This window comes from Drosophila erecta, unplaced genomic scaffold (genome assembly GCF_003286155.1).
Source record: "Drosophila erecta strain 14021-0224.00,06,07 unplaced genomic scaffold, DereRS2 tig00000126-arrow-pilon, whole genome shotgun sequence".
Classification (NCBI taxonomy): Eukaryota; Metazoa; Arthropoda; class Insecta; order Diptera; family Drosophilidae; genus Drosophila; species Drosophila erecta.
In genome coordinates, this window is record NW_020825209.1 from 14,396,459 (window position 1) to 14,677,891 (window position 281,433).

A 281,433-nucleotide genomic window follows, 5' to 3' on the forward strand; every position below is an offset into this window, starting at 1 on the left:
CAGTTGTATGCGCTGGCCCCGTGACCTCCCCCAACCCGTGACCCATCCACTTTGGGTCACCAGCAGGAATTCGCAATAAACGTGGCCACAGAATGGAATATGCCAACGCTCGTTTGGCTGCCACTGAGAGGAAGATCCAGCGAGACGAGTAGAGTACTGTTATAGGGTATATTAACGCCTAACAAATGGAAATGAAGAAAATTCAGCATTACTGTGCATTGAGTTCAGCATTGAGTTGTATACCACTTAAAAATTCAAATATGCGCTGACTGTAACTTGAGGATCGTATATTTGGTGGAACAGAGGAATAATATCCTTTGAAATGTGGAGATGACGCATTTGTTGACGTCCACGTTTCATTAAAATGTTGAACAAAGTTAATACATATCTACATTGGTCTCTTTTCCAAGAACCTCTGGATACAGAAATTCTAGTGTCGGTGGCGTGACTTCGGTTTTCGTGGTGGGATTCACATTTTCAAAGGGACCGGGGAAATTATCCAGCTTGTGGGCCACATCCTCCACCCGGCAGCACTGCACCATTCCGTAGGCGGGGAACTCGTGGAGGCTGGCGAAGAGGCTGTTCCGCAGCCAGGACACCTGGTTGCACATCGAGGGGCACAAGCTGCTTGAGTTACTGCGGTACTGCAAGATCGAAAGGATTGAGTATTGCTGAGCATTACGCATTCAATGACATCCACGCACAAAGGGCGAGTTGTGTCCAATGATGACGAACTCATCTTGTCCGGTGCCGGTCTTCTCCACAGCGTTCAAATGGGCCCAAATGTGGGTGGGAATGTGCACGGCTCTGCCATCCGCCAGTTCAATGCGGAAAGATATAGTTGAGTTGCACGATTGTCCGGGGACCATCGGCGGCTCCAGAGCTCCGGAGACACCCAAGCGAACGTCGAAGTGGACACCGACGGCAGCATGCATTGCTGTCGTCCAGTGCTTCCAGTTGCCCAAACGCAGCGCCCTCAACCAGATGGTGGTCATCAGGCCCTCGTAGCCGACCAAATTCCTGCCAGCAATCTCATCCTGGACCAGACTGCCTACCTGGAAAGTATCCTCCGTGAACAACTTCTCCCCTGCCAAGTACTCACTAAGTTCCATCTGGCTGCTCGAAAAGGTATTGTAAGAGTACAATGTTAACGATGATTTTGATCAAAGACAAATCCGTAAAGCCAGGGATGGCAGCCCCTACTTGACTCACCTGATGGTCTTGAATAGAGTCTTTTGGTAGTTGACAAGAATATTTAATCCGATATCGTTAAGTTGGCCCAAATGGGTCTACACATGTGCATGGAAGTGGAAGAATATATGGAAATATTAGATATTGTGCTCGAAAAGTTACTGCAATCCACCCACCGGTCCGACGATCTGGGTTTCTGGGAATGTCGTGTAACCCAAATATTTCAATTGAGCGGCGCCGAGATCATAGCACAATGCCGCATTTTTCATTAAACCCATGCTACCGAAACTTCTACCAACAACGAGGGTCATGTCCGTGCAATTTGGCAAACTTGTGTTGCTCTCAAACAACTGTGTTACTTCCGTCCGACAACGAACCATCAAATTTGGAGCTGCTTCATTTTTATAGGTAAAATAGTTATTATGGCCACACTTCATTGTAAGTGAAGTCTTGGTCAATGCATCCGATACCAGAGAGTTGTAATAAGAACTGAAAACACAAAAATGTTTATTTGCAGATGCTAGCGAAGGCATTAGCGAACGTGTTTATCAAATATGGGAATTACTCTTTTGGAAAAACAAATTTGTGAAAAAACGTCGGTTTTTTGTTGGCAAAGCTAACAGAGAATCGAACCGTACTTGGATTGGGTTATAGAAAATCCAGTGGCGCAGAAAAGCTCAATAGTCTCGCCATCTTCCCGTTTATATGTTTCCGGGGAAGTGGATAATATGTGCTTGGAGCCAAAATTGATCAAAACGTGCGGACACGGAGAAGCGGTTTTAAGTTCACACGTTCCACTTGCATCCTGTGGCAGTATGGAAAGAAATGAAAGGCCCAGGATCACGGCGTAAATCGGAAACATCGCGACGAATTCAAAAGTCAACTGATCTCCGCATTTCGCTGGGGAGCCATTTTATAGGACCCAAGGTGCTGATGCTGCAAAAATCCTTATCGCATTTGGACTTGTGAGCTTGTTAAGTGTAGGTAGATTGAGCTCATTAATCGCGGAAACCCCCTTTTTCATATTGTTTCAGCTGGAAATCGAGATAAGAAAGCGAATAGAAGCAATGAATGCTCAATATATTGACTACTTTGCATATACCGTTATACGGTTATTGATTAATCGTCTAAATAGAATACGTATTATTAAATTGTAATGTATTATTCTATATTCTACGCTATTATTAATTTCGATTATAAGATTATCAAACGATTAGCGTTATCAAAAGGTGTCTAAACATGTGTTTAGACATGATAAGTAGACAATCTATAAACATGTTCTATTTAAGGGCTGCAATAAACATGTCACGGGACAGCATAAGTGGCAACTACAGATAAGTACGGTTGCAGTGGTCTATTGCCGAAGTGTCAAGAGATATGATCACGCGGGAGGTGACTAGCGCGGTCATAGGCTTCAAACATAGATTTGAGATAAACCTCAGCTGCATTGACCAACGCAGACTGCAGCGTCTTACAAGCGCTGCATTATATAATTAGATGATAAGAACCTATGTAAGAATGAATAAAAGGCGATGCCCTCGCAGTAGCGAGTCAGTTAGATTCAAACACCCGAATTGAACTCATTAAGTGTACGCATTAGTTTATAGTGTGAACAAAAGGTTAAATTACTTACAGTTTCTCGTCTAGCGTACAACTGCTGAATGAAAACACACGATAGTTTATTTTTTTTATGAACTTTTGTTTATTTTTTTGCAAATTTTCTTTGTTTTCTTTAGTTTTTTGCTTTTTATTTATTTTTTGTTTCATTTCTTTTAGTTTTTTGCTTTTGTCGGCCATTTCATTAATACTAAGTGTACGCATTAAAGGTAAAATATGTTTTATGTTTTACTTGTTAATTGGTTTCCTTCGATTTTTCTGTTTACGTTCTCCTCCATTAATTATAGGCTTACTAAGAATTGTTGTATATATCTAGAGAATGCTAAAGGGGCCAAAATGATGTCATGTAAATGTAATGGTTCCTATATCCACCCTTTCTGCCAGCGAAAACACTTCCCCTTGATTTTCTGCTTCATAATCGTAATAGTTATTATTATTAATAATAGTATTATTAGTTCCTGCATTACGTGCCGCACGTAACGTTGCTTTAAAGTTTTTCTGTTTAGCGGTAGGCGCTTAAGGCTAAGATCGTTTGCTTTTACGTTTCAGAAAAGTGATTCTTTAGTGAGTTTTTCGCTATATGGTACATACTCATCGACTCGACCCAGCTATCCAGCTATCCAGCTATCCCGCTATCATGATATCATGCTATCCTGCTATCCTACTCCTCATCATCATCATTGTCATCGTGGTCTAGTTAATGCCCTCGTTAGGTAACAACAAAAGGTCAACAATTATATGCTAATATGCCAAATGCATCTGCTAGAACTAGGGCAATTTGATCAGATTAGACAAAATCAAATGCGTCTCGTTCTTCCGTCGGGTGATGTTAAAATATATATATATATATATATATTGGTGTTATATTCATATATGCAAATATGTTGTCCACATCAGGGATGTCAATATATATAGAGGTTTTACTATATATATTCATGTTTATATATATCTATGTATATATTGACTGAATTAAAAACTTCTTTTGTTTGAATCGTTTGGTTTTTCCCAACTTTTATTTTCATACATTTCACGTATATCTCCTCGTGCGATTTATTTTCAATTAAATGCTAAAATTAAGTATAGAAAAAAAATGTTTCTCATTTTTGTATATGTATTACTAGATACATTATTTTTCGTATTTAAATATATAAATATATATATATATATTTATATAAATGTATATATATATATTCTTTAATATAGAATAAGTGTTGATTTGTGATCATTTTTCTGTTCTTTACTCGCTTTCGAAAAAAAATAACTCATTTACACAAACAAAACGAAATTTCCTGCGAGTGTAATTGGGGGAAAGACACGCACCTATTGACCGCCTCTATATACAAAGACAACCCACGCATCCCTAATCTCAACCACAACCACAACCAACCACACACACACACACACACACACCCCCACACACAGGCTTACGCACAGAATAAACAGAAATCAGAACCCCAAACTTATGTCAGATATACATAAAATAAGTGCATTGTACAATTACGATTTGATGATTCGACACAGATAGTTGCTATCATAAATCCTACGGCTATTTCAGGATCAGAGTCCCCGATGGAAAGATGATCTGGAAGGACCCATGGATCTATATACAAGGACACATTGACGAGGAGAATCGGATGCATGCAGATGGTGAAAATGTAGACGAAGAATACACATGGAAGACGGCAGAGACTCCAAACATGTATCATTAATTTACTGAATTGTCACTGCAATTGAGGGATAGCATCCTGGCACCTACTTGCGAAGGCTTGTGGTCATTAGAAAAAAATGTCATATTACTTTCAGTTTTTTTTTTCAATGTTTTTGTTTGGGCGCGTCATATACAAAAATGTTGTGACTTAATAACTAAGTTTGTATCCATATTATTGGTTTGTGGTTCTGGTTCTGCGGATCGTGCTGGATTTCTTCCCAGTGTCTGCAAGTGTGATAATGTGTGTGTGTGTGTGTTTCCTTGGCGTGTGTATAAATTACAGGTGTATGGGTGATGTGCCGAATTAAAATCGAAAAACAATAAGATTCCATTGAATTTGCTCATAGCGGTCCGTAGGATGACATGGGAATGGGGATCGGACTACATTTTTAATAACATTTTCTTTCGGTAAATTAAATTAATAAGAATTCGTGTATCGACAAGTTCGACTGAACCGTTCCCTTGCGGTTGGATTTTTAAAATTGAGTTTGTTTCGATTTTCTTTAGTTTGTTCTTTTTTTGTTGTTTGTTTTTTTTTTTTTTTTTAAATTAGTTAACAACTTTAAGCATAGGTGTGTGTATACAATTATGAAAAAAAAATAAGCATTATCAATTATGTTTGTAACTAAGAACTAAACTTGCCTATGCAATCAATAATATTAAAAATAATAAGCTTTGGAAACATGTGCGGACACCTTTGTCGCCACGATCCATCATCATAATCGTAATTGTAATACAGAATAATAAGCGAAGATGATAAGTGATTTTTAAAAAAAGTTGTGAAGAATAATTTGCTAACCGAAGGAAATTTGCCATTTTCTTTTCATTATTATTACTGCTGCTGGATTGCTGCGGATGGGTTTCGCTGACGGCTTTCACATTATTTTTCATTTGCTCGCTCCATCCGTATATGCATTATATATACTCACTAAATGTACGTATGTTATTTACGCCTTAGAACATTGCTTTCTTGGTTTTAACCTTAGCTGTTTGCTTCCTTAATTTGCTGGTTGGTTGGCTTGTGTGTTTTCTATGTTTTCTATGTTTTGTATGTTTGCTCTGACGGTTCCGTGTCGAACCGTCGTCGTTGTTGCTGTCCTAGCCGTGTTGCTTTTGCTCTTGCAAGCCGTTGTCCAACGTGGTGCGATGCTGGCGCCTTGTCCGCCGCTTCGATTGGCCGCCGGAGGTGGAGGATGATGAGGTGGTTGTAGTGGTTGTGGTGATGCCGTTGACGCTAATGCCCCGGTTGGTCGACTTTCTCCGGGCCTTGGCCTACAGCGTCTCCTCAAAGGCAGCCATGAGATCGCTCTGCATGTTCATATCGATTTGGCCAGCCAACTGCAAAGCAGGGACATTTGGCTTAGGCTTAAATTCAAGTGGGATATCCGTTGGTTTACTTACCGCTTCGCGCCTGCGCCGCTCCTGTTCGGCCCGCCGCTGTTCGGCTCGCTTGGCTGCCGCCCGATCCTGCGGCGATTGTTGTGCCGGCGAACTCTGACCCTGGCCGCCCGGCGACGCCTTGATGTCTTCCACGCGCGATATTTGCGGCTGGGCATCGTGAACGCTTTTCCTGCAATTATTATGAAAAATTTACGTTCAGATTGAGCTGCTTAGCTGATTAGGTCTTGTGGGACTGCGATTACCTTCCGCTCTCCATGGCGCCCAAGGGCGAGGCGGCCAGAATGGCCTGAGCGGCCACAGCGGCCGCCACATGCTGCGCCTGGGCGTGGGCCGCCACCTGTGTTAGCACCGCCACCTGTTGACCGTAGTCGAGGGCGCCGCTGCCCATGCCACCACTGGCTGGCCCTCCACCGCCGCCTCCGCTGCTGCCCTGACTATTGGAGCCAGGTCCGCCGCTGCCCACAATGCCGCCGACGCTGCTGTTGCTGTTGCTGCTGGCGGCGCCGCCGCTGCCAACACCACTATTGCTATTGCTGCCGGCATTAAGCAGCGCTGGTCCGCCGCCGCCACTGTTGCTGTTGGCAGTGCCACCGCCACTGTTCGGTCCACCGGCGCTGGCTGACCCACTGCCGCCGCCGCCGCCACTGCCACCGCTGCCCGCACTGCCAGGTCCATTGCTGTTGGCCGAATTGCTGCTGTTGTTTCCATTGCCGGACTGACCGCCACCGCTGCCGGAACGCTCACGTTCCCGCTCGCGATCCCTGTCACGGTCGCGATCGCCAGTGATTGCCTGTTGGCTGGCCGAACCGGCACCGCTACTACTGCCGCCGCCAGAAGGATTTGAGGCACTGGAGGCCACCGCCGCTGCCGCTGCAGCTCCCAATGCCACTGCCGCCGCCGCTGTTGCGGCTGCAACGGCTGCTGCCTGGGCCGCAGCCGCCGAAGCCGACGAGGATGACGAGGATGACTTATGGTGCTTTCGCTGCTGCTCCTTCTCGGCGGCCTCCTTTTGGTTCTTCTTCTCCTTCTCGGCTGCCTCCAGCAGCTTGAGACGGTCGCGTTCTTTGGCTTTGTTGCGGAACTGCTGGAACGAGTCCATGGCCGGTTTTGCCTTGTTGCTGCTCGAGCTGCTCGACGTGTGCGACTGTGGGGAGTTCGCCGATGCCAGGGAGGACCAGGAGCTGGCATTCTTTAGGTTCTGTTCGTTGGCCTTGAAGGCCTGCGCCAGTTTGCCCTGCGCTGACGCAGCCGCCGCCGCCGCGCTCGAATGAAGCTTCATGTCCGAGGGCGACTGCTGCGGCGGCAACACCTTTTGATGATGCTGCAATTGCTGCTTGTCCGGCGGACTGGGCATCATCGATTCGATGGGCTTGGGTATAATCAGCAATTTGTTAGCAACCTGCTGTTGCTGCTGATGCAGCTGTTGTTGGTGTTGCTGCTGCTGGAGATGTTGTTGCTGCTGCTGCTGCAGCTGCTGGGTTAGCTGCAGCTGCTGCTGGGATAGCTGCTGCTGCTGTTGTTGGTGGTGTTGCTGCTGGTGCTGCTGCTGTTGCTGGTGCGTCTGCTGTTGCTGCTGCAATTGCATCTGCTGCATCTGCTGCTGCTGAAGCGAATGCTCCAGATCGAGGAATGAGGCTGCTGTCATATTTAAACCATCGAATCCGGCCATACCGAAATCGGCAACATTGAAGCCATTGTTGTGAGCCTGCTGCTGCTGTTGCTGCTGAGGATGCTTCTGCTGGTAGGCCGCCGCCATGTCCAGGTTGAAGTTCAGCAGATGATTGCCATTCATGCCGCCAACATTCTCCGCTCCTTTGCTTAGCAGCTCAGTGACATAGTCCATATGTTGCTGCTGTTGCTGCTGCTGTTGTTGTTGATGGCCAAAAGGTTGCTGCTGCTGCTGCTGCTGCTGGGTTCCGGCGGGCTGCATTAGGTGTTGCTGCATCAAGAAGTTGTCCGTCAGCCCCGATTTGCCCGTAGAGCCTGCGCTGAACTCCAACGAGGCCAGCGATTGCTCTACGGGATCATCAAATTGTGGTATCTGTTTGAGGCCCGAGGCCAGTGAGGCATTGGCCATCGCATCCCCATGCGATCCGCCCAGTGGATTAGCATTATTGTTGCTGCCGCCGTTATTGTTACTGCTCCCGGTATTATTGCCGCCGCCAGCAGTGCCGGTGCTGTTTACGCCAGACGTCAGGGCAGCAGCAAGTGCCGCATGATGCTCGCCTAGATCACCGCCACCCAGACCGGACGGCTTGTGGAGATTGCTGGCTATGCGAATGCCGCCGCTCGATTGACTGGTGGCCACCGTTGCTGCCCCTCCGGCGAAACTGTGCGGCGGCAGGGCGGCGGTGATGGGGCCACCCGGCGGGACTTTACTCAAGTCATTTGGTCCATTCTTGTTGTGCTGCTGCCCCGTCGCCGCCGAAACTGCAGCACCCGAAATTGGAACGCCGCCGCTGGCATGCATCATGTTCCCGGGAGCGGGCGCACCACCAAAGTTGCTACCCGGAAGCGATGTCTTATTGTTGTTGTTTAGCATGGCAGCTGCCGTCAGCGGATTGGCATTGCCCATCATGTTGGCTACACGAGGATCACGGGAGATAGGGAGTCACACAAGAAACGCTAGTTAGTTACACACTTCACACGAATCGGGCGCATGGTTCACAGAAACCTCTGGACTATAATAACAAATCTCTGTGACCATATACACCGACTATGTTGTACTTACACATTTGTGATGTGGGCGTGTTAGAGTTCACCACATGGTCCAAACCCATCAGCATGGTCGTCGGCGAGAGGGCGCCACTCGGCAGGTTGCCGCCCATTACCACATTTATACTTGGATTATTTACCTGCGAGAACAGATTTCAAGGGGAGACGAGGCGTGGGGAGAGGGTATGGGAAAAGGTAGATGGACATGTGTTACATTAACTCTGGTTATCACGGCAGTCAACAAGTACGCTGCACATCTAACACTTGATTATTTCGGAAATTATCACCTTGTTTCATCAATTATGCAAATACATACATACATATGTATCTTCTTTTGATCAGATAATAAATAATCGAAATAATTATAGGTATGTAGTGTGGTATTTTGTTCCGGATTCCCTCCCTGACATGGAGTCATTGGAGTTAGGTACTTACATTGCTTCCATTCGAGTCTCGGGATTTTTTCTTGCGCGGCGGTCGATCATCACCATCACCTGTTGAAGCGGGAATAACCAAAACTTTGAATGAGAGAGGTTGGCTAGGAACGGCGACCAAGATCGCAGGAAAGGATCAGAGCTAATGGGGTTCAATATAATTAGCAGCAACAAAAGCTGGGAAAAATACCGGGGTGGAACTCTATGTCGAATTGGTTAATAAAATGAAGAATAATTGAAAACGCAGGTCAAATTAGGCGATTTGAAACTTAAATTGTTTTTCAAGTACATTTAAAACCAAGCAGTAAGTGCTTTACACTCATGAATATAGTTGGTTCATAAATGGAATCGAGAATTTGGATCAATTTGGAGCACATAGAAAACCACCCCAAAACAGGCACAAGCGATAGTGAATTTTGGGACTTAGATCGTATTCATACATGTCGTACAAAAAATACATGAGCGGTGGTTTACGAATTTTCAATAAATATAGATATAGTATAGGTGTATTAAAAATACCTCTTACAATGCCGATCGATGAAACAATTGTGTCGTGGTGGGTGGGTTATCGTGGTGGTGGTTTTTGGAGTTTGGTGGATGAGCGGCCGCTTTTCGGCACTCTTTCTTCTCTTCTCTGCACTTCTCTGTCTATCTGTCTTTCTTCGCCCACTTTCACTTTTCAATATCTAAACTGTAAATGAACTGAAAAAGAACGGCCAGAGACCCCCTCGTCCACCCCTCCTTTTTTTATATTGTTCCAGCCAAATGGATAAAGGACATTGGGTAATCGCAACCAAACCAACCATCGGGGTTTCCAATCGATAATTTTTATCGGTTTTGTTAAATAATCGCTACTTTCGCATGTTTATCGTTAAGTTATCTCTCCACTGTGAATAGAAATGAATTTTTGGCGGTAATGAGAAAACACACAGATAGTTTTTTTTCTTCTTTTTTTAATAAACATTTTCTTTTCTCATTTTTCGTTTTTGTTTGTTGTATTCATTGCTTTTTTTAGTTTAGTTTAGTTTAGTTGTTTGTTTCGCTGCTGCTGTTGCGCTGCCATTTTTTAATAATAAATATTATTATTGTTTTTACTATAAATATTTAATTGTATGCGTGTGTTTTCATAATGCTAAATGTGTGTGTGTTGGTTTGTTTGTATTTGTATTTGTTTTCGTGTGTCGGGTTACGTTACGTAGTTCGCGTCGTCTGCTCTTTTTTCTTTCTTTTTATTCCCTCTACCACCTTTCTTTCCCTAAGATTTTAACTATTTATCCTTTCATTTATTTTATTTTATACCTTATTTTATTTCCTCATTTTCTTCTTGTGCAAATTGCCTGTGCAAATTGAAACCAAAAATGCACTATGCACTACCTCATACCTCATTTTGATTTTAAATTTTTCGCTCGAAAAGTTATGTTTTCGGCTCCTAACGAAACGATTTTAATCGTGTTTACATGTGTGTAATGTTGGTGTGGCTGCATTAACCTGCAGTTTAATTTTTTTTCTTGAATAACGTGTTACAATAATGGGGCTTTCAAATAAAACCATTTTCAATATTGGGAGGGCTAAATAATTGAAAAAAGCGATTGCGGGGTGTGGTGACCTCGACAAAGAAAGTACAAGAACTATATCACGTAAGTATAAAATGTGCGGATCCTGAAGCACAGGCAATCGGATTTGAAAACAAAAACCTAAATCTATTAATAATCTGGGGCATAATAATCGAAATATTTTCTTGGCTGTTTTGTTGGCTCAACTGATTGGCTCTCTTTAAAAACTGCTTGCTTTCGACCGCTGAGTTTTTCAAATTCAAATTAAATATTGTTACAAGTTGTGTAGAGTGCATTTGTTTGTTGTTATTATTCATTGTTATTGTTGATTGTAATTTATTTCATTTTCCTCCTGGCGATTTAAATTTGATTTAATTAAATAGTAAAAATTTATATTTAAATTGATTTTATGCAATTTGTGTTGTTAATTTTTCTTTATTTCCATTGCATTATCATCTCGTCATATCATCAATCCTTCTCTTCTCTTTTATGCATTTTTTTGTTGTATATTTTCGTAATATAATATATATATATTTATTTTTGTTATTTTTTTTTTTTTTTTGAAAAAAACGTGCAAACAATGTGTAAAGGGGAAAGCCGACAGCCGAAAAATAAATAATAAAATGTTTTCAAAATACATTTAATTATTTGTTTTCTTTTTGTATTTGTTTTTGTTTTATACCTCTTTTGATCATATGTATAGCATACGTCTATCTATGTAAGTATAGCTATGTATATATAACTAGTTTGAGTTTAGTAAGCTTAGAGCAAAAGACTCTATTTACGTTACGCTTGGTTCCATTCCGATTCGTTCCACTTTTCTCATACCGTTAGTTATACCGTTACTTCTACAGACAGAGACAGCCACATTGGCAAGGACACAGAAAGAGAGATAGAGAGAGAGAGACAGAGAAAGAGAGATAGATAGATGAAAGGACACGATTTCGTTACCCCACTTTAAGTATTCGATTTTTTTTACTACCGATGATTGCTTTTGGATATTTTCAATACATTTCGATTTTTATGTGTTAACTTTTATTTATTATTTACTGTCTTTTTAGGGTTTTCACTCATGGAGTCCTTTTGGAAGTGATCTCTGGAAGCGATTCTTTTATCGGATGACGGTTCTCCCACATTTATACACATTAGGTTAATGACATCAACAAACAATTAACCACGAACTAATGATATACAAATACAGAGTGATATTAGGCAATTCTCGTTTCTAAGTTTCTAAGTGCGAGCTATTGCTTGCGAATTGTGCTAATTGCTGTGTTTTAGTTCCATTCGCTCCGCCTGGAAACACTTGTTTTTTCCCTTTCTTTTTGAGGTTAAAAGCGTTAAACTAATTAATAACATCAAATTTAACATTCACAATAGTCAGCCGACTTAATTAAAAGTAAAGTGAAGTATTCATCAATGTTTCTTTACCCTTTAATTTAAATTTTGGGTAATCCCCCCCATTTTGCTCTCTTTCTCTCGGTGTTATTATTCTCAGTGTCACTTTTCTCTTACGTATTCTCTCCTTAGGTTGTATTTCGAATTACGTATTTGAAATTTTTGCGGATAGGTGTTTCTTTCCATTTCTTTTCGAAGCTTTTCATACTTTCTTTGTCTTTACACATTGTCTGCAAGTGTATCGAGAATTGCATACGTTTTTTGCATATGTTAGTTTTTTCATCTATTTGGTTCATTCAGTTTTGTTAAGAATTTCATATTATGTTTATTGTTCATTTGCATAATTATTATTATATATTACACACAGTGCTGTTACGTTGTGTAGGTGGTTTGAATGTGCGTGTTTTGATCAGCTTACCGAAAAAAAAAGACCTATCGGCTGGATTACAATTACAAACAGCATGATTTAGGATCGCCGTAATGGAGTTTCGTTAACATATTGGAAATATCAAGAAAAAAGACTAGAAAACATGTGAAATTGGCACAGAAGTATTCGAACTTGTATTCGAAGTATGGGACTTGCACCCGAGAAGAAGTCGGCGGAGAAGATTGTTCTTATGTCGCCGATAATATGCGATACATATTATATGGTCTAAAGGCCACCTAGCCTAGTAGGTAGAGTGCAAAACCCTGGATAATTTCAACATTTGATTTTAGTTGGGAATAGATACAATGGTGATCGATGAAGATTGCTAGTAAGCTGCCTCTGAGATATATTCTCATGATGGATGGTACTTCTGAGGGGTTAACATGTGTGTGGATTGTAAATGATTAGTTTTTATTTATATTTATTCGTTGATCTTTTATAAATCATGAATTGTTTCTCTGCTGTTTTGTAGATTTGATGGAGAGCTTTAAATTTTTGTTGATTGGTTCGATTGGTTGGTTTGAGTTTGGTTGGTTGGTTGGTTGGTTGATTGGTTGATTGATTGGTTGGAGTTGGAATTCATTACTTTCATTTTCAGATTGGCTGCCCCCAATACACAATTGCTTCACGATTTTTTCAGCATATTCTCATAATAATCATAATCATAATAATAATAATAATAATCATAATATTGGTAATAATAAGGTTTTTCTTGTTCTTTTTTTAGAATGGTTTTTGTTTTTTTCAAAAGACTTAAAGTAGTAAAGAGTGTGTGTTTTTCGCATAATGTTCTCATTTTAGATAGTTTTGTATGTGTGTTGTGTAAGATTTTTCTCATTTACAAATACAATTCGTTTAATACCTACAAATGCTTAAATATGATATATATGTGTGTGGGTGTGTATATATAATTAAGTATGTACTAGACCTAGATTTATATATATATAGATATATATATATATATACATATATATCAGTTATATAAAATGTTGCCGTTCTGTTCGTGTTGTTCTCGTTTGTATTTAGTGTAAGTGATTCATAAAAAATGGGGAAGTGTAAATGTTTTATTGGGTCTTTCCAAACGTCTGATATAACGATGACCAATCACCCAACTCTGACGTGGTTCAAGTGCGAATCGAAACAAAAACCTCAGTTTAAACGTTCCTTCAGCAAATTTGTTTAACAACTCTGCCATGTAACTAATAATCTTCAACATGTTTTGTTTCCCATATGGGCTTGGCTATGTCCGTTCTCGAAATATTTGAATAAAATACATTTAAATATTGATTCAACTGACACATATTACTCGTTTTTCAATTCACGTCGCTAAACTCCATATATTCGGGTGCATTTGTTTTCTTAGAGTAAATGCATATTGCACTTTGTCATGAACTTGGTTCTTGGGCATTTCTAAAACAACACATTCCAGTAAAAATAAACAGATTGCAAAAAAAAAAAAACAAAAAAAAAAGAAGTTTATCAGAGTTGGATGTCCTTTTCGTGGGCCTCGCATATCAGACGATTGGCAAATGGAAATTTTTCAATTTTTTTTTTGTACAGTCTGGGGTCGTCCTGTTATTCTCTTTTCTTGTTTAGCACACGAAAACATAAACAAAATGCGCTAAATTCAATAATTTAAGATAATACCCTATTAGAGCGAGACAAGGAAGTGGGTTTTCGTGTTTTTCAGTCGGTCTTCAAATACAAATGATACCCTTATCATTTTCCCCTCTCGCTCGCTCCCCTGTGGACTCAGTGTCTGCGTCTGTCTCCCTCTAATTCGTAGTTCAATGTGGGTGTGCGTGTCTGTGTGAATTTTTGAAAGCTAACTTAAAAGTGATAGAAATAAATGTTAGGCAGAAAAACACAATCATCTGCATTGGCATACGTTTTTGCGCTCGCTAATGGTGTAGCTATTGCATTACAACTAGATAAACCTATTTATATCCAACTCATTTAATTAAGTCATTCGCTCTGTTCAAGTCTCCTGATTCTGTGCGACTTCATACATATTTTTACATTTTCAACGGGTTTTATGGTTTTTGCTAGTTCCTAGACTGTTCGATCGAATCTTCTGTTCTCTGACTCAAGCCACGACCGCCCCGCCCCGCCCCGCTCCTCCACTTCGCCTTATGTATTTAGTTACCTAATGTTAAACGATAATATAATAAAATTTATGCCGACTCGCTTACTGTTTGTGGGTCTGTCTCTACAATCGCAATCTGTATCTGAATCTGTATCGGTTTTTGTGTGTTTAGTGAGTTTGTTGTTTGCTTCTCAAACAACGCATCTATCTATATATATATATATATATATATACATATATACATATACATATATATTTATATTTGCATATTTCTATGTATACTAATCAAAAAAAATATTGTATAAAATAAACAAACAAACAAAACGCGTCCTAACCTGCTTCACTGTCGCTCGAGTCACTCGAACTGCTATCACTCGAACTCGACGACGATGAATCGCTGGAACTGGAACTCGACGACACGGGATTCGCCGGCTGCACTGCCTCGACCTTGTTCGAAGCGGACTCATCTGCGGGAAATGGTAAATGATGCGGGATTAGTATTAGCATCGCTGAATGCAGTCAGAAGTGGTCAGCAAAAGAGCAACTACCAACTGGATTTGGTAATGAATAAGTGGTAAATTCCAGTTATATTTAGGGAATTGCACGTTGATGACCTCAACGGTTACTACCTACCTTTCTTGGCGGTTTTCTTGCTTGCCCCCAGTTGGCCAGTGACGTCCTGCAGGCGCTTCTCCAGCTCCTGCTTTTTCTCGGCCATCTGCTCATCCTTCGACTTGCCAGAAGGCTTTTTATCTGCGAAACGGAGAAACGACAATTGTTTATACTCAGATTGATTTTCAACGAGTAGCGAGATGACGGGAGAGGGCGGGGAAAGATTGATCGGGGGATATAGGATCATGCTCGAAACAAAATGTATTCAAATGTTTGGACGGGAAAAAAGGTAAAGCGGCAATGTCATTAGCGATGTTATAAAAATCTCTTGAGAATCAAAACCCAATATCAAAAATGTGTTGTTATCACATAAGGAATTTGTAATTTAGAGATTTCTGTAACACATCGGCACTTCCACAGCATTCACAAGCTACTTGAGGAAATGGGAAGGGTTCTTTTTTTATTTACTTTGTCCTTAATTTTTTTTTTTTTTGCATGCACTTGCTAGCTACAGATAAACTGGATAGAAACTCGAGTGTTGAAAATCTTAATCATAAGGATTTGCAGTTTGATACATTTGGTTATATTTTTTTCGAGTTTAACTAACTAAACATGACCACTACGGTTTTCGGTTCGAAATTAAAATCAAATTTGGAAGCGCAGTCAGCAAAGCCAAAATGGAAATGGGTTCTTCTGTTCTTATTTTTGATCTCAATATGATTGCAATGAATATGGATTTGGATATAGATTGCTCAGTTGTCTGATGTCTCTTAGTTGTGCCTCTAACTTGACTCTTGTACTTGGTCTTGGTACTTAAATTTTTATTAGCTTTTGCTGTTCTTGCTGCTTTGCTGTTGCTTTTGCTTTTGCATTTGCTTTGGCTTTTGTTGTGGTCTCGGTTTAGTTACAAACTTACAATATGGCTTACGTGTTTTTTTGCGCAAACACGACGCCACATAGCTTTCTAGCTCGCGCAGCGTCGACGGCTTCAGCGTCTCAAAGTCGATTTCTATTTCATCGGGGTTGGAGTCACGCAGCGATGGCTCCCGATTCTGGATAATGTGAACCACACGGCCCAGCTTGTCACCTGCGAACAGAATGGAAGTTAGTTTCGAGGGCATTTTCAGGAACTGAAGGATCAATAAAATGCACTAAACTTTGTTTGGAAATTCGTTTGGGCGAGTATTTATTGAAAAAGATAAATGGATGCTGCTAAGCAGTATGTTTGCCATATCCATCGATCTTAATTCGTGTTTAAGTGAAAAGAGACAAGATGAGCACTATAATCTTACCTGGCAACTTGTTGATGTCGAGCGACAACTGGCGCTTCTCGTCGTACGACATTGGCTTGGCCGTGTCCTCCTCCTCGGAGTCAAAGTTCATCACCTGGCTAGGTTTCTTCTTGCTGCTGCCGCGCGCACCGGCACCACCGGTGCTGGCATTCGCGCCACCAACACCACCGCCAGCGCCCGCCGAACTGCTGCCCTTGGCCCGCTTGGAGGCATTGCCGCCGCCCGCTGCTCCTGCACCGCTAACACCTCCAACAGATCCAGCGCCCGCTGCACCTCCCGCTGCGCCACCAGCCGCATTGCCCGCAGCGGCATTATTGCTAGCTCCAACGCCGCCGGCTCCGCCGCCCTTTGCGCCACGTCCACCCTTGCTTTTAGCACCTTTACCGCTGCCAGCCGTCGTACCGCCGGCTCCTGCCGCTGCGCCCGCTGCCAGAGCGCCGGCCAGGGTGCCCGCCTTGCCGCCCGACGATGCTCCTGCTGCTGTCACACCGGCACCGAAGCCAGCACCGGCCGCGGCACCGCCGCCCGCCAGCTGGCTAAAGGCCATGGCGACTTCGTGAACCTGGCTGTGCAACGCAGCCACATTGGGAACACCACCTGCGACGGCCGCTCCGCCATGGCCAACCAACGAACCACCGAGCAGCGCGTTGAGATTAGCGCCGCCCGCTCCACCGGCACCCAAGGCACCGACACCGCCTGGCACGGAAACGTTCCCATGGCCGCCTGATCCGGGACCGCCTGCTCCGCCAGAATTTGCACCGCCGCCCGAGGCGTGACCATGGTGCGAGGCCGAACCAGGGCCTGATCCGCCGCCCATTGACTTCTTCTTTTCCTTGAGTTTTTTCTTCGCCTTCTTTTTGGCGGAGGCCTCCTCTGACAGCTTGCGGATCTCTTCCTGCAGACCGAGCAGCTTGGACTCGAGCATCTTCAACTTAGCGCTGCGCTCCTCATCCGAGTTTGATTCGTTCTCGGTGTCGCTGGAGTCCTCGCTGGACGAATCGCTGGCATCGTGCTTGAGTGAGGAGGAGCCGCCGTATCCATGACCATGTCCATGTCCGTGACCATGGCCGTGACTGTGGCCGTGGCCGTGACCATGCCCGTGGCCATGTCCATGATGGTGTGCCGCATTGGCCACCGGCTCATCGGGGATGTTGGCATAGCGCATCTCAAATACGTCCTGCAGCTTGCGACCCATGGCCACAACATCGTGATCTGGCGGATTGTACTTGTAGCAGTTGGTGAATATTAATCGCACGTCGGCGGCAAATTCCGGCGCGCTCTTGTACTCGCGATTGTCCATTTTCCGCTTGACTGTGCCCAGATCCATTGGTTTCTTAATAATGTCGTGGTAGTCATGCAGGCCAAGCATTTCCGCGTCCACTGGCTTGTAGAACGGCCAAGCATAACCCGAGTGCTTCTTCGAGAAGAGCTCCTTGAGGATTTCGTTGCACGACTTGAGCGCATCCGACAGCTTCTCCTTGTTCTTGGCCACCGCAACACCAGCCACGCCGCCGGCAACTAGACCGCCAAGTCCGGGCACTCCGGAGACGCCTAGCGGCGACATATTGTATCCCGAGCCCTGGAATGTAAGATCCTGTGGTTCAGAATGTCCCATCGTTTCGGTTTTTGATGATTTGGTTGATTTGTGGTTTGTTGTTGGTGTTGTTGATTGATTGGTGTGGTTGTTGGTGTTGATTTGATCGATCGATTGATTTATTGGTTGGTTGAGTGCAAACAAAATCAACGCAAAAGAAAAGAAAAATAAACGAGCAAAAAGCAGCATGGGGTTAGCTTCGAAATAAATCATATGGTTCTAAAATAAATGATTACAGATCATGCGAATGGGACTTCGTTCTTTATATTCATGTGAAGTTAAATCCCCTTCGCATGTCTGTGACAAAATGATTACCGATCATGAGGATAAAATTTAACTGTATTTAAGTATTTGTTCCAGGTCAAATCGAATCCCCAATCACGTATTTCGGTTTATTTACAAATCTATGAAATGGTTTTTGAGTAAAAGGCAGGACGGCGTATAGTGTATGATTTAATCGATTTTTGTTGTGCATTAGGATTGGATATTATTGTATCATTCTGACTGAAGTATGAGCTTGACATATCAAAAAGACAAAAAAACAAAAAAGTAATGGAACTTTAATTGATTGATAACTTTAATTAAACTAAGAAGACTCGGTGTGACAATTAAGACTTTAAATACAAATTATACAAATTTATGATTTCGGACAGATCTAGCTGACCTAATAGATTGGCACACATTGAATTAATTACAAAAAATGAACTCCAACGATGTTGGCTCATGAATATAAACATATATGCGCAAGCTCTTGAGGGACTATGATCATACTCATACGACTGGCGATGCCCGTTACTCTTACCTTCTTGCCAATTACCTGACGATTTGACTCCCGCCGCGTCGCAATCTTGGCCGATTTGGAGTCCAGTTGCGCGTACGGGGACTCAAAGGCATTGGCCGTCGGCGTGGTTGTGTCCGCCTTTCGTTTGACGCCCTTCTTTATTTTGGCGGGCTGCTGAGGCGGTATCACGGCGTCCACTCCGACGCTCACGCCCGCATTCACATAGGCCTGAACGGAGTTGGCGGCATTGACGGCAACTGTTGGTATTGTCCCTCCTCCAGCGGCTCCCACTGCACCTCCCGCCGCCGCCGCCGCCGCAGCTGCTGCTGCCGCCGCTACTGCGGCTGTACTGCCATCTAGAAGCGAGGAGCTATTGACCGCCGTCTGGCCTGGGGCACCGGGATAGGCGCCCGTTTGGCCCGCACTTAGAAGACTAGCCATGAGGGCGGCAGCATTGGGATTGGCTGCAGCTGCACCTGGCCCACCAGCGCCGCCAGCCAATGCTGTCGTCGTCGTATTGGTGCTGCCGGGTACCGTGTGCGGTGGCATTGTGCTTATCGGTGGTATGGACGGTGCGCCGCCGGCCGTCGATGAAACCGTGCCGCCCATGGCGGATACGGGTCGGGCGGCGGTCGCTCCTCCCGCACCGGAACCCGTCTGAGTTCCCGGTGTGCTTGAAGATCCACCGCCTGCACCCGTCGCTCCTTGCAGGCCGGACTGTTGCGCGGATGAAGCAGCGGTTGACACTTTGGTGGAGCCACTACCTGGGCCGCTGGTAACTGCTGCCGAGGATGTACCAGAACCGGTGGATGCTCCAGCGCCACTAGACGATGACTTGGGCGTAGCCGGCGCCCGTTGCTTCTTTTTCCCTCCCTTGGCCGTAACCGGCTCCAGTTCGAGCTCCTCCTTAGGCATCGATTCGATTTTCTGCAGGAAGACCTTCTCGAGGGTCTGGGCCATAACAACTACATCCTCGCCGGGCTTGTTGTAGACATAGCAATTGTTGAACATCGTATTGAAGTCGTGTATGGTCTCCTTGGCGGACCAATAGTAGTTGTTCTCCAGCCGCTTCTTGATCGTGCCCATGTCCATGGGCTGTTTGATGATCTTGTGGTAGTCGGGCAGGTTGAGCTTCTTGGCATCGACGGGCTGTTGAAAGGGCCACGAGAAGTGGTGCTTCCATATCACCTTCATCACCGTCTTGATCAGATATTGCAATTGGTTCGTATTGCGGCCGGGCCGCTCCGCTGGCGGAATCACCGGTGGCTGTACAATGCCATTGACTGGCTCCACGGGTGGCTCGTAACGAGGCGGTGGCTCACTGGACGACATGGTGGTGGTGGTGGTGGTGGTTCTTGTGGTGGTTCAGTTTGCGATTTATGTCTTGGGATTAAGGATCCGGGTTGATGGTTATCCGACTGAGACGGCCAACACACACACTCCACCTACACACACACACACACACACACACGGGCCGCCTCCGTCTCCTCCTTGTCCTCTGATTTGATCCTCCGATCCAGCGATTCCTTCGTATAAGGGTATGTAGGGGGGTTAAAGTGGGTTTAGGGGGGGAACTGGTCTTATGTGGCCGGTGACCACCTCCTCCTCCTGCGACTGACAACGCCTTCTCCTGTTGTTCCTGCGACTCCTACTCCTGGTAATCCTCCGCCGCCTATCGTTTTTTCAACTCCTGATCCTGGTGCTCCTGTTCTGGTGTTGGTTAAAAATCTCTTCTTGTTCAAGGGATAATATTGTGTAGTGGTCCGTAGTGATTGCTTCATGCTCAGCAATGTCTGTGCACTGTGGTTTATTGAGAAAATACACGATTTAGTTGGATTGTCAGTGCACTTCGAATTTAAAGGATGCTACTCACCTCGCCTGCTCCAGATTCTCAGGGCCCAGGCTCCTCTCATTGGAATCGGCTGGCTTCACCTGATTCGAGGGCCAAGGACTTTACAAGTACAACTGCTACTGGAGTCATTGTGGCTTTGTATCCTTCTTTATTATTGGAAAAAATCCTAGCACAGCACAGACGGCTATAAATCTGTAAAAGAGAGTAAAACACAAAAAGCCAAGTTAGCCGGCACATTCGGATATTTTGCAACTCTGGGATTTGCATTTCACAACACTCCTCCACGGAGGGTTACATAAACAAAAAATAAATAATGGGGCCCACAAACAAACAGACAAAAACGAAACTAACAATCTCACTAAAAGTGCGGCGGTTGCCATAAACAATATGCGACACCAACGAATGTAGAATGTAGAATATGCGGAGGCGGCAGGAAAACGGAAAACACAAAACAGAACACACGGAAGAAGCTGAAAACACGGAGAACGACAAAACTTATACACTCGCACACGCAAGCCAAGTGCAAAACAATCAATTGCGAGCACTTTTTAACAACAATCAAATCACTTGCTTCGCAATATTCCTAGTATTTATTACTTTATGCGTTTGACTGTAGATTTCAACGTTATTTTTAGTCGTTTTTCTTTACTTTTTTGTTTGCGGTGTCTGCCGTTTCATTTAGTTTTTCCCTTCCACCGTTTTGGTCGTGAGTAGTTACTTTGCCGCCGTTTTGGCACTCACAGCAACAGCGAAAATAGAGAGGAGGCGAACAGGCCACAAGGAGCAAAAAAAGAAAAAGAACAAAAAAAATGAGCCAGAGCGAAGCGGCGCTCTCATTTTCTAGTTCGAAATTCGAGAGAGCGCCCGGCTCACACATACACGCATACGCAGACCGCACAATAGAGCTGTCTCGCTTGCACTTGAGGAAAAAGAGCAAGCAAAGCAGGCAAATGGCGCACGCTAAACGCTGCAAAATACGTTTTTTAAACTTAAAAAGCCTTCAATAAACACAATAAATATACATTAATGCAAATGCACAAGCCAATGATTAATTTAATTTCACACAAGCAATACAAATGTCCAAACACACAGAAAGAATATGGCGTGTGTTGTGTTTGCATTAAGAGAAATTCACCACGCCGCCTTTTTAAAGTTGAATTCTTGTCATTCGGCATGATTCATTCGCTTTGTTTGTTGTTGTTACAGCGCTAATGCAAACGTCAAGCCAAAAAGGCAATAAAATGCACGTAATTCCAACTTTTCTACGTTTCTCACATTTTATTTAACACCCTCAACTAAGTGTGAAAGGGAGCGGAGAGAGATGTCAGCGAGAAAGAGGAAGAACGAACACACACATACGCATACAGTGGAATAATTTGCCTTTTGCCGATATTACTAAATGACAGTGGACAAATTGCATTCAAGTTGCATTTTAAAATCCATTGTACAGTTAATTGGAAAATCCCTGGTTCTCATTATGGTTTTTTTAATGTTTATAATAAGTTTGGTAATAAGTAGGTCAGCACGAGCACTTGTCTTTGCTTTTTAGCATCGATTTGTTTATTAGCCAGCTAGAGTTTTTGTTGATGTTGCGAATTTATTTACACTCACACACACACACACACACACAAACGGTTTTGTGTCGCCGGCCGGCAAGTGATGTTTTTTCTTCTCTTTTCATCTTTCTTTTTGTTTTTGATCGCTTTCACTTTGGGCTTTACAGTTATCAGCTGTATATTCAAAGCTGTATTTAATAGTCCGATTTGGCCCACTGTGTTTTTGTTAGTTGCCAAGTGTGCGTATGCAAGTGTGTGTAAGTGCGTTTGTGACGCAAAATTAAACGGAAGAATAACGAAACGAACACAAACGAAGGTAGACACCAGCAAGGCCAGCCAATGAATATGACGTATTTGGCTCATTCTAAACTCGCCTCGCCACACTTATAATTGGAATATTAGGAATAACAAATATTTAATACACATTAGCGGGCGACTCTCTCTAGCTCTCACAACAAAACAAAACATTTACTGGCCTCGTCTCAAACACACACACACTCTAAACACAGGAGAGAGATAGAGAGGAGCAAGAGAGCAAAAGCAAAAGAGCAGAGAGAGAGAGCGGGCGAACGTGCGGTTGTAATTATGTAGTACAGTAGACTTTGAGTTTTCAACAGAAATTCACGTAGAACGATACGATGACGTAGAGGAAGAAGCAGCAGTTGCGGAAGAAGAAGAAGCAGAGACAGCAATGGCATGCATTGGAAATGAAATTAGGAATGGGTGTTTCTATTAAAAACTATCCAGGATTGAAACTTATTTCATTATATTAATATTTTGTATTTTACTTGAAACTCTTCTTTAAAACTAAATACGGAATCCCACTTCATTTCAAACAAATAAACAAAGGTCAACAGTTTGTAGCAGGAAAAATAAACATTATTTTTATTTACCTCGCCAGCAGAAAGCTCTTTCACCAAGCACTCAACTCATTAATTAAATATTGTTATTTCTGTCCTGTTTAGAATCCATGCACTTGAACTACGGGCAAATATATCAATTTTATTTAAATAAATAAAATTCTCGAGTGAAGCACACAGACATACTAACGCACGCTCTCGGCTGAAAGTTAGTTGCAGCTGCTCAAGCGTGTGACAGAGCGAGACAACAGTAGGGGGCTACGTAATACGTAGCCAAATGCAAATATGGCGGCATGTCGCTTTCCATGTGTGTGTGTGTGTGAAGTGGCATTCGGACGAGGAGAGCATTTATTGTTGTAGGTTTTAGTGCCATCGTTGTGTATCTGCACAAAGAGCGAGCGAGCGAGTCTGATAAAGAGGCAACGGATGGAAGGGGGTGGAAAAGGGGAGCTGCCTCTAGGTTAATAAATCGTGCTAATAGTGGCACGAATTTAAAGCCGGTTTACATGGCAACATGCAGCAAATGCAGAAGCCGAAGAAGAAGCAGAGGCATCAGAAGAAGTAGCAAAAAAATGAACAGCAGGGCACCAAAAAAGCATCAATGAATTCACAGCTCGGGAGAGAGTTAGAGAGAGAGAGAGCGCGAGCCGCCGCACCGCAATCGCAATTTTGCGCTTATTTACGATAAACATATCTTCAATTTAGCGCCCGACAAGTAAACAAACAAATTGCGTTTGACTATTTACGCGCCAACCAGCAAAGTGCAGCAGCAACAACAGTTGCACTCAAACGAGAGCGAATAAACGAAAATCCTAAATGCCGGTAAACAAAATTGTACATGTCTTTTATAGGAAGAGAGAAATGGAAATTGGGAGAGGGCGCGAAGATATTTGCCATGTAATAATGCCAGATACTATTTTCACAAAATAAAAGAATATCTCTCAATATGTGAAAGTGAAACGAATAAAGTACTAATTTCAAATCTTTCCAACAAGTCACATCTTTGGACCATAAACTAATGTTTAATACAAAATTCAACTCAACTGCAAATATTTTACTGATTTTAACTGTTAGGTTTGCTACCTAATCATGTTAATTAAAATGTTATTAAAAATCATTAATTATGCTATTAAAAAAATATTGATTCTAGTCATTCGAATATATTATGCTAAAACAAAAATCATTTAAAATGCTTTACTTTCAAATACGATATGTTGTTGCATTCGTGTTGAAAAGAAACTATGATCAGTACAAGTTGAAGATTAATTCGAAATCATACTATAAACATTTGGTAACTCTGTTAGTTTACAAGAATATTGTCAATAAACATGGAATGCACTTTTCCAAGGGCATGGGGAAAAAGGGGTTGTTGCTGCAGTTGAGAAAATCCGGGGAAAAGCAGCTGTCCTGTCAAAATTTCCCTCCATTTTGCAGGGTTGCTGACCCCTAAGCAAATACTCGAAAACTAGCAGAAACTGCAAATAGTCCTTGGGGCAAACCAAAGAGGCACGCTTACATCTTTTTCCACTGTGTGATGGTGGGCGGCTAAAGGTGGGAAGGCATGGTTAAAGCCACGTGCGCTGCACTTTTTAAACTTACTTTTACTTTGGATTTCTTCGTTCTTCTTGTGTTCTTTTTTCTTGATTAGATCCACACGTTCTGTTACTGTTTATCCACTTTTATGGGCGAATATATATCCGAATGACTTGATTTTGGCTTTGTTATGGCTGCTGGATGTTGATGTTGTTTTTGTTGCTGTTGGTTTAGCCAAGTTTAGCTGGTCGGTTTTGTTTGTTTGTTTGTTGTTGTTGCTTAATATCGCATTATTTTGTTGCTATTGTTGTTGTATTTAAATTGAACATATACAACATACAGATTGTACACGATTGTTAAAAGTTGCAACTGTAAAAATAAAAACAAAAAATATTGGTCACTTCTGGCACTATTTTTTTTCTCCCGATTTTTGGATTTGCGCGCGCGAGAGAATGAGTGCGGTGCGAAGAGAGAGAGAGAGAAATCCCTAGCGACAAATGTAACGTAACCCACAACGTAAGCGACTTCTGTACGTCACCGCGCTACGTAGGAAACGTAACGGTATGCTAACGTTACCGACGGCGCCGCAAAACCGCTAAATCAAAAAATACAATAACAAAATCGACAAAATTATAGATTTTCAACGTGCACGTCGGTTTCTTTTCGCTTGCGAAAAACAACAAGCGCTAGTATACTTTGCTTTTGTTTTTTCTCATTTCGAGTGAAACTTTTCGCGCGCTTCTGCGTGTGTATTCATCTTTTTCGTTTTTTTTTATTTGTTAATATTATTCACTTGGTGACTACACACGTTCATGCTCATGCCCTCACTCGACACACACTAACACGCACACACACTAACGAACGTTTCTGCTTCTTCCTCTTCTTTCGTTCGCTTTTGTTCCACCACCGAAAAAAATGAAAAAAAAAAAAATGTCATGTCCATTGAAGTCTCACATTTTTCAAATGCATTTTTTGGCGCTAAAATCGTGTAAATTCCAATATTTTTCCATTCGCATCGGATGCCCCGCAATTAGAACTCCACTCCAAACACAAATATATATAATTTTTGCCATTTTTTACCACAATTTTTAGTAATTTCTACACACCGATATATACGTACGCGCTACGATTTTTCGACAAACGCGCGAGTTTCTTCTGAGTCGCCATCAAATATACAAAATTTTTTTTTCGAAATTACTGAAAATGCGAATACACACGCACACATGGACAGCCGACTGGCACGAGGCGCACGCGCTTGCTACATGCGGCTATGCCGCTCTAGCGCACTGCTTTTATTGATAAATCGAGAGTGGGACAGCTAGCGCTACCGGCCGAGAGAGAGAGAGTGAGAAGCGCCTTCTGTGTGAGTGTGTGTGGGAGAGAGCCAGAGAGCAAAGTAGTCACACATACTCGCACACAAGCTCTTAGTGGCATTCGTTCTCTCCTTTTCTCAACCATTTGCACGTACTTTTAGGTTTTTCATATGGATCTTTGGGGAATTCACAAGTAATTTACACTTATGCTGTTGCTAGTATCTATCGATTTATACTGGTAGAACCGAAATTCGTCGGCTACTTTACATTAATTTCGTAACGTAAACGCAACAAAAACAAGACTGTCATCGATATAAGCAGGCGTTTTTGTCTGAAACTATCGGGCAATGAGGTACTTCGATGACCAGAGTTATTTTACGTACTTTTCGATAACTTATCGGATTGTGTTAGCGAGTACAACCGCCCATGTTAGCAGAGACACAGCCCACCTTAACTTTCCAACACTTTTGCTAGGCTCGGTGTGACCAGAACTATTAAACAACACTAGCACATCGATGGTAAGTATCGATCAAACATCGACCGATGTTCCACCCCCTGCTGACACCATCTGGTAACACTGAACAACAGACCAGATCCGCGGACAAAGCAAAGCAGTAAATATTAATTTAATCCAAATCCGATTCCCGACTCCAATTGGCGGTCTACTGCTGCTGCTTCAGCAGTCCATTGTTTCTTTTTTTTTTTGGTTTGCCGTGTCAAATAGAGTTGAATTCGCTGATTTAGCGAATAACGGTGGCAAGTAACTGTAATAACTGCGTGTGTGCACAGTGCTAGTGTTTCAGTGTGTGCGTGTGAGTGTGAGTGGGAACTCCACAAGTGTGCGAGAAGGCAAATCAAAATAAGAAAAGTGCCGCCCTGATGGAAATTAATATCGCGAATAACCAGCGAAAACGCAGCGAAAGTTGAACTAAAGTGTTGCGATTAATCAGATAGCGGGTGAAATAGTGTGGATTACGTAAGAAATCAATGGATTCCGGGCTGCATTTGGCCCAAAAAGAGGAAGCAACATCGAAGCGCTACCTTAATTCTTCTTTTTTCGATGATTTCATTCGCAGTGACGACACACAGGCACGCACACACAGAACGCTGTATCTGTGTGTGGGTTGTTTGTAGAGCTAAAAAATAATGAATCCTCACGATACATTCATTCGTTTCTTTTTTTGTATTATTCATTATTTATTTATTTGACTACATATCGGCGACTTCGCGACGCCAGTTGTTGATTACGCCCGCTCCCATTTCATTGCAACTTCCCCCACCCCACCGATCATGCACTCGAACTCAAAATCGAGTAGAGTACGTAGGCAGGAGCAAAAAGAGCGTGCAGAAGTGAAGAACTCAGGGGCGCCCGCAGGGATTTCTCAGGGGGGTGTGGTGGATGCGGCACAGACCTCACAATTAGTTGTCAACTTTTAAAACAGCTAGGCAAATATGAACCAACTGTAACCTAAAGTACAAAAGCAATTTTACCAAAACAATGTTTAGCTATCGAAAAAATATGAAATCCTCTGCACGCCGCTGGTTTAACCAGTACGCCCACATGTGGGAGGCCCAGATGTGGCTCGTTTTTGGCCCAGTGGGTGTGGGCGTCCATCCGTGGTTGAAACTATGCGCTGCAGATGCTGTTTATTCAGGTTATTTGTTAGCTAGTGCACAACTCATAACTTTTATATACCCCAAGTGACTGAGTGTATAAATGATAATGATATGAAATTATTAGAAATTATACATATGTATAATTATACATATTATACATATATGCAATGCCAGGGTATAAAAACATTGGCTTGACCGTCTTTAGTTTGTTTTTCTGCTGCAAATCGAACTCTGTTGTCCGTTGTGTGTTGTGTGTGCGTTTAAAAATAGCTGACCAACACAACACCCATACGTATACGTAATCTGCAGCCCTTTTTTTGCTGTTCCGTGAATCTGGAATATGGAATTTTGATAAGTGTCTTGAGTGGATTGGAGTGAGTGATTCATGATATTTTACGTGGAAAGGAACTCAGCGAAGCTGACTCAATGACCACTCATTGTTCGTTCGGCCTTTGTTTACATTTTGCCAGGAGCAAAGAGAGCAAGAAAGCGAGAGGGGGGAAATAGAGAGCGTGCTAACGGAACGTGCTCGACTGAGTAATTCGCATTGCATTTGACGTTGACCGAAAGCTCTCTTCCTTCCGCTTTTTTCCTTTTCTTTTTTTTCGGAGGCCAACAGAAAACAAGAAAAGCACGCACGCACACCCACACACGAATTCGTACATCAGTCGCTTGTGTGTGTGTGTGCTTGTGAGATGAGTCATCTGGCCAAGTTGATGAGAAAATAAAATTGAACATTAAGGTAGAGCAAAAGAAACAACAAAAAAGGGGGCAGATGTGCGGCCATTTGCTGTTGTTTGTTGTTGCAATAAAAACAAAAAGCAGGGCAGGCGGTGAAAGCAGTGCTCAACAAGCAGTGCAGCCAGCAGATGGATTTTTACGTACACCGGCGTTCGCAAAAATTGCATCGAAACCGAAAAAGACTAATTGTGACCTTAAAATACATGAAAAATTAAGGCATTTACAAAAAATAAAATTAATTAGGTAGCCGTCGAAATTGAAGTGAAGCACGGGCTCTATTATTATTATTATTATTATTATTTCTTCCCCAACTATGGCTTTAGTGGAAAATGTAATCATTTCAATTCACTTACCATTGCAGCCGGCGCACAGAAGTGACAGAGACAGAGCACACATAGCACCTGGCACATCCAAGGATATCCGATCCTCCTGCGTCCCAAGCCACCATCAACCACAACCTGCACCAACCGCTAACCGCTAAAGCCATGATCCTCGAGAGAAACCGGAGGAGCCAGCTGGCCCTCCTCCTGATCGCCCTGCTGGCCGCCATCGCTGGGCAAACGGAGGCCCAAAAAGCGGCTAAACAGACGGCAGTGAGCACCTGTGCATCGAAGGAAAAGTGTCACACCTGCATCCAGACTGAGGGTTGCGCCTGGTGCATGCAGCCGGATTTTAAGGGCCAGTCGCGGTGCTACCAAAACACCAGTTTATTGTGTCCGGAGGAGTTCGCCTACAGTCCAATAACGCTTGAGGAAATTCTAGTGAACAACAAACTAACGAATGAAAACAAAGTGGCTGGTGGCGGCGGCTACTCCATGTCCGGCGAAAGCTCAAACACCTGGTCGAGCTCCTACTCGGAGAGCTCCAGCTCCAGCTCCAGCTCCAGCTCAAGCTTATCAGGATCCAATTACGAATTCAGATCTGCCGGTGAAATTGTCCAAATCCAACCGCAGTCCATTCGACTCGCATTGCGCGTCAGTGAGTAGCAAACGATTGCATTATCCATGCCCTATACATACTAATCGCTTACATTCTCATCAATTCCTTAGATGAGAAGCACAACATCAAAATTAGATATTCTCAGGCGGAGGGATATCCGGTGGATCTCTACTACTTGATGGACCTCTCCAAATCCATGCAGGACGACAAGGACAAGTTGTCTACGCTGGGCGACAAGTTGTCCGAGACCATGAAACGCATCACCAACAATTTCCATCTCGGTTTCGGTTCGTTCGTGGACAAGGTGCTCATGCCCTATGTCTCGACCATTCCAAAAAAGTGAGTATGACCTAAAAAAACGGAAAAGCATGAATTTGAAATAGGTCAGATATATCATTTTGCCGATTGAAGACCAGATGTCGTCAGTTTATGATGCATTCTTCAAGGCCCTTTAAATTTTTTGTAATTTTATAATTATACAGCGGTTTTTTGAATTTTTTAAAATTTTCGTTTGTATTATGTGTAAGTCCCTCTAGTCATGACGATAGACTTATCATAGCAACTCAATTTAAGTTTAATTTTAAGTCATAGTCATATCCTATTTGTCAGCGCTTCTGTAGCAATTACGCTTGACTTAAAAGAAATAATAATAAATTGATAATGACAGCATCACCATGACAGCATTATCAAAACAGAATTCCAAAAAGATTTCTTATCGCTTACTTTAGAGCGAAATACATAAATTTCTAACTCATTGGCTATATTTAATAAAAGTTGAGCTCAACAGTCTGTGTATTCCTTCGCTGTATGTCTACTTTTGAGCTAATTTTATTTAATTTAACATACCACAACAGCCGCTAACTTTGTTACTTATTTATATACTTAAAACCAAACCATGAACGAACACCAACAAACAACATCAACGATCGACGGAATCGAATTGACTCGAATCCATAGACTCGAGCATCCCTGCGAAGACTGCAAGGCTCCCTATGGTTACCACAATCACATGCCACTCAACAATAACACCGAAAGCTTCTCTGTAAGAGACGATTAATGTATACTGCACACGTATAATCCCACCCAATTGTGCTTGCTCCCCTCCCCCCATATCAATATCAAATACCAATTTATGAAGATTTGAATTATTTATGTGCATGTTTTCCCATTATTCTATGTGGTGACCCTATCCCATCTATGGCTTCCATTGCACCTTCTAGTTTAAGTGCTATTCTTAAGTGTTTGTGCACATTTTGACATTTTTATCCACTCTCTGTATACCTTATATGCTGCACATAGCATAAGCATATAGCATTTAGCATATAGCATAGCATATAGCATTTAGCATATAGCATAGCACATGCTTATAGCATATAGCATACGAGCCCCTACCAATATTATTTCGAACTGCATGTGTTCATTTTTTTTCTTATCTCTGAAGACAACCTTTTGCATAAATTACTCATATTTTTGATGTTGAAAATAGAACAACATGATTTTATCATCGTAAAGACAATAAAATTCTCTTTCAGAGAAAATACATTGGCATACGTTATCTGCAATAGTATTGAAAATATCGTTTGTTTAAGATTGCGCACTGCAAAAAACACATGCTGTTCGAATTAATAGTGGTTGAGGCTCGTATCGTATCGTATCGTATCTATATCGTAAAGTATCTGCACTACTGGATGTTGTCATTTATTTATATTCTCTCTTGTATTCTCTCTATTTCTTTATTTCATTGTGTACGCATCACTTTCTCCATATATAAATCTGGCCTATATAAATTGTACATGTGCATTTGAATATGACCCGTTGTTCGGCTCAAAATTTGAACAAATTGTAACGATACTATGGAATCTAAACCAAAATTAGCCTGAAGGAGCCGTGCCCTAATTGCACTGCAACCTATGGCTTTCACCACCAAATGGTCTTAAATAAGAATGTAACCCAATTTACTGTAAGTGGTCCAGATCAGCAGCAAAGCATCGGATTCGGAATTATCGCACCTGCATTCAAAGCATTTTGCCCAAAATTCATCCTAACATTGTTCTCATTTCGAGTTTTGCACGTCATTTGCATCGGTTATTGCACGAAAAATGATTATTTTGTTTGAACGCCTGTTCCTTAGCACTAATGTATCGAAGCAGATATAGTCATCTAATATAGCATAAATGTTGGTTATGGCTAATTGTTTATCTTTTCCGCATGCATGTTTCTTTTCTGCTTAGCTGGTTGTACATGTGTGTAGAGGACTCTTATCTGCTGGCACACTCTGAAAAATGTATTCAACTGAAGAATTGAGAATCCATGGCAGGCAACTGCATATGCATGTCAAGCCGAGGACAGTCGCTAAATCGGGAAATATTAAATACAGTTAATATTAAATTAATTAGTATTACCTATTAACAGTCTATTTTTGCCATAGTAGCAATTGTCATTTATTAATTTTCACCTTATGAACTGCTCTAGTTTCTAGTTGATCTTGACCCAATCATATATCTGAAATATAAAAGAATCGTTTTTCATTTGAGTATTCCGAATGCGGAATTCAATTCCCTTAGCTACCTGAGCCATTTTCTATTAATCATAACTGACTGTATATATACGACTGTATTTATATGACTCGTATATATGTACATATGTATATATCTTATCGTAGCATGGAAACAATTGCTATCTTCAACTCACATTGATAGACTCCTCAAGGTTTGAAAAGTTTACTTGTGGAATTCCTGCTTCAAATAATCGGGCATTTCCGACAGAGTGTGCCAGCTTGCATTGTAATACGAATCCATCGCACTAACCAAAATCCCACAGAAAATACCCAAAGCTAATCGTTTACATCTATCGTATGTACGACAGAACGAGGTGAAGAATGCCACAGTGTCGGGCAACTTGGATGCTCCCGAAGGAGGATTCGATGCCATCATGCAGGCCATTGCCTGCCGATCGCAGATCGGTTGGCGGCAGCAGGCTCGTCGCTTGCTGGTCTTCTCCACGGACGCAGGTTTCCATTATGCTGGCGATGGCAAATTGGGCGGCGTGATTGCTCCCAACGACGGCGAGTGCCACTTGAATGAGGAGGGCGGGTATACGCACTCAACTTTGCAGGATTATCCCAGTATCTCGCAGATCAACCAAAAGGTCAAGGACAATGCTATCAACATTATCTTTGCCGTGACTTCCAACCAGTTGTCCGTATACGAAAAGTTGGTGGAGCACATCCAGGGAGCCTCGGCGGCCAAGCTCGATAACGATTCATCGAACGTGGTTGAATTGGTCAAGGAAGAATACCGCGTAAGTGGTTCTCGAAGATTTTAGCACCGAACTCCATTAAATCAGTACTTTACCCTTGCAGAAAATCTCCTCTTCGGTCGAGATGAAGGACAATGCCACTGGAGATGTGAAAATCACCTACTACTCGTCCTGCCTGAGCAACGGACCCGAACTGCAGACCTCCAAGTGCGACAACCTGAAGGAGGGCCAGCAAGTGAGCTTCACAGCCCAGATTCAGTTGCTCAAGTGTCCCGAGGATCCGCGCGACTGGACACAGACGATCTACATCTCGCCCGTCGGCATCAACGAGGTCATGCAAATCCAGCTGAATATGCTGTGCTCGTGTCCCTGTGAACAGCAAGGTTCGACTGGATATCAGGAGCAGGCGAGCAGCTGCAGCAGCCACGGCACCTCCATGTGCGGCATCTGCAATTGCGATGATAGCTATTTCGGCAACAAATGCGAGTGCTCAGCAACGGACCTAACTTCGAAATTCGCCAACGACACGAGCTGCAGGGCGGATAGCACCTCCACAACGGACTGCTCTGGTCGGGGTAATTGCGTTTGCGGTGCCTGCGAATGCCACAAGCGATTGAATCACGCGGAGATCATATCCGGCAAGCACTGCGAGTGCGACAACTTCAGCTGCGAACGGAACAGGAACCAGTTGTGCTCGGGTCCGGATCACGGCACCTGCGAGTGCGGACGGTGCAAGTGCAAGCCGGGCTGGACGGGCGCCAATTGCGGCTGCCAGGAGTCCAACGATACATGCATGCCACCTGAAGGCGGCGAGGTCTGTTCCGGTCATGGTACCTGCAAGTGTGGTGTCTGCAAGTGTACGGTTACCGATCAGGGACGCTTCTCGGGCCGCCATTGCGAGAAGTGCCCAACTTGCTCGGGCAGGTGCCAGGAGCTGAAGGACTGTGTCCAGTGCCAGATGTACAAGACGGGCGAGCTAAAGAATGGTGATGATTGCGCCAGGAACTGCACTCAATTTGTGCCCGTGGGCGTGGAAAAGGTGGAGATCGATGAGACCAAGGACGAGCAGATGTGCACATTCTTCGACGAGGACGACTGCAAGTTCATGTTCAAGTACAGCGAGCAGGGTGAGCTGCATGTGTTTGCCCAGGAGAACAAGGAGTGCCCGCCCAAGGTTTTCATGTTGGGCATCGTCCTGGGTGTTATCGCAGCCATTGTCCTGGTGGGTCTGGCCGTTCTGCTGCTGTGGAAGCTGCTCACTACGATCCACGATCGCCGGGAGTTCGCTCGCTTCGAAAAGGAGCGCAGGAACGCCAAATGGGATACGGTAAGTTTTGCTTACCCGCACATACCTCTTGAATTCTTTCCAAACTATTCTTCTCTTTTTTTCTGACTCGCAGGGTGAGAATCCCATCTACAAGCAGGCCACCTCCACCTTCAAGAACCCCATGTATGCGGGCAAATAAATCCGCTAACCTACTAAGCATTAGGGAAATATAACTAGTGTCGTTCAACGAAACGATCACTGTCGTGCTTGAACCGGAAATCAGAAAGAAAACCCACCCAGCCAATAAACCAAACCTAACCAAACACCACCAACAAATCCGCACACAACCAACCACAACCAATCTTCAGAACCGACTCCGAACCCGAACACATCGACGAAGCTGCTTTGCCCGGGTGCAAAACCACTGAAGTCAACTGCCATTGAAACGCGTTCTAAACTAAGTCAGCCTTATATATATATTTATATATATCAATGTTTATATATACATTTACACAAGAACCCCGCCGTGGGGCAGCCTTTATACATTGCGTATACTTAACGAGCAAACGATTTGTGCCTTGCAACATATTTAGACTAAATCTATACGTATATGTGTATACAAGCAACAAGCAAGAAAACAGACAACGCACAGCAACAGCGCGGAGCCAAGAATCGGAAAAGAAAAAAAAAAACAAAGCAAAAATAAGTAAACAGCCAACAAATGAACTACGAACGATAGTTAGATTAATGATTTTTGTATTCTTTTTTGTACCAATAGTATCCAAGCCAGCACATGAATTTGTATTTTATTTTACTCCTAATTTGTAATTCTTGTTTTGCGTTTCGACTTTCTAATTTCGTTTTTCGAAATTAACGTTTCTAATTACTTTCATCGACCACGCCCCCTATATTATTACGAAAAGCGAGAAGCCACTGCAGTATAGCGATGTATTTAGCTGCAGAGATCCCGGCAAAAGTCAGAACTGGGATACTTAACTAAACTGCTACCCTCCCAAAACGGTCGTCGTTCGCCATGCCAAACCCACGTCTTAATGTTTTTCTATTGTTTTTTAAAGCTAACTTTATAATTAATATTTAAGCTATTAACATTTAAGCTTGTAATTGTTAATTTCGAAATGCAAGAGTGCCCCGGGACGTTTTGTTTTTCTATGATATCTTTTCATTTGCATTTTTATTTTTGTATGTTTTATTTATGGAAGCAGAAAGCGAGGCAACAATGTAAATTGCGCGAAATAGAATGGAATATATTGTCCCTTGTGTGTTTTATTTTATTGAATTTCGATCATTAATAGTAAATTAATAATACTATATAACTATATATATTTTTTGCCATTTGTACTGATTACTGATTAACATTTAAAGTAATGCAAAACCAAAACGAAACTTTTGTATAAAAAACATTTTGAATAATTTTATTGAATGATAAACCAATACAAAAAGTAAGGTGGAAACACTGGCAATATAAAACGATGTGGAAATTAAATTGTTTGACGCTAATTCTAGTAAAATAAATAAAAAGAAGAAATACATATTTAGTATGTCTTATTTATTCATCGGATGGAAATAAGGGGAAATTTTAGTACACAATTTTTGGATCAATTAATTATAAGTTCATTTATTGTACAAAATGAGATAAAGTACCTACCGTCAATGCAAAGAGGGCATAGATAACTATTCAGTTAAAACTCCAATAATCAAGCGAGTTAAGTTCAAGACTTGCTGCACTGCATCCCCACAAGAATCTAAGGGCGCTTTCCATTTGCTCATCCAACCAGTTTCGCCCAATGGAGAGAAACTTACGTTCAGACTGTATTCTGCATTTGATTCAAAAATGTCAACGGAACAGCTAACATCGCATGGCAATATCGGATGTGTATATAACATTCTATAACAATTTGTGTATATCGTTGTATACATGCTTTGTTATTCAATTGGGGTCTGTTTTCGAAACAAGTCTAGGCGTTTTTACGTACTAAGTAATGTTAAAATATACGAATGCGGATCGGGACGTTGCAGTTCTATATACACGATAATATCGAGGACGAGGTCCCGGACCCATTTGGATTGGCTTCAGCTGCCACGACTGCGATTGAGTGGCTTGACATATTGACATAGACCTGTTGTTTTGAATTGGTTGGCTTAAGTACGGCTTGAGGTTGGTGTGGCTCTTATGTTTCGGATCGGAAATCGTCCAGAGCTTGTGGCATTTCGTTGGCGGAGAGTGAACGGCTCTTGGAGCGCTGCTCTCCGCACCGTATTCTTTCGGTTCCGTGGTATCGCAATCGCAGTCGGTAGGCCGTAGTGCAGCAGTAGCAGCAGCAGCAGCAGCAGCAGCAGCAGCAGCAGCAGTAGAGTGGTATCAATACGCCGGCCAGGAGGCTGGGAAACGCACAAATGCTACTACCCAAAACACCCGGGAGCTCCCGCACTCACCGGCACCGGGTTTTTTCGGTTCCGTTAGCGGGGGCAACGTTTCAGTGAAAGATGAGGTCCGCATCGGGCGCACCCTTTTGGTGCTTGAACTTGTGCTTATTGGGCTTCTGGTAGTAGCTCTGGGTAAAGTTTCGTTGCTGCGGCGGCAGCAGCGACTCCTGGTAGTCCTCCTCCTCGATTCGTTCGGTTATGTTAAGCGTGAGGCGCTTGACCTTCTCCTTCTCCTCGCGTATCTTCTGCTCCTGCCGTTTCAGGTTGATGGCCAGGTGCGAGTCTGATGGCGCCACGAACGACTTAAATTGCTGCTTACCACCCTTGTTGCCGCGCACCATCAGCACAAAGGGCACAGCTGCAGTGCCGGCAGCAGCAACGCTACCTCCTGCACCGCCGCCGGACTTGACATTGCCATCTGGCAGATCTGGACCTGGAGAGCCGGGCGTCGCGTCCTGATTGGCGACCGCCTTTGAGATCTGTGACGTATTGTTGTTCCCAGTGCCGGATGCCTGAGCCCCCGTTATCTGCTCGTAAGACTTTTTTTGCAGGCGCGCCATCATCGGCACAGGTATGTCCTTGGCCGTAGCTTTGATCGGCTCCTTAAGCCGTTCTTGGTACGAGTCTGTGGTCATTTTATCGTACAAGTGTTCGAACTCCAGGTCCTCCTTAGACTTTTCTGGCGGCGGGGGTTGCGGCAGCGGTGGCTCCGTCTCGTTCTCCGTCCAGTCGTTGCTCTGCTCCTGCTCTTGACCAGCCACCTGTCGCTCCCGCTGATCATTCGACGACCCCGAGTCCTCATCAGTGACCTGGCAATGTAAAAATCAAGCATGAAATGAAATCAGTTGAAGGGTATTTCTTCGTGGAAGTACGTACGCCCTCATCTAGCTCGCTAAGTTCACTGATTGTGGCCAGCGACGGATCCTGAGCATTATTGGCGGCCTTTAGTTGGGGATAGAGCTTCTCCTGCAGCTGATCAATCGCCGCCTTGGCCTGATCTAGACTCTTATACAGCTTCAGCTTGGGCCGCACACTGGCTAGGCAGTCCCTATAGGTGTGATCCACCAGTATGGGGAACAAATCGGAGGTGTTCTCTGCCTTGCTGAACACGGGATGGGATTTCTTGAACCAATAGTAGTGTTGGAAGAAGACCAGGAAGTAGTCCAGTCTGAAAAAAAGGACGGAGTTAGAACTCAACTTCAACTTCTTTGGATATGAAAACAAAGATCCCACTCACTTTTTTCGCGTGGCCTGGCTGGTGAAGTAGGGCCCACACGTGTCCAGTAGCATACAGGCAAGCTTCAGTCGGAACAGGCTATCGGGCGGATCCAGCGGCGAGATGACATTTTGATCCATGGATACGCCCAGCGAGATGATAGAGTACAGCGTATTAAGAATATGAGTGGACTCCACAAGCTTGTAGTTGTACATTTCGCCCAGGTACTTGGCCATCGCTATGCGCCGCTGGGCCATGCGTGGCGAATGGATCTCAAGGCCGGCGCGTATATCCTCAAACACATTATCGATCACGATGGTAACCGCTCGCGGCTGATAGGAGCTCAGTCCGGAAACGAGATCGGCTAGGCAGCGGACGAGCGGAAAGCGCAGCAGGTACGCCTTGCTGAGGCACTTAATGGCATAACAATTTGTCTCCGGATCCTGCCAGTCGATGCGGCGCAGCATCTTGATACAGCGCTCAACGTTCTGTTTGCAAAGCTCCTCGAAGATCAGGTGACGGATGTACTCATGCATGGGTGGTCGAACCGCGGGCTCGCGCTTCGACGACTCCGGCGGCTTCACCAGATAGTAGACGCTCTCAATCTGGGACGCATGTCGCGAGTCCATTGCCGTTGCTGTCTTCAGGCGCAGCATTTGGTCCAGAAACACATTCATTAGCAGACGGGCATCCCGGCAATTGTACAGATACACGCCGCTGACTTCCACAAAGGCACAGGCCATCTCGATTTGGTGATGCTGAAAGTCCCTCAGTAACATTTTCAGACATCCTAAGGCATCGAACTTCTTAAACAACCCAAACTTAACCAGTTCGCCTATGAATCGCACGATCTTAAGCTTCGACTCAATATTCAGTTGGTTCTTCTTGTGAATGTGCCACTTGAACTCCTTGCGTAGCAGTTCTGCCAAATCGGCAGCCACGTCAGTATTACACATATGCACAATTGCCACAAAGCGGGAGAGATAGGGCAGGATATCCAGACGCGTTCGCTGCACCGAAAATATCGTTCGGGTCAGTTTCTTGCGTTGATGCTTAGTGTTGAAGTTTAGCAAAAACTCGATGGCCGCCGAATCGATCAGCTCCTTGTTCACACAGTTGAATAGGTTGACCAGGAAGACGTCGAACTGTTGACGCATCTGGTTTTGGGTTTGGGTCGGATTCTGATTGAGCTGACTTTGCTGCTGGCGTCCCAGTTCCATTAGAGCGTTACCCATCTTCTGCGGCTTTACATCCTCCGCAGGGGTAACTGATGTGGTTAGCTGCTCTTCACTGGGATTTTCCAGAGCAGAATCCGAGGTGGTGGACGGTGGATCGTCTAGATCCATTTCGGCATCCAGATTGGCTTCGATCGCTTCTTCAGTAAGTTCACTGGGCTCCTCTAACGTTTCCAAATCGACTTTGGGTGCCGAAAAGTTGGGCAGAAACTGCCTCAAATCGGGCAGATCTGTGTAGAAGGAGCGGGTCTCCTCGTCGCCCCACGGATCGAGCACTCCGAAGGAGGCACTGTCCAGCATATTGTCGATGACTGTGCCCGGATTACAGCACTCAGACTCCTTGGCCAACTCGGGCAGTGGTTCACCCAGCAGTTCCGACAGCGATTGGGCGGAGGCCAGCAGCTTATCGAAACCGGCTTGCATCAGTTCACACTTCTCCCGCTTTTCCGTGGATATCTCACCCTTGCACTCCATTGTGCGCCGTATGTTCTTGGTCATGTTCATAAGCTCGCCCTGCTCGGCCAGAACATGCTTGCACAGGGCCTTGAAGTAATCCTTGAGCATGGTGCGCAGATTAAGCTGCTTGTCGGCTGTCAGGAAGTCGGATTTCGGCACCTCCACTCCGTATTTGGTGGCCAACTGTTGCATCTTTTGCGGCACTAGACCGGCGTACTCCTCGCCACAGTGCCGGCAGAAAGAGAGGATGATTGAGAAGTTACTGTGGTCATCCTTGTCCTGGGCAATCAGGTGTACCAGGACAACACCGAGTTGGGCCAATCCGGGCTTCATTTGGATCACACCAGAGCTGACTAGTTCGGCAAACAAGCGAAGGTCCACACGTAATTTGCTCGGATTGCCAATCTTCTCGGTTGCCTTGATGTTCAGGGCCTTTTGCCAGGCCTCCAGAAACTGGACATCGAAGTCGGCATATGTGCAGTGCAGCCGGGATGCCAGAGTCACCACCGCCGGCACATCCGTCATCTTCAACTTGGCCTCGGCCAGGGCCGCGCATATTTCAGAGATGTATTTGCTCAGATTTAGAGCGGATAGCTCACGCATCAGTACGTCCAGTTGTGTGGCCGTGAAAAGCTTAAGTTTCTTGACGAAAGCCGTGTTCTTTTTGAGATTGGAGTCCAGTTTGGCGAAGTACTCCTCACCGGGCAGCTTGAATGTGGAGTTCTGGAGCCGCAGCTGTCGCTTGCTCTCGATCTTGTCGCGCAGCTCGTTTATGAACTGCAACAGCTCCTCGCGCTCCTCGGCCTCCAGAGCACTGGCTGCAGCCGCATCCACATCCGCATTTCCGTCCGTGTCGTCGACGTCGTTGGCGTTGTCGTTGACGTTGTCGTTGACGTTGTCGTTGTCACCCTCGTCAACATCCTCCGTCGAATCTTTTCTCGACACCGGCGGTGTGGACACATCGTTTGTTATGCTGCTCGCCTCGGCCGCTTCCAGAGGATCTGTCGCCGCGGAATCGTTGGCTAGCATTGCGATGGTGGCAGCTCCGTGACGGGATTCACGTTGGCGGGACTCGCTCGATGCGCAGTGGCTCTGTTTTTAAATTGGACCTGCTGGCAAGCTATTTAACTAATGCGAACTATTTTGTTTTTGTAAATTTGAGCTGGGCGTGATTGGGCATAGTTTCTATGCGAAATAGTCACCTTAAGTTGGCCAGTCGTGGGTGCTCTTCTGACGGATTATTTAGATCGTATTATGTTCTTTAAATAACTGGCATTGCTTTGTTTTTCCCACGTTTTTCCGCCACGATTTTCATGCGGGGGGTGATGGGGCGGGCGATGTTTTTAATATTTTTATATGATATTTTATCGATACCAGCAGACGTTTATGTCTGGGCCTATCGTTCTTCGATAGCAGAAGTTGTATTTCTAAGCCACCTGCTTTGGTCACTTTACATACTTTGTTGTCGTCGGAATCGAAGTTGTTAACGACTGGTCACACTACAAGTTAACCGTTAAGCTAAAAGTAAATCTTTTTTAGGTAATACAAATTTCAATACTTTAGATCCAGGTATTGGTCCCAATATATTTTCGTCGTTAATTATATTTCTGTTTCACATTAGTTTGTATTCAATGTAAGCGTGTCTAACCATTATATTCCTGGTTTTTGGCCACTTTACCATTATCACCTTCGTTAGTTGTTCATTAAACAAAAAGTATACCATGTGTCCCTGAACATGTTTAGTTGGGTTTTCTTTTTTAGTCAAATGTAAACAATAAACAAAAATAACACACAAAAGACAAACACGTATTTGCCAAAAAAAAAAAAAAACTAAAAAACATAAAAGGGTAAAGACAGGAGGAGGAACACGAGTACACTTGATTCTGCAGCAGAACTCTCTGGGAAGGGCAGTTAGATCTCTTAAGCAGTTTTAGCTTTATATCCCATGAAGAATTCGCTTGATGCCTTGAATTAGTAGTGCTGCATAGGCCGACATGTACCAGAATCAGTTCATCTACTCCCGCGAAAGGCGTCGCTTTGGGCGACAGTGTCGGTTTCAGGATCGCAATGAACTGATGGTCAGTGTGCATCCCAGTGGCCGCCAGCGTCTGAAGTATATCATGCGCAACCCCTCCAATCAGGCCACCCAATTGAGCCGCCAGATGGCGCTGACCATCATGGAGACGGAGAACGTGACTCTCGAACAGCATGGAATGTACCACTACGAGGGCGGTTGGCCAAAGGAGGTTAACTCCAATGATGAGGAACAGACGCTACGGCATCGAAAGAAGGTGGAGCGCGACGATAGTTGGGGTGAGCAGGTGCTGGAGATGATACGCACCACGATGGCAGTGGCGGAGCAGAACAATACCCTTAATATCTACCAGAACTTCTTCGCGGATCTGCCGGCGGAGCTGGGACACGACATCCGGATGAGGTTTCGCGCTCGGGTGTCCAATGTGTTCCATGATCTCTGGCTGCCAGCTCGCCAATTGAGGTCCATTGAGTGGATGCCCAACAATAATCGCCAGTTTATGACCCATTATATCAATCAATTTTCAAAGGGAGAGCGACTCCGTCCCCTCACGGATGAACCGCTGGGCGAGGCAAATGGCTTCTATGTGTGGGATGTGAAGAATCCACTCAAGCCGAGGATCTCCTACGACAGCAAGCAGCCGGTGTCGTTGGCCAAGATCTGTCCCAAGGATGAGAACAACATGGTGGGTGGCTCGGCGCTGGGGCAGGTCTGTCTGTGGAGCACTTTCAAGGGCGGTCTTCCCGTGAGGAATTGCCCCTTGGAGGTGTCCCACAGAGAGACCACCTCGGCCCTTTGCTGGGTCCATTCCAAGTCCAACACGGAATTCTATTCAGGCTCCCTGGATGGCTCCATCAAGTACTGGGACACCAGGGATCTCAAGATGCCCATGCAGGAGCTGCTCCTCGAACCGGAACCGGAACTGCCCCAGTCGCGGATGGATTCTCATGGTGTGACGGTTCTGGAGTTCGAGTACACCATCCCGGTGCGTTTCATCATCGGCAGCGATATGGGTCACATTTTCGTGGGCAATCGCAAGGGTATGACCCCGATGGAAACCCTTCTGGCTCACTATCAACTTTTCGTCGGACCCGTGCGCAGCATCAATCGAAATCCCTTCTTCGTCAAGAACTTCCTGATCACGGGCGATTGGCGGGCGAGGATTTGGTCGGAAGAGGTCAAGGACAGTCCGTCCACCATGTATTTCCGGAAGGATGCACAGATTGTTTGCGGCGCTTGGAGCACGGCCCGGTGCTCCCTGTTCGCCACTGGCGATATAAACGGCGTGGTGGACTTCTGGGATCTGCTGCTTCACCACCGGAAGCCCATTCTTTCCGTGGACTTCAAGGTACCGATTGCGGATGTGGTCTTTCGGCCGGAGGGCGATCTGCTGGCCATTGCCCTGAAAAACGGCGACACTCACATCCTGACACTGGATGAGTCCATGCGACAGGCCACTGGAAAGGAGAAGGCACTCATAGCCGCTGTAAGAATCGAATTTGTAGCTCTGTTTCCGTCTCTTAAAGAGGGCAAGGGTTATAGAAACCATTCTGTTGTAACCCCTACCCAATTAACTTCATATCTTCCTGTAGATGTTCGAGCGGGAGATCGTGCGGTGTAAGCTCCTGGAGGCACGTTATGATGAAGTCCGGCTCAAGCGGAAAACCGTTCAAATGGCCGAGGAGGATCGTGCCCGGAAGCAGCAGAAACTGGCGCCCGCTCTCGAGCTCGATCCCGACAATCCCGATCAGTTTGTGATGATGATCGAGGGCGATGAAGAATTTCGCACGGCCATCACCGAGTTCCAGGACATCATATTCAGTGTGGAGAGAAAGCGCTCCAGGCGGCAGGTGATCATGGAGCGCACGATCTTCGAGGAATCGAATCCGGCTGATGAGAAGCTCCAGGGTCAGCCCATTGTGTACACCAAACCCGATCGAAAGGTTCAGACTTCTGTCAACTACGACAAGAGGAGTTCGGGAGAACCAAGAATTTCGCAAGGCTCTATGAAGCCCCAGTGAGAATATAAATTGTATTGTGTAGTTTGATGAAAAGTTTAAAGTTTCATTTAAATACAAACTAGTTGGTTTCTCTGCCAGTGGAGAACAGAAAAATCCCACCTAATGAACACATCAAAGGTGGTCACTGCGGGTCAAGCTAGCGGAACAACATTTCATCACTTTATGGAGTACTCTTTGGAGACCTTTATTACGACCAACACAATAAGCCCGACAACGTTCGCCTTTAATTAAGTAACAACCTTTCTAACAGCTAAATTGAGCTCGCTAAATCCACTTTTCATAGAGCAATTAGTTGCACTTCTCTACACGGCAATTAAAAGGAGATAGGGTACAACAAGAAAAAAAAAAAAAAATAAAAAAAAATATAATAAAATAAAAACAAATGGGAAAACCATTAAAGCTTTATCATCTACTGTGGGATAGTAGGGCGTTAAATTAAGGCACTTGGAGCTCTAGTGCTTATCGGTATCCACACCCGTATCGAGAAAATCGTTGACCAATCGCATTGCCTTGCGGGGAATCAGGCGACTGATCTTCTCCACGGCCACGAAATGGCGTGGAATCGCCGCCTCCTCCAATCCCTGGCGCTGGGCCTCGATGATCGAGCCGGCGGCCACGTCGGCGGGGATTAGCTTGAACAGCTTGGGGAACCGGTAGCGCGGATTCTTGCACAGACCCGTATCGATCATATACGGATAGATGGTAGTCAGCTTGACCTGCAAGGGGAAATCAATCAAGGGGATATCAATAAAACTGGCCCAAATGGTTATTACACTTCGCGTCATTGCGTCCATAGAGTTATTATGGGAAAGGCCCCATAACATTCAAAAGATATAAAAAAACTAGTCTGCAACTAAGACGCTCGCCTAACGAAGGGAATTAAACAGGGTGCTTGGCAAGAGCTGTAATATTTTTAATTAGCTTCTCTTTACTACCTAATAACCTTTTAATTGGACTCCAACCTGCTTATAATGGACCAATAAATGCTACTAAAAGGCATTGAGGCGGTACTTACATTGTTCTGGGGGTTCTTCTGACGCAGCTCCTCGGTGAGGGCGGACATGTAGCCACGGACGGCGAACTTGGTGCCGCAATAGGGCACCAGGTTGACCAGACCAAAGAGTCCGGCGCAGGAGGATAGGGCCACAATGCTGCCCTCGTTTCGCTCAATCATCTCGGGCAGGAAGCACTGGATGATCTGTGAAGGGAGGAGGAGATCAAAATCTTAGTTATCTTAGTAATCTGCATTAAGTATCAATAAAGTAACACTCAAAGTTGCTTACCCAGAAGTGGGAGAGCACATTGATGTCGTACATCAAACGGATCTCGTTCTCGGTGTGCTCCAGCAGCGGATGGCAGGGCATGATGCCGGCATTGTTGACCACCACGTGGATGAATCCGTGCTCCTTGCGCACCTTTTGGGCCAGTTCGATCAGCTCCTCGCGCTTGGTCACATTGCAGACGTAGCCGAAGGCCTTGCCTCCGCTATTCTTGATCTCCTTGACGGTCTGGTTGTTGGTCTGCTCGTTAACATCCCAGCAGAGGATGGTGGCGCCCAGCTTGGAGTACTGCAGGGCCATCTGCTTGCCCATGCCGTGCCCAGTGCCGGTGATCAGGACCACCTTGCCCCTGACATCATCGAGCGGCGCGGGACGGAAGAGTCCCACGACGGCTTCCACGATGGTGATCCAGAACTTGACGATCAGCATCAAGATGTCCACCACCAGCAGGACGATGTTGTAGATGTCATTGCTGTTGGCGTTGTTGCCGTCGCCAGCACTGCAAGAAATACGTATTACTATTTAACATGGGGTTTTCTTTTCCACATAGACGCGATTAACCCTAATGTGCGCTATGTGATGTAAATGTGGGCGAGCTTGTTTAGTTGAGCTCTACCTCGTGGATTACATGGTTTTGTGGAAAGTGCGTGCTTTTGCTACATTGACTTTTGATCTGGGCAGCTAGGCATCTGGGCATCTGGGCATCTGGGCATCTGGGCATCTGGGCATCATAATTATCAAGTGGAGTGAAGAGGAGTCAAAATGGGATTAATCCGGAGCCAACTCTTGCATGACCCACAGTCATTTGCGATGGCGAGTGTGCGTGTGTGCCTTATCTTACAGCCAGCGACAATCGGATGACCTTTGCCATCCTCAATTTTTGTCGCTACACTGGGAGAAACTAGCCGCTCATAGAAACAGTGGTTTGCATATTTTCGGAAACTTCTGAGCTCTTTCCCCAACTACAAAATACACTTTAAAGCACCAATCGGTTTTATGAATAGTATTATTTGAGCACTTTCACAACACATTTCAGTTATTTATCCATGATGTCATGTAATGTGGTGCGGTGTTTGTTGTCGGAAGTACTGAAATAGCGCCGGCAAAAGAGGGCGGGAATGGGTAGTTCCATCTTGGGTCAGCGTTTTTTCTCCCAACTCATGTTCTGTAATTATATTGCTGACTGCAGCTGCGTGAGATTTTGATAATGCCGAAACTGTTTCCAGCTTTTTGGTATTGTTTCAATGTGTTACGTATCGCGATCAGCCCAGTATAGCATACTGTAGTACAGTATATAGTAGACTACCAGATCGTGCCATCGACTAGGCCAGCCCTGACCATGGCCCCGGCTTCTCTCGCTCTCGCCCCCTGCACTTTCTATCTTTCTATCGCCCCGTTCCGCTCTTATCGCCGCACTTCTGGAATGCTATTTATAGTCCGACAATCGGAATCGGACCAAAATCGTGCCGAACAGCCCACCTAGATGGTTCCAAACAAATGCACAACCACTATTGGTGATGATGATATGGGTTTTTTTGGACTCGAACCAGGTCATTCATCACAAGTTGCTCAGCCATTTACCATTTAGAAATATTTCCGATTTGCGATTTTCCGATTTTTTGAACTTGAAACTTTGTCACTCACAGCTTCCAGGTCCATATAAACCATTTTTCCCATAATCCCCCCGTAAATTCCAAATGATCCTTGCACAGTCATGGTTGATGGTCAATGGCTGAACACAATCTTTGGTCAGGGTTTGCGGGGCAATTTGATATAGTTAAACTAAGTCGGACGAAGGTGAATAGCGCTTAAGTGAGCTGATCCAGATTGCACAATGGTCAAAGGTTGCCGCGATCATCATCCATATGGATGGTTTTTGGCATTGGCCAATTGATCTATAATGGGATAATAATGGGCCGCCAATTATCCCATCGAGCTGAGTAACGTACATAACATACATTTGGTACTCATTGAACCCTGCTCCCAGTCTTTGATTGTAGACCTTTACCGATAAGGTCTGATCTTATCGCCGGCGACTAAAATATTGCACTACACGCTGTTCCATAGTTCCATTGATAAGATATGTTAGATGATTCGTTTTCACACTCTCTTAAGTTTTTTTGATTTGATACCAACTGGTAGCTCTCTGTTTCGGTGATTACTCACCTTTGCGTCACTTTCGACATGTTTCCTGTAGGGGATTATATTCTGCGAGGATCGTGTGTATATATGTAAATATATATACGTATATAGGAAGGGATCGGAGCAGCCGGAGCAAACCGTTAGCGGCTGTTAACGAATACGGACTGAATATTCAGCAAAGTAAACACTACGCACCGTACCGCCACGCCGGTCTTATAAGTTATTATTTCAAATCTACTCACACACACCAGGGCAGGGGTTTTCAGATACTATATGGTACTTGTACAACACACTACTCGTAGATACACGCTGCTTGCAGCGACGTCGACCGAGACAGCGGCGCAGGCAGAGCGTTCTATAAACACGACTACGACATATGTTCAATGGCACTGCCATTCCGATTTATTCCATTACAATCCGATCCGATCTATATGGAACGACATCCGTGGAGTGCAACGGTTCACCCGGTTTCCATATGAGTGGTATGGTATGCATACGTTCATGTTTTTTTGTTAGATAGCAGCCGCCTGTTTGTTAATCGGGGTCCGATAATAATACCCTAGTCACATATGTGTCATGTATAAATACACACAGCCAGAGGGAGTCTGGCTCCATATCGCTCAGATACTTAGGCAGATGAGATACAGAGATGCGGTGCCAAAGCCAAAGGTGGAAAAGGTGCCAAAGTGTCAGATGCACGTCGCCGATATAACACAAAAGCTTCGCCTGAACAATATACGCTTTTAGTTAGATGCCCAGAGCACCTAATTCTCTTCATCGCTTTTTTTGACCAAATCGTATGCGGAGATAAGCACTGCGGGATGATCTTTGGTCGCACCGAAGTTCAGGAAACCGAAACCTATGTACACCACTTGCCAACACACTTGAATATAAGGTATTATGTTATACAAAGATTGTATTACAGAAATCCTAACACCTTTGCTAGCATTATTTTAAATTCAATGGGTATGCGTTTTCCTAACTGTGCACTACGTGACCCCTGAGACATTCGAATTAGATTGCGATTAGATAGTGGTCCTTACTATTTGCACAGCAAGTTGTCGGCTCAGCATGATGAATCACTTTTCAGTTGGAGGATTGGGTCGAAGTATGGCGCTGAACCCATACCATATCGTCCCAGTAGAACCCAAACTTAAGAAGATAGGAGTGGGATTCCCAAGGCTGTTGGTAATACATGTATAAAGGTGCCAATTGTATATAAGCTCATTTCATCAGTGGTATTAGTAGCTGACCGATCATCCGTAATCGCCAGCTAGCGTTTCTATATATTGATTTATTTGCCCAGGTTAAACGAGGCTTCATGTTTTCTCTAAAGGTTTGCAACCTTAATCATTCATAAACAACGGGCATTGCATATATATTTTACAGCTCACTACACAAATGAATAAATAGACTTAAGCTATTAAATCGAATAGAGATTTTAAAAAGCTGTCAGATTGATAGACTGATCGTTACATTATCTGTAATTTATAAATGGTAAAGGGCATTAGTGTTACTTTGCTTAGATTTCAAAAGTAAGGTACATACATTTATTTCTTATGGGTGACACTCGAGCATAATTTGAATAATGGGAACCAAACGCTTATTAACTTTATCTCCATCAAGGGCGCATTTTCCTTTCCGGCTACTCGAACTTGGTCACCTTTTAGTCACTCCGGTTCGTCGTCTATCCGATCCGGTCCACCTTCCACTCGCCAGATCGGTATGGACGCCATCTAGATATCGGGTGCCCGGGGAGCGGGAGACGGAGACGGAGGCGTAGCGTAACCCAATGAAACAAAACAATTCCGAATAGAACAGGCTTTGGGCGTTGCGTTGCATGAATGCATTCAATAGATAAACAAGATTCGTGACAATTCGCTAGTCGGCTTATGTATCTGTATCTATGCGGTTATAGTTGTTCTGCTGTAGATGCGGCTGGCTAATCGAATAAATTAGCTCACATTACCAGACCGGTTGACTGACTGACTGACTGACTGGCTGACTGACTGACTGGCTGACTGCCTGGCTGGCTTATTGTTTCACCCGAGGCTTGCATAAATATGACGCCTTGACGGCTTATCCGCGGCATCCATCTCAACCCGCGCCTCCATCTCGGGAATGATCCAAATGTGGATACGTGGCAATTACAGGTTTGCGACTGCAAATTGCACCCCAGTCGTGGGTCGGGGTCACTACCGAGTCAACTGGCCACCGCAATTAGTCTTAACAGCATCCGCGAATCGAACCCGCTTTAAGTCTAGCTATTTAATGCGCTCACCAGTTCAGGTGTCATGCATTATCGTTTATCGTGTAAGTGATTGGCTTAAAAACCTTTTAATAAATTCGCAATGACAATTTATTTATTTCGCAATGACAATCAATTTTGGGTCACCAATTTACTTAAGACTTCTGAGATAGTTTCTGAGCTGCAGATTAGTTCCTAAAACTGATGTAATATTTCATTCAGCACCATCCAACAAATTCGAACCATTAATAAATATTCACTAATATTATGTTACATTTTATTGGTAGATTAGTTTAACAAGTTGTAAGGTATTAAGATGCTGATCACACCTGCAGCGTTGAGAAGAAGGAAACCACTGCGCTATCTGTGGGAAGACACTGGCCAAAGGCCTCGATTAGCAATGGTTCAGCTGTGACCGTGCCCATAAAGTCTTCCAGGGATACCTGAAAACCAGATCATTAAACCTCGATGGGCTCTTACAGCAGGATCCACCCACCTTGCCATCCTTATCCAGGTCGAACTTCTTCAGCACAATCTCGACTAGATCCTTGACGCCCTCGTCGGGATCTTCGTCCTGCGGCTGCTTTATCAGACAGTTTCTCAGCAGCGTGAACATTTCATCCTTGGTAATGAATCCATCCGTATTCAGGTCGTAAACCCGGAAGCAAAATGCGGCCCGTTCCGCCGCAGTGCCGCGCAGGAATGTTGAAAGTCCAATGAGCCAGCCCTCGAGACGAAGGGGCAAGCCCTCGTGGGCCTTGTCCCAGCTGCAGAAGATGCGCTCCATGAGGATCTCCTCGGTGACGATGTCGAAAGTGCTGTGCAACAGTTCGCGGAACACAATGCGATCGATGCCCTATGGAGAATGGCGTAAAACGCATTGCGTGGTTGTGCATCTGTGCATACTCACCTCCACGGCGGCATGTGGCTTGGCAATAGCTGCACTCGAGGAGCTGGAGGCCAGCGTCTTGGCCGCATACTGACAGTTGGACACCAGCTTGCGGTAGATGCGGCACAGGGCGTCCAGCTCGTCCCTGTTCGGGCGCCAAGTGGCAAGTAGAGTTCATGATGCACTGATGCACTGTATATGTATGCAGCGTATGTATATTTCACTCACTTGGTAAAGCGCGTCTTCTTTCGCAGGCTGTCCAACAGCTTGGGATTCACTTTGCCGCTCAGCTCATCCATCCTCCGTTGCCGCTGTTGCCGTTTGTTCTGCAAAGCAGCCGCGGCGGCTTTCGACTGCTGGTTGCTCGAGTTGCGCTTGCCGCTGGCAAGGAACACGGATACCGTTTTCAGTATCGTTTTGTTGGCATGTAGTGTGGATCTACCGACGCCAGTGGTGCCTCCAGTTGCTGTGGGTGCCGATGCACCACCACCACCACCAGCACCAGCACCAGCACCACTCCCACCGCCACCAGCCGTTGCCCCGCCATCCCGATTGGGTGTCGGTGTTGGCGAACGACCCTTGCCAGCGCCCGCCTTTCCTGCAGTCAAAAAAAAAATGCTCAGCTTTACATGGGTGCGTGTCTCCGTCTCCGACTCCGTCTCTGCCTTTGTATGGGGCTGCTACTTTATGTGTCAAAGTCGACACGCTCACCCCCGACTCTGCCGCCGAAATAAACTCCGCCTTCTTGCCAAGCTTAGCCAGAAAAGCCCTTCAAGCAGGCGGATGTGGAACAGAGCAAACAAAAGGCATTTGCCTGAAATGCAAATGCGCCTCGCCTGCACCGTCCATAGCCCATTCATGGCCCACCAAATGGGTAATAGCGTTCACATTCGGCCCATAAATTGTTTCGGCCGGCTATTTCGATTCAAATGCACTGAGAGAAACCAAAAGCAGGGCACTCAACTTCACCCATTGGTGCAGAAGTAAGCAGTGATCATATAGTTGTTATAAATAGCTCACATAATCGCATACCGAAGCTCACAACGATTGGACTTTTATTATAGTTATTATTAATCCAGTTTCGGCGCAGTAGATGTGTGTAAGATATTTTTATTTGAAGTGTACTCATTTACCTTTGTGCTCACTTTGATTTCAATCTACTCTACCACCAAACTCCTCCCTGCCTCGTTTTGTTGTGTCGTGCCTCCTTTGAGAAAAAATGTTATTATCTTGTGATTACCCATATAAGTGAAGGAGCATATGGGGGCCCGTCTGTCTATGTCTATCCATCTGCCTGTTTATGACCGCCTGCGCCCCAGACACTATAATTTTATTAGCATTTTCATTTGCTCCATTGGGGGACTGGGTCTTGGAAATGGAAACAGGGAAGCGTGCTGGTATCGGGCCCTCGAGAACAGTCTGTCTAGACCCATGTTCCCATGTACGGCATACGGTTTCGTGTAATTTGTTGATATCGGTTGCCCGGTTGCCACACAAACCAGTATATGGGCGCACCCAAACTTGAGCGACCACCTCTGATGGGGCAAATAAATCAAACATCTTTGGACCTGGCAGTCCATCAACGGATTGCAACCGGCGCCTCCGCTCAAATAAATGCAACACATACCCCCAATTACATATGACTGAGGACATGGACGGGCTTAGTCTTTGGCTGTTCTTTTGGCCAATCCCTCAAATTGCTAGCCGTGTGCTTCAGTCGCGATTGGCAAGCCAAGCGAAGGGATCTACTCCGGGAGTTTTACAACTTTCTAATTTGAAACTCATTTTTAAATCGTAAAATTCAAAATGTAGGGTTGGTTATGGTTTGTATATGGGTTATATTTCTTCATTGGGAACCAATATCCAATGGCAGGTGCATATCAAAAACTGACACCGTTACTAGTGCATTAAGTAAATAACCATTTTCTATTGATTTTTACTAATACATTGCCAAGATTCTCTATACATTGCAGGCAAGTTGGAAGGTGAAGGTATTGGCTTTTCCATGTGGACGCAATATACCTACATTACATCACAGATGGACGTGCCACCCACTTTATAGCCTTCTCCGTGAATTTCAATGGACTTGAGTTTTTGAAGCGACTCTGTCCTCTTTGTTTTGTAAACCTCAAATGGAATTTAGCCTGCAGTGCCGACAAACAACTTGCGTTCAGCTATTTCGCAAAATGGGGGCACTTTGTGGGTGCGCTGCAAAGTATGCTACAGCAATTGTCGAAACGCCAGGAGTAATTACTGCACACACAGGCAAAAAAGCAACGAGTGCACACACACACACACACACACACAACGAGAGACACGGAATGTTGTTGGTTTTTGTTTATAGATCTTTAAAGTAGATACCCATGTTCTGCTGGCTCCTGGGCGCTTTAGCTGCTGTTGTTGTTGTTTTGATTGCCCGATTAACTCCACGCAGGAGCGTTAAACCGTGTCCCTCGGCCCTTGGGCCACAACAAAAGGGAAAAAGGCGCTGAAGGAATCAACAAACGTGGCACTTTCCACCAGTTTCCAAGGCGTTGACAATCCGCAGGCATTGTCAGTTGGACTAGGTAGGGAGCAGAGAAGCCAAGGCGCAAACTGGCCCAATGGATGTATGGGGCGGTACCAGGCGAATAACCAACTATTGACAAAACAAGGCCAAGAAACGGGCGTAACTTTCTTTTCTTTCGTTTCCTTTTTTATTTGTTAGATTTCACTTGTTTGTAACATGTTTTTTTTTTATTTTTTTTTTATTTCTTTACTCATTTTTTGTCCCCTCTCGTCCATGGGGTTTCATTTCCATCTGAATTCGATTGCTTGAATTACGTTTTAATTATTGTGTATCCTGATAGATATCGGTTGAGTGTGTGTGTCTGTGTGTGTCACTTATATACAACTATCGGATTACTCATTAATTCTGCTGTTAGACTTAGGCATTAGTATTGTTGTAGTGTTAGTACATAGTACAGTAGATCGGTAATGTCTAAATATCTGCACTTTCATTTGATTTCACTTAAGAACACGCCTTCTAAAAATCCCACCCTCTTTCAAATTTCATTCCACCGGGTTTTCTCCAATTTTCCAATTTGATTAACAATTTTAAAAGCGAGAACGAGGGAGAGAGATGACATAGAGAGAGCGAGAGAGAACGATAAATGAAGCAAATGTGGTGTAAAGGCAAAATGTATTATAATAAAAAAATATATGATTTTGGCTTAAACACGGGTGACATAAGTTAGACATAAGAAATATTGCATTTAATTACACGATCAATTAGAATCCTATTTTAAAATATTACATAATAACCGTATAATAAGATTAATTAACAAGAAAAAGAACTGCAACGATTATTTTGTCTGTTCCACGCAATCGTCTCCAAGCGTTTCCTTTAGGATTTATCTTGGCTTTCTATTTCGTTTTATATAGTATCGATCGTATTTATCTTTTGATATTTTTTTAGGCAGGGAAAGTACTGCTAAGTCAGATGATTTTCTGCGGTGTACAAATTTCTTCACACATATATGCAGACAATTAAAATTCACGGCTACAATTAAACAGAACAAAACAAGGCAAACATATAAAGTACATATGAGAACAAATAATCCGCAATTTGTTGATCGATTTAAGCGGAAAATGAAGAGATTTCCGTTCCTCTAGTTTGTAAATTGGATATTGGGTTATCGTCGTGTGGTATTTATGTGGTAAGGGCTTCCCAAAAACTTATGTTTGATGGTGGTACTTGTGTTTACGATACGTTTTCTATCAACTTGTTACTCCATTGCTAAACTCTAAAGAACGAGCATCGAAGTCTGTTTAATGCCAGATCAAGGCCAAAGCAATTTCACATCATATTTCGCATTGCATGTGCACTTACTATAACCATTTAAATTGCGCTTGCATCTATGCTTTCATCTTTGTTATCTGTATTTTATCGGTTTTGTTTGTTTGTGTTTCTATTCTGTTTGTTTCCTTTTTGCTCTTATCCGTTCCATTTTTTTTTTTGTGGTCTCTATATCTGCTATGATCTGTTACGATCGTTGCTCCAATCCGTTTTGTTATCAGCTACTGATGGCTAAACTAAGAGTTTTTAAATCTTGTTTTTCTTGCTGCTTACATTAGTGTATATATATATTTTATGTATATATTTATATGTATGTGCGTGTGTGCGCAGATCATCACACGCCATCATCGAATCACTTTCTATCTTAAAATCCAATTATCATTTATCAATTATTTATCAATGTATATATATATATATATGTGTGTGTATATATATATTGTTGCTTGTTGTTCCATCGCCAACTGAAGGGGTATAGTGAAAGTGTATGTGAGTGTGTTTGGTTGGGGAGATTGGGTGGCAGGAAAATGGATTCTCGAAGCATTTGTATTAGGCTGTTGTCAGTGTTAGTGTTAGCGGTAGTTCCGTAGGCTGGCGGTCCAACCGATATTATAACTCCATGTCCCTGGCCTCATCCTCACTGTAGTCGGACATGCTCGACTCGCTGTCGCTGCTCTCCCGCTCCTGCTGCGCCGCCCGCAACGCGTCCTCGGTGGCATACCGCTGCACATAGTCGGCCACCTTGCGATGATACTCCTCCGGCTCGTGCAGGTACAATGCGGCCGCATCCCGATTGAGCGGATCGACCGGATTGGGATATGTGAGGAGCTGCGGCAAGAACGACTCGAAGATGTTCGATAGATCGTACAACGCCGTCCAAGCCTGATTGATCACATCCAGGCACACCGTCCCAGAGGACTCGTCAATGTTCGGATGGTAGATCTTGTTCACAAAACCGATGCTCGGTGACTTGAAGGGATAGTTGTCGGGCAGGTAGACGCGCACCTTCCACACGCCGCCCTCGTAAGGCGTCTCCGTTGGACCGAAGAACTTGACGTGGAACTCGTTGAGGCCTCCCAAGATCGTCACCTCGTGCTTCGATTCGATCAGCTTGATCACATCGTTGTCCATGCGTCGCTTTCCGGCACTGGGCGAGGACATTTTGTTGCTTTATTTGGGATTGTAGTTGCCTGGCTTTTGATTTGATTGGTTTGGTTTGATTTGATTTGGTTTTGGAGTGGTCGTCTCCTCGTTGTTTGTCACTAAGGCTAAGGCGGTGTTATCTTTGTTATCTATATGTTGTATGTTTAATGTTGTTCCGTTTAAATATTGCTATTGAGTTACATCCGCTATACGCTTCCGGTTGCCCAGCTGCTGCTCCGCCAGCCACGAACTGCTCCGCATTCGTCAACTCTCACTGGCACCGTCCAGAGCAAAACGGGAGCTATCTGCAATAACAATTAATGGACACAAGGATAAGCAAGGTTATTCAAATTACAGATAAGTCAGGTTAGGTCACCTAAAGCAAAGAGACATCGGAAGTGTTGGAATTTGATTCGAATTTTTAATTACAATTTAGTTTTCTTAGTTTATAATTTTTCTGAATTAATGCATTTAAAGATATGAAATAAAATATTTTTTTAAAGGAATAAATACATTAAATTAAAAAGTGTCTCTGACATTTTTAATGTGATCCCTTTTAAAAATATGTTCTCTAGGATATTTACATTTAATTACTGGTAAATTTATCCCGCAAAAGTGCAACTTAGTCAATTGGCACTGTGGCGCCAAGGCAGGGGATATGATCTGGCGGAGGTCGAGTTACCTTCTGAGTTATCTATATGCCGTATATATATTTATATTCATGGTTATGTAGGTCACCAGCGAATCTCTTGCTTTTGCACACGTACACATACATACACACAGAGAACATGCACATGCATACTTGGCCTAAATGAGGAAACTATGTCAGCAATCTGTGACGTCGTCGCCCAAATCCACCCACTCCCAATCCTGCTTTCTCTCTCTCCAGCTCTCTCGCTCTCTAATACGTCATTGCCATTTGCAAAAATCGACTTCCTTCGAAACGGATTTGCTCAGCGGACTTATGCTACATACTTTCAGGAATACCGTTATGCTCTATCCCCCCACATCCCATCTCTTTCTTCCATTCTCACCCCATTCACTTGCTCTTGGCGATTTCGTTTCAATTTCAATTCCGTTTCCCATTTCGTTGGGCGGGGGTTTGGGTGCTAGTTGGTTGGTTGGGGGTGGCTGTTGTTTTCAAACAAGCTCAGCTGTTTAATGTTGTTGCTCAAAAGTCACGGAGCAGAGAGAGAGAGAGAGCCAGAGAGAGAATACAAGAGAGGCATCTTGAAATCAACAAATGTACAGTGGGTTGTGAGAAACTTAAGTAGATCAGCTACGTAAATCAAAGTGATTTAGGCTTCACAGAGTTATGAAAATGTTTACAGGAAAAATAAGCGTTTTTAAATTTATAATTTTATAATGTTTATAAATGTTTGGGGTTATTTCGATTGACCCCACTGTGCCCCATTCTATGGCTCTCCCTCTCTCTTGACTACTCTTCCACTTTTTGGGATGAGCTAATTCTGCTGTTACTGCTGTTACTCTCTTGTACTTTGTCAAGTTGTTATAAGTGTGTGTGTGTGTGTGTGTGTGTGTGCACGGCTCCCCTATCGCCCCCTATCTCTTTTTCTCCTTATGGCCACACCATATCAAGTCTTTCCGTTTCTGTCTTTCTGTGACGCTTTGGCTTCGTTAGTTTAACAAATTGTGAAATTCTCCTTCGATTTCTGTGTGAAGGAGCATTACTGTGCCTGTTGATGTTGCTTTTTATTGGCCTTACTGTACGCAATAAGCGGGGTAATACTGTTTCTCGTCGCTGTTGTTGTTGTTACTTGCATTGCTTTTGTGCAAGCCTCTTGAGTGGAAGTGTGCGTGTGTACTTTATGCCTCCACATGGAAGATCAGCAAGCAACAAAGTCAGCAGCAGCAACAGCAATAACAAACAGAATAATAAAAGTCAGCTGCAATTTGACGCTTTTGTTGTTGTGCCTTGCAGAAGGGTTTCTTCGCACTATTTAAAAAAATATGAATGTCTTCATTTTTAATATCACCATTGGCATCACCATTAAATAAACACACCACACTACTTATCAAATATTTAAATTTAAACTTTTCGCCAATATATACATATAGATATATATGTCGTATTTTTTGAACATTTTTATTTACTTGCAACTATTGTTGTGGTTTTCGACGACGATGTTTGTTGTTTCTGGCCCTCCGTCTCCCCTATGCACATAAATCTGCCCACATATGTGTGTGTTTTCGTTTTCGCTCGTTTTGTTGTCTACTTCAACTAGTTACTGAAAATTAACTGGCAACAGAGTTTCGAGCCCCCAAAGCAGAAAGCAGAAAAGCAGCGCACGTTGGAGCACGCGAGCATCTGACGGCAGCAGCGACGCCAGCATAAAGTAGAGAGCGACAATCGGGAGAGCAAGCGCAAAAGAGAGAAGGTTGGTGGGGGGTGGAGGAGGAGGAAGAGAGGCGGAGAGAGATTGCTGAGTGCAGTACACGGGAAAAACTAAACTGCGCTTCAATTTCAAATTTCAAAATATATTTGCGGATGCCAGCTCTCGAAACTTAATAAATGCTTAAAAGTATGTAATTAAATTGTAAGACAAGTATTAAAATAGTTTCCGAATGCAAAAACATATTAAGAACTTTGGAATAGAAACAAAATGTAGTCTGCCGAATACATTGCATACTGTAAGGCGAAGAGGAAAACGTTTTGAAATTGCCAAATATATGTAAGTAATATCTAAAATGTTTACTATTTTATTTGTTTGCTATTTAAGCTTGAGATTTTAACTTTTATATTGCTCTTTTCTCTTAGTGTAATGGGGTTCAAAGGAAAATCATAATAACAAAGCGACGAGCAACAACAAATTGGACGAAAAGAGAGCCCCTAAAGTAAAGCAAAGCACAGCAAGGCAAAGAAAAGCTATAATCAAGGACAGCGACAGCTGTCAAATGCAGCAAAGGCATAGCAAAGCCAGAAAAACAAGAAGCTAGAGAACGAAATGAAACGGGAAATGGTAATAGGGGGAGGGGATGGAAGGGGAAGAGAGAAAGGGGGGTGGCTAAAAAGCCGAAGTGGCGATGCCCTTCAAAATTGCACACATGCCGTTGACTAAGTGTGTGTGCGTGTGGAGCCTAGCAACAAAATATACAAATACACATGCCCAAAGCAATTGAAGGAGGAGATTTAACGAGGTCAAATGCAACGGTTAAACGAAGGGTTTGAAAGCAAACTCAAAATCAAAGTCAAAAATTAGGAAGACATCTTTGTGGATTTGGTTTTTGTGTTTTTGCAACTTCCCCCCACACATGCATACTGGGTCATTGACTGCACATGTGTGTGCGTGTGTGTGAGCTGGTATGGGAGAGGGGCAGAAAATGGTTGCAAATTGTTTTTGTATTTTAAAGCATTTAATTTATTACTGTGCTTTCACGCACACATTTAATTGTCCGTGCTGATAAGAATTGAAACGCAAAACGGGGGGAGAAGCGAAAACACAACGCAATAAGCAGGCCAAAAGTAAAGTGCGTAGTTTTCGGGTAGGCGGGGTAGGGTGATGTGCAAAAGGGATGACAATAGCACAACAAAGAAAAGATTGCAACTAAACTAACGGGGGAAGTTATAGAGATCCACACATATGCACTTTCGTAGCTTAGGGCTCCCGACCAACGGTGAATTGCTGGAAACAGAGGTCAATATGTACATATGTAGCGATTGGAAGTTTGATTTTGAATTCAAGGCAGCCGAATGCGAAATTAGAGAGAGAGCGCAATGGGGGCTGTGGGAGCCAAAGAGAGATGGTAAGCATTCACAGCTGTGCGGGGGTCAAGCTGCCATTGTTGTTGTTGTTCGTCTATAGCTGATGATGTTGTTGTCGCACTCTACACACACGCTCACCCACACAATCATGCATTACACATTACACACTCGCAAATCTCCGGGACATATCAAAACGCAGTAATTCTATTTTTCATCAAATAATTATACATACACACACATATTCCGTACCTTTTTGCTTTTTTATTTTGATTTCTCTCGGTGTGTGTATATTTGCAGTAGTCTTCCGTTTTAGCTGTATTGTTGTTATTGTTGCTCGTGGGTGGTGTTATTGTGGGCTGACGGTCGCCGTCGATTCTTACGCTTCGATACTTCTCCACATTCCCGTTTAATCACCGTGATTCCCTGTGCATTTTCCTGGACTGTTCTCCTCTAATTACTTAATTAATTTTGTTTTGTTTTCCGGAATATGAAAGACTTGGAAAATTTGTGGTGTGACCAGTCTCACAGAGTGTGACCATCAATAACCGTTAAAATATACCGAAAAATTCTTAAAACATACCACTGAACACTATAGTGGTGCTAAGCATCGATGACCACAAAGTCGGGTTTCAAACCAGAATTATTCCGCAATCAATTTGCACATATGCACATTAACTTTTAAATAAGTATAATAAAGTATTACGCTAAATGAAAATGTTGTGAAAAAAATTAATGTTAAGCCCGTAGACAGTATACTTGAATTTTTGTATTTATTATTTTTGTTTCTTACAATTGTAATTTCGTTCCGTTACATTTTGAATGCGTTTATTAAAACTTGTAATTTGTTTGGTTTTCTGTATTTAGGATCTCTATTTCGTGATAAAAAAAATGAGAGGATAACAATCTTTTAAATTATCTCTATTTTCTTGACGTAAAACTTGTTTGTTTTTGTTAACGTAGTACTTTTAAACATTAATTGTTTTTATTGCAGCTTCGTGTACTCTTTGCCTTATTGTTTTTGTTTTTTTCTTCTTGCAAATACTGAGAGTGTTGTTTTAAATTCAAAATCGAAAGGTACAATTCGTGGCTAATATTGGATTTTAGTTTCTGATTTATTTTAGTTTTTAACGGTTTGTAAATACTCCTATTCGTTTTGAAACATTGCAAATTAAATTCGTTCATGCATCAGCGCAGCTTTTCTGAATTTCAATTTCAATTTAAAAATTAGATCCATAGAGGCATTTTTGAATAGATCTTTTAATATCATGCTCATACGATTTGATTAAAATTGGTTTCTTAAACAATATAACAATGAGAATCTCTAAAACTTAAAATCAAATTAGATCGCAACAGTTTATGGGGGAAACCACACAAGAATTGTAGGAAACCACAAAATGCAGAATTTTATAATTGCCCTAACAACTGTTTAAATTCAGGCTGAAGCGAAGTTGAATTTTCTTCCTAAGCTATAGGCAGTGTTTTCTAAACCACTTTTTGTTAACTAGAGGGCGTGAAAACCTAAAAAATGTATTGCTTTTGTTAAAGTGCCTTTAATTAAAGTGGAATGATATCTGGATTTCCATAATTTTCAATGAAGAATTAAGATCAAATGTGGTTTCCGCCCCTACTTTCAGTATTTCATTACTTATCTGGTTTAAAACGTTCATTTTAATTTGAGTTTCGTTGTTTTACTTTTTAAGTTTAATAACTGTTATATAACAATAACAAAGAAAGGCCAAAAAATCTGTCCAAAACTCTTTATGTTGTTATGGCTGTATGTGTTTATATAGATATAGATATAACTATTCCCAGTGGATCGTACATTCAGAAATATATTATTCCTGCATCAAAACTAAAATGAGAGGTCCTAGGCCTCTTCCAATCTAACAACTAAATAACATACAAATACAAAATGGCTGCCTTAAAATAATGTTAAAATTATGGATTTTCTAAAAGGATCCGCTGAGAATTTTCTGTTGTTATTTTTCTTGAGAAATAGTGAGAGATATATAGAGAAATTGTGGCGTCTGTTGGAGGTTAAAAACTAACTTATAAGTTCAGAAAAAAAATGAATTAAAAAAAAATGTAAAAAATAATTGAATCTGTTTACTGCGCATTAAATTGTATAAATGTCATACGGAATTCTTTATACCTCCAAAATGCAAATGCCACGGTGTGTTTGTGTCTTTTAGTGAGGGAGAAATGCAAATGGGTGTCTTAATTTCAATGCTCCTGCATGGCTTTTTTTCAATTACCAGCCTCCTTAGCCTCCAATTAATAAGTATTTGAGCTTTAACAATTGTCAATGATTTCCTGTTCGGTTTAGTTCTCCTCCTCATAGATTATATAAACAAATTTAACATTATATGCTCGTTACATTCGAATCGATTTGGATTTTGCTAGCTGCAAATACTGCGCTCATACATCGTTAATATATCAATTGTTTACTTGTAGATTGCAATTAACGTTTCATTCGCATATGCCATCAGGCCATGAGTGTATATTTGCATTATAGGTGTATAATTAGGCTATAAATATTATATTCTTCGAAAGAATTCGTTCTTTGATTCTTCCTTCTTGTTCTGTTTTGTTTTGTCAAAATTTTGAATTCCAAACAAGTCGACAATTATAACTATAAAAATTTAAAAGTGACGCTAATCTCTGACTCGGCTTCTGGCTAAAATTGTCCCTGGCTAAATTCTAAATTAGTGAAATCATCCTAAACTGGGGATAATTTAGTGTTAGACTATAGGCTATAGGCTATAGCTTCCTTTCTTTACGGATACGCAGTAATTGCTATTGGGTATCATCTCTATAAGGTTGCATCTACTCCACATGCAACTAGTACATTTGTCCTGCTTACAGACTATGTTCATAAGATATATGTAGAGTCGCGTATGTGCTTCGTTTCGATCCGGTTTGAATCGAAATGCATTCTTTTTGACTTTTGAATTTTTTACTTTCGAGGGCTATCCTAGACCAAGACGCTAAGCAAACGCATAACAAATGCGCTGATCAAACTTGAAACAAGAGAGAACGCTATAGTCGAGTTCTCCGACTATCACATACCCGTTACTCAACATTTTTCTGGCATATCGATAAAATGGGGAAAACAATAACAAAATGAAAACAAATTTTCAAAAGTGTGGGCGTGACAGTCTTGGGTGGTTTCTGGGCATTAAAGTGTGCGTGAAAATATTTAGAAACAATCTTGCGCTGCGTCTATGTCTCTGATATCTTCACGCTTAATCTCAACTTTTATAGTTTTTGCGATACTACGGACAGACAGACATAGCCAAATCGACTTGGCTATTGATCGTGATGAAGAATATATATACTTTATATGGTCGGAAACGCTTCCTCCTACCTTTTACATACTTTTCGTCGAATCTAGTATACCCTTTTACTCTACGAGTAACGGATATTATTATTTATGATTTTACGGTTTGGCTCGCTTTAAACGGCTTGCCTCACTAGCAACGCTTTACAATTTTGGTTTCCCTCCGTGAATTCGTTTTGGTTTGGGCTTTTGTGGTTTTGCTTTACGGATCGTATGAGCCTTAGGCCTTGAACAGCTGCGGAAACTCGTTCGCTATTTCCCGCACCAGCTGCTGATCGGAGGCACTGCACTCGGTCTCCTCGCAGAAGATGCGCGTGAAGATCTTCATGAGATCATGCTTGCGGTGCTGGTGCTCCTGATAGTTCGTATTGCGCAGGATGCGTCGGCACAGCTCCAAATAGCAGGGTCGCGTCTGGAACCAATAGAAGTCTATTTAGTAGGGAGCACTATAGTTGCGTGGGCTTCTGGCAGACTCACCGTACTGCCGGCATCCAAATCGGACAGCTGACGAACGACTATATCGATAAGCACCTTGATGTCGTTCGTGTAGAACATGCCCGCCGTATCTGGATGGCTGAATATGTCAATAAACATTCGCAGCACAGTGTTCATATGCTCGTTGGGGTGCTTGAGCAAGCGTGTGGGATCATCTGGTTACAATTTAAAAACAGATCGATCAAGCGTTAATGGATATGGATGGCTAACAACTTGGCTTGTTAACGTATGTATATACATATGGTATATGTATTTAATGGAATTTTACATGTACAATGCTGAAAACTCACCCTCCCGATTGAGCAAAAGTAGCAGCTTCTCTGTAAACACCTTGGCGGATGGCAGATTCTGCATACCCTCGATGATGACATTATAGGTGTGTTCGCTAAATTGCTGGTTGAATGCCAATATCAAGGCAATGACCATGTCCACCAAGACCTCCGGATTATTGCCCTCGACAATTTCCAGCAGGAAGCTGGCAAAGTGGACGCCCAAATAATCTATAATAATCACCAAAGCATAAGAAAGCAACTATTGGGTAAAAAGTTTATAGAAATTACCCTGATGATTAACCGGCATGGGCTGACCAAGTGAGAAGATAATAGTGAGCATCTTGACTAGCTGCTTGAAGCGATCCAGATTAGAGAAGTGCGTCTTCATGTCCTCGACCTGAATGGGGATGTAATGTTATACTTAGAGGTCCTTTAGGTGGCACAATCTGTGCTTCTGCTTACAATCTCCAGTGGCAGCACCGAGGTAAGCAATATATCTACTATGATATAGTCCAGATGGCAAGCAGCCGTAAAGGTCTTGAGCAGCAGTCGCTTGATAGACCAGCGCGTCTCCATCTGGTAGTACTGCACCAGATTGATGAACATCTGGTACTGATCGCAGGACATCTCGTAGCAACTTATGCTCTCATCAGCGTTGATCTGTAAGAAGTAATATATATTTAGGATTCAAATGTATTAATACTAATTTTTGAAGTACAAAGTTACAGCAATAGCTAGTCCTCACCAAAATCTCGACGAGCTCCTCAAGGAACTGAATGATGTCCTCCTCGTCCTCGTAGAGCATCCAAGTGCGTTGCTCGGTGTCGTTCTTGCAGTCTGCCAGCTGGGCAAAGAGATACTGCAACCGCTTGGCGTCGTGCGTAATGCCTAGCAGCTCCTTGGGCGTGGCCACCTTTCCAGTGACATGGACGGCCACCGCCTCCAGGTACGGATTGATGGCCCCATTGTACAGCTGCTCCAGGCTGGTTAGCACCACGCGCAACGCCTCGCAGGAGAGATCGAAGCTGAGGTTGGTGTTCCGCCGCAGGGCGTCCACAATCTGATAGACATCCGAGGACTCCACCTTAAGCTGGCCGCCTCCTGTGGCTCCCTCCTCGATTCGGGCGAGACTCAGGCCGCGTTGTCTATGCGACGGACTATCGATGCTGTCCAGCGCCTGGCTATTATCCGCACTGTCTCCGTTGGCCTGGCAAACGTCGTCACTTTGCACGACGCTGGCATCATCCGACTTGTCCGGCGCACTGTCCGCTTCCTCCTGCTGTAGCTCCTGGTGCAGGGCAGCCGTACTCCCGTTGGCCTTGCCGTTCCCGCCGTTGCTGCGCACAGCTGAGGCCGAGGCAGATGCGGAAATGGACGCCGAGGCAGTGCTACCATTTTGCGGCTTGTGCTGCTGGCTGGTGCTCATTTGGCTGGTCTCCTTGTAAGTGGTGACCACATCTTCGCTGGTCGTCGTAGTGGTCGTTGTCGTCTCCGATGGTTCTGACGTAATGCTATTGTCCTGGGCCACGTCCCCGCCGGTGGCCGCTTTGCTTGTTGAAGCCGCAGTGGGTGTGGCTGGTGCTGCTGATGGTGATGGAGCTGGTGCTGGCGGTGCTGGGAGCGGCTGTTGCTGCTGCGGCGTCTGGATGGTGCAGCTGCTGCCCTGGAACTGCATTGCGCCCATGCTGGGCGACTCGATCATGCCCTGATTCTGGGGCAGGCCGCACGATGAGCCCACCGCTGGACTGGACATGCTCTTCTTGCTCATGTCCAAACGCTGAGAGCCACCGCTGCCACCTGGCGGCGGACTGTGCTGCCTGTGCTGGGAATGAAGCTGCGTCTGGGATTGGGTGGGATGGGGATGCGAGTGCCGGTGGCTACCCTTGTCACTGTAACTGTGTGAATAGGACAGCGAGGAGTCGCCGTCGCGCTCGGAACTCTCCTGCAATATGGAAAAGAATCTTGAGTAACATTCATTATGTTAAATTTAGAATCTACCCACCGCATACAGTCGCTCCATGGTGTGCTTCTTTTCGCGCAGCCTGTCCAGTAGTTCGTCCTTGGACATGATGCCATTGATCTCATGATCCGTACACTTCTCCAGAGATTCTATTGAGGAGTTCAGAAAGCTGATGAGAAAGTCGTGCTCCACCTGTCAATATGTACATATGGTTAGTAACCTATTTTAGCCACTAGTCAAGGCCGTATTTACCTTAATCTTCATTACGTAATTGGAGGGCACAAAGCCAATGTTGCCTTTCATGCTGACCACCTGCCACCAATTGCGCTGGCGGGCGGACGTCTGGTACAGGATGAAGTACTCGCCCTCATCGAAGCTGATGGTCTTGGGATAGACCGCCTGGAAGTCGTACAGAGCCTTGAGCATTTCGATGCCGATGCCTAAACCGATGTCGTTGCCACCTCCACCACTGGCGCCACTTGCTCCTCCACCAGCGCCTTCTCCTTTCTCTGCCTCTGCTGAAATCGAATCGAAACGGATTGATTTAAAATGATTTTCCAAGCTGAAAAATCTCAAAACCCATAAGGGCGTCGACACTCACACAAGCACACGGGGAAAAACTGCAGCAGGCGCTAAAACAAAAAAAGTTAAGTTCACTGCCGAGGGCCAAACTGCGGACTGGCGACGGCGTACACTCTTATTGATGCTCCAATACTTTTTTCGTGGCACTGAACTGGACTGCACCCAACTGCTGAATTCCGCAGGACGCACACAGAGCCGTTAAAGAGGATACTCCTCGTGCTGACGGAATTTTCAATGGAGCACCCCCACACAGGAAGAGGAAAATGCAATTTTCATATTTCACTAGCGCTCGTTCGCTCTTCCTGCCTTTCCCGTTTTCGCTTTGTGCACTGCTATTAGGTCCTGCAACAACGCCTTGCGCTTTTGATCCTTTTCAGCTTACATTGTTTTCGCCACAAACACAAACACGCCCGAGAGAGCCACGTGGCTTCTGCGCTCTCCGCGCTCCTTGTTACACCGAAAAAAGCACACGTGCATTACATTTTATGCACTATTTTGATGACATTTACAGTTTGTAGCAGCTTAGCGAAAGGTCCGAGTTCAAACCCCACTTCTACCCCAAGACTCTTTTATCCTATTTTTAAATACAAGTGGAAAATTTCTTTGGGTGCCTATGTTGTTGCTGTAGTGTGAAAATCTCAACACGAACAAATTCGTTTCAAAACACAACGCCCCCTCCACTGCCCCGCCCACTCGGGCTTTCTCTCACCACGCGCGCGCATTGCGCTCTCTTTCTCTCTCTCTCTCACTGATTTTTTCTCGCATATCCTTGCCAGGGTGAACCGGTTCAGAAATTAGCCAGTGAATAGCGGCACTAATAACAGTAATATTTGTGGTCCACAAATGCTGCTTTAAATTAATGCAACCATCAGAAATATCTCCATAGATATTCATTTTCAATAAAGCGGCAATTTACTAATGGACGTCGCAGCTCAAGCAAAAGCCGCTTCCCTTCTGTTTGATCCTGACGATCCCACCGCAGCCAATGCAGTTGTTGATCAGCTTGTGTTGGGCCCTTGAGCAGTATGGTGTCACCCTGGACACGACCATCGGTGGCATACAGATTCGCGTACTTTCCCGACTTACCCTTGGCCCCTTGACTGATATTTTGCTTGGGATCCTTGGGCGGTGATGTGGGTGTCAGTTGTTTGTGGGGCGAGCGATTTTTGCCGCTGTTCCGCGGCTGTTTGCCACTCAGTAGCATCCGGCGGCAGTTTAGCAGGAACATGCGGTGCTCCTCGTTGTCCTCGCTCAGTAAATTGCCAAAGTAGCTGTCGAATTCATAGTCGTCTTTGATGTTTAGTATGGCGCTGGAAGAGATTGACCCATTGAGAAACGCATTTATTTGGATGCACAATGCACCTACGACATCATCTGATCCGTGACCACACAGTTCAGACATTTGGACAATGTGTCCTGCACGAATTTCTCCATTTTGCAGTCAAAAGGCTGGCAAATTGATAACAATTGCGAAATAACAATGTAAAAACTTTAAAAAATCAAGGGAGGCTGTTATCGGCCAACAATATCGATGTCAATCGATATCGCTGTCAGCTGTAAGTGTTAGATACCGTCTGAATGTAAACACAAATTTAAGCTTCTTTAGATAATGTTTAATGTTTCATTGACCAATTAGCAAACAGCAACTATTTTCCATTTTTCAAAGTTAAGCCTTAAACTTTTTCAAATATTTTACGATTTATAAAATGAACTAGATCATTTTAAAATGTTTATTTAATTTCAAAATCAATTACTATTCAAAATCTACTAATATCACGCGTTGTATACTTACAGATTTCAAGGATATACTATTTCATTTTCATTTTATAGAACTGAGCTAGAGGATATCCTTTCACCCAATAGGACTCTCCAAAAGGAAATCTTATTGGACATCCAATAGGACATAAGGTCGCCTGTTGCCTGATGACCTGTTAAATGCTCTCCAATTGAAAATGTAGAATTTATAAGTCTATTATTTTTCTTGTTGCTTTGATGCATCATTTTTTTTCACGAAAAATAATAATTTATACTAATTTTTTTAAACTATTTTTATTAATTTATAGAGTATTCTATTTTAAAAGTCATAAAAAGAAAAAATAATTTACTCTTAATTATGAAGCTTATAAGTTCTCAAAGAAGCATGTATTTAAGTATTTTTATTAAATTCATTTCTTTTGCTATTTAACTATAATTTTATAGTTTTAAATGATACGTTTACTCCATTTTTATGAAATGCACAATTTGTTTAGTGGACATGTTTTATAATAAATCTTCGCCATGATGTGTTTCAGTAGCTAATAATAACTATATTCTGCTTTGGCATACTATTCAGCTCCCAATCGCACATTTGGCTTTTAGACTTGATCGGATTCGAACTAAGGATTCCAAAGAAGTTAAAGATAGGCCAAAGTGGCAGAAACAAAACAGACGAGCGTTTTGCAATATGTTTTACATATTCCATTCCACTTTAATTACTGAGAAACTCCAGGAGCTTCAAATTTTGAAAATTAAACTAATAAGAATGTGTTTGAAACTGAGCCCCCAACTTAACCCTTGTTGGCCCTGGCCCTAAGTAGCGTTTTGCAGGCGGCTGTGTGAGTTTTCAGCGGGAGGTCGTCTGTAAATTATAATATTTAAGACACGAATTTAAAGAAATGGCTTAACAACTCACATATCTTGTGATCGCCGTGAACGGGCAGTAGAATATTCAGCTGCTCTGGCTTGGTGCAGACAAAGACATAAGGACTCTCCGACTCTCCATTGGGATATACCTCTCGGTACTCCTCTTGCGGCAGGCAACTGTCCACGTGGACGCAACCTAGCAGACTGCTAGTGGGATAATGACTTGGAAACTTGATATCGGGATCTGCGATTACATATAAACATATTGTATTCCTGAGAGTTAGTATTGAAAGTTCAAGCTTACCGCCGTAGAGAACCTTGTAAAAGCCCTCCATTTGGGCAATGTCTTCGGCGTTCGGCTCCTTGGAGGTGGAGGCTATCCACAGCCTACCACGGTGTTCGCTATACCACACTCGTCCCTCGTGTCTGTTGAAAAAAATAAGGTTAGATATAGAAAATCTGGAAATGGGCCTTCAACGGTACCCACTTTTTAATGCCCGCCACAAGGAGCGACGCCCAGGGCTGATGCATCGAGAGGCACTGGCGCATGTCCTGCATTTCCAGCAGCTCCTTGTCCTGCACCCGATTGTAGATCCTCTCCAGACCATCGCTGGCTGCTGCGGGAGCTGGCCAACTCTTAGATTCCTTGCTGGGTTTGTAGACCGGCGGCTTGGCCATGTCCAAATTGGGTGCGAGCGTCAAAGCGGAGTGTCCGGTGACGGAGGATGCACTCCAGTTGGATCCAATACCGGAAGCCTTGGAAACGGCCGCCAGTTCGCTGATCACCTGCTGCTCGTACTCCTTGGAGATAGTAGGTTCCTCCGGCAACTCCCGGCCAGCAAAGTCAACCCGGATTTTGCGCTTCATGCGACTACCGTGCTTTATCTCCTCCATCTCTCGGTGCAGTTTCTGGAACTTCTCCCGCTCAGCGTCGCTCAGCCACACGGAGTTCTCCTACAAATATTATTCAATATAATTCAAAGCATTTTACCAAACAATAAGTAATTTAAAGAAATAGTAGGTAATTAGTCTAGAAATGACTCGAAAAGTATTTGAATATCGGTTCTTCTCTATCGTATTGCGTGAATTCAGATTTATAGGAATAAACCCACCTGGAAGTAGTCCAGCTCATCGTCGATAACTGTGGTCCTTTTCTCGCTGTTCTTGTCGTACTCGAGCAGACGGTCCCTTTGGGCCAGGGCCTTGTCTAGCGCCTCCTTGGAGGATTCCTTGGCATTCTCCTTACCGGACTTTTTGCCTTGCTTGGGGGCGCTTCTGGAGCCGCCCTTCTCCCTCGCCGCCTTGGCCAGTTGCTGCTCCTCCTCGGGCGTGTAGACGGGAGCGCCGCAGCACATGCAAGGCCCGCTTCCCTCTTGACCGCAGACGATCCGGCCGCAGCCAAGGCAATTGTTGATCAGCTTGTGCTGGGCCGCCTGGCAGTCGCAGTGTCGCCGGCCCTTAAGCAGTATGGTGTCGCCCTGGACACGTCCATCGGTGGCATACAGATTCACATACTTTCCCGACTTACCCTTGGCCCCTTGGCTGATATTTTGCTTGGGATCCTTGGGCGGTGATGTGGGTGTAAGTTGTTTGTGGGGCGAGCGATTTTTGCCGCTGTTCCGCGGCTGTTTGCCACTCAGTAGCATCCGGCGGCAGTTTAGCAGGAACATGCGGTGCTCCTCGTTGTCCTCGCTCAGTAAATTGCCAAAGTAGCTGTCGAATTCATAGTCGTCTTTGATGTTTAGTATGGCGCTGGAAGAGATTGGCCCATTGAGAAACGCATTTATCTGGATGCACAATGTACCTACGACATCATCTGATCCGTGACCACACAGTCCAGACATTTGGACAACGTGTCCCGCACGAATTTCTCCATTTTGCAGTTAAACGGCTGGCAAATTGATTACAATTGTGAAATAACAAGGTAGAAACTTAAAAAAACTAAGGCAGGCTGTTATCGGCCTCCGCTATCGATGTCAATCGAAGAATCAGCTGTAAGTGTTGGATACCGTCTGAATGTACAAACAAATTAGACTTTTAAACTAATTTAGATAATGTTTTTAATAATAAGCTTGTTTCTGAAAATTATTATTATTAAATTGACCAATTAGCTAACAGCAACAAATTTCCTAACATCAATTGTTGGCCAACACTATTCAGAACACATGCCTAAGCAGTCGATCAAATTGCATAGTGACTAGTTAATACCCTTCAGTTCGCACGGGTTGAGTATTCATATTAGGGCTTATTGCCAAATCCTATGCATTTCAGGGAAAACAAAGGAAGGACATTAAGTAAAATGCAACATGTAGCTGCGGTATTTGAATAAATTGAGCTTCATAAAATATGAAGGAGTAAATTACAAAAGAAGCATAACAAATGCTCAACGGAACGTGAAAGCTAATGTAGACGGTCGGCGGCTTTTGCCAGGAAAGGGTATGGCGATACAAATGCAGGCCGGTGTCGCAAATAAATAAAGCCCGATTTGCAGCCAACACGAATAGTTAGTTCCCAACATGACACCATATCGCCCAGAGTTCTCCGCAGCGGAGCAGTCGCGAATCGACGCGGAATTCTCTAGATTGGCAAGTAAGTGGAGAACCATGGTGAAATACTCGCCGCAAACAGATAACGAATCTAACTATCTGTTCATTGAACAGGGAACAAGACTGTTTACCTGGATCATGCAGGCACCACTCTCTATGCCGAAAACCAGGTGACGGCCGCCGCGGAGCAACTGCAGCGGAATGTCATCTGCAATCCGCACACCTGTCGCCTTACCGGCGATTTTGTCGACCAGGTGCGATTCAAGTGAGTTCATCCGTGTCCACGAGCCATACTCCGCAATACTCCCACTGTCATTGGGTTGCCCTTGTGGGCCCTCATATACATATGTACATAGGTGCATATAGCAATCTCGTATAATATCCTTATGACCGAGAAGGGATCAATTCCCACGTATATCCCTATGAACGCTACACATATGCGGCAAACCTTCTGTAAACTACTTTTTCCAACTAACCCACTTTAAAACTCTAACCTAACTCGAACTCTAAAGCTAAAGCATGAGATTGGCCATCCATGGTCCGAATATATTTTTTCACTGCTATACATAGCGCATATGTATGTATGAATCAATTGAAAGTGAAAAAAATATCGTTTATAAGAAAACACACAACAGAAATGTGGACAAAAACAAGTTTTATATTCTATTTTTTAATAATCAAGCTCATTCAAGATAACCGAATATGTCTAACGATTCACTAAATAATTTGCAATTGGGAGAAACTTAAAATAACTTTAAAAATACTAACAAAGTAGTCTAAACGTTTGATTTTCTTGTTAGCTAAGTATTTAAAGCAACATAAAACCGATCAGAAGCTAATCCTATTACAATCCTAATCCTAATCCTTAAAATAATTGATGTTATAAAAATCCTCGTTATTGTTTATTTGTAATTATGTGTGATTAGGAAGTTTGTAGAAAAACCTCTGTTCATTTAAACTCTTTTTAGAATATTGGAATTCTTTAACACCACCGCCGAAGATTACCATGTGATATTCACGGCGAATGCCACCGCTGCCTTGTCCCTGGTGGCGGAAAACTTTGACTTTGGATCCTCTGGTGATTTCCACTTCTGCCAGGAGAACCACACCTCCGTGCTGGGAATGCGGGAAAGGGTGCGGGCCAATGGTATATATATGCTGAGGGAAAAGGAAATCTCTGGCGGAGGGGCCAAGGAAAACGGTACAGTTCACCAGGTGTCCGGGAAAACAGGAAACTCCTTGGTGACCTTTTCAGCCCAATGCAACTTTAGTGGATATAAAATTCCTCTTGATAGCATTGAAAAAATCCAAAACTACGGCTTATCCAAGCCGGGAAAACAGCTTTGGAGCGCTTTGGGAGATAAGAAGGAGCATACGCACAACGATTACTATATCTGCCTGGATGCGGCGTCTTTTGTAGCCACCAGTCCCTTGGATTTGCGGAAATACCGACCAGATTACGTGTGCCTTAGTTTCTACAAGATATTCGGTTATCCCACGGGCGTGGGAGCCCTGCTGGTGAGTCGACGTGGAGCCGAGGTCTTTCAGAAGCGTCGCTTTTTTGGCGGTGGTACCATCAACTACGCATTTCCCCATGCCATGGATTATCAACTGAGGGAGACCTTCCACCAGCGCTACGAGGACGGCACCCTGCCATTCCTATCCATTGTTGGATTGCTTGAGGGCTTTCGCACGCTGGAGAGATTGGTGCCCAAAACGGACGAGTTCAGCACCATGGAGAGGATTTCTAGGTAGGTAGATAATGATATGCCAAATGACCGTCAGACTTATCCCTCAAAAAATTGTATTTTTAGACACGTCTTTGGGCTGGCCAAGTATGTGGAAGATCAGTTACGCCAGCTACAGCATCCCAATGGTGAGCCCCTTGTCGAGCTGTACAATAAAGTGGGCTACCAAGATAAAGCCCGCCAGGGCGGCATCGTGGCCTTTAATGTGCGCACTGAATCGGGATCCTTTGTGGGATTCGGCGAGATCGCCTGTGTGGCTGCTCTGCACGGCATACTCCTGCGGACTGGATGCTTCTGCAACATCGGAGCCTGTCAATATTACCTAGGCCTTGATGAAGATGCTTTGGATTCGATATACAAGCGCGCAGGTCGCATATGCGGCGACTACTTTGATCTGGTCGATGGACAGCCGACGGGAGCGGTGCGGGTATCTTTTGGTTATATGACAACCATCCAGGACGTAGAGCAGCTGCTACAGATGCTGCGCTCCAGCTATTTGGCAACCAAGCCGCTGCAGCGAATTCAGTTCATCGAGGAACAGGCGGAGCAATTGCCGCCGTTGCTGAAGGAGCGAGTCCAGCTTTTGCGACCGAAACTGCTGCAGATGGCCATATATCCGGTGAAGTCCTGTGCCGCTTTCAAGATCGAATCACCGGGCTCCTGGCCACTAACCGATCAAGGTTTAAAATATGACCGTGAGTGGATGATCGTAGACATGAATGGCATGGCGTTGACTCAGAAACGCTGCACGGAGTTGTGCCTGATTAGGCCAGTGATTAAGGTCGACCAATTGGAGCTGCAGTTCGGAGACAATTCCCATTTCTCGGTGCCCCTTTCACTGGAGGACCAGGCAGCTGATTCAGCGAAATGCGTAAGCAAGGTGTGTCGTCAGCCCGTGGAAGGTTTGGATTGCGGCGATGCAGTTGCCCAGTGGTTAAGCGAAAATCTGGGCTTAGAGGGCCTCCGTTTGCTCCGGCAATCGGGCCAGAGAAACTCTTCCAAGGATCAACAGAAGCTGAGTCTTGTTAATCAGGCCCAGTTCTTGCTGCTAAACAGGTCTTCCGTGCGATCGCTCCAATTTGAAGAGCCTCTCGATGAGACTGTGGATCGTTTTCGGGCCAATATCATCATCGATACGGGTAGTGCCTTTGAGGAGCTTACCTACAAGGCCCTGTCCATTGGGGGAATTCAATTCCAGGTGGAGGGTCCCTGCCAGCGCTGCGACATGATCTGCATAAACCAAAGGACAGGCGAACGGTCTCCGGAAACCTTGACCACCATATCCCGCTTGCAAAAGGGTCGCATGCGATTCGGCATCTATATCACGAGGATCCCCCCGGACACAAAAGATCTGGAGCCCAAGGAGCAGCACATGACCTGCGGCGATGTTGTCATTGTGGAATAAGCTCTACTCAATCTTTTCACACACAAAATTTGGGTCGTTGCCGATAGAGGTTGTTTACAGTATATAGTTTTAGCATAGGATTGCATAACGCTCTTTATTTGGTAATTCTCTAATACCATACATCACATTTCGCATTTAGTTCGTTTTGAAGTACTTCTGTAATAGGAATACGCAAACATTCTTAAAGAAACATTCACGATAGCTTAAGTTAAAAGTAACCGGATACCTCTTGCCAGTGTCTTAAGCCTTTAAAAGGCCCTAATTGCAAAATAAACACATTCAAATCGATTTGTATATGCCAACGTTCTTGGAAAGGGCAATCGACCCTCAACACCGGGGTAAATAAATGCCACAATCGGGCGCTCATAATTTGATGAAGTGACGAGTAGGCCCAACGAAACATGATTATTAACATTGATTATATTAATTATATATTACATTTTTTAAGAAAAATATTCAACTTGGCATCGTATAGACTTGGCATATAAATTAAAAAATATATTTTCTTGATACGATCAGAAACTATCCATTAAATTACGATAGCTTGAAAGTGGTAAGGGGTAATACATTAATACACCAGAAGTTCAATGGGTTCATTTATATTCATTAACTTAACGTATTCTTCTTGATACTCAAAAGGTTATTCTAAAGCCGTACGGATTTATTTGTTTGGTTTATTTATTTATTTATATAAAGCAAACTTACGATTGGAATCCGAAGCAAACTAACTGGTAAACTAACACTAGCATCCATGGACTACAGCTAAATTTGTCCAATATATGTACAATTTTAAATTTCCGTGGGCTGACAGCCCTGTTTTGATAGCCCATCAATCGATAGGCAGATAGTCGCGCTGTTGCGTCGATAGACGGGCAAATCAGCGCAGCGACGTCAACCGAGACAGCGACGCCGGCAGAGCAGAGACCTATCGCACTGGTGAGCAGAGCGGAAAAGCTGCTGTATGGCGGAAAAACAACAACTGGCACAATAAGTAATAAAATCAAAAATAAACAAATGGCAAAAGGAGCAATAAATATACAAAATAATACTGATTAAACGCTGCGGTACCACACACATACACACAAAAAGCGAAACGCAAAAGAGGGAGGAGCAGTCGAAAAGTATGCAGCAAAAATGTGAATAACTACACACAACAAATCAGCAGCATCATCACACACACTTTGTTGTTGTTATATAAGTGTGTGCGTGAGCGGGAGTGTGTGCGTGCTTAGTAGTAAAAATGTAGCAAAACTACAATTGCAACTCAACAAGCCTAACCAAGCTAAAAAATGAGACAACGAATCTAAGAAAATTTTTGATACAACAATTTTTGTTAGTAAGCGTAAAAGAAGAAAACACAAAGGAAAGCAAAAGGAAACAAGCAGCTGGCAGAGAGAGAGAAACAATTTGACCCAAGCATTAAAGCCCAGCGAGCAAAAGAGAGCGATTGAGAGCGCCACCATCAACCACCAATACAGATGAACATGCTACACAGTTTCAGCGGCGGCGGCGCCGGCAGCGCTGCCAACGCCTCTGGCGACGTCAGCAACGGTGAGTGAGAAACAGTTACTGTTCTTGTACATCTCCTTTCCCTTTTCCCCCGTACACTGAGCGAAAAATGCACATGAGGTGACAATCAGATAGTTAGTCTGGAGTACGGCATTGAATCTCTTGATCTCTTAAATTTTTATAAAGATGCAGACAATTCATAAAGATTCAAAAACTCGTTTTAAGAAATCAAGCTTATATTTAGTTACTTTAATTTAAGGACCTTAAAATTGACTTCTGCTTTGCATTATTTACGTACCACAATGTTTTGGAAAGTGAACGCTACTTGTTTTCAGTGTTAATATTTTGGCAACAACAAACGTGGCAAATACCAATTACATATAATGCATACACACACATATTTACCAATGCCAAAATGCCAGGACTTTTGTCAGCGTGTGTGTGCTTTTTATTTGTTGTTTTTGGCGTTGATGCGTAGGAGGTGCGAAAGTGAAATGATTTGGCGTCGTTTCTGCAAGAAAAGCTGGAAAAGGACTCAAATATATGAGTACAGTGGGACCGCACTACATGTGCTTAATACATTTTCAAGAATGAATAAAAGTAAAACGTATTTAGGAGCAACTTTAATTGCCCGAGCAATTTTAAGACACATCATTTATGAAGTCATTGGCTTAAATAGTTCCCCAAGTTCCCATAATTTGACTTCATTTTAGTGAAATAATTCTTGCAGAGATCGTTGCGTGTTGAAAGCTAAGGCGAACGAAAACTTTAGTAATTGCTTCAATAAAATCGAGAGGTTGGTGTTGTGCGGAGAAAAAGCGGAATAGACGCGTACACATACATGTGTATTAATTCCATCGCCTTGGACTCCAACTTTCTGAACAATACTTTGCGATTGAGTTAACTTGAGTGTGGCGATACATCATAGAAGTTAGCCGTGAGTTGAAATGGAAATGATTTGCTTTATTTATTAAGAGCGCTTTTGTCGGATCGAACTTTGAGTGAGAGATACAAATAATGGTAATTGATATTGTTTTTAACGAGCTAGGGGACGTATAATACAGTACAGCTGTTTTTAATTAACTGAAGTCCAATTAATGTCCTCTTTTGCCGCCATTGCCATCAGAAGAGTCTGCGTTTGGCATTTCCGCGGTAATCACTTTCTGGACTTTTATGCCATTATATGTATATGCCGGAAATTGTGGTAATCTCTGGCCACAACTGCGCGTGGCGGCTTAATATTTAAAAAGTGAAACGCAAAATGGTGCAGCAGACAGCAATCTGGTGGATCGCAGTTGATGCCGCTCTAATTGCCTCTAATCCACTGACCATGCGAAATGCAAAGTTCACGGCCAATAGGTCAATTTGCCGATAATCTGCTGCTTGTCTTCGCCGTTCATCCGGCCCTTACCTTTCTGCGCCCGGCTAATTGGCCATATATAGCGTGTCCGTATCGCACATTCGTACAAACATATATATCGCATATAGCGACCCTTAGTGGCGGACGGTACCAGTAATTGCATTACGTAGTTCGATGCGATTACGGTCGCTTAGTTCCACGGACGACGCCCCTCCCACAGGCTGCCCTTTTATTTGAAAGCCATCAAATTGCCCGGCAATTAATGTAATCAGGGGAACGCGCTGAATGTCCGGGTTTCTTTTCTCACATTTACCATTCAGACACTGTTCGCTCAATCGTCTAAGTCTATTGAATACCTATAACAGAACTTCCTTTCGTTTGTCCATTGCCTATGAACATCTTTGGATTTATTTAATATATTTCAAAGAATATATATTTTTCCCTCAGTGCTTTTTGTGGCTACCAATTATGAAGACGTTCTAATATTTATGGCATTATTAGAAAGGCATTGAGGAATACAAAAATCGTAGCATACTTGGCCGGGCGGTATATGAGCAATAATTTATAACGTATACGCACTGTTGCATTTACTTAAATTAAGTTACAAATTCATTTGCTATTAATTGTGCTTAAATGAGTAGTAGCTATTTAGCTGAACTGCAATTTTATGTATTTTTAATAAACGTATATTAAAATGTAGGAAAATTAAAAAATTTTAAACATTTAAATCGAAATGTTATTTGTTGTAATATAACAAGCTAGACAATTTAGGGACTTCTACCTAAGAAATCGTCCTTGCAATCCCATTATTAAATTCCCGTTTTATTTGTTTGTGCGCGGTGAAAAGTGCACACACACACACACACACAAAGATGTTGGCGAACGTGTGTGTAGCGTCTTTTGTTGGGTAACGGTAACAAACATATGTTTGAGCAATATGGCTGCCCTGGCTGGGATTTAATCGTGTGTGTGTGTATGTGTGAGGGACCCTCCCATGTCGTCTTTTTTGTTATTGTGTTACTGGCAAATTAAAGAGCGACTACAAACACACACAGACACACACACGTTCTCCATCCCTCTCTGCAAAAAGAGAGCGTAGGGAGAGTGAGAGTGTGAGAGAGCGAGGCTTCGCTGAAAGCAGCGTCTCATTTGCTGTCTCTTTTTGCCCTTCGTCCTGTCATCAGCTGTTTTATGTTGTTCAGGGTCAAGTGTATGCGTGTGCGTGCGCCTGTTTTGTGTATTGGTAGCGTCGCAGGTGTTGCCCTCTCCCTCTCTCTCGCCCTTTCGTCCGTCTCGCTCTGTTGTTGTAGGTTAGAATTCAAGGAAGTTTTTTAGCATCGAGTCAAGGTTACTACACACACACACACGCAAACAGCCGCACTCTCCACACACACACACAACCACATACACACCGCAGTCTTGTTTATCGCAATGTTTCACTGAAATTGCTGAGGGAATTGAAAATAAACAACTTAGTGCATGTGTCGATGTGCCCGAATGCACTTCGCATTTTCCTGCCGCCTCCTCGCGCATTTCCAATGTGGTTTCTACAGGCAAAGCCCGGTATGTTGTGTAGTTAGAATGATAAGAAAATGTGGTATATGTACGTCTCCGAAACCGAAATGAAGTGACTTGTATTGATGAAAATGTGGTATCAGCTTGGAGCATTTATTTAAAACGATTTGTTATCGGTATGCGTTAAAAAATTCCAAAATCTTCTTCTCTTTTTATTGCAAAGGAATTTTCACTTGCAATAGAAACAGCATTTTTAAAATCGCAATTAAAATTAAATATGTTGAATGCCTAAATGCGTAATAATCTTGGCAGTCCAATGAAAATTGTCACCAATAACTTAATTTTTTCCAAATTTATTTAGATTTCTTTTATTTTTGATTTTGGAATTTAAGACTTTTAGTTTCTGTGCTTGACTGTGCAACGTTGGTGTTTTAAACTGCTCACAGAACTGTTGCAATCTCTTCTAAAGTTTCTCTTATCGATTTTGGCGCTGCTCGACTTCGGGTCCTTCCTAGTCCTGGCTCTCGAGTCCTGGTTTCTGTGCTGTGGATCCGCGACATTGGAGGTCCATGTCACGTAGCAGCGTAAATCCTTTATTTCCATTCTAATTAGAAGCCCACCCTGCCTCCGGCCTGCTTCCTGCCTCTTATACATTCTTGGCCTGCCCCACTTCGTGGTGGATTCATCCTATTAGCATATTTGTATATAGAGCGGGACGATGCCGGGACGTTTACAGTGAGTGTAGAAATTAAAGGGCTCTAAAGAAGCTTTCTTCATGGATTTTGTTCAATGCGTTTTATTTTTATTTCAGGGCGCAACAGGTTATCACTTTAGCGTGATTTCCTGAAAGTAACGCAACAAAATTAAATACTAGATGGTTTTTTTTCTTTGTACTTTATCAGCAAGTTGTGTGCAAGCTTATGACTTTTTAGGAAAAACCATTTTTCTACTGAACTCTTAACGTTCTTGATTTAAAAGTTACGCTTACACTGTGTTCAGTAATATGTACATATATGCACTAAGAAGTATTCATTTTAGTCGTTAAATATTACAGCTCATTAACAGGCTTTGTACTACTTCATAATATTTGAAATCAATAATTTCTTTTATACTTTTAAATTGATTGAAAAGATCATACATTTCGCATAGGTTCGGCCATACATACAGTTACTAACAACGATCATGTTCAGTTCATAAATATTTCAACTCTTACAGATTTTACGACAATTTGTAGTATTTAAAATAAAAGTTGGTTTCCTTCTGTTGAATTGATCGAAAAGTTGATAAATTACGCATACGCACTGTGTGCGGCCATACATTTATGTACTAATAAATGCTGGTACATGGGGGCAGTGAGGCATAGGGACGATTTTGTGCACAGAAGCAAACGAAACAAAAATTGACAGCGATGACAAAATGATTCTCGTCGCTCGGTAGACTCCAGAAGCAAACGCAATCCCAGACGAGTTGGGGGCAGGACATTGGACATTGGGCATTGGGCATTGGGCACTGAACACTGGGATGTGGGATGTGGAAACTGGGTAGGTTAATGCCAAGAATGGGGAGGGTTCCATGCAGGGGAGGGCGGCACTGCGGCATGTACAATCAATCAAAGCACATTTATCGGGCCTCCGTTACGAGTGCTCTGTGGGGAAAGAGAAGTGGGAGTGGGAGTGCCATGTCGGTCGTTAGGAGAGGTCCTGGGATTATCAATAACCGCACGAAGGCAAATATGTAATTTCCCATTTGGTGGACAATATGCCCCTCTTGCGTCCCGATTTCGGTCGTTTAGCCGTTGTCTATGTTAAGTGTGCTCAGTTGAAAACCACGAATTCCATTTACAAGTGGGAGCAATTGCAACCCACAGACACTTGGTCGCTTGGAAAAAGGAATAGTTATAAAGGATACAATTGTTCGAATTTACTATATTACTTAATATATCAAAATTTAAGTACGACTTTCCTTGCTATCCATTATTCAGCGGAAACCGAACTGAAGGAGCGGCTGATAGCCAGCGTGAAGAAGGAGGTGAAGCAGCTGATGGAGGAGGCGGTGACCAAGAAGTACGTGCACGAGGAGAGCAGCTCGGTGACCTCGTTGTGCGGCGCTGTGGAGGCCTGTTTGAGCCACGGCTTGCGCAGGAGGGCTCTGGGGCTGTTCAAGACCTCCTCGACAACGGCGCTGATCCAGAAGATAGCCAAGATCTGCCCGGAGGCGGACTACGTGAGTCGTCGGCTCCTCGAGCTGGAACTCGCACAGGAGTCGCACGCGGTGAGCGGCAAGCGATCCTCCTCCAGCAGCGACAGCATCATCAAGCCCAAGCTCCTGAGCAAGGGCAGCGGGAGCAGCAACTCAGTGACCACCATCAACACGGTCTCCAATGGAGCGGGACCTGGAGGCGGAGTCGGGGCCAGTGCCCCGTTGGGCAAGTACCTGTGGATTCGACTGGCTCTGCACGAGAAACGACTGGCCAAGATCATCGAACACCTGGTCAGCAACGCCAACAGCTACTACGATCGCGAGGCGCTGGTCGCCGATCCCGACTACGGCTCCATCCTGAGCTCCCTGCTGGTGGGTCCTTGTGCCCTCGAGTTCACCCGGGCCAAGACTGCCGACCACTACTGGTCCGATCCCTGTGCCGATGAGCTGGTGAGTGATAATAATCAGACTTAAAGGGAATACGAGATTGTCATGTCCGTTTGTCCGTTTACCTGTCCGTCCGTATAAACGTAAACACCTCGCAAATCGGACTATTATTAATTATTAAATATTGCATTCTATTAAATTATTGTATATAAATGCATCAAGGGTTGACTGAAATCCATTGAAAATATATTGCATATGTTGGACAAATGTCATATAGAAGATAGCATTCATGGAAGGGATTGGTTTTTGATGAATTGTTGCATTTCTAAAGTTATTTTTTGTGACCTCCGCCGAATCGCAGGTGCAGCGCCACAGGATCAGCTCGGGCAACCGGACGCCACCCACCACCCACCGGCCGATCATCAACTTCAAGCGCAGCCTGCACACCAGTTCCGAGGACACGAGCAGTGGCTCCTTCAAGGCCTGCTCGCCGGCGAGCGTGGCCAAGGACTATGTGGAGTCGCTGCACCAGAACTCGAGGACCACGCTGCTCTACGGCAAGAACAACGTACTGGTGCTGCCCAAGGACGTGTCCGAGCCCATGCCGGGATACCTCAGCCTGCACCAGAGCATCCAGTCGCTGACGATCAAGTGGACGCCCAACCAGCTGATGAATGGCTACAACGACGGCGACGGCGGCGACAAGAGCTTCTACTGGAGCTACGCCCTGAACATTAACGTGGACGAGATTGTCTATGTGCACTGTCACCAGAACCGCGGCGGCGACACCGGCGGCACTATCATCCTGGTGGGTCAGGACGGCGTCCAGCGGCCGCCCATTCACTTCCCTGAAGGCGGGCACCTTCAGGCGTTCCTCAGCTGTCTGGAAACGGGTCTCCTGCCACATGGCCAGCTGGATCCGCCGCTCTGGTCACAGCGCGGCATTGGCAAGCTGTTCCCTTGGCCCAAGAGCGTGAGGCGACACATCCTGCCCTCCGTGATGGAGGCTGGCGGTTCCGCGGCCGACGAGACGCCCATCGACTATGTGTTCCGTGTGGTCAGCAAGTGCCAGCACGAGGAGTTCTGTAAGAGTAGTCTAACCCATTTCGAATGCACTTGGTCCGCTAATGTAATCTTGTGCTGTACTTACCAGTGGCCAGCCATCCCATCCTGGAGCTGGGGCGATCGAGTCCGCGGCGAAAGCACCTCGGCAGCTGCTCCACCACCGGCAGCAGCGACTGCTCCAGCAAAAGCCTCTCCATCGACCAGAGCAGCTGCGAAACGCCGCTGATCCAGGCCAGCCAGAGCACCAGCATCGAGCTGGTCTGCTCCACCATGCGTCGGCAGATCATCTCCAGGGCCTTCTACGGCTGGCTGGCCTACTGTCGCCACCTCTCCACAGTCCGCACCCACTTGTCCGGGCTGGTCAACGGCCGCATCATGCCTGATCGTGAGTTGTGGTTTCTTTCTCTTCTAGATGCTTGAAATCGTCTGGAAAATTCCAACAATTGTAATCTAGTTTCTTCTGGAAAGTAGCATACAAAACAGCTTACCTTCTGTTTGGGTATTTCAAACTAATATGTTGTTTCATCCGTCTCCAGTGGCCGCGGACGAGGAGGGTCTGACCCGTGAAAAGTGGCTGGCAATGCACGAGGATGGGGTGATCACCGGCGATTTGGAGCTGTATCGCCTCGTTTACTTTGGCGGCGTGGAGCCGGAGTTGCGCAAGGAGGTGTGGCCCTACCTTTTGGGGCACTACGCCTTTGGCTCCACAACGGAGGAGCGGAGAAAGCAGGACCAGACCTGCAAGCACTACTACGAGACGACGATGAGCGAGTGGCTGGCTGTGGAGGCCATAGTGCGTCAGCGGGAAAAGGAGAAGACGGCCCTCGCCGTGGCCAAATTGAGTGCTGAGCAGGCGCGTCTAGCGGCCAATGCCGCTAGCTCCTCGAATCCCCACCAGAAACTCACTAACGGCAGCCAACCGTTGAAGCTTGAGCATGGGAACGGCGAGGATGATCAGGAGCAGCTAGTCCTGGACGAAGGCGAAAATGATGTGTTTGATGATAATGACTTTTCGGATATTTCCGATCCAGGTGATTTGTTTGATGAGCCGGAATTGGGCCAGGAGGCCGAGGAGCAGGAGCACATTCACCCCGAGGAGGAGGTCTTTGAAAAGGAAGACCAGGAGGATCAGGAGGATCAGGATGATCAAGAGGAACAGGAGGATCTGGAGGATCAGGAGGATCAGGAGGACCAGGAGGACGATGATCAACGCGAGATGCCACGACTCAGCGAGCAACTTGTTCTGGAGTTCCAAAACATAGACAATATGGAACCACTGCGTCTGCAGGAGAACTGCTTCGCCGATTCCGAGACCGAAAACGATCTGGGATTGGGTCTGGACAGCAGCGGCAATATCCTGATGCTGAGTATCAAGAGCTCCCCGTCGACGAGCAGCTATGAGACGGTGGGCAACGAGTTCGTCGACATGGCAGAGGCCAAGCTGGAGGAGGAGGAGCACCCCGGGCAACTAAGCAAGTTCCACAGCGCCGACGACGTGAGGCTGGACAACCAGGATGAGGAGGAATCATCGCAGCCGGCCACTGCGGTCATTATAACGGAGGCTGCTTCGCTGGACGCCTTGGACGACGATCCCACCGAGGAGTTTACCTCGAGGAAGACCAGCCTGATGTCGCCCCTAAACGAGGACATCACGGTGGTGGCCTCGTTGGATGCTCTGCAGGAGCCCAAGTCCGCCTGCGTCTCGCCAGCCAGCTCGAACGGAGGTGTCTACAGCGTGGAGCTGCTGGAGCAGTTCGGGCTGAATCTGCACCGGATCGAGAAGGACGTGCAGCGGTGCGACAGGAACTACTGGTACTTCGCCAACGAGAACCTGGACAAGCTGCGCAACGTGATCTCCACGTACGTGTGGGAGCACCTGGACGTGGGCTACATGCAGGGCATGTGCGACCTGGTGGCTCCCCTTCTGGTCATCTTCGACGACGAGTCGCTCAGCTACAGCTGCTTCTGCAAGCTGATGGAGCGCATGATCGAGAACTTTCCCAGCGGCGGGGCGATGGACATGCACTTTGCCAACATGAGGTGAGTTGAGTGCTTCTGGATTCTGGAGTGCTTCTAATGGACTAATCCCCCACTTCGCGTAGGTCCCTCATCCAGATCCTCGACTCGGAGATGTACGACCTGATGGACTCGAACGGCGACTACACGCACTTCTACTTCTGCTACAGGTGGTTCCTGCTGGACTTCAAGAGGGAGCTCGTCTACGACGACGTCTTCGCCACCTGGGAGGTGATCTGGGCGGCCAAGCACATCGCCTCCGGCCACTTCGTCCTCTTCCTGGCCCTGGCCCTGTTGGAGACCTATCGCGACATCATCCTCTCGAACAGCATGGACTTCACCGACGTCATCAAATTCTTTAATGGTGGGATGCATGCCCCATACACCTCATAAGTAAAATTCTACCAATTCTATGTGGTTATTTTGGTTTCAGAAATGGCGGAGCGGCACAACGCCCAGTCGATCCTGCAGCTGTCCAGGAGCCTGGTCCTCCAGCTTCAGACCATCATCGAGAACAAGTAGACGTGGACGGACACATCGTCAGCCATCAGTAAACCATCGCCAGTTCCTGGAGACCTCAGTTGCCGATCAGTATTGAGCATGCGACGTACTAAGTTGTTAGCACCTAGAACCTAGAATCGTAGAATCGCAGTTAGAAAGCGCTTGGGGGTGTATAACCAGCCACAAAGCATAACATACCACTTACCCACTAACGTATGCCCTACAACATATATACATAACATATAACATATAACCCATAACATATAACATATGACATACCTGCACCCTAGAAATTGCAATTAGCTGGGATTTTGGCAGGCCTCCTGTAATCCGCAATGGTTTTTTTTTTGGAAACGGCTGGGAATCGCTTAAAGAAATTTAACACAATTAAGGAAATTGTAGTGACCTGAAAAATACAAGAGAGAAAATCAAGTGGAAATCGAACAACGTAATGATAAACTATTTATACTTATACAATATACATGGATATACCGATTATATTATACACAGGCAGTGGCATATTTATACGTTTTGTATATTCGAGAGAACCAGGAGTGGATCACGTACATATATGGATATTGTAATAGATATCGTCTATACATGGCAATGCTGTGCGGCTGCGACTGCGGCCAATTGTTGTTAATGTTATGTTATCGCTTTGGCTAATAATTACTATAGATATATTATTATATACGAGTATACACCTGTATTCAACGACATTCGGGGCAGCGCATTGAGAGCTGTGGAAAGTCCCTGAAATCAGGATTCAATTTTATGAGATACCCGTGCGGTCTCAGCAATAAGTAGAGTTTCAGGAAGTGAAGCCAAGTCTAAGGGCATTGTTTCAGGTGATTTGAATTTGGCAGCCCCGAATCGAACTGAAATTGTTCGCTTATTGTTCATTGTTATGTTTTCTCCTGTTTTTTGTTTTATTTATTTGTAGCTGCAAGCGTTGAGAAAACATTTTGTACTCGAGTTGCCCGACAGGTGGATCCTGGGGCTATAACTCTATAGGTAAATCGAACACGAAACCCATGCAAAACTGTTAAGAAATTGTTGTTGATGGCTGCGAAGCGCTGAGTTTGTTTGTATTAGCGAAACTGATGTGCGACCCAATGTGTGTAAAGATATATATTTAACTAATATTTATACAAGCATTAACCCGAAGCATAGTTATAGAGAGCGGAGTGTGTTAGCCGTGTATTGTTATAATCGAATCCGATTCGCTGCTGTTCTCAGGCGAACTACCTAGTTTCTATCCGGTTTTCAATTTCGGTTTCGTCAATTAGGTTTTCGTTGTTTTTTGGTAAGTGCAGGCGCACCAAAAATCCCTCCACTGGGCTTATATACAACTATATATTATATAGAACTATTTAGAGAGCAAACACTTTGTGTGGAATCTGAGTTTAATGCGAGTAGCACGCTTTTTGTGTATGGAAAAAAAGTCGAAAACGAAAAACCAAAAAAATACTTCATGTGATTTCTTGTTGCTTCTTTGAATATCGATATTTTTGTAAGCGCTTCAACGTATATATAAATATATATACCTTAGCAAAGAGAACGAGATAGCAGGCAACAGAGACAGAGAGAGAGAGAGAGAGAGAGGGAGAGAGACGGGAAGCTGAAGCAAGAAAGAGAGATAAGATATATTTTACACTTGGCTGGGAAACAGGGAGGTAGGGTATGGAAAGTCAGTAAAGTCCAACCAAAACTTCGGCCACTCTTTTGATACACATATTCGACAGAAGATCTGCAAATCCACCACGACGAAGTAGGAAGAACTAAAAATCGAAGAGCAAGGCAGGAACTCTCGCTATATTGTATCGTATTCAAGCTAAGCTACACGTATATATACAAATAAATATACATATATATTTATACCCGTCTGTGTAGAGACGCCACCTATAGAAACCGAGCATATAGAGTACTACGTTACCCACGATTGTAACCACATATATAGCATACGCATGAATATTACGAATATTTTATGTTCCAAGTGAAGCCACATAAAAGCCCAATAAAATACATATAACTGATTAATGTATAATTTACCGAAACCATGTCGATGAAAACCAAATAAAAGGAATTATGTAAAATGTTTACAATAAATCTACCGGCCCACTTTCTGACAGATGGATAATGAGACGGACGGACGGACGGACAGACGAACGGACAAACGGACAGACGGACGGACAGCCGGACGGACAAACGGAGAGGCAGACGGATGGACGGACAGACGAACGGACAGCTGAACGGAAATAGCCAGATCGACTTAAGAAGTTATCCTGATTAAGAATAAATATTCTTCATGTTTAAAACATTTAAAATTTGTAAGATAAGATTTAATTGCAATAATTATTTATGATCTGAAATTTTCGTTTTTGTCGCACTTCGGCTAAGGCTCACTGATACATGACTTCTAATTTTTGAGTCAAACGGGTTTTGCTTAAAATAAATAGCTTTGCCCCGTTATAGCTGTACTAAATTTGTGTTAGGACTATCACAAGGGGTACTTTAAAAGTTTATAAAAGCAAAGTCCTCTACATATTTGCCAAGCCCCCCTGGAGAGCTAAGCGGCACTTTCTCCGTGTCGTCCTGTTCAGTAATGGAAGCATAACTATTTCTGCTGCACAGCTGGATGCCGAGACAATGCTGGCCAGGAGTCCCCCTTGGACAGCACTGAAATTCGCTTTCGCCTGCACCTGAGACCGAGGCTGAAGAATTTTTCGGTACACAAGAATCCACAGTGAGTAGGTTATGTTAAGCACTGAAGTGGTGCTGTTGCACGCTGGTTTAGGGTGGTTTAGGGTGGCAGAGGGAGGCAAAGGGTGCAGGACGGAGGGTTGCGGGTTGCGGGTTACTGGCCAGGGCGCAAACTCAATGCGAAGCAACAGCGGGCCACGAGTTACACCGAAATGATTTCATCCAAATTTGGGGCATACTTGTGTGCTTGGATGGGGCTTTCTTTTTACGAGTAGGCAGGGAGGGGGCGCAGAGTTTCCAGAATTTTGGGGCAGCGTGTGAGGGGGGGGGGCGTTGGTATTGGTGTTGTGGCGCTCAGCAGGGAATTCTGGCATGCTGTCCTGTTGCTTGTGGCTGGATTTTGCGCCACACAGGCAGCGACTTCGACGTCAGCAAACTGGCAGCTCACATACACACACAGGCACACAGTAGCGGTCGTGAAAATAGCGCCTTCTCAAAATGATTCTCATCTAATTGTAAAGCCGGCTAAGGCCTGCAACTTAATGTTTAAAAGCGTGCAACCTCACACTTTCAGTTGGCATGCATTTCTATATCTATTTAGAGTTAGGAAAGTTTCCTTTTCTGAGAGGTTTTTTGTAGTTTTATTTAGTCAGAAGTTCTTAGTGTCAGAACATCACTCTGCATTTAAAATATATATTTACATTTTGAAAGCAAGATGACTCTCACAAACTGGCTCACATATCTGATTACAACATTTTGCTCTTCCACTACCAGGCAAAAACCATAAAGGGAAACTCGAAAAACATTTAACTTTAACTGTAATTTTGACCTCCATCGTGCGCGTGTGTGTAGGTGCGTAGCGAAAAGCTTCGTAAAGGAAAGTAACGGGAAAGTTTTGTGGAAGATAGGAAGAGTTGTAAGCGGGGTGCGGGGACATAAGCTTCGTTGTGTTACTGTTTATGTGGCTATGAAACATGTTGCCGGCGTGCGTGTTGCAGCTGTAAGTGTTGCTGGCGCTGTTGTTGGTCTTGGTGTTGCTGTTGGGAGCCCGTTAAATCAATGTTGCCAAGCTTTTAGCGGAAAACGGCTAAAATATCTGATAGAAATCGCAATATATTCTCGAAAAATCCCTGTGGCACGGAAAGATGATAATGCCTTTAAAAATATAAATAATAATGCCAGTAATTTCTTCAAACCGTTGAGCAGTTTCTTAAGGAAGTTCACTCCTGAATAAATTATAAATAGCCTGCAAAAGCCAAAACGGGAAAATAGTTTGATTTGCTAATTAAAATTAAACAACGATGAAAGGTATTTTCAGTTCCCAAAACCAAAGTGCATTCAAGAAATTAAAATAAGAACAATTTCTTTTTAAGAAAAGGTTTCAAGGTAATCAAATCTTAAATCGGCATTATTTAAAAAATGATTGGGTATCTGATATTCGACTCACTCGTCTTTAAATTACTTCCTGCGCATGGATTTTTGGACGTGTACTTCTACATCTATGTAGTTTTCTTCTAGGATAAAGGTTGAAAATAAACTGTTATTACCAAAAGTTTTCATTGATTTAAGGTACGCAAAACGGGATCTTGATTCTATTTTGCACTGCAAGCTAATCCAAAACTAGATTTTTTCGAAGGATCCTGCTGTAATTGTTGCCGAAGTGGCTTGCACTGATGTTGCGTGGGCTCAGCCTCATGCTGCTGCCGCCGATGTTGCCGCATTCCTTTTCGGCTTTCATTTCGATTTCAGTTTTAGTTCCCGCTTCAGTTTCGCTGCGGAGTTGGTCGCGTGCATACGACGCGCTTTTCCTGGGAAAACACACGACTTGCTGCCGAGAGTCTGGCCCTAATTTCATAATTTTTTTTTGGTTTTCTGGCTAACCAGTGGGTTCAGTTGGTCAGTGAGTCAGTGCGTCCAGGAGTCGTCCGATGGGCGAGCGGATGGCGAAACACCTTGCCCCACCTCCTGCGGCGGCAGCCAAATTATTTATAAAGGACAACAGCAACTAGTTGGGCAAGCCAAAAGGGACGCAAGCGTGGAAAATCCAGGAGGAAAAGCGAGGAAAAGCGGAGAAGGCAAACGCACGCTGCCATAGGCGGCACTTTGCGCTCTGCTGGCATCGGTCGGCATACGCAAAATACGCAAAACATATACAAATACAAAACACAAATACAAATACTAAGACAAAAACAAATACGAGCACAACATACAAATACAATATTTCGAAATACATTTCACGCGCACGTGAAGAGGAACGGAATTACGGCGAAAAGCTTCGGGCAATCTCCGCAAGCCACAAACACACGCCCACGCGCAGCCAGAAACGCCAAGATACAGTACGCAACGATACTATAAGATACGCTGCGAAATGGTGCAGGGCAATGCAGGTAAGTGATCAGTCCCCCGAGAAAAAGCAAGAAAAGTATTCCCCAAAACCCAGAAGAACCCGGCTGTCCCATAGAACACCTTTTCTCGCATTTTCCAGAGACTCGTTTTCACGTAAAGGTGGCAAAAGTCGCATCTTAAAGCGCTAAGAAGTGTTACTCTCGCATGTCCTTTGAATGCTTTGCACGACACAAGTTTAGGGGTAGGTGCATATTATCAAGTGGCAGAACATAAGTCGAAAAAGGTGTCAAATGCGCCTGCTAGTTAGATTGTAAACAGCGGCAACGTGGCGTATGACGGATATTTGGCGACCATTGCTTCTGCTCAAGCACTGTTTTCGCTGTTTTCCCCCTAAATACATAATAAATCGAATGATTCGCATACAGTTCGAAACAAACAGCAATTAATCATAGAGTTCAAATGAAAACTTTGTGCAGAAAGTAATCATGGCAATGAAACCGCGCTTTCTTTGTAACATGTGCACCTCGAATATCCTGGAGTCCTATAGTAACTCCAGCACCAGCCTCCTGTCATTGATTATCCTTTCCGTCCTGCAATTGGTAATCACGCTCAAATTGAGCGATACATCCTGGCAGTGCCTGTGCATACGAGTATTTCATGGATTCGAGAAATGCGGGAATTTCGTGACTCCGCCTGCTCGCAGCGGCTAAAGCGGCGCAAGACTCATGCAAATTGAAAAATGTATTGATACCGAGGTATTATTCATTCAGGTGTGCACGACTTGTGCAGCTGGTGGTTGCGCGAGTGCTGCATTTCCCGGTAATCCTAATCCCTGGCAATCAATGCAACTGCCTGCGCCTGGGGAAGCGTACAGTCAGGGGCACAAAAGTGTGGCCGCAAGGCAATTTCACTCGAGCCCCTTTTGCTTGCGCCACCTGTCTGTGTGCCATTGGGGATGAGGCCCCTTTTGGTGAATGGAATGCTGGCGGAGAGCTCTTGATTTGATTAGGGCAACAGGTGCATATACTTGCCTAATTGCTTCTGCAATTTTATTTTATAGTTTAATGAGTTTTATTCAACTGCCATTTGGCCCTGACTTTTGGCCTTTGCTCGAGCTGGCCGACTGTAATGAATCCAGCAGTTTAATTGGCAGTTATTCAGTAGTTCTGAAGTAATTGAGTTACGGTTTGCTGCTATTTGCTGATGGCTGTTAGTTCACTTAACAAATGCAAAGAAATGGTTTTCATAAAATCGGATTTAAGAGAGACTGCTTAGCAAAGCAGCTGCAACACACAAATTTTTGTGTGTTACACTCTAAACAATAAACGTTGTAAAAGAGTTACTTAACTCATTCCCCGATGGCTCGTGTAATTATAATGCGCACTGTGGTGCACCATCATATCGGCTCAATGGCTCCTTCTGCACTCCGGTCAATGTCCAATGCTCGTAGTCCAATGTCCGTATTCCAGTGTCCGTAGTCCAGTGTCCGTAGTCCCATGTCCGTAGTCCAATGTCCGTAGTCCAGTGTCAGTAGTCCAATGTCCGGAGTCCAGTGTACGTAGTCCCATGTCCGTAGTCCAATGTCCGGAGTCCATGTCCGTAGTCCAATGCCCGTAGTCCCATGTCCGTAGTCCAATGTCCGGAGTGCGTAGTCGGGTGCTTTGCGAATGAAGTGCAGTGGGGGCTCCGCACACTGAGGCGCTGACTGATGAGCAGGGGCGTAAAAGTTTTATGAATGAACGTCGATTGGCCACATCGATGTGGCGTGGCAGCAAAATGCGGCAATTCAGAGTGCCGTAGTCAAGGCGGGGGCGTTTGTTTATGTTTTAGCAGTTCGGCCTTGCCCCTCAAACGCCCACACAGCCCACACCGCCCACTCCGTACCCACTCACTTCCCAGCCATATACCCGATGACGTGGCCATCGCCTGGCACTGCTGATGATGATGTGGCCGTCATCAATTGCTCAATTATGGCATTAGCTAAAAGCCAAGTGCCGTGAGCCGTGAGCCGTGGACTCAAGTCGTCCTCGAAGAGTTTGACTCCCATAGCCGCTCATCAGAGTGAGCCGAGTTGAGTTAGTTTAACGGGAAAAATCGCAAACGGGTCCAGGAACTGAATGCAAAATTTGATTTTAATAATAGCAAGTCAAACTTTGTGCCAGCAAGACATGTTTAAAGTGCACAACTTCGCTGAAAACAGAGTATTTATGTAGAGCAGCTCGTAAAAATGATTTCACAAAGTTACAAAGTCACTTTCTCTAAAGGGTAAACACCTAGGAAAGAATTTATAAACGTGGCTTAAGGTCGGTGCCATGGGAAATAGTTTAATTCGGGAAGTATTTCTTATACCGTTTGCAGTAGTGTACTTGGTTATATCGGGAAGTCGGGAGGAAGTGATGGAACGTGGATTTCTCTGGCTCTTTTATGTTGCAGTACCCAAATATCACGTTGTCATGTGTAGTGAAAAATTAGGTATTCTTAGCAATGTAAGAAGCTTCTCAGTCGTCTCTACACAATTTCAAATTGATAATTGTGGCGTACGGGTCTCGAAAAGACTGCTTATTGGGCAGGTCCACCCCAAAGTGCAAACATACGGCCGTGCACTTAACGCCCCGTTGACAGTAAAAGTAACAGAGGTCAAATGGAAGGCCCTGTGTGTGTGTGTGTGAGTGTGAGTGTGTGTGTGAGGGCGTGAGTTGAGTGTGAGTGCTCATGCGTCTGTGAGGCACACGTGTGTGCGAAAGTACTAGCCGCAAAATATTGCACGCCCCTCAGCGGTAGCAGGGGTATGCTGGCACTACAGGACATGCTGTCTATTGGTAAAAGAAACACTACAATTTCGGGAAGTAAATTAGAAGTAAATTGCTCAAACAGGTCACTTTATTTGGCTTATCATGGGCTTCGATACGTTTCGGTACTACTTACCCTCACTGGAGCAGATATGGAGCGATGTTGGAACTTCGCCCATAGTGGGTATGCTAGGTGCCATAGCATCCACAGGGTCGCCGCCGTCACGTCCTCGCTCTTTCACGACAAAGCCATCAAAGTGTGAGCTTACTGTCAACGGCTGAGTCGTTATCCTGACATGCGTGTGTCTGCATGCCCTGTGTCCTGTCGGGTGCCATTAGTATTGAAGCCGGAGCCGGGCACCTTCAAAATTAAAAATCCACTGTCTGGTCATCATTAATTTCATGTCAGCCCGTCTGTTCCACTCGTCCTTCGATAGCCGATGGCCTCTTTTCGAGGCCGACCCAAAAGTTGGTCCACTTCCAAGGACAATCGGAGCAGGGGGCGAAACGAATAGCCCGAGTTCTTCAAAGAGCCGCATTCCCAAATGTCAATCAAGCGCCTGGGAACGAAATCGCATTGTTTGTCAATTCTTTTCGACCTGATAGTTGGATGGACAGATGAGAGGAAGCGGATTGAAATTCGCTTAAAAATGCCATGGGCATGGTTTGCACACAGAACAGGAATCTTAAGAAGGACTTACAGTTAGCAAAGTAAATAGCAAATAAAATCATATTTTTCTAGCTCAGAAGCGGCAGGCAGTGAAAGGGTAAAATTTAAACTGGCTTTTATACCCTTGCAGAGGGTATGTAAGCTTCGACTTGAGGAAGCTAGCTTCCTGGCTTTCAGAATATCACTGAGCTACAAAATGAGACCTTTATTGAATTACATTGATGGGACCCAAAGAAGGTCAGTAAAGTCACGAATCTGGCCAGGAAAATTCTCTGAAGAAAGGATGCCGAGAAATACGAACTCAAAGGTGAAGGAATGTGGTTAATTAATCAAACTTAGTCTGTACTCTTTGTATATTACGTGCTACACATACGCTAGGTTTAAAGATGTACTGACCAGATATACGTTTCCCTCCTATTCCCGTTCGAAAATGGCAAATGTCAATATAATTCTCAATTCAATCATCCTTAAGGTCGTGCTACTGTTTGTTGGCTTCCATTAATTTAATGGTTGCATGCTACACAGTGAATTCCACAAACGAAATCAAATTGAATGCCACAAAACTGTTGCCTACTTATGCGGGCATCGTTTAGGACCAATCAAGCCACAAAATTCGAGGTTGTGGGATGGCCAAAGGTCAGCGCATTCGTCATATGTCAACCAGCATTCACCACTGCCCTCTGACCTTCTGACCTTTGTGGCCGTGCACTTGATGCATTCGAAATGGGAAAAGGAAATGGAAGCATGAAATGTTCAGTGCCGAATGGAGCTGCTTTTTCTCAGCCTAATTACGCATTCCGACCAGTGTTTGTTAGCCAGAATGCGACTGCCAGCCCTCCGAGAATCCGGCTCTTTCGTGCGGCGTAAGCTGCTTTGAAACTCCGTGCCGTGTTTGCTTTGCATGGACTTGGCTGCAACGCCCACGGCGAGGGAAACTGCAAGATTTCCCGCTCGCCCGCTCGCCCATTTTCCCAACGCTGCGAACAGATGGGGAATTAGCGCAAAGTTCAGAGGTCGACCGCGCGATGGGCAGTAGGAGGGGAGCGGGGGGGCTAGACCTAGTAATTTTAATTGCAAACACCAACAAATTGCATTTGCCAGCGGCGTGGCCCAGTAACTGCAGTATCTCCAGCTGCAGATCCTCGGAAAAACCACGCGGCTTAGCTGCGCGCATTTCCATGGCTGCGATTTTCCTGAGGGAAAGTACTGCACGGATTCCCAGTTTGCGGTATTTCCTCGCTTCTTTCGCTCTTCGTGCAATTTTCTCCACTCTTTTGATATGAAAAAGTGTGGGTTTTCATAAGTTCCTAACGCAAAGAGTTTGAAATATTCAATTTTCACAGACTTGCGAGTTCTTTTGAGGTCTTAGCCTTCTTTATCAGTTCATTAAACATGTAAAAGTTTCGTTGCCTAATGTCAACTAATTGAATTGAATTTTATCTCATCTTGCTTGGGACCATCTATATATACATATTCTAAGCCTGTGCATTATTTAAAAACTGTTTACCAACGAAGTAGGTCAAAGACTTTCGTTTTTCATCTTTTCTTTCCTACATTAAAAGTTGATTGCGATTTGTAAGCTTTTGTTGAGTAGTTAACTGCAATTTGTAAGCTTTTGTGAGTTGTTGTGTTAGAAATATTTATGCCATTGTAAAAGTTTTAATAGAATATGCCCTCTTCCAATCATTACATGTTTACCATCATTACACACCATTACAGCAATTAAAAGTTCGAAGTTGAAACTTTCCGTTTAAATTTGAGCAACTTTTAAATTCCAGAGAATTATGCAAAATGCATGCACATGCACAACTTTGTTTTAATTCAATGCCATTTAATTGAATTGTGCAAATGGCATTTTCAGTGCGTAACTGCGGATTTGCTGAACAAAAACTTTATGCTCGCAATAATGTTATATAGCATCATCCGTGTAGATTATCTCGAAAAAATATGTATTTATTAAGTGCATTTCCGAACGTGTGCGTTAAAGTTATCAACTTTTTATGAACATGCAAAATAAACACCCGTGCGCATAACGCCATAATGATAGAAGATGATGATGACTTCAACCTTTCTGCTCTTAAACTTGTATGGCCACTTCACATGACCAACTTTGTTTGTACAACCGCCTAATTGAATAGCTGCTTGAGATCCTAATCGAAGGGCTAATCATTTTCCTGCGTTTTTGGGACCGACTTACACATGGTAATTCTAGGCAACTCGGGCATTAATTGATGCCGTTCCTTGGTGCCGTTCAATTGGGGCTAAAACTGGGAGAAAGGGGCGAAAGTTTTTCCCCCACTCAAATGCGAACAGCAACACTTAATGCAGTTTGCGTGTTGTGGCCAACATACACAATATGTACGATATGTACAATATGTACGATACATTAGTCTGTAATTAATGTCGTAGTTTCTGCGCCCGTCCGCAGGTCCGCAGATACGTGTACTCATTTATTTAGTTATCTGCTCATGCGGGTCTATCCACACTTTCTGCAGTATGCCAGTATCCAAAAAACAGCCAAACAGCCAAACAGCCAAATGAATCGAAGGCAAAAATGTCACGCAGCACAAAGAGAAACAATCGATGTGTATCTGAAAGAATGTCGAATAATGAGCTGTACACTGGGAGAAGCAAACGGAACCTGAATGACTCATCATCCTAGCAAGGAAAAATATTTTCCAAGGCAATATTTTAGCAAGCTGTTTTAAGAGACAGCAAAATGGCAGTTACACACAATTGGGAAAGCAATTAATAAGCACCAGTTTCCTGCAGTGTGCTGATGTACATGTGTGTGTGCTGGGATTCCATTTAATTATATATTCAAAGCGCTCTCTTCGTGTCATTGTCATTGCCCAATTGTCATTGTAACCCAGTCTTTATCTTAATTCTGTGGAAATAGTTGTCAGCTTGATAAGCTCCCAGCCATCATATGTGAATATTTCTGCACCCACGCGCCAGGATTTTGATTTCAGATAAAGCATCTGAAAAATGCGTGTGGAATCAATCGGAAATTAATAGTTGTGGGCGTTGAGCAGGGGCAACAAAGTAAGACATTTATGCCACTTTGTGTTGAAAGCAATTTAAATGGAATTCAGGCCTGTGTTTTATTTGCGAGTGGCTTAAACTGCAACAAAAGTATACATTTTTCGCAGAAGAAGTATTCCTCTTTTCTTGTAGCCACCAATTGAGCATTTCGGCCCCTTTAAAACCATTTAAGTATCCATAGGTCCTTGTAAGTGCGCAAAATGGTCCAGGGCCCTATATATTTATTGTTCTGTACATGTATATACTCGTATGTATATATAGCCGTGTGCACATCAAAACAAATATTGAGGAGCCCAGCGGACAAAATGCGGACCAGCGAACAGCGAACCATTTCGGGCGATGAAAATAGAATCATTTTATTTAAAACGCTGCTGGCTAGGAATAGCCAACCACACGGGCGCCCATTATCCCCGATTTTCCGCCGATTTTCCGCCGATTTGCCCCCCCATTTTCCGCTCCCCTTAATTAAGGTTCGACCTTGGGTGTATGTGTGCGTCTGTGTGTGGCCAAAAACGGTTATTGAGCCTGTTTAAGCCATCAATTGCCATTTGGTGGGCCAAATGAATTTACGACTGCAGGCAGAGGACACCATCGTGGCACGAAGGACCCTCCGGAATGCCCTGAGCCTGGTTTTTCCCATCTTTCCTGAACTTGGCAGAAGCTGAAATTGATTTTCCGTGCGGCTCTTTGCGCTTTGAGCTTCTGGATTCGGTTGCTCGGCAGTTTCCAAAACAATTTTCAAGATCAATTCTAAAGCAATTCCTCGTCTTCCTCGTCGGTTTCGATTTTCATGACTCAATTGATAGCGATTTTAGTTAATTCTTTTATTACAAGTCATCTGTCTAAACTTCCGCGTCATCACTTATTTCTAATAATTTTCAAGTTTCTATTACTTTTCAACTTTTGTCAGTTTCACAAGCCGCTCATTAACGACTTGGAAGTTTTCGAAAGATCTTCACAAGGAGCTAGTAAATGATAAATGCAAATGATTAATTAATGAAATGAAAATGATTAAGAAACCTATTGACCACTAAATGTTATTGACCGATTGAAATAATATTTGAGTATACTAAGACTACATTTTTGGCCCTTTCTTTGCTTGAAAAATGTAATATATTTTCGATATGTTTTGCTTAAATTGGACTTTAATCACATGCTTTAAGGCAGATTTCAGTGCACGCGGTTTGGTTTAATGAAGGCGGTTAAAGTTTTACTATCGCCGGGAGCTTTAAAGATTGCCTTTATGGCTGCGCTTGCACCTATTACTGTGTGCGTGTCGACCTACAGCTTCTCCCGGCGGGATTATCGCTGGTCAAGACCAAGACCAAGACCAAGAGCAAGAGCATCAAGCTCGTCAAGGTCGCAGTGCCCCTTTCCATCCAGTTGCTCTGGCTGAAGCTGCTCCAGCTGGCAAATCTCAAAGGGTTTCGGGGCAGTGCCAATGTCGATGGAGATGGACACCACTACACTGGCAGAAAATGCGCAAAACCAATTTATTCAACATTACACACGTTCCGAGGATGGCCAAGATTTCAAAAGTAGTAGTTGTTTAATCGGAGGATAGAATACATTTACGGCAAGTTAGGGAATAACAGATGTGAATAAATTTGTGGAAATTTACATGGGCCATTGGGACTTAATGTACGTGCGTTGCACATACTATGTACATTAAGGTACAATTATCTGAGTATCTTTTATTATTTACTTTCCTTTGGCCGCGTCCACGGAGGCCAGGCAAACAAACAAATAGGGAAATCAGCAGAAGGCAGAAGGCAAAAGGCGAACGCAAATAGCAAATGGCAAATAGCAAATGGCAAATGGCAAATGACGGGATGAAAACTTTCTCCGCTTTCTCGCCAGCATATTTGCATTTGCCGGCTGATGGAAAGTGCAGTTATTAAAACTTGTTGCCAAGGCCCGTGCTGCGCACATTTAAATGCTAATTACATGCAATGGCTGCTCGAAGGGAGCTGGAGAACTAACAACAAGTGTCAAATGCAAAATGAAAATGGTGCAACAAAGGAGTAGCAATTAAAAAGGGGCACCATTACGGCCCACCACCCACCTCCAGCCATCAAGGACGTGGCATGGCGACGACGCGGTCGGCGTTCCAGACGGCGAGCACTTTGTTGTCGCCACAGACCCACAGAGAGACCACGTCCACGTCCACATCCACAGCCACGTCGTCATCCGCACCCAGCATAATGAGGCAAGCTCTGTGGGCGGCGGCCATCAGCCTGCCAGTGGGCAGTGCATTCGGGAAACCCCAAAACCAATATCCAATCCGAAGTCAATTTGATGGAACATTGATGGGGCGTTTTTACGACGCCCAGTTGGCATCTTGGAAATACTCATATATTGCTTACACTTGCCTTAGATATTACATATTACATAGCATTGCAATCCGTACTCCATCGATCGTTATTGAGCTATCAATTAGTGGATATTTTCGGAACTCCCTGCGAAAAATTGCTGGTTGTGCCATTTCTTAAATAAGCAACCATCTGAATCTTAAATCCAATGATATAATAGGTAGTATTGTGCATGTGCTGAGCAAGTTTGACACTCCAATTAGAGGGATTCCATTGCGGGCTCATAGTTTCTAAGATTTGATGGCCTTGATTGGCTTGTTTTATGGCCTGTCCATCCCACTTGCCCCCGATCTGCCCGGCGAATCCTTTGGCCATTATTCATCATCCATCACCCCAATGGATCCGTCAGTGTATCTGCATTCGCACCACAACCCGTGGATATCGCCCCACTAGCTGTCGCTCCGAGTGGAGAACAATTAATGGAAATGAAATTATACGTGGCCGCAGGGCATCGTGAGTTTTGAGTGCAAATGCCATTAGCATTTTGGTTGGGAAAGTGTTTGCGGCGCGGCAGTCAACACATGTGGGGCATATTGAGTTTCAGGACTGCAGGACGAGCAGGACGAGCAGGACGAGCAGGACGAAAAGGACGCGCTGGACATGAGGATATGTATGTGTACAGGATGTGGCGCTTGGTGTAAATGTTTACTGGGCGTTGGCGATGTGATTTGGTTTTTAAGAGCCGGCGGGGTGAGGTTTTCCTCGGACTCCCTCGGCGAAATGTAATAGCAGTGCTTTGTCAAACACCACTATTATTTATATTCATGAAAATTACTAATATTGCACAGCGATCGAATTTCCGCGACACACCGAACATAGTTCATTTGATGCACGGAAAGTATTTATTGAATAAATAGCAATAAATGTTTCCTGCAAAATGTGCACACACGCTAATTAGACCAAAATTACACAACATTACAATCCGCAGTCGGTTTAATGACTTCACTCTGATTGACTATCAGTCAATTGACCTTGAATACAGATAAGACTGATAAGACTAAGCCTATCTACGTTTTTATGGTGGAAATTCTACCATTTTTGCGACACATATTTATTGCTAAACATTTGATTTTGCAAATGCCGAAGGACAAAAATAGGTTTCTGTCGTATTCAGAAGAAATTTGAAAATATAATGGAAATATAAATATAAATATAATGAAAATATATATGTAATGATAATATATTGGAATGTATGTAGACGATTGTACCTTGCATCCACTTGCAGATGGCTCCGACTACAAGGAGCGGCTGATAGCCAGCGTGAAGAAGGAGGTGAAGCAGCTGATGGAGGAGGCGGTGACCAAGAAGTACGTGCACGAGGAGAGCAGCTCGGTGACCTCGCTGTGCGGCGCAGTGGAGGCCTGCCTGAGCCAGGGGCTCCGGCGCAGGGCGCTGGGTTTGTTCAAGACCTCCTCGACGACGGCGCTGCTGCACAAGATCGCCAAGAGTTGCCCGGAGGCGGAGCACATCAGCAAGCTGGTGCAGGAGATCGAGGCCAGCGATCCCAGCAAGCGGTCCTCCAGCAGCAGCGACAGCTTCCAGCGGCCGCCGATGCTCAAGAAAAGCAGCAGCAACTCGATGTCCACCGGCGCCAATGCGGCGGCCACCTCGTCCTCCGCCTCCGGCTCCGCCTCAGCTTCCATTAGCGTCAGCGCCAGCACCTCCAACATGTCCCTGGCCAGCATGAAGTGAGCTCCCTTAAACTGTACACAAGATGTTAATTGACCCAATTCATATTGATTCCTACTTGCATTAAGCCTCTGCTGAAAATCAGTTTGACCAGCTTGTTTCCTTATGTGCTCACTAGGTATCTGTGGATTCGGTTGGCGCTCTACGAGAAGCGGCTGACCAAGATCATTGAGTACCTGGTGGGCAACGCCAGCAGCTTCTACGACCGGGACTCCCTGGTGGCCGATCCGGACTACGGCTCCATCCTGAGCTCCTTGCTGGTGGGTCCTTGCGCCCTGGACTTCACGCGGGCCAAAACAGCCGACCACTACTGGACCGATCCGCACGCAGATGAGCTGGTGGGTATAGCTAATATAAAATTCATTTAGTTGGTATTACTAACAGTATTTGATGCAACAAAAACAGGTGCAACGTCACCGGATCAGCTCGTGTCGCCGCTCCTCGTCGACGTGCTCGCGTCCGGCGATCATCAACTTCAAGCGGAGCCTGAACACGAGCTCCGACGAGGCGGGCACTGGATCCTTCAAGTCGATCGCCTCGGCCAGTGTGGCCAAGGACTACGTGGAGTCGCTGCATCAGAACGCGAAGGCCACGCTGCTCTACGGCAAGAACAATGTGCAGGTGCTGCCCAAGGACGTGGCCGAGCCCATGCCGGGATACCTGAGCCTGCACCAGCACATCCAGACGCTGACCATCAAGTGGACGCCCAATCAGCTGATGAACGGCTACACCGAGGCGGAGGAGGCGGATGACATCGACAAGGACACATTCTGGGCCTACGCCCTCAACATAAACGTGGACGAGATCGTCTACGTCCACTGTCACCAGAGTCGCGGCGAGGACAGCGGCGGCACCGTGATCCTTGTGGGCCAGGATGGCGTCCAGCGGCCGCCCATCCACTTCCCCGAGGGCGGGCACATGCAGCAGTTCCTCAGCTGCCTGGAGACAGGTCTCCTGCCACATGGCCAGCTGGATCCGCCACTGTGGTCGCAGCGGGGCATCGGCAAGATGTTCCTGTGGCCCAGGAGCATGCGACGCCGCATCCTGCCCTCGGTCATGGAGTCCGTGGACGAGACGCCCATCGACTACGTCTTCCGCATCGTCAGCAAGAGTCGCCACGAGGAGTTCGGTGAGTGTTACAGCCAAGTTGTTCCTCACTACTGAAGCCCTTTTGCATTGACGATTCTGCTGATTCCCCAGCTGCCACCCACTCCATCCTGGACTTTGTGCGTAGCACTCCGCGGCGGGCGCAGCTGAGCAGCTGCTCCACCACCGGCAGCAGCGACTGCTCCAACAAGAGCCTCTCCATCGACCAGTTCCCGCTGGAGTCGCCGCTGCTCCTACAGCAGCAGCAGCAGCAACAGCTGCTCCAGGCGCAGAGCACCAGCATCGAGATGGTCTGCTCCACCATGCGTCGGCAGATCATCTCCAGGGCCTTCTACGGCTGGCTGGCCTACTGTCGCCACCTCTCCACGGTGCGCACCCACTTGTCCGGGCTGGTGCACGGCAGGATTACGCCGGAGAGTATGTTGGCGAGACTCGGTGACTTGTCATATATTGTAACCTACACGTCTTTCAGTGAAAGCCGATGAGGAGGGCCTGACGAAGGAGCGCTGGCAGCTGCTCAATGTGGACGGCGTCCTGGAGAACGCGACCGAGTTCTACCGCCTGGTCTACTTCGGTGGCGTCCAGCCGGAGCTGCGGCAGGAGGTGTGGCCCTACCTGTTGGGCCACTACGCCTTCGGCTCCACAGCGGAGGATCGCAGGAAGCAGGACGAGACCTGCAAGCACTACTACGAGACCACGATGAGCGAGTGGCTGGCGGTGGACGCCATTGTGCAGCAGAGAGAGAAGGAGAAGACGGCGCGGGCGGTGGCCAAGCTGAGTTCCGGCAGCAACTCCGGAAACGAGCGAACCGTGCGGGCAGCCGACCTCGAAGCCGGTGGCGAACTGGAGAACGAGGTGTTCGAGGACATATCGGACATTTCAGATCCCGGGGATCTGGAGTTCGATGAGCAGCAGCAGCAACAGCAACAGCAGCAGCAGCAGGCGGAGTGCGTGGTGAGTGGCAATCACCTGAGTGTGAAGCCCATTCCGAGGGCCATGAAGACCAGTACGGATTCGGGGCACGTGGACGAGGGCGAGGGCTTCAATGAAATGGATGAACCGGACGAGGAGGAGCACAATGCAAAGCAGCAGCAGGATCAAATGCATCCGGAGTCCGAGGATCAGGTGGAGTACCGCAAGCTGGAGGATCCGCTCAATCCGGAGCCCAGCTGCTCCGCCTCCACAGCCTCCTCCTACGAGACAGTTGGACCCGGCGATGTGCATCAACGCCCGACTAGCGACACACGTAGTGTCCTCAGCCCGGAGTACTTGAGTGCCGACGATCTGCAGCTGCCGGACGATGAAGACGCAGTGAAGCCACCACCACCGGCCGCCGCCGCTGTCATCATCACCAAGGCCTCCGTGGACATTAGCAACTGGGAGCGCAGCCCCAAGGCGGCAGAGGGCGACCAGATGTCACCTCTCGAGGAGCAGGCCGGCGAATCCGGCGGCGCAGGCGTCAATATGGATGCCCTACAGCAGCCCAAGTCCGCGTGCGCCTCCCCAGCCAGCTCCAATGGAGGTGTCTACACTGTGAGTAGCCCAAGCCAGTTCACTTGTTATTATGACGCACTTCCTGACTTGGCTTGTACACCTTTGCAGAGCGAGCTCCTGGAGCAGTTCGGGCTGAATCTGCACCGGATCGAGAAGGACGTGCAGCGGTGCGACAGGAACTACTGGTACTTCGCCAACGAGAACCTGGACAAGCTGCGCAACGTGATCTCCACGTACGTGTGGGAGCACCTGGACGTGGGCTACATGCAGGGCATGTGCGACCTGGTGGCTCCCCTCCTGGTCATCTTCGACGACGAGTCGCTCAGCTACAGCTGCTTCTGCAAGCTGATGGAGCGCATGATCGAGAACTTTCCCAGCGGCGGGGCGATGGACATGCACTTTGCCAACATGAGGTGAGTTGAGTGCTTCTGGCCAAGATGGTCGTACCAATGGACTAATCCCCCCTTTGCGTAGGTCCCTCATCCAGATCCTCGACTCGGAGATGTACGACCTGATGGACTCGAACGGCGACTACACGCACTTCTACTTCTGCTACAGGTGGTTCCTGCTGGACTTCAAGAGGGAGCTCGTCTACGACGACGTCTTCGCCACCTGGGAGGTGATCTGGGCGGCCAAGCACATCGCCTCCGGCCACTTCGTCCTCTTCCTGGCCCTGGCCCTGCTGGAGACCTATCGCGACATCATCCTCTCGAACAGCATGGACTTCACCGACGTCATCAAGTTCTTTAATGGTGGGATGCACGCCCCATACACCTCATAAGTAAAATTCTACCAACATCTATGTGCTTATTTTGGTTTCAGAAATGGCGGAGCGGCACAACGCCCAGTCGGTGCTCCAATTGGCCCGGAGTTTGGTGCTCCAGCTGCAGATGATCATCGAGAACAAGTAGAGGAGTGGATGGGCAGAAACCAGCTATAAAGTTATGTAGAGCGTTATTCTAGAATGTAGATCGTAGTTCAGTCAAATTTCGTTTGCCAAAGTACACCGAAACCCACTAAGCTAACAATGCGAAACGCGGATTAACAAACAAACAATAAGTACATATGTATGTATGTGTCGATCGATGTCTTCGCTATTAAGTATTCAAACTAGATTTGTATGCGACCAGAAACCACTGAACCTGTAACTCTAATCCTAATCCTAATCCTAATGGGAACTGAACCTTATGTCTAGTAGGCTCTTCCCAAACTCTTACGCATATCCCCAAAATAAAGGTAACCAGAAAACAGGGGCAGCAAATGCATAAGACTCTGATCAAAAGAATGACAACTTATATGAAATCAAAGACCGTATACAACTGTTTAGACATCTGTTACTCACACTTTGCACTCGAACAATTTGTTTTCAGTGCAGTGGTAGGCATACACGGAAAACATACATACGAGCATATGTATTATTATGTAGAGAAAATCAAAAGGGTGCAAGGTAATTATCACGTTATATCAAAGGGCGAATTAGATTATCAATATACACACAAAAAGTGCGTTTAGCTGTTATTTCAGATAAGCGAGTAAAACTGAATTGAATTGAAAATACACATTTAACTTAAGGGCTTGAATATTTTAAAACGTTCACTATCAAGTATTAGCAAATGTTGGGCTGAGTTGGCTCTATTGTTTGTACATTATCAAAAACTTCGAGCATTTCAAGTATTCAAATACTTTTAAAACCAAAAAAAGCCCAACAATATTTGAAAGTATTAGCAATCGCACATCAAACAAAAAGCACATGCAGCTAATATTAAATTACGTTTCGTTCCCAAGTAAACCAGACCTTCTACTGGATAAAGCAAAGAAATCCAAGCTCGGTACCAGCGAAAAATATCCAATTGTGTGTAACAATCAAGTCAACAATAAGTCAAGTACTCCTAAACTACCATATATGTACAAGTATATGGGCGTCATATCGTCGGATGTTGTGTGTCTATTATATCTATACGCTGCCAAGCCAAACCAAGTTCCAGTTTCATTTAATTGTATCTTATTTTTATATAAATATATTTACAAGGCGCAGTCAACGCGTACGCATACCTATTTCCCCCACTGTGTGATCTCTCTCTACACCGAGTATAAATGTTGTGGATTATCTTTATACCCTAATTATACTCTTTGTAAATGTACCTTTCCCGGCCAAAAAAGGGAGGTGGACGACACCTCGGCTCCACTTTATCTCAATTACGAATACCACATATACATACGTCTGTGTATGTCTGTGAATATATATACGCCCACGCAAATTGAATATGAATATATATAAATATATATATATATGCATATATATATGTATATATGCACATATATAGTTAAATGTATACAAGTACAAAGCAAATGACGTCGGTATGTTTGAATCGGAATTAATAAATACACATACGATATATACCTTATCAAAACCGAAGTTTGTGTGGCAGATGCCGAGGCATAGATATAAATGAATCAGCTGATCGCCCCATTCACCTGTTGCCACAGAACTTGAGCTAAGCAATCCTTATCGAGCGATAAGTCGGACCTTCCCTGGAGTTTCTATTCCTGGCCTCCGGTGTTGCCAATGGCTCAGAACTGGCTTGATTATTTGTTGCTGTGCAGATTGAAGGGGATGAATGAAACGCAGTTGCACTGGAAAAACAATCGCAGCTCAGTGGCACCTCATTTGGTATGGATTTATCAATTTTTCATATATATTTCATATACTTTTATGAACGATTCGCAACATTTTCCTACTTAGTATTATACCTATTTGTGTGTCATTTGCAAATATTAATTTTAATTTGCAGTGTAGCCGGTGTAGCCTTATCTTGAGGGTTAAAATTACCTTGCGCCTATTTTCTTTCACTTCTGTTTATTTGACTCGCAGTCGCATTCGCATTCGCATTTTCGCTCAGATTGCAGATCATACACAACAGAGGTATATAAGTTGGAGCAACTGCATCCAGTTCATTCACTTGCTCGATTCGTTGGAGTTCGGATCTCGCTATGTCGGTGTCGTCTTTGGCCAGTTTACTGGGACTCAGCAATGAGGAGGATCAGCTGCAGTTGGCCTTTGATGAGGTTCTAAATCCCAGAGGTTAGTTTAAAAACAATGCTTAAAAGTGAAAAGTAAGGCCGAAGTACCAGCAGCAGTTGATTCCAATTTTAAATTTAATTTATTTGTATTAAATATATTGGTTTCTTATATGAATTGAAATCAATAGACGAAGTTGTAAATTTAATATTTTAATCATTTAATGTGCCATTTGTGGAGAAGTTTAGTTTCTGTGTAGAGGAATTTAATTTTTAGAAGTCTTTTGTTGAGCATACGTATATAAAAAAGGCACTTACATGAAAATAAAATGTTTTAGCCCATATAAACACACCAGGAGGTTCAATTTGCGACATCCAATATCTCCTGGAAACTTTGATTTATTTATTTAACATTATTTGATTATTTATTTGTGACTTTGTTAACTCACAAGGAACTCTCATGTTTTATGCTTAATACCTAATATCCAATCCAACATCTTTGGCCAGGAAGTGATCTAAACTTTTATTTGAGCGCATTTTAGTGGATTGCATTATCTATCGATTCGGAAATAGTTTTTTCGTTTTAATTGTAACGTTACGTTCGTTACGTGATTTTTCCATAAGCGCTCATCACTACAGAGCTTTTCGTTGATAAAATCCAGTACGTAAAGCTCGCTCTCGCCACACTTAATCACTTCCCTGCGCACAACTTGCTGCCCAGCCAGCTGATTCCGATCCGATCCAAGTCGCAGCTCAGTGGCACAGCTCCCAGTTGCTCCAGTTGCCCACCGTCCGCTTTTGTGGTGAGTTCAGGGGTGTGGAGAGCTGTTCCGCGGCTACCAGCGGAGATTCTTTGGTGATCTTTGGACCGGCTAGCATTTGTTTATGCAGCGCCTAACCGATGTAACCCAACTACTCTTTGCAGTTCCCTACAGACAGCCAACGAACCTGAGGATGTCCACTCCCATTCGCTACTACTATGACCTGATGTCGCAGCCCTCGAGGGCGTTGTTCATTATCTTCCGGCTGAGCAATATGCCCTTCGAAGACTGCGTGGTGGCCCTGCGCAATGGTAAGGGTATTCGGTGTGCGGGTCAAAGTGTGTCCATATGGTGGGCAAGTGTGCCAATACTTCACGCATCTCAAACAAAATGCAAAAACGTATCTTCTTGGTGTTATCGTTAATATCGATCTGTTATCGATCAAAGCATTATCGTTTTGGGCGCTTTTAAAAATTGTATCTTGTGAAAGAATTTACAAATTCCATATTATACTCGTAGATTAAGTTTAGTTCCATAGTTTTGGCACCATCTGTGTTTTGTGCGTATCCACTTGGCCCCGCCATTTGTGGTCACAATCTAATCTTGACCACGGTCTTTGTCCCCTCAGGCGAGCACTTGACCGAAGACTTCAAGAAGGAGATTAACCGCTTCCAGCGCGTGCCCTGCATCCACGACAATGGCTACAAGCTGGCGGAGAGCGTGGCCATTCTGCGCTATTTGAGCGCCAAGGGCAAGATACCGGAGCACCTGTACCCCAAGTACTTTGTGGACCAGAGCCGCGTGGACGAGTTCCTCGAGTGGCAGCACATGTCCCTGCGGCTCACCTGCGCCATGTACTTCCGCACCGTGTGGCTGGAGCCGCTTCTCACCGGACGCACTCCCTCCGAAGCCAAAATCGAGACGTTCCGCATGCACATGGAGCGCAACCTCGATGTGGTCGAGGAGGTCTGGCTGGAGGGCAAGGACTTCCTCACCGGATCCGCCCTCACCGTGGCGGACATCTTTGCAGCCTGCGAAATCGAACAGACACGTGAGTTTGGTTTCAGTTCTTCGATAATTCAAGTACAATCACATTTCACTCATTCAATCCAGGAATGGCCGACTACGATGTCAGGATCAAGTACCCCAAAATCAGGGCGTGGCTGAAGAGAGTGCGCCAGAGCTGCAATCCGTACTACGATGTGGCCCACGAGTTTGTCTACAAGATCTCTGGAACGGGTCCACAGGCCAAGCTATAAGCTCCAACGTTCACAAAGCCATTCTGTACATAGATCATTATCATTGCTGGGGACTTAGATGTAGTTGATAATCATGTTGTCATCGCTGGGAACAAAACGATAATAAAAAGTGCTTGTTTCTGGTTTATACTTGTACAATTTATTCTTAATATTGGTTGTTTCTTTTTTTTATTGTGTTGTCAGTATTATAGAAAATCCACATTTACTTGTTGAAAAAAATCATAATACAAATAAAATATATATAGATGTACATATACATGTGTAATAGAAAATACAATTTTTAAAAAATAACTACCTAAAGTCTAACAAAAAATTGTTTTTAGTTAATCATAATATTTATATAGCAACGTTACGCGCTTGGGTACTTTCTATATACTTTTCGCCTGCCTTCTCGTTTTTTTCTTGTTTTTTATTTTCTGCCATCGGGTAACAAAACAAAATGCGTACAGAATATATAATCTTTATATATCCTTTTTGGGGGTGGTGTAAATCATAATTGTGAATGAAATCAAAAAAATTAACTCGTATATACAGCAAAAAAAATGGGAGGAATACTATACAACTATCTAATTGCTTAATCATATGCATTTGCATGTACTTTTATGCGTTCTTGTATTTGCCAAACTTAAATCATATACAAACTACACAAAAATATATAATATTATATATGTAAATGTAAATTTATGCCGTTTTTCGTGCGTCATATGGTAAACATATAGTCGCTTTATCAATCAAACCTAATTTCGAACACGCCATCCCTCTTCTGGTCGCCTGTCGGAAAAATCTATCCCCCACTTCATAGCTTTGTAGCCGCACCTGCACCTATATCATGCATTTCCTTCAGCACCATCCAAATAAATACAAAAAAAAAAAAAATTGGTTTGTAAAAAACAAACACATTTTGTGGGTGGAAAAAAGGTTAACAGAATTTAAAGCCAATAATTTAAGGCACCAAAAATGGGATCATCAACCCTACGATTTTTGTACAACAGGTACAGAGGTACACGGAAAAAAAAAAACAAATGCACATCCAAATTAAGAACAGAACTTATCCCCATGCAGGACCTAGCACAACTTAGTTGTCAGAGGGACTCATCCAAGTGCACGGACGCGGACAGGCGACTCCTTCCATTGTTCCTTTACGTAGGTGGTTGGTTGCTTATGCGAATTCTCTGTATTGTGTTGTATAAGTTTTACAAAATAGTTCTCTCTCTCTCTCTCTCTCGTTCTATCTCCCTCTCCTTGTCACTCTCTGTCTCCCGCAATATATGTGCCATCTTAGCTTGGTTCCCATTTAATTTGTGTGTTTTGTGTGTTTCGTGTGTGCGAATAAATTACTTCCTGCCCTCGTACAGATTGTTTTTTCCTGCGTTGCATTGTTACGATTTGTTTGCCCCCGAAGTTGTGCCTTTTCATTACAGTGCATTAAGCAATTCGATCTGGGATCCTTGCCAACTAGCTAGGTTAAGTTACCTTGGTTGGGTTTCAATGGGTTATATTTGTAATATGTGGTATTGTATTCGACACAACTTCGCGGGGTCTGCACATGAATATATAAATATATTGTGATAGAATATGTAATAATATGTATTTCAACTGCTCTGCTGATTTGTTTCGCAATCAACACTTTTCTACACTCCTTTTGGTTAACTTTTAAGACCAAATTCGGACACAACGCCGCAACTGCACATTGATATAGGTTATAGTAAAATAGACTATGGTGACTACTTTTTACAGAATCTAAGTAGCATGCGGTATTTTCGCTCCACTTAAGCGCCTCTGCCACGCCCAATTTGAATTTAAAACTCGTTTTGGCCGTTTAACTTGCCAAACTTAGTCTTAAACGCGAGGGCCTGTGAAGCAAGACTACTTAAAAGGTGTTCGAATAGCCTTTGCTACAACGATTTGCCTTTATCAACTTTTGGGTTAACATTCAATTTAACTTTTGTTTTGTTTTGTTTAAATGTGTGTTTAGCATTTGTGTGTTCAACAGACTATTGTTAAATATCTTCTCGTTATGCCTTTGTCTATATATTAAACATTTCGTTAATACTCATGTAAACTGTGGGATTCAACGTGTCAATTAATCAGGTTAACCACATTTAAGCAACTGCTATTTTGGGGTGGTCTTGTCGCAGCAATCTGCATTAAGAGTTATAAACTAAGGTCAGGTTCTTTGAAACGCGATTTAAGCGGACTGTCTTTTCCATAATTACAGTCCATATTACAGTTTTAGTTTTGTTTAGACTGTTTGCTATGAATGGGAGTTCGCCTGACTGTGTCAACCATATTAAACTGTTCGCTTCTGGTTTCTTAGTTTGGGAGTCCCGGTTTTTAGAAGCGACCCCGGTTAATGTTCTTGATGCGTATGCCCACTTCTAGGACCTGATCTCCATTCCCAGCGGGAGTTGTGCTGGTGCTGCTGCTGTTGCTGCCACTTGCGCTGCTGTTGTTGCCACCGCCACCTACACCAGTTGGCGGTGCACCCGAGACCACTCCCGCTACTCCACCGCCGTTGCCATTACTGCCATCGCTTTGGGGTGAGTTATTGTTGTTGCTGCCGGATCCGGAACTAGATCCGGGCAAGGCTACACTGGCTTCGGCGCCAGCTTGACCCGTACCGAGGCGCCGCAGCACCGTGGTAGTGGTCGTTGTGGTGGTCGTCGTCTCGGCTGCAGCTGCGCCACTGCCTCCGCCGCCAGATGTAGCGCTGCCCAGCTTCAACAACTGCTGCTGGTGATGGCGGTTGTGGTGATTGTAGTTTATGGCTGCCAGGTCGTGACCGTGTGAGTGATTCGAGCAGCCACCATTGCTGGCGGAGTAGTCGTGAGGTCCGCCTACCGTGTGCCGCCGCTTAATGGATCGATTCTGCTTATTCTGGATCTGGCGCTTCTTGGTTAGGTTCATGTCAGTCTTCTCGTCCTTGGTCAAGCCAGTGGTGCTCAATGCCTGGCAGCAAGCCACTCCCACCGCCACCGCTCCAGCTACTCCGCCCGATACGCCCGCCGCTACTCCTCCGGATGGCTGCGTCGTCATGTGCCGGGTGGAGTAGTTCCGGCAATTGAAGCTGGCGCTGCGAAATAACCGATGATCGCGTCTCTTTTTGTTGTAGCGCTCGATAAAAAACGAGGGCGACGGTCGTTCACCGAGCAGCAGCTTCTCCTTGGGATCACTGGTGGTCGAGCCCTCGGAATCGTCCTCGGAAGCAGCTCCTCCGGAGGATCCCACCACCCTTTCAGCGCCTCCAGCGGCTGCGGTGCCCCTTTCATAGCTTAGATAGTTACTGAACCTGGGATGTATGCTTTTGGCTAGCATAGTGACACTGCTGGACGAGCAGCGCGAGGGAATAGCGCCGGCCCCACTGCTCCCGGTCGGCGTGCCTACGGGCGTGGCTGCTCCGCTAGTTGGTGCAGTGGAGCTGCCCTGATGAATGGGCACCGTGGCTGAGTGCTGTAACTTGTGTGCCGCCTTAAGCAAACTTGGGGGCAGTGGCGCAACTCCAGCCGACTGCTTTGAAGGCTTTTCATCGCCGCAAATTGTATTGGTGGCCGTGCAGGAGCGGCTCAGGTGCAGGGATAAGGGGGCTGTCTCCAGGGGATTGCAAAACTGATGGAACAGCCGCTCAGGCGACTCGTCCGCATATGGAATGTTCTCGGAGTGCATGTGCAGCGGTTGGCCCAAGGTGTGCCGCCGGTTCTTGGGAAACTCGGGCGATCCATTCTCGTCGTTCGATTCGGAGCCGCTGCGCAGGTTGCGCAGCTTGCTGTCCAGTGTGTCCGTAATGGTCGTCAGCGACATGGAACCTGGTTAACAGTAAGGAGTCACTTAATTATCAGCTCCCTCATCTCACCGCATTAGATCCTTACCCGTATCGCTCAGCCTGCTGCTGGAGTCGTCGTCCGTTAGCAGAATGGATATGTCCACGCTGCTGCGCTGTTGTTCCTTGGCCAGATTGATACCTACTCCCAAACTGTGGCCTAGGCTGCCAGACGACTGTCCTGAGTCCTTTTCGTCTAAGCTGGCCTTGCGCGTCTGGTGCGAGGATCTTGAGCCCAGGAAACCTCCCGTGCTTCGCTTCTTGAAATTGGCACTCAACAACTTGGAGGAAGTCGCCGAGATGGAGGATGAAATGGCCACCGCCGTTGTTGAGCATGCCGACGATGACGATGAGCTGAACTTGGTGGTGGAACTGGAAGAGGATGAGGCGGATGCCTTGCCGCCGCTGTGAAGCGTCGAACTGCTGGAGGTACTGGCGGTGCTGCTGGCGGATGCCGAGGCGGACGCCTTGGCGTAGTCCAACGACTGAAAGGGAAGAGAGACGGAAGAAACGGGTGTGGGCAGGAGCAGGATTAGAGCCTGGTCGCAAATGCTCTGCACAGCCTTGCGCTGCGCCCGTCGCTGCTGGATGGTGGTGGTGCTGATGGTTGTGGTGATGGAGTTGCTACTACTTGTGCTACTTGTGGTGTGGGTGGTGGTGGTGGTGGTGGTGGTGGTGGTGGTGTTGGTGTTGGAGGAGCTCCCGCTTACCAGAACGCTCTCGCCGGAGTACGTGTCCGAGTTTACGGCGCTCCGCTTGCCATGGGTCTTTCGTCTGAGCTGCGGCATAAAGCGCGACGTGCGCGTGGTTTCGCGCTCTGTGATCCGCTCGATCTTCGACAGGTTGTGCAACAGCATGTTCGTCTGATCCTCCTGTGTCTGCTGCTGCGGCTGAGCGGCGCTTATGGCGGCGGTACCGCCGCTTACTTCGGCTAAATCCGGCAGACTGCCGCCCTCAAAGAAGTAGTTGTACTGCAATTCAAATGGAAATACATGGATTGTTATCGTATACAAACGTATAATAAACTATGAACTTAGGATCCTTACCTGTGTGACGAGCAGCTCAACGATGCGGCACTGATGCTTCATGTCCTTGACTGCCGTTTCCAGGGTATCGTTCGGCGTCCTGATTATCGATGGCCCGAATATGATGGCCAGGTTCTTGGGCTCCATGCGGTTCACATCGCAATTGCCGCTCACTCGGCACAGATGGCGAATCAAGTGCTTCATTGTCTCGTAGGGATGACGTGGTAACGACTCCACAATCTCGCGTAGAAGGACAATTCTCTCCAGCCCAAACTTCTTGTCCGCTTCAATGAAGTTGATGTAGTAACTGGCCGGCATCAAGGCATCGGGGAGACTGCGGATGAACAACTTGAGCAGACTGCTCACCACATTCACATCCTCCCAGCGGTCATCGCTAGCACAACTCTCGAACTGAAAGTCTTTGGTGTTGACCAGTTCGGACAGCTCCGATATGGCCGCCTTGTTTCCGGGTATGCGATAGATGCCTACCACGCCCAGACCCTTGGTCTCGACAATGTTCGTGCACACCTCTACCAGATGCGGCACATAGGCATTGACCTTTGACATCGGACAGCTGCGCAGGGGAACGCCAATGGAGCCAATTTGCTTGGCTGCACAAGCGGATGGCGAGGCCAAGTCGTGGTGCGCCACCCCTCCGCTGCCACTGCCGCCACGGCGGAAGAGCAAATCCTTCCAGTTTTTCGATTTGGGCGATCCCAAATCCTTATCTGGTATATGCTTGTGCGAAGAGGATTTCCTTGCCTTCATCACCGGCGAAATAGAGTCGCTAGTGGCAGCGACAATAGCCGCAGCTGCAGGCAGCGCAGAAACATGGTGGCTGCCACTAGCGTCTGCAATGCCACCCGAATGAGAGCTCAAGGGTGAGCTGTCGGCTGCAATTGCTCCGCCTTGGACATCGTCCAGATAGCTGGCGCTGGCCACTGTTTTCTGCGGTTCTGCCAACTGCTTGCCCTGTGGCTGGTGCTCCTGTTGAAATGGATGCATGTAAATGGATTTTTTTCGGCTTATGTGCAACTTGAACACTTACGTTATCGTCGTAGTTGAGGCTGTCCTTCCACTGCAGCAGCCCAAACAGACGTTTCATCTCATTGCTGCTTTTCGTCTTGAACAGAATCTCCGTGTAAGGACCGCTGCTACAGGTGGACGAAGAGGTGGATGCGGTCAGGGCCGATGCTGAGTTGGCAGTGGGTTCATTCGCACTGCTGCTGCCCGACGAGGTTAGCAGCTTGTCGTGTCCTTCGTCCAGGTTTAACTCGTTGCCCAAGGAGGCCAAGTGGGCTCCACTGGGCGATGGCTTCGACTGCATACGGATCAAGTATTTCTTCTTATCCAGCGACTCGTCGAAGAACTTAAAGTTTCTAATATCAAGTTCTATCACCTAAGGTAACAAGACAGTCATTAGTTAACGCGCCCGGGGTTATCCATCTACAATGCACTTACATTGTGCTCCGATTTGGCATGGCGGCCTGAGTAGATACGCAGCAGATCTCCCTTGATCTCCAGCTTCACCTGACGCCATGATCGGTATTCGGACATGCGCTGCAAATGGAATGAATGTTATTCGTGCGCTTGTTGTGGCTGCTTTGTAAGGGGGACCACTCACTTTTCCGTTGATGCAAGAGGACTTGATCTCGATTTCCGTCTCAAAGGCCTCCAGTTCGTTTGGCACATACTTGCCATTCAATTCGGCATCAATGTGGATGCTATTAAATGCAGGAAAGAGGTGTTATTTATTTATGGGCAATGTGATACACTGACAAACCTGCTTCGCATGTCGCTGCTCATGGAGGCCCTGCGACTCCCGTGGGCCGACAGACGCACATCCTCTAGGCCGTTCGGCGTCTCAATGAACTCGTGGCCACCACCTGTGCCTGCAATCACATCGTAGGTGGGGTCCGGATGCTCCTCCACCAGGGACTTCGTCTTTTGCGGCTCCACGACAGCAGCCACCGGAATGGGGATCGAAATGGGCAGGGGTGCAGGTGCAGGTGCTGGAGCTGGAGCTGGAGCGGATGAGGGCGTGGGTCCAGGTGCAGATGTAGCTGCTGTTGCGGCTGCTGAGCCGGACGCCCCTGTTCCTGCCGCATCTCCGCCAGCAGCAGCCTCCGCATTGAAGTCGGTCTCATTGTTGGTTGCCCGCAGGTAGGAGATCCTACGCATAGGTTTGCCTTCATCGAAGGAGCTGGAGGATAATGGTTTGTAGCGCCGGACCACGTTGCCGCTTCCCGCCGCACTGTCCACAATGGCTGCCGCTGTAAAATAAATGGCTCATATCATCCTTTAGTTTAAAGAAGCATTTAAGACTACCAAAAGCGATAAACAAGGACTAATTGACTCAAATTCTCAATCATAGCTGTCACACTTTACAGGACAATTACTTCAAATTACGTTTTGGATACTCCGTGCGATTCCTTTTTGTTTTTACTAATTATAAAAGATAATTATTTAGTTCTGAACATTATTCTGCAATTCAACATTTCTGCACTTCCTGCCCGAAGTACATGGGCATCGGATATAGCAAAGGAACAATGAGCAAACTAAACAGGGCAACCAAGAACCTACCACTGCTCTCGGCAATGTCCGCCAAGGAGGCAACGGAGGAACCCGCGGACGGCTTATCCGGCAGCGCCACAAACTCTGCACCAAATATGAAAACACGATTGTGGTTAAGTAACTTAGTAGATGGAAAGGCATGTGGAATAGATGCGCGGCTAGACTCACTGCTGGATCCCACTGGCACCGGATCGATGGTGGCATTCGCCAGGGTCGCCTTGTGCAGCTCCATCCGGCTGCTCGTCTGCCCATCCACCGTCGTCGTCGTCGTCGTTGTCGTTTGTTGCTGCGTCTGATGGTATTTGGCCAGCGGATGCTGCTGCAGTGACTCATACAGCACACTTTGCTTCTTCACCGTCGTGGTGGCCGAAGTGCTCGACGCGCTGGCAGAGGACTCCATGGCGCTAGTGTTGATAGACAGCGGCTTGAACGGATCGAATCCCTTGGACATGTGTGACACCAGCTTGCGCTCAAAGCTGTGAATGAACAGGAAGACAAAATGAATGACATATTTACGCTTTCATATGGCTTGGTACTTACACCTTATTGGTGACTCCTGTCTCCTGCAATGTCTCAAAATAGTCCAGATCCTTGGCGTACTTGGCATTGTTGTTGATCAGCACCTGGCGATGTTGCGTCTGCTGGAGCTGCTGATGTTGCTGCTGGTGGTAGTGCTGGTGCTGCTGCTGCTGATATTGCTGCTGCTGCTGGTGGTGGCACACGCTGCCGGGAGCCGTAGAAGACCGCTGCACCAGCTTACCCCCGGTGTGGTACATGTCGTAGTTAAGGACATGATGTTGCTGTTGTTGCTGCTGTTGCTGCTGCTTGAGCATCACTTGATGGCGACTGCGCGGCGGCGGCACCACCACTTGGACACCACCTGGCGGCGTGTGCGAGGGAAAGAAGTGCTGCTGGTGCTGCTGCAGGTGTTGCTGCTGTGCCGGCGACGAGGATTGCGCCTGGTTGCCATTGATCGAGGAGGCGGCGGAGGTCATGGAGGCGGGCACCGGCGACTTAAGGAACTCCTCCTTCTGCTTAATGGACTCGCGCAGTCGGATCATCAGGTCGCTGTTCTCACTGCCCCCCGAAAGGGATCCCGACCCAGCTGATCCGGCTGCTGAGCTCGGACCCGCGGCGACTGCATACAACGCCTGGTTGTGGCTCGACGCGGACTTGGGCTGGCGGGCGGTGGGTGTGGGTGTGTTCGTTGCCGAGCTGGCCGATAATACTGTTAGATTTGGCGGCTGATTAGCACTGCAACAATATAGAAACATAATTGATCACATTAAATTGCGTCCAACCATCGGGAATATGACACACGTATCTCTAATATGCATAAAGAAATGATATATGGTTTCGCTCGAGCATATTCACTTATATATTCTCGCAAACCCACCTTATTTGTGTCATTAGTAATTTAGTAATAAATAGACACTGCACTGTACTGTGTTTCAACAATTTACTCCGCCAAACGACACTTAAAACATCGAAATCAACAGTGTGCTTTTCTATTTGCCTTTCAGTAAGCGATAACCGAGCCAAAGTGCTTCTGTTGACGGATCTAGACACTTTTTGCAGCCCCTTAATTTTTTCGCACCACAACAAAAATATTTGTCAATTGAATCAGCGGCTGATGGGCAGACGCAGTAGCTCCAAATTGGCAATCGGCCAAAAGCAGTGCGCTCCAAGTGTGCTGCCCACTTTTTGATGGCACGTGCCACCATCAGTTTGTCAGTCGCTCGATGAGTTTCAGTTTGGCTGCGATTCGCTGTCGTCACACGGTGCGCATGCGCAATATTCCCACTACCGTACGCCGATCACGATCGACGACATATAGCCGAATTCCATTCCCTATTTTGCGGAAAACAAATCCAAAGCTCAATGTTCTTATTTTTAACCAATCAATCGATTTATTGCGCTTCAATTAAACTTAAGTTTGCTTCCGTTTCAGTCTTAAACAATTTTTTTAAAACAAATTATAAATGTACTACTTAAAACTACTACTAAGAAGTGGAGCCCTCATTTACATCATGGTAATTTGGAGAAATTGTACACATTATTCACCTCTTTGTTTCAAACATTCACCTTCTTAAATAGTTTGCATATTTCAGTTTAATGCACTTCCTTTGCTGGCGATACAATTCATAACTGTCATTGCTAAACGCAAAGTTTTGTGTGAAAATCATGAATCTCTGTTTTATTATCAGCCAACCATGACATAAAGGTTGACCGAGGGGGAAATTCGGAAGTCAAACAATGCGTTTTACACATTCATACTCCCCCAGTGGGGAAACATTTTTCGTATCCGACTTGCGCAACCGCTAATGACCACACAGTATACAAAAAAATCACTACTTTAATGGCACGGTTTAAATATTTAAGCCATCATTGATGGTCCTTTGGGTTTTTAATGCGCAAACAGAACATTTTCCCCGAAGGTCAACTTGATAATTTTCATTTTTTTTTTCCAGCAAAAACATTCTAGGAATTAACATGGTAATGAAAACTGTAGCCAACTTCAACATGCAATCAAACCCACGCGTTTGTCAAATTTTCTGCATTTTCCGCTGACATTCCTAATTGACATGAATGTCAAGTAGATACACATAAGTTCACGGCTAAAAGCCTTTTGTGATATGTGAAAATGTCAAATTGTGGACCGGTTTTTGGGCATTTTTCTTTGTCCGCTGTATGTTTTGGTTTTCATGTTGCTTTTCCGCCACCAGCGCCGCTACAGTGGGCACTCAGTAAATCAACGGCCAACGGCCAACGGCCACAGGCGGCAAACAAAACAAATTAGATTTGGGCCGTAGTTTAAGTGGCTGAGAGCAGTACGAATAATTAAGTTTCATGTGGCGCACAAAGATGGAGCATTTGCGTATCGAGTTTTAGCTTCTCGCTTGTGGTGGCACTACAACAAATGGCAAATTAGTTTAACTATGCCTCCACTTCCTGACCCTCGTATCCCGCATACCGCATCCCGCATCCTGCATCCCGTGTGCGCAACCTCCGCCTCTTCAGATTTTCAAATGAAAGTTCAAAGCTAAAAATAGTATGGTAAATGACAGTGTGTGTGCGCCAGGATGGTTAATTCAATTCGCTTTTAAAAGCCTTTCCCACACTCGAGGCTCAAAAGCCCGGCAGACTGTCAAGGTCAAAAGGTAATGAATAGATGGCCCCAAACCCACACCTTCTATATCCCTGGATCATATTTCACAGGTCGCAGAATAAGGGAAATACACACACATTCACACCACGTTTCTATTGCCTAGCTATCAGCGCACAGTGGGCTAAATTGTATCGATTCTTGTCTTCAACCGAACCAAACTATCTAAGCGATAAGTCACTTGTTCCTTTTTATACAACTAAACGCAATATTTTGAGTCTCACTTTTGAACGAGTTCAGTGTGAGTCGAGCCCACTGTGCAGCGGCACAGCAGGTAGCAATGGAAAAAAAAACAAAAAAAAAAATATGGATCAGAAGCTCGTGTGCTCAGCAAATATATGTGTGATTATTGGTGTACGACCGCGCATTTGTCGGGATTATTATCTATGCATAAGCTCAATATATAAAATTCGATGAGTTGCACACTGGACAAAAATTCCGATAGAACAGGTCCCAAAATATATACATATCCTTTAAAGACGATATTACTAAATGGGAGAGATACTTTAATGCAAATGGTATGTTAGCTCTTAATTCAAGCAAGAGAACGCTGGAGTCGAGTAGCACGACTATTGGATACCCGTTACTCAGTACATGATTAAGGTAGAACAATGACATTTACAAATCTAATAATGCTTTAGGCATGTGGGTGAAATCGGCAGGCTTTCTGCAGGGTTATCTAGCTCTTATAATTCCCAAGATCTTGCCGCTCATACGGACGGACAGCAGGACTAGGCAAGTGATCCTGATCAAGAAACGCTTTCCTTTAGCTGTTACATACTCTTCAAAGAACCTAGCACACCCCTTTCCTACGGGAATAACGGGTGCGTAATGCAGAAAAGCTGTTACACAAGTGAGGCTCGCATTCAATACAGTTCGATTTAATTCGATTCGATACAAGGCCCCCTCACACCCACACCCACTAAAGCCCTTATCACGCCACATACACACACATAATATACCCCATAATGGTGCATATCGATAAGGGCGGCCAGCGAATTAGCAGTATCTGTATCTATAGGGGGCATAAACACACACATATATACATACATATATACAAGTATATAAAAGTCGTATAACTATAAGCTCTCTCCCCTTCGGCGTGTGGAATTTCGCGCTTTTATTGTCTGCACTGTGGGCATATTTCGTATTATTTTCAGTTGCCTGATTTGCGTTTTGCCAACTCTTGCGACTCTTTGCAATTAACAAGTCGTAAATAAAAAGTTGTTGACATATTTGATAAGCGGCAGAAGCCACAGGGAGCCAGCGCACATGCAAAGAAAACACACCCACTAACAAACTCGGCTTTTCTCGCGGTGTTTAATTTCCGCAAGTTCCACAATTTTCCCCTCTTTCCAGCAAACAAAAATTGTTTAGAAATTCAAATCGTTGAATATAGCAAATTTCTTTGTCGAGTAGTTTATTTCCAAGGGTTTTTTTTTTGCACAATTGAAGAGGTTTGTGTGATTTTAAGACCCTCGTGGAAAAAGTTTAACTGCGGAGCTATTCTCATTACAAAGCTGCTATGAATGTAAATAACTTATTTACTTGTTAGAAGTTCAGTCATAGTCTGTTGTACATTTCCACCAAGCGATTTCTAAGCCGATTTTCGAACAGAGCGACTGGCTTGTGGAACAACCGATCTGAACCACTTCCTTGGTGATAACTGGGTTTCATTTAACCCTTTCCAAAGGTGAGGTTTGCAACTGAAGACGAGGCACGTTCATTATGGTCTTTGTTTGTAATTGTTTTCAGCAGGGGAGTCGTGTTCGGACCTTTGATTGAAAGCACTTGAACTCTTGATCTAATGTGCATGCTTTTTTTCGGACAAGGTCTCGTCAAATTGTGCTTTCTTGTTTGGTTTCTCAATTGTTTTGGTTTTATTTCATTATCACATTATCAGTATCACATCACAGGCAAAAAAAAATTGAAATTGATAATGTCAAATTAACCTGTTTTCGGTATTGGGAGCGATCTCGAATCGTATCATTTTCATGTGTATGAGCATCGGCTTCTTATCGCCTTGATAAGGTAGCGCATACATTTTTCTGGCAGTGTACGGCAGTCGGAGCTCTTGAAATATGCTAGTAAGTGAATTAAAATTACAAAACTTCGTTTGCCGCGTATCACAATATCTGAAATCTGCGCGAACCGCTCGCCATCGTCAACTAAACTAAAGTACTACGCAAAGTCCCTGCGACTAAGCTAAAATAAATAAATAAAAAAAGAAGGCACAACAAAACCCAGCAAAAATTGGCTTTGTATGCATGTATGAAATTTGTGTTAAAGAGCGGCGGAGGCTCAGCAATTGAAAGAGACCCATTGAGTGGGCAGTGACCGAATGGCGAACGACCCACCGACCGATGCTCTCCTCTCACATGATTTCCTTTTTATTATTTCAGTACAGGGATCCCTCTGTGAGAGAACTGTCGATCTATAGATCGCCTAGTCGTCAGAAAGTCGTCAAAGTGTAACAATGACTACAAATTTATTTTTAATTCGATATTTATTTTGTAAATTTATTAAATATATATAAAATTATTCAACTCCTACACTTAAAGATTTGATCAAGTCATTGAAAAACGTAAAATCTACTTATACCGCATAATTCACAATGATTTGATTTGGGTACTTTTTTCACAACTCCATACCCCATTAGAGTACAATGCCAGTGCCCACTGTACTTTGTAACCAATAAATAGATAAACAAATAAAAAAGAAGCGAGGGGCGGCAAGTGGGCGCCGGGAGCTGCCCACAGTTTGCACAGGATCGGCGAAAGGGAGAGAGTGGGAATCACTATATCGCTATCAGTCACCGACTGACCAAATATATACCCCATAATCCACCGCCCAACCGCCCTCCCCCCACCCCTCTCCATCTCCCTCTTCGTTCCCAGCGGGCAACCTTGTCTTGCTTATTTATTTACCGAGTGGGCGGATGAGCAGGGGGAGCGAGCGGAAGGGGGAAGTCCACCCGAACGCAGGGCGTATACGTAATTGTCAAAGCAAAGTAGTTAAATTTGTACAGCGCACAGTGGGACCAAGTATAGATTTTCGGCGACTTCAAATCAAAATAATAATAATTTGGCATTAGGTGCAAGTGATAATAAAGCAACAACATGGAGTTGACCGACAAAATACCACCCACTGTGCACGCAATGAGTTTTTCATTTCCGATGACATATTTTCGCCAGCCATCAATCAAACAGCCGATCAATCAATCAATCAATTGAGGGGAAATTCATATGCAAACAAAAGAAAGCACATACACATGTATGCATGCATGTATGTATATCGCGTACACAAAGACACAATATTTTCTTGTAGTGCAAATTAGTTCAGTGGCATGTTCGGAATGCCTGGAGTAGTCAATAATTTACATGAAGCCACCTCCTGCCGGGCAGCCAGATCAACTCAAACCCAATCCGAGTGGTCTCAGTTTCCATCTCGATCTCGAAAAGATAAATAATCCCTCATCCGCTCGGGAGAAACAGAAGGGACAGGGGACGACTTAAAGTTTGCGGGAATTGAAGGCATTATTTGCTACCCATTCTTTGCTGCCATACAAAATTCAATTAAATTTATCGTAATCATTTAACAATGGGGCAAATATTCGCTGCTTTGCAGCTCAACAAATTTATTGTTATTGTTGCGAGGTGTCCGCTTACACTCGTTGTGTGTGCATAAAGTTATGCGGTTACTTATTTATTTTTCCCTCCGTTTTTCCCCGCGATTAGTCAATGGGTAGTGGTTACTGTGCAGTAATAATAATTGATTTAATTTTATTCATATTCATGTGCAGCAACGCTGCGTATACGCAATGCGACTGCAGGGGGTGTTGAAAAATGTCTGATATTGCGTTTTGAATATTAAAACAATTTTGAATTATTTATGCGGTGGCATAAATTGGCGCGTTAAACTTTTTAGCAAGGCCTAAGCTTCAATAAAACCGGCCAGCAAGTATGGAAAAGTTACATCAATATCCAAGCACTAAGCACCATCTATGTTTCAACCAAAGAATCGGTTTGAGCTGGAAAAACAACTTTGAATCGAGAGAATCGAAAGAAATAGGTATAATTAATTGAAACATTCAGGTGTACAATTTGGAGTGATAATCCAAGTTCATGTTCATGTATAGTTTCATGTTCGTTGCGCATGAAACGCAATCAATAATCAATCAATTCCCAAGGTTATCTCACAATTAAAAGACTCGTCTGTGGGAATATTTTCAGTTGGTCAGTAGACGTGTGTATCTATTCTAACTGACAGTTCTCTAAATGTTCGTCTAAGTTTGCCCCAACCAACTCACGTAATTTGAAAATTGCACATGCAGCAAGCCAGGGAAAGACGTGACAAACTTTCCAAAAAGCATACGAGAAATTGCAAACAAAGAAAGATAGCGAAGGGTACACAGTAAGTCATTGGATCTCTTCGTACCACCAAATCTAATTTAACTAATGTGTTTTCCTTCTGGTCTAAACTTCCTTATCAGCACAGCACTTTAAAGATAACTATCTCAAAAATATGGCACGAAAATCAATAAATAATTACCACAAGCATTAACTGAAACAGGAAAAAAGAATATAGCCGTTTGCGTATGTTGTAAAATCGACCCTTTGAAAAGGTCGACCCTTACCTACATACATATAAGTACATATGCACGTTGTATACCCGCTGACGTCACATGAACTTTTTATAGAATACGAAATAATAAATAATTTTTGCACATCCCCAAACGGACGGACGGACGGACGGACGAACGGACAGGCAGGCAGCGGGAAATATATGGAAAATAAATTTCATTCAGAACAGACAGACGCAAAACAATGACAAATATGCATGGAAAGCCAGCGCGAGTCGGGCGATGAATGAAATGAGACTGAAGTGAGGAATGTACGAAATGGGAACGCCAGATGAAGGAGCACTGGAATGGTTTCGGGGTTCCGTCCAAAGGGGAAGCTAGGATGAAATCACCGAGCGGCCCCGCCGTAGCCACAATGGCGACCAATATTCGGCTGCCGACTTCGGTCTATATGTCCATATGCCTACACGTTCCAAAGATGGCAAATGTGACGAGTCATCTGTGTGCGTCCTAAATATAACAACTATCTAAAAATCTATAACTAGGAACATTAGCAAAGCATTGAATTTGCAATTAATCGTTAGGAATGAAAAAAAATGGCTCAAAAATCGAGCACAGTGTCAGAGATCAGATGCAAATTCCAACGGGCAATAGACACACATAACTCTAGGGAGTAGCCCACAGCCTCGAGGGTAAAAACCTTTCGCACAGAGTTCGTTTACAATTGTTTTTAATTATGCACATTGTGCGCCGCCAGTTGCTGTTCATTATGCGGTTAGTTATTGTCATTTAGTTCATCGCAATTCAGCGCAATTTTCATCTCTCATCTGCCTGTTTTATTGGCAGCCTTTCCGCCCCCTGATCGCCAGGCATTTCTCGTTTTCAATTTCAAATATTAAGTTTTCACTTATTTTTTCGTTGGTTTTTTGTTGGCAATGAAAGTGAAATAATGTGCAATATGCATGCATGTATATGCATCTATGTGCTTTTAAGCAGAGACGACTGACCGCCTCTCAACTTTTGCCACCATAAATCACACAACGGATCGCCACTGCACAGTGGAGCAAACTGCATTTGTACGTGCATTGCATTCGGCGACTTAAAAAAATATATGTACATATCACACTTGTAACCCAAAAAAACAATCAAGTAAGCGAGAATTTCATGTCGGACTGCTGTCAGCCATTTGAGCACCCAGTTGACCTGGTGCTTTCAGTGTTTCCGTATTGGGCCAATCGACCAGTTCTGTTTCAGTTTTTTGGAGAGCACACACATCTGAATTTTTGTTTTACAAAAGTCTATACAATTTTCGATCACGTTGAATCGAACAATCAGGTAAGCTGTAAGGCAGTTGGCCAGCACTATCGAAATCTCCTTTAATTCACAATTTATGTACAGTTTTCTGGCGCTATGGTGAAGAAAACAAAAACACTTCAGCTGCTGCGAATGGCTCGCTCTGTCTTCACGATCATTTATAACGACCACTTCTGCTGGACCTTCATAAAGAGCTATACACTCTTCTCCCTGGCGATCCCGCTGGCCAAGTACTTTGATGGTTTCCAAGTATTGCCCAACGGTGGAGTCGTGTAGTTTTTCTTTTTGCTATCGGATTTGTGTCAAATGTACCTAAATTAAAGGTTTATGGATCAAGGCAAACGTTGATATGTGACATATCAATAAAAAAATATTAGCAAACTAACTGGACGTTATTTAAAAAAACGTTAGAAAAGAACGTTCGCTTATCTTATAATCATGTAGTTCAGTCTGTTAAATCGCAAGGTTAAACCCCTTTAAACAGCAAATTGGCATAAAGGTGCTAGTTTTTGTTTATAGAACTGAAAGCGTTGTAAATACGTATGCTTTTTTCTGCTGTCCATAAGCCCAAAATCCGAAAATCCGCTGTAATTGCCATCATGTGTGACGTCAATTGCCGCTTGCCGTTCGCCAAGGTGAGCTCATTTATTTTGTTGACTTACCGCATAAACTGGTGATGCTGTTGCTGCTGCTGGTACAGATGTTGCTGCTGCTGCTGCTGATGCTGCCGCAGTCCATGTGCCATGTCCCCAAAATCGATGCTGCTGCTGCCGCCAGTCAGAGCTGGGTGACGATGCTGTTGCTGCTGCTGCTGTTGCTGCTGCTGCTGCTGTGGGTAGAACGGCTGACTCAGGATGGTGATGCCTCCGCTGGCCGTGCTGGTGATGCTGCCCGATCGACTGCCTCCGTGTAGGGATGGTGCATGATGGGGGTTGGGGTGCGAGTGCGATTGCGATAGCGATAGCGATTGCGGCGATCCTGCCGGCGATGATGTGGTCACGGCTGCAACAGCGGGATATGAGATCAACTGTTGCTGCTGCTGATGCGGTGGTGCTGCAACTGCTGCTGCTGCTGGAAATGTGGTCTTGTGGGAGCCGTTGGCCAGCAGCGAGGGCGAGTGCGTCGACATGGTCGGGCGATTCGATTCCGGCGTGTGGGCAATGCTCGTATAGTGCTGTAAAAAGACGGGGAAAACAAGTTAGAGATGATAATACAACACGACGAATTAGTCAGTGGGTGTATGCCAATAGTAGTCACATTCTTAATTAGTAGTTTCGTACATATGTATATACGTATGTATCTCAAGGAAGCTATAATTCATCCAATTAATAATTCAAGTGCGGACTTTAGTCACTGGTATAAGTTCTTGTCATTTCTAAACGCATTTTTTTGCTGCAAAATAGAGCACCATTCACTGTTTGAACTCGCTGGTTAATGGAAAATGTGTTGATTTCACAAGAATCCATCATTTATTTATCGTTTTTGCCAAAGTTGTTTGAAAACTGAACTGCCCAATAAAGCGGTTTGCCCGTTGAGTGATATTCAATAAATAAGGACACATAATCACAAATATTTATAATTATCATGAAATTTTCAATATGTGAGTCACGATTCCTCTTAAGCTATCTAGTTAAGATCTAACCAGTTGAGATATACACTTTTTATTAGATCTTTTTTTATTAGTTCGGGATATTTAAAAGAGCTCTTATATTTTGGACTCGACACTTTTGTATTAAGCTTGCCCTTGCGGCTCATGCAATTCACCGGATTTGTTGGCCATTTTTTGGAAAATACCGCTTTCTGTCCGACTTAAGGTCAGACCTTATAAAGATGACCACATTTTTTTATCATCACACACTTTGGGCAACAAAACTTTGGTATTCCGGTGGCTGTGGGGGGAAGTTGGGAAGTGGGCAAGTTGGAGAACCTATTTTTTTGGGTGAGCTTACCATCTGCAGGACATCGCACTCCTTGGGCACCACGTGCAGCGTGAGGACCGCCGGCGTCTGCTTGATCATCGATACGATGGTGCTGTAGGCGATGCCAGCGATCGGCTGGTTGTTGACCATCAGCACGCGGTCGCCCGTCTGCAGGTTGGCGTAGTGGGCCGGTCCGTTCGCCTGCACCTCTTTGATGAAAATGGTCTCCATCGCTTTCACTTGGTACGGCGGCAGCGACGTCGGCGACGTTGGCTCCAAACCGGTGATCCCGGCGACGCCGACACTGCTGCTGCTGCCGCTGCTGCTGCCCGCTGCACTGGAGGCTTCCTACACACCAAACGAAACCGAAACAAAAAAGAGTTAGTCAGCTGTACGCCTGAGGTGCGAGAGCTAAGTACCAGCCGCTGCAAAGGTAGGCCCTAAGTTTTAAAATAAAAGTTCATACTCTGATCCTAATGTCAGATCTTTTTGTAATACTTATAGCAACGAAAAAAAAAATGTTGAATCTTTAAGATGTATGTTTTGGCGGAAATCTGCACACCAGTTGGAATCGAAACAGAAAAGTTATTCATATATATTTGATAAAAAGCTGGTAAACTTAAAAAAAACTGCATGTCTACTAACAATGTGGCTTTAAAGACGAAATGAAATAACTAGGAATAAAAGCAATCAGCAGCTGAACACAAAACAAGCCCCTATTTATACGAACGTGACTGTGGGTCGTGAGACAACATTTTGCGAGGAGAGTGTAGATTGGATTGAGTCGCCTTGCGAGCGTCAAGAAGAAGACGAAAAGAGAGTGTGCGAGTGAGTAAGAGCGGCAAGCGGAGGATGTAATATCAACAAAATGAAAATAAAACGGGCACAAAAAAGTGAAGTGAGCAAAACGCAAATTAGTGCAAAAATAAAAATAAAAGAGAAAGAGAAGGGAGCCCTAACGACATTTGAATACCCTAATCAACATATTTAAAAATTATAGTATCACATGGTTTGTTGTTATTTTCTTTGGTCAAGTAAAATTATCAGTAAATTTATAATTTTTTAATGGTATGGTGTTTTTTATGATTGACTAGCAGTTTAAAATGAAAGATATTGAAAATATTATGAAGAATTTCAAAATTTGGAACAACATATTTTGCAAGCGCATCTAAAACTTTTCTATTATGATATACGCATAACTTCCAGGACGACCACATTTAAATATTAAATTTGTACTTTCAGCGTATTTCTTTAATAAAGTCAATATACCCCCCATGAACTTTCGAGCTGGGTATTACCGTCGCTTAAATGAAAAACAAAAAGAAAGCAGAAAAAGCAAAAGCGGCAATTTGAATAAGTCGCGCGTGCGCAGCGCTCACGTAACGCTGACGCCGACGTCGGCGTCAACTGAGGCAGCGACGCAGCGGAGTGCGAGAGACAGAAAGAGAGAAAAAGAGAGTCGTTCACTCTCGCTTCCTCACTTGCACTTCCCTTAGTGGCAATTGAGTTTTACAAGTTTTAAAAAAATAAGTTACAAAGCTTGTAAAAATATATAGCGGACTAAAAAAGGAAGAACTTTGTGATCAAAAATGCTAATGTACAAAAAAAAAAATAGCATGGTCCTTTCGCTACAACTCCCAATAGTTTTTAAACTTGATGCTTTTAAGGACATTTCTATGATGAAGAAATTAAGTTTTGCTTTTACAAAACTCTACACAAGAATGCAGATTATGTTGTATCCTATATTAAATCCCCCAAGTTTTACCACCTGTTTTATGAACTTCGTAAGATCAACTTATTTACTATATTTCTATCAAATAAAAAAAATTTCATTAAACCTGAAGTTGTTCTTAAATTGACTAAATTGTGCACTTTTCACAGGGCGTTTTCCTAATTTATTCATTTAAAGCTTGAGAGTTTGCAATAATTGGCACATTCTTTGACTTTTTATGGTAAATGTCTGCATTTCACGGTAATTATTTTTCAAAGTGTATTCGCTTTTTTTTTACTTCGGCACCTATATATGTATATTCCTCCTCAACCTATATCCTGTACCCTCTATTGTATTCTCTAACTCTCCAGGTGCGCTTCGTCACTACGTAGACAGGCGTGCACAGTGATATACTTTATATTATCTACATATATTCCCCATATCCTCTCTATTCTCTATATTAGATATATAATTTGTGTTCTCTTCATCCCCTGCATTCTGTATATTCTCAATATTTTCTATATGCTCAATATTTTGTATATTCTCAATATTTTCCATATTTGTACTATTTTTTTATATTCTCAATATTTTCTATATTCTCAATATTTCTATATCCTCAATATCTATATTCTCAATATTTTCTATACTCTCAATATTTTCTATATTATCTCCATTCTCTATTATATAATACCCACTATAACCATCATCCCTACTCACCTGTGGCCAGTTGGCCGATACCGATGCCGCCGTTGCTGCTGTTGCCGATCCCGATGCCTGGTCATCTTCCGGCGGATAGGCGATGAAGTGGCGCAGCGTGAACCCGAAGCCCTGGTTGGGTCGCCGGCGGATGACGATGAGCTTGGGCTGGATGGAGGAGGCGGCCAGGGCGGCGTTGTTGGCCGCTGCGGCCGCCGCTGCCGCTGCAGCTGCCGCTGCTGCGGATGCCGCCGATGCTGCTGCTGCCGCCGCTGCCGGAGTCGCCACCGCTGAGGCCGCCTGCGTTGCCGAATGCGCTGCGGCAGCGGCGTTCGAGTTTTGTAACATTTTGTAGCGGGATACTGTGGTTTTAAAGGGGGTGTGTGTGGACTTTTAGGTGTTTTCTGTGTTTTTTTTCTTTTTGAATTTTGTGTGTTCGTGTGTTGTGTTTCGCCTTTTTTTTGTTTACACACTCTCCTCTCGCTCTGTTTTAGCACTCTATCTCTTTCGGTGGCTGGCTTTGTGGCTTGGTGGTTTCGGTTGTTGTTGCCTTTTCTATTTGTCGTGCGGTTGGCTATTTTTATTACTACGTTGTTTTGTTTATTTTGTGTTTTTTGGTGGTCAACCTGTTGGTGGCACCCTCATTTGTGTGACGGTGGGTGGGGGTGGCGCTTCACCCCTGGTTCTCCTCTTCTATTTGCTAAACTATTTATCCTCTATTTGCAATTTCGCCTTGCGGTTTTTTTTTTTTGGGGGGGGATTTTCCTTTACATCCTACGATAAGTTGCAATTTTTCGATGTGGCTGCGGCACGAGGCCCATCGTACCGATCGATATTACCATAGTAGTGCTACTAACTCCTCTTGCTGATCCATCGACGGGTTAACGGAAATCATCTGGAAAAAAGAAATAATAGTTAGTTGGTTATTTAGTTAGTGAAATAGAGTGCGAAAAGGGTTTTGGCAAACGAATTCCACATCTTGCTTTAAAAACCCTTCATGTTGTACTTGTTTATTGAAAAGGTGGTCTTAATCTTTAGAATCCATCAAACATGGTCCAAGCTATCAAATGCTTCTGGCATTCTCCGACTCTTGACCCAATGGGTTCAGCTTTCTGTGATACAGAAGGGGCTAAAATGCGACGAGCCGTGCTACACTTTTTTTGACTTCTCATTTGACGGTCAATGTCCAACATACAAAACCCCATAGTTGAAGCTGTTTTCGGGTTTTTACTGTATTTTTTATGCATTGTAATTAAAGCCGAAAGAGGTTTTTCGTTTTGTTTTTCCTCGCTTTTGTGTCTCGAAGGCTTTGTTTCTTTTTGTTTTTTTTGCCTTTCTGTCCAACTGGCAGTTAAAAGCACTTAACTAACTGTATTTGGGCATATGCGACGACTTTGGGTCGATCGTTATAATCAACACAACTACGATGATATAATGCCGTTTAGTATCTCTTTCTTGAAAAAATAAAACTAAAATTAAGAAGGGTAATACAGCTGGTACCCCCTTTCGAAGGGGCTTAGGTTAACGCCCCCTTTTTGGTCTGCATTTCTAGTTTGACATTTTTGTTTGCTCAAAAAGTTATCGTTTGAAGGCGGGGACGACAGTCCACAAAAAGTTGTATTTCGTTTTAAATGCTAACTAACGATTAAATGTGTAGACTAATTGAAGACGTAAAAATAAGTAATGTCTGAATAAAACTTCGTCCCAAATTACTAGTGAATTTTAATATTCATTCTCTGTTCATGTGTTTCCTTGTGCAAAAAGCATTTTACATTTGCTCATAGTGCAGCGGAGGTTTTTATCACACCATTATGGAAAAACTTTAACTCAAGTGCTAGCTATATTTTTAAATTATTTGGGAATACATTAAGGTGGAAGTGCATGCCCCCTGCGTATTGGATATTGTTTTACGAACAACACAGTTAATACAAATTAATTAGAAAAGCGATATGGTTAAAGATAAAAAAGCCATAGGGAAATGTTGCCAAATATAAAAGGATTTAATAGACTTTATGATTTGCAGCATATATTTTATTGTGATTACTGTTTTGTTTGCCAGCTTTATCTCATTGAACGCAATTAAACAACATAAAGAAGGCAAAAGCGACAGCCGCTATAATAATTTGAGCCAAATCACGTATAATTACCCCCAAACAGATAGACAGACAAAAACAGATTGTTCAGATAGTAGTCTCTATAATTGCCCCATTGTAATTGCATTGTCAAAGTAGTTTCTTTTTGCCAAAGGGGGGGAGCTCGAGTGTGTCAAGTCACTCAAGGCGATAGACACACAGATAGACCGATTCGGCCGCAGATTACTGAAAATGTGTTAAGTTTTGATGGCGAATCGTAAGAAATAGCAAGCCCAAATGAGTGATTGTAAAACACTCTACTTGGCTACAGTTAGACCTTGGCCGCCTGTTACTAGTATGGAAAAAAATCATATAACGACCTACATATATTAACTTATCAATAGCGGTGCCGATAATCCATTTCAAGGTTGTTCGGCGATAGCAGAAAAGTAGACATTTTCCATGAAACGGATAATTTGCCTGACCAGCAGACCTCCAGAAGTCATCCTACATTTCAATATACATATGTATATTTCTTGTTTCACCAATAACCTATATTTATATAGGTATATGTTTTTGTTTCACCAATAACACTACATTTCTTTAGCTATAGTTATATAGGTATATGTTCTCGATTCATTATTTACCTATATTTTTTTAGTTTACACTTATCTTCGCTCGATTTTCGGATTCTTGTTTTATTTCCGTTAAGCTCCAGCAATCGAAACCGCCCCCAAAAAAAAACTCAACTTTGATTGATGTAATTCTGTGCCTTGTTCTTTTTTTCTTGCCGTTGTTGAACAGCGTTTTGATACTTTTACCGCTGCCTGGCTCATTACACGCATGTTCTGTCTTTAATCTTGATTTTGTATTATTTTACTTGCCACGATGTGATTCTGGGTTTGTATCTTTCCTCTTCGCTGTACGTCACCCCGTTTTTTCTGTTAAATTCGATTTCAACTCTCGGTCGCTGGTAGTGCAAAACAATCAAGTTAATTGTTATCACACGAATTGTTCAGTATAGTCAATAAAAAGCTGGCAATTGAACCGCCTTTTGTCGCAATATCTTGTTTTCTTCTGCTCATTATTATATTCCTTTATAATCGAGGGGCGCAATTTGAGAGTCTTCTCTTTATTTACTGCTTTAAAGAATTTTATATGGTACTATGCCTCTGCTTCTTACCTATCCATTACAAAAAACCGTGTTTTAACCCTGTCTTTAAAATAACTGAGGCAGAAATTATGATGCACTATCTTGACTAGGTTCATTTACCAAAATAAACTGTAATCATTTCTCAGAAAACCTTGTGGGGTTTATTTTAATTTATAATTGACTTTATACCGTTTACGTTTTTACATATGCATGTGTGTATATACTTACACATGTATATATGCAGCAATGACATCATTGCACTAATTAAGTACGCAGATATGAATTTAGAAGGACTCTATATATGTATAAGCGCATATTTAACATAAAAATGATTCGCTGTGTAAAAGGTATTCAATAGTCGAGGCACTAAACAGTCGAGCTTGTAAGCTATTTTACGTACGCACATGCGGCATTAGATTTAAAGTTCAAATTAGGAACTAGTAAACACACCTCCTGATTAACTAGTAATAAATTATAAATCGATAACTGCTTATTTACTTTCAGATCTTCGTTCCCTCTTGTTTTATGAAGTTTTTTTTTTTCATTTTTGTTTGCACCGTTCACCTGTCATTACAATTTTTTTGGGTTATAGCCATTCCCACTCCATATCTGTTGACAGATAAAAACAGAAAAATATGTATAGAGAGACATATGATATAGGTGTACATGATAGCCGATAAACGGCTTGGTCGTATGCCCAACTTGGAATCGATAAACAAAAAACGAAGCACAAACCGAGAAATACACACGCGGGGGCATCCAATTACGTGCAATTACATTTATAAAATTTCTTCGGTTTCTTTCTCTCCTCTCCATTAAACAAAAAAAAAAAAACAAAAAGAAATTATAGATAAACACAACTATACGTATACGTATGGACTCCATTTTTATTTCTTTGTCTATCAATTTCGCGGAATGGAAGTCGATAAAAAAGCGATATACATATGCGTCTGTATATAAAGCTGACACGAGAGCGAAACAAAAGTACAATGCAAAAAAACAGCGATATCAGCGATAAATCATTCATATGCTGCAGCTATATAAAAGGCACCTGCGCACATACATATAGATGCAAATATATATATTGCAGGGAATCGTCCGATCAGATCGTCGATCGAGGCAGGTGTTAAACACCAATATCTTCTAATTACAAACGCATCTAGTAATTGAAATTCCCATTGTGCGTGTCCTAAGCCTAAAACGTTGATACCCTAAACATTAAAGTTATTTTGCTTTGAAATGGTCTATTTACACATTATATGTACATATATATAAATCCTAGTTATGGGTGATATAACATTCCACAACAAGGATTGGATTGCAAGGAAATACGAGTTTAAAGGACTTTGTCTTATAGAATAAACAGGAAACCCGGGATTTAGGGCTTTAGTGTTTTGATCGTGAGAATAAAGTTCAGTTTCAAAATCATGCACTGATATTGCACGATCTGTAACCCATTGGAACGCCGACCTAACCCAATTGAATCACACACCTTGTAGCTAACCATATCATATAAAAGGTTATCTCTGCGGCGTGTTCACACCTCTCGCCCCACAAATCCGATCGGAATCCATCAAAAAAAAAAAAACAAGCCGGGGTAACATGAGAAAGTCGAGCCGGAGAATATGAAAAATATTGTGGCAGACGCACATCAAAGACCGATTGCCGATGCGATCGGATTCGACAAACATCACGCCCGTGTACCGTGTATTATGCACACCGAACCCATATATAGCTATATACCTGTCCATGAATACATATGTACATACATAGCATACGTATGTATGCACACATATGTGTACGCGTACGCGTAGATGTGTATATTGATCTGTCCCCTCGTTATCAGGGGGTTAGAGCCCCTTTGGGGTGCTGGGCGAGAGCCATTCAACTTGTTGCCAAGTGTCGCCGCCACCGATTCGGAATGGGAATAGCCGTACACTTATATGAAGACCAGAAAGAAGGCGAAACAGCACACACCAATACACACCGAAAAGGCAATGTACCCAGGCATTCATGTGTCTTGGCCTGGCGTCACTCACAATTTCAATTTCCATTTTATTTACCCTGGGAAATTTCAAGATCCTGGCTATATTGGTTCCGTCCTGGTTCCGACATTTACACAATTTGATAGAAGAACCACACGTTCTGTTTGGATATCATTCAGTAATTTAATGAAACTTATAGTTAAATATATTTCAAATATTGTAATTTCACAGTAATGTAAACACTTTTCCTTGGGATAAACATTTAGGGCCTTGTCTTACAGGGTGATAAGTTCGTCCAAATCTCGACTGTTTCCGATACTTAATTTTGTTGTATTTTGTTGTTACGTTTATTTTCGAATTGTTTATTTAATGTTCTTGCAGCGTCGTTTGTTTGTTTGTGCTATGTGTTTTATGTCTTTCTTTTTCCCTGCTTTTCCTACCGCCAGCGGGGGGCGTTAGGTATGGCCGATGGGTTGATGGGGGGTGGGGGTGGGCGATGGGCGGCGAAAGGCAGTGGGAGTGGCGGGAAAACTGTTGGTCCAGCTGAGCGGAGCAAACGCCTTAATAATCTAATTTCTGACAACTGACGGGCAAATCAATAAATGAAGTGGAAAATGGAAACATTTTCTTCGTCTTCTTTCGCTTCTTTCCTCTTCCTCCTCCAAAAGATATGGAAAATCGATCGAGAAAGAGAAGGATATACAAGTCAGAGAGAGAAAGAGAGAGAGAGAGAGATAGAGAGAGCGAGTGAGAAAGAGGGAGGGAGCCAGTGCTACCTTGACCTCATTCAACGACCTTTTTATTTGGTGTGAGATGAGAAACGGTGGAGCGAAAGCGAGGGGAGGGTCGAGTTTGGAAAATGGGGAGAACTCTCTGCTTGCGTGCTAAGCTTCTTCTTCCTCGCCATTTCCCAGCGCGCTAGTGTGTGCGTATTTCGTTTGCTTTAGTTGGCTTGTATTATATCATCATTGAATGGTTTACCGCGAAAATCGAGGAAACCGAGGAACACAAGCTGGAAACAACACAATCCTGACCGAGTGAGAAAACTAAAAGAAAAAAAAAGCAGAGAAGTTCAACAACACTTCCACTTGTCAATTGGTAAAAGACAAATAGACGTGCCTAAAGAAATGCCCACAAAATAACAAAAATGAAGTGAAAAACAAAAAAATTGGTTCAAGGCAAAACAAAAAAACAAAAAAACTATAGGTTTTGCACAAACGAATATCATTCTAACGCTTTCATTTTGAGAACACTAAGAGTAATTGGTGTTTTAAGAACAATAATCAGATGCTATATATACTATGCCATCATCAATTGAACTCGTATAGCAAATAAATGATTCAATCAGATCCATTATACAATCATGCTAGAAGCCTTTTTTTATTAAACTAAGTGATTTATCATTGACCCAAGAACAACATCCATTTCTCCACAGTGTACCGAATAGCAAGAATTTGCATTACCAAATTCGCCAAGCAATTTGGCCACCAACACAAGTAACCAAATATTGCGGAATATTAGGAAACCAGAACAATTTATGAACAACCTTGAACTGAGTTTCAGAAAATGTGGGTTTAGATAAAGGCATTAGAGGGTTAAAGCTGCAACGTTGCTTGATGTTAATGTTAAACCTACCAAACAAACTTGGTTACTAAAATCTTTTCGCAACTACCAAAGCAGTTGCATTAATTAAAATGAACCAAAAATATAAGGTAATACATCTTTCAATGATTAATTAAGCGACAGAACCCACATATATGTATTGTTTATTTAAGCCACACGTCTGTATTATTCTGTATTCGGTTTTTTCAATCATTATCTGAATTCTTCGAGTATGATGAATGATCGTTCGTGTAGATCTTTCTTTTCTGGCTCTTTGACAAATGTAATTTAAGCGAATAAATTCGTGTAAACATTGTCGTCTTCCCCTGAGTATTCAGTATTCAATGACGTAAGTATTTGAATAAGCCCACAGATTTTGCCACAAGATTGTGTCATTGAAAAATCATATGAGGCGCCCGAGGGAAGTTTTAGCTGATCATCAGATCGTCTGACTATTAAAAAAGTACTAAATTAAACGCTCCATTAGCATTACACCCCCAAAACAGCTTTCTCCGATTCCCATTCGATTTCGATTGGAAGCTACATATATAGAAAACCAGACGAAGAGTGAACGAATACATACAAAAAAAAAAGGCAGAAAGGCATACACACACAGGCGGCCCCAGAATGAATAAACAAACCAAACACTTTTGGAGTAAACAAAAGAACATAGAACAGAAAAACAGAATATGATATTGTACGCGCGCTTAGCTGATATAAGAACTAAACTTGGGATCCCATATTGTGGCAGTGGAGCCGATGGTTCGGTTCGACCAAAAAATAACGGAGCAATTGTTAATTAAAGGGGGCGCAAGGGGCTGAGGAAAACACTATGCAAAAACGACCTGCCCCACAATTGCGATTGCCCCTTCCATTTGCAAATTATTCAGGCCTCTGACCGTTTAAATAGTGAACTTGCCGAAAAGAAAAAAAACAAAATGCCAATGCAACTTAAAGCACGTTTTTCGATATATTGAGGGATTCACAATAGAAGTTGATTTTAAAACCAGACAAAAACTAGTCATTACTATTCTTCACTGCTAATAAACCAATTAGAACTGTTGGTTTATTAGGAATAATATATTATAAGATACAAGAAAATACAATATATGTCTACACCAAAAACACCACTTTCTTTTAGAGTATACAAAAAATGTAAAAAAAAACGGGCAAAACGTGAGAGAAGAAATACTTCACATCGTTCATATAGCTCATTGACATGGATTCCCTGGAGTTCAATTGGAAGTGAACTTATATGTCGAATTATCGCAGACACAAGATCTTTGCACTGACTTCGTTTAATGGAGAATATTCTCCAGCTGGTTGTGTTTTATTATCGTGGCAGTTTCTTCTTTTTTTGCTGTCTCCCAAAGTTCATTGGATTTGGTTTCTAATTGAATTTTTTCGTTACGTGACCATTTGCATGTTGCAACAGCAATTGCCCCACTATGTTCGGCCTCCACTTCTCAGTTTCTCTGCTGTTAGGTTTCAAATTCAAATTACGGAAAAGCCATACAAAACTAAATTACCAAAAGTTAGTTATTAAATTGCAAAGTCATTTTTCGGTGCATCACAAAACTCAATTAAAGGGGAGGAGCTTCATTATTTTTCCTTTGTATCTATTTTCAATTTTATTTGTGAGTAGTCGTCTTAGGCCCTGAACTGAGACTTTGGTGCGGGCTCAAAGCTTGGAGGAGTTGCTGGCTAAACTCGAGGTTTAAAGATTTCCACTTAGTGGTTTGCAGCATGACTGGAAGTTTTGTCGGTCTTGAAAACAGATGAATACAATTGTTAGCAGTCGGCAAAATACTAATACTAAATACTACAATATAAAACACATTTAAGCGATGGAAACATCTCCGATAGCAACACTCCAAGTTAGAGTATTTCTTTGGGGTGGCATATAATTTTCTGCACTGTAATTCACTGTACAGTCACCCTTAACTATATGGAAATCTACAGTTCAGCTGGTGCATTATAGGTATTATTTATTATCAGATCACTTGCGAACTCAGAGCAAAAACCCCTAGCTTATCCGACACACTTATCATATCAGTTACGAGTCCCGAAAGTAAGTAATCCCCTAACTGGCTTCCATTCCATTTCATTCTGGCTTTTTCTGGCTGGTTTGACAACTTGATGGATGGTTTTCAGTGAACTCTCCAAGGATTATTTCTGACCGATGTAGCAATCCGAAAAGTGTTCGATTCCAATGGGATCTTTGCGGGGTGTTTTAGGGTTGACTTTGCTAATCAGCCTGATTGGATCTGGTTCTAATTCCATTATCTTGAAAGCAGCGCTTTCGTTGGGTACGCCTCAAATCGAAATTGGTACAATTTTAGAGGAAATAGTAATAACTTATATTTCGGGTTGGCAAAACCAAGCAATTTCAAGTACCAATTCATCATTTAACATGTTTAGATTAGTCTTCCTGTAAACGATTGCTTCACCTATCGTGTTTCGCTACCAGCCGTTTCGCTAGACGGCTGTCTCGAGTGTTTACTGTACGGGAAAACAATGAAAATCTTAGGGAAAACGCACACGTATTTTCTGGCTTGAAAACATATACATACATATGTTTTGTGTGCGGGGGTGGTGTATATATTTAATTTCATAATGAAGGCTCCAAGTGCATACTCATGTTAATAATAGCAACGGTCCCCGAACTCGCGCCACCAAAACCCCCATAACCACCACCACCCCCAGGAACCACCCACTTTCGGGCCCAGATTGCATCCACTTTAAAATCCATTTATGAGTGAAAAGCAACAAAGGGTGGCGCAAAAGTTCGGATTGGACTTTCAGCTTTGGCTTCTGGGGGTTTTCCAGCTTTTTTTTTTTGAATAGAGGGTTGGTTTTACCCCCCGAGGGGGACCTGGGTGGTTCAGGGATTTCCCAGCCCTGCTCATTTCACGCATGCAAAGGGAATAAGAATGGGAGTGGAAATGGGAGTCCCCCGGTGTTGAAACCCTTCGTAATGAGTATTCAAAATGCAATTCACAGACTGAGGGGAGTGTGGATATTGGGATTGGGGGTAAACAGGAAGAGGGTTGCATATGTGTCGCTCGAGGGTTGCAACTTGCAACCATATGCATAATCCGAAGGATTTATGCAGAGCTACAAAACAGGACATAAACCGCATATCACACAAATGCTGCCTGCCTCTTAATAAAAGCACTTTAAAGGAATCACGATCGAATAATATGAGAATAAAGTGCCCTTACTTGTTGCCACAATTCATATTCTTCATACACTTTGTGTTTGATTCGCGTAAGAGCACGTTTGTATATTTTTTACTCTATTAATCCAACACTGTTATCATTATTTTTCTCAGTGCAAACAGAGATTAGAAGGGCACCAATCTTTGCCCGCTAACAGAAGTTTATTTATTTTTTAATGTTTAATTTGGTACAGTTTCGGATGTAAACGAAAAGGCTTCGGGGCATTTCATAAATTGGATGCAACTTGGTCTTCCTCCCCCAATCGCACTACCTCTTTTCCTTCTGAGCCGCTGTCTCTTTTTCTTGCAATCGCTTGACTGCAGTTCAATGCAATTGGCAAATGCAGGAGGAGTGCAGTAGGATGGAGATATCCCAGCGAATTCTACAATGATGTACCCTTTTAGTACAGCTACACGCTTGATACAAGAATGTACTTGCGAGTGACCACTGCAATTGCGATATTACTAAATAAACACAGGTGTGTTCGATGCATTCGTTTGAAGAGCACTGCATTAAAACTGTAGAAACTTTTGTACGTGGTGGACTTCTTCTGAATAATTGTTTATAATGTTTTGAAGTGAAAGCCCACTGTATTCTTGGCTTTTAAGCCCTGGCTTCCTTGCATTTCTTTTTTTGTATTTCTTACATTTTTGTTAAATACACAAGGGGAGGACCCAGAAAAGGAAAGAGATGGAAGCGAAGGAGAAGCGGGAAGAAGCGGGGAGAAACCGAGGAACAGAGACAGAGAGAGAGAGGGAGACAGTTCAAGGACCAGGCCACAAAACAGGCCGCAAAAAGCATCGCAAACCGGCTTCAGTTTCAGCTTTGAAATCAAGTCACTGCCAAGTCACAGCTACACAGAAAACAACTACTCTATTCTGCATGTATTGGAAAAGGATGAAATACAACTTCAAAAAAGTATTTGTAGGCAAAAAATAATATTTCAATTGTTTACAAAGTTGGAAATATAAAAATTTGTACAGTGTATACATAAAGATACACAAAGACAACGAAGAAGCAAGAGCTGCAACTTCAAGGCTCCTTGACTTGCCATTGTTGTTGTTGTTATTGTTGTTATTATTGTTATCTGTCGCATCCTCCGCAAAAGTCGTTACATTGCGAAAATAGAGAAGTCTGAGGGATTCGGCGAGAAAGGAAGAACTAGCGAGAGGGGATGAGTGAGGGAGAAGAGCAGAAAGCCCTGCAGAAGAAACGGAAATTGCACACATAAAGAGATGTTCTCTTTCTTTCTTTCACACCCTTCGCTATCTCTCTCCCACCAAGCCAAGTTCAAGTATACACTCGAAAAAGAGTCCATGTCACAAGGAACTGCCTTTTGAGATGCAAAAAAGGCTTGGCTTGAAAGTCAATACAAGCAATTAAACGCGAATTCTTCAGGAAGAGCAGGATATATTTTGACTATAATAGATGATTGAAGACTTAAGTTCAATCGCTTTCAAGCAAGTCAAGAATGATAAGATTCTACAATATGATTTAGCACCTTGTTCCCTTAGAGCTCCACTGCTATTTGATAAGATTCAACTTTGATTAGATTGCAACAATGGGTGCTGTGTGCGTAACCTAATTATTTTCCGCTGTGCAGCGAGGGATTTTCCCTACTTCACTGCAATAGATGCGAAGAATGCAATTGGCAAAAGCTTTTATCTATTGATTCATTTAAACGCAATTTCCTGTGCGCTCCAAGGGGCATCTGTGCAGAGAGACGAGGAAGGAAATCAAGTTATCTGCAAGATGCAATCCTCGCCGAGTGAATGCAATCTACTTTGTTGGAATCGAATTGAGATTATTGAATGAGGTGGGAAAGCGGAATGGGCTAAATGACTCAATCGAAATTCTCGAGCATAAACTTTCCATTTACAACTCAGGTTTCCTGCGAAAATGATGTTTCTTTCTTTAAATCCAACTATGGATTTCTAGCCACTGGCTATGATGCTCCAGGTGTAGCAAGTATCTGTTACATTAGGTAGCAATGCACACAGTACTATTTAGTTGTGATGTACAACAAAACTCATTCATAATTCCTTTCGCTTTTGCACTTTCATTCACTCGCTGAAATTGCGCGGCTAGCTTCCTTGGGCGTGGAGCTTTTCTCCTTTTCCGCCCCCTACATTCAATGTCAACCGCACCAAGTAGCACCCCCTTTTCACCGAATTTTCCCAGACCGCTGCTCCTCACAATGCCGATCGATATTTGACTGCCCTGCAGCTGTGCTTACCGCCTTTTGTTGTTGCTGCCGTCGCTCGTTGTCACCGGTGAGCATTAACAGTTAACAGAGCCGGCTACTGTCGCCGTTAAGCATACACTGAGCGAAAATGTGCGGGAAAAAGCTCCTTAGCTGCAGTGCAACTTCAGTACTTTCCGCCTCGAAAGCATCTCATTAGACAACACTGATTCAAATTTAATTGGTAGTAATGGAACTTTTCATGGGGTTCAAGAAGTGAAGAACTGCATAGAGTGGCCCAAAATCACTCGAAAGTGTCTAAAAGCAGGCTACAAATTACAATAAAACTTGTACACTCAAAGAAACTACTGGCATACGTTTCATAGCCTTAAGATTATGTTGCCCTTTGCAACTGATCAATTATAGATCATATCTAAAGATCTATAAAATAAAACAAAATTTCTAATAGTATGCTAAAGGTAAAACGCACAACAAATTCACTTGCATACTTTCCGGAACCTTATTTATTAAATTATGATCTGTGAACATACATATGTTTTTAACGATTTCTTACACTGCACACCTGGGCTGTTTTGTGACTTTGGTCGTTGTAGTCAAGTGCTGTCCTCCAACGCATTTGCGTTCTGTTGTTCTCTACTATCGTCCAATGCTACTTCACACTCCGTTTCCCCTCTTTGCTGCCCTGCTTCGCCCCCGTTTCCACGATACTCTGTTTGTTCAGTTTGTCTGAGTGTTGTACTTTTTTGTTTTTTGTGTACCCTGAAGTCATTGGAGTGTGTGTTCTTTGAGATCGGGTTGCTTGCCACTTCCTCTAAAATTCGTTTTCAATGTTTAAAGTTTCTAGAAACATACGAATTATTTATTAAACATCACTTGTTTATAGAGTTATTTAATTTAGTTTAACACATGAGAGGCACTCATACAATGCGAAAGTCCTGCAAATCACATTTATTTGTATCGACCACAAGAATCTGCTGAACACACACTTTTTAAGAGTAAAAGGTAGTGTATTCGAGTATTTACCTTACACGTTAGTCCAGGCGCGGCTGTTGTTTTTCCCTGTGCTGCCGCCTTGCTTTATGATAAGAGGAAACGGCTGGCAGGCAGAAAGATAGCACATAGCCGCCCACTCAGCGCCCGTCGCACGTGTCGAAAGCACCCACCACCCACTCCACAGAAGCCAGGCAACCACCCATCCACCCAACGACCCGGCAACCCGAACCACCTAAAACAGAGGCCAGAGATAAAATAACAGCAGCAGCAGGGCCACAATCATCAGGATAATCACAACGCTCGAGTTGATAATGGCGACGTTGATGAGTCTGAAGCTGAGCTGAATCTGGATTCGGGCTACACGTTAATAAATAACCAGATGCAGCTACTTATAAAAATACTTTCTGGTGGATGATTAATACAGGAATTTTGTATACTCATTCAAGATTTCATTTTCGTGTTCATTCGTATATTCATTTACGGCTTCATTTCAGAATTTATTATGTTTATTTCAGTATTCATTCGTATATTCATTTAACACTTCATTTGTAGAATTTATTTGTATATTTCTTTATTTCATAATTGCCTGTTTATCTATTTAAACACAATTTGTTGAGTTTGACTATCAAGCTGGCTACTAGCTGTGTTTTTTGTCCTGTGCAGCAGTGGCAGTCTGGTTGACGGACTGCTTCCTGCTGCATTTCCTTTTCGACTCTTCCGCCCTTTGGCTTTTCGATTGGTGCGTGAAATGTAATCACAAGGTGGACAAAGCCCAATCACCAGGCACCCTTTTTACCTGGAGAGGCCCCTGAGAAATGCGAGGACACACGGAAGGTGTCCAATTCACTCGACACTGATAAGTGGTAAACAAGCCAATCCCCAAATCCCAATCAGAGTGGTGCCCCTGCCCCTTCCATTTCCCCTTCCACTGCCATTTCCATAGTCATTCATATGAATACGAATGCGAATTCTCGATTTCCCTGCAATTTGCTTGCTCAATTCATTTTTCAAGTGCCGCCCGTCTGTTGCTGCAATTGGCTTTAGTTTGCTTTCCGCCAGGCAGCGTTGATAAGGCAATGCAAAGACAATTGCGCCAATGATGACGATTTCAGTGTGTTTGCACTTCCCATTTGTCCGTCAATATCAATATCAATATTAATATATATACTAATTCAGATATATGCACGCACCAGCTCTTTCTGACGCATTTTCCCAACTCTACTGAACACTCTTACTTCGCGTTTGATGAAGCCCGAGTGTTTTGGTTAGATGTACTACATATACAAATAAGTTGTCATACAAAAATATCTTAGCACACTTACCAATCGACTGCAATGACTTGCTAATATCAATAATTTGGTCAGCTAATATATTGAGTAAAGCTGTGGCCGCCAACAAATGTTGTTATAGAATGCCAAGTGGCTCGGCGACCGATAAAATATGTTAAATATTTTGTGTAACGCTCGGCGAGTTGTTCTTGTTGGCCCCCATTTCCGGTTTCGCAGAAGAAAAAAAGGGGTGGCACTGGGCGGTAACTCGTTTACTCTACTAAATTCGATTGCTTTCCGTCGCACTTGTTATTTCTATGCCGCAATTTCATTTCCACGTTCAGCAGTTTTGTCATTTCATTAGAAACCTATCTACATACATACATACTTGCTCTTCTGTTATCGCGAATCGAGAAGAACAAGAGCTCGTCGCCCAAAGAGAGTGAATAATAAAGAGCGACGGCCTTGGCATTCTTTTTTCCAGTAACAACAAATCTGGAGTATTTGCCCTACAAAGCGAAAAATAAAATAAGTGCAGTGATAGCGTAGTATTCGCTTAATCGGTCAGGCGAATAAGAACCCTGATTTTAGCTTTCTGGATGTGGGTGTAAACTATCGCAATAATTTAGGGAGTGCCCCGAGTAACTTATAAAGCTCATTGCTTATAAAGCAACTTAAATACAATATAAATAATATTGAAATTGAAAACATTACTCTGATCTCATCTGTGCGATATTAGTTATGTCATCTCGGTATTTTCGCCGCCGCTTTCTCGTCATGCGTCAACAAGCACGGCAACAATAACAAGTTGTTAATTCTAGTACTTAAATTGTATAACGTTGTAATTTTCACGCGACTTGCAACAAAGCCAAACAAAGCAACAAAAAGAACAATGGCCAGCCGTTGACAAATGTTTGAGCTTAATTAACCGACGACCAGCAACAGCAAGTGAGTAATAGATTGCAAAAAAAAAAATAAAATAAAAAAAATAAAGAGGGGTGAATAAGTACGTAAAATCAAAGTGCATGGCTCAAAGCTCGATTTGCATTGCATAAACGTGAAAAAGAAAAGAAATACAAATGATTGGTTTTTATGCAGATTTAACATATGTTACTTTGCTTTTCTGATCTGATTTTTCGAGGGTCCACTGTACTGGTAAAGTGAAGCCCTGTCTGCGGCAACCACCCCTCGACAACGCTCTTCCCTTGAACTCTAATCCCCTCGCGTTGGCCTCCGAGATCCTATCTGCCCCCGACTTCCATTCTCTTTGTACACACAAACATACATGCATATTGCGCGGCTTTTTTGGGTGCAGTAATTGCAGTGCATTTAATTTCCCATCCCGAACGTGGCCGCCTTGAAACCACGACCAAAACAAAACAAAACACAACAAAATAAAAGCAATAGCAACAGCAACAGCAATGAGCACACGAAAAGAGTCAACAAAAATATTGTAATAAAAAAGAAGGTTAATCAAGCGGCTTGGCTCGGACCCGAGTTCGTTTCCCCCACTTTGGGTTAAGGCGGCTCGTGCTCAGGCCGCGGCCACTAGGCTTAAAGTTGAGGCAGAAGGTGAAGACAGCGGTTCCCAGGCCCCTAGTCCCGTCCCTACACTGAGAGAAATGGCTGGGTCACTTTATTTCACATTAGCCATAACATTATGTAGCTGAGAATGGCGAGAATACGAGACCCGAGAATCTCAATATAGTTATTTAAATTAATATTATATATTTTTTAACATTATATAGCGATTTCCGTTACAACTCCAATTGACAAAAACCTAAGTCAAACTGCAATTTATGTGACTTTGTCATTCGCTATTTAAACATATCGTAGCATACTTGCGTACGTCAGAGTTCGCTACCCATACAGTTTCGGGCACGAGATTTCAAAAAACCCTATTGATACAACTTTTTTGACACATTGGATTCCCTGGGGACCTCTTTTTTAATTTTTTAGCAACATTAATTAAGCAAAGTTGGTAAGCATTTGTTTCTTCGCGTGTAACTTCAAGGTTTTATGTAATTTTAGTTTGTTGCTGTTTTTTTTCGTCGCCCCTCTGGTTTTCTTGTGTTACTTTTGCTTCTTGCGTGTTGACCAAGACACAAAAAAAAATTGGAAAACAAAATACAAAATAACATTAGCCCATGGAGAGGCAATAACAGTAACAGTAACCAAAGTCCGGCGCATAAAGTTGATTTTTCTTACAATTCGTGATTCGGTCCGAGTTCGAGCTCGAGCTGAAAATGCCCGTTATTATTGGCCGGCATTTGGAGGGGGCAGAGAGACACGTAATGGATTTAACTATTGTTGCAATAATTGCCAATTGGGCAACGTAATTCTTTGCTCATTATACATAATTATCTATTGACTTTTACCATTTGCAGCAGAGGTGCGTGTGCCCCGATTGTTTACGTGTTTATTTGCCCATTGTCCTCAAGCTCGGGGCAATGTCAACGAAATTAAATGCCAAAATGAAGAAATTGTAGAGGATATGGGTAAAAAGTTTGGCGAAAGTGCCCGATAATTCCACAGCGAAATGGGAACAATTTAATCCGCTGAGTATTGATCGCAAATTATAGGGGTATCACGAAAATTATCCTGCAACTTTTAAGTGGTCTCTATTTGGCAATATCTTTGTACAAATCAAAATTATGCGGCAATTTGGAATAATTTCATCAATTCAGTAATTTATTCCTATTTGTTGTCATCAATAAGTTTCAATATTTTAAGCGAGTATATATCATTATCAAAACTTTATCAGTAAGTTGAAAACGTAACAGTGTTTTTAAAGTTCGAAAAGCTGAAGTCCCTTAAAACGCACCCGTTTGCCTGTTAAGAGCTACAATTGCTGTAAATCTAAAACTATTACAATTAGTTATGAAAGAAAAGAAGATTTAAGGATGATCTTCTTTTTCTTGTAAGCAGGATGCACTATGCCTGCTCTTCTCTCCTGCGCTCTCTCTCTGCGAATTCTTCCAGAAGAATTCGCCGCAGAGAAGAAAAGAGAGGCCCAATAAAAGAGAGAAGGGAGCCTGGAACGTAAACAAAAAAACCTAAAAAGCAGGAAGACAACTTTCGCTGCTGGCGTACAACGGGAAATGGAAGACGTGGAAGTTGGGAACAAGAGCAAGAGAGCAATAAAGAGAGTGCACAAAACGGGGGCGATAAGTGCCGAATCTTCAATTGCTATACTGTTTAGATTTACACATTTATATGAAATAAACAAAAAGCATATGGTACTTACCAAAAAACCAGGAAGATTGTGCTTCTCCCTTTTTGACTTTTCTCTTTTACACTTTATTGTTGCTTGTAGGCTTCTTGTATTTCTTTATATTTATGCTTTTGTTTTAATTTTGCAAACTAGAAATGAACACAACCGAAATGGTGGAGCTGATAAAGCGATTTATTGTTTGTTTAGTTAAGGACATTCCACAATCCCTCCCTTTTCTTTCCTCTCGTTTCTTTTCCCTCGCATTTCTTCTTCTTATCAATGAAACGTGAGTCAGTGGCAGCCAAAAAAACTCAACAGTGGCGGCCAAAATAATAGCACTTCAAAGGGCATACTACATTTTCTGATAACTCGGTATTTACAAGTTATTGCAAGAAAAGTGGTACAGATTGCACTCTTTTGCTTTCGTTAGATAAACTTATCACTTTAAGGCTACTAAAATATATATAAATATTTTTAACGACTCTAAAATACAATTTCAATTATGTTTGGAAACGCAATGATATTGAAACTATTACCGTAACCTTAACTGTTTTAATGTTTTCCTTGTGAACTTTTTTGTTTTGCTTTATATTTTGGGTTCTACACGTTGTCGACGTCGCAGTCGGCGTCGCTGCTGGTAGTTTCCTCATGTGGCGCGCAGCACACACACACACACACACGCACACACATACCGCACACACACACACCTACACGGCTTCTTTTCTTTTTCATTTCTTTTCTTTCCTTTCGTAATTGCTCTGCTTTTTTGCTTCTCCTTTAAGGTTGCAGCGTGCGGGAAAGAGAAAGGGAGAAAAAGAAACAACAGCGCGACAATTTTATTTGTGCCTGTGCAAAAAAAAAAAACAGTGAATATCTTAATTTCATGCACGTTGCATTTTGCATTCAAATTTGTTGTTGTTGCCGCTTCTGCTTGTGCTTCTTCTTCGCCATTTGACTGTTGCTTTCTTTCGTTGTTGTTGTTGTTTTTGGCGTCGTCGGCGGCGGCAAGCAAATAAACTAATTACTTTAACTAACGAATAACCAAAATGTTTGCCGAATTCGATGTGTATTTTCCTTCGCCTTGCATCGCTTTTTGTATATTTTTGGTACGCCTTGTACACATTTATCGCTTGCTTTTTACTTTTTTATTGCACTTTTCGCCTTTTTCTTTTCACAAAAAAAAATTCACGCCACACGTTTGTTGTTGTGGTTTCGCCTGCACTTACGCTGCGTTAATTCACAATACAATTAGACGATCGCGCGCGCGCCGTCTGCTCTTTCGGTCAAATTACAATTAATTAATTGTGTGTTTTACTCTACTTCTTGTTTTACTTGCTCCGCTTTCCACTCGATTCGTCCGATGTGATTTTCGAGTGACCAGACCAGTCGAGTGGAGATGGTATGCGGCCGATGCTCATGCTGATATCGATGTTTTCGTGCCTCGACACTTATCGATACTGTGCAGCAGACTATCGGCTTTTGTTGCGATATCACCACTGCGCACCACTTTGGGCATTTGTCAACACTAGTTACTATCGATATTGCGAGTAAAATAAATCAGATCATTTTATTTACTCGCTAAACCAGCACTTTCTTCAAAATTTATTGCAATAATTGAAATCACTCGCGAAATAAATTTAGTTCGAAGAAGAAAAACATTAAAAAAAAACTGTCTCCCCAACTGACTAACACAGTGATTGTACATATATATTTATATAGATTACTCAATTAAAAAGTTTTTTTTTTGGTTAAAGCTTGCAGATCTACATTTTCTGACAAAAAGCAACTCGTTGTCAGGCAATACTTCAATATTTCTGATAGTATTCTCGATAGTATACTTGAAACCATTGCTATTTATATAATTTCAAATGATCGCGCTAGTCAATCGATAGCTAGTTGCGCATCACCAGCGGTGCTAACCGATTTGGCAGTACAAACGTCAAGAGAAGAAACGTCAAAAACGAAAGGTAAAAAGTCAAAAGAAACAAAAAGGAAGCAAAGGGGCAGCAACAAGCAAAGCAAACACACGAAATTTTTGTCTCCGCTCGGATTTAGTAATAATTTATCTAATTTATTGCGTATACTTGTCGTGGAACTGCTCGGAGTTCGCCAACTAACGGTTTGTGGACAGCTGGTCGCGAGTGTAAACAGAACGTGCTGCCCTCTCGCTCGCACTCACACTCGCACCAGAAACTAAATCATCTCAAGAATTTCTTATCAGACGGATTCCCCAACCTTGGGCACCCACCCCACCCCACTTCCAACTGAAGTGAACAAATAGGTTATTAGCCCGCGCTAATCTATAATCCGTTCCGTGAGAGTACAGCGACATGGCAGCGACGCCAGCGCCAGCAGTGACGCCGGCAGCGACGGCAACGTCGACTGCACCAAAAACTCCTGGGAATCGCTGGAATCAACTGTCCGCCGAGGAGGAAACCCTTCTGCGCGGCCTCAACAAACTGCGCAACGAGGAGAAACTCACGGACGTCACTCTGATCGTCGAGGAGCACCGATTCAAGGTAGGATCCCCAGCAATAGCCATGTGGAGCAGCTCCGCAGATCGTGGCCCATCTGTGGGAGTGGGATCAGCTGGTTACGCGTTGCCCCGTGCCACATTGGGTGCAGAGGCACATCTTCGCAGGCAGCTGGAGTGCAACATACATATGTACATACATATGTATCATGGTTGGGTTGCACAAGAGTCTGGCTGCACAAGTGCGCATAGCAAGTATGAATAGATTATCTTTCGTGTAAGTTGGTTATGATTAGGCTAGGTTAGTTATGGCAATACCATCAATGGCTGCGCATAGGACAAATAGAAATCGCACTAAACCGGATTGTTCGCATCCTAAACTTGGCGGTTTCGCAATTTCGGCATTTGGCCATTCGTGTTAATTATACATGTATCAAAAGCCGCGAAAGCATAAGGTGACTAGTTATAGGGTTAGAGTGGTAAGTGGTAGGCGAATCGATAATCGTGGCCAGCAAAAAGCTCATCTTTACTTTCTCTTGCTAATAATACAAAACGAAAACAAATTCGCGACACAAATTGATGTGTTTCTGCCGATGACGCACTACCTATGTATACTTGTAAATATTTCGGAATTCCCGGAATCGGATTCATATTTCTTCATATAACATCATACATACATCAATCTAGGAAATTCATAGAATTGTTTTATTATACAGTTTTTCAGAAATCTAATTTGCAATGTTTTTGAAAATAGTATGGGAAATTACTAGCGGTTTTGGTCACACAGATAGTTCTTTCGAAACATTTACTTACTTTTTGACATATTTTCCCAAGTGGTTAACAATAAAATGTGCCCTTGCAGGCTCACCGCGTCGTCCTGGCGGCCAGCAGCGACTACTTTTGCGCCATGTTCGCCGACTGTGCCATGATCGAGTCGCGCAAGGACGAGATAAATCTCTATGGGATCACAGCCAGGGCCATGGGCTCGATCATCGACTACATATACACATCGACGCTGGAACTGAACTGCGATAATATCGAGGAGATCCTGGCGGCAGCCACACACGTCCAGGTGCGCGAGGTGATTGAGCGATGCACGATCTTTCTGGGCGGAAAGATCGAGATGGATAACTGCCTGGCCATCGCGGGAATGGCGGATATCTATGGTATCATAGACCTATCTGAGCGGGCTCACCGCTATATGTGCGCACACTTTGAGGAGTTCGCGACCACGTCGGATTTCAAGGAAATGAAGGTGGAACAGCTGCGCTTCATCCTCTCCAGCAACTATCCCCTCGACGTGGCAGAGCAGGACCTGGTGCGTCTGGTTTGCAGCTTTGCAATCGAAAAACAGCTGGAGGAGAACGCTTTGGGGGATCTGCTGAGGCTGATCAACTGGCCGCACATTAGCTATAGGTCCCTAGACGAACTGAGGCACATGAACTGCTCGCTGGACGAGGGAAAGCAGCTGCAACTGCCCACCACATATTACAATCGAATAAAACAGGAGTACATGGGGCGCCTGCTCAACGGAGTGGTGCCCCTGGAGGATCAATCACTGCCACAGGGACCGACAAACATGCGGGGCATGGAGCTGTGCCTGCTGAAGATCGGGGGCTTCGAGTGGAAGGGACTGACCAACGTGATAATGTGCTTCTCGCCAACGAAAATGAATTGGTATGAGATGACTGCCATTCCGCACATCGATCAGTGTAAGTGTTCGCGGATTAAGTTTCTCTAGCATTAACGAATCGATCGCACCAATATTTTCTTATGCAGACTTGTTCCATTGCATTCCAGGCAATTTTGGCACAGCCGTTCTGAACAACAAACTATTCATCGTGGGCGGAGCCTACGATGTCTGCTTAAAGGAGTACATCCATCCGTTTGGCTTCTGCTACTGTCCGCTCAGGAAGACCTGGATGACCATAGCACCCATTCAGCTGGATCGCTGCCGCTTCTCATTGAACGCAGTGGGCAATCAGCATCTTTATGCGGTGGGCGGCATTCTGGACGATGATAACTCCGACGAAGCCCTGCGCATGATATCTAACGTGGAGCGCTATGATATCGCCCAGAATGTATGGACCTATATGCCCAGTCTGCAGGAGAATCGCAGTCAGCATGCCGGCGTCGTTGTGGGCGACAAGCTGTACATCTCAGGTGGGTATTCAATGCCCAAAGCTGCTTTTGAACGCTGCAGCGGCACTAGGCACTAAGTTAAAAGTGCAGAAAGTGTTCGTGCTGTGTTTACAATGAGCGGAAGGCGTTCGTCTTAAGGTCCATATTTTAATGGACTTTTCTCATTAAAAAGGTGGCGTCCACTTGGCCAACATACTGGCGAGCATGTGGGTGTTCGACACCAAGACGGAAGTCTGGCAGGAGTTGGCCTCGATGCCCACGCCGTGCTGTGACCACGTTTTGGTGGCGGTGGATAATCAAATTTATGCATGCGGCGGCTGGCACGAGAGTTTGACGGAATCGCGTGTTCTGGTGGAGCACATCTATGCCTACGATATTGAGAGCAACACGTGGAGCGTGGAGACGCAGATACCAGCTCCAAAGTTCTATTCCGGCGTGACCGCGATGGGCAGAACCATATTCTTTGTGGGCGGACTGGACTCTACGGAGTCGATTGATCGGGCCAGTGCGGAGACAATGGCCTACGACTTGGATAGCAAGGAGTGGTGGCGCGAAAAGGACTCGTGGGACTCACCCAACGATGTGTGGGAGTCGACCTGTGTGGCCATCTATGTGCCCATGCGCGATTTCTAACTGATGTCTCTCCAAGCCTCCAAGCCTCCATCTCCATCTTCCTCCCCATCGAATTTAGCGATTCTCATAATATTTAGCGGTAGACCTATGTACATGCGAGATTTTGTGATGACTGCAGTGACAAAAATGTGCCAAGCACGGCAACGAAACATGTTTAGATCGTATATGCCTTGATTTCGCTTCCAAACGAATATACAGATAATGCTAAATTATTACATAGCACTTAATTAACTTGTATAGACCACATATGCCTTCATTTCTCAGTCTATTGATAAGTCGGAGCTCGAAAAAAGGGTTTTGTTTGTGTGGCTGCAATAAGCAAACGTTATAGGCGAACATAACAAAGATAATTGCCATTGATGTATTTTAAAAGCAAGACATTTTTTTTTTGTAGAATGAAAAAACTAAAATTTTAGAGTTATGTTTTGATGCTGTATCGTCAATGTATTATAACGTTTATAATGTCTACAGATTTAAGTCCTGCATCAAAGATGCAATCTGCATCAGTTGTGACAATTTTCACGTGAGATACATTTGTCTACACGGAATTTGCGTTTTGGAACATTGTTTACTATTACTCACCAAATTGTTGAATTGCATCGAATCAAAAGCTTATTTATGCTGGGTAGATTCTCTTTATGTATCTTTCGAATTTTAAAAACTAGACGAATTATTTCGATAAATTTGCACATTAATTCGTAGTTTTTACGAAGAAAACCCTTTACGAGTTCTGATAATAGTGAGTGTAAAATAAGTAGGACTTGTACTTAATTTGTATAAACTAGGATAAGTTCGTTCCTAAGTCTGGAATATCCTTTGTCGAAGCAAAATCACCCATTCATTCCTTTTTTTTGACATTAAACTTGATCACTTACGTTTTCAGGTTTCAAAGCATCCCCATTCGAGTGTATTTCCTTGCAATGCTAAAACAAGGACACTGCCTAAGTTATTTGACTAAAACGTTCTTCGTTGACTCGACGATAAGAGGAAGGACCTTCTAGGTTTACATTTTGTATAAAGAATTTATTACTCAGTATTTTAAGGTCGTCGGCAATAAATAGAAAAACTAAATCGATTTGATTTCAGCACCTTTTCCTTCTTGGTGTCTACATGTGTGGGACTATTTTGGTATTCAGAAACTAGTTTCCATGTAATAACAAAAAGGGGGCCAGTTTGTTTGTCGTTGCTTTCGATGGTTTTTATATTTTTTTGGTCTACTCCTTGTCAGATACATGTGTTAATGCTAAGTATGTGTGTTTTAAGCTTTACCATAATATTAAAACCTAAATGAAGTTTGCGAGACTGCTAATGAATCAAAACACTTGTTGCTAAATTAAAAGAAACACGGACTAAATACGCTTAGACTTAAATAAAAAATAAACGCTTACAACGAACAACACGTCCGAAATAGTTCTAGAAATAGAAATAAACAAAGTGCTATGGCTAATGGTACAGATACAGATTACGAATATTGCATTACAGATTACGAATATTGGATTACAGATTACGGATTACGGATTACGGATTACGGATTAAAGGTTACAGTACTAGCCTAAAAGACATAGAGAGAGTCGATCCGACGGCGCACGAGACTACGCGTTGTGATGCGCTGGGATGACCACCCAGCCCTCCTCCACGGACTCAGAGCCTCCGCCCACCGATCCGGGCAGCAGTCCACAGCCCTCCTCCTGCTGCTGGGCATGCAAATGCGGATGGGGATGTGGATGGGAGTGCGGATGCTGATGCGGATGTGGGTGCGGATGATGGCCGGTGGCAAGTCGGCGGGAAGCGTACTGCTGCTGCAGATTGTTGTAAAGACTCTGCAGACCCTCCTGGGTAAATACAAAATAAATGTACAGATATTAATTATATTTTCAGGAGTTAAATGAACGCCAAGAAGAGCAAATTCCGAGCAGAATGAATGAACACTTGAATGCTAAAAGTTAAAAAAATGGTCATGAGCAATGCGCACCTTGTCCTTCATCTTGCGCAGTAGCTCCTGCTTCTGTTCGCGCTCGGTGCGATCCATTTGCACAATGAGCTTGTCCTTGAAGTCCTGCGCATAGTAGAGGTTCGTATCGACGCTCAGGTACTCCTTGGCCATGTGTCGGTGCTCCCGGTAGATGAGCTGCGATTCGGCATCGTTGGGTATCGGGGGCTCTGGCTGCAGCTCCGGATCGAGAATCTCGGCCAGCGATTGCTCGGTGCCGTCGTTCTCATCCTCCTCGGGATCCACATCCACGTCCAGCGAGTTGACCATCTCCTGCTCATGCTCCTGCTCCTGCAGCTCCTCATCCGCCGCTTGCCGCCCATTCGCATGGCTCAGCAGTCCGTTCGCGTGGGCGTGGGCGTGGCTGCCGCTGTTGTTGTTGTTGTTGGTCAGATCCGTGGTCATCATCACCGGCTTGGTGTCCGTCACCGTGAGTCGTTCGCGGCCATCGCTTTTTGCTGCAATGGCAATATTATTAGTTTAAGGCCCAAGCAAGTACTCAATAAATAAGGAATAGTGCCAATTCAGATTCAGAGACAATTAAGATACAAAACACCCTAGAATTTAAAAACAAATACTACTGCTACTTAATTAGTTTTAAGTTAGCCGATTATTTCTTTCAGTGTTCAGGCCTTGATAATGTGGCACATAAATGGTTTTGTGGCCTTCATTAGGATGCAAAATAAATGGCTAGTCAACCGAATTTTCCTATTACTGCCACCCAAAACTCATGGTTTACCAAAATGTATAAAAGCAAAGTGAAGTATTTTATTTTTAAAAATACATGATACATGAATCTATGAACTTCTTGAAATCATCCTAGAACGATTTTTGTTAAGCTGCTAATGCCTAAGCTGTTATTTATTCAAATCAATGAGGGTTTTAGGTAAATATTTATTGTGAGAATCTGAAAGAAGCTAGTGGGCTGTGAATTCATCCGACTAAAAAGTAACTTCCGCCAGAATGCACCTACTATATATGATCCAACAACTGTGCAGATCGTTGGTCTGTTTGGTGTTGATCAGGGCGCGTGTATCGCACATCTTGAGATTCCAGGATCTTTGTATTTGCTCTGTGGCTATGTGGAAATCGCATCGAAAGACGCTCCACACTCAACACTAGTATGCGGATGAAAATCCTTTACATTGCTTGTACCCGCACTCTGGCACTTTTCTTTTTTCCGCCTCTGTTTTTCTTGCGATGACGTGTTTTCCGCACATACAACTCAGTTCAGTTCAGTTCAGTTCAGTTGAGTTCTGCTTGCTGATTTTCCACCGAACAGCACTTGTGCCTTCTTGTTGTTTTTCCCAATTGGTTGTTTTCGATTCGGGGGAAAACAAACCGCAAACAAATCGCGAAAATGTTGTGGAAATTTCAATCGCAAACGGGCGGCTTCGACGCTTTTTTAGGGGGCATTTCCTGGCCAACGCCGATTTTTCTGGCCGAGAGGTTCGTTTCGGCCAAGTGCCGCGGCAAAGTGCGCTGCAGACGATCCCGATCACTCCGGAACATTTCGCGTAGCACTCAATATCGCACGGCTCTCGGACGCAGACTGAGGCCAAAGCCGAGACAACCACGACCACGACCACGTCCACGTCCACGTCCACGTCCGCCGTAAAGCAAACAAACGCGCCAATTCTCGCGCCGGGGATTGCCTTCAGAAACGCTCCGCAGACGTGGCAAGATCGGTCGGATCGGTCCGGCACCGCCGGGTGATTCGGTGTGGGGGAGGTTATATACTATATACGGAGGCCCCGATGACGATGACGCGGCCAGAACGCAAATCTGTGGCATCATTCCCACTCGGCGGGGCGGTATACGCCCCAAGATGTGCGGGTTAAGTGGTTTCGTTTCCCTGGGACACGCAGTAACACACGGGTTGGGCACTGGCCAATCATCGGCGGTGTGGTGGTGAGTCATTTGGCGAATTGATTCGAAAACGTTTTCGAAAACCGCACTCAGTGACTCAGCACTTAACCGATTTCTAAGCACAAGTGATTTCAGTACAGTCGAAAAATTACAAAGTAATTGCCGAAAATTACACAAATGGTCTTTCATGTAGATACCTCTTAAGTATCCTAGGAAGGGCATATATCTGATCAGTTAAAATCGGATACTCGGCGAGTATGACTCACTAAGACCTAGTTATGTTCTCATCCAACATAATGATGTTTCATTTGGCAAGATGCAATCATTACCAATCATAGATATCGTAGGAAAAAGTAGTTATTCCCATCTACTGTATCGATCGTAAGTCACCCTGTAGTGGGTCGAGAAAAGATAACCCTATCGAGCGAGATGCCCCGATGAATAGGCAACCACCCACCACCCACCGAATTCCATGACGAACCAAAAGTCAATGAAGATTCATTCAAATTCGATGGGGCGAACATTGATCGAATTCGGTGATTAATGCAGTTGGCATCTGCAGTTGGGAAATCTCAGGGGGCGGGGCGGTTGGCGGAGAGCGGAATAATTGGCCTGCACTGAGGGAAAATCGTACTGATTGTTGGGCTAGTTTAACTCACAATCAGATTGGTGTTAACTGGCTGATTTATTGCAAATCCTATGCTCAAGGTGTAAATATAATTGAATGCTGGATGTGAAGCCATTGAATGGCGCATTTTTTTTTGCTGTGTAATAGAATCTAACGCAGCCGGCGAACTCCGAGCACATTGAGAGCCAAAAAGTATCTCGACTCGCTGTTGATGCATTTACTATTTACACATTGCCAGCGCAGTACATGGGCTCCATATACCATGTGCCAGATACAAATCCCATGTAGTATATGCCATGTAGTACGCAGTATATGGCATATGGCATATGGCATATAGCATAGGCATATGGCATCTATGTGGATATGTAAGTCGGAGATCTCGTCCGTCTGTGTCAACCGAGAGCCAAGTGAGATTTGGCCACTCGATTCGACGGCTCCCACCGATTATACAAATCGGCAACATCGCCCCGCACATATATCCGCTATATGCGCCGATCTATATATAAGTTCTACGATCTGAAGTGTGTGTGTGAGTTTGGGCCATATAGACGAAATCGAAATAAAAGTGAGATTATTGCCGGGTGAGTCATGTTTCGCGTTTCGCTGGGGCTGATGCTCAAAAGTCCGTGGCGATCGCATCGTCATGTGTGCGTTCCTATACTTCTACGTGTATATCTGCCCCGATCTTCCCGAGCGCTGCCCCACCTGCCTCCTCTCCTCTCTCCTCTCTCCGCCCAGCGGGGTGTTGTGGTTTATGCTCGCCGGGCATCAGCGACGGAGCATGCCTGCGGCTATAAATCTGTCCCAAAATTGCCAGGCTAACAAATTACAAATTATTTAATTGTGCAGCGAAATTTTGTGCAACTATTTGGTGCTGCTACCGTGGAATTGCCGCGGGGTATATTGGTTTCTAATGCATTCGGATATGCCTTTTTGATGGAAACTAAAGTACAAGTGTTACAAAATGTCTAGCTCATGTGTAACTAAATTTTCTTCCTATATATTTATACCCTGGACTTACCACCCATTTAACTTTCAAAGTACATGAAATCAAGCTCTGCGCCCTAAGCAATTTGAAAACATTTGGAATAATGGGTGCTTGAATTAAAAATAGGCTAGATTCATGGCTAAGAAATTCCCGATCTATCCCAACCATGTACGCCCACAGCATTACGAGATTCGATCCCATCAAATCCGATGCGAATGAGCGCACTAAATATTTATAATTTATGCAGCCGCAAAGCCAGACCATTGACAATTGAATAATGTTCAAAAGATACCTCGTGCATTCGCATATACATTGTGCACAAACACCGCGGCGGCCAATTAACCAGGCATTGGGCAATGGGCGGGACAGAGATGGCGCGATGGCGAGTGCATTGTTTACACTGGGCGAAAATGCGTCACCTGCGCCTATTTTGGCGGGAGCCAAAAGCGAACAGCTGTCGTGCCACAGAAGTGGCCAAGTGGACACAATGCGTCAAGCTGCGACGCTCTAGTAAGAGTGACCTGCGGAGGTGCACACGATTAATGGAGTCGACACACGGATACCCTAGTCGCTAACACCTGTTAAGTAAACCTATTGTGCTCTCTGTTGAATACATAAGATACATTGATCATTTTTGCGATTTATTAGGCCCCTATCTATGACTGCCAACACGAGTCCTTCGAACTTTTGTCCTGGGCAGTAATGTTTCTTGCAGTGATGCCTTTGGAACAGTATCTACTGCTCCACAAATAAGTACTCTGCATAGATATAGGTGCGATTGGTGAAATCAGTTGTGAATCTTTGTGGTTGTTGTTCTTAAATGGCATTATATAAAAGGGGACCACGCCACTGTGTCTCAGCCCGACGCCAAAGTGCGTGTGATTCATGGCAGACGGATGAAAATCGGGGGAAAACAAACGGACAGCAGGTGGGTTCATAGACATAGGCGTACAATCAGACATTCCCGATGGCAGACTCACCGTTCGTGCTGCTGCTGCTGCTTTCGCTGCGACTCAGATCAAAGCCATTCTGTGGGAAAAAGAACGTAGGACACGGTTACTAAGTGGTCAGCATGTTACAGCTATAGGTCAGTGGGGTTTTTGGGAAAAACCGACGGAGCTCAAGGCCAAATTAGTATTACTCTACAATTTAGGGGTTTCTGTGCAACTTTTTTGCTTTTAAATAAATCTTATATATACATAAATATATCAAAAAGCTTCTTTTAAAGAACTTTTTAAATTTATATCTATATACTTTGGCATATAAACAAACTTAATTTGCATTCACGATCAATACAACTTATTTGAGCATAGAAATGCACGAAATCTTCCCAATAACACCCGACATATAACTACACTTTGGGCGAATTTCCTCAATTTAGAGCCATCGCAAGACGTACCGCCTCCACGTCGAGGGTGAGCTGCTCCATGGGCTTGCAGGCCATCAGGATCATCCCGTTCCGGATCGTCTCGAGGCGCTGAGTGGCCTCCGCCGAAGAGGTGAGGTTGAAGCTATCGTTCCGGCTCTCGTTGCTATCCTCCTCGGGAATCGCGTCCCAGCGATTGCTGACCATGTGGAATAGCGGATTATTGTCAAGTTGGCCCGAGTTCGTCGGCGTGATGTCCGATGATGTTGATGAGGTATTTTCGGTCATTGAGCTAGTGCTTGTTTCTGTTATTGCTATCGCGTTCACATTGGCGTTGGCCGCCGTTGTCGGTGTTAACTGTGTGGACGAGGGGCTCAGTTCCCCCTCCTGCGAACTGAGGCTATCCGGTTGAGCGGCCACCGTGCCGTCGCTCTCTTTGGTGACAATCTGCGAGCAGTTCAAGGATCAAGAGTAAGTATTACGTGGACAAGGGAAGGGCGCAAAATCCGTAAGCTAATCCGTATGGGGAAATGCTTGTAGTTAGTGCGATTCCCATCACGTGTTTCACAACAAATGAATCCCATACTCAAATCGAATGCTTTCTTCATCAAGGCAACTCCTTCACAGCTGTGTAACCTCACCTGCTGATTAACAAAAGTGTACTCCAGGGCCTTGTCCGCCCCCGTATAGTCCTTGACGATCTCGTGCATGACGCCCACTATGTACTGCATCGAGGGGCGATCCTCGGGCACCGTTTTCCAGCAGGCGGTCATCAGGTCCTCGATGCGCTTGGGGCAGGTTGTCAGCAGCGGCGGGCGTTCACCTACGAGGAACGCAGAGCTTATAGAGTCGATGGGAGATGAGCTAAGTGAAACACATTACCCTTGTAGATCTTCCACTGGATGGTGTAGGCATTGTCGATGCCCTTAAAGGGTTGCTTCCTGGACAGCACCTCCCATAGCACAATGGCCCAGCTGAAAATGTCACATTTCTCCGTGTACTTGGAGCCCTCGAAGACCTCGGGCGCCATCCAAGCGGCACTGCCGCGATTGTTCGTCATCATGGTCGACTTGTCCGCCACCGTGCCGAAGTCGCAGATCTTCAGATCGCGCCCCTTGTTGGTCAAGAGCAGGTTCAGCGGCTTCACGTCGCGATGGATCAGGGGTTTCGGCGTCATGGCATGCAAGTATGCCAGACCCTTCGGGTAAAACAAATCGAAGTGTAATTAATACAAATTACCATTAAGTTAGGCGGTATAGGTGTGCAATTTTGTAACCGAAACCATTTGAGTCATTATATCACCAGATAATATCAACGAATTGAATGGAAAAGGGGTTGATGGCGACCTACCTCCGCACACTGGCGCGCCCAGCTCATGGCGTGGGCCAGGGAATAGGCCGGTTTCACCTTGCCGTGAAGGAAGTTGTGCAGGGATCCACCTTCGGCGTACTCCATTATCAGGTAGGTGGCCTGCTGGTACGAGGATATGCCGTGCAGAGCGATGATGTTCGGATGCTTCACGCGCGACAGCTGCTTCACCTCCTTCTCGATGTCCTTCTGCTCGGCGCTGGCGAAGAACTCCTTGACGGCCACCAGCTTATCGCGCCAGACGGCCTTGCAGACCACTCCGTAGGACCCATGGCCGACTTTCTGCGGGGGAAAATGGTGAGGTATTAGATCTGAATCTGAATTTAAAGCTGTGCCTTTGTGCAAAACTTCTCAAAACCAATTGAGCTATACACCTTTGCCTGGGGCCAACACAAATTTGAAATAACAAGTGCAAATTTGAATTTCATTTCTTATCATACTGATGTCATCATATCATGTATTATATATAAATATGCTGAGATGCATACAGTCAGTAGTTTATGAATGCACTGCTTCCTTATTCCTTTCACTATGAAATCCTTTTGGGTTTTCAGACTTTAAGAAACGATTTGCCATAGTTATTACAAAGCATATTCTCTTAGGACAAAATGGAACTTTACACGTTTTTTGGAATGAGGAATTGGCATTGAAAGTGTGATAATCATCAGCTGAGCACTTGTTCCGCCCAAATTGGAGCATGATTACGGGCTTTTTATCATTTCAAGATTGTGTTTAGCCCAGTAGGAGCTCTGCACTTTGGGTATTCCGTTTGGGATGCACACCTCTCTTAGTGTTAGCTCACTGAAGTCAACGTAGGCTGCCTGCAGTGCGTCCAGCGATGCGGTGGCCATCTCCGTGGAACCCTAAGGATCCTGCTGTTCCCCACTTGGTTTTAAGATGCAGCTTCCGTGTGTCGGTTTTTTGGTTGCAAATAGGTACTAGTTTACTAGTTGCAGCTCCGTTTGGTGCGGGTGATTTCCAGATGTTAAGTTATCTGCAACTGTCCACGTATGCCACCGATTCCTTGCCTCAAGGCTCTCTTTTACGGCGTCCAAGTGTAGCGCTATTTTGGGTGAATTATCGGGCCTAAGATTTCATTCCTGGCTAGCTTTGCCAGGTTCCCTCTTGGGGTCTGAGGCTCTTGAAATCTGCTTGAAGATCTAGACCTGGATTAATGACTTCATCGCAATGCTTCTTGCCACTCTATGGATTGGCGCACTCACAACTTTTACCACATCTTTTTGTTAAGATGTGGGGTGCTCCGCAGGTCAATGGCAACTCTAGATGTCGTCGCAGATTCCTCGACTGCAGGTTCCTGGGCAAAGTGCCTGATGCCACCCTCTAGCGCAGCGGTTTCCGTGCACCGCCGATTTCCAAGACACCGCGATCTCCGTGTGCCTGGTTCCACTGGAACTACCGTGCTACCGGAAGGCCTTCCACTATGGCCGAATCTCCAGGCGGTGGCGATGGATGGCTATGGAGGACTGGGACTCTGTGGAGAGGGATGAGCAGGCGGTGGACAGCAGGATGTTGGCCAGAAGAGGTGGGGGGCACGAGTTTATATCGACCAGCGGAGAGGGCCCAGTGCGCACATCACATCCTCGCCGGGATTCATCCGGATTCCGGGCTCAATGCTTGAGCGGATGGCAGCTGCATCGGACGTTTCCTTGGCGGATGCTTGCGTTCTTCGCCGTGGATATACGCCGTACTTTTCAAGTACAAACTTGTTTTTTTTTTAATAATTTAACAAGACTGTCATCGATAAATTTGTGCTAGCTATCGGGCGCATAGTACCTCGATATTTTTGCTTTGCACGGTGTGGCCGCGTCGATAACGATAATTATATTATTTGCACTCGGAAATCCAGCGGCATCGATTGTTCTATCCAATTGAAGGCTACTGATGAAATTTGCGACAATATTTGCAACAATTAATCATCAATTAAATTCTAAGCACGAGACACCAATATTGTACAAATAGTGATGCCATCTTGTCCGAAAAATTGTGTCGCCCTCTGGCGCTTTGCTTGCGTTTCGTGGTAAACATTTACCGCCGATAGATGGCGCCAGTAGTTAAGTAGTTCAGCAGTTTCTAACAATTTTGGATATACATATATACTTTATTTTATGTTCTTGATCAGCGCATATTGCTTTATTTTCCCTAAAATTATATTTTCTCACATTCCTTGATGATTAATGTCCACTACCGCGTCAACGGATTTTAAATTGGTATCATATTTGATTCATAAATAATTTGTCAATGGAGGCATCTCAGAAATTATTCGTTCGGAATAACACTTAATTAACTATTACGCTGAACTACTTTATTTATCAATTTCTTATCTAGACGAAAGTACAACACTTTGGCGCAGGATGACACAATGATCCTGTTAAAGAGTCTAATGTCTCTGGATGGAAGGTTAGCTTGCATTTGTACACCTACAGATCTAAAAAGTCATGCATGGTGCAGTTGGAAGGCCGATTGGGGTCGACCGCTCTGTGTGGAATCTACTAAATGAGGGACGGATTCCGATGACAAGCCTGAGGAGCCCAAAGTCGGAAGGAGCCCAGCTAAGTGGAGTGCTTCCCCAGATAAAACTCCACAAGCAGCTAGAGGGAGTCAACCTCAGTTTTTGGTAGAGGTTATTGATGGGTAGCAGTATATCTTATATATTCCTTCAAAAACCAGGAGATGACAAACACGCGTGCCATACCAAATTTGCCTATCACTTTCTCCACTATGAAAGGACTCCTCGTTACTATAGCAATCATTTGAGAATGAACCACTAATGGAAAACCAATCCCATGTCGGAGCAGATCAATGATAGCACCACCAACCGCAAAGGTTTCCGCATCATTCATTGAATAAATCAAACTCTGATTAGCTAGCTTGCAATAGATGATAGGGACTTAATACCATTTATAATGCCAGCTAGAGACTTTATTTTGTATGTTGCGATTTGAAATTTAATTCGTTGGTTAGCTCCTGGTAATGGAAATCGTAGGAGGCAGCAGCTCGGCTCGGATCGAATCTCACCCAGGGGGTCAAAAGACCATTATACGGGACACCTCAGATGTTCTTATCACTTTCTTATTCTCAGTCCTTTTCGTCCTTTTCCGACTTCGTTGTCCCTTCTGTTCTTCTAGCCGAATTGAATTTTCTTAATTCCGGAGTCGAGAGGCTTCGATCTGGAGCTTGATGGAAGCTCCTGGATCATTGAATGAATCCCTTAATCTTTGCACTTATCATAATAAAATGCATAACGCACCGACTATCAGATACCCGTTAACTACAATCATCATTCCATCGTAGCTTATGCATATCGCACCGACTATCAGATACCCGTTAACTACAATCATCATACAATCGTAGCTTTTAAATAAGCATTCTTTTATATAACTATTTGATATTTCGCAAGTAGATTAGTGAAGATGGGCTTAACAATATTTGTATTGCACTTGCGTTTTGGAATTTGTAACTCGAAACTGTTTTGGACTTCATACCGTTTCGGTTTTTGCTGCTCGATTGCAAAAAATAGTTAGTTCTCACGCCGAGATCTTAGGGCCCGTACACTTTGTATACCCCAAGTTGTTTTGGGGCAATTAAAGTAAAAGCTTGCTGAAGAATTCAAACGCATCGAGATGCGAGTGTGTGGGTGAGGCAGTAAGTCGTTTTTATTTAATTACACGCAGACAGAGGGCAGCGCAGGAAAAAGGACATTTGAAGCGTTGTACATAAATGAAAATGAAATAAATTAAAATAAGTGTCGAAGCTAAAGACAAAGGCAAAGGCAAGGGCAAAGGCAAAGGCAAAAAGGACCAAAGGACCAAAGGACGTTGGCTTTTCGAGTGTGTGGGTAGTAATCTTATGCGTCGCATGTGAATGCTTTCCCTGCTTTTCCACACACACACACATGCCCAAACACACATACACACATACACACGCAAATCTCTCTAATGTGCATGCATTTGTAAAGTTCGAGTATCCTTTTTTGCTTCTCTCGGTTTTTTTTGTCTTACTTTTCCCATATATGGCTGTACATTTATTTATCTTTTTCTGGCCTCGCCAAGGCGACTCGCAGGACGAGGGAAAAGGTCGAGAAGTCCAGTCGAGCAAAGACAAATTCATGTTGCACTCGAAGCTTAAGGATATTATTGTATCCTTTTGCATCCTTTGTGCCCGGAGCTCCTTTTTGTTTCACTTTTTGCATACTTTATTTTTATGCTGCCCCCCTTTGGTTGTTGTGCCCAGCGCTTTGTTTTAATGTCTATAGTGAATCCGAAAAAAAGAAATCAAACAAGGGACCCAGAACGCAACTTAACATGAAATTCAACAAGAAATGTGAAGTTAAACTCAAATGTGGCGCTGGCAGCAACTAAAACACTCGAAAGTGCTGATGCCCTCTAGGTGAATTCGATTATGCTGAGTACATACATGTTCAACACAATTTTAGAATTTTAGAATTTCATTTTTTCCAGTAAAATACTTTCTTGCTCACTTTGACATCTTTCAGTCTTAGTTCCATTAGCACTGAATATATTTATTCGCAAGTTTCCCAGCCGGTTAATAATTAATTGGAAAGGGTATGCAAAGGACATCTTCCACGCAGATGGATAAATATCTGCCATATATGTTTTTATGTATTCCCGTGTATATAAGTACGTATGCATAATGCATGTGGGCTGATGTAAATGCAAAAATAAAACTGCGAACGGCCAACTGCGGCCGACCCGTATCCTTTGTGTCCTCGTGTGTGAGTTTAAGTGTAAGTATCCATCAGAAATGTGCGAGTTTTAGATTTATTTGTAGTTGCAGAAAAAAAATAATAAAAGGGAAAACGAGCCGAGTAACCAAAAAGCAAGGGACTGGACGGCACTGAAAGGGATTGCACATATATATTCCCAGGAAAACTTTATTTTAATTTTAATGTGGGCGCTTGTAATGCAAAGTAGATGCCCAACAAAAGTTTCGTTTTTGGTTGGGACTGGGTGGCTAAGGGCTATCTGGAATATATGCACATCTACACATATTCGCACACACACATGGGGGTGAATCCAGAGAAGGAGCAGGTGTCCTGGTCGGCGTTCGATTGCCAGGACCCGACTGCCAGGACCTCATCTTAATGGGCTTGCCGCACTTTTACAAATTGGCTCAATTGCAAGTTTATGCGTTGTCCACGATTGGATGCCCCGTGCCCCGTGCCCCTCGTCCTTCCTATCCCCGTTATCCCGATCCCAAACTAATGACGCCATATGTGCCCAGGACTCGTTAACCTTTTCTGATTCGATTTCTCAGTCTACACGCAAGTTTGGCAATGTTCCACATTGCGAATTCATTTCAGGAGCGCAATCAGCAAAAATACTGCAAAAAATATTTATAAATTCTTTCCTTTTTTTTAAATTTAGTTTAGGGAAGAGAATACTACTCCTAACTGCACGTGTATATTTAAAAAATAACACTAACTTTAGTAAAATAGCACATTTTATACAAGTATTTAATAAAACCAGTAAAGTACCTTAAGAGAAAATTATTGAAATATATATACTTAGTATTTTCTACGGAGTGTTTTGAGCACCCCAACGATTTCAATTCGCCAAGTCTCGTGAAATCCAGAACAGTTTTTTTTGTCTCCGTTTCTGTTTCTGTTTCAGCCATTGTTATGGGGTATCATGGCAAAAAATTGTATTACACCTCAATAACAACACCAGGACATGACTGAGGGGATTTCCCGGAGGGGTCAACGGAAGGGGGCTCTACTGTACCCACGCCCATGCCCACGCCCATAAGTATGTGTGACAAGTGATGCGTGTTTTGTTGCGGCCACTGTCCGAGTTGCTCCTTAAGTGATGTCCTTTTTTATGGACTAGACGGCCACGTCGTGCTCCTCCACGGCCACTCCCCCATTTTTTCAACAACTTTTTTTCATGCTTAATTGAATGGGTCAGTCATGGGCCGTTGTCCGGTTGCCCACACGGTTGCCATAAGCGCTGTCCACCCGGAAATGCTCAATTCAATTTTTTATTGAGCCCTTTTGCCGCACCAACGCTGCCAACTTGGCGGTTTTCTAGCTTATATACGCCGCTTATCCAGGAAATATAGTTATCTGTGTTGAAAGCTGAAAGCGTTTATAATGAGTACGTTTATGCCATGAGAATTCATGATTTTCTGAAAGCATGAACTTCAACTAGCCGTCGTTTATGCGACACAGCCAAATACATGCTTTCATATTGCCTCAGTCGATAGGAAACAACCAGCGCTTGAAAAATCCGCTTATAAATTGGTATAAAACGCCTTTAAGACCAAATTTACCAATCTAAATTAAAAGGGCATTGTGGGTTCAAGAGTTCGTGTAATGCTGTTCATCACACACGAATAGACACTTTGAATTAAACATGAAAACTGAAAATTGCGTCGCATAAACACAGTAATAGTCAACGTTTGTGGGCTAAAGAGATCGTGAACTGCTGTTCATGCACGCAGGCCTTTTCATGAAATGAATAGAAAAGCGTAAATACAGGTAAAGATGATCACTTGACTTTGATAACAGCAGTTTGTGAATGGGTATATTAAGAGCAGAAAAGTTAGGTTTTCTTATATTATTAAAATTATTAAAATTAATTAAAACTGCAGAATTTCGTTATGATTGGTATTTGGTATTTAAGTGTTTGATTATTTTGTATGCTATTTCAGAATGTATTATTTATTGATTAAGCTTGTGCTTAATGTGCTTATAGCTATAGCTATTTGCTGGCGCAAGGACACCACTGGTCCCTTGTCTTTTTCACCCATGTGGTTATTGAATATCGAGCACGTTTCGTCCTTTAGCCACTGTCCTGCCCTTTCCAGTTCGGATTCCCTCCTTTGTAATTCCTCGACGCTTCTGGTCATTATTAAGGTTATCTGTCGCTTATTATTATCCCGATGGTTATTGTCATCCGGCAGCGGACCTCTTAGCCTCCGATTCGGGTTTCCATGGTCGGCCATATCCATGTGTGTGGCCATTAGGACAAGTATGGATCTCCATTTTAACTATGCTTAGCACGCACCAGCAGCTTGACGTTTTTGTGAGTAGCTTTTTTATGGATTTTCAGCTGGAAATGGGAAATAAAGGTATCTGTGAAGAGTTACTGCGAAATTCGGTGTGTACTTTGCAGTACAAGGACATTCTGCGAAGATTTAAAATAACAAATATTAAGCAAAAAGGCCATGCTTTGGTTTCAACGAGCAAATACATTCCCATTGACATGGCGCTAGCAATGCAAATACATTTGTCACAACAAGTTATAAAATGAAATGAGTTATGGGAGCGGAAACTAAGCAACTTGCCACATATCACCCCAACAAGCAACCACCAAGCACTATTTTGCCATATCTCAAATGGAAGGGCGGAAAACAATATAAATGGCAAAACTGCAATTTGCACAAATTTCGCTTTTTTGCAGATCTATTTCGGCGACGAGGCACATACAGTATGGTCCATAAAAAAGTAAGGGAAATCATAAAACGCGGTTTACAGCTCCCATGTGTGTAATCGGCGGCGTTTAGCTCGAGGGTAAAACGAGCTGGATTGAGACGTTGCGTGACCTTTGACCCCCGCAGATATCGCTGCTCATGTATGAACTGTCCGGAAAACGGACAAAAAAATATCTGCGGACTTTGAAAATGTAAAAAGATGTTAAAATGTAAAACAGTTAAAAATCTTCTTTTGATTTTGTTAGGGGATTATAATAAAAAAGCGTGGGAACATTCAGGGAAATGGAAACTGCAATGCAGCAATTACTTCTGTTTAAAATCAGCGCAGAAAAGTGATGACATGATTCTGGAAAATCGCTAAAAAATAACTTCAATTCTGTTGCACACTGCTATAACGCTTTACAACTGGCTATATTGCTAAAGATAACTGAGTAAAAAACGTGGCAAGGTTTATTTGCTGCACTTGTCCCCTAAAAAAGTAATCCGTTTTAAAAATTCTTGAGTGACATGTATCAACAGTCGCCGCATCCCCTCCAAATTCCGAATTCCAAACTTTTTCATACTCTGCAACACTCCACTTCACACTTTGCACCTGTCCGGTATTTATCTTTGTCTTTATGACGGTTCAAAATGGGGCGCCAGGGGGTTAAGGGGTGTGTGGGGTGTGTGGGGTTAAGCGGGCGCTGCGTGTTTGTTGGGGCAAAGTGTTATTGCACTTGAAGCGGCTGACAAGGGTATTTGACACAAATTCGCGTAGTTTTTCAGTTTTGACACATGTCACTCAAAACAGACACGCACACAAGTGCACGCACACACACAGGTGTCCGTGTGTGTGCACTTGAAAGAATTTTCAGGCTTATATTGGCTAATAAATGCGAATACTTTCGAGGTGCATATAAATGGAACGAAATTATTTACCTCTTACCTTTCTATGCGATTTAGTTGTACGTCCTTGAAGCTCTGTACTTATATTTCCAGTGTAGGTGCTGTCATTGTTGTTTTTCTTGTTGGCTCGTTGACAAATTACTTGACTGGGGGTCTCCCCTCCCTTGTCACGACTTCAGTCCCCTGATGTTTATTATTATCCCAGCGGATGTCCTCGCATGTCCTCCAGCCTCCCCCTCACACCCCTCCCACCCCGCCACCGGAGGGTGCCCCCCTCCCCCCACTTGCCTCGGACCGAGGCTAATAAATAATAAACAAACCCTGTCCCATACCGACTTCCCCCCTTCCCGCCACTGGTTTTTTTTTGTTGAGGTTGACAAATGTGTCAGAACTCAAATCCGCAACAATTAAAAGAAAAATCAACACAATGGGCAGCATGGAAGGCGTTTGGAGGAGGCGCACTAAGAGGTTGAAAAAAGAGAAACACTTTAATTGAATTCGATGTACCCTTTTGCGCAATTTAAGGTTTAAATATATTTAAAAATTATATTTATACTGCACCCTACAGAAATCGGAATATTTTAGCTTTCGTTCAATTTAAATTAAAGAGCGCTTAAAATAAATTTTAAGAAAATACTGAAATATAAATATTATTAGCTTTTTGGAAATGTTGTTTTACCTATTTTGCGTTCATTCTTAAAATATTTTGTTTCTTCAGTCAAAATGCATTACCTACATTTAAAATTGTTCCTTAATTGTGTAAGCTTTTCGCTAAACGAAAACGCTGTTAAACAAATGTTAATTGAACGTAAGTAATTAAAATCTTTCTTGAAAAGTATCCCGAATATTTATTTCTCAATTATTTTAAAGCAAATTTAAATTTCCTTAAATTTTAACTATGGCAATGTCATAAAATAGAATTATCAATAATTTTTATTTTGTTCATATTAACATCTTTTTACTAAGCAATGGTAAAGACGATTTTTAAAGTATACATTTTTGCGCTGCTGTTTACTGCTAAGTAAATATTACCCTTTCCCTTATGTGAAGAGTGTCGCACCGCCTTGTCACCTGCACCACCCACCACCCACCCACCCACTTCAGTGGCACTTGCCACCGCTTTGCAGCCATTGTCGTTCCACTTTAGAATTATTTGCACAAAATCTTTCGGCGGCAGCAAGGATTTCTCGCTGCTGTGCTTCTTGAGCTTCCGGGGACCAAGTTGCTTCATAATTGTCCTTCCTCTTGCGAGGGGAGGGTGGGTGGGTTGGTGGCTGAGTGGGTGGTTGGTGGGCGGCGGTGCTGGTGTCGTTGCTTAGCGGTCTTGCAACTTGAACGCCTTTCGTTGCCAGTAACTAGGGAAAAAAGAAGCGGTGCACTGAAAACGAAACATTTACAGTTTGTCTTCTTCTTAATTAGAAGATCCGTTTTTAATATTTATTATAATGTTCTTGTTTTGTTGTTTAATGGAGTGATGTTAAAGTATGAAATATATATTTACGAAAAATGCATTTCAAGAACCTATGCTCGTATAAATGCGAGTTATTTTTTCTCCGTGTAGAAGGCAAGAAAGCCAAGGAAACTGGAAGTGGAAAGTAAAAATCGTTATTTTCCCATCTTTTTTCTTTCATTATTTCTCTCTCAGTTCTCATTATTATTTACCCTCTTTGGTGACGCCGCTGGGCATTTTTGGTTTATCGTTTTAATTGGCTTGGTTTCTTTGGCAGGGGCGTTGGTTGCTGGTGGGTTTGGGGGGTTGAGTTGGGCGGCTTTAGGGGCGTGGGCGGAGCAAAAGGGTATCATCGATAAACTTAACGAGTGTGTCAGAGTGTTCGGCTAATGATAAGCACACAGAACTTATTCAAACTGGCGGCACTGCCACACATGCGGAAATCTACTAATTGGGCGCAAATTAGATACGAAAAGAAAGAAATTTCCCTAGACTTTAAGGCAAAAACAGCGTGAGTTTAAGTTAAAATGGGAGAGAAGGTTACAAAAACCCCATATACAATGTTGATATGTACGAGGAAAATGCCATTCAATTAATTGAATGCATAAAGTATAATATTATATTTGTATTCCATTTATCTACTCGATTTTACTAATAGAAATGTATTTATATATATTTATGAAAATTTCGAAAAAGGGAAATCTTTCAAAAATAATATTTAATATTTAATATTTATTTATCAAGTAGACATACATGTAATATTAGAACGCTTATTCACATGGTGCATACTGGACCTACAAATAAAACAATCCTTTACAATTTACTAACCGATTGAAAATATGTACATATATCTACAAGTGAAATTGAGAATGCGCTTTTTGACGATAGCTTACTCAAAACTCAGGTGGATATTATTTAGGAACTAAAACTTGGTTTATCTTTTTGGACACCAACATTTTAAATGTGTTATTGCTGGACTTTTAAAATATTGCCATATAAATATAGGGGAAAAAATACCTATCACAATTTGGCTGGAGGTTGATTGATGATGATGGCTGCCATGGTAAGTGATTCCAATTAGTAACGGCTCAAAGTGTACCGTATTATATCTTTCCGATGCTTTTTCGCTGTTTTCCACCATTTTCCCGTGGCTCCAGCGGGATTTTCCCGCCGCTGGCTGGCGAATTTGCCAGCGACTTGGCAATCGAAATCCGCTCATTGGCTGCATCGACTCAAGCGGAACGCGTAGTTTTGGTTGGCTATCAAAGTGTGCGTGCCCGTGGGTGGCTGTGTGTGTGCGCGCGTGTGTGTGCGGATGTGGTTGCAATAGTGGTTGTGGTTACGCCTCTTTGTGTGTGTGTGTGTGTGTTTCAGTCGCCCTGTCCAATACAGATGCCTGATTAGAAGAGTTTTGATATAGTAATCGACCGCAGCGTGTAATAATTCCTGCGGTTTCATAATGCTCAACCACACAGACACACACACGGACAAACATTCTTGGTGGTGCGCAACCGCTGACACCAACACATATACACCGTGCACCACCCCTTAACCCATGAGCCGCACACTTAACCCCCTTTTTTCGAAGAAACCGCAAACTGAAGGAGGGTTGCAAAGGCCTACAAAACAACGTGCAAAGTCGGAAAAAATTCACAAAAAAAAATATATATATAATATAAATAAACCGAAAAACCGGAGGAAGTATTTAGCACCGCCCTGTAGGGAATTTTTTTTGTACATTTTCGTCGATGGGCGGACGGCTGTGCCCTATGTGGTTGCGATTTTTCACTCATTCTTCGGGTTTTCTTGGCCGCAAATGGCAGCCACAAGACATCGGCGCTCTCTTTCGCCCACGCAGAGGCCATCTCTTTCGCCCTGGCTTACCAATTCCTGGTTTGCCACAAAGCCGCGTCTCCAACGCTTTGCTTTTGCTTGCATTTTTCTTCTTTTTTCCATTTCGAGACGAGATGAGAGCATTTTTTTCTTGAGTCCTTTCCAAGCAGGAATTCTTTCGGGGGTTGAAGCAAGAAAAATGAAAAAACACTGAAATGCTAAGAAAAGCCTGGGAAAAACTCAAGAAGTTCGCCCATCTCTTTCTGGCGCTCTATGCACCTCTCACTCTCGCCAACGCCTCTGGAATTTTTTCCAGAGTGCGCCAAAAAATTGAGCGCAATTTTTCTAAGATCCGTGGTGGGTTGCCCATTCTTCAGGGGTGCTAAGTGGGTGGTGAGGTGGGCGCTGGGTGGTTCGGTTGGTGGTTCTACTCTTCTCTGTCCAACTTGAAGACGTCGTTGCGGCCTTTCTGCTTGTGGTGTAGTTGACGTTTTCTGGTTTCGGTTTTCGGTTTTCGGTTTACTTTGCCCCTTGCCCCTTGCCCCTGCCCCTCCCGCTGTCGGCGTCGCTGCTGGCTTCGACGTCGCCGGCGACTGCGCTGCCAAAGGACAACCGCTGCTACTGGTTCTCGCGGTAAATGTTAAGCCAAAAAGAAGGAGAGGCGGCATCCCAGCAGCCAGAACAACAACAACATCCAAAGATGAGAAAAAAAGTGCAAGAAACGGCACAGTCTAACCTCAGTAAATGGAACCCCGCGAGTCAACTATACTGTTTCACCATGCACGACTAAAAATCATTTTTCACCCTGGTCCACAATATTCAAAATTTCAAAGAAACTCTGGATATATTTCTATTGTCGGCATAGTTTCTAATTTTTTCTAACCTTTTTCTAACCTTTTCTAACCTTTTGCCGATTTCATGCGCCATAATCCGGCTCGAGGGACCATAAAGATATGTTTATAGCGTAGATTTTGGTCCATTGAGCCGGTAAATAATGCAGTTGCTTGCAATTTGCCCATTAATATATAATATATTATCATATATAATATTTTATTATTAATAATCAATTATTATATATTATTAGGTTTATATCGTGGTGTTTGGTCCATAGAGCCGAGTTTTGCATTTGTAAATAGAGCAGTGCCTTGCAATTTTTGCCATATATATAATATTAACTTATTAATATATTATGTATTATTATACAATATAATATATTATTGAATATAATATATTATTATGTTTATATCGAGCCGGATATTGGACTGAAAATAGCGCAGTCCCTTGCAGTTTTCCCAGTTACATAATATAAAACTCATTTGAAAGGTATAACAGTGTTATATGCGCCATTGCGTTGGCCTCGCGGAGTCATGACTGTATATACCCCCAGCAGTTGAGCAAGAAGTCGACATAGACGTTCCCCTGGGGGGCGGGATGTTGTTGCAGGGGGTGTTGGCTGTACTCGAGTGCTTGGGAGGTGAGGTGGTCCTGTTTCTTTTCGCCAGTGATTATGATGAGGCGTCGCCTGCGCTTCTTCGTCCTTCGCGTCTTTCGCGTCCTCCGGCGACTTCGTGAGCGCGCTGCGTGAGACTTCGTTACTGTTGGATGCTGTGCTTTAGCTCCATTCCAAAGCGGGGGCCCTCAGTCGACTTCGCGGTCGCGGTCGACGCCGCTGCCGACGTCGGTGGTCGGCGTTGCCAACCGCTCGTAGTGGTCGCGTTCATGGTTACCGCAAAAAATAGTTTAATATCTCCGTGTCGTTTGATTCGATCGCCAGTCTCAGCCCCCGTGTATGTGTCCATGTGGCGGTGCCTCTAAGTCTCTGCATCTGCATCTGTGTCTGTGCCAGTGCGTCTGTGTGCGTTAGCGTGCGTATTTGTGTGTGTGCCGGTGGCCGAAAAAAATTTACAAATAATCAGCGCAACTAGAAAGCCCGAAATCTGGAGCGTCTGGCCGAAATTTAATCATTTTTTTGTAGTGCTTGTGGTGCCAACCAAACAAAAATACCCGTCAAAATTCAATTTCTTTTTAAGTCTAACTAATACAAGTTGCTGGGAGACAAATAAATAGTCATAAAACTGGGAATACGTAAGTGTGTAATAAACATGATCATCCTTAAAATACACACAACTTATAGAACCAACAATGATTGCACTTCATTAATATAATCAGTAATAGTATCATTAGAATCCATCAACATAAAAATACAATTTTAGTGATCAGCAGTTCTGCTTCAAAAACATTTTCGTCTAGACCGAGTAAATAGATACTAACTAATGTTTAAAAAATATCGTATCAGATGACAAAATAAAAGCTCCACTGCAGATTATTTCATTAAATCTATAATTATTGTTGTATAGTTTTATGGTTTTGTTAAAACATTCTATTCCTTAGCAATATTGTAAAATGAATTCATGTTCCATAATTATTAACTATGACATTGAAAGAAAGTTAAGAGCAACTAAATCTACCAAGAAGTAGGGCATTAAAATCGAAACTTTATTAACTTTTCGAAATGCAACCCAAGAGCGTCAATCACAATTGTGTCAAGTCAATTGTTTTGATTTCCTAAGCACCGCAATTCGTCATCTTTTTCCCACGGGCTCATTTACATTTGCTGGTCTAATTGAGTGGCTAGCACCGAAACCGACTTGTTTATTAACCGATTATATAGACCGACTTTGGTGTACCGATCCCGCCCGCCCCCTTCCGATCAACTGTGGCCACATAGCCGCCACATAGTCGCTTGGCCAGCTCGTTTGGCGGGACATCTGCATTCGGCAGTTGGTAAAAAATGCACATAATAGTACACATAGGCTCACACGTACACATATGTATTCATTGCAGAGCGGATGTTGTAAAAAACGCGTATACGCAGCGTGTACACATATGTACATTGCACAGATATATATCTTTGGGTCCGATTGTGTTTGTGCAGCACTTGCTACTACATTGCAAAACAAGAAGCAAACTGCAGTGGTACTAGTAAGCCGAAGATTTGAGCACTCTGTATTCTTTTTTTTCGAAAAAGAATTAAAAACGAATAAATACATTTTATTCACTCTTATATCTGTCGTTAATTTAATGATCAAATTATCGTTTTCGCATAAAAAGAACAATCTATATGCTAAATTTGTAGGATGCTACTTTGGCAAAAATATGTCTTTGTTAATAATGATAATTTGCATAGCAGGACTTTGATTTGAAACACATTTTAGCAATGAATGAGTTGATTTTTAATTCGGTAGCTTGAAAAACAATTCCTTTCTGTATTGCATAACTTAGAGGCCTGGCCAGAGGGCAGTGAAAAGTATCCTGAAAATAGTTGGTAAAAAAAAGCGGCAACGTGAAAACAAAACGCGGCTGTGTCCGGCAACTGGTTTTTATTTAAACAAAAGCGACTGGCTGGCCAAACACAAGCCGGCAACATCTGGCGCTTTCGATAATTTTCCCCCTTTTTGACATTTTTTTTCGCCATTTGATGGACATAAAATGCATTTTTCCCACCGCCTCACTCTCGTAGTCGTACATCTTAGTTTGGGCACTGCCTACGGGTCGAAATTCCTCATTATTGGTTATGATTTTTTAATATTTAATTGAGCTGCACTCGCCAACGTCGGCTTAAATGCAAATTGTGCGCAAAGGTGTGCGGTTCGCTGCGATTGCATTCGATTCGATTCGATTCGTTTCGTTTCATTTCGATTCGAATCGATTCAATTCGCCTGCTTCTGTTTTCTGTTTGGTTTCCAGATAGCGATACTATACAGCAACAGTTTCTGATTCTGATTCCGTATCTGGACATGCCTTTGTGTCCCCGACCTCCCGAGGTCAAAGTGCAATAATAATTGAGCTGTTGTCGCTGATGGCAATAAACAAAAAAGTGCAGCATACTTATGCGGGCTGCAAACTGGAAAACAAAGAAGCAGTGCAACAAAAGCATCGCAGTTCGTACAAAAATTATCAGTGCCCGTGTTCCGAAAAACGATTTCGAAAATAATGAGTGTGAAGTGCATTGGTACAACCTAGTTAATGTATGGTTTTTTGTAGCGAAAATCGTCAAAAAGTATACAAAATAAATCGTTTTAAAAACATTTTTCATTTCGAAACACTTTTTTCAGCTAGTTTTTGTTTTATTTATTTGATTTATGTTGAGAAGATTTTGTCCGTTTTATACATTATTTATATTTTCTGTATCAATGAAATATCCAGGGAAATTACTTTAGGGAACAGCGTACAGACACACAAAAATCCTTTGGCAGTCCGAATCTCACTGGCAGTCCACATTAATTTTCCAGATTGACCAAATGAGTTGACAATGATCGGATTGAAAGCGTCGACTCTTTGAGGCAGGCATTGAAATCAAACCGAAAACCCACGAAACCCGCCGGCAACAGAATCCATTGAATCCACTGAGTACTGGCAACCAAAGAGAGGCCCTGAAATACTTTGTGCCCAGCTAGCAGCTGCAATAATGCACATTTCTGCTGAGGTCAGTTCGACCACCTCAAATCAAATACACCAGCAGCAGCAACAGCAGCAGCAACAACAGCAGCACCAGCAGCAACAGCAGCAGCAACAGCAGCAACATCAGTTGTTGCAACAGCAGCAGCAGCAGCAACAGACAGCAACAACGACCACAACGAAGCGGCGGAATGCTGAGTCCTCTGCCAGCAACAACAATAACAACAATACCAGCACCACCAACAACAACAATACCAGCAATAACAACAACAACAACAACAACAGCACCACGAACAACAACAATAATAATAATGTTAAAACAAAGCCCGTGGACACGAGTCCCTACTTGACCCCCGAGAATCTCATCGAGCGCACCGTCGACGTCCTGCTCGCCGAGCATCCTGGCGAGCTGGTCAAGACGGGATCTCCACATGTGGTGGGTACTCATATCTCAGTAGTAGTAGTATAAATACCTCTACGTTTACTCAGGATCCCTACCAATCCCTTGCCATGTCCGCCTGTCCGTCCGTATGTCCGTCCGCCTGTCCGTCCGTATGTCCGTCCGTATGTCCATACGATCCTTCAGATCTGGGAAACTACAAGAGCCACAAATGGCAATCAACTTTATTAACTGTCTGTCTGTTTAAGTGAGATTTTATTTTCTTATCCACTTACTTGGGAAATCATGTAAGTTATGGGTATGAATGAGACCGCCGCCAGATGGCGCTTGTGTGCCTGCTTGAAAATAGTCACTTGGCTTCCTGCATTCCTTCATGTTCCGCGCCTTCATGCCCCAAAACAAAAGTGGTTAGTATCTGTGAATCTCATGAGTACTGTCTAATATTCGTAACAGGTCTGCACCACTTTGCCCACGCACTGGCGCTCAAACAAAACTCTACCGATCGCCTTCAAGGTTCTGGCACTGGGCGAGGTCATGGATGGCACCATAGTCACCATTCGAGCCGGAAACGATGAGAACTTCTGCGGCGAACTGAGAAACTGTACGGCCGTGATGAAAAATCAGGTGGCCAAGTTCAATGATCTGCGCTTCGTGGGCAGGAGCGGAAGGGGTGAGTGAATTGCTTGCAAATATATTAGAAAATGCCCCTTTAAAATGCATCGTACCTTTAGATGTTTGTTTCTTATATGTTAATGATATTATTATCCATTCACTGTTGCCATTTGACTTTGCTCAGAGTGTTCAAAAATGATTGGAGAAAGTCTGGTTGGCTGTATTCTTTCACTTTGGTCATTACCATTTGGCATATCATTCGCGCTGATGGCTCGCTTCCTGCTCCCTGCATAGTGTCACACCCAAATGAACACCCCATGTACCGGGAAATATAATCAAAAATCCGCACACACTCACACTCACTCACACAATCACTTGCCCATATAAAGGACAACACATCAAAAGCCGCTGACAAACTTTTGTTGCCAACTTCCGGGCGCTCGATCCTTGCTCCTTGCTCCTTGGTCCTTGGCCCTCGGTGCGTTTTGGCCAGGCATCAGCAAATAAGATAAGTAGTCTGTAGTTAATTTTTATATGTCTATTGGGGACGTCCAGGGGCGTCGAAGGGGAGGGGCGGTCTGGGGGCCAGACGGCAGACAGTCTTGACAGTTGTCAATTTTGCTTGAGATTTTTTCTCGCCGCCGTTATTGCTGTTCATTTCGTCAATTTATCACGAACGCAATTTAAAAATCAAATCGAGGGTGACAGACAACATACTGTGATAGAATTTTCCTTCGCCTTCATTTTTTCCTATTTTCGCTTTTGGTTTTTTCCCTCCTCGTTTTTTTTTTGTTGCTGGCAAATTAAATCAGCGTAACTGTTTATTCAAAGCCCCGGCAACTTTTACTCTCGCCCAAGTTATTTTTCTTGGGGACTTTGCTGGGCATGTCTAAGTGCGCGCTTTGCCGCGGCATTTGACAATTTGCTCATTAAGTTTGTCTGACCCCTCGAAAAAAGCGAGAAAACGCGGGTGGTGGTGGGTTAAGGTCTCCTTGGGCACCCTCATCAGCGCGGAGATTGCAGCCATCTATAGTACATCTATCCAATCCATTCATCCGCTCATCCATTTCGGCCATCCTCTTGTTTGACATTTTTAAACGTTTCAAGTGGCAAATAATTCCTTGGGATTCACTTTGGCAAATCTTTTTTAAACATTTGATTATTCCAGCGGCCTTTTCCATACTAATTATCGGCGAAAGCGTAGGAAAAAAGGGGGCAAAGGGGCGTGACAATTGCCAAAGGGCAGCATCAAATGTTTTACAAATGGATTTAAATTATTTAACCCGAAACGGGAACCCTTTCGGCTTTCTTTTTTTCCTGCCCGTTTTATTTACTTTCATTTTTTCGAACCCTTCTCGTTTTAATGCGCTACAAAGGGATTACGTGGGTGGAAGTCTCGCTTCGTATTATTTGCTTAATTTCAATTAGCAAACAAATGCAAATCCCTTGTACTACGGAAAAGTAATGCAAAGCCTGCAGTTGTAATTGTTCTCCGTACTTGTATTTGTATTCGTATTCGTATTTGTATTCGCTACAACTAATGCCACTTGCAGTTGTCAAGGCTGCAGACGCTCCAGCGCCCTTCGGAATGCAGCAAATTTATGAGGGCCTCCATGGGTTAAGGGTGAATGGGCCGCATGGGGTGGTGGCTCGCACGAGGACAGCTCTATTGATAGTCCTGTGAAAGAGCCTTTCATTATCGCAATTGCAGGGAAAGCCAGCCCTGCCGTTCGTGGGTTTTATGGAAATGTAACGCGATTTCGAAACGGAGAAACGCACGCCTAATGAACCTCATAGTTTGATCCTTAGAACTGTGTTTCATTATCCTTCACTAGGTTACACGAAGTTTTCTTAGGCGTTATGTTCCTGTCACATTTTCACAGCAATGGGTTTTTGTTAACGAATTGAGTTGCCTTTAGTTTCCGAAAGGTTTTTGCATGTATTATGAAATCGAAGTAATTTTCAATTTATTTAAAAGTTGTCTAATTTGATTTGGCATGTTTAAAACTGAATTTGGAACTGAATTTATACGGAAAATGGTCCCAAGCGCCGCTGTTTGTTGATCATCCTGTGAAGCCCAATTTTTCGGACATTTTTTCACGTGCGTGTAGCGCTCGTAATTTTAATGATTTGGACCACGCGGCGTATGCGTAATGCCGTCGGTTTGGGGCAACGCAATTAGATAAAATGGCGGCATCAGCAGCTGCAAGCGCAACTGCAGGCGTGGAGGGGCGTGGAAATGGGAAATGTGGAAATGGCAAACGGGGAAATGGAACTGCAGTTGCAGCCAAGCGGAAACTGCATAATCCACACCCACACATGTGCGCAAATGCATCGGGCTTGTTGTTGTCGACTAATGAATTACAATCACTTGGATGCCGTTTCGTCGAAAGAGATTTCTCTGCCAGGCGGGCGGGCGGCCAAGGGTTAAGGGTGAAGGGTGAAGTGTGAAGGGTTAAGGGAGCAGGGGTTTGGGGCTCGGGGGTCCGGCACATGTAATTATTGATGCCGTATGCATGTAAATGAGAGCTGCACACTGATGCGCCAGCACTTTGAAGTGCATTACCAAAGTGCAATGCAACATCTAAGCTGCAGATAATATGTTAATTAACTGCAAGTGATTATTGCATCCTTATTGCTCAGTTAAAACCATGGACTGGGCCTACGAAGCTGCGGAATTTTCGGGCGTGCAGTTAGTTGATTGTCAGTCGATTTTGTCAAATGCATTAGCTGATTGCTTTCGTGATCGTTGATAGCCATGGAAATACGTTAAGTTATGATTGTGCAACTAGCACGATACTTAAGGAGTTTTTTTTAAGTTATGACTGCAAGACCAGCCAGGTGGCTTTAACACATTAGAATTGCAATAGTAATTGAAGGACAAATTTGCAACCTGCTCCGCTTGGAGTGCATATTTCAGTGGTCCGTGCCACGTTCCCCATTGAGTTGCTGTGCTTTTGAGTTGCGAGTTCCGCTCCTCAGTTTCTTTAAAGCTTCCGGCGTCCATTAAACTTCATTAAAAATTAAGTATGCGCCCCCGTTGCCAGCCAGCAGCTGGAAAACTCGAAAGCTGGAAAACTGGCGAGCGCGATGGCAGACAAACTGGCACACAGACTTGGGCGCTCGCTCTGTAGGGGTTTTAGGGGCGTGGCACTGCCTTCTTGACTGGGGCTTGAAAAACCCTTTTCCAACTGACACGCATCAATTTACAGCAAAGCGCTCGAAAAATGCTCAAGACTTTTAATGAGATGAAGGTGAAATTTCATTATGAAGTTTGCCGCACTAGGATGAACAACCCCCCGCCACCCCCCCATTTTTGGCGGGGGTGTGGTTGCAAGTGGTAACCTCGTTAAGCTTAATTAATAGCAGCAATGTGATAAACGCCCAGGCCAACAGCCAAAATGGTCGCCATTTTGAGCCGAGGCCTCTGCGAAGAGCACTGAGCGAAAATGCCTGGCTTGTTAACATAGTTTTTTCAAGCAAAACAGCCTTTTCCCACACTTGTGTCAGCTTAAGACACTTCAAGGAAAATCGCAATTGGCTGACTTAAGATGCTTACTTTACAAGTTAGTACAAAACAAACTTATTTTGATCTATAAAAATGTGCTTTATTTCACGGATAATCTGCACATAGACAATGCTATAAATATAATTAATTCATGATTTTGTTTCTAAACTACTCTACTTCATAAGGTATAAACGGCTCAATTTATTCAAAAAATTATTCCTTAGGAATAGCTTGTTTTCAAGCATATGAATGTAACATAGTTAGGAACTACCCTGCTGATTTTTCTCCGTGCATAAACCAACACACACAAAACTTTTGCCCAGGTGTCAGCAACAGTCCCAAAAGACAACAACACAAGCAACATCGACCGGGACAAGTTCGTTTTTTAATGAGCCAACGTCAACGTTGCCAACTCGCTGCTGCCGTTGACATTTGACAGATTTCCTAGGAGCTGCCGCTTAGATACTTTCCTCGGGGGTGGGGAAGCGGCGGCTTCTACTTATTTGGGCATTAGTCGTAGACGCCCAGTCCAGTCCACCACCCACAATGCCACCCCAAGAGCCCCCAGCCAGCGCCATCCGCCCGATGACCTCGCCAGCTGAGTATCTGTAGACTCTTTCGGGCGTCGTTAGGGGAATTATGGCCGAGTGAATTTCATCCTTGGCTAGCCCTATTAACCTGGCCTCTTTAATTCCAGTTAGCGGATTCCTAAGCGAGTCCAACAGGGGTTTCAAGTCAACTTAGGCCAGCTGAAACAGTTTAAGTCTCAGAAGTAATACTTGGCACATTCCCGATTATACAAATGCATATATTGCAGTCACATTTCAAAGCAGCCTAAGCCAATTCGAACTTGCATCTAAGGGATTTACAGTGCACTTGAGTGGCAGCACTTTGAGTTAGTTTTGGTCAAAAAAAAAGACAAAAATACGTTCTCAAAATCACGTCACTTTAAGATAAAATAATTTTTATAGACCTTTATGAGCATTTGGCTTACCCATTTTTTAAAGGAAATACTCATCTGCTTTGGTGATTTAATGCACCTCACATCTTGAGAATTCCTGATTCAACAGACTTAAGAATTTTCTAGTAAATGTGATGACTGACTTTCTCTTTCCTTTTTCCTGGGGCTTAGCTTAATGTTCCTTCTATAAACTTTTTTTTGGTGGGCGAGTAAACAGTTGAGTTTTCTTTGCCGTTTGCTTGTTTGTTTGCCTGTTGGCTCATAATGTTTGTTTGAACAGTGTGTGGGTGTGTTTGCGCATGTGTGTTAGCCTCAAATTCCTTGTCGCTAAAGCATTTTGGCCAGTTTCGCTGGCGGATGAGACGGAGTTCCAGTCAAAGGCGGTGGCGAGCGAGCATTGCAAATATTTGCCGAGGGACAAGTATGCGCAATTAAAATTTGATTTAATACAAATGCACACACACACGCACAGACACAGAGGCAAATACACATACAGTCACAGTTACAGATACAGATACAGATACAGAGACACAGAGAAGGACAGGGACTTGTGTTTGTTTGCATTCGTATTTGCCTGTTTGCTGGTGGCACACAGTATCCAATTTCGGAAATTACTTGCGCATCATCGGTTGCAAATTCCTTGAGTATCGAATGGAATTTAATTGAAGTCACGAATTCCCACGAAATTCATGCAATCCGTACACACACACACAATCATACACTCCACATACAGTTTGCATAAATAAATCAGATGGCACATTAACACTTCTTCGCCCGTGGGGGTTGTTGCTGCCTTACATTCTCCTTGCGTTTGATGTTGAATTTTTAATTTTCATTAAGCAGCCGCCAGCCCTTATGACAGGTTTTTTCCGAGTCCACCCCTCCCGCGATTTTCCATGGGGTTGCTAACTTCCGGTTGGTGTTGCCGCACGCACACACGCACACACGCACACACACACTGAAGCATTTGTGTGTTTGCCCAGTGCTTAATTGATATTTGTATAATGAAATGTGTCACAGGATTTTCCTGCCCGCATCAACGGTCCTGAGAAACAGCGGAAGGAGTTCCCAAAAACCCCAACTGGCCCTCAAGATCTGTTGACACTTTCATGGTTTCTTAATTGTGAAATTCCAATTTGCTCGGGAGAGCGTCAAAAGGCTGGGGAAATATTTCATAATCCAAATGTAGCACTAACAATTCTGCAGCTATGCTACTTTTTGGTTTACCATATTCCATTAAAAGTGCCAATAAATACATTGATATCTTTTAATAAGATAACTCGCATAGCAAAGCATTCCACACTTAATCGCTTGATAAGGTTAGTCAAACAATTTATTCAATGTACTTATTTACAATTTAGAAGTCCAGCGGTCTTTCCACCTTCTCGAATTAAAATGTTCTCTAATATGAAAAAAAAAACTCGTAGTAAAGATTCCCAGACAATTTCGTGTTATCTTACCTATCTGCTACTGCCTTAATTTATGTTGGCTGCTCTTATCACAGGACATTCCAACAAATTGTGTCCCAAAACGTATTTATAAGTCACGGCTCTCGGATTTTCCAAGGCCAAGTGACCGCAATCAATAAATTCGCTTTATATACATATTATTTTGACCATTTTTGCCGTTCGTCTGCTCGCTGCGCTGGCCCCATTGTTTTGCTGGATGTTTAAAATGCGATAAATTAAATTAAATAGCCTAGTCCCTTTATTTGGCTACTTACAGATTATGTGACATTTATTGTTCACGCTTAAATCTTGAAAATTGCAATTTAGCGGCCGTCCTTGCTGTGGGAGGTGGCTGGATATTGGTGGATGTTTGGCAGTCCAGTGGGTGGGGATGGCTTATCAGCTAGCCCCAAGGACAGAATTATGTCCTTGTCGCCATCGTCTTTGTCGCGTTTATTTTCTTTCCGCCTCTGAATTTTTCCTTTTCCCCGATTTCTTTTTCGCCGGATTTTGCCGGATTTTTCTGCTGATGTTGACGATGCCGCCGCACAGTTGTCTCGAGTTTCCGTTTTAATAAACGTCGATTCCGGCTTCCTGTTTGGCAGCAATGCGTATATCTGAGGACCCCGGCGTTTCGTCAACCAACCCCCCAAAAAATGGAGGGCAGCGAAGGCCATAATTGCAGGCAGCGTCTGGGACTCTGGTTTCTCATTTTGCCGCTCGTCTACGGCTGTGTCTTCATTTATTGCCAATATAATTTCTGACTTGGCTGTAAATTTAATTTCCTTTTTCGGCATGTGAGAAAGTTGTTCCATCGCCATTTCGCGCCGGCGGCCATGTAACAAAAATCCAAAAACCCAGCCATTCAGTAATCTGGATTGAACTTGGGCGAAACAACAAAAAACGGATGTCAACACAGCGCGCAGCCAAGAAGTTGCGCGTCGAAAGGGTTACAATTTATGATTATTAAACCAAGACCGAGTGAAATCAAATCGCGTCCCACTCTCATTATTTTTAAATCCACCCTCGAGAAGAAAACGAGCCTCGGGCGAAAGTCCCCTTTCCAATGGGCAAAGCACTGTAATGCAGATACAAAGCCAAGAAACGGATTCATTACCAATGAAATACCAGCAAAATCAAACGAATGGCTATGTTAAAACCTTGAAATTTAATCATTGCTCACTGAAAGCCTTGGATGTAGACAAGACATAGGGTATTTCAGCACCATTTTCAGCACCGATTCGCAAACAGATACCATTAAAAACACATTCAAATGTTTGCTGGTTAATAACTTAATAACCCCAAGTAATCCATGGAAATTAGTTTAAAATTGAAACTTTAAGATCGGTTTTGCTCGAAGTATTTGCCAAGTTCAAAAGCTGAGTCAAAAAAGAGTAATGATAAAACTCCACAGTTTAGGAGTACAAAAAAAGCTTGAAGCGACAGTGGCAACATCAACAATCAACAAAATGTCTGAAAACAGTCTCAACTTGGCCAACTCAAAGCAAAAGGCAAGCCAGCCCTCACACAAACTTTGTATTTTCGCTATAAAATAAACATATGAATATTTATGGCTGGCATGGAGCTCAGATCTCAGTGCCTTTGGGAGTCAAAGTGGAGCTTATGCAAATAAACTGCCAAGAAAGAGAGACTTTCGACTGGACCCAACCAACTGGGCCAACTGCAATGCCAAGATATTTTTCAGAGGCTCTGGGCAAAGTTTCGAGCATGTGTGGGTGGTGAAAGAGGGCTAAGAAGGCGGTATTTCGACTCCAGCGACACTTGATCCCCTGGAAATGGTCGATGAAGCCCGGCCATTAAGCAAATTCACTGGCATTAGGCAAAGTGTTGAAATTATGATCTGTTAAGTGTCTAAATACGAGCACTCGCCTTTGGGATGGGCGTGTCCTTCAGCCGAGCTGGGTTGAGCTGTGCGTCCTGGGGGTGGATTCCTTGTTCCGCTGTATCCTGCTGTATTTAAAATGTCATTTTGTTGTCAACCTCAGACTTCTTGTCTTATGTCAAATTATAATTATGGCGCCATGCTACTAACGACATTAACGCCGCACAAGGCAAAAGGCAGCAGTGGCAGTGGCAGTGGCAGTGGCAGTGGCAGTGGCAGTGGCAGCCATTAAATTGCCTAAGCATACGAACCCTTGTCGGTGTCCTTGCTGTCCTGGATCCACCCAACCAGCAACCACCCACCAGCCACCCGTCCGACCATCCGCCCCCTTTTGGGGGCAGGTCTGCCTTCATTATCAGCATCGAAAGTTAAAATGCAGGCAAAGGCAAAGGCAAAGGCTTTGGCTTCTGCTCTGCTCTGCCGGCAAATGAAACATTTTTGTTGTGTAAGGTTAAACGTTTCAAAAACTTTGTTTTAAAATCACTTAGCGCCCGGCACACACACACACACACACACACACACTGGCGTCCACATAAATGAGTCACAGTGGAATTCAAGACATTGACTTTAGGGACATTCAAGGTAATGATTCGAAAACCACTGCATACAATCATGTATTTTTCAACTAGTCCCAGTTTTTTATTACAAACATGTACTGATAAGCCCGACCAACACACTAGTTTGCTATAAATTGCTATAAGAGAATTATAAGTAGTACTTAACCTTTGCGTCCACTGTGTCCCCACACTCACACACATGTAGCAGTTGGGTCCTGTTAAAAGGGTGCAGACTTTGTCCACAGCGCCACCGATTTTCCCAGCCCTTTTCCGCATTTTGCAACTCCTTTTCCGTCGTCGTTGTCGTCGCCTTTTGCAAAGTGGTGATAATTTCTGCTTTGTTGCGAAAATGACAACATTTTAACCCGGCACACACAGTACGCGCCACTGCCACCCACTTGGCTTGGCCTCCCGCTTCCACAAAATGTTCCACTTGCAATGGACGCGACTTGTGTCGACTTTTAATGGTTTTTCATCTTATTAGCAGGCAAAAGTTCTTTGTCGCCGTTGTTGTGCATGCCACGCCCCTGGAAAATGGCAGGAAAAGCGGTGGGTCTGGTGGAAAATGGCTAGCAGCTACAGATTTATTTGCAATTCTTGCTCATTTGGCAAAACACAAAGCGAGCCAAAGAAACAGAAAAAAAAAACACTGCGAAAAACAAAAATAGACGACGCCAAAGTCTTTTGTCTTTAGCCACTTTGCGAGCCTGCTCTGGTTACTCCTTCTTGTTGACTTGGAACCCCCTCTTCAGCACTAAGCCGACCCCCTGCGGGATTTTCCATTTCCCACCCACTTTTCCAGCTTGTTGCTCTGCTCTGCTGTTGCTGAGGGCGCATAATTAAAAAAGTTTCATTTCATTTTGTCGGGTTTCTTGGTTCGTTTCGCCTGTGTTTATGTTCATTTGTTTTCTTGCGTGGGTTTCTGGGGTTTCCCCCCCCCCCCCCCACCGCTTTCCCGCTTTTCCTCTGCTCCATTACAGCCGTTACAGCCTCAGAGGCAAGGGAAAATTCAGACGTCGTCAGTTTGTTTGCTGCCCTTTGTCTTAATGATTACCGCCTTCTTGCGTTTTTTGCATGCTTCGTTTAATTTAATATTAATCTAAGAAGTTTGTTTGTTTTTTATGTGTTCCTATTTGGTTGTAGACCAGAAAGCTGCAAATGACTTGAAATTATTCGTCGGGTGGGGGTGCATTAAATGGATTATGAGGCCATATGACCAAGCGAATTTGCATACACAACTTACACATAGTTCTTAGCAGAAATGGTAAAATCGTGGCCATAATAGTAGTGGCAATCGCTTGAAAATGTATAGCGTTCGTTTTAAATTCTGGTCTACAGGATATCTCCCCTGGAACGTGAACATTCCCCTCTGAGTTTTTCACCTTTGCTGATTAACTCAAGCACATTGGCATTTAAAATGTTTGGCAAATGAATTTTGTATTCGCGCGTCTGCGAGTTTCACTTTATGGATATTTCAAATATGCAGCGCACCGTTTTCGGGGTGGGTTCTTTTGTCCGGCTGTGCAGGGTTAAGGGTCGCTGGTTTAGGGCACGGGATATGGGTTCAGGGATTTCCTATATGGTATAAGGAGCATGGAGCATGGAGCATGGAGCATGGAGTATGGAATATGGAATATGGAATATGGAGCAGACAACGCCACAATAGTTGGCATGTCAAAGTCGCCGCGTGCTACTTAATATTGCATTGGCCGCGAAGGAAGTGCATATAGGTAGTTGCGTTCCCCCATTATGCCCTTAACACCCATTACCCCTTAACCCCCATGAACCCCATGACTAGCAGCATCCTGCAGTTCATCCATTTATGCGCTGAAAATCTGCACGTCTGCATGTTGGTGTGTGGGTTTTTATGAAGCTTTCACAACTCCGTCGGGGGTTAATTTTCGCGAAAAACGTTACCGCTGCCGTTTCCATTTTTCCATTCCTATTCGAAATTCCGCACTTTAATTTCCATGTGCAGTTCGGGGCCAATCTCCCACTAGAACCCCTGCCACTTTGGCCATGGCAACCCAAAGGGTCGTGGCAAATCTATAAATTCGCAGCATAATTTGCAGCTGCGGCGGGAGTGCCAAAAAGACTGGGTGGCAAGTGGGTTGGAGATGGTGGTTTTGGGTGGCTTGGGTGATGTGTAATTTTGCCCCTGATTGCCTTGCAATGGTCGCCAGAAATGAACATTTAATAATTTGCCTGGGCTGGCAGCTTGAAGTAGTTTATTATACTTAACCATTCACAAAATCGTGTTAAAAGTGAAATTAAAATGCAGCCTTAAACAGTAAATTAATTGGATTCAATAAGGGTTTTAAAGCAGCTTTTAAATTTAAACTTTTCCATCACGTTTACTAGCCAAGCGCAGTTGTTTTTAATCGTTTTAATTTGTACAGCAAATTATACGATGTATTACCAGCTACCAGATCCTATTGCATTTGTTGTAACATTTGAAATTCATATTTTCGCAGGCAAGAGCTTCACACTGACGATTGTCATCTCAACGAACCCCATCCAGATAGCCACCTACACCAAGGCCATCAAGGTGACCGTGGACGGGCCAAGGGAGCCCAGATCGAAGGTGCGACACCAGGGATTCCATCCGTTTGCCTTTGGGCCACAACGTTTCGGACCGGATCCACTTATGGCCGGATTGCCCTTCAAGTTGCCAGGTAAGCGGAACAGGTGGAGGATTCCGGGGGAATCGGATTCGGAAGGCTTAAGCGATAACATCGCCGCCACACTGGGAGAAATTCAGCCAATGCAAATGCTTAGCACAATACATCAGGAACTGAAACCAAACTAAAATAATCTTGGTTGCATTAAAATAAAGGAAATAGTTTATCCATTATAAATAGAAGGGGTAACTATCCCTATTAAATGTAAATGCAAACACTAAACTGTGAATTTAAGTTCAGATAGCTTTAATGTGCCTCTAAAATCCGGTTTTTCTCGGTGCAGTGAGTTGATGGGAGCTAAACTGGAAGCTAAGCGGCTTTTGGGAAATGGCCTCAAGGGCTTGTCGCTCGTTAGACACCGAACCACACGTATCAATGTCAAATGGGCAGTCGGGGGGTTAATGCCAGAGGGGTGGAGGGTTAAAGCCAGGTGAGCTTATTGCCTGCCTATTTTGGCCGCGGGCCACACGCGAAATTAGCTGTAAATAAATATACCTTTTATGCAGGGGTTAAACGAACCGAAGCCAAAGTTCCGATGCCCGCGGCTTTGGGCCAACAAAAAAGCTGCAAAATCGCACTGGGATTGGCTAATGGGTTAATAAGAGATCTCTGCCTATAACCCGATAGGTCGCGGAAATACCCCTCATTATGATAAGAACCCGTTCCGAGGTTTCCATTTACATTTCCCACGATGGCCGCGAGCTTCTTTTTGGGGCTCATCGCAAATTGAGTCGGGCTTAGTCCTTAATGAGCTGACTTGCGCTTTTATGGATTGTGGGGTTAAGGGTTATGCCTGAAAGGGTCGCGAAGTGGGGTCTTTTGGGCACTGTATGCCGCCAAGAAGGGCAGGCTTGATTAACAGCTTTTTTATGTTCTCGTTGACTTGGTTATCCATCTTAAGTGGTGGCTGAATGTTATATTGTCACCAAAACAACCAATAAATCCCATACATTTATACACTAAAATAATCCTAGATTTTCATAAAACATAAGATATTCTATATTAACTTTAAATAGGAGACGCATTTTATAGGCCCAATCCCATTTCATCTAGTAATTTGGGCTTGAATAGAATTTTTGTGCTTAATAAGTTTTTAATGAGGTGTGCCATTCTGCCTTTCCTTTCTGATTTAGTTTTAAGGTTTGAAAAAAGAAAAAACCTTCTGAAAATAGGCCATAATTTCAATAAATACATAATGAACTCCGCCTTGGTTGGGAGTTTCTGTGACTGTAAGGCCATCTTTTCTATAAAATTCTTGGCAAAAACCCCGCTTCATTAACACCTCGAACCATTAGCATAAATATGATGACAAATGAGACTGGGAAAGGACGCAGGACGAAGGACGATGGGTCGCTGTCAATGCCACCCTGCTTTCAACTGAATGTGTGCCCTATTTATGAAAACAGAGCGAGACACAATGGAGGCGACAATTATACAACAAAACAACAGCTTGAAAAATCCATTAAAATGATTTTAATCCTTTAACGAGTCACGAAAAGCGACTTGGAAATGCGCATCGCGGGGGTTAAACACAAGAACCCAGAAGCCCGAAAATCCAATGCCAAAGCCAAACCCAACCCTTAAGCCTTAAATTATTTTAAAGAGCCCCGCGCGACTGTTGCAACAATAAACACGCGATACAACCAGGCTGCGAACAAGGATAACGATGGCAAGGACGATTGTCCTGGGCGGTGGTGAGGGGAGGGGGTGAGAGTTTCGTGCCCGGGAAATAAAAAACGCAAGGAACAGTCGTCGCTTGGTGAACAAATCGGTTTTGATACGCTTTGATTTTATTAAAATTTAACAATTTCGCTATGAAATTTATGAGGCCTTCGGGTGTTCCAGCTCCCTTCGATTCCATTCAATACGATTCGCTTCGGGCAAAAGGCTTACGGACCACTTGTTTTCGGCACTGTATCACTTTTGAGCCAGCAATCAGCCAGAAATTGTGTGCCCTCAATGGCCAACATGCCTTGACTTTCTCGAAGACTCCCTTTTTAAATTGGGCTTATGCAATGGGAAGTTGGAATATTCACATTCATACTTTTGCTATCCTAGTTACATAGAAACAATAAACATAAAATTGTATAAAGTCAATCAATGATCATTTCAAATATCATTTTCAAAAACATATTTTTCAGAACTCCACAATTTTAGCAGTTTCCTTAAGCACTTTAATACGCAACTAAGTTTCAACGGCATTTTAAGCAAATTTGAAGATCTCCTTGAGCTCGAGACCAAGTTCGCATGTTCTTGTCCAAAACCCTTGGCTGAACTGTTACCCATGTCCTGGCGAATCACTTAGAGAAATAGCTTGTGACCCCGGGGGAAATTGGCGGGGAATTTCTCGTACACCCGACACCCCGACACCCCGACAAAGTGACACAGCAGCTGAAAAAGTCTCAAAATTACATTAAAAACTAAAAGGACTTTGTGCCGACACATGAGTGTGCTGGTGTGCGTGTGTTGGTGAGTAGTTTTTTGGCATGCGGAAAACGTAGTTGACTCCTTTAACGGGATCTCGGCTGCGTGTCAGGGAAAGTTTGCCAAATGATTAAAAGGACTCGGCAAATATGTGCGAGAGTAGTTGAGTACTATGGTATGAAGTATATATAGTAGTGGAGCGTCCTTTTCGCCCGGAGACGATGTAACGAAATAAATATAAAATGGCGTTGTAAGCAGGGGCACATTAGTGACAAGTTTCTGCAGGATGCCCGGTCCACTGAAAGAAATTATCGCCGCAACTGGAGACCAAGGCTAAGTAACTATCACGTAACGAAAAACGAGCGCCCGTAGTCGAAGTGCAGCAGAATTCTATCGATTTGTTAAACAAATTGCACATATTGTATTATTTATTCAAGAAGATCTGTTTTCTTGCCGTGCAATTTTCCTAAATTTCCCTACTTTCCAGCACTGCCACACATCCTTTGCAAGGTGCCACCTCCCTCTCTCCAACTGCGTGTGTGTGGAAAAGTGGAAAATTTGTAGCTTCCGCAGCGGATATCCTGTTTCACACACGCCTTGCTCCCCCCTCCCCCTGCCCGTGGCCTTCGCTCCTTTGATGAGCAGGCCGTGTAACTAAAAAAGTTTCGCGTTGCGTTTTTAGTGAAAATTATATTAAAATTTTGCGCTTGATGTAATTTATGTCATAAAAAGCAGAAACAAGGGCGAAATACAAAAAAAGAGGAGAAACGGGAAAGGCGGCGATGCGCTAATGTTGTAAATGAATTTTCTGTTCCAGCTAATTTCCACGGAGTGTTGCAAGACAATGCTCGGGATACGAGCATATTTTCCCTATTTAAGATTATTTATTTAAAACCCCTTTTTTGGCTAGTCCGCCGTCAAAGGCGAAAGGCAAAGATCAAAGTGCGCTGACTCCACCCTTAAATGCAAATACACATATACACATGCACACGCATTTTAGCACACACACACACACACGGTTATCCTGCTTATCCTGGATGAGGGCTTACGCTTTTTGTGTTGAGGTTTTGGTCCAGCAAGTGAATGCCAATCGACAGAAGATCAAATCAATGAGCTCTCATTAACTGAGTGGCTTTGAAGTCTCAGCACTTGAAGAGCTGCTAATTGTCCAAGCTTGCATACCTAAAAACTTGCATTTGGTTATTCGTTAGTATCCCATGTTCATTAAGTTTTGCCATCAAATAAGAGCAGCGAAGAAACTCAAAACTAATAACGCACAGTGAAAACTGTAACTGCTTAACCCCCTACTGGCCCCGCCGCAAACTTAGACTTCGGCAACATGGGCTTTCATGTTCTTGCCCCTTCAGCGCACCCAATCCTTTTGCACGGGGGTGGCTGCGGCCCTTAAAGGGTTAAACGGCGTTGCCTTTAAACAAGTTAATAAACTCGGGGCATCACCCCTGCCAGAAAATAAATAAAAATGCCAAAAGGCTGGGAAAGAGCCAAAGAATGAGATGATTTAGTACGTATAATCAAACATGCAGACAGACGCACAAAATTTGCACAGTCACCGGCGGTTGGGGGTTATACGGCGAGGCCTACAGCTCAATTTGCCAGACAAGAGCTAAACACATACACACACACACACACACACATACACAGACGCAGGGCGGCATTTTAAAGTCATTGTCCTTGTGGGAGGCCAAGGGACTCCCTCCGCGCCGCTCCCCCAAGGACATATTACAGCATTGATTCAATTTCATGTCAATTTACGTGTCAATGCGACACTAATACGCCGAGGGTCGTGGCCTGTGCCAAAAAAAAGCCAAAAAAATAAAAAGGGGAGGCTGCAAAATGGCAACATTTCAACGGGGGTTCAACAAGGTGTGCGTTTAAAATTATTTATAACATTCGCCAAAATATGTTTGCCGAAATGCCGGGGAGGACATTTTTCCTGCGCCTCCCTGAGAAGTATGCTACCATTTTTTTTGGCAATCACTTGCGGCCTGTTTGCGCCTTGGCCTTGAGCTGTGTGTGTGTGTGCACTGGGAAAAACGCTTGCCAACGCTTATAATGTGCGATATTTAGTGTTTTACTTCATTGTTGCAAGTTTTATGCATAGTTTTATATACCATATTTTTTATATTTTATATAGTTTATGCGTAGGTGGCACAATTACAAGCGGTATATAATTTAAAGATTGTATTATAATAGTGGGCCTAAGTCTTATCAATAAAATACCTTGTTATCTCTGCGTGTGCGTGTGGTGGCCTGTGTGTGTGCGCTTGACATGCCGGGCAGCACACCCACACCACTTTGCACATGTCTCACTTATTGAACGCATGTGTTGACAACACTTGTGTAACGGTGAATTTGTGCGTGTGCTGCGTGTGTGTGTGGGTGGGCGAGTGGAGTGATGTGGATTCCGTTACCAGGGATCCCTGCCAGGAGCTTACAAAATAGCAACAAATTTGCCAAAACAATTTGCAAATCTACAACAAATACATGTAAATACTGATATAACAGACACTCTGGCACCAAAGGGGCGGTCGCTGTGTGCGGGTGTGGGGGTGTGGGGGTGTGGCGACCTTTCACCTGTGGCAAATGCCGCCGATAAGTGATTGGCAACAGCTGCCTGCCTGGCTGGGAGCTCTTTATTAACTTGCTCCCTTCTTTTTTTTTGCCGGCCAAGCCGAAGAAAATTGTGCGATTTGTATTTCTCTGCCAGGGTTGCTAGGTAGTCGATAAAACACAAAATTGGCGGTCGGGGATTAAAAACATATTGCCAAATTGTTAACTTATCGAGTGACGAAGCTCATGTATGCCTGTATTTCAAGCATGTTATATGCTCTTTGATTATTATAATTTACGAATGTGTGTTTTGAAATGTTAGGTATTGCGATACTCAATGAATTGTTACTACCTATAAATAAGTATAATATTTTTGTATTATCACAGATGCCTACTTTAAAGCCTATTTTAATTTTAAATTAATAACTAACTGTTGATGCTAACGTCTTTTTTTGATTATGGCTTTCAAAATACATTTAACATTTTATTATGCAATACAGTAGTTAATTTGATTTAAAATAGCTAAACCAAATTTTATTATTCATGACGTTCTTTCTCTTCTTATCAATGAAGTATTTAGAAATGAATACAACATTAAAACGGTTGTATTAACTTTAGTATGAATTAACATTAACTTTCAATGAATTCTACTGCTGTGCAAGATGGTTTTATTAATTATTTTGATTTGATATTTCCAAACGAAATTAGGGAGAACCATTAATTTTTAATTCATATTCCAAATTTATAGTAAATGATGTCGAAGTTTTATTTTATACCTGCGTATATTGAAAAACAATGTTGTAAAATCGAATTCGATAAGAAATCAATTTTATTTTTCTGCCATTCATTTACGCATAGTTGTCAATGAAAAACGGAAAATAGAAAATATCACCAGTAAGTAACGAATGCCAGCGGCAAAAGCACAGAAGCTGCCGCGATGTCCGCGCTGAACGGAAAACAGCAACAGAATTTCCATTCTTTCTTTATTTTCCGACTGCTGTCGGCGTCGCTTTCCCGCTGCATATGTATTGGTGCGCTGAAGCTGGTGCGCAGACGTCGAGTTCTGTGCTCTCGGAAATTCGAGTGAAACTCGAACGGAGTGGAGTGAAAATGCGGGCCATGTACTTGGGCGATTTCCCCTGATTCGTCGGCGAGGCTCAAAGTGGAAAACAGTAGCGCCACCCCCTTGCCCGCCCACCCACGGCAATCCGCCCCGCCACCCCCTTATTTTGTGGTGAGTTAGGAAACCGGCTGGCTTTTCCTTTCTTTTTTTCGCCCACTCCTGTTTTTCCAAGGCAACGTCTTGTGGTGGGAAATTGTTGCGCGCCGCTGAGCTTTTTTTCCTTTGCCCTTGTTGTTTTTGTTTCTGTTTTTGTTTTTGCTTTGCCTTGCTTTTGCTTTTCCGTTTTCTTTTCCAGCGCGCCAGCAGCAGCAGCATTTTCTTGGCCGCTCTTTGGGCGCACTGTTGCCTTTCGCTTTGATTGTGGGCGGCTGGGCGGCTGGGCGGCTTTTCCGGGAGTGGGCGGATTTTGCAGCCTTGGCGGCGAAATCGCATTTGCCGTCGGTGGCATAGAAATTTCAGCGCGTTTGCCGACGGCAAGTCGATGGGAGCGGGAAATCTATTAGCGAATGTACTTAAGATGTATTCATTTATGATATTTGATTGCCGTGTAATTGAAAAATTCTTTAACACACTATAAACTCGTTGGTTACATTGTAAATCTAATAATAGCTATCCTTGAATTTAAATTTAAGGTCATGGAGTGTTTTGGATTTTTCAAAAAGTAATTATGGTTTTAATCGGATTGTGTGTGAAACGATATTTTATTTATTTATTTATTAATCTTTCTAATTGATGTTTTTTACCCCAAATGTCCCTAAAAATATGCGCATTCTTTGTTAGTTTGTTAAATGAAGCTGTTAATGAGGTCGCATGAGTATTGTCAGTTTTACAATATGCCTTTGTTAATGAATTACATAGAAACTCCCTATTCTTTATAATCAATTAAATTTATTATGCATTTTCTTATATTTACATATGTTTGAACCCATTTAAATACAACGAATGTAAGCAGTTGAAACTTGTAATATTTCAGCTTTTGACATTTTATTTTGCAAACGGACTAAATAAATGCATATCAACATTTAAATTCGATTTTTCTAACATCTGGAAAATAAGTAGGGAGTCTTGAAGAAGTAGGAAAGCGAAAGTGTTTCAAAATATATATGTATAATTCTTTGTCTGAAACGCATTAAAATATTGCAGATACGATCAGTAGAAATTTAATAAATGCTCGAACCGAAAATATCTATTGAAATTAACCATTTCTGCTGATTTAGGGGGTTTCTTGGCCCACCATCGAGTATCCAAGTATCGCTCCAAGTATCCACGGCGGCAACAAGCATACGCCCTGTGTGCCCGTCGCATACTTGGACCGCCCACTCAGGCGCCCCGTTCCTTGCCCCTTGCCCCATGGCAACCAACCAGAATATCCCCACATTGCGGTACCCAAAAATGGCAAAAAACAAGAAGAAAGTCCGGAATGAAAGAAAGCGGAGCGGAGGAAAAAGAAAGCCGAAGCGTAGGATGTAGGACTCATGAAAGCTTTTTGCGGCGCACCAATGGCACCGCGTTATGCTCTTACACACACTACGAGGGACACACACACACACAGATAGACCCACTCATGCACAGGGGGAGGGTCCTGGGAGAGTCCTTGGAAGAGAGAGGAGCGTGGAGAGTGGGAGGCGGCTTTGAGAGTGTCCCAAATGGGAATACACTCACACAGGCTAGCCATCGACGAATACCGTTACGTGAGGCCAAAATGCCAAAAGGCCAAAAGGAAAGAAAATGCCCAAAAAAAAAAGAAAAAGAAGCAAAGGCAAAACTAAACAGGGCGAAGGGCAAGGCGGTGGGAAAGCGGTGGGAAAGCCGAGGAATGGCAAACCCAAAACTGACACCAAAAGCGGCTAACCCTTTATCGCACATAGGGTTTCCTTACAGGACCGCATATTTAGGTTGCAGTTATGGGGTCTCCCTCTTTCTCTTTCTCTCTCTGTCCCCTTCTCTCTCTCTCTCTCCTTCTCTCTTTCTCTCGCCGTCTCTTTCCCATAGTCCACCTATCTCCCTCCCACTTGGATAGCTGTGTGTGCGCTTTGGACACAGACAGTGGCATACATATGTACATAGTTTTGGGTTACCCAAAATCGACGTGATGTTATATTATATGGAAAACACAATTTGCTCAACGGTCTGCCATCGCCATAGCCACTGCCGCCGTCGCCGTCGCAGTCGCAGTCGCAGTCTCTGCCGCAGTCGCAGTCGCCGTCAGCGTCGACGCCAACTTTAAGTAGCACTCGAAATCGTGGGCGGTAACGATTTCTAAATGTGCAGAAGGACCTAGAGAAACTGGCTGGAAAATGGAGGCGTGGGGAAGAAGGGGCTCGTACTAAAAGGGACTTAAGAATGGTCAGGGCTGGCTCTAAATGAGGGGCCACTCTAGGGTTAAGTGGGGGAACCCCCGATAACGATCCTCGTGATTCTGCGGACTGTTACTATTGCCATTTTGCGTGTGCTACTGCAAAATGGGGTCCCAGCTGGAGAAGCAGTGGAATATGTAACCTAAAGGATATCATAGAAAACAGGGAAACAATTAGTGATAGGAAAAAAGCCTGTTAATCTTAAACAATGAAGCTTTTCGCACATAATGTCTTTATTATTTAATTAATATAAATGTAGATCCGCTCTTCAAGTGTGTTCATTTAAGCTTAAGCAATAATTACACTAATAATTGTGTGAATTTTGAACATTACGTTTGCAAGTGGATCAAAACCATAGAAATTTCTGTAATGATCAGTGTGCGATTACGAGTGAGACGTATTTCAAGTACTTACATTGAATAAATTTATTAATGTCCTTAAGGCATGTTTTCTTGCGCATTTACCATATTTTTCAGTGTGCACATTCAGCACCCACTGGCATTTGTTAATGAAAACGTCTTGAAAGTCCTTTTCAGTGCGAAAGTTTGAAAGGTCCTTTGTCAGACTAAAAGTCCTCAAACGAAAGTTGCCATCTCAATGACATCCATTGCTATTCGGGGTATTGCTATGTATGTACAACATCTATAGGTGCACACCAGCGATTGTTTTTTGCCCGCCTTTGTTTTGACTGAGCGAGCTGCAAAAGTTTCCATCAAAAAGACGCCAGACATGGCGAAATGTCGAGATGATGACAACTTCCACTTGTCTTAGTTTGACCCAGTTTGCCCGCATTGTACCGATATCAATGACTATATATATATGTGTACATAGGGAGCTATGGCTGCAGATATAGATATAGCATGGCTATAGGTATTGGTGCAGGATGCGTGCGGATGTGTGCTGTGTAGGCGGGTGGGAGAGGGGAAATGTCATGCAGCCATGCCAATCAAGTAATGCAGCAGCCTGAATTTGCAAGACGCTTTTCTTCGAGACGTTGGCTGTGGGCGGAAAATCGGGGCAGCGGAGAATGGGTGGCAAGGCGGAGTGGGTGGTCGGAGGACTGGTGCTGCAGTGGTTCGTTTGGTTGGTTCGTTGGTGTCACATTTTCGGTGAAATTTTGGTTTGCAAACTTTGGCAAAACTTGGCCAAGTATTTGGCCTCAAGTGTGTTAAAACGAGACGGAGACAAGCCAGCCAGTACGCCGGCGAGAGAGACGGCTAGCTGGGTGCGCGACAGAGAGAGGGAGAGTGTCGGGCATGTGAGTGTATTGTGGTCGGTCTGCCGCCGGAGAATTCTCCGCTCTACTCTACTCTTCTCGGCACTTTCTCTGTCTCTCTCTCTTTGACTAAGCTGCGTCTTGGCGTTTTCTTAAGCTTCGGCTCCTTGCCATCATCTGCAGTGAGAAAAAATGTTGCAAAATGTGGAGTAAGAAACGTAAGTCGTACAGCCAAACAGTTTAGGTAGAAGTAATCTCATATCGCGGATTGGTAGTTTTTAAATGTTCGAAGATATTCGAGAATACTAATTTAATTTTGTTTATATTTTAAAGTGCTGGACTAGTTACCATAAATAAATCAAATAATATTGTAAAGCTTTTCAAAGACTTTAAGCGAAATTTCAGAAATTACTGAATACGTGATATTTTTGCAGTGCTCTTTCCTGGTCCTTTTGGCCCGTTTTTGCCCCTTTTTGGCCGTCGGCAATGCCTTCAGCCATTTCAGCCATCTTATTCAGCCTCTCGGGCTGCTCCGACTGCATCTTCCGTTGCGTCGCTTCCCGAACGGCGGGGGGCATCCTGCAGGATGCCCACAACTGTGGGCTGCCACTTGATGGCGGCCACATGGACATGGCCAAGGAGCGGCCGACAGAGACGAAGCGAATGCGAGAGCGGGACGCCGCTGGCTGGGGGATAATTTTAATGAATTTATTTAGAAGCCTGTCTTGGGGCAGGTGGCCTCTCCATATTCGTACATAAGCAGCAATGGCCGCCACTGGAAAATGGGGGGAGTAACCGGGGTGGGGGGTGGTGGTGGCCTCCCCTAAAAGGGAGTCCCTCACCAATGTTGTTTTGCTGCAACCGAAATGTGCGGCAGCATTTTTGGTCTTGCACAGTGGGCTATATGTGGTCGAGACGAGGCTTTTGGCTTTCTGCCCCTCACCTTGGCCTTCGTGTTTCATGCTCTTGGCTCATTTTTTGTGTGCGGGCTGCTGGATTTCGGTTCTTGGTCTTGGCACTGCGTTTGGCGCCCTCGCAGATTTGGCCGGAACTAACAGTTTTTCGGCCCTTATGAACTGGCCTTCTCACTAACTGGCTTAATGTGAAAGGGAGTTGGTTTTTATTTTGTTGGCAAAACATAAGGGATCGCGCTTCGGGAATGCCTCGAATATCACATACCCGTTACTCCGTTGACAGGAGAGCCACATTTAATGTGATAACACTGACTTTATTCCTTGAAATTCAATTCATTCAAATTGATTCGCCTAAGAGCGCCCTCTAACTTACATTTCTTGCATGAAATGTAGTATACCCTTGAACACGAAGAGCCTTGGGTATATTAACAATAATAATGGATATAATAAGCACCATTGCAAATTGGAAGACTATATCATATCATCACTCCTTAGCAAATTGCTAATTTAAAGGTAAAAAGTAACTCAAGGCAGTTAGTTTTTGATGCACCAACAAGTTTCTTTTTATAAATGTCATTTGTCTATTGTCCTTGCAGGATTCGCACACCATCTGGTGGGGATGCACAGCCACCTGCATGCTCCCGACTGGCGCGCCCACATGGCCTTGGGCGGCCGCCCAGCCGCCTTTACCACCGCCCCCTTTTTCGGCCACCATGCGGCCGCTTTTCCCACCGCCGGTGGCCTGCGCGGATTGAGTGGTTAGTTGACAAGGGGGATGCACGCAGCCAAATGGCATACACGACCTATATAAATATCCTTTTTCTGCAGGGGACAGCCAGCAGCATCAGCAGCAGCAGCAGCAGCAGCAGTTGGCCACCGTGGGGGCGGCACACAGCACCACCAGTCCGGAGGGATCGCCGACCACCACCACCACGAGCGGCACGCAGCTGAGCGCCTTTGTGCAGCCGCCGATGACGTCATCGCCGCCGCCGGTCACCAGCTTGCAGCACGACAATAACAATAACAACAACGGCAACAACAACATCAGCAGTCACATTGATGCGGGCTTCGAAAGCGACAGCATTTCGGTAACAGGATCGCCGCGCAAGAGCCTGGGCTCACCTTTGACCCACGACGAGGAGGAGGCGGAGGCGGAGGCAGAAGCGGAGGCGGAGGCGGAAGCTGAGGAAGCGGAGGTGGGCGGCTTGAGTCTGAATGGTGGCGGCATACAGGGTCCGCTGCACAGCGAGAGTTCACCCGGCTCGGGTGGCGCCTTCACCGCCCTCATTCAGCGCAGCGGCAAGAATCCCACAGAATTATTCGGCGGCTTTGCCGGTGCGGGTGGAAACCACTTTGCGCCCAGCGGTCATAGCTTTAATCCCGCTCTGGCCGCCCAACTTTTCCTGCAAAGTCCGCTCTTACCGCAATCCAGCCAGTGGCTATATACCCAGCTGTATGGCAGCTACAGTGATCTACCCTGGCTGAGGAACGCGGCGGCTGCGGCTGCGGCGAACATAAATCCCGGCCAGGAGAACCACGGCGCACCGCCACTGGGCAGCAATCCCGATCACGATGGCGTCAATCTGATCAAGCGTTGTGTCACATTGATCACCCACAATCCGCCGGACGCGGAGAATGCCAATCCAAACGCCTCGCCGCCGGTCAGCTCCACCAGGCGATCCCCCTCCCCTGTGGAAACCATCGACTTGGACGACGTGAGCACCACCTCCCGCTCGGCCAGCGGCTCAAGTGGCCATGGCGGCGGCGTGGGCGGCGCAGTGGGACCCATCAGGACGCGCACACCCAAACCGTCGGCGGATGTCTGGCGTCCCTACTAGCGGCTGGCGGCCGCCTTGCTCGGCACATGTCTGGCGGCCCAAGGTCAGGGGGGCGGCGGCGGAGGTCCCGATGAGCAGGAGGCGGGGCGGGCCACCTAGCTGGTCCACAGCGAGTGGAAATGGGTGGAAGAGGGCGGGTGGGGGAGGGGGGCGGCAGCCGCGAGCTTGTGGTGTTGTGAATAGTCGCCATATCGCAGCTGGCGGGGATTGCTACTTGAATTTGTTGAACCATGGAGCCAACCCAACCAGAGTATTCATTTACAAAGTCTTAGCGAATCTCGCAAATGAAATAATATAAATGTTTAGCCAGGAACAGGAATTTCATGTAATATTTGTTTGCTTGAATGTTTGACATGATGTCCAATTAGCACAGATTTATGATCGCCCATCAACAATAGAAAGTCCAAAAATAACCCAGCAAAATCTAACTCAAAATGGATGGATGCAGGCATTAAAACCGATGAGGTTTTTTTTTAAAAATTGAGCCTATGACTTTGAGCCTATTCAGCAAGAAGAATGTTAACCAAAAGTATGTCATTTGAAAACCAAAAATCACAGTATATCCCAGATATGTGAAAAATTACTAGAAAAGTATATCACATAAGAAGCAAAAGGAATATACATATATCTCTGATTACAAAAGCCTGTTCTCGCAACTGTAATTCAGTTAATTACCATTGCATGATTATAGCAAATTTTCAAAAAGAATATCAAATAACAAATTCAAGGAGCAAAACTCGCGTCAAGTAATTTTGTTGGTTTTTTTTATGGTCAACCCTAATGTAAGTGGCTAACATATCGAATTTAAATCAATTAGCATGGCCCTAAAAAATCAAATCAGATATTTATAATTAGTGGAGGCGGGGCGAACATAGATAATACACGAATATATACGAGATCTGTGTACATTGAACATATATATTGCTCTGTAATTGCCCCACGTAAATCAATATTGCAAAAAATAAACATAGTTTTTAAGACATAACATTTTTTTTTGCATGACACGAAAAACGAGAAAGTATGAAAATGGAATGACATAATAATAAATACATTTTAAAATTTATTAAAAATAAATTTAAGTAAAGACATCGAACAAAAACACACTGCATCCACAGACATACACAATAACACACCGATTTGTATATAAGGTACTTGAGTAGTGTGCCAAAGATTCGTTAATAAAAATTTCAGCTAAAAGAAGTCATTTTTGCTTTTTTGAAGTTTCAGTTCCTCTATAAGAATGCACACACAACTGAAACCTATAAATACTTTGAGAACAATACAGATACTATGCATTGCAATACGATTAATGTAGGTCAGAAATCTGTTTGCTCGTGACAGTTACAGATATCTTTAAACTGTAGGATGCGATTAAATCCGCCGATAGCTGATTTTAAAGGTATACGCTTTCAAATAATTAACTTTGCCAATAATGCCAACTACGTATATTTCTCACCCCCAGACTGGCCCCAATTCTTGAAGGCCTCTTTAAGGGAATGAAAAAATCGAGAAGCCGCAGAAAGAGACAGGCGGCGTGTGAGTGAGACAGAGAGAGAGAGAGGCAAGCCGGGGATTTGGATAATCAGCGCCGCCAAGAAAAGCTTTTAAGAAAATTAATTCACCCCCTGCCCAAGTCGCTTGAAGGGGTTAACACAGATACACGAGTATAAAGACGAAAAGGAGAATTGAATTTATTGCCGGGGAGTCTTCGGCGGAGTTTTGGCTCAAATAGAAATCTGGCTAAATAAAAAGTTGGAATAAATGGTCAAACTTGAAAGCGAAAAAAGCCAAACGGAAAAATCACAGAAAAGGGTCTCGTCTGAAGGAGTGAGTCGCAAAGACATGCAACTTTACAGGGTAAAATTTGGCCCAGCCCAGCTTATTTAAGTCGTGGGAATAATGAATTAGTTTGTCCACTTTTCCACCTCATGTTAAATGAGCTTGGCGGCGATCCAAAAGCGTAGCTCAGCGATTTCTTTCGCTTTTCCCGCCTTTCCTTGTCCAATGGAGCATAGAAACAATTAGCGAATGGCTGCTAAGTCGCAAAAAACAAAAAAAGAAGGAAAATAAGGGGCTTATTATCTGGCGAACCTTTGGGGATTAACGCAATCGCTCGTGTTGACTTGAGATTATTTATCTTCTACTGCGATTGCAAAACTATAGCAAACAGATTTTGCTGCGGAAAATCACACGCTGCGAGCGAAAATTGTTCGCTTCACATTACTCAGCGTTTTATTAATTTCAATTGAAAACTCCTGCTGCCTCCCCTTTTCCTCCAGGCCTCCAATCGCATTTGTCAAGTGTGCGTCTAATCCCGGCCATATGTGACGTCTGCCAACCCCATTTCTCGGGAGATATCTCCCCATTATGGGGAGATATCATGTGTAAGTGGGAAAAGGTTTATCTAGCGTGCTCGAATCAGGAACAAATGGTAGAAAATTAACGCGACCTTATGAGTCGGAACTGACAAATCGTCAGGCGCATCCTGACCCGATCCCTGTCGTTAAAATCCGAAATTAACATACTCAAATGCGAACACTTTTCGTCCCAAAAAAGGCGGCTGAAGAAATTAAAAATGAATAACCTGAAACGAAGGCAATGATGTCCTGTCCTTGGGGGTAGCTTTCCGCCTTGGCTTTCCTTAGCATCAGCCCTCCACCACTTCATCGCCATCAAAACAACCTTGTCTCGTGTCACCTTTTCTGACACATCCTCCTGCCCAGCGACATCCTCATTGTATCCTGCTCATGGTCAATGCACCTGACGGTCTCTGCTGTATTTTCGGCTTCGTTTGTGCCGCATACCCCTTGGTCACAGGGGTAATTTGCCAGGCAGAGAATATACGTTGAACCACATTTATATCACAAGCCGGTCTGGCCAGAGATGTCCTTGGTTTCTTACAATTGCCATATTAGCTTATATGATTAATATAAGTTCTATAAAATAACATACAAATATATATGGAAACATATGAAACTTGTTACACAAACTATGATAAGGTATGTCGCGTTCGATATAGTTGTCCCACAGCAATGTGGCAAGAAATATAGAGTTGAAGTCGCAAATTCCGAGCTGCCTTCCAATTTGGCCAGACATTAGAAGGAGCCGGGCTCGAGGACCAGCCAGTCGTGGAGACGTCGTCCTGGCTACGGGTTTCTGCCTCAAATGATGACTGGCATTTGATGGCGACAAATGTGGGTGGGTGGTGGTGAGAGGCAATCTCTTGGCAATCTTAAGAAACGGCAACGACACAACCTAATAAACTGTTGCCCAGGACGACGAGCATTTGACATTGGCCGGCTTTTAGCCAGCGTCGCTCTGAGCACTTCCACCAGATTGCTGGCAACAAAGGACCAAACTTTCATATCGTGTTTGAGGTTGAACAGGTTCGAAATTAAAGCATCTGCTCCTCGGCGTGAATTTCCCATTTCCACCCATTTTCGTCTGTCGCTCAAGCGTTAAATAGAAAATTTTATGGCCACTCGTTGTGAGTGTTAGTGTCCTGGTAACACACGCACACAATTGTCCACTCCAAATTAAGGATGTATGGTAATATGGTACCTTTGCAGGCCTTTGCAGGGTCACAGAAGATACACAGGATAACCCCATGATTTTCTAAGCATGAGGGAATAATAAGAGTTTCAAGCAATCAATTGGAAGTGCCAACAAAATAGTGTTAGACCTTGTTCGAGTACAGTTAGAGGAAAAATTCACGATATTCCAGCACGCAACCCTTCCCCCATTTTCCGCCAGTGTGGGGACACAGACACACATTTTCATTGCAATAAGTGGGCTTTCAATTAACATTTGCCAGCCCCGGAAAAGCTGCAGTCCCCATTTAAATGCCAAGTAATTTGACTTTATGCCATTCTCAAGCGACATCACAGGGATGGCAGTCGCCTTGACTGTTTCACCGTTTGGTGCTAATTATGCCATCATTAGAGACACCCACACCCACACACACCTCCACCCAGCAGCACATGCAATAAATTTGACACCACCCCCTTTTGGATGGCATCATGTGACGTCAGTTTATTGCAAATCGTAGCTTGGGGTATTTTCCGGTTATTATGACACATTGAAGCACTTGAATGCACCGCGCGAAAATGCACACCAGCTATTTAGAGTGTATTAAATGCAGCTTGTAAATGTAAATGTATCAATGTATCTTATGGGCTCAAGATGAAATTGCTTAGATTGTGTTAAATGCAATGTATCTTAGGGGTTTGCGATAAAGTGTGAATTGTATTTCAAGCTATATCTCGACTTTGCTAGCATATAATCCCACTTCTATTGAGCACATACTGCAACTTACTTACTTACTTCGTAGAATAAGTGACTATGATTTTAGTCACGGTTTGGGCGCACATTTGACGGCATTATCGCCAAAATTTCGCTGTGGCACTTGCTATCTAATGGCACTGGCAGTGCTAATTGCTCGACTTATTATTAATAAATTGCTTGATTGTTGCAGTGGCTGCAGTGCACAGATTGAACAATCTGGGAAGTGAGAAGTGAGACTTTTCAAAATGGAATGCCACGAATGCGAAATGGAAATGAGATGAGTTGTCTTTATCGAATCGGAATCTGAAAATTATCTCAGTGGTTTTAATTGTTGAGCTGTCGTTATTTCATTTTAATTGCCATGTGTATGAGAAATTTAAATAATTATGTCGTGCACTGCCGATAATTGAAGTCTAATTAATTAAACAAATTCGGTTTTGTATACAAATACGTCGCTTCTCAAGATCCTTTCCCATTCAAAAAGGTACTGGATTTCCGCGAAGGACAAGTGAAAGCGGCTACCAACTACCAACTACCAGCTACCCAGTGATCCAGTTTCTTGCCGCTTAAAGTGCAATTTAGAGCAGTTGCCATGCAATTTTCTCGATTTCGCTTGAATGGCCGACACACGGGCGCACAGGGAATGGGTTTTCTGGAAGCCAAAATAAACAACAACCAGCAGCCGGCGGCGTCACAAACTTGGTAACGGTTAGGATCGGAAAATGGTAGAGCGGGAACTCGCGGTGGGCGGTGGCAATCGCGGAGCGGGAACGGGAACGGGATCGGGAACGGGAAGCGGGAACGGGAACCACAAAACATTTTGTTGGACAGCGAACGGCCGGCAAAGGACATCGAAGCGACAGCTTCGCCTGTAACATGACAGGTGGCCAGGCCACCCACCGCCACCCACTGCCACCCAGTCACCCACTTTTCCGCCCGCTTTTCCAGCTTTGTCACAGGAACTGTTAATAATGTGCAGCGTGAGCAGGAACGGAACAGAAAATCAGCGTCATTGGCGCACCTACAACATGCGATGTTGCGGTTAGCGACACAACTTCGGGCCCGGAAAATGGAAAAGCTCCCTCGACCCCACGAACCCTCAACCCCAACACCCCCACACCAACCCCCCACCCACCCGCGGCGCCCGGTTTTTGGGGGAAAATAAAAAGGAAAACGGGGCGAAAGGCAGGTCATGAGTGACGGCGCCGCTGCGTCAGCGGCATGTAATTTTCACGGTTTTTCGCAAATACGAAAAACGAAATACGCTAGACGAAAATTCCCTCGCTCCAAAAACTGCCAGTCCCCTCCGCCCCCCGCCCTCGCCCATTTCCCACCCCCACAAAACTAAACAGAAATGTGAGGAAAATTGCACTGAAGCTGCACTACACTGACATGAACATATTGTGTATTTTAAAAAGGTGTCGAAATGAATTAAGCATTCATTTTGAGTCGAAGGTCTTGGTCACTAGCCATCTTCTCTACATAAAAAAATATACCCATATTTTAATTATACAGATCTCATATTTTACACATGGTTTCATATGCATTTTCCATTTATTTAGGCCACACTATTTTGCATATAATTTTCCGCTGCCGCCAAAAACATCGCGAACTTCTGGACAAAGTGGGCGCGGCTGCTCTGGGGGCGGCGGAAAACAAAGGCCATCCGCAGGTTCACTCCGCCGCTCCCTGGCTGCTTTTCCTTTTTTCCAAAGTAGCGTATGTGCGTGGAAGAACGGAAAAGCTGGGGGAAATGCTGTTTAGCCGAAGAGGGCGGGAAAATGCGGGGTTCACTGGCTTTTTAGCGCCTCCAATGCAAAACTAAAATTATGCATCGCCACGCCCCTCCTCAGCGTGTGTGTGTGGGTGTGTGCATTATAGCGTGCAATTTCTGTGCTTCCTTTCCTGTGAGTGTCATTTAATGAGCGCTGCGGGTCAGGGGTTAAGGGTCAGGGCGGGGTCACAACTGGATGGCGATGCAGCTGCAGTCGGACAATGCAACAACGCTTTACATTTTTCATAGGCATTCCATGCATTTTGGTCAGTTTGATGTGGGTTTCCTTACTCCGTGTCCTGCCCCACTCCGCCTACACTGCGGGAAATCATTCAGAAATAGATAGAAAGCTAGCTTCGGCTAGCCGAAGCTTGTGTTCCCTTTCTCTAATTATATATTTAAAAAGAACTGATGTACACCGATTTAAAACACTTTATGATCAAAAACAACGTAACAATGATTCCTTTCTATTATTTTCTGTAAATTTGTCGTCCGATTATGATCAAATCAAGCCCAGAATATTATACTTTGAAAAGAAACTGATACACACAGATTTATTCATTTTTATTCCGATTATCTCTATGGCGGCAATATGAAATGGTTCCGACTTATATAAGAGAATATTAAATATAATATATATATACTAATATATACTAACTTGCGTTGCGAACTGCCGACTCACTGCATTATACTCTCTGCGAGGGTATTAAAAAAGGAAGAGAAAAAAATATGTACTCCCTTCGCTGCTATCAAGTCAACGAATACTCGGATTCCCTTTTTCGCGAGGACCAGCAACGACCAGCTCATTCAAGTATTTTTCGGCAAATGCAAACAGCAAAACAGGACGAAAACCGGGACGTGGCAAAAGGGGGGCTTTGGGGGCTAGAAGAGCCCCCATCCACAAAAACCCTTGGGCACCCATTGTCGTCGCTAACAATAATGAGTTTGTAATTTGATGTCGCTGCAAAAAACCCGTGGCGAGTGCCACTGACAAAAACCAAAACAATATCAAATAGTATTATAAAAAATTATATTTGAAAAAAGTATTTATAAAAGTATTTCAATATCAATAATACAGTTTGAAAATAATAAAATTGAAGTATACACACATTTAAAGCTAAGCTAATAAATGTAAGAATACATGAGGGATAGAGTTGCTTAATGATTTGATAAATATATATTTAAAGTATAATATTGAAAATTCATTTGTAATGTGGGTAGAAAAATGTATCTTGAAAATCGTACAAACCGGTCGTGCATTTTGTTCTGTGTGAAATCTGGAAGAGATTTCGTTGGCTTGATTAGCGAATGTTTTGTTTCCAGTGTCGCTGTTTTGCCCACTCCCAATACAAAAACATTACAAAAAATGAGCTCAAAAGAAATATCAGCAGTGGAACGCATAGGAAACCGACTCGAACCCGAAACGGCCGTTCCGTTCATATGTGATTTATCAATGTCCGCTCGTCAGCAGCCATCTATCCAACTAGCCCCAGAGCTTCGGCTCCTTTCACTCCTCATTTCCTCATTGCCACATTTTCACAGTCCCCACAGCTTCCACATTTTCCACATTTTCCCCATTTCCATCCCCATTCTGTCAGCCGCACATGTTTCCGGCTTGAAATGAGGCAAGTTCGGGGCGGGTATAAACTATTACAAGTGTCAATTGAATCGTTCAAATAATTAAAGATCAGCTGCCGTGATAGATGACTTTGCAGGACTGCTTTCCTTTTCTTGATACCCGTCACTGGTAGAGTATACTTTAATAGGGTATACTAGATTCTTTGAGGAGTATAAAACAGGTTGAAGAAACCGATAAAAGAAACAATAATTTATATATTTATTTTTATATATTTTATATTATATAAGTATATTTATTATCAGAATTACTACCCACCTTTCCGTATGCCCGTCTATAATAGAAAGAAGAATCAGCCTTTTAGCTGGAAGACAAGTGCTGAAATGGTAATAATACACAAGTGTTAAATTTTTGGCAACTATATGGAATTCGTTGTGTTCGTATCAATAGTCACTATGGGTAATTTGACCACTTTTTCTGTTCAAAATGAATAACTTCAGAACAGAGGAAAATATCTTCCTTTGTTTGTTTGTCTATTTTGTATTGGGTTACCCAATATCTTTTATGATACCAAAAATTGTGGGCGTGGCACCGCCCCTTATATTTTATGTAGCTTGCAACTCCGGATCGAAGAAAGATATTTAGCAAAAACATTGGAATAAAAAGATGCGTAACGAAATTCGAATTTGTTGCACACTTTTTTTGCAAATTTTACAGGCCCAGGCTCTCTTGAATTTTTGTTCAAGAGCCAGAGAGAGAGAGCGTTCTAGAGCCAGCAGCTCTCTTGCACGCATACAGCGACAGCCGATCACTGTCTGTGTGCACATGTATGCTCATGTATTGTAAATTTGACAAAAATTAAATATATTATATATTATTTTTGGCCGATTTGACCATGTAAAATACTCTAATTTTACATTGCCTTAACATGATAATTTTAATACATCATAAAAATAGTAATAGATGAATAAATGTTCATAATAACACCTCAATAATATCATAAATTACTTTATACTAGAATAATTGTCGTCCAGCTTACGACGTGAAAAAATATACGTTAGATTCTTTCTTTGTCTTATTCTTATGTCCGCTGGGCCTGCCTCAAGAATTCCATTTTGAAATAAACAGGTTGCATATTTGATTTTATTTTATAAATGTGGTAGCAGATAGAAAAAAGAACGAAACTCATTATTCTATCTCATAAATGAAACAAATGAGTGATAATTCCTATGTTAAGCATAAACATAAACACGTTAAACTATATTTAAGTAATTGCCAACACCAAAAAAGTGGCCGTTACGCATCTTTTTATTGTAATGTCTTTGGTACAACTCTGTTTTGGCAAAATAATGCTTTAAATACTTTAATTCCGTTTTGAAAAATCAAAAAAATGCTATTACTACAAACACTTAATACAAGTCAAAATGCTTTTTACGGAATGGGAAATAGCGCTTTGGATCCAAAGATATTACAATATTTGCATCAGAGGAAGAGCTTATCGTTCATTGCACGCGAACAGCTGTTTTTAACAGCTTATTTCTTTGTCGTGGCGCCATCTTTTTTAGTTTATAGTATGCAGTCCTAAAGATTGTTTAATTATGAATTAAATATGTATTTTAAAATTCTGACTTTCAGAAAATGGGTTTTGCAACAGCACTACTGTCTGTATCTGTATATATGAGCTGTCCAAATATTAAAAGAAAACATTTAAAAATTCAAATGATTTTCGATCAAGTTGGCGGTCCTGACACTTATCATAAGGTCAGAATATTTAGTCCAATTTAATTTTATCACTTGTCGGAGAAACTACAACCAGAGCTCAACTGAATACCAACATGGCAGAGAAGTGGAACCCGAATGCAAAACCAACTGAGAACATGGAGTTCTTGATGACGGCGGAGGACCTGGATCAGCAGTCGGAGAGTTCGCAGTTCTCGGAGAGTTCTTCTTTGATAGCCATCGCTTCCGAGACCAGTAGTGTCGTCGATAGGATGTTGGAGGAACTAAACTCGATCCAGTCGGATGGGGAGAGCTTGGACGGATTTGACATAGAATCCCAGCGCCTCCAACAGGAAATACATGGATACCTGGACCTACAAATTGCCAAGTCGGAGCAGGAATGCATTAGACTGGACTTTCTGCGCTGCATCATGTTAGCGATCCGAGACCAGCTACAGGCTACTAGCATGCAGAACATGTAATATATGCGATTTCTGTTGACCAACTCCAAAATACCAATACCATTAGCATTACCAATGCCATCACCAATGCATTATGGGCACACTGTATTATCGAACGGTCCTACTGTTAGCGCATAAATATATTAAAAGCATCACTGAAATGATGCGTTAATTAGCATTTTATTTTTGCATTTTATTTTACATCCAAATTGCTGAGCTTTGTTATCGTCACGCATTCTTTTTGCTAAGAAATTCAGCTGAAGCAAAATTAATGATGTCTGTCATTTGATTTGATTAAAAATTTAGCCAGTCAAAGGAAACGTCACGACTTGATGGAAGTTCAGCGGGACACAGGACATTTTTTTCTTTTTTTTTTTTTTGGTAATTTTTCTTCATTTACGGTTGGGGGGCAGGGGTCACTTTGATTGCCCAGACATCTAGCCATCGCCATAAATTACAACGAAAATCGGTGGAAAGGCGGAGGAGGACGGTCACCCGAATCAAACTCAACTTAGCTAAACAAGCCTTAAACGGGCATTATCTGCCGGCCAGCACATTTAATTTCAATAAGCTCTCTTTGGTCAACTACCCGGGCCACCTGTGACCAATTTCGATTATGAGACTTGGCAACTTCTTTTCGCCCGGGTTTTGTCTCGATATCCCCCCGCTTTTCCTGGTCCTGCCTGCTTTTCACCATTTTTCCCCATTTTTTCTCCATTTCTTTTTTTGTTGTTAACTTTGTCCCCATCTTGGGCTTTGGGTTTTTGGGTTTTTGAAGACAACCCCAGAGGCGTTGTAAATTTTCGTGCCTCATAAAATTCTCGACCATCCCTTGGACTTTCTTGCGAGTTCATTTTTTCCTCGGCTTTTCCGGTGGGCGGCGATGTGGGCGTGGCAGGGTGGGGGAGGCTAATCAGCTTCCGCATTTTTATAGCCCGGACGGACGTGTAACGGAAATCGCAAGTAGCTTAGCCTAATATGCTTTGTGTTCGGCTCTTTATTTATTTATGCCACTTTCACTTTCACTTTCACTTTGCTGCGGCCCTTACTCCACGCGTTTTTCACTTTTTTTCGGGTCAGCCAGCAATTGTTGTTGTTGGTCCGCATCATTTGTTTTGCTCGGCCTCAAATAAATCCAAATAAATAATTCATTTGCCGCCAAGTCTCAAGATATCTCTCAAGATTTTCGCCCATTGATTGGAGCAGGTTCTCTGGATAAGGCGGCAACATTTTTCAGTGCGGGCAAGGCTTGTTCACTAATCAAATGGCGAATATCGAAACAGGATTATGGTAAATGCTAGTGCTGAAGGGACTTTTGCAACTGGTTAAACTGATTGAAATTTGTAAGCGACATGAAAACACTAGAACCACTTCCAACCGATTTAAAAGCATATATTTTCTAAACAAATTTAGAACTGTGCAATTGCAGAAACTACTAATTTTGGTTGAAAATCCAGCGAGTTTGCCATGTCATTTTTGGCATTTTATAACTAATTTGTTGTATTATTTTGCATACACATTTCTGATGCTTACATACATATGCCAAATATATTGTAATATTTTGTAGGACCAGGGAAAATGGCAAAATAAGTACACAATCCATGGTGCTCGACGCGTTTGCTTTCAGGATTAGAAAAACAGTCGGCGAGCTGCAAGGATAACCCCTGATGGGAGGTTGATTGGTGTCCTTGGTGGGGGAGGGTGGCGGTCCTGCCGGTGACTTGTTGACCAATTGTATGAATTATGTGCCAAGGCGCTGTCTGGCATATCAAGCAAATCGGTCTGTCTTCGGACCCAAAACTACCCGATGCGTTTCGAAAATCGCAGGCGCCAATCGCGGGCGGCAATTGAGGAAAATTAATCAAAGTGGCGATGGCGATGGCGATGGCTGTCCAAGGATAAAATGATTTATGGGCGAGCAAATAATTTGGACACAAAGGTAACAAATACTTTGATAATCATAAATCACAACAACACGCTCGGCCCCCCTCATTCCCGCCGCCGTACACCCACCCACAAACCGCATTTTGGGGGCGTAAGAAAGATAAATGATATTAAATATAGTAGACGGAGATTCCGACTCCGAATTCCGGTGGACTGCGACTGCCATCCTGGCCAAGTAGTTGACCGTTGACCGGCCCAATGTGTGAAACATTTCATTTCGATGCTGCCAAGCGGTCCAAACAAATTGCCTATTGAATGATTAAAGGCTCCCACAACTGAGTTCTAGGGATGTGTCTAACATACATAAATTCACGTCTGGGATCTTTCAGTAAATTAGTAAGCAACAGGGTTGCCATTAAAATTAAAGTTCAAACAAAAAATAAAGTTACTGATTAAACTTTTAAATTCTCTAAACATACATACCTAATTTTAGTCAGAACTTTGGTAATCAACTCTGTTTGTCGTTGCATACACTTAGTTGTCTTAGTTTTGTTTTGAGTTGTCCAATCATAATCACATCACTTGAAATATCGAATAGAAATATCCAGGCGTATCGAATCAAGCGTGTCACGAGCTCATCACTAGGTCTTCCTCAGTTGTGGACAGGACACTCATTTCGGGACTCGCGTGCCCGGATCATAAATCATCGGGATTGGGGAACAGGCTCAGGAACATATGAATTAGAAATCGTTACACAGCCTTCTCTCCGGTTTTTCGGGTTCCGGATTTCCTGGCCCCGGAGAATGGGGACTTGCGCCTGTCAACGGCAGTGTCCTGGCTGCCAGGACGTGTTGACGTGCATGAAATTCTTACGGTAAAGGATTCCATTTCATTTCGTTTCATTTCATTCATCTTTCGCTTTGCTTGGCCTGCCGCACGACCGAATCAGGCCAAAAAAGGGAAAGGATTCGCCGACATCGCCTCACGTACGTACACGTATATATATATATATATATGTATATATGTATATATTGTCTATAATTTCCCAGCAATTTTGACCAAGGACTTGACTTCCATCCCTCCACCCCTCCAGGTCTTTGGGACTTTTAATTTTGGCCCTCGCCTTTGGAACCCTGTTTATTAGTCTGCGTTCGGCGGCTGCTCCTTGGCCATAAATCCTGCAACGTGTCTTGCATTCAATTTCCCGCCTTCGCCCGCTCTATTTTCCACCCCCTAGCCGCGCTTTTCCGCACTTTTCGGCACTTTTCCACATTGTTTCGTTTGTTTTTATGCCAAAGATTAAGTGGGCTTTAAGTGCTCAAGGTTTTCCCGCCAAGGCCTGCAAAACCGAGAACCATGCGATTTTTTGAGAAGAGGGGAAAACAAGAGCACAAACAGTAGGGCAGCGAAACATTATTTGGTAGGTCCTCCTGTCTTTTTAATTTTCACTTTCACAATTTTTTTGAAATTGTCTGGCATGCGTTTTATGTGGACACTGAGAAAAATGGGAATAGTTAGTTGTAATCAGCTGACAAAGCACACAAGTTAATAAGATGCATAGTCTTTTTTGGAAAACATTTAATAATTATTATCAACATTTTATTGATATCAGTTTGCTAATGAATGTATGTGTGCATCTATTTATTCAATAGATTCAAGCTTGCAGATGCGTCGAGCACTTTCCATTCCCATTTGGCCAGCTGAAAAGAACGAAGAACGTTAGACAACAAGTCAAAACCAACAAAAGGAAATGAGTTTGCGAAGGAAAATATGAAAGGGACAACCGCGACGACAGTTAAAACGTGACGAGTCGACAATGGGGTAAAAGATCCCGCTTTTCCCGCTTTTCCCGCTTTTCCCGGCACCCATTTTCCATTTTCCCAGCCATATCCTGCAGACTGTGCAAATATTTGGCATCTCCTATATTCTTGGCCAAAAGACCGGAGGCGTTTGGCTCCGGCTCCTGGATATTTGGATTATTTTTTTGTTTCTGGTTTGCTCTTATTTTGTTGTTGTTTTTTTTTTGTTTTTTGCTGCAGCCGGCATTTTGTTGTGCTCGAGTTTTTACCGCCAACACAAGATTTAATTAAACCAAAGACTTGATTTATGAACGAAAGGATTCGATGTCCGGGCCGCCGGATTTGGGCGGGGTTGAAAAATGTCGAGTAAAAAGGAGCTGTTTTTGCAATAATGATTTGGGGATGGCTGGAAAAGCCATCCAGGAAAGCCCAAGCAGCAGAAGCAGCAGCAGCAGCAGCAGCAGCAGCTGAACGGGCCGTTAAAGGCGGCATTAAACCATGCAACATATAAGGAATTGTGTTTCCCGAACTCCTCCGACGCCGGCAACAATTTCTATTGTTTTAACCCTTTTTTTCCCGCCGTCCTGTTCTGTTCCCTTCTGTTTTGTGTGTGTTGTGTTGTGTTGAGTCGTTTTTTTATTTGTCCCGCCGCTGCTCGTGCGGAAGTGGATGCGGATGTGGTAGTGGGATTGTGGCCCTCGCCTCGGGCATCGATTTAAGCCAACAGCGAACAAGCCAAATAAATACGATATTCAATCGAATTTACGCTACACCAAATTGGAAAATCGCTGGCTTTAAGCCAAGAAGAGCTGGTGCTTTTCTCAGTCTCAGTTTTCCTTGCTTGAAACTTGTTCACACACCTTATGGTATATCTTTTGTAACCCCATGTACAACAAATAACGAACTAAGCTGCTTTTTAAAGGTAATATCCTAGCTATAGCTCACCAAACATTTGAAAACATTTTTTGTTATCCTGATTGCTTTTCCCCTTTCAATGAATTAGTTTTAAAAATTCTTGTAAAATGTTACGAAACAAATGTGGTGCTTCAGCAAAACCAACAGTGCCTGTCGAGAATAATTCAGTCTACTTAGCCAACCGGATGAGGTGCCCAAAAGCCGTCTTAACACCTGGCTGACCAACTGCAGCTCGACATCATCAGTGGATCTTGTGAAGCGAATTATTTTAATAAATCTCTGCCAATCGATGCGACTGACAACGGAGCATGTGGATTTGATTGTTAATGACTAAGTGCTGGCCACAAGGAACCGAAGGAGCGAAAGACCGGAGACCGAAGACCGAAGGAGCAGCTACCGTTGCCATGGCAGACCGGCTATATTTGAGTTTATCAATTTGCTCAAAAACGAAGCATTTTTCTTTTGGCCAGAACCACAAATTGGAATACGCACTAATTGGGCGGGAAGAATGCCGGCTGGGCCAGTGCAATACTTGGCATATTTTCTCGATTGCAACATTGCTGGCCAAGTTTTCTATTCTGCCAACCGCCATGCCGGCAAAAAGTTTATAAGTATAAGTATTTCCACCCCCTCTGGCGGCTGCTTATTGTTGGCCACAACCTCAGTTTTTGCTAATTTCGAGTATTGCCATCGTAAATCTTTTCATTAAGCAAACTTTGCATAAGTTTTCGCCGCATGCACAGCCCTCTCTTCCCCCTTTTTTTTGTCCCACTGCCTCTTGGCCCTTTGCCTTTCTCCCAGCTGCCCATTTCCCACTTCCCATTTTCCATTTCCCATTGCCTAGACGCCTTTTCGTCGGCTCGGCGTGTTTTCGTTATTAGTCTGATTAATTTGGCTCTTTTCATAAATTGCCAACAGCTCCCAGCCGCAGCTTCCAAGCCTCTTAGCCAGCCGACCACCTCTGCCGGTCCTTCACCGAACTTTCACCCGGCAACTCAACAGATCCCCGCAAAACAAGGGACTTGAGAAGTGGCTTTGGACACAGTAGCAGCCTTTGAATACCCTTAAAAATCTTGAGAGTTACTATAGATTACTTGAGCAATTTCGGGCTGCGAATTAAGAACTGTGCCATACTTAAGATATTCATATCACTCATGCTTTTAAGCTCTTAGAAATATATTTAATATATATAGTTATAGCAATAACTATGTTTTTTAAAAGCTTGGACATTTAATTTTATTATGTTAGTGCTTAATACCATTTATACATTTTACAATATAAGTTAAATCAGTTAAATAAACAGTGCTCTCAATGAAATACTATAACATCTGAGATCTGCCAAACAAACTGAGCGCAATAGCTATGCACCCTTGCTTTTGCCTCTATTTATAGGGCAAAAACCCAGCAAAAACTCGCTATGAACCTTTTTCCGACTTTCGGACTTGGCCAACCCCCCTCCCCTCTGTAACTCCTCGCCGCCCGCAGATCGCAAGATATCCTTTTTGAGGCGCGGGCGGCATGAGGTAGTTAAGCAAACTCTTCAGGAACCACATCATACATTATCCTAATAAAGGATAATTCATTAGTATTTGAACTTTTTGGCATTTTTTGAAGTCTTTTGGCTGACGGACCGAGCGCCATTTTAATTGCTGACTGATTTTCCCGGGCTTTTTCCGGCACGCCCGTCCGCTAAAATATCTTATTGGGCATTTAATTACGTTGATTTGCGGGGTTCTCCGCTCTTCAGCGAAATGCTTTAGTTTGGGCTTCCGCTCCAGCTTCAGTTTTTTTCTATTAAAAAATTCCGCTTCGTTTTCAATTTATTCGGTGGCAGGGGGTGGAAAATGTGCAGCTCCGTTCTGCGGAATCCGCCGCGAATGTTTATTAATAAAAATTTCATAAAATCGATACCAGGAAGTCGCGTAGATATTGAAGGCCGGAACCTTAATCTTAAAGCGAGACTTCAATTTGATGTTTGATGGGATTTGTAACTCATCTTCTTTTACGCTACTTTGAAATATGCCTTACCAAGTATGAAAGCCAGCTGGAAAATATTATTACCTTTACCCCTTTAATCTTATTATATCATACCTGACCCAGATCTGAAACTGCCGCACTTTCCCGTATTTCCCCAGCTTCCTTGGGGTAATGTGCAAAATTGGCATTTAATCACCGTGTAGCTTAAAGTCTGATAATGCTTTCTAATTTATTTTTTGCACCCGCAACCCCCTTCCCCGTGTTCTTTGCTTTTGTCGGGTAGTTTTCATTAGTGCAGTGCAGCCGCAGGACGAAACTCTCAGTTGAGTTGAGTTGAGTTGAGCTGGCTTTGAAAAATCGACAAGGTAAAGTGGAAAAAGCGGAAAAGTGTAGCGGCGGAAAAGCGAAGGAGATGCAAAGACAGCGCACAAAGTGTGTGCGGTATCTTATTCGAAGTGCTGCGAGCCACCTAGCGAACCACCAGGCCACCAACCCACCAACCCACCAGATCACCAGCCCACTGGGGCACCAGCCCACTGGGCCACCACCACCCACTCGACCAGCTCGTCACTCATTATGCGCTGTGGCAGTCGCTGCCTTATCCTGACATATATTAGTATGGATTTTTAATGGATTCTGGCGTTAAACTAATGTCACAGCTCAGCTGCCGTTGTTGGTGTCTCCTCTGATGTGGTTCTCGGTGCTCCCAGTGGCAGTGTGGACGGATTTGGGTGGTGCAGACACCAGACGGCAGGCAGGATCGTCCCGAAGTCTGTCGTTGGTCCGACATATTGTCGGTGGTTAGCGACTTGAAAGGCGATTCGTTTAAGCCCGGCAAACTATTAATTCTGCACTCAGACAGCAGGAGGTGGGAAAACTCTAATGTGGAAAATGCGCACCATGGGCAAGGTGGAAATAATGGGATGGCAACCTGAAGCCAACTTAATGAGATGGAATATACATACATATACATTCATTTATGTGTGTCTCTTTTAAATGAAAACACCAACTGCTTTAGTTATTATGCCACCAATGCGATGCTCTTCTGGACGAGTGCTTCAAAATGGAAAATATTGGACTTCATTAATTATTTAATGCTTAATTACCTATTCAGGTTTTGACTTACCTATGAGCGACTACTGCCATGATTAATCTTTGATCTTTCATCTTTGTAAAAACCTTGTAATTGGAAATAATTTTAATATAGTCACCTAAGACATTATGTCTATATTTCTTAGTTGCTAAATTATGAAAAACTATGATTCAATACATTATATTAAGTAATAATGTGAAAAAAGTAGTAATGTGAAAAAGCACTGTTTTAAAAACTTAAATAAAATAAAATGCTTATTCAACATACTGATTTGAATTCGAATACCTTGAAATAGAGGTTGTTTGTATAAAAATGTCTTGTATTGTATGTTGTTTTCATTTTCTTTCATTTTCTCTGTTGACCGCAAACATCATAATCCCCCATCATGTTTAACCCTCGAAAAGCGCTAAAATCTCCCCAAAAGAATCGGGCGGAATTCTTGACATTTCACCACTTTCCCTTCAATTGTCAGACCTTGAGACCCAGGCCCACGAATCCTTGAGTCCTCGATGCCACCACCCCATAGGGAAGGTCCTTTATCCAATGCCAGTACTTCAGCCCTCTTCGCCTCTCGCTCTGCCGCCCGCAAGGCATACGGGACGGCCATCTCACTCACACACGCAGCCGGGCATGTGCCGAACATTTTCTTGAATAAATGTTGCGGTTAACCGCAACTTATAATTGGTCGAAATGCCTTACGCTTGCCTGCTCTCTCCGTGTGCGTGTGCGTGTGTGTGTGTGCTGAGTGCCAGGACCTTCCCTTAACGGGACTTTGCGACTGCGTGAGTGTTGGTGACGCCGCTCATCGATGGCAGCTATCAATAAAAAATTATTCGTCATTTACTGGCAGCTCGAAAAGGTGTACCTTGCGAAAAGGCGAAAAAGAAAGCAGAAATAAGTAAATTGCAAGGACACGGCAGAGCTTTTGCCCTGGCGCCATCTGGCGCCTAAACGGCGAAGCACGGCACCGAGAAAAAAAACCAGCAACCGTTACCCAAAGAAGCTGGAAAAAATTCCATCCACAATAACAACAAGTGCCCACGCGAGTTGGGCGCCAAAAAGTTGTCTCGCATCTTGAAAGACGCCCGCCAAATGACGGGGGTTAATGTCTACGTTAGCTGCCTTCTGCGCAGACTCACGCATACATACACACACAGGGGTCTTATGGTCTAAGGTCCTTAAGACCTACCCGAAGTTCCTTCAGACGGCAGCCTTCTTGACTTGCCGGCATTTTTCTTAAGAAAACTTTCGTAAGCTTTGTGTGCTTATTACGTTTTTTTTTCCAGCACTTGTTTGCAATTTTTTTAATGCTTTCGTTAGTCCTTGGCCGCTAGATGGAGCCTGCAGTCGCAATATCAATTAAGTCTTGAATGAAGATCTTAACAATGTCTAGATCTTAAGATTTCTGACTTCATTACGATGGCAAACCCCTTTTATGATTTTCGAATTGCTTTCATTCAGCTGAGAATTCAGTTTAGGTGTATAATTTACCTTTAGCTACCTACCTACCTATTGCCATACCTATTTTCCTTTAAAAGTGTAAATTGCTGTCGGTATGGCCTGTTTTATGGCAAACTTGCAGCCTGTTTTTGTTGCTAATAAATAAACATGCGTAATGAAAACTAATGAATAATGTAATCATTTTCCATTTTCTAATTTTGATATTTTAATTAAAATGATTTGCAACTCGTAAAAACCACAAAACGATTTCAAATCATTTCGCTGGAGGTGCAAGGGGTCAGGGGGCATGCACCAGGGATTGTGCACGGGGAGAGGGGAACCCCCAGGGGGGTAGCTAAAATTTTATTCAAATCATATCATACATTAAAATGCTGTTGTTGCTGCGCTGTTGCGGACGCCATTTTGTTTTAAAATGATCGCATTTATATTGCAGTTGCCGCAAAATCAAAATCAAAATCATTTCTCGCCCAGGACATTGTCGGCATTGTGTGTTTATGCGTTTGTGTGCGCCCCAAAACATGGCCAAAACAATATTTGTTTTGGTCAGCATATATCTTTATATATACACATGTAGGTCTGTGTGCAGAATTAAACATTTACAGTGGTCGCTGGGCGATTGCACTCAAGGTTTTCACAAACACCATATGTTTTTCAATTGCACTCGAAACATTTCATGATAAATTTCAAAATAGCGAGGTATTTTCATTATCATTATGTTTGCTCATTAACCATATAATCCCAGGTTACAAAGCTATCTATTGGCTCTTTGCTTCCGCCTGCTTGCTGTGATTAAAAAGATATTTTCCCGTTTTCACTGCCCTAGAAAAAGTGACAGAAATCATTTTGGTGGCCATTAGATAATGAAATCACTTAGCATTAGTTTCGCAGCGACCACTGTCAGCATGAATATATTTATAATCGCACTCGTGTTTGTGCGCTGGCCTTTTGTGTGGTAAACGCGTTCGCTCTTTGTATTACCCCCCATCGGAAAATCGGAAAAGGGGCGTGAAACGCAGGGTGCAGGGGGATCAGGTCAGGGGGTGGAGTTTTTGTTGAGGGGGGCACTCTTTTGAATAGTTGGATGTTTGAATGTTTGAATTTCTGCGCTGTTTGCTGTTGTTGCCGCCGCTTTTGGCCAGCAAATAATACAAATATGTTGGCATATAATGAATATAATAATGCACGCCAATGCATTTTATTAAATATGAAATATGATTTTATTTTCGCCAATTGAGAATACACAACAAAAAAATAAATCTAATATCAAATGAGTGAGTGCCATGCGAATTGCAATCGCATGACGAGTGGGAAATGCTCTGCCTATTTCGGACATATTGACGCTAAAAAATAATGATGGCCGTTCATTTTGTTGTATGGTTAACCTAAATTCGAGTTAGCACTGTACAGTATTACTGATTGTTTTGCATCAAGTTCCCTAGCATGTTTTCACTCATGTTAAAATGCCAACTTTAAATTCGATCCGTTTCGGAAATAAAGATTGAAAGGGAGCATTTCTGGCCACAAAACAATATGTTAGCTGAACTCTACCGATGCCTACGAGTTTTGGTATTATTCATTTATAATTTTTAAAAGGAAATTCAATCTTGCACACGCACGCCGACTATTGCCATCTCAGTCTGCGTGCTGCCCCGTCTCGCTCGCACAAGTGGGTGGGGCGGGACGGAGCTGTGCAAATGCAATCAATTTAGTAGCAAATTGCATAATTCGACTTCAATATACATTTTCCAGCTTTTGCGCCTAAAATGTTGCCAAAGTGTCGCCTCCTGTTTGTCTCGCCTCTCCTCTCTCTTTCCATGCCCCGTCTCCCTCTGACACTCCAGTGCAGTGTGGAGGTGTGTGTAGTGTGTGTGTGTGTGTGTGGTGTGTGTGTAGTCGTGCATTAAAATTAATTAGATTCGAGGGAGTAATTCCAGCGACAACCGCACGAATTAATTGATTCAAATCAATATTCGGCATTTCGGGCCATGCTCTCTATGGCTCGACACACAAAAACCCAACCAGAAACCAAACTCGAAACGTAGTCCTGCCACGCCCACACCAGCCCCATTTCCACAGCCACTGGCGCTCCCATTTTTTGGGAGGTTTTAGCGTTACCCATAACAAACCATATTGAATACGTGCTCGAATCGTTAAGAGTTCAGTTTCAGTTTGATTTGCCTGACAGTTTTAAGCCGCCGTTCAACATTGTCCACTCTTGTACACTGGGCGAAAAAGTAGCCGTCGATACTCAATGGGTTGCTGCCTTAAATAATACAAGTTGGTGTAGAATATTGTAAAATAATTCGAGCTTTTGACCCAACAACCGTTCAGGAGATTCAATTTCCCCCAAGGCCGCACTATTTTTGCCAGTGCATTTGACCCCCGACCTATTCGATACTGGCCGCGCCCCAAAAACGCCAACACGGGACCCAAATGCCGCCGATTTCGGGACTCCTCGTAGTGCGGAATTCGCTGGAGGTGACACGCGGGCCTTAGGACCAGACTCAGACCCAGATGATTGTGGCCAGTTGTGCAAGCCATATAGTTATGTGCCACATGCCACATGCCAACTGCCATCTGCCATATACCATGTGCCACCTGGCCACATAGCCGAATGCATTTGGATTAGGGCATGCACACATGCATGTAACGCGGTTGGCAAGCTGCGATTGCGATTGTGGAAAGGGTATTGCTGGCCACATAATTTGCTTGGATGCACCTATGGGACGTGTCCGTGGGTGGGTGGTTTTTCCAACACTGCAATACTCCTTGAAATACTCCTTGAAATACTCCTTGAAATACTCCTCGAAATACTCTTTGAAAGGAATTCACGATGTGACCGAAATCAGTGCAGGATTCCAGAATCTTCGGACACGGATTTCAATGTCTTTCGAACTTTTGCCGAATTTCCGTGCAATCATGAAAGCTGATCTGTAGTACTTTAAGCACCATTCACCTGTCATCTCCTCTGCTGACCTTTCGCCGAACTGCATTCCTCGCTTTTTAACCTTTTTACTGACCAACAGCCCAATGCAGCAGTCGATGGGCGGGAAAAGCGGCGGGAAAAGCGGCGGGGGAATGTGTGGAAAGGGAGGGGAATCGGATTCAGTCAGTGGGGGCAAACAAATATAATGCCAAAATCGGGGGATGGGCGCGTTTTTGCCTGTCAAAGCGCGAATGCCAAAAATGTGCAACGCCAGCGGAAAAGCGGAAAATGGGGAAGCGAAAACAAAAAAAAAAATACAAAAGCAAGGGCAGCGCAGTGCAGAACAAAAAAAAAAAACAAAAATGGAAATGGAAATGGAAAACAACAATGGGAAAACCGCAACGAAGAATGTTTTCATACGCCCCGTGTGTCCGTGGGCCAAAAGGTGCAAAAATGTAGCAGCCGTTAAATATTTGCACGAGTAGCAGCAACAGATTTTCAAAGGCGTTTTAGGTTTGAATGGGCTGCCGCATGGGCAGATCTGCATAATTCTCTGCTGACCTCAGAAATCACTGCATTATTTGAATGGTCAGCGGCAGAGTGGAAAGCCGGCGGCGGGCAAAAGGGAGTTTTCTCAACTTTTTTCGGTTTGCTGGAAAATATTACGAGTTTCATAATTAGAAAGTTTACTTGCACTGCTAATTAAGGCGGCTTCCTTCCGGTTTCAAGCTACAAGAAAAAAGGTTGCACCCCCTTTCACATCCTGCCCTTATCACTGCCATATTCCCTAATTGGCATCGTAATCAAATATACACCCATATGCAAAACACACACTCATACATAATTGAGGCAAGGCACTGGGAGAAAGGGTTGCAGAAAGTTGTTCTCGGTGAAAGTGCCGACATGTCGAGCAAATGAAGCGGGCGCAGAAGATGATTTCCATTATGAGTCAGCCAATAAAAGAAGCCGGCACAGGTGAACATTCAAAACGCTGCGAGGGCGGATTCGAGAGTACGGACTAGCACCCAGTCGAGCTCACTCCAATCACTGGTGCGCTGCTTTTAAGAGCCTTTCCTTATTTTTGCAGACTGGAGTTCAAGACACACTCCTAATGTCCACCTATGTTTCATTTCAAAATTTCGTAACAACTGTATTGTATTCATCATTTCAATGCTGCTGCAATGCACGTCAGTAGTTTGAACTGCACTGATTACGATTGTTTAACCAACTCCTTGATCCTCCCTCTCTTTGGCTTTCATGTCGACTCATCCCAAAATAATCTCCACTCAAGCCATGTCCCACTGTGAGCCGTATAATTCGGTTTGCTTGTTTATCACCTTAATTAAGAGCCGACTGAAAGCGCCGGCAAATGGCTAATAAGAAAAATGAATTTTATTTGTAAGACGCGGCAAGATGCAACAAATGGGGGCGAGTGCGAGGACTCCACTCAGCTTCCACTCCACTTGCCACTTCTCGCTTTTCACTCAACGCATCTTGGCTCATCTCAAGTCGGCCCTTAACCCCCCACTGGCCCCAGCACTGCCATTAACCCCTTAACTCCTTAACCCGTTGGCTGATGGTCGCCAAGGGATTTGCTCATATGAAACGTGTTAATATGCGAGGCGGCACACGTTCCAATTGGAATGGGTGGTGTTTGGTGGATGGTTGGGTGGTGCAAAAGAATGCCCGTTGAGAGGCAAAATCAGCGTCTCAAGTGGTTTCCTCTAGCTCTGTGTAGGGCTTAGTTACACTGAAAAAATGATGCAGCTGAATTGGGTGTCAATAAAAAAGTAGATCTTAGGATTGCAAGCGACTGCGAAGTATGCAGCTAATTTATGTTCACTGAATTATAATTCCTGAGTAAATTAATGAACACTTCGCAAGCCATCAAACTAATATTATTAATGGAGGATGAATGATTAATTTTCATTTTAATTCATTGAAGGCTAACAAAAAGCTAGTTAAGTTACTTAAGTTTGAGTGTAGGGACGCAAAATTGAATTGCTTAAAGTTTTTCAGCAGTAAATGAGTGCGTTTTTCTGTTTTCCGTTAAAGCAGCTAGTTTTCCTCCTTATAGCACATAACATACATAACGTACAAACAGAAAATGTTTCTGAAGAACACTATTCTCTGAACAAAGAATTCGGACTCATGTATTTCTCTCAGTGTCATCGTGTGAGTCCAAGCGTCTGTGTGTCTTGGCGTTCGTTTGAAATTTTACCAAGCCTCGCAAGTAATGGGTAGAATTTTTAATTATTTACACTCACACACCCACCCGAATACTTGACTGCGAGCTAATTTGTTATGCGAAACATCTTCGGCATGGAAATAATTAAAAAGTTTTTTCCAGCACTTGCCCTCACTTGGCCCCACTGTCTGCATGTCCTTGTATCCTTGTGTATCGATCTCTTATTTATCCGCCGCTCAATCCATTGCCCCTTCTTAACCCCTGTTGGCTACCATTTTGTGGTTATTCCGCTTCCAGTCCGATTTGATACGCTTCGCGTCACGAAGTCTTGCAGCTCGACTGTATTTTCATGGCCACATACGTGTGGATGCGGGTGCAGGTGAGATCCGGACGGACTCCTCTGATTTCGCCCGGTTCCGGATGGTGGACTGCTCGGTTTGCAGCTTAATTGGATGCCACAATGTGAAATAAATTGAGCAGAAAATTACGTTGCCCGCCAAATCCAAACCACACGGAATGGCATTAGAAAGAGGCGGCGAGGTGGCCAGTGGTTATATCCCGACCAGGTCATAAGTTTTCGATACGGCCAATTCGCCCCGACGGAGTCGTAAAACGGCTGCCTGCAAAAGGGTCAGGATAATTTGAGAAGGCTGCTGTCTCCCAGGATTGTCTATGAAGTTCACACAAAGGCGTCCAAAATGAGTGAATAAAATATTGTAGAGTAACATTCCGTGTTAATTGGATTTTTTGAATGATGGTTCTTGAATATACCTTTAGTTTTTCATTTTTAAAGCTCTATCATTTGATCTTTTTCTAAACGTTTCTTCGGATATTTGGTATAAATTGATAATAATTGACAATTCCTCCCGCAAGCAAATAAAATACATTCATCACTTGTAATTTTTCATAATTTTATTTCATATAATTGCTGAATTTAAGTTTTATTTAGATATTTTTGGTTTAGTTTTCTGTTCCTCAAATAAAATGTTTCAGTTACATATATTTATTTTATTACAAAGAACTCTCATTTGTTGTTGATTCTTTATTGCACAAATTGTTGGTTTAATTTCTATATATTTAATATGCGGGGATCTTGGCTAAATTATACACATAGTTTCGGTAACTCTTTTTGGATTTCCCATTTCTCTGGTATACATCAATTACACTTTTACTTCGATTCCGTTGGTAAGCGTGTGAATTCATATATATATATAAATATATATGTATATATATTAAAAGAATGTGCTATTTTGGACATTTCTAACCGATTCCTTAACCCTCCTTACCATTCGCGTATTACAGTGATTCTTTGTTTTGGAATTTAATTTGCTTCTGGTTTTTTTTCACCACTTATGAACTAACAAAAAAAAATTACATTATAAGTTTTTAAGTGTCATAGATTGCGGTTGCGGGTGTGCGGTCTACCATTTAGTACACAGTTATCTCGTTATATGCATATTTATAGTTATATATATTTGTTTTCGGTTAGCTTAGATTGCACATATTTATACACATTTAAAGGACACGCAGATCGAAGCACATGAAATGAACAGTAAACAAATTCACGAACATGGATTACGGCTTAGGAACTCAGACATACATCGGCTCTACAACCCCCCTCCCCCCATCAAGCAAGTCCCCTCCCCCAGAATTAAACTCCTTTCCAATCCCAACACTCATATCTTACACCGAAAAAAAACAAACAGTACAAATCACTAAAAATCAACTCTACTTTGGCTTCACAGTGCTTACGACTAGTTTAAAGTTTCTATGTATTTTCTTCGATTTTTGGTATTCGCTTTCTTGATTCCGGTATTGTATCTCGGTAATGACTTATCGCTAACATGACTAGTTTAATGGCTCGGGCTTACCACGGGCCTAGAAAAAATACATAATTCGAAATACAAAATACAAAAGAAAAAGTAACTCCTTACAGACCCACTGCTGTTTGAAATACATTTTATTTTTCTGGCGCATTTTATGTTCTACAAATCCAGTGAAATCTGTTGGAAAAGGGCATATTTTTCTCCCTTAAAATTTGCTAAGTATTTCTGTCTTAAGCTCTAGTTTATAGTTTTGACTTTTTATTTAACTATGCGCTATGTGGAGGGCTTTGAAGCACTCCGAAAAATTCTACTAAATGTTGATCATTTTGGTTTCACTTTATGGCCATAATGTTATAAAAAAAAACACACACACACACACAACTTCTATAGTTTTAAAAACAATGTTTAGATGCCTATTAGTGGGATATGAAATATTTTACGTCCGCTAACACTATATACAGGTAAATACTTTCATCGGGTTGGACATCCAACCCTCTTTAAATCTCCGATAACGTGCTTATTCCCCCCCATCTATGTACAAGATATATTTTATAAAAGTTTATATGTGTATGGCGGCTCCAGTTGTCGATAACCAAGTGCTTTTAATTAAGGGAATACTCTAACCGTTTTGACATATTAAATCGTTGAATTTTCGATATCAAATCGATAATGGCGATAACATTGGTACATTAGTAATACCGCAATACTCATTGAAATAATCGAAGGCAATAAAAGATACCGACTTATCAATAAAATCGATTTCCACAATAGGTAATATCGAAATTTTCAAATGGTTTTCCCCTCGAAAGCTGGACCCGCCCTTGACCCACAACTATGTACAGATTAGAAGCCCCCAAAGCAGTTCATGCCCCCGCCCATGCCCATGCCCATGCCCATACCCATGCTAAGTCCCACCCCCGCCTCGTGCTGCGACCCGCCCCCCTCGCACTATAGAACCGCCGAGCCGCACCACAGAACCTGACCTCAATAGGGCCTCCAAACGCTGCCCCCATTGTCGGTGGGATTGTGGTGGCCGCGATGGGCAGCTAAGGCGGCCACCTGCCGATTGCTGTTCCCGTCCTCGATGTTCCTCACCGAGGCGCCACAGTTGCCGATCAGGGTGAGGTCGCCCGGATGGGTCACGCCCCCGCCGGCCATGATGTTGTGCTGCTGCCGCACGCCCACATTGCTGATGTGATCCATGACGCTCTGGAGCTCGCCGTGCACGGAGGAGTTCGGCGAGGCGTGGGCGGGCAAGGTGTGCGAGTGGAAGCCGTGGGCGGACTGGTTGGCAGCGGTGTACAGCTGGGAGTACAGCAGACTGGCGGGCAGCACGGGATACAGGGAGCCATTGCATCCGGCGGCAGCGGCGGCGGCGCTGCCATGTCCACCGCCCACCACGCCGGTTCCGCCGCCGTAGGCCGAGGCCGCCGAGTGCTGCGCCTGATTGACAATGCCCGGGAAGTTCTGGTTAGCGCCCAGCATCGAGGGATTGCCCACCGCCGAGGCGGCGCCACCAGCACCACCGGCACCACTGCCCGCCGCACCACTGCCCGCATTCGTGCCCGCACCACCGTTGGCCGCCCCACCGCCCGCCGTGCTGCCCAGATTCGGTGTGTTGGTGGTCAGCAGGTCCTCCTGCACCGGCGACTCCGCCTGCGAGCTGTCCGACAGGCTCCGCGGTCCATTCTGGCTGGAGTGCACGTTGTACTCGTTGCTCGCGTTTGTGTGATAGCGCGGCACCAGGATGGAGTTGCCGCCCGCCCCACCGCCTGCACCACCGCCGCTGCCCGCTCCGCCGCCGGCGGTTCCGGCTCCGGCACTGCCGCCTCCGCTCGCCCCGTTCACCGTCGAGGATATCGAGGTCTGGCCGCCGGCGCCCAGCAGGCTGTGGTGCGTCATCTGGCCACTGGTGGAGCCCACCAGGCTGCTCAAGTGCTGGTCGAGATCGCTGGCCGTCGAGTCGGGCAGCACTGCAAGAAAAGGAAGTGCATATTACAAATTAAATATTATTATCTGTGGACCTGCTTTCTTATGGCTCGTTTCAAAGAATTCGAATGGCGACGACTTACTCGGCACGCAGTCGCGATTGGTGGCTCCTCCGAAGTCCTGGTTGTTGCTCTGATCGTTGGAGGAGCAGGTGAAGCCCAGGGCCGGATTGTTGAACTGGGCGGAAGTGGGCGTGGTGCAGGACGACAAGCCGCTACTGGCCAAATAGGGCGAATATGCAGAGGCAGCTGATCCGTAGCCCCAGTGCGTGTTGCTAGCGCCTGAAATTACACACAAATTACGGGTATTTTAGAGAGCACTTGTTCGGGTTCCTTGACAAAGATAATAGATAACGAATAGATAAAATATTGGCAATGAGTAGTAACTACCTTGTAAAAGATAGGTAACGCTTGTGAAGTGGGTTGCAAAAGGCACAGAATAATCGCATTCCACAATACAAAATAATTGGGGATTAGCTGTAGCCTGCGAAGGTCGAAGGTCCTGCCCTGTCGATTTAATGGCCCATGTGGGCCGCTAATTGGGGGCCACCGCCTCCTCCGTCGATATCCGCGCATAATGCGGGACCTTGCCGCCATTTTGCGGAGACAGGATGTAAAAAATGAGCAGGATACACGACAAACAAATCAATGGAACGGACCAGGTCCTGCCGAAAATTCAGCTCACTTTGTTTCGGCCATTTGGCCATTTGGCTATTTGGCCATTTGCTGTCGGGGGCGGCCGGGGGCTGTCGGGGGTTAAAACAGAAGCCGGGGAGGGGCGGAAAAGAAGAGTCAACATTTTGCGGGTCGCCGGGACCCATGCACAGATAATTAGGCTTAATTAATAGCCCATTCGGAAATTATTAATTAGTTTTTATAGGCGACGGGCGCGTTTTCGTAGCCGGATATTGATTTTGTGGTGGCTTTATTAATGCTATTGGCTTAAATGTTTCTACCTCCATTAATTACGTGGCTTTTTGTGTACAATTTTCTCTGTGGGATGTGGGCTACTCTACACGGTGTCTGTCATTATTCGCGCCAGTGTGCGTGCTTTTGCGTCTGTGTGCGAGAGCGGTTAGTCCTGCCTGTTTGTTGTCACACTGATTGACTTTATTTGCGCATATTTTGGGGGCCCTGAATTATTAACAAGGCCCGTACAGCGGATCTTTTTTCGGGTTTCCTCGTAATGGCGGGGCAAACATTTTACTTGCTTCAATCTAAACAAATTTATCGCAGTGTGGCACAGCCAGAGGTTCAGCTCAAGTTTTCCAGTCACCTAGCACTATTGCAGCAGTAATTGGCAGAATCCCCCCATAAAAACGAATATAAAAAGATGGACTGGCCATATTTTTGGGTTTCCTTTAGGCCTCGATGGACCTTCAATTCCCTTGCAGAATGTACACGGATCCCTGCTTCTGCTTTTCCGGTTGTTTTTCATGGTTTTCTTCTTTTTTTGTTGCGAAATTAATAAAATATATGCCAGTAATTAAGTCAAGCAGCGACTGTCAATAAAAATTGTTAATAAATAATTCAGGATACTTTGCTTTCTGCATATTTACAATTAATTTATGGGTAATCAGTATCAACAGACGCTTTCAGTAAACATTATTTACTTGTGTGCCGCTACCCACATACATACATAACATATTTATGTGTGCTACATAATGTGGATTGCCTTTTCAGAATCCTGTAAATCGCGCAATTTGCATTTTGATTTGTGCACTGGGCTAGACAGTAAAATATTGATACAAAATGGGCGTTTTCGCGGGTTGACAGGCGAAGGAGACGTTCAAATTGGCGGGCAATTTGCATTGATTGAGTTGCATTTTATAATTACGGCCGCTTTTTATTTACACGGTGCGTTTTGAGTTCACCGGAATCGATTTGGTCAGGAGCGGTAATGAAAGACGAGTGGCAAGTGCTCCAAAAATAATCAATTGAGAAAATACTTGGCAGTACTCGATTCCCGTCTAAATGCAATAAGCAATGTAAGGAATATTTGCAAGTGGTTTCATTTGCTTACGAATGGCGAAAAGAAGTCAGAGTTTCAAGTCGTTTGTTGCATTTATCGTATTAAAACATGCCAAGGTATTTATTTTAATTTATGCGAAATTAAAATGCGCAAAAATAATGCATATAAATATACTTCAGTGCGGAAAATGCACGCGCAGACATAATTAATTGGTGCTGAAAGCCCAAAGAAAATGAGTTCGGAATTTAAAATATTTTTTTATGCACTTGAGCAAAGTTCTTTCATAATTGTGTTCCGCAACAGTGGGTATTTGGCATTATGCATCGCATATATTGGTTAATATCGCATACTAGCGTTTTTATGCCTCTTTCATAACTCTCTTTGTCTTTGCGTTTTTCTACTTTAACATCGTTAATATGTTAATTTAATTATTTGCTGCTTTTTTAATAGCATCAAGCTCTAAAGAGAAAATCACATTTGTAGCTGTCGCCATTTTTTGTTGTTTTTTAGCCCCGGGCTGCTAGTTTTTGGGAGGGGGGAAGGGGGCAATGTCTAGTCCGGCTTTTGTTGCTGCTGTTGTTGTAATGCAATTAATTGTCAATTTAAATTGAAACATCAAACTTAATATAAATGCATTTTAAAATGTACAATTAAATTTGTTTCACCTACGCGAGCACATGTGCAAAAACAGCAAGAAAAATAGTCTCCCACAACATTAATTATTGATTTTGTTATAAATATTCTATCATTTTAGCTAGAGATGAAGCCGGGGTGTTGAAAATAAACAGTTTACCCAGTTGGTTTGGTTTTGAAAACAGGAGCAGCACCGATATCCTAGTATCTAAATAAAGTCACTAAATTGAATACATGTTAATTTAGTGGGTATCGACACCGTCGACCCATTTAGAAGCCCTCCCCTTTTCGACTTAGTGCCTGAGCTGTCAAAATTGGTTTACATTCACCTGGTTAAGTGCATTCAATTTTTTTGACTGCGTACTTTTACATTTAAATCATAATTTGCATGCAAAGCTCTGATTTAACAGCGCTTTTTTAGGCATTGACTTTATCCTTCCCCCTCCACAATTGAATGTGTGTGTGTGTGTGTGTGTGCTTGTGTCTGACCAACGTTTATTTGTTTGTATAGTAAACTTTGGTTAAATAAAGTGGCCAACAGTTTAACAGCAACAACAACAACGAGCCCATTTAGCCCAGAAAAAGTCGATATGGCACGGTGACCCGCAACTTCACCGCATTCAAATGGCGGTCCAGTAAGCGAAAAAAGCGTTTCAAGTTTTTTGTACTCATTAACCGGCCACTCGTACAATGTATGTTTGTACATTAAGTGCCTAAATAAATGCCAGCCATATAGTCAGTACCTAAGCAAATGCCAGCCAAATAGTAAGTAACTAAATAAATGACAGCAATGTAGTAGCAGCTGCATAAATTCATGTTTCATCGCTCGCCCTGCGGACTTAAAATGCACAAATAATATTTGGCAATGGCTTGCGGCATATTTTGTATAAGTATGGGATGGCTACATGCTAGTGAGGGGATTAACTGCCTTATGCAACATTAACTTCATTAACTACAAAACCATGATCGTTTTTGCGTGATTTGGCGCCATTATGTTACTTTGCGAGCATTTACTTCGCTATTATTAGTGGCAAAGCACAAAAATGTGTACCAAACTTAAATTAAGATTAAAATAGATTGTAAATATAGATTCCCATTGGACGGGGCTACTCACTCTGACAATTGCCAATGGGCGGCATCCGGAAGCCGGAAAGTGGATCCGTGGAGAAGTGGAACGGTCGTTGGCCAAAGGCGAAGTGGAACTGCTGCTGCTGTCCTAAAAGGGATAACACTAAGTTTTTTTCAGTTATAATTTTCTGTCCTTAACTAAATGGTTTCATTGCACTGGAACAGTGGTCGATTGCAAATTGCTGGCTCAACGACAGCTTATTCGGGCCATTAGGACTACAGGTTGAATGTTTTGTTCAATTCTGGCAATTAACCACTTCAGCATTAGGGGAAATGGCATTAGAGATAGAATGTCTCTGCAATTCATATACATTTCGCATTTTCAAGCGAGTCAATTTGCAAGCGCTCACTGTACCATGTGTGTGTAATTGTATAAATGACTGTATTCGTTTTGCTCTGTCTGAGTGAAAACTTAAATGACAAACACTTGATGAGTGACATTTTGTTGCTTTCGGATCACTTAAGATGTGGGGTCGAGCTGCCCGGTTTTCCAAGACCCAAAGAGCACTATCGAGAATGGATTTTATGTGTATGTGCTTGCGAAAGTAATATGACAATGGCCCAAAAAACTTTCTGCCAACCGGCGTCACTTTCGGCTAAATTTTTGGTCCGCACTAAAATCCTGCGGCGGCTGCAGTTATCTGCCAGCTTGTATTCATTATAAAATAATAACCTTTTGTCTGCAGCTTAGAGTCCTGTGTGCGCACTATCCACGCACCCAGCTCCCCCTTTGTTTTTCGGGGGTCTGTCTGGCATTCGGGGCACACTCGTATAAATCATTTCATGGATTTGAATTCGGACCGAAACCAGATTACACAGACCAGCTAAACTTCTGCCCTCCACTCTCTCCCATCCGTCTGAGTGCTGGAACATATGCAAAGTAATGTATTTGCATCCTTATAAATATGTAACGGGCAGGCAGAGTGTGTGATAGAGCTGTCTAATGAATATTCCTTCAAGATATTCGGCATTCTGAAGTGAAGTGAAATGAAGTGAAGTGTTAGCAAGGAAGTGTCCTTGCTGCATCAGCAAAAGCCCGAGTGAGGACTTCAAGCGCTCGAATGTCCTGCAGTGTGAGGTGGTAATATCTCAGAAGTGCCCTCCAACTTTCCTTTCAGCGATGAGCTATTCAGCCAGCTTTTCAGCCAGCTATTTTAATGCAAACCTGAAGCTCAAATGTCTTGTATGCGGAAATCTAAACGGGCTGTGAATTAATGTCTACCAAAAAGGATACATCTTTTAATTAGCCAAAGGATCTATGAGGATTTATTAAATGAATAGTTCTATTTTCTAGCTACGTTCTACAATTGCAGATAGCCTCCCATCACTGACAGCACTGAAACTCCTTCCAAAACTGCAAAACCTCCATCTCGTCTGCATCCTGAGAATTGCCTGCTGCTGCAGAACAATTTATCTATTTGGCAACTAATAAATTGCTATGCATTGTCCTGCAAATGAAATAGCCGGGCCCGAATGGGTCTTGGAAGAGGGCGTGAAGGGTTCCCAGCTCGTCCTTTCTGGCAGGACATACTTACTTGTCTTGGAACGGGGTTCGCGTGGCCCATCGACAGTCACTTTGATCGCCTTGTTGTAGGTGGCTATGTGCGGTGGATTCGTTGACACGGTGATGGTTAGCGTGAAGCTTTTCCCTGGAAAAACAAGGGAAAGCGAAACAAACAAATTTATGAGATTTCGCCTGCTAATGCCTGTCAGACATGCAAATCGATAAATATGTTTTTGGGGCTTCATTTGGGTGTTTCTGTTGTTTTTGGGGGTATTGTCACATCGTAAATGTGTTGGCCATAAAACAATAATGGAGGTTTCCCTTTTTTCGGGGCTATTTTTACTAGTTCGGTTTATGATGACAGTTGCCAAAACAAATTTATGTATTTATGTATTATGTATGGCAAAAACTATGAACTATAAACGATCATTTTCAAATGGTTGTTTTAAGTCTTAGTCGGGGTAAATATTTCCTTTTCGCTTACCTTTTCAGTATTATTTTATTTTGCTTAAATGAAATTCTTAGTCTTTAAGAATCTTCTCAAACACATGCTACTTCTCGCCTGCACTCCCTTATGTAAATTCAATTCAGGCCCCTTTTCACCTTCGAAATGCTGAATTAATTACAATTTAAACTGATTTAGTCGTAGACCTTCCTAAAAAACCCAGCACATATGCGTTTTGCTCCCCAAGATTTATTTCGTTTGCGCCGCAGTTTTCTTTTAATTAACTTGTTTCAGCCAGTCATTGTCAAGTGTTGCCAAGGCCTCTTTGTCCGCAGCTCCTGCCATTTTTGTCTCCCAGGATTCAATTAAAAGCATTTCAGGCTCCTTGAGCCGCCGCCTTCCTGGGTTTTCCCGCCTTGTCTATGACAACGCGTCGTATGCGCGATCTGGGGGCTGGAGGTTTGCTTTTTAAGTTGACAAACAAAGCGTAAATCATTTCGGCACATACAAATAAACCGCCGACGTCCCCAAACCCCACAGATGTATATGTATCTGTATCTGTATCTGTATCGGCAGACGGCGAGGCTTACACATGTCCTGGGCACACTCCACTGAACCAGGACAATATCTACCCCGCCGCTTTCGTAAAAAAGCAAGTCTCAAGTGGCAGCCCCAAGATGGGAAAACACTTTTGTGTTCATTTGCCAGCAAGTGCAGTTCATTGTTGCGCAATTCTTTGACACTTTTCGTGGGGTTTTCCCGGCCGAAAAGTGGGTAGTGGTGCAAAAGTTGCGAGCTTGGCAATGGATAATCGATCATTACCGCGAGTAATTTACAGAAACAAAAAAAAAAAGTGGAATGAGGCGATTTTTTCCAATGGGAAATGACACTTGGCAGAGGGTAAGAGCTGCCGTTAATCCATTTTCCCAGCTGAAATAAATCTTTAAGTAATTGCACATGTTGTAGGAAATGTTTGAAGCCGGTAAGCAGAACCAAGAACGCTATGATATGCACAGAAGTTTAAGTGAAAATTCACCCTTTTCTCGGGGGATTCAATTATAATCGGAGTGGCGGCTCTGACCCAATTGATTGATAATCCCACAATAATTCCCACCCCACCCGAAAAGCATTCATCTTAATCTCCACCGAAAGTGCGACAAATGGAAATGTCAACACTTGAGGAGCAAAACATTTCCGTGCGGGTGTGGCGGCATTTAAAATCAAATCCTGTTGACAAATAACCTGAAATCCTAGCTGGCAAATCCCCGGCAATTTACCGTTGCACAGGCGTCATAAATCAATTTGGGGGTAATGAAAGCACACACACACGCACGCACACACGCACACAAATGTCGCCCAAGACACAGATACACACGCACACGAAGACGTTTGTCAATAGATGAATACTTAAACATATACCCGTGTGTTGATACAAAAGATAGGGAACTAGAACTTTAGGATAGGGAACTTGCCCTTGGAAAAAAGCAAGGAACTACAATAATATCTTGTTTGATTTTTCACTACTTTTGATTCTGCAAGGGAGTATTAAGCTATTTGCTTACCCCTAAAATAACTTGTTCTTGTTTCGTGATATTCACCTTCGAACTGGCGGCACAGGAGAAGCGTTTTCAAAAATGGTAAGCCGTTTTATCTGCGATTCAGAGAGGCAACCCTTATTTCTGAGTGGCTGCCCCATAAGTCATTGCTCCACTTCACTTGTTGGCCAAAAAAAGACTAAGCCACTGAAAGCTTCGAAAGCCAGACAGTAAGTCGCTCCAACACCAAAATAAAAACATTTTGCGGCTTCTTTGGTTTTCGTCTTTTTATGTTTGCTTATTTTGATTGCTTGTTGATTTCTTGTTTGTGTTTACCTGAGAGTGGATATATGCTCGAATGATTGGTGGCAGGTGTGGCATTTTTGAAAGGGCGGGTGGAAGATTCAGTGATAGGCTTTTTAAATATGTTTTAGAAATAGTTTGCACTGCTTTGGGTAAAATCTGAAGCAAGCACTTCGATGGCTTAAATTTGCCGTAGGACTAAATGTGTTCTAGTTTCCCATTTAGCTATGAGCTTGACTTCAAAGCCTTTCTGCATAATCCCGTTCCCATTGAAATTGGAATTGTTATTTCTTTTGAAGTATATGGATTCTGGACAAGCTTAAAATTGCATTTAATTGCATTTGGCTGTTTTTTATCGCTTCTAAGTTGCATTAAATCGGACCGCACCCATGGGGCGTATGAGTGATTTACATATCATCCGCAACCGTGGCCGCTGCCGCTGCCGCCATTTTGTTTCGCTGCCATCGCTGCTGCAGCTCCCGTCTAATTACAATAACAAATGCATGGCGTATACATGGGTGGAGACCCCACCTCCCTCCCCACCCTGTCATGCAATTTAATTACCCGGCCATCGATTTATTTGGCCCAACGCTAGGCTACACTTTTAATTAGCAAAGTGCCATGCACATGCACGCATGATGATGACGACAACGACGACGATGACGATGACGACGCTGTTGATTGGAAGGGGACGGGGTGCTGCGGTGCTGGGGCTTTAAGGGGTTAAAGTCGGTGCCAGTTTCCGCCAGTTACGACACCATGCCCCCAATCCCAATCCCAACACCTTACTCCTCAGTCCTCAGTCCTTAGTTCTTAGTCCTTGGCCAGGAAAAAAGCTTACCCCTAATCGAGGACCATCCCCTTTGAGGTTTTTATTTACACAACTCTCGAGCCATTTAATACGACCGAAAACAGCCGCAGAATAAACTGAGTCTGAGCCAAGAACGCCAGAAATCCCAAGCCCCTGTTTCCACCGCCGAAAAAGATAAACATTCCCCAAATCTTGCCGAAAGAAGAGATGACAACGCCTGGGGCAAAAATAAAAAAGGACGTACACACCCCCTCAAAGATAAATGCCTAGCAAAAGTCGAGGCGTTAAAAAGGCAAGGAAAAAGGCAACTTTTTGCCAGCAACTGACACCTCGTCCTGTGAAAAGGACACGCCTGCCTGTGAACAAGGAGGGAAATCAAGGAAACCATCCGGGCCACGAACTCGTGCCAAATTGTGCACAATTTGCTTTTGGCCTGCCTTCGGTACCTTTCAATTTTTCCGACCCTCCCCCGTTTCCCTAGCCCCCAAAGGCGGGGCTTTGTTTTTGGCTCCAAAGTTGGTAATTGTTCGATCTTGGAGTGGGCATTTTCCCAGAGGCGTGGCATCTTTTGGGCCAAAGCAACAGGCAGACAATTGTAAAAATGCTCGGTTATCATAACTTGACTGTGGGCAGGCATTTGATGGGTGAAATGAAACATGACGGACCACAAGGACTTTAGGCGCCACAAACAAGCCTTCTTAAGCGGAGCTTAACAAGCTTGAGGGCTGGCACATACCTTTTCGAATGACTTAATATGTGTACACTTGGATAAAGTATTAAAAACAATGCTCCATCGAGCACAGGTTTATTAAGCTTAAGCTATAAGCCAATTATTAAAATAGCCAGCTTGTCTGTAGTTCCAGAAACGGGGGGCGGGCACTGCATTTATGACACTCACTTTGCATTGCGGAGTCGGCCCAAATGAATGGGAAATTCCCAATTAAGGCGGCTCAATGCGGAACAGTGGAGGCGGGTGAGGGTGCAGCGGAAAATTTTAAAGTGAAAAGCGAAAGATGGATCGGATTCCGGAAGGGAGTCCGCATCCATTTGGCATTTGGCACTGGGCGAATGATGACAATGACTGAGTCACACATGCATCCCAATTCTCCACGACCGCCGCCCCCAAGGAGCCACCACACCCACAGCCACACCCACGCCCACACACCCGCCCACAAAAACCGCTTCTGTCCCCCCTTTTTCGCTGGTGGAGGCTTTGGTTTTTGCGGTTCCACCGCAGCGGATGCGTAACTGCCACACCCCCCTTTCTGGACCAGGCCAAAACGACCAGCGGAGTCGGGCTTAGCCCTTCCACTGTTGGAAAAGCGTGCACCCCCGATGAAAATCTCTTTTGGCCAGTCCTTGCTGATTGAATTATGGCTTGTGTGCTTGATGGGCAGGCTCTGAATTTCTATCGCGTCGTATGGGCGCCGCAAATGCTTTTAATAACTTGGCTTGCAAGCACGTTAATTGTACCGAAAAACTGACAGTATTGTGCCTTTAAAAGTTCCCACAATTAATGCAAATTTAACACTTTCTTATTATAATAATGACTGCACTATAATTGCCTTTTAAACGCCTCCAAGTTCACTGGACCCCGGCCAAAATTAAGGCCAGCACTCAGCATTACCAACTAAAGGCCATCCCCAGTTGACTTCACTTCCGTGCCGACAGTTTATTAAACACTTTAAGACAATGCCCACACAAATGCTGACTACAAAAAATAGAACGACCCGCCGAGTCATCCGCTTCTATTCGGTGAATGAAAACGATGACGACGGCGATGGTTACTGGCTGATGAACTGCTGACAATTTGTGCAGCGCTTAACAAGCGGTTGAAAGGATACAAAAGGATACGAATGGGCGCCAAAAAAATGAACTGAAAAAGGATGACAGCCCCGAATAACACAAAAGGCCAAAAAGGCGCAGGAGGAGCAGGGGAGCTGGCAAAACTTTTGGGCGATAATTGAACAAATTGTTTCGAGTGCAGTCGGCGGGGCAAAAGTGGAGGGTTGATGGGGCTTTTCAAGGGCCAATAAGAGGCCAACTTTGAAGGACTGAGATCAACTGAAGATGTCCTGGCTGAACCCGGCAAATCGACTTGATCGTGGGAAACACTAGACAAGATTCCGCTAAAATAATATTTCTACACTCTACTTAGCAATTCTAATTGACGTGTTTGCTTAAAAGTCATGTATGCTTTCTTATCAGAACAAAAATTGAACCCAGAATATTGAAAGAGCTCAAGAATTCGCGTCTGCAGCCAAAAAAGTGCGGAAAATGAAAATCCTCGAAGGCTACCATTCCTTTTGGAAAATTCGTTGGGCTCGAAAAATGGGAAGCTGACTTGTGGACTCACCTCTGCCGCTCCGCCCGACGAACCTGAGGTCATTGAACTTGGCCACCTGGTTCTTCATCACCGCCGTGCAGTTGCGCAGCTCCGCACAGTAGTTCTCATCGTTGCCCGCCCGCACGGTGACCATCGTGCCGTCCATGATGTCGCCCAGCGAGACGACCTTGAAGGCCACCGGCAGCGTCTTGTTGCTCCGCCAGTGGGGCGGCAGCACCGTGCAGACGAAGAGCGGACTGCTCGTGCGGATCAGCTCGCCCGGATGCTCGGTGAGGAAGTCGCCCAGCGTCCGCTCCGCCAGGATGTCAGAGGTCATCTTCGTATAGGCCTCATTCAGGAGTTGGGCGGGCGTGGGCGGTGTGTTCTGCTCCGTGTTGCTGTTGTTGCCGCTGCTGTTGTTGTTGTTGTTGTTGTTGCCGCCGCCGCTTGTGTTGTTGTTGCTGCTGCCGTTCGTGTTTGTCGTGTTGTTGTTGCTGCTTGTGTTGTTGTTGTTGTTTGCCGTATTATTGTTGTTGTTATTGGCATTGGATGCCGTTGAGTTGCTCGACGTGGTAGTCAAATGCATTTTGTAGTTGTTGCTATTGCCGCTGTAGTGGTGATAGTGTTGCTGCTGCTGTTGCAACTGTTGCTGCTGCAGATGTTGTTGCTGCTGCTGCTGCTGCTGCTGCTGCTGTTGCTGCTCGAACTGCTCCAGTTGCCCTTGAGCGTGAGCCTGCACTTTTTTTAACCGCACAATTTTGTCGTCCTTTAATCGCACTTGCCTCGGAAAACAATCAAAATCCAGGATTTACCCGCGGGTGAACACAATGTCCTGCAAGAAGAATTCACATATAACATTTAATAAGTAATACATATTGCATACATAATAATTGTCTTGATACTAACTTCTTAAATCAAAGTTGAAATGGGAAATCATATATGCCATATGGGTTACCCAAAACTAGCTCAAGTGAACTTGTCTATAATATCTAATTTAATATTTATAATATATTTTATAATAATAATTTTTATAATATTAATTATAAATATTTATCCATTCATTATAATTAATACCAGGATAGCAACAATGATTTTATTAATATACCAAAATGGCACACTTAAGTGACTTAAGGTCAAACCCTATTTGCACTTCTTGTTTGACTAGCATTTATTTACGAACCGAATCACCCAGAGTTGGGTTTCCGCATCCGATTAGGTCATCAATTTCCTCCAGCTGAGGGAAAACTTGCGCCTGCGACACCATAAAGTTTCCCATTTTTGGCCAGGGCCTGTTAATGTCTTTAAATCACGACCCCAAAATGGCATATTACATGGGCCCCCAAAGGAAGTGATGGGAGCTGCAGGAGTGCTGGATGGCAGGATGCAGGCATGTCCATGGGCATGGCCACCATAAACACAAATCAATTGTCAACCACTCGACGGGGGAAGGACTTCAGACGGCTGGCAGGAGTCGGATTGGCGACGGGAGTGGCGGTGGCTATGGGAATTGGGATGAGAATGGGGATAGGATGCAGATTCACATCCCCGCGGAACGCAATTTGCATTGCACTTTTCAATTTCCGGCAAAGGACTTCATCACCACCACTCTCGACGGCCGTGCAACACTATCCAAATCTAGTCACTGCTGTGTGCCATTTGCGAGGGACCCAGGACGAAGGCGGCAGGACGTTGGGCGATGGGCGATGGACGAAGGACCTGCACACGTCACCGTAACCAGTGTCAAAATGATTGTGGACTCACGGGTGAGAATTTGTGGTTTGATACTTGCATATTTTGTCACTTGTCGACATTTGTGCAGCACCCAAAAATCACAAGGATCACAGCTGCATGCAGTTGCAGATGGAATCGCTAAAGGTACGCACATTTAGACACAACTCAGTAGAGTCGATGAGTTTTGTGAAATTATACTTGATTTCTTTTTAAGATAATAATTACGTAGGGAATTCTTTTTAAAAAAATGTTTAAGCATAAACACATTTATTCTGAATTCAATGGTATAGTCTGGTTATACAATGCACCATTAAATAGCTATACAATTCTGAAAACGAAATTCTATTTCATCTAAAAATATCGTAAGAATAGATCGACTAGATATACTGCTTCCAGTGTGCACAAAATTCGACCCCATTGCGACAGACCTCCACTCCTCTTACCCACAGTTCCCCCCACATTGCTGACCGATAAAAATTACTTAAAAATGCCACAGCTCATGGGTTGACTTTTGGCCAACGAACAAAAGAAAAAATTAACACTGAACTGAAGAAAAGGCACGAAAAAATAACGTACACAAAATAACAGTCGACTGTCACACAAAGGGAAACGGTGGAAAATCTGGTGAAATGGTGAAATTGGGAAATGGGGAAATGAGGCTGGGGGTTAACAAGCAGCGGCAACAACAAGGCGGCGCGACGCCAAAGAGGAAATCGCGGGAAAGTCCAACGGAAGCCAAACGTGTCGCCGCGAGTCCAGACAGCACACACTGGGATATGGGTGGGGAAAAGCGTGGAAAATGCATGGCAGAGGGGGGCGGGGAATCTAGGGGCGTGGTTTAATGGTGCCTGTTTCAGTTCCAACGTCATTTGCCTTTCATTTCGTTGGCCTGCCTTTTATTGTAAATTTACTTTATAAAGGTTATTACCGAGCTCGAGATAAAAACGATGGCCAAAAAAAAGCTGGAGGAAGTAAGTGAGATAAGCGGCAAGAGGGGGTTACAACTGGGCCAGACCGGACTCTCAAATTAAGTTGAGGATCCAGCTGTGGCGGGTTAATCGATGCCCTTTAGCTGGCCACTTTGAGAAGCGCGGAGAGAGGCGCTTGTTTCGGTTGAAAGTCAAACGTGTTGGCTTACAACTTGCACACAATAATGTATCCTAGTTTTAGCCAAAACAAAAAATACATTCTCTTTTAATAGTTTGTAATTAGTGTGTATTTATTCTTTTTATTATTTTTACGGCAAATTCGTTGGGATATATCAATTAAATGGAATTTATTGCAGGGTATTGGCAGCTCAAGTGCAAAATATTGGCGGCCAGAGGAGTGAAAAAATCAGCGACAAGTGCTCGACAAACGCGCCATAATCCGCGCTCACCGTCACCGAAAGGTTTGCAGCACTGGCAGGACTCACAGGACTCGCAGGACATGGACACGCGCGGTTTGTCACCTCGTTGTTGTTGGAGAGATACATTTTTTTTGCTCGCCATTTCGACAGCAGACTCGCCGGTCGGAGGGGCTAAATCAAAATTCATGGTTACTGCTAAAACCGGGTATCAATAGACGAGCGAGGAGCCCAGGGTTACACGCAAGTTTAACCCTTTGATGGCTCGCGTTCACGTTGCACACCACCCACACCCCCCGTCCCCCGCCAACACATGTAGGACATGTAAATTGTTTCAATTTGCGGCATTTGCCGTAAAGCTGCGCAATTTTCGACATGCCATGGATACCCATGGACTTGTCCATCCACCAACAACCCCATTTTGTGTGCGTGAGTGGGTGGCGTTGACCATTTTTTGTTCTAGTACACCCCCTAACCCCATTCGATTTTTTGCACCCATAGTTTGCCGCGTCCATCTGTTGGTCTCCCAGGGAAAAATGTCAGCGGTGTGGGTAGGGCGGTGGGCAGGGCGGCAAAAAATGCAAACCCAAATACTAAACTTGTTAAATGTTATAGCTATATGTATGTATATATACATGTATCTGGCCTGTGTGGATGGGCTACTGGGGCTGCTACTTTGATGTAGTTAAATTTTAATTGGACTTTGGGTTTGTGCTTCCCCGTCTGTGGTATTTTTTGGCCAGCAGCAACAACAATGTGAAGCATGTGTGTGTGCTAGTACGGCATTTGAAAATTTCGCATATTAAGTCCCAAAAAGAAGCGGAACTTAGTATTAGGGCTTAAAGAAAGTCAATGGCATACAGTTGCTTTTGGACAGCAGCTACAGTGATTAGCTAGTTCCATCCTTATTATTCTATATCCATAGTTACGACATGTCCCAGTATGCAGAAATCATAGAGACTAAGTTTCGAAACGCATGATAATCAAAAATGAGAGTAAATTATGTTTTAAGCCAAACCTCTGACTGCAAATACCTGTCTGTTAGCAATGGGCCTTGTGAACTCTACTTGATTACCCAATAAATCCCCGTTTTAATTTCCCCACCTCAGCAATCAATTTATCTTTACCATTCGGTGCCACAGAGTTTGCAGGGAACAAGACCCGAAATTAACAACATTTGCTAACTGAGAACAAATTAAGTCATACATTGTTTATAAGTGCTCAGAATGGGCACCACAGAAGCCCCAGGATTCGGGATTCTCGACTTCGGGTGTCTGTGTGTTCGCTTTAATGCCTAAATCAACTAAATTTGCGGGCAGCAAACTTATTTCCGGCATGCCCAGAACACTTACCCCAAACAAACCAGTCGCACGCACCCGGACACCCGAACAGCCGGACGCCCAGATACCAAAACACCCAGGCACCCTGGCACCCCGGCACCCAGACAACCGGGGAATCAAGAGGCCAAGAAGGAGTGGACACCAAAATTCAACCATAAATTGATGCAGTAACACGCCCTCCAGGCAACTCGGGGCACTGCAATGCCGAGGCAGGGCCAACAGGAAAAAAAGCTGAAAAAGCAAGGCTGCAGTCTTGTTGCAATCCAATGCAGTGCAATGCAATCCTTTCGTCCTGCTGCAGCTCGTCCGTCCGTCCGTCCCAAGCCCCAAAAAGCGAGCAACCAACAATGCCAAGTTTTCGGTCAACTTTCGGCCAAAACAATGCCCAATCCTGTGTGTTAACCCCTTCGTGGCCCCCTTAACCCCTTAACCCCTGTCCGCGCCACGCCCGTCGACCCCGAAAAAACACACACGGGCCACGCATCTTGTGCTCGTCCTTGGTCCTTGCTCCTCAATTTTTCAATGCGTGTGCACTGAGAAAAATGGCGGCTCAAAGGAAATCGTAACGATTGCTGGCCTAAAACCGGTTTGGCATGAATAACTTAAATTTTAAGATCTAAATTAATGCTCTTTTAATATTCTTACTTTTATTATCCTTTGAATTGAGCTGATAAGTAAGTAATTCATAGATGGTTGAGCAACGGTTGCAATGGTTTTGCCCGAAAGTCCGAAAAAGCATTCCCAAGTGCATGTCCAATTCGGAAGTGTCTGGCGATTTCTGGCAGTGCATTGTGCGGGCACACGTTCGGCTCTGTGTCCTTGCATCCTGCGAGTGCATCCTGCACTGCAACTGGAGATGGAGATGGTGATGGAGATACATGTGCAGGAGGAACTGCAGCCGGAGTTGGAGTAGGAGCTGGAGCTGGAGCTGGAGAGCCTGGGACTTTCTCTGGTCAATTCGCGGTTTTGCTTGTCACTTAGCCGACGGCCGGCGGCGCAGCGCTGGCCATTTGATAAACGACAAACGACGAGGAGACGACAAGGACATTTCCCTGGATAACGGAGTGGGTGTCCTTTTGAGGCGACAATGTGACGACATTTGAGCCCAACAGCAAGGGGCGCCGCTAGCGGAGTGATACTGTACAGGGGGCACTCGACTGCCAGCGCCGCATTGAATTATCCCACCGAGGTGCGAGGCAGTTTGTCAGCTTGGGGTTAAACTGGGCCTAAGGCCGCGATTAGGTCGTGAATTCGTTTGGTGGGTTAGATGGGCGGAAGGATTGCTAGGGGAACTTTAAGGTGAACCAGGAACCCAAGGACCCAATAACTGCGGGGTAGCTGAAGTCTAACTATACATGTATAATAACGCATTTGAGCATAGTTATCATACAGTAACTTCTCATAATACATGATAATGTATGGCTATTGGGGATGCCATACTGTTGTATTTCTTGAGGATTTCTATTAGCCCGTCATGAACATTTACAGCAGATCAGAAGTAGACCCCTATATGGACCGGCTAGGGTATTGCGAGTGCGACTCAAGCACCAGGACCTTCCTGGGACTCCTGCGCTCCATTTGCGGACGTCTGTCTGTGTGTTATGTTTAAGCCTTAAGTGGCGTAATAAGTCCAGATTGCAGCCTGTTCTGGCCGTAGTCCTGAGGTCCCAAGGACCTCAACTCAACATCCTTGGCCAGCCGGTCTCGTCCTTGTTTGTTTGCCTGTGCCCGCAGAGCTGGCCGTTGGCTTTTGCTTTTAAGCCAGAGAGGACTAGGCCCGAAACTAGGAAATGGGCGGCCAGAAACTGTTGGAGGCGCTTAACATTTTTGAGGCTTGATTGGATTTGGCACTGGCCTATGCGCAAAGTGAAAAATTGCATTTTGAGCAGCTGCTGCAGCACTTGCAACAGTGCAGCAAGTGTTGCAAGTTGCTGTTGCTGTTGCTGTTGCTGCTGCTGCTGCAGCTCTTGCTCTCGCTCTCGCTCTGGCTTTTGTTTTTATTGTTGATGAAGTCGGCTTTGGTTTTGGTTTCATTTGGTTTTGCTGGTCAGCCTCGGCTGCGGCTGTCTGTTATTTTGAAATACTCGTTGAGTGGCTCGTTTGCGGTGAAATGCATGTGGCCACGCCCCGCATTTGCCGCACTTTCCCACTTGCCGCCCCCAGGAGTGAGCTCAATTGCTTTTGCGCCCACCCACGTACCTCCTTGGGCACTTTAAGCCGCTTTAAGCCATCGCCGTCACCACCGTCACCGTGCCAGTGAAACGCTCGATTCGGCAGCGCCTTAAGTGCAATATTGCATTTCAACGGCAATTAAAACGCATTTACCGGTTACTTGACACATAACATAATTTGCATTTCCGTAGCCAAGCACTTAACCCCTCATTGCCGCCCTGGGGCGTTAGATTGTTTAAATGCAGCAGCGATGCCAGGGGCAGATATTGCAATTGCAAAACAGCAGCAGCAACCGCAGACGCAGCCCCATTGTCACCCCAGCAACTTGCAACATGCAACATGCAACTTGCAAGGCATCCTGCTCGTCCTTCCTCCGCCTGGCTGTGTGTCTGTGTGTCACCTTCAGACAACACTGCCTATCCGGAGATTCTGCATTTCAATTGGTTGCCCTGTCAAAATGTGTCGCCACATCTCGGGCACATTGAAAAGCATAAGTGCGGCGTTGTTTATGCAGAACGTTCTTTGCTTGCAACGTTTTCAAATGGAAAATACAAGAATTTCAGCTAAATATCACTTTGCTGCCTAAAAATTACAAAGTTATATGCATACAAAACTTACGAGTTTTACGAGTTCCATAGGAGCATCCTATAATTCCCGATGTGCTTTCATTCTGGTGACCACTGTAACACGTTATTGCCAATGTGTGGCATGTGTTGCATTCTGCAAACATCGCATACCCAAGCCCTTGGGTAGAGCAATTGACAGCCAGTGGGAGTGGGAGCGAGAGAGAGGGAGTGAGGGAGAGAGCTGTATATGTATGCCCCATTTGCACAGAGTTTGTCCAAATCACCGAGTTTAACAAATTAAATGACTTCTAGTGCGTACATTGTTTTGACACGGTTGTGCCCCAAGGCCCCCACTGCCAGCCATCACACACCATCACGACCCTTGCAACACCCTTTAACTCCCTTCGCCCGTTAACTACTTTGCCAAAAAGGGTGTTAAGCCAGCGTCTGGACTTTGCCAAATTGCTGTTGATTGCTCGACACTCTTGGGAGTGCGAAAAACCCACCTGCAATGTGAAGCATTTGACAAGCCATCCCAACCCAACCCAACCCAACTGAACCAAACTCATGCCACGCCCCCCGGAAAATGGGGGGAAATTGCACTTTGCATGACATCTTGTCAACTGCAGTCAACATTCCGGTTAGCTACGGTTCGGGTTTCGGTTCGTTTTCGGTTTAATTATGGCGCAAACAGGAGCCCAAATGTGTTTCTTTTCCACCTTTTTTTCCTTTTACGCAAAAAGCAAAATATACGCGTAGATATCCCATTGTGTCCCCCTTTTACTGGGTGGTCTCCACCCGCCGCCTTTGATACAAATCATATTTTTAACGATCCCCTGGCTTAATGTCTTTATAAATACACAGAATTATGAGCAATCGCTGATCGCTGGTCGCCGCGCTCGTTTTGTTTATATGTTTATGGCAATTAAATTCCCTGCAATAACAAACAACAAATGCACTTGATCGCCGTGGGGCAAGAAGGGAGTTTTAGGGAGGTCGGAAATAGTTTATGCCTTTGTTTGCTCCAAACAAATCGCTCATAAAAAATGTGGCACAAATGCCGGAGAATTGGAGATACTCCACACGCACTGTCGATTTTACGAAGAAATATGAAACATTTGCAAAGATACGTTACTGCGAAGACACAAAAATTATGCACTTTCTTTTGCTTATTATTATAAATATTTTATAATGTTGTGATGTTGAAATTTGTGTTTGGTCACTCATTGTTTTGTTTTAAATGGCTGTATTTATAATGTCACTCAACGATTGTGTTCGAATGATCAGAAGAACGTCGTTAACTTTGATGATTTTAAAATACAAATTGAAGAACTCACTTGCCTAACTAAAAATAGTTTTAAGCTTTTGCCAAGACCTGCAGTCCTTGAAAGTCCTTCATTATTATGTAAAGGTTTGGGGGAGGAGCCTCCGAAAAGGGGGTTTCACAGGCGACCGCAGTGTCTGAGTCGGAATCTTAGACTAATTCCCAGTTCATTGAGTTGAGTTTAGAAATGCCAAGGCATTCCGGTTGTCTTGGCTAAGCAAATCCCATTGGATCCCATTTCAGACAGAGTGCGGCGACGGAGGCCTTGAGTGCTCCTTCATTTGCCGCCTTTGATGATGTCAAAAAAAAAATAAAAATAAAACAAAATTAAATCCCCCTTTTTTATGATTCTATTTTTCCTGAGTGGTTTTAGCTTCGCTTTTTAGTCACGCTTTTCGCTCGGCCTGAGTTTCCACTCACTTGCCCACTTTGCCCTCAGTGTAATGCGCCGTTGCAGGCTCTCAATTAGCAAATTAAGGACTCGCACTCGCACTCGCACTCGCACATATGGAGCCCACCCACACGAACTCACTCAAGCACACACTTACACACACACACACAGCGCACTCACACACATGCAGGCGGCAAGGGTTGAACTCCGAGTGGAGCTCTGTTCTCTCGCAAAAGTTCTTTCCCCACTCAAACGTCCCCTCTGCAGCGACCCCGCCCCCAATAAATGCAGCCCATTGCAGTCTCAACTTTTGGATGTACTTGTATGGGTGCCGTGTGTGCGTGTGTGTGTGTGTGTGAGTGAGTGGTCAGTTGTTGTTATTTTTGCATGGGGGTTGGTCTACCGATTCGGTTTCATTTCGACGCCGTTGCCAGTTTGTTTCTATTTCTATTCATGCCATGGTACGAAATCTATAATAGGAAGATTTATCTATTTATAGGACATTATTGGACAGCTATTTTAGAAAATGTGTAAGTTTGTAATACATTTATCTTTATCGTCAATGAAAAAATTAAAATAATTTTAAAAAATAATATAAAAACCTAATCTCCCGGTACATTGTAATCTACACCGTTTCAGTAGGAGAATGTCCTTCTCCAAGGACCTCCAGCGGTGAGTTTTAAACCTCCGAACCAGGACTTATTCCAGTAAATATTCTTAGGAACGGTGCCGCTAAATATCAAGCTTTTTTACCAAAACCGGAAGATGAAACCCTCGAAAACTCGAAAGAATTGAAAAATATCTTTTGCGACGGAGAATTCTGCACATTTCTGAACTCTTTCTACATTTTTAGCTTGGCGAATTCTATTCAAATGCACGATTTTTTAACCACACACTCACACAAACCTTTTAAGAAATTATATTTTTATGCACCAAGAGAACAATGTAAATAAAACATCAACAAAATATCCAAATTAATCAGGAGCCAATTGAGATTTCTAAGAGATTTCTCCATGGCTCCGCACATTTTGCTCCCATGTTGCACATTTTTGCGGCCCTGATTTTATTATGCCTGCGTTATATTATACGCACCTTTGGACACTGGGCGGCACACGCCCACCCATACACATTTTGCGGTGACTGTGTGTGAGGGACATTTGTGTGCAATTTTTAGTTAAATTATTTTTACACCCCGAATGGCAGACCAGAAACCAGAGCACACAAAAAAAATCTGGAAAACCTGAACGCAAAATTAGGTTCCAGGTTGAAATTGCAGAGCCCGTGGGAGGCATTCTGTGTGGATATATATATATATATATGGATTTATATAGATTTTTATACGTGTGCTGCATTTTGGGGATGCAACATCCGCATTTGCACCCACTCTCCCCACATTCCCCACTTGCAACTCTTACTCCGCCCACCCATTTTCCACACACACAAAGTGGCAAGTGCAGATTTGAAGTTATTACGAAAAACTAACCAACATTTTGTGGGTTTGAAGTTGTGTGGAATAATATTGGTAGACCCAAAAAGCCTTTGCTATGATTGTTGTTGTAAATATTTTTATTGCCCAGTATACGGTATACATTTTCACACATATATCAGATGATGGAGTTGCAGCTGCATTGTCAATTGATGCATTGAGTTTTGTTGCTGGGAAAAACTACCATTTGACAGGAAATAATTAACTGGCACACAGTGGCAGGAACTGTATTTCAAAATGACACATGTGGAGGGTTTCTTGGATGCGATTTGGGAAATTGCATTCTTTGAAGCAAGACGGAATGCTAGACGCGACTGCCTCGACTATCAGATACCCGATACTCGCATGCACACGGGCTCCACCTACTGGCGGATAAATAATTGCACATAATTATTTAATAAATATTCCGATTCGAACTATTTGTTGGCTGAAGATCGATATTGATCAGCAAAACTAAATTCGAAGCCGTATTCACAACATCCCTAAGTTATAGCGTGGGTGCGGAATGTTTTTAGGTAAGATAAATATATTTTAGTTCAAAATAAATATATATATTTTTGAGACGCTTTCGGCTTGAAGTTGTGTCAATCTTTTGGATCGTTCTGAAAGTGCCCAAGATCTTGTTCTTACGGAAGGATGGATGGAAAATCGGATATGGTTACATCAACTATTTATTTTTATCAAGTAATATATATCAAATAAAATACATATATTACATAGAAATATAGTACACACTTTTACTCTATATGTAACGGGTATTAAAATGTTGAATGATACATTTATATCGATTCTTTAATCAAGTATATCTATAAAAATAAACTGTTATATACAAAAGTAGCTGAAGAGTGGAACAGCTTAAATTTAGAGGCATTCAAATTTAACAATGGCAAAATATTATTTGTTCATGTTATTTATTTTATATACAAACATGAAATGTTATGGGCTTAATCCAAGTATTATTACCATCGAAATTCGCAACCAATCAACAGCTCTTTTGGCGAAAACCGAAAAAGAAAACAAAGGAAACTCTGGCTTAAACAACTCGCTATAATTTGTAGACCCAAACCGGGGAAAATGGCGAAAAAGAAGGTGAAAAACCGCCAAACACACACGCAAACAAAAACAAGGTCCAAACAAATGCAACAACAATTGCCGCTGTTGCATTGTGGGTAGGAAAAATTACGAAACCAAAAATCAGCAACCGAATATGTGGTTGCCACCAACAAAAGGCCCAAAACAGAGAAAACATGTATGCCCCCAGGGGCGGTGGGGGGCGTGTCGGAGGGGGCGAGGCAGTGGGGCAGGTGAGTTGTTTGGTGGTCAATTTTTTCTGTGCCCCACTGTCTGTCTGTCAAAGAAGCGAATGCAACAATGCAACAATTGTGGGGATAAGGGGCCCTTTTAAGACCCCTCACCGCCAATTTGTTGCTGCAATAATAAACATGAGAGAACACGCGTGTTCCGCGGGTATTTTTCTCCTTTTTTCGGCATTTTTCCTGTATTCTTTTTGTATTTGTATTTTTTACACACATATATTTCCCTTTTATCATGCCTTTTTGGGCAACAACCAGAGGTTGGTTGTCTGACAGCTGTACAAACGCAGACCGACAAACAAGGGTTAAGGGACTGGGTCCTGGTGTGGGGTTAAGTGGCGGTGGGTTGGGGGAGGGGCACGTTGCTTTTCAGGACGCGTTTGGTCAGTTGGCTGGTTTCCGTTGCACACGCGGCGTATGCGTAATATGCGCACATGCAAAAAAGCAAGCAAAGGAAAATCAATAAAAAAGGAAATTCGAGTGGAGAAGCGGAAAAGCAAACCAACTGCAAGGTCCATCTTGTGGACTTCCACCCCACGGCGCACCCCTCATTCCCAACGCTTTTCCCATCCCGATTTTTCCAAGCCATTGCAGTCAAACTTGTTGACAATCACGTGCAAGGCTTTTCCACGCCTGCACTTTGCTCCTTTTTGGGGTTTTGCATTTTGAGGCCAACATTGAGGCCACGAGCTGCGGAAGGGTGCCACCTCATCGCCTGGTTTCCCCGTACACACACATCCCCTCGATTTTCCCCCTGACCATTGCGTTTTTCATTTTCATTTTTTCGGGCCTTGTTTGCTCGCCTGGCATGTAAATTTATGACGCTGGTTAAGTAGTTGTATGATAAAGGGATACCCTACACACAGCCAATGATCGGCTCTTGCAGCATGATCAATTGCTCTATAAGGTACTTGCATTTACTTAAAACACGTCTCTAAGTTCAATTAAAAGGTATTTCTGACCCTCTCGTTTAATGAGACTGTACAAAATAATGTATATATTTTATTTCCTTTCTTAGATGGTAATATTTAGAAAAACAAAGTACAGAAGATCACTATGATTCGAGTAAAATAAAACTTCAATGAGTTATGGCAAACATGTGTTAAGGATGCCATTTATATAGGGACAACTATTAATGACCGTATAGGTTTGGCAATTCGCATTAAAATACTAAGCATTCGAAATTGGAAAATCTAAAGCATAAACTACAATTTTGGCAAAACCCTATTACTACCTCAAAGTAAGTAATGTGAATTCCCTGTACTTCCTCTTCCAGTATAATATTTCAATCCAAGTGGCTTCTGCAATTTCTTCTTCAATCCTTGCAGGGCATCCAGCAGTCGACGCTACTCCGGCAAGGATCTTCCCTTACTTCTTGCCTCGTTGAACTCGTTGGTTAATAGCCTCATGGAGAGGGGCTGAGGTGCGTTGAGGTGCTTCTCTGGTTACGCATTCTGGCCAGTTTGCCGATTTTTCAACAGCTTGTTAACATTTTGTCGCCCGTCCGTCAATGGGAAAAGCGCAGGACACACACGCACCCGCTGGAAAAGGGAGTGCTGCATATCTTGACAGGGAAATTCAGGTGGGGCAAGTGGGGCAAGTGGGGCGGCGAAGAAAACGCGTTAATGAAGTGTTGCTTGAGAGCTCATTATGCATTTTGCTCACGATTTTAATTTTTAATTGCATTGCAGGCCGGCCGAGCGCGAGTATGTCCTGGTTTTCGTCCTTTCATTAAACGGCACCGCACGACGGCAAGCGATTAAAATGACCGCCGAGCAGCAAATCGAATTAATTTTTGTAACGTGCAAATGGCCGGACAGCAAAAGTTTCCCGCACACGGGAAAAGCGCCGGAAAAGTTCGACGGCAGTTCGCTGGGGTGAAAGGGCCGTGCATTAAATCCTTGCTGCCACACGACACATTTAAGTTGCTGATTAAGCCTATATACTCCGCACATTATGTACTCAAGCACATAAAGATGTAATGAGTCGGGGCAGCGCTGCACCTGGCCCTTGGCCACAGAAACCAGCAGCGAAAATGCTCTGGCTCCGCGCCCGAATGGCTTTAATTGAAAAAATTTAAAACACAGTGCACCGTGCAAGGGAAGTTCCGAGGATCGCCATAGAAATCGTCCGGAGATAATCGGCCAGGCTTCTAGGATCTTGTTCTAGGCAACATTACATTATTATCACGATCGGGTGATTGGGTGACAACAAGAAAATAAAGACATGACGATTTTTAGCACATCTATCACTGGCTTCAGTCAATTAAGAACGGCATAAAAACTTTTAATACAGAACATTAAAATGAGGAGACCATTTTCACCTGCAGATAATGCGTTCGCTTGGCGTGTGAGAAAATTTCCATTTTAAATGCATTGGCCAGCAAAATAAAGACTTAACAAGAAAAGCCAGATCAGCAGCAACATCATCAGCAACTTCGATAAACACGGCGGCAGCAACATCATGAGGTCGACTCATATTTTTTAATGAATATTGAGGATTTAAGGAATTTCTGCTGGATTTTCATTGAATTATGCATTTATTTCTCCCTTGTCCCCGCCGTTTTTTCTCGCTTTTTGCTGGCCCAATCACGACCTCAGCAGTGCCCAAACCATCGGCTCTTCCTGGTTGCGGTTGTTGCTGCTGGGGAGCGACCGACCAGGAACACATATTCCATATATTTCTTTGTCGCACGCGATGATTTATTAAGTCATTAGCACTTGTGCGGCCGATGTTGCTGTTGCTGTTGCTGTTGCTGTTGCCTTTGCTGCCGCTGCCACGCCCCCACCCTGGCACATCCAGGATGCAGGATGCAGGATTCAGGATGCAGGATGCGGATAAGCCCGCACAAACACACAAGCACACACACACACACACACACACTGCCACACAGCCAACCAACCAACCGCCCCCTCATCATACAACTTGTAATTCTTATTAATTGTGTGCGCCGTTGCCGCTCATATACAAATGTACAAATATACATATGCCGCACATACTTATATATTTTTCAGGAGCCCCCTTGCATTGGCCGCCAGGACATTAATGCATTCGATCCAGGACATAGCATTAACTCTTTCAGCTTGCGCATGTTTAAATAGAACATCACAGATTGCAGGTCGTCGGCGTGAATGTTTAATGCGAAGGATATCGGCGGTGGGAGCTCGCGATATATGTATGTTATATATATACATATGATTTGACGGCCGTAGTTGGGGAATTAGAAACATGGCGCATTATTGTTGGGTTCTCTTGGATACAAGTGCTTAATGGAACTTCCATTATTCAAATACGTGTATTGCTAACAGAATTTAAAGAAATGCACTCACATTTCCTAGACTTCAAGCACTGATTTCTATAATACACTCCTTATTTCACTGCGTGGCACTTTCATACATTACAGATCATTTCCACAAGTTCTGAAAAAAGCCCACAAATTCGTTTAACTTCTGTACCCTTTGAACTTCTTCCCAATTGGAAAGAACAAGCCGCGAGTTCTTCAGCATTTTTTCACTTATCTAATGTATCTGTTGGTATAAGCTGATAGATACTCGTACAACTCAAATGGAGCCGATTTATAACCAGCCGATTTTCAACCTTTCGCATGCCAACATGGCGTATACGCAACGCGCTGCAGCAACAGCACTTCATAAATGCCAACGGAAGTGAATGAAGTAAGAAAAGTGAAGTGGTCCTTTATTCGAGGCGATGCAACACGACCGCAGATCGAACGGCTTTAAGCCAATTTGCGTGAGATGCCAAAGAATTGGCCAGAATGGCAGTCTTCGATGGATTCTTTGCCCTCGCAGGACAACTGGCGAAGTATGGGCCGTCGGGAGATGTCAGAAATGCGTGTGAAAAATAAACGAGATTTTCGCGACGCGCTTTTGATATTTTTGCCTGACAGAAGCCAAATGAGAAAATGCGATTTTCCGCATTGCCCCGGCCAATGACATGGCCATGGACATGGACGTGGATGTGGACGTGAACGTGGACGTGGACGTGGACATGGCGGTGTGGAAGGCGCAAGCGGGCAGGGCGGAGCAGAGGGGCGGAAGGGGTGGACAGGATGCTGTCCAACAACACGGCCTACCAACTTAATGTGCCGGCACTTCCTGGCACACAAACACACACAGGACAGGCTGGCGAAACTGGCTGGGGATAACGCAGCGAGACAGACTGTCGGAAAATCGGACAGACGCACAATAATTTTTACAATTTGCAGCAATGCGTTTTTAATTTAAATCGATAAAAGTTGCACTTGCACAAGACAAAAAAAAAAAAAAAAACGCGTGGCGTCCAGACGAAGGACAACAACAGCACAATGCACAATATAATTGCAAGCAACCCTCATAAATATATATATTTATATATATCTCGGCGATCCTACAAATTCCACACCCTCGCGCTGATTTCAACGTTTTTAAAATGGTCAGTACTTTTTAATTAAGACACAAAACAGCGAAAAGCAGACGGAAAATGAAATATGCATCGAAAAACAAATGAATTTAAACGTTTGTAAATGTGCGTTGGGTCTAAAAAATAATACAATTTGATTTTCCTATTCATGCATCACTCTAATGCTTTAATATATACGGTTTTTTGTTGCGAAAAGTTACAAAGTTTACGTTTTAAAAAGTTCACTGCACTTCATATACCGTCAACCAAAAATAGTTATATTTGCCACACTTTACTTTCAAACCAACAGAAATTGTTTTTGAATGAGGATGTTTGTAGAAAGAGTGTTAAATAAATGTAGTTTTTTAGCATACTTAGGATTTCCATTTTATCATTTTCCAATTCGGAATTATTAGTAAAACTGCCACACAAGTACTAAGAGGGATTTGTAGTTTATGGGAATTTAATTTAGCATTTATAAAAAGTTGCTTATTATTTCTCAAATTACCTAAATTCCCTTAGGCGCGCTTGGTGAATGGTTTTCCATCAGCAAACCACGAGGAATGTTCAATTTAGTCGCGCAGTTTGTCAAACTGTCAATAATTCCAGCAAATTAAAATAAATCATTAACTTTAGCAAAAAACTGGCGACTTTCAAATTGGCCAATCAGCGGATAGAAAAAAAACCTAAACATTTTGCAATAAATATAAATTAAATTAAACATTATAAAATGAAACGTTCAACTGTCGCATTGCATTAGCAGCCCCAAAAAATAAACAAAATGCAAACAGGAAAATATGAATGGGGCAAAAAATAATTCCATTGCCTACATTTCAGCGCCGGCTGCTGGAATTATTGTTGGCATTGTTGTTTGTTTTGTTTGTGATTTGACTGCCAGGCCACACACATGCACATGTGTGTGTGTTTACATGCACACACTCGCACACACACTCACACATCTGTCCTATCTGTCTGCGTGTGTTTATTTCATTTTATTATTTTTTCTCTTTTGCGGTCAACGAGTTGGTTGACCACTTTCAAATACCGCCCACGCCCGCCCCTCAACGCACCACCCCCTCTTCCGCCCACCGCCCATCGCTCATCATCCGGCCCTTAAGCCGACTGCCTGCCACGCCCATCCCGCCCACATTCCAGGGCAGTCTGAGTTCGAATCTCTGTTGATAATGCACAATACTCGCCGTCTACTATTTATATTCATACTTTCGCATGTGAATCGGAATTTGTTTACGGTGGCTCACTGGTATTCATTTCCTTTGCCTGTTTTGGTTCACATTTAATACTTTTCTATCATACTATTGTATAAAGATACATATTGTTTATCCAACTACTTGAACAAACGTTAATTTCCAGATTATTCAGAGGAACAGTACTATTTTAGATTCATCCATTGCTCGCATTTAAAAGTAATTTTTACCCTTTAGAGTTTTTCTTGGGAAAAATTCAACTTTTATAATATAATATAATATCCTATGTCCAAAGGCTAAAACCTTTATTTACATATGTTCTTTTTGAAAACAATCCCTCTCTGTACAATACTTTTTATCTAACCTTGCATATGCACATTACGATTTGTTGTAATTGTGAGGACCTCAAAGATATTTTCGCAAGCTATTCTACCAACTAAATTTTAATTCGCAACATTTCCCAGTGTATTTCAAGTGCCTCCCATCCTCGAATTAAATTTTTATTTACGTGTAAGCCCTGTGTGGGTAGTTTTTCATGGGATTCCCACTGTTAGGTTGATTTAAAGCGTTTAACACTCGCTGAAGCACGGTTTGCGCTTTTTTTGCCCCGATTTTCCTTTTTATTTTTTGTTAGTTGTTGGCCCGTTGGTTAACCGTTGAATTATCAATTTCGCGGTAGAACTTGTGGTGCATAAGTGCGGTTGGCCAATGAGTTTTCCAAGGTATCATATTATACGCACTCACGAATATGCACGCAATTATTGCTGTCTTTGTTTGCACTTGCACAATGACATTTGTCCAGCTCAAAATTAATACGTTAACATTTAATTAATTACATTAAGTAAAAACGGCTCACTGCCCGTTGCATTTTTGACACGCCAAGTGGGTCATTAAATGCTTTTGGCATTGATTTCCTTTTCGGGCTTTGTTTGGATTTCAGAGAAATTAAACCTGGCTGAGCAGACTATTACATTTCTGATGCTACGTATATTCATTTAAAGGGCTTCGCAAGTTCGATTTCATATTATAAGTTCGTGACCTGCAATAAATCGCAGTTAGTAATCTGTTGTTCCTAAAATTACTGCGATTTATTCACACACATAGTAGTTTCTTTTCCCCCATAATTAATGCTCGTTTTAATTTCCAAAGCATCTAATGATAATTTCTCAAATAGCTTCAATGTGTCAAACATGTGTTATATTTATCATTGATAATTTCATAATCTGGTTTTCATAAATTGGTTACGTTGATTTACTTATAAATTTCTGAAGAATTCCTTCACGAACAAAGCTTGGGAACTTCGATTTTACCTCCTTTTTATATTTTATTAAATTAAATAATATAATGTTCAATACATTTTCTAAGGGACTTCTTTAGTGTACAAGTATTCTACAAATGGACGGTCATTTATGTAATTTGAGTTTTTTGGTAAAACTGAGTTTTCCCATAGCCCTATTACTACTATTTCTTATGTGGGTATATACATGTCAAACTTAATGCCAAATTGAAAACCTTTTTTATCTGCGATGTCCACGTAGATGAAGATATAGAGCTCCAAAAAGCTAATTCTTTTACCCATCTCAAACATATACCATTTAGCATTGAAGTCAGTTGGTACTGACATTGATATTAAAATAGCATCCCTACCTACTAGCTGTTTTTGAACTTAACTCACCTTCTGGGCTGCTGAATGCACCAAGTGCACTTGCTGAACCGATGATGTCCAAAATGTATTCAACGTGTGCACTCAATACCGCAATATTTGTATTTCTATCTTAGATCTCTTCACTGTTTGCAAACTTTCGATCTTTTATTGCCCGACAGAGGCACACTCAAAAAAACAAATAACTTGAACAAATGCTGACGCCAACATTGTACCAACTATCTTTGTGTTTGATAAACTGGGTTTTGAGATCTCGATCTGGATCCCTCTTTGGCGAGATCTTCGCCACACGATCTGGGTCTGATTTGGTGTTGATTTGTAGTAGACAGTTAATTTCAAATTGCCTTGCCGATTAATTATGATTCGCGGAGTCAATCACGGTTTTTGCCACTTTATTGGCCACGCAACGTAACGACGTAACGGATCGGATCGGATCGGATCGAAGCGAATCGCAACGGATGGATCGGTTCACAACGGATGCACAGCCGGCGCGTTAGTGGTCAGAATGCAGAGTGACACATTCGGGGGCACCTGACCAGCTCCAGAGTTGCCTGCTCCGCGATGTTGCTGCCGGGATGCAATTCGTTTGTGGCACGAACTCGAACGAGTGTGTTGGATTGCGGCCCGAGAGCCTTTGAGCGCACCCGATTTGCAGTTTGCACTTGCCGAGCGAGCCGAGCTATCTAACGAGTCCGTCTCGGAATCGGAACTGTAAGGTCGGCGGCGAGTGTTACGGCTCGGATGTTGCTGTTGCTGTTGCTGCTGCTGTTGCTGCTGCTGCTGCCGCTGCTGCTGAACCGGTTAACGGCACAATTGCAAATGATAACAACGCACACGAATTTTCGAAATTTTCACACAAAAAACTTTTCAAATTTCAAACGAGTGGGCATACATATGAGCCGATGCGAGACGACGAGGCAAGACGAGACGAAACGCCGCCGCTCTCCAAAAACACACATGTGTGTGGCGGCCTGGCCTTAAATAACTCAAACGGAAATTGAGTTTCGGCTCAAAAGCGGCGACGCCGCCGCAGCAGCAGCAGCAGCAGCAGCAGCAACAGCAGCAGCAGCGGCAACAATTAAAAGCGAAGAAGAGCTCAGAGTCTGTGGAAATGGATATGGAAATGGGAGCTGGGCGCTGGGAGGCAGGAAGTGGGAGTGGGCAAATTACCGTAGGCCCCCCCGGGGGCGCCACAAGTTTAGCGCAAAATGACCCACCCCCATTGGATCCATAAGCCCGAATGGTCAGTCAGTCGCCGGCACTTTTCACTCGTTTGAAAATCAGGTTTTATTTCTACACAAAATACATAAATTTGGCATCATTATCTGAACAGGTTTTCAACCCTTTTGGGGGTCTCTTTTCCTCCTGTACATGTACATTTACATCTACGTACACATGAGCGAAATGCTCATTATCATAAACAACAACAAGTTGATGGGGTGGGTGGGGTGGTGGATTTTTGAGCAGGAAAATGCAACATTTTACATAATATACACTAGATTTATACATATGCCGTACATATAATATATGGTTAGAGCTCGCTCACAATTATATGTATGTATGTACGGGGCTCGACTTGGGGGAAAATCCGTCGAGTGCCAAAGAGAGATGGCTGCAGCGAGCGAGGGAGACAGCCAAGTAGCCAGTTGAGTAGTTTTCACTCGTTCATATACATACATACATATATAATGAATTTTAAACTATTTTCCTCGGCGGTGGAACTATCGTTAGTTTGTTGCTGACTTCGACTTCGAATCGGATTCGCTCTGCCGTAGCCAAGTCGCTGCTTCTTGCCACTGCTGCTTCTTCTCCGGTTGGCAAACAAAAGTTTTTCCAAGGGGGCACGCATTAGTGTCTAACTGTAAATTAGTGTGGGTTTCCAGCGGGACTGTACTTGGTATAAGCTTCCACTTCGAATTGATTGTTTTTTATACACTTTTTTTACACACATTACAAATAAGACAACGCACAGTGGTAACAGGTGTATCAAATTAGGGTATTTTCATACATTCTTCTCAAATGTTTTTTAAATTGAAAATACATACATATTCCACATCCTTAATAAATTTATCTCGCCTATCAAGTGACGTCTCCTTCGATTGTCTCACAAAATCTCCCTATAAATAATTGAACAAATACCGTTTTTTTTAATGTTATTTTTTTAAATGTAAATTTAATGAAATTCAATAATTGCCACCCAAACAAGCTGCTTATGATGATGGGAAGTGGTCATCCTACCTTCCGGCTTAGCCGTACATTTTATATACGCTTTTGGAGGCATTTGGCCCACTGTGCAGCTTGTGAGTGCTCGCATGTGCAGCTTTTGTGTCGCTTTCTCCTCGCCAGGACATCATCGGCATTATCCTTACAACGGCCATCTGAGCGACCTTTTGCAACTTGTCTGCACGGGGCGTGGCAAATGGGCGTTGGGCAGTGGGTGGCGAGGGGCGGTGGGCGGCATCTGGGGGCGGGGCATTTGACGGACATTTCTAATTTGCAAATGTGTGTGCGTATGTGCAATGCCAGGCAAACAAAACAAACTCGATGGCGATGGCGATGGCGATGGCAACTGTGTTAATGATTAGAAAAACCTTTGGCCCGGGCTACCCCTTTTGCACTCCCAATCCCCGATTTCCCCCTTTTTTCTCTTTTCTGCACAACACCCGCCCACCCACATCCTATCTACTTCCTGGCAATTAATGTGTGCAACATACGCGTTTTAATTTAACGCAACGCAACGCAAACGCGACTTTCCCCAACCATTTTTCCATCCCCTCCACACGATTTTCCGCCTTCAGTTGGAAAACTTTTGTTGCTTTTTTGCCGTAATTTTAAATGGTTTTCCACGCACACACATGTGGGGTGTGGAAGAAGCAGTGGGTGTGGGTGTGGGTGGGGGTGGGGCGAAAGGACGTCCCGTTTTGAAAACTAAACCAACCAGTTTGGCAAGTTCCAAAAGGATTCACTTTGGGCCAGGAGTTGCCGACGAAAAGGGGAGTGAGTCCTCGTGCGTGCGCGAATATGCGTGGCAAGGATTGGCCTGGGATGAGGATGGAATGGCGATGGTGATGAGTTGTCCTCCAGCACGTGCACTGCACGAAAAGGGTCACGACTCCCCTGAGTCTGATATGGATAATGCGCGCTTGAAAGTAAAGTTTTGCAAACTCCAAAAACAAATATCGATACGAAAAATGGAAAGTTATTGAGGGTATACCCAGGGGCACAAAAGCCTTGAAACTAATGCAGTTGTAGTTGCAGTATTGTTAATTCCATAATTTAAGACGTTTCGCCATGTATCAGAACCCAACAAAGTAAAAAAGGTCTTTATAAATAAGTATGCCAAGTTCTTTGAATCGATTCTAGATTACATATTATACAAGTTATTGAATTTGATATTTTGTTGCTGAAAATACATATGAATACTATGCATCTAAAAACACTATTTAAACGATGAGCCAAATGTGAGTACAATCAATGGGAACTGCAAAGGTAGTCAGATTTGTGAAGCAACACGCAATTTTGTGCAGTGATTTGGCACACACATGGCACGGAGTTCAATAGCGCACTCAACCTGCGATGGTTAATGATGGACCCGGAACCGAGTCCGGGTTACGGACTATGGACTACGGACTACGGACTACAGACTACGGGCTACGGTTTACGGGCAAGGAGTTATGGGTCCGGGATTCCCCGTCCTGGGGCCGCTTATGCAAATGGCAATGCAGCGCGCGGATTTGCATGAACATTTTGCTAAACAAAAGTAAACCAATGCACACGCAATCCGAGCGGAGAGGCGGCCAAACGAGCGGCCATTTTGCATGGAATAAGCCGGAGGATCGGAGGACTCCGGTCCGATTTCCCGGACTCGAGCCAGGTACAATTTTCAGGGTGTGGACGGTGCTCATCCCCGTTGGCAAGTGCGTAATAGTCACTGCGGCGGCAGTGAGATCCTGATTAGGCAACCACGCATAAACATCTTTTTCCCCGATGAAAAAACATCTCAACAAGTTACTCATGGAGTGCGGAACTACTGGGAAATGAATAGGAAATTGCAGAAAAACGAGGACTTACATCGAAAGTATTTACTGAAAGTAAACTAAAGGTGTGGATATCTTAATATGAATTTAGCTGCATAATGTATTAAAATTATCTAAAAAGCTGTCTAGAAGTCACCTTTCGTCACCTATCGAATTAATCCAATCCACAGAAATGCATGTATAAATTCCAATAATTAGGTCTTGTGTCTCCAGCAACATTTCTTCCAAAAAATAAAGGTTGCAACTCTAATGAAATTGAATCTTGATTTAAATTATACACAAGTTTATTACTTACTGCAGCAAACACCATTTGAGTATTTTGCGGATGAAAGCCCCAAATGGAAAACAAATGCCTACTGATGCTGCTCTTCATCTGCTTACCGCAGGACTCTAATCCTAGACGCATTTGCATCTCTTAACACCGCTCGACCCCCCGACCCCTCGGCGCTCCTTTGACCCCCATCCGTTTTATTTTCCTGATGGACCTCCCACGCGCTTCACTTTTGCGGCTTGTTTACATTTTGTGTGCCACGTGCCACGACAGAAAGCAATAAAAACAAGAAGAAAAGAATCACAGCCTGCCTCCAGTGCCTCACCGCTTAACCCCTCAACACCCCAGTCCCTTAACCCACGAAGCACTCGCACACAGGGGAAAAGACCCTTGCCCAATTGCAAATTCAATGGCAAACGAACGAAAAATTGTTGCACTCAATTTGCAGTTGCAACAGGGTTGTCAGGTTCGGTGGAATAAGATATTAGTTTACTTTTTGATACAAATATAGTTCAAAGTGGAATTAGGTTAACATGCAATGCATAATGAAAGGGTTTGATAAAAGACCATGTTTGAAGTTATATATGAAACTAATGCATAACTTACAAAATAATACATTCAGCGATACTTGGCTGCAATTTTCTGTAGTAACTTATGTTTTTTTTTTATCCGTATGTCCTAAATTGTGGTATTTCGAGTTCTGGACAGCCTGGCAACTCTGAGATAGATGTTTTCGCCGAGCCAAAAGCGAATCGCGTGCTCCGAGTTTAGTTCACTCACTCGCAGTTTTCACTCGAGGGGCCGCCGAGCCCCTTTCCCCACCGGTTTTCCCTTTTTTCACCAGCACCCTCCTCCTCCGTTGGCAATCCTCTCCGCGTTTTTCCTGAGCACTCCTCCACGAATTGCATTGGCAGCAGCAGGCGGAGCCGTCGCTTTTCTAGTTTATTTCTCTGCCCGGATTTTCCACTTGTTTTCGTTGTTGTTTCCTTTTTGCGATTTTTCCTCGCTCTTTCCGGCGTGTTTGTGTTTTTTTTTTGTTTTGTTGTTGTGAGACGGGAAAAATGCGCTGCCATCGGATCCGCTGATTGGAAGAGGACCGACAACACGACTCCACTCAATGGTTTAATAGTTTCTAGGGTTGCACTGGCCCACTCTCCTCCGCCTTTTTGCTTCATTTTTTTCGAGGGGAGTCCCCCGTTTTGGGGCACGTTGCCCCTCCTCGAATGCACTCGACCCCCTCATCATGCTGCACTTTGCGGCCGTGCGCCACTGGCTGGTTGCATGGCACATTGTGGGTGACATTTTCGTTTTATTTTGCCACGCTTCGTCCTGGAAAAACTCTACATACTACATTCACGGGTTACCTAAAACGACTGTATAGATTAGCACTACTCTGCCATGTCTTAAATCGTTTTTTAAATTCTATTGGCCATACCTCTATGAGCGGCAGATTATATCGCCAGAAGAATTTGGCTTGGTTCTCATCACGGATCTGTTTTGAAAATATATATACAAGTTTATATATTTAAATGTATCGTATACTCATTTGAATTTGTAAAACACGGCATATGAATGTATACGGTTGAATGTCAATATCAATAAAATGTGTAAAATATTAATAACACTATTAATATTAAGCGACACAATTTTTAAAATTAACAATTAAATACAAATTAAAATAAAATTATATAAATATACTATAAATTGGAAATATACCCACATATATTTCCTGCTCATTTATATTCCGATTGTGATCCAAAGGAAGTGCATCGCCAGGTTGCCGCTGGATTTTCACAATTTTCCTCCGCCATTTTGGTCTATGCTGAATGCTGCTCCACTAACCTTCTCCCCGGGAAATTTCATTCATCCAATGCATTCGGTTTTTCTAGTTTTTTTGCTTTCTTTTCGAATAGGGAACATGCGCAGAATTTTTTAGCCCCTTTAAGCAGAATTGCAAAGTGCAGAGGGCATCACTGGGAACGGGTAACCCTCCGTTCATTTTGCGCCCATTTTCCGCTCGCTTTTCCTGGCGAAAAATGCTAAAACGAATGCCAGACAAGGTGACGCTGAGGGAGAAAAGAAAATAAATGCAATGCAATGAAAATTTTCTCCTGGCTTCTGAGTGTATGTGTGTGTGTGTGTGAGTCTGCTTGGGAAAAATAGAAAAACGAAAGTTTTCGTGATTCCCATTTGCTGTTGGCTGCTGCTCTAAGTGGCGCCCCCTGGCGGGTGGTTCGGGTTTCGGGTTGGCGGTGCGGCAGTGGTTCGGTTTCCAGCATGGCTGTGGTTGGCTGTCTCGTACCCCCAAATCCCCACCCCCACCCCACCCCACCCCATCCCCATTCCCATCCCCATTCCCCGGAAAGAGCTCCTCAAGACGTCTCAGAGAGACATGGCGAAAACAAAAAATGGGGGGCCAACAAAAACATAGATTATATGCACACGTACATGTATATGTGGACCGATTGTACATATTTATAAGGGAAATATAGAAAAAGGGGCCTTAGGTGTCGACTGTGGTGGGCGTGGCAGAGTGCCGGGGTACGCCATCACTATTAGTATGGCATTAATTAGTTATGGCAGACGATTTTGAGGTTGCCGCGCTGCTGAAAGCTTTTTACTGTCGGTGGGGAAAAAGGAAAATCTGAGCAAAAGAAAAGCGTAGAGGGCGACGGGGTAAGTGTGTGCTTGCCAAAGTAAACAAAGGAAATGGAAAACCAAAAGAAAATGTATTCGCAGCGAAAGTTTTTTGCTCGCAAATTCAACGGAAAAGATCATTTACTCAAAATGTATTTAAGCTGATGACATTAACAAAAAATATCTATTGAACTTGTACTGTATTCATGTTTGATCAATCCTAAAAAGTGTAGATACCAAATGAATTTCTCTATTACTGCAACTAACAGCAAAAACTCATTGAAAATGTCCCCATTAAACAACTCAATTCTTTTTAGCTATAAAATAATATGAATGCAATTGCACGTAGTTAAACAAATGCTCACGGAGAAATGGAAAGGTCTTATAAACTGCAAGATAGTTTAGATGCAGTGGTATCTTTGCACATATCCTTACTATTTTGATGATTGCATTACCAGCCACTTCCCACTGGAAAACACGTGGTATCTGCTTGTTGTCTTCGCCCGACTGCCGTCCAATTTTTCTGTTTTGAAAATATTTTAATTAAATATTTATCTACGCCCCGCTCGCTGTCCTTCTCACACTTGAGTGACTTTCAATTAGTTGCGCCACAACTAAGCAGCATGGCCCCCTCCCAACCCCTTGATTTCTGCACTTTATTTGCTCGTTTATTTATTTAAAAAGCAATAAATTCATGGCAAGTTTTATGCGCAAATATCTGAAAATTAAATGAGCATTTCCGAAGGGTTGGTCAAAAGATCCCCTTTTTGTGTGTTGAGGAAGGGGTTAAGACCCCGGTGGTCAGTAAAGGAGTTCTCAAAAATGAAGGTCCTTGGCCCTTTTGGCGGGGGGAGCTGTGTGTGTGGGGGGGGGTTAAAAATGGGGGACGGATTCTGCTCTGACCGTTTCGTTCATTATCAACACCCAAAACTAAACAAAATTATTCGCCTTTGCCGGAAGTTGGCAATAAATTAGTTGGGTTCCCTGCCCGCCCCCGCCCATTTTCACCACCCCACACACCCACACCCCCACATATGCACACACACTCACTTACACGCGATTTTCCACACACACTTTCCCCTCATTTCCCCCATGTAAATCGCTCTACAACTTGGCCAGACAAGCCGCCATAAAGCATTCATAAATCCCAAAGTAAACTAGAGTGAACCACCCAAAAAACGCACACATATGCATGCAAACTGTGCAGTGGAGGTCACAAAAATAGCATACGGAGCTTCAAATCGAAGACGTTCAATTCTTTACTTTTAATTCTGTTTTCTTTTTGTCTGTCCTAGCTTTATTACACTAATGACAAAATTGAGCTCGCAGATGGTTTAAAATAGCGCATTTCCCGCCAAATATTCTTGATCTTGTTTCGCCGTTTTTAAAACAATTATTTTGCCAACGAGAGACCGTATTTTTAATTGTATAAACGTAAAAATGACACACATGCCTTAGCTTGGAGTTTGCTTTCACGCCTTTAAAATTATGCAATTTTGCCCAAGTGAATTCGCCACCTTTATATATTCTTGAAATACCACGCCACCCAAAAATGTTCCTTGTGCCAAGTTGACTTCTATTTATTTGACCGCTGCTGTACGTGCGCACAGTGAAAAAGCGACAGACTCTTGTGTAACATGCGGTGGCCTTTATCCATTCATCCGTTCATTCATTTAACCTCCTCCGGTTGACCATACGCCACCAACCCCCCACTCCCCCCAACCCACTCCACCCCACAGCCACACTTTTTGTGTGTGAACCACCGTCCACATACTCCCCCCACCCCCAACAACCCCACCACTGGAGCCACATAGTTTCACTTTTGTTTTCGTTTTAACTCTTCGGGGCTGCTTTCCATGTGTCTGGACCTCAGGTCCACAGCCAGATTCTTCCCTTTGTTTTTGAGGGGCGGAGAGGTCCTTGGTCCTGGGTCCTGGGTCCTGGGTCCTTGGTCCTTGGTGCTGCGTCCTTTGTCCACTTCGTTAGTTGTATTAGAGAGTTTGCGTATTTGCGGGTCATTTCGGAGATCCCTAGATTGGGGGTTAAATTAAAAGAGAAGCTGTCCCCGGAATGCGGAACGAAGGTGGACCAAGACATAATGAGTCCGAGGACTAAAGGCAACTTAAAACTGGTTAATCGCAGCCAATTACCATTCTACTACGCAGACAGCGAGCAAATTGGGCGAGAGCCGGCAGCAATGAGTCATGCCCTTGTACTCTAATAATAACTTTGCACTACAACAATCCCCGAACCCTTTTATTATGTTAAGTGTATTTTAGGTGTGGAGGCAACACGATCACGTGGCGCCCTCTGTTGCTGAAACTATCTCTGTTCGCCATAGAAACGACCAGTTAGGATAAGATGAAAATGTTATTTTATATCACTGCATATACGAAATTATTTATGTACATAATTAGTCAATAAAATTTGTTTAAATAAATTCATTGTAGGTTGTGTTGACACTTAATTTTCGCTTTATATATCCCTGTAAACACGATCAGTTGCCACCCTCTATTACCCAAGTTGACTTACATCGCAGCCAAGAAGTATACTTTCGTTTTTTAAGCCAATTTTCCCCTGAAAAGTAGGCCACTCGATTTGTGGCATGATCCTAGCAACCGTTTCCAATCGGAAAATGTAAGTCTGGAAACACTTATTAGAATGTTTAAACAAATTTTAGGTTTGCAGTTTTTTTAAACAAAATCAGGATACAACTAGCGACAAATACGATGCAATTTGCCTACATTATCTGTTTCAAAAATGCTTTTTCTGAATATGATACATATATTTGAAAAAGTTAACTTCAAGTTTAATAAATTGAACTATGTAGTTTCATTGCTGCATTTGTGTTTTAATTACCTTTGTCGGTAAGTAAATTTTCTTGATTCAATACGATGGAATGATACAAAGAAATAGAAATACAAAACGAAATCAAAACAATCAGTAAAAATATTTTACAATAAATGATAGCATTGCCAGAGTGAGTTCATGTGCATGAGCTTGCAGTTTGAGCCATTAAGTTTGTGAAACTGAAAATATGCCACGGAAATATACTACTGAACTGCTGCTTTCAAGAGCCGTCCTGAAATAATATCTCCAAGGGCTAAGCCTCCAGTTAGAGCAACAAACTCTGAGCGGGAGTTATCCTGGGCACGTTCGCCGGGCTTCGTGTGTGGGTGCAGGATATCTGCGCCAGTTGGCGGACCTTGGAATGGGGATCATAAAAGCGGGCACAAAGGCGTAAGCCGAGGCCAAAGATGCGTTAATTGGCCTCCAAACGCGTGCCATTTCCTGGGTCCTGCGTTCTGGGTCCCGATCCGTATATACGATCCCTATTTTCTGGCTGATCGCAATTGGGATCGTGATCCCATCGCACGCTCGTCCAGCCGGAACTGTAAACAATAAATACCAAACACCGCGCAGAGGGCGATCCTCCACTAATCCAGCAGACTCCCAGCTCGTTAATTGATTTATTATACGCCTGCGCCATCAGCACGATGCGTGTGTATCCTTCGAGGATCACGTGTGCTTGGCCTGTGCTCCTTTGAATGGCTTTATTGGTGTTATTAAATTTCATCCGCGATGCCCATGGCGGGGGTTGTTTGCCCAACATTCCGTCAGTTGTTACAAAACTATCCTTCTTCAGTTTTTTCTCTTTTTTTTTTGCTGGTGCCACTCCGTTTCTCGGAACTTCTGAGGAACAATACAAAAAATTGGGCGAAAGGGAACTCAGTGAATGGGGATTTTGGGACCCTAAGCAGGATATGCACAACACATTGCGTTCATTATAGGTTGGCAAATATGTATCCGCTCTTCTACATCCACACTATCTTCTTATTTAATGTATATTATGTGCGATTATATAGTTATATAGTAATAACCAGTTTTAACAAGTAAAGCACGCCATAAAAACACATTTACCAGTTGTTAAGCACCAATCAATCCTCCAAGGCTTCCTGGCAAAAACACTCACAGGACTTCAAGTAGCCCTACAGTTTGCACAGTAAAAACGTGGAAGGAAATCTTCAAACCATCTTGTATTAGTTTCGATTGAATAGCTTGAGTGTGTGACACACATTTTGGGGTATAGAAATATAATTTATTTACAACTGCGAGTTGTCGCCTTCTTGTCCGCTTCTCCTGCACTGCTTTTAATTAATTTCACGTCTGGCCAAACTAGTGCATTAATCAGTTGGATAAACTCGCCGGCTTGAGGCGTGCCTCGGAAAAGCCTCGGGAAAGTGCCGCAGGAAGAGCCAAAGCCGGGAAAACCCACCAGCAACAAGAGCAACAACAGCACGTCAAAGTCGCTGGCAATGACGTTTATAATTTGTCAAAACTGACAGCCCGCGATGCCTCGTCCTTCTCAGGCTGTCACTCATGCCACACATGACTACCTCACGGCCACGCCCACTTTCCCCCCAGTTGCCACGCCCCTGCCCCAAATCGCGGACCAGCTGCTTATCCCGACTTAAGCCAGAAAACTATGCTCGTCTTTTAATCTATGCAATTTAAAATAAGTTTTTCCAGCTGAATTTGACCGACATGTGGGGGAGAATTGGGTTAGGGAAAGGGAAAGGGAAAGGGAAAGCGGTCGGAAAAGCCGGGGGAAAAACGGAAGCGTGTGCTGGCTCATTAATTATGTTTGCCCTCGTGGATGGGTGGCAGACGAACTTAAGATTTGGGATCCACTTTGATGGAGCTAGCTGCTAAATCCAATTAATGGAAAACTACACACGACATGAGAAATGTGCGCTGTGCTGCCTTCAAAGTATTTGGCTTACATGTTATTAAAAGGGCGAGAAAAGGAGTTAAAAACAAAACACTTCAAAGTTTGTTTCGGTGTAAGAACCCAGGATAAAGTTACTTTGCATTGTACATACGTGTGTAAACCTAAAAAATGTTCTACATAATAATTTCATACATCAATAGGTATTCGAAAACACAGAACCCACTTAAGTTTTATTTTATCTGGCTTAATGCCCAAAACTTATTATATATTTATCTTACTTCTTTCATAATGCATACTAAGCTATGAAGTGTATTTACCTCCATATTTTTACAATAGCTGAAGTGTCAATTTGCTAGGAATACCAATCATATGGTGACCCAGATCATTAGCGCTCCCTGCCGGAATTCCATCAATCAGCGAATTGTTTTTCGTGCCCGCCGATCACAACATTTAACGGTCCGGGTCAGAAATAACAAATCATTAATTATCCGTGGGACGTCGCCGGTTTTGATATTCTATATCCAGAGTTCCGATGGAGGCTGCGCCGTGTCCTTGGTCAAGTGTCCTGGGATCTACGGCACCTTTTGCTCGGTTGACCGCCGCTGCCGTTTGTCATTCAAGGGCCGGAAGCTACAAGACATTTGTGTCAGGCCGACCAGACCGTTTGGCGGCTTCAAGTGGGCGGCACTTGAAGTGCAACAACAAACAAGGATCGGCCCAGGATACCAGGATGCTAGACACATTTCCACGGACACGGATACCAGGCGACCACACACACGGCCATTTCGGAAGTCCAGCAATGATCCTTTGAAGTCGCCCCAAACCGAAACGGAAAAACCCCTTGCAATTTGCATATGTTTTCCGAAGCAGGATATAGATAACCAGAAATGGATAACCAATGACGACATTCGGTGCCTGATTCAGTTTAAGTTCACCGAATAGTATTTATAAACACATTTACAATATAATAAATTCCTGTACGAAATAGTTTTAAAAATCACTAAAAACTAGTAATTATGGACTCAACCTCATGTCTTGTTAATCAAGTTAGTGTCGTAAAAATTTCAAGGCGTATTTTAAATTTATAAGCAATTTGAGCTATTATTTTAGAACAAAATAAACAGCATTCTTTCTTTGTAGCGATAAACTTTAAAAATGCGAACGCTTCTTTGATTAAATAAACTAAACCACCATATACTTAAAAATTCCAGTAAAAAACAGAAAACAGATTGCATAATGATTTTGGTTGAAGTTTTCACACCCTCAACGAAAAATGAAGCACACAGCTAGATAAAATTGAAAACGCCAAGGACAAGGAAATCCAGCCAAGCTCCCCAAAAAGAAGCGCCAAGTCTTCGGGGGTAGAACTTTTTACCGCCCCCAGGCGCAACCCTTTCGCTTTTTAAGCCAAAGCGATGGCGCCAAAGCTTTCGCCATTTTAAATAAAAATGCGCAGCTTCCGCGGCGCTGCCATAGATGGCGCCAAACGGCGTTTGGCCTAGTGCGAGGAAAACTTAAGTTATTTATATTTAAATAGGAAACTCTGAAAAAAAAAAGAAAGAACATTAATATTATTTATAAAATATAATATGTATTGCAATTATTTTTCATTTCAAACATTTGCATTATTAAACTGAAAAACTGAAATATTAGCATGGTAACTATATTACATTCTCCGCAATTTAATGTGCATTTAAACGGCAACGCTAACACCCAGTGCATTGTAATCATAAACCAGCCAGGCCTTCTCATTATCTTTCCCTAATCAAGCCTAAACGAGAAGGGAAGTCCGAAACGAGAAGAACCACACACACGGCGTCCACCGCAAAAGTATATGCCGAAATGTGCGTCCGGGAACGGCATGCACATCCACATCCACATCCACAAAACGAGCCCCAAACCCCAGCCAAGCCCCACTTGCGCTGCACTTCCCCCACGAAAACCACTCGAAAGCCCCTTTTCGCCATGATTTTGTGCGTGCAATTTTTGATTGCAATGGCCCAGACTTCGCCAGAAGTTCGATGGGGGACTTAAACTACTCCGGCGCTGTTCCGACCGCTCTTGCAGTGGGGGGATGGGAATGGGGACGGGGATGGGGATAGGCTCACTGAACCGGAAATTGGAGGTGTGCGGCAAAACACGACGTGACGTGACATTTCCTCTTCGTCAAAATGTCAAAATGCAGCCCAACGGCAGCCGAGCGGCGACATGAATGCAAACAAAGGGCCAACTGCAACAACACGGCCGTGCCATACGATATTAATGAGCATTTTAATGGTCAAATCTCTGCACTGGATGGCCGACGCGTCTGCGGGGCCAGTTGGCCTGCCAGTGGGACAGGACTTAAAGGACATTTCGGTAGGCTTTTGGCGGTTTGCTGGGCTTTCAGTTTATGGACAGCCTCAAGGGAATGATACGTTTGAAGTCAAGTTTATTTCATCAACGATAGTTAAAAGGTTCATACATCTTATTGGAGATTGTGTGGGAACACAGTATAGAAACTATAATAACACACGTGTATATGTAATTTTAAGGTAAATTAGCAAAAAATTACTTCACAAACTGGCATCGGCATCTTGGATAACCTCTTAGCTAATTATTAAGCGGTCCGTATATTTCATTTCATTCATTTGTGGCTTTATTAAATCATTTCCCCGCCTCGTTTGTGCGCAGCCCATTATGGTCTTCAGTTTTCAAGCCGCCATAGGTGAAGTTTCCCCAGCTATGGCCACCTCAAACACACCCACTTAGGGGCCTGGTCACACTGAGCAGTTTATTTCGCTTGAACGCGCTTGGGTTGCGACTGGCGAGATGGCTTAGCTCCGGGGTATTAGAAGGCCAAGATGGCCAAGACGCCGACTCTGGGGATCCCAAAGGCAGCGGGTTTTGGTTCCAAGTGAGTGGCCAGCGGGTTTGGTCAGCCGCAACGAAGCAACAACAAATTGATTCGACCAGTCACGGTTGTTATTGCCGTTTCTGGTGTTTTTCGTTTTATTGTTTTTATATTTATAGGCTGCACATTTAGCCGGTTGACGCCTGGCACGACCAAAAACGGAAAGAAATAACAAGAAAATAAAACAAAAGGCGAAACCCTTTGACAACATAATTACATAATTAGCTACCAGGAGAGTTTCGAGGGTGCCACTACACCTACACCTTCTGCTAATTTTTTCCCGCTGTTTTCCTGTGGGCACTGGAAAAAATTATTTTCTTTTCTTATCCATTACAATAAACTAATCTAATTGAGATTCCTTAATGTACTCCCAAAACAGACTTCAAATAATATGTATATATATTACTCACATACAAATGGGCAATAATTTACATATTTAAACAATGGCTTACTCATTAGGAACTGGTACACTGCAATTGTATTAGCTGTGCTTAGTTTTTGATAGACGCTCTGATGATTAATTTGTTCAATTCTTCGACCAGTGCACATATCCTTGTCAGCTGTGCGAGCCAAGGATCGCAGGATGATTGAATGTCGCTGTTGGTGACTCCAAAGGAGCCAAGTAAAAGATCGAGACGACAAGGGAGGATCATCTGTCAAGCGCATTTGGCTAAAATGCATTTAACCAAACAGAAGCAGCGAGTCCCCCTGCGAAAGGACAATGCCCCGAGGAACAGGAGCCAAATCGGAGCCGAAGGATCAATGGGAGGACACTTGGCCTAAGCGGCTTAAGCCACGGCATTCCCATCTCGACTCGGAAGTGCCTAATGCATCATCTTGCATACGCACAAGGATCAAGGACCGAGAACTGAAAAGGACAATGCAGCTAACCGTGCGCAAGCGGCTCAGCTGCGATAACGGCGGCAAAAAGGACATGGGAAAATTCATAATCCCAGCAACCTGTGGCAATGTCGCCGACATCAAGTTGCCAAGAAAACAAACAAGTTGCAGGATTGATTACTCAGCCGATTAAGAGCCGATTACCAGTGACATTACCAGTGACATTCGTTCCCATGAATGAAGCGGAAAATAAGGAAGATAAGGTCCTTGGAGCGGCAAAAGATCTGAGGAGTGGGTGTGGGACCCCGGATCACTAGGCTAAATTCTTAAGCTGGCCACAAGCAGGAAAAACAATCGAAAATCCCAAGCCCCCTAGGCTGAATCGCGGTACCTTAAAAGGGTTCAGATGGCAAACAGGGGTTAAGCAAGTTATATTAACTAGCTATCAACAAATCGAACTGTGGTATATGACTGGATTGTGCATATTTCCATTGATATATATATATATATAAAATGTATCTAGTCCCATAATATAAGCTTATTTGAAAAAGACAAAACATTACAATAAAATGTATAGGCAAATATTACAAGATAACACTATTCTAAAGGTTTTTGATTGAATATAAAGTTATATTAACTAATTATATCAAAAAGCTTTCTTTTCACAGCGAACCCAATAGCCGGATGAAAAACTGATGCAATAAATTTTAATTAAATTTAATTAACGACGAACCGCAAGTCTTCTTCAAGTTTCCGCGCTAAACTTTCTGCTTGTTCCTTTCATGATAATTTACGACTTTCGTCTTAAGGGGTTAAACCTTTTTCCAGGCGTAAATGGTGATGAAAATCGCTGAAACGCCATTTAACCGCGACGGCCAGGCCATTTTCCCGAGTTTTCCCCCAGTTCTCCCCCACTCCAAGTACGTTTCAGCGTTTTATGGCCGCTGCCGCGCTTGACAAAAGGCCCAGCAGCCAAATTGAAAGAAAAGTTTTAATTATTTTTAATTTTCATGATTAGTACTTTGCGTTTACACCGCCCCAGATGCGATTTCCCCGCCCGCCCACAAGAATCTCTCTCGGCGCGCTTGTTAATTAAGCCCAACAATAGTGGGCGGCCTTCGGGGTGATAATGATAATTTTCTCACTTTCTCCGGGGGTTGCTAAGTGGGCGGGGGGCGTGGCAGGGGAAAATTGGTGGAGCTGCGGCATCTTCTGCTTTTGACACAAGTTAATGAGTTTCGCGCTTTTGCGCCTGCCAAATGCCACCAGCGGGTGTACTTAAAACTCCAACCACGTACACGGAGCGAAAATATTTGACGTTTATAGGGAATTTGTTAAAATCTGGAACACTTACAATTCTCATAAATCTCCACAGGGAAAATTGATCATCAATATCTTAAGGATATTTTATAATTCCAAGTATTTTACCTTCTTCATGTATTATAAATTTAATTAATACACATTCACAACTTTGTCCATGGTTTGATGCTTCAAATGAATAGGTATAAAAACTATACTATATAATACATATAGGTCAAAAGTTATACATCTATAATCCTATTGGTAGCTATAATAATAAAATAAATATCTACATAACAATGTTATATATTTTTGTAAGATAAGTCAAATGTGGAACAAGAAAATAGACAGAAAAATTTAAATAGAAGAATATGAATTATACCAATATTTAGTTGTGGTGTATATTGTGGTGGTGGTATTTAAATGGTATTCTCTCAGTGCCCCATTTCTTTCACAGTGTATCCATCTGTCTATCTCTGTCTTTGTGCGGCTACCCCCAAAAAAGACGTTTTGGCTTTTTGGCAATTTTTTAATTGTTTCTTTATGCAAAGTGACAAGCTGGGAGACAGAAAGCTGCAGGAAAACAGGCGTGGAAACTCGAGGGGGTTGGAAAAGCGCCTGGGGGGAGGGCTCATTAATACCACTTGCTGTATATACCTGGTAAGCCGAATACCTTGCCCCTCATAAATCAGCAAATACTTAAAGCCTTTTTCGGATAACCAGATGACTGGCCATTTCTCAATGACAAAAGGTGACTGGAAGGAGGGATTTTCAATGGGCTCAATACGAAAATAGCTGGGAAAACGGCAGAGTTGAGCAAGGAAAATGCCGGGCAACCTAATTGAGATTACAAGTTGATTGAAAGGCCTCGATTTCTGACAAAAGTTGGGCATACAAAAAGAACACTTCATTTAATAATGGAATTAACATGCTGTTAAACAGTTTGACTTGCAACATGAAGAATATAGAAGAAGGCAAGATTAAATTAATTATTTGTAAACATAAATTCAACAAACACGCTTTAAACTTTATATACATATGTAGCAATTGAACTACAATCCTACCGAATAACATCAACAAGTCAGTTAAAATGTTGCATTCTTTATTGTATTCAATTATTGGTCCTTATTAATAGGATCCTACCCGAAAACCCAAACCATTTCAGCTCCTTTCAAACAACTCCATTCACATTAGCCTAGTTTAGCGTCCTGTCATCGGCAAATTCCAAATAATTCTCGTAAATCTAACGCCGATTGTCCCGTCGACAATTTGTTGAACCGACAGCAGGCGAAAAAAGCAAAATAAATAAACTAAAATTGAATCGAAGAAAGTTCTGAGGGCGTTGCCGCCGCCTCACAAAGGAAACAAAGCCAAAATACCAACGTACTGAAAGAATATGAAAATAAATTAGTTAGATGCCCCTCAATCTAACCGAGTAACGAACAAAAAATAGGTGTGATTCCGGGGAAATTGAGGGGCACAAAGGCGGAGAGGCAGGAAAATCGTAACAAGTCAATTTTCCAGTGCCGAAACGAGATGAAAAGGCCAAGAAAAACTCGCCGGCCAGACAATGCGTCTGCTTTTTTTCTTTTGGGCAGGTCGAAATGGTCAGCAGGCGATAATAATGTCCGAGACATGTTTTTGGAAAAATGTTTACAAACACACTACCGCCTTGGTCCTCCCTCAATTTAAACCAAATCAAAATGCATTGTCCTGGATTTGGCGAAAATGCTACACGGTTTCCCTTCTTTTTTTTTGGTGGGGCGTGGGAAATGGTTTGCGAAAGTCTAGGCACTACATTTATATACAATTTTCAATAGGATCTCTTTTTCTCGTATTACTTCTACATATTACTTCTAACATTTTCAAGTATGCATGTACAATATATATTTTATTATTATTTTTATTTTTTATTTCGCTCCATGGAATCAAAGTTAAAGCGCAAACAGCTTATTTACTCAATAAATTATGATATGTATTATTTCAAAAAAATTCTGTGGCTGCCCACAAGTCATAAATCTCGGCAAAAGCGAGCGAATAAATGCGACACTATATCTAAATAATAACACCAGTTTTTTCACCTATCATTTCTGGCGCGCCAATATGCGTAAATAAATGGCAGACGAAATCGCTGAACGCATTAATCTTGAGTAAATAATTTTCACCAACCGCCGACGGGCATCGCCGAAAATGACAAAGTTTATTTGGTGGTTTTTCGTGTGCGGTGGCCGTGGGATTTATTCCACATATATATTATATATATGCAAGTATTTACTTGTGGTATATATTTTTCGTGTTTTTGCGGATCCACGCAGATGGTCGGTTTTGTGTAGTCGTGCCAAAAGTTTGCGTAAACTATAAGCACATCACTCGGCCATTGTATTTATCATTTAAATTCCCAGGCCAACTGCAAACGGAAAAAACATCGAATTGGCAAGAACTTGGTTGAAGATGTTTTTGGGTTAAAAAAACAGATCAAACACTGACTCACTATGACATAATTATTCATTATTACTTAGTGATGGGATAAGGAAGTTTACTTTACTTACCTAAAGAAAAATGAATTAATTTGCTTATTATTTGAGAGAAATTTATTAAGCATTTATTTTATCTAACGATAATTATTTGCAGGGAAAAAACAATTATTTATTTTCGAATACATTTCCGAAAATGCTTTGTTTTATGTAATTTAATGTACGCTTTCAGTGCTGCATTTTGAAGCTATAATTAGTTGGGAAAAATTGCGCTGCTGCTGGTCATTTTTCCTCACATAATCGAAATGAATATGGGAAAAATGGATTATAAAAACCATTTTGGCCAAAGAATGCAGCCCGCGACTGCCACCCCTCCCCCTTTTTGGGCTGTTTTCTCCGCCATTTTGAACGCCCCGCCCCTGTGTTGAATGCCACATTCTCACCCCGAAAAAAGAAACATAAAATAGGAAACAAGAAAGTGAGCGCTACGCTTCGGTTGCATTTAGTTTTCAAGTACTCCCCCCTCCGAAAGTATAAAGTCCCCACCCCTGTGCATCGTAACAAGCATAAACCACCGCTCTGTGTGCATGTGTGTGTGCGAGTTTTTGGTTGGTGACCCAAAATGCCGCAGATGATCATCATCATCAACTTCATCATCGCAGTATCACGAGCCCTATATACAACACCCATATACGCTGGATTTTTCGGTGGTGAGTCGAGTGCCGCGTGTCACTCACTCCCGATGCCACCAATTCTCGATTTCTCGATTCCCTGGCAATAGTTTCCCGACTATAATAATAGGCAGGAGGGCTGGACAAAAAAAATCAACCAGCGAGGAATACGAAAATCCACTAGAGAAGTATCCATAAATAATGAGCAGGGAGCTACGATTTTAGAACCAGATCAACGGCCCAGAGATACACTACGCGTTCTACGAGATACAGCTGCAAAACCATGGAAACTCACAGCTCAGGAAAACATGTACGTATTTATGAATTAAATATATAAATAAAATATAAATATAATTTAAACATAATCCTGCCAGGAAAAGAAATGAAATACAGATGCCTAAGGCTGGTAATAAAATTTAATCTTTAATTAAAGATCTGTAAAACTAGCTTTCTTTGTATTGCACTAGTTCTTCAAAAAAGCCACCTAAATTTCAATATCAATTTTACTTAAAGGCATTTCCATCTATTTAGCAGAAGAGTATATATTCAACGACCTTCGGCCGTCGAATTTCCACTCACACTCCGCTGTTTTTCACCGCCCCACCCGCCGAGAAAATGCCTTGGGCTGAAGGGCTTGGGCGTGCGTGGCCTTCGCTTTTCCCCTGCAGTTTTCCGTTTTCCCCGCCCATTTCCCTTGGCTTTTTGTCTCACTTCAGCTGGCCTGCCTCCCACTACCCCAACAAAAAACCCTGCTGAAAATCAAATAAAACCGAGAGGTAAAAAGGGCGCGTTTACAAATATTTGTCGTTGCATCCGTTGCAATCGCAGAAGCACACACACACAAATGCACACGTGATTATAAAACGACGAGAAAAGGACATTAATTTTATTTTATAGAATCTTTTTGTCGCTGTCGCTGTCGCCGTGTCGAGGACAACATAATTCTTAGTAGCATTTGTGACAAAAGGATAACATTGCATTTGTTTGCCCGGCCAGAAGCTGTCACAGCCAGAGGATCGCATTTTCGGCATACATTTTCCATTTCATTCAGCGTTTTTCATTGATCCTGCTGCCGCAGGACAATGGATGCGTTCGCCTGGAAGGGAGGGAAAACGAGAAATTCGTGTGTCCCTTTTATAATTTCGTTTTTTTTTCGCTTCCAGAGCACCGTAGTGCAAACAGTTTTCCAACACGATCAGCCCCCTTTTGTGGGCCCGGTTTTTCCAGCAGACAATGCGGAGACTATGACATCGACGTCTTCGTCTCAATGTCCTTTTTCCAAACCCGATGTCCTTTTGTCGCCACACGGCAAAGTCAATAGATTTTCCACGGTTGCAGCTTCTTTATTTGTTTATTTATTTACGACGTCATTGCCTCGAGTCTGATGTTTCAATTCACGTTGGGCTACAGGGGTGAATATCTCCCATAATATGTCGAATCCGATCGGATCACTCAACTGGGTCGTTAAAAAACTTGTCAATGTTTTCATTTGGCCAAGTTGATGAATACCAGTCGGTGGCGCGGGCGAAACTGGCCCAGATATTCTCGGAAAAGTCGGTCATAACTCACAGTGCACTTAAGTTCAAAAATGTCCAAACAGTATCGTCTATCAAAAAGTGACCTTTCGCATTAAGGAATGCAAGGTGGTATTGAGAAATCTATAGACTAATCTGGGAATTTGTTGGAAATTCGTTACTTTTTTGCAAATATTACAAAAACTTGTGTCAAAATTTGCCAATAATAAAAATCATTGGAAGAAAAAACGTTTATTGCCCAAACACATTAAGCGCATTTTTCAATAATTTTCTCACAAACAAATATTTTACTTTACATAAAAATAAAACATGTAGCTTGGGAAAAGCGGCATAATAAATTTAATCATTTTAGCGCAAAGATTTAAATTAACTAACGTTTTTCCATGTTGCTCGATATGTCATCAATCGCGAGATGTTTATGCATTCACTTAATTCCGCCAAAATCTGAAATTGAAATCCCCGCTGGCGAAATGTAAATCCACCGAATGCGAGCTTAGTAGCTACTTACAAGTATCCAAATAAACAAGCAGCCGCAACCGCCGAATCAATTGTTTCGAGACCCCAAGGAAAAGCGAAAGATCCAACAATATATGCGTATACATTTTCCAGGGGAACCCCCGCAATTTTGGGCTATAAATCTAAGCGTCAAACGGCAGCGCGACGGAATAATCAGAAATCAATACAATCTGCGTAATATGTTTTATGCGCCCTTTGGCTCTTTCGCTTTGGCTTCCTTGCCATTTTTCCGAGCAATTGAGTTTGATGATGCCGCAGCTCCAGCTCCAGCTCCAGCAGAAAACCCTCTAAAAGTCACCAGCCCCCAGCCCCCAACCCCAGCTGATTAAGCCGCAGCCTGAGGGCCATGACGTGACTTTTGGCTTTTCTTTTTCGATAATCAAAAATCACGCACACAATGGATCCTGTAATAGTTGAATTGAATTGCCCAAAAGGAGCGCAGCAGAGCGGAGGGTGGCTTTATTGGCCTCATTGAGAGGACGAGCACCACACACCCACTTCCTTGGCTCTATGACATGCTTTGACATCGGAAAACCCATCCCCACACCCCAAAAAAGCCCGAAAAACCCCATCCAACCCCTAGGAACATGGCATCATTACACGGCCGCGTCGCACGCAAAATTGTGCGAAATTTGGTGAGCCGCGTGTGGCAAGTCGTGTGGCGGATTCAATTCGCAAACTTTTCAGCCCCCAAACGAGCACACACACACACACACACACGCACAGGCACACGCACACGAGATACGGCTCGAAATAAACACCCACCCGCCCACTGCACACCCCTCGGACTAACCACCCAACCACCCACCTTGTGCGCTTTGAAGTCCTGAGGAAAGGACGCATAAATAGCGATTGCCGAACAGAAGCAGATGGTAAGTGGAAATTTTCGGGGGAAAGTGTGCCTTACAACGACAAAATGCATAACTTATAGACAGCCAGATTGTAATCCACTGTTTTAAATTCAAACCAAAGGCACGATTCCCCCTCGGAGACCTTTCTTCGCCGCATTAACCTTTCGTGCAGTGTATCAATTATTTAGCATTTGAATTCCTGCTCTAAAATTGCCACCGCCCAATGCGGATGCTACATACAAAGTGTGTTCATATTCCAAATTAATTGTACCTCGATCGGGATGTTTTAAATGGACTGCCTCAGGACTCAAAAGTTATAGAAAATGATATACGATGCTATATTCGAGTACGTGAAATATGTGGCCAATAAGCCAAACTGGTACTTTTCTTAGCTTGATTTAAATTACCTTTCTGTTGAAAATGTGTTACCAAGAAGTTTTTGGTATTGCTGCAAGAGCCTTACTCACCCAATATGCAAGTGGCACTTTGAAGTTCGTTTTTGTAACGCGCCAAAATTGCCACCGAAATCAATTGTGGAGAAGAGAAATCCATTTCAGGTTATCCGTGAATTTCCATCGCTTGCCGGTGAAAATCGAAGGCGGGAAAAGGCGGCGTAAAAATAAATACAAAGGGGGAAAACATGGGCCTTCGGTGAGAAATTGCCGAAGGAAAATCCACTTAAGCAGCTTTGACAAAACTACGAAAAGAAGCTGCCTGCCGGGAAATCAACTCCGTAGATACAGATACAGATACAGATACAGATGCAGATACAGCTGGCAGCAGCGAGTTGGCCAAGATTTATGGGATCTTTTAGGAAAGAGTTGCGCCAGCGAGGCGGGGGAAATATCTCATCAAATTTGTTTAAATGCCCATAAATCTCGCGGGCAGCTGGAGGGAAAATGCAGCTTAAGCTTCGTGTAAACAGTCATTAAAAATCATTAACCATTGGCGCCACTTTCTCATAATAAACACACAACTCCGGAACTCCGCAACTCCGCAACTCGCGACTCTGCAACTGCCCCAAAAACTGCAGTCGATACGTTTGTTTCTATGTATCTAGTAGCAGATACTTTGTTTACACAATGGCAGCGTGAGAAATTCGCCACGCCCCCGATCGAAAACCATAAAACCGCTTTGGCCATAAACAAATCCAGAAAAAAAGCGAACCAAAATGCCGGCAAACAAACAGAAATATTTGGTTTTCTGGTCATGCCCACAAGGACTGGGCGCCAACTAGCTGCACGTATATAATCAAATGCCCAGATACTCGTACTCCTCCGATATATAGCCCCATATATATCCCCAAAGATCCAAGGCAGCACTAACACTGTTTTTATTGGGCACATTTTTACGGCTCGCCGTTTTTATGGTGGCGTATAAAAAAGGAGCTGCACAAAAAACCATCGCGTAACAAAATAGCAAATCGAAAACATCCAACATAA

The 281,433-nt window shown here is 43.6% G+C and overlaps 21 protein-coding genes and 1 long non-coding RNA gene across 47 annotated transcripts; 11 read left to right on the top strand and 11 right to left on the bottom strand.

The window, feature by feature from the left end:
• Positions 1 to 266: 266 nt before the first annotated feature.
• On the bottom strand, positions 267 to 2,110 carry LOC6551564. Its single transcript, XM_001978567.3, has 5 exons — positions 1,830 to 2,110; positions 1,368 to 1,680; positions 1,213 to 1,289; positions 705 to 1,116; positions 267 to 644 (listed from the first exon to the last, which is right to left on the bottom strand). The coding sequence occupies exons 1-5, from the start codon at positions 2,051 to 2,053 to the stop codon at positions 378 to 380; spliced, it is 1,293 nt and encodes a 430-aa protein (XP_001978603.1). The 5' UTR covers positions 2,054 to 2,110; the 3' UTR covers positions 267 to 377.
• Positions 2,111 to 2,983: 873 nt separating this feature from the next.
• On the top strand, positions 2,984 to 4,466 carry LOC113564482. Its single transcript, XR_003408007.1, has 2 exons — positions 2,984 to 3,017; positions 4,364 to 4,466. It is a non-coding gene; the product is annotated as an uncharacterized LOC113564482 (long non-coding RNA).
• A 381-nt stretch (positions 4,467 to 4,847) lies between these two features.
• Positions 4,848 to 26,335, bottom strand: LOC6551565 (homeotic protein female sterile). Of its 10 annotated transcripts, none has more exons than XM_026981562.1 (13): positions 26,191 to 26,335; positions 24,677 to 24,979; positions 20,683 to 20,853; positions 18,846 to 20,609; positions 16,435 to 18,028; positions 16,071 to 16,229; positions 15,164 to 15,283; positions 14,866 to 14,997; positions 9,068 to 9,126; positions 8,649 to 8,772; positions 6,160 to 8,500; positions 5,918 to 6,086; positions 4,848 to 5,854 (listed from the first exon to the last, which is right to left on the bottom strand). In XM_026981562.1, exons 4-13 carry the CDS (start codon positions 20,139 to 20,141, stop codon positions 5,789 to 5,791), a joined length of 6,060 nt encoding a protein of 2,019 aa, XP_026837363.1. In that variant the 5' UTR covers positions 20,142 to 20,609; positions 20,683 to 20,853; positions 24,677 to 24,979; positions 26,191 to 26,335; the 3' UTR covers positions 4,848 to 5,788. The 10 variants fall into 10 exon arrangements, with proteins under 10 accessions (XP_026837363.1, XP_026837362.1, XP_001978604.3 ...); XM_026981561.1 differs by having other exon boundaries at positions 26,126 to 26,334; XM_001978568.3 differs by lacking the exon at positions 26,191 to 26,335 and adding an exon at positions 25,691 to 26,034.
• A 100-nt stretch (positions 26,336 to 26,435) lies between these two features.
• Positions 26,436 to 35,244, top strand: LOC6551734 (integrin beta-PS). Of its 3 annotated transcripts, none has more exons than XM_001978569.3 (7): positions 26,436 to 26,537; positions 28,643 to 29,259; positions 29,331 to 29,559; positions 30,178 to 30,262; positions 32,086 to 32,520; positions 32,582 to 33,805; positions 33,879 to 35,244. In XM_001978569.3, exons 2-7 carry the CDS (start codon positions 28,767 to 28,769, stop codon positions 33,942 to 33,944), a joined length of 2,532 nt encoding a protein of 843 aa, XP_001978605.1. In that variant the 5' UTR covers positions 26,436 to 26,537; positions 28,643 to 28,766; the 3' UTR covers positions 33,945 to 35,244. The 3 variants fall into 3 exon arrangements, with proteins under 3 accessions (XP_001978605.1, XP_026837372.1, XP_026837371.1); XM_026981571.1 differs by lacking the exon at positions 26,436 to 26,537 and adding an exon at positions 26,693 to 26,735; XM_026981570.1 differs by lacking the exon at positions 26,436 to 26,537 and adding an exon at positions 26,742 to 26,899.
• Positions 35,245 to 35,295: 51 nt separating this feature from the next.
• Positions 35,296 to 40,442, bottom strand: LOC6551735 (regulator of nonsense transcripts 2). Its single transcript, XM_026981569.1, has 3 exons — positions 37,428 to 40,442; positions 37,067 to 37,358; positions 35,296 to 36,999 (listed from the first exon to the last, which is right to left on the bottom strand). The coding sequence occupies exons 1-3, from the start codon at positions 40,124 to 40,126 to the stop codon at positions 36,241 to 36,243; spliced, it is 3,750 nt and encodes a 1,249-aa protein (XP_026837370.1). The 5' UTR covers positions 40,127 to 40,442; the 3' UTR covers positions 35,296 to 36,240.
• An 87-nt stretch (positions 40,443 to 40,529) lies between these two features.
• LOC6551736 (dynein intermediate chain 3, ciliary) lies at positions 40,530 to 43,186 on the top strand. The gene is made up of 2 exons (XM_001978571.3): positions 40,530 to 42,618; positions 42,725 to 43,186. The coding sequence occupies exons 1-2, from the start codon at positions 41,092 to 41,094 to the stop codon at positions 43,151 to 43,153; spliced, it is 1,956 nt and encodes a 651-aa protein (XP_001978607.1). The 5' UTR covers positions 40,530 to 41,091; the 3' UTR covers positions 43,154 to 43,186.
• Positions 43,187 to 43,308: 122 nt separating this feature from the next.
• Positions 43,309 to 46,786, bottom strand: LOC6551737 (17-beta-hydroxysteroid dehydrogenase 13). Its single transcript, XM_001978572.3, has 4 exons — positions 46,600 to 46,786; positions 44,437 to 44,932; positions 44,169 to 44,351; positions 43,309 to 43,869 (listed from the first exon to the last, which is right to left on the bottom strand). Exons 1-4 carry the CDS (start codon positions 46,617 to 46,619, stop codon positions 43,606 to 43,608), a joined length of 963 nt encoding a protein of 320 aa, XP_001978608.1. The 5' UTR covers positions 46,620 to 46,786; the 3' UTR covers positions 43,309 to 43,605.
• A 2,287-nt stretch (positions 46,787 to 49,073) lies between these two features.
• On the bottom strand, positions 49,074 to 52,327 carry LOC6551738 (EF-hand calcium-binding domain-containing protein 1). Its single transcript, XM_026981633.1, has 5 exons — positions 52,074 to 52,327; positions 49,941 to 50,310; positions 49,734 to 49,857; positions 49,320 to 49,679; positions 49,074 to 49,266 (listed from the first exon to the last, which is right to left on the bottom strand). The coding sequence occupies exons 1-5, from the start codon at positions 52,075 to 52,077 to the stop codon at positions 49,147 to 49,149; spliced, it is 978 nt and encodes a 325-aa protein (XP_026837434.1). The 5' UTR covers positions 52,078 to 52,327; the 3' UTR covers positions 49,074 to 49,146.
• A 64-nt stretch (positions 52,328 to 52,391) lies between these two features.
• Positions 52,392 to 58,992, bottom strand: LOC6551739 (ubiquitin-conjugating enzyme E2 H). 2 transcript variants are annotated; one of them, XM_015155094.2, is made up of 2 exons: positions 58,664 to 58,992; positions 52,392 to 54,995 (listed from the first exon to the last, which is right to left on the bottom strand). In XM_015155094.2, exon 2 carries the CDS (start codon positions 54,706 to 54,708, stop codon positions 54,157 to 54,159), a length of 552 nt encoding a protein of 183 aa, XP_015010580.1. In that variant the 5' UTR covers positions 54,709 to 54,995; positions 58,664 to 58,992; the 3' UTR covers positions 52,392 to 54,156. The 2 variants fall into 2 exon arrangements, with proteins under 2 accessions (XP_015010580.1, XP_015010581.1); XM_015155095.2 differs by lacking the exon at positions 58,664 to 58,992 and adding an exon at positions 56,806 to 57,042.
• A 2,556-nt stretch (positions 58,993 to 61,548) lies between these two features.
• Positions 61,549 to 66,632, bottom strand: LOC6551740 (NCK-interacting protein with SH3 domain). 4 transcript variants are annotated; one of them, XM_026982439.1, is made up of 10 exons: positions 66,430 to 66,632; positions 66,150 to 66,373; positions 64,734 to 64,996; positions 64,524 to 64,673; positions 63,267 to 64,463; positions 62,984 to 63,181; positions 62,810 to 62,918; positions 62,540 to 62,749; positions 62,232 to 62,404; positions 61,549 to 62,166 (listed from the first exon to the last, which is right to left on the bottom strand). In XM_026982439.1, the coding sequence occupies exons 1-10, from the start codon at positions 66,495 to 66,497 to the stop codon at positions 61,975 to 61,977; spliced, it is 2,784 nt and encodes a 927-aa protein (XP_026838240.1). In that variant the 5' UTR covers positions 66,498 to 66,632; the 3' UTR covers positions 61,549 to 61,974. The 4 variants fall into 4 exon arrangements, with proteins under 4 accessions (XP_026838240.1, XP_026838239.1, XP_001978611.2 ...); XM_026982438.1 differs by having other exon boundaries at positions 64,734 to 64,999; XM_001978575.3 differs by lacking the exons at positions 66,150 to 66,373; positions 66,430 to 66,632 and adding an exon at positions 65,083 to 65,935.
• A 513-nt stretch (positions 66,633 to 67,145) lies between these two features.
• Positions 67,146 to 69,697, bottom strand: LOC6551741 (activating signal cointegrator 1). The gene is made up of 6 exons (XM_001978576.3): positions 69,494 to 69,697; positions 68,798 to 69,437; positions 68,173 to 68,639; positions 67,990 to 68,111; positions 67,735 to 67,929; positions 67,146 to 67,680 (listed from the first exon to the last, which is right to left on the bottom strand). The coding sequence occupies exons 1-6, from the start codon at positions 69,559 to 69,561 to the stop codon at positions 67,610 to 67,612; spliced, it is 1,563 nt and encodes a 520-aa protein (XP_001978612.1). The 5' UTR covers positions 69,562 to 69,697; the 3' UTR covers positions 67,146 to 67,609.
• Positions 69,698 to 70,006: 309 nt separating this feature from the next.
• LOC6549751 (molybdenum cofactor sulfurase) lies at positions 70,007 to 73,672 on the top strand. The gene is made up of 4 exons (XM_001978577.3): positions 70,007 to 70,274; positions 70,346 to 70,496; positions 71,200 to 71,982; positions 72,046 to 73,672. Exons 1-4 carry the CDS (start codon positions 70,202 to 70,204, stop codon positions 73,382 to 73,384), a joined length of 2,346 nt encoding a protein of 781 aa, XP_001978613.1. The 5' UTR covers positions 70,007 to 70,201; the 3' UTR covers positions 73,385 to 73,672.
• Positions 73,673 to 74,221: 549 nt separating this feature from the next.
• On the top strand, positions 74,222 to 84,186 carry LOC6549752 (small G protein signaling modulator 2). Of its 2 annotated transcripts, none has more exons than XM_026982436.1 (7): positions 74,222 to 74,935; positions 79,750 to 80,417; positions 80,716 to 81,439; positions 81,508 to 81,804; positions 81,956 to 83,459; positions 83,522 to 83,799; positions 83,869 to 84,186. In XM_026982436.1, the coding sequence occupies exons 1-7, from the start codon at positions 74,863 to 74,865 to the stop codon at positions 83,955 to 83,957; spliced, it is 3,633 nt and encodes a 1,210-aa protein (XP_026838237.1). In that variant the 5' UTR covers positions 74,222 to 74,862; the 3' UTR covers positions 83,958 to 84,186. The 2 variants fall into 2 exon arrangements, with proteins under 2 accessions (XP_026838237.1, XP_026838238.1); XM_026982437.1 differs by lacking the exon at positions 74,222 to 74,935 and adding an exon at positions 77,749 to 77,816.
• A 4,332-nt stretch (positions 84,187 to 88,518) lies between these two features.
• Positions 88,519 to 103,904, top strand: LOC6549754 (small G protein signaling modulator 1). The gene is made up of 9 exons (XM_001978580.3): positions 88,519 to 89,026; positions 99,087 to 99,549; positions 99,669 to 99,888; positions 99,956 to 100,679; positions 100,751 to 101,074; positions 101,130 to 102,190; positions 102,260 to 102,564; positions 102,626 to 102,903; positions 102,974 to 103,904. Exons 1-9 carry the CDS (start codon positions 89,008 to 89,010, stop codon positions 103,060 to 103,062), a joined length of 3,483 nt encoding a protein of 1,160 aa, XP_001978616.2. The 5' UTR covers positions 88,519 to 89,007; the 3' UTR covers positions 103,063 to 103,904.
• Positions 103,905 to 105,128: 1,224 nt separating this feature from the next.
• LOC6549755 (glutathione S-transferase theta-1) lies at positions 105,129 to 107,318 on the top strand. 2 transcript variants are annotated; one of them, XM_001978581.3, is made up of 4 exons: positions 105,129 to 105,233; positions 106,095 to 106,241; positions 106,559 to 106,981; positions 107,044 to 107,318. In XM_001978581.3, exons 1-4 carry the CDS (start codon positions 105,143 to 105,145, stop codon positions 107,187 to 107,189), a joined length of 807 nt encoding a protein of 268 aa, XP_001978617.1. In that variant the 5' UTR covers positions 105,129 to 105,142; the 3' UTR covers positions 107,190 to 107,318. The 2 variants fall into 2 exon arrangements, with proteins under 2 accessions (XP_001978617.1, XP_026837644.1); XM_026981843.1 differs by lacking the exon at positions 105,129 to 105,233 and adding an exon at positions 105,839 to 105,972.
• Positions 107,319 to 107,491: 173 nt separating this feature from the next.
• LOC6549756 (GTPase-activating protein pac-1) lies at positions 107,492 to 145,881 on the bottom strand. 4 transcript variants are annotated; one of them, XM_015155091.2, is made up of 15 exons: positions 145,738 to 145,881; positions 128,015 to 128,888; positions 125,617 to 125,934; positions 124,330 to 124,841; positions 115,146 to 115,859; positions 114,774 to 115,081; positions 114,615 to 114,689; positions 113,815 to 114,304; positions 113,656 to 113,755; positions 113,493 to 113,591; positions 113,080 to 113,430; positions 112,053 to 113,018; positions 111,717 to 111,977; positions 111,056 to 111,491; positions 107,492 to 110,992 (listed from the first exon to the last, which is right to left on the bottom strand). In XM_015155091.2, the coding sequence occupies exons 2-15, from the start codon at positions 128,339 to 128,341 to the stop codon at positions 109,524 to 109,526; spliced, it is 6,426 nt and encodes a 2,141-aa protein (XP_015010577.1). In that variant the 5' UTR covers positions 128,342 to 128,888; positions 145,738 to 145,881; the 3' UTR covers positions 107,492 to 109,523. The 4 variants fall into 4 exon arrangements, with proteins under 4 accessions (XP_015010577.1, XP_015010579.1, XP_026838369.1 ...); XM_015155093.2 differs by lacking the exon at positions 114,615 to 114,689; XM_026982568.1 differs by having other exon boundaries at positions 111,056 to 111,977.
• Positions 123,553 to 124,051, top strand: LOC6549757. Its single transcript, XM_001978583.3, has 2 exons — positions 123,553 to 123,688; positions 123,752 to 124,051. Exon 2 carries the CDS (start codon positions 123,764 to 123,766, stop codon positions 123,941 to 123,943), a length of 180 nt encoding a protein of 59 aa, XP_001978619.3. The 5' UTR covers positions 123,553 to 123,688; positions 123,752 to 123,763; the 3' UTR covers positions 123,944 to 124,051.
• A 1,648-nt stretch (positions 145,882 to 147,529) lies between the features above and the next one.
• LOC6549782 (kelch-like protein 1) lies at positions 147,530 to 151,189 on the top strand. 3 transcript variants are annotated; one of them, XM_026981666.1, is made up of 4 exons: positions 147,530 to 147,671; positions 149,040 to 149,889; positions 149,957 to 150,340; positions 150,492 to 151,189. In XM_026981666.1, the coding sequence occupies exons 2-4, from the start codon at positions 149,085 to 149,087 to the stop codon at positions 150,950 to 150,952; spliced, it is 1,650 nt and encodes a 549-aa protein (XP_026837467.1). In that variant the 5' UTR covers positions 147,530 to 147,671; positions 149,040 to 149,084; the 3' UTR covers positions 150,953 to 151,189. The 3 variants fall into 3 exon arrangements, with proteins under 3 accessions (XP_026837467.1, XP_026837466.1, XP_001978620.1); XM_026981665.1 differs by having other exon boundaries at positions 147,569 to 148,223; XM_001978584.3 differs by having other exon boundaries at positions 147,569 to 148,223; positions 149,978 to 150,340.
• A 612-nt stretch (positions 151,190 to 151,801) lies between these two features.
• LOC6549783 (mitogen-activated protein kinase kinase kinase 7) lies at positions 151,802 to 160,979 on the bottom strand. Of its 3 annotated transcripts, none has more exons than XM_001978585.3 (9): positions 160,385 to 160,979; positions 159,944 to 160,321; positions 159,144 to 159,443; positions 158,676 to 158,991; positions 158,435 to 158,616; positions 157,827 to 158,240; positions 157,408 to 157,456; positions 152,925 to 153,400; positions 151,802 to 152,784 (listed from the first exon to the last, which is right to left on the bottom strand). In XM_001978585.3, the coding sequence occupies exons 2-9, from the start codon at positions 160,010 to 160,012 to the stop codon at positions 152,545 to 152,547; spliced, it is 2,046 nt and encodes a 681-aa protein (XP_001978621.1). In that variant the 5' UTR covers positions 160,013 to 160,321; positions 160,385 to 160,979; the 3' UTR covers positions 151,802 to 152,544. The 3 variants fall into 3 exon arrangements, with proteins under 3 accessions (XP_001978621.1, XP_026837464.1, XP_026837465.1); XM_026981663.1 differs by having other exon boundaries at positions 159,944 to 160,327; XM_026981664.1 differs by lacking the exons at positions 157,408 to 157,456; positions 157,827 to 158,240; positions 158,435 to 158,616; ... (2 more) ...; positions 159,944 to 160,321; positions 160,385 to 160,979 and adding an exon at positions 153,916 to 154,564.
• A 14,115-nt stretch (positions 160,980 to 175,094) lies between these two features.
• Positions 175,095 to 200,174, top strand: LOC6549784. Its single transcript, XM_001978586.3, has 5 exons — positions 175,095 to 175,696; positions 176,114 to 176,330; positions 187,124 to 187,324; positions 198,532 to 198,693; positions 198,764 to 200,174. The coding sequence occupies exons 1-5, from the start codon at positions 175,271 to 175,273 to the stop codon at positions 199,771 to 199,773; spliced, it is 2,016 nt and encodes a 671-aa protein (XP_001978622.1). The 5' UTR covers positions 175,095 to 175,270; the 3' UTR covers positions 199,774 to 200,174.
• A 9,008-nt stretch (positions 200,175 to 209,182) lies between these two features.
• On the top strand, positions 209,183 to 209,730 carry LOC6549785. The gene has a single exon (XM_001978587.2). It carries the CDS (start codon positions 209,243 to 209,245, stop codon positions 209,606 to 209,608), a length of 366 nt encoding a protein of 121 aa, XP_001978623.1. The 5' UTR covers positions 209,183 to 209,242; the 3' UTR covers positions 209,609 to 209,730.
• Positions 209,731 to 226,640: 16,910 nt separating this feature from the next.
• Positions 226,641 to 238,939, bottom strand: LOC6549786 (runt-related transcription factor 3). 2 transcript variants are annotated; one of them, XM_026982170.1, is made up of 5 exons: positions 238,332 to 238,939; positions 232,913 to 233,026; positions 231,364 to 231,480; positions 227,729 to 227,926; positions 226,641 to 227,629 (listed from the first exon to the last, which is right to left on the bottom strand). In XM_026982170.1, exons 1-5 carry the CDS (start codon positions 238,885 to 238,887, stop codon positions 226,641 to 226,643), a joined length of 1,974 nt encoding a protein of 657 aa, XP_026837971.1. In that variant the 5' UTR covers positions 238,888 to 238,939. The 2 variants fall into 2 exon arrangements, with proteins under 2 accessions (XP_026837971.1, XP_001978624.2); XM_001978588.3 differs by having other exon boundaries at positions 231,364 to 231,465; positions 238,332 to 238,914.
• Between the last annotated feature and the right edge of the window lie 42,494 nt (positions 238,940 to 281,433).

What these genes read in the sequence shown, in the direction of transcription:
- LOC6549755 (XM_001978581.3), top strand. Translation starts at nt 105,143, where the DNA reads ATGTCGGTGTCGTCTTTGGCCAGTTTACTGGGACTCAGCAATGAGGAG. An exon ending in TGAGGTTCTAAATCCCAGAG is followed by an intron (nt 105,234 to 106,094) that starts GTTAGTTTAAAA and finishes TACTCTTTGCAG; the next exon opens with TTCCCTACAGACAGCCAACG. An exon ending in CGTGGTGGCCCTGCGCAATG is followed by an intron (nt 106,242 to 106,558) that starts GTAAGGGTATTC and finishes TTGTCCCCTCAG; the next exon opens with GCGAGCACTTGACCGAAGAC.
- LOC6551564 (XM_001978567.3), bottom strand. Translation starts at nt 2,053, where the DNA reads ATGTTTCCGATTTACGCCGTGATCCTGGGCCTTTCATTTCTTTCCATA. An exon ending in AAACCCAGATCGTCGGACCG is followed by an intron (nt 1,290 to 1,367) that starts GTGGGTGGATTG and finishes GCACATGTGTAG; the next exon opens with ACCCATTTGGGCCAACTTAA. An exon ending in ACTCTATTCAAGACCATCAG is followed by an intron (nt 1,117 to 1,212) that starts GTGAGTCAAGTA and finishes CTTTTCGAGCAG; the next exon opens with CCAGATGGAACTTAGTGAGT.
- LOC6549786 (XM_026982170.1), bottom strand. Translation starts at nt 238,887, where the DNA reads ATGCATTTGACTACCACGTCGAGCAACTCAACGGCATCCAATGCCAAT. An exon ending in CGAACCCCGTTCCAAGACAA is followed by an intron (nt 231,481 to 232,912) that starts GTAAGTATGTCC and finishes AAAAAAACTTAG; the next exon opens with TGTTATCCCTTTTAGGACAG. An exon ending in CAATCGCGACTGCGTGCCGA is followed by an intron (nt 227,630 to 227,728) that starts GTAAGTCGTCGC and finishes CTTTTCTTGCAG; the next exon opens with TGCTGCCCGACTCGACGGCC.
- LOC6549782 (XM_026981665.1), top strand. Translation starts at nt 148,035, where the DNA reads ATGGCAGCGACGCCAGCGCCAGCAGTGACGCCGGCAGCGACGGCAACG. An exon ending in TCGAGGAGCACCGATTCAAG is followed by an intron (nt 148,224 to 149,039) that starts GTAGGATCCCCA and finishes GTGCCCTTGCAG; the next exon opens with GCTCACCGCGTCGTCCTGGC. An exon ending in CATTCCGCACATCGATCAGT is followed by an intron (nt 149,890 to 149,956) that starts GTAAGTGTTCGC and finishes TTTCTTATGCAG; the next exon opens with ACTTGTTCCATTGCATTCCA.
- LOC6551741 (XM_001978576.3), bottom strand. Translation starts at nt 69,561, where the DNA reads ATGGAGAAATTCGTGCGGGACACGTTGTCCAAATGTCTGGACTGTGTG. An exon ending in GTCACGGATCAGATGATGTC is followed by an intron (nt 69,438 to 69,493) that starts GTAGGTACATTG and finishes AATCTCTTCCAG; the next exon opens with CGCCATACTAAACATCAAAG. An exon ending in TTACAAGGTTCTCTACGGCG is followed by an intron (nt 67,930 to 67,989) that starts GTAAGCTTGAAC and finishes ATGTAATCGCAG; the next exon opens with ATCCCGATATCAAGTTTCCA.
- LOC6551737 (XM_001978572.3), bottom strand. Translation starts at nt 46,619, where the DNA reads ATGTCGAAAGTGACGCAAAG. An exon ending in ATGTCGAAAGTGACGCAAAG is followed by an intron (nt 44,933 to 46,599) that starts GTGAGTAATCAC and finishes TATTTCTTGCAG; the next exon opens with TGCTGGCGACGGCAACAACG. An exon ending in ATGTGCTCTCCCACTTCTGG is followed by an intron (nt 44,352 to 44,436) that starts GTAAGCAACTTT and finishes CTCCCTTCACAG; the next exon opens with ATCATCCAGTGCTTCCTGCC.
- LOC6549783 (XM_001978585.3), bottom strand. Translation starts at nt 160,012, where the DNA reads ATGGCCACCGCATCGCTGGACGCACTGCAGGCAGCCTACGTTGACTTC. An exon ending in GGGCGCGCCAGTGTGCGGAG is followed by an intron (nt 158,992 to 159,143) that starts GTAGGTCGCCAT and finishes TTTTACCCGAAG; the next exon opens with GGTCTGGCATACTTGCATGC. An exon ending in ACACTTTTGTTAATCAGCAG is followed by an intron (nt 158,241 to 158,434) that starts GTGAGGTTACAC and finishes AACTGCTCGCAG; the next exon opens with ATTGTCACCAAAGAGAGCGA.
- LOC6549756 (XM_026982568.1), bottom strand. Translation starts at nt 128,341, where the DNA reads ATGTTACAAAACTCGAACGCCGCTGCCGCAGCGCATTCGGCAACGCAG. An exon ending in CAGCATCACCAGTTTATGCG is followed by an intron (nt 115,860 to 124,329) that starts GTAAGTCAACAA and finishes ATATTGTTGCAG; the next exon opens with TGCTAATCAGCCGCCAAATC. An exon ending in CCTCTTGCATCAACGGAAAA is followed by an intron (nt 113,592 to 113,655) that starts GTGAGTGGTCCC and finishes TTCCATTTGCAG; the next exon opens with CGCATGTCCGAATACCGATC.
- LOC6551739 (XM_015155094.2), bottom strand. Translation starts at nt 54,708, where the DNA reads ATGTCCTCGCCCAGTGCCGGAAAGCGACGCATGGACAACGATGTGATC.
- LOC6549757 (XM_001978583.3), top strand. Translation starts at nt 123,764, where the DNA reads ATGGTGAAGAAAACAAAAACACTTCAGCTGCTGCGAATGGCTCGCTCT.
- LOC6551565 (XM_026981562.1), bottom strand. Translation starts at nt 20,141, where the DNA reads ATGTCGTCCAGTGAGCCACCGCCTCGTTACGAGCCACCCGTGGAGCCA. An exon ending in GTGTTTGCGCAAAAAAACAC is followed by an intron (nt 15,284 to 16,070) that starts GTAAGCCATATT and finishes TCCGTTTCGCAG; the next exon opens with ATAAAAAGCCTTCTGGCAAG. An exon ending in CAAGAAAACCGCCAAGAAAG is followed by an intron (nt 14,998 to 15,163) that starts GTAGGTAGTAAC and finishes CATTTCCCGCAG; the next exon opens with ATGAGTCCGCTTCGAACAAG.
- LOC6551734 (XM_001978569.3), top strand. Translation starts at nt 28,767, where the DNA reads ATGATCCTCGAGAGAAACCGGAGGAGCCAGCTGGCCCTCCTCCTGATC. An exon ending in TCGACTCGCATTGCGCGTCA is followed by an intron (nt 29,260 to 29,330) that starts GTGAGTAGCAAA and finishes TCAATTCCTTAG; the next exon opens with ATGAGAAGCACAACATCAAA. An exon ending in TGGTCAAGGAAGAATACCGC is followed by an intron (nt 32,521 to 32,581) that starts GTAAGTGGTTCT and finishes TTACCCTTGCAG; the next exon opens with AAAATCTCCTCTTCGGTCGA.
- LOC6551736 (XM_001978571.3), top strand. Translation starts at nt 41,092, where the DNA reads ATGTACCAGAATCAGTTCATCTACTCCCGCGAAAGGCGTCGCTTTGGG. An exon ending in AGAAGGCACTCATAGCCGCT is followed by an intron (nt 42,619 to 42,724) that starts GTAAGAATCGAA and finishes ATCTTCCTGTAG; the next exon opens with ATGTTCGAGCGGGAGATCGT.
- LOC6551740 (XM_026982438.1), bottom strand. Translation starts at nt 66,497, where the DNA reads ATGGAGAAATTCGTGCAGGACACATTGTCCAAATGTCTGAACTGTGTG. An exon ending in GTCACGGATCAGATGATGTC is followed by an intron (nt 66,374 to 66,429) that starts GTAGGTGCATTG and finishes AATCTCTTCCAG; the next exon opens with CGCCATACTAAACATCAAAG. An exon ending in ATTTGGATGCCGGCAGTACG is followed by an intron (nt 62,167 to 62,231) that starts GTGAGTCTGCCA and finishes TATTGGTTCCAG; the next exon opens with ACGCGACCCTGCTATTTGGA.
- LOC6551735 (XM_026981569.1), bottom strand. Translation starts at nt 40,126, where the DNA reads ATGCTAGCCAACGATTCCGCGGCGACAGATCCTCTGGAAGCGGCCGAG. An exon ending in AGCCAGGCCACGCGAAAAAA is followed by an intron (nt 37,359 to 37,427) that starts GTGAGTGGGATC and finishes CCTTTTTTTCAG; the next exon opens with ACTGGACTACTTCCTGGTCT. An exon ending in TTAGCGAGCTAGATGAGGGC is followed by an intron (nt 37,000 to 37,066) that starts GTACGTACTTCC and finishes TTACATTGCCAG; the next exon opens with GTCACTGATGAGGACTCGGG.
- LOC6549784 (XM_001978586.3), top strand. Translation starts at nt 175,271, where the DNA reads ATGCACATTTCTGCTGAGGTCAGTTCGACCACCTCAAATCAAATACAC. An exon ending in AGACGGGATCTCCACATGTG is followed by an intron (nt 175,697 to 176,113) that starts GTGGGTACTCAT and finishes TATTCGTAACAG; the next exon opens with GTCTGCACCACTTTGCCCAC. An exon ending in CGTGGGCAGGAGCGGAAGGG is followed by an intron (nt 176,331 to 187,123) that starts GTGAGTGAATTG and finishes ATATTTTCGCAG; the next exon opens with GCAAGAGCTTCACACTGACG.
- LOC6549751 (XM_001978577.3), top strand. Translation starts at nt 70,202, where the DNA reads ATGACACCATATCGCCCAGAGTTCTCCGCAGCGGAGCAGTCGCGAATC. An exon ending in GTCGACCAGGTGCGATTCAA is followed by an intron (nt 70,497 to 71,199) that starts GTGAGTTCATCC and finishes AACTCTTTTTAG; the next exon opens with AATATTGGAATTCTTTAACA. An exon ending in ACCATGGAGAGGATTTCTAG is followed by an intron (nt 71,983 to 72,045) that starts GTAGGTAGATAA and finishes TTGTATTTTTAG; the next exon opens with ACACGTCTTTGGGCTGGCCA.
- LOC6549752 (XM_026982436.1), top strand. Translation starts at nt 74,863, where the DNA reads ATGAACATGCTACACAGTTTCAGCGGCGGCGGCGCCGGCAGCGCTGCC. An exon ending in CTCTGGCGACGTCAGCAACG is followed by an intron (nt 74,936 to 79,749) that starts GTGAGTGAGAAA and finishes TCCATTATTCAG; the next exon opens with CGGAAACCGAACTGAAGGAG. An exon ending in CGGCCGCATCATGCCTGATC is followed by an intron (nt 81,805 to 81,955) that starts GTGAGTTGTGGT and finishes ATCCGTCTCCAG; the next exon opens with TGGCCGCGGACGAGGAGGGT.
- LOC6549754 (XM_001978580.3), top strand. An exon ending in ATCCGCACGCAGATGAGCTG is followed by an intron (nt 99,889 to 99,955) that starts GTGGGTATAGCT and finishes CAACAAAAACAG; the next exon opens with GTGCAACGTCACCGGATCAG. An exon ending in CGTCATCAAGTTCTTTAATG is followed by an intron (nt 102,904 to 102,973) that starts GTGGGATGCACG and finishes TTTTGGTTTCAG; the next exon opens with AAATGGCGGAGCGGCACAAC.
- LOC6549785 (XM_001978587.2), top strand. Translation starts at nt 209,243, where the DNA reads ATGGCAGAGAAGTGGAACCCGAATGCAAAACCAACTGAGAACATGGAG.
- LOC6551738 (XM_026981633.1), bottom strand. An exon ending in AGCCACATGCCGCCGTGGAG is followed by an intron (nt 49,680 to 49,733) that starts GTGAGTATGCAC and finishes CATTCTCCATAG; the next exon opens with GGCATCGATCGCATTGTGTT. An exon ending in ACCTGGATAAGGATGGCAAG is followed by an intron (nt 49,267 to 49,319) that starts GTGGGTGGATCC and finishes TCTGGTTTTCAG; the next exon opens with GTATCCCTGGAAGACTTTAT.